Genomic DNA, 229,314 nt, shown 5'->3' with positions numbered 1-229,314 from the left:
GCCATAGCAGCCAGGCATTCTCAGCTCGCTTCAAAGACACATGGATAGGAGGGCAACTCAGCACTTCTTCTGTGAGGTGAAAGCACTATATTATTAGTGCAACAATTTATTATTTGTATTCATTAGTGTTGGAAGTGCCATGGTGTGTCTGCTTCTTGACTGGAATCTTTAACATAGGGATTTAGCTGGACAGTTAGGAAGAAGATGGGTAAATTGGGCTTGATCCTGCATGGTGCTGAACACTTTGGCCCTGATCCAGCAAAGCAGTTAAGCATCTGCTTAGCTCTAAATTTATAAATCATCCCATTGAAGGCAATGAGGATTACCCACTTCCTTGAAGTTAAGCATGTATTTAAGAGCTTTGCTGGGTTGAACCCATGATGCTCAGCACCTTGCGGGATTGAGCCCTTTCTGCAGAGAGGAAAGCAGGGGGCAATTGCCTGTTTTGCAAAGAGTGCATGGGGCAGGGAATTCAGCCTAGGTCACTGATCCTGACCATCTCTCCCCCCCCTGTGATTTTAAATCAGTAGCAGAATGTATAACCTCACTTATATTTCTAAAAAATAATTTTCTAAAGCACTGTTCCAAACAAAGACAGTCCTATTTCCATCACAAGTTGGGGGTGGGGGGACCCTGCCTAGAAGTAGCAGAGTGATCGGAAAAGATTGTCTTTGCCCTTGACCTGTGAAATGTCTTATTACGGGATCTCTGAAAAGTGCTGATCTGTTAAGTGTTTAAGCGACACAACGTGCCTTCAGTGCTTCTGCAGTTGGAGAACTGGTGCCAATCTGATCAGCATTAACTACAGTTGCAGAGGTTTGCCACATCCTAGAGCTATCACTTTGCCTTACCTCACTAATAACACTCCCCACTTATTCCACTCTCCCCCCTCCTACCTTACTCCCTCCCTTGTGTCAGTGTGTGCATGCATTTGCATGTCTCTCTCCTGCTCTCTGGTGTATTTCACCTCTTGTGACTGCTGCAGGCTCCTCCTGCAATCTGCAAAGGGAAACTTCCCTGCAATAGGCTTGGCTCTTCCTCTCTGATCCCAAGTCCACTTGCCTCAAACCAAGACTCCCCAGAAAGGAAACTTGGCTCCCTCCCTTCCCCCCATCCGTCCAAACTGCACAGCAGTGCAGTGCCCACAGCTGCTATTTTTCCCGAGCTGCAGCTTCAGGTTGTTGCTGCCCTACTCCTGGCTCCTATTTCAGTCTCTTTGCTGCTTTCTCCCCTCTCGCAAGGTAGGTGGTTTCTTTTGTTTGACTCCCTAAGATCTCCCACCAGTAACTGCATCATCCCCTTACTGATCTGCTTTCAGCATGATTTTAAGTCCTCTAGCTGGGGGGGCGACTGTAATAGTTGGCTAGTGCTTTGAATGTTTTGCAGGCAATAACTTAGTCACTTTCTGGAATAGGGCAGATGTCTCAAAGTGTGGAAGCCGCAAAGGAAGAATGCTAAAGGAACAACGGCTCAGGATCAGAAGCAAAGGTGATTCAAAGTAAAGTCTGCTCCCTTCTGAACTTTCTTCTCTGTGACGAAGTGTTTGCAAGGGGGCTCAGAATACTGTGTGATTTCTTTGGGGAAGGAACTTAGGGTAGTCAATGGTCCATGTAGTCCTGTATCTCTGCTGTGGTAGTGTCCAGTACTGGATGCTTCAGAGGAACATGTAAAAAAACCCTAATTAGTAATTAGATGATCATGTACCCCTGGGAAAGTTTTCTTCTACCCCCATGCACAGTGGTTGGCTTATGTTCTGGTGGATGTGTGTTTATAACCTTTTATGAATGACTGTTCTAGCTAGTCTAACTGTGACTATTATTATTCATAGACATCTCTAAACCTGTTCTTAATCCTACGGGGCTCTTGCTCCATTGTAAAGGATGTGCTACTTGCACGGTGAGATTAAACCCCTTGAGGCAATTGTTAAATAGCTGTGCCTTTTCTTTTTCTTTTAATGGCTGCGGATAAAATAGCTGGTCTTAAAGAAAACAAAGGAGACACGACAATGAGTCTGCAGGTGCTTTGATGTCAACCCTCCCCCCCCCCAATCTAAGTGAGGGCTTCCCATCCCTATAAACGTGCTGATGACCAGTGCTACTCTTAACAAGGCATAGGGCGCACTGGTCATTCGAGCCTTTGCCATTCTGTTAATGGAACGGCGAATGATTCGATCATGAAGGCTAATGCTAACCTAAAGTATTAACATAGCACTAGCTCTAGGGAAAGACCAGTGGCTGGTTTTCACCGTTAAGCAATGCTTGGCAAATTTAAAAAGGGAAACATCAAAAAGTGCAGAAGGATTATCGTCGTACAGGATGGCTTATTTTAAATAAATACAGCCAAGTCTCCCATTTTACCCCAAACATCCTCTCTGAAGCCAGCTTAACTGAAAGCAAGACCTGTGTCCCTCTGGATAGGTCCTGTGTCGAGGTACTGCCAAGATGCAAATGAAAAAGCTATGAACTCCAGTACAACAAGGACTCATAATGGATATGGCAACTGACCTCTAACAGTTGCTGCTGATGGCTTTGCTATAATGTGAAGGCGCCACAATGGGATCCTGTTTTATGGCCATTATCACAACATACTGTCGTACAGGCTGTGTTTTGAGTTTATTAGTAGACGTGAAGTACCTATCTTCACTGCAGCCTTTTACTGTAGTAAGAGCAAAGCATCCTTCTGATGTGTTCTTGTTTGCTCAGAGAGTAAGTTCTGTAGCTGGAAAAGTATTGCCCTTGGGTTTATGTTAAAGGTCTGGAGTGATTCCTCAGCCTGTTCAGTTTAAAGGCAGCAGCAGAAATCATGCTCTGATTTGTTTTATTATTGGAGATATTTTCAGCCCTGTGAAATGACCACTTGGGGTTCAGGGTCTTTTTTAATAGTTTGCATCATTTTTAGCCTTTTGTAAAAAGCAAACTTTCTCACTCTTTGCTAGTGAAAGTGAGCTCTGAGCAAGAGCTCAATTGCAGCAGTTCAGATGAATTGCCATTAGCTTCAGCTTATAAAGTACTCTGGAGATGGGATGCATTGTGGGCCTGATTCTGCACGGTGCAGGCATCCCCTGTGAGGTACTGAGTGCTCTCAACTCCTGTTAACATCATGGGGAAGTGAGGATGCTGAGCCTCTCTTACTGGTACTCAGCACCTCACAGGATCAGCCTCTCCTAAATTGCTGATGGTTATTAATTTATAGTAGTATAGGATCAGTGATGAATGCATGTCCTATGCTGTAATAATTTTACTTCAGAAAGGGAAATAAAATGTATTTTAGAAAAAGTAGTAGTAACAGCCAGATTTTGTTACCCTTACTGGCATTAAATGGTATCTTTCTCGGCATGTCGGCCTGTGAAAGCCAGTGAGATTACTCATGGAGTAAAGCACTCTTTGTCATGAGTAAGGTTATCAGAATCTGGCTTTAAGGTCAAAGATGAACCCAAATCAAATCTCCTGCTACAAAGGGAGGAGTGGGTTGGAATCCAGTTGCAGATCCATGTCTGAATTGCACAAATCACCAGTTTCTATAGAATCCATCTCCTAGAACTGACACCTCTAACCCCGAACTTCAGAATGTTAGAAATCCAAAACCAAACTGAGTGGCTTGGGCCCATTTTATTCAGCTCTCAAGTCGGGAGAGACTTAAACACGTGCTTAACTTTTGACTTCAAGGGGACTTCAGCACATTCTTAGCGTTAACCTTTCCTGACTCAGGGTCTGAGGCTGGCAGTGAGTTTGTGCTATTGCATTTCTAAGCTTTGGAAACAAAAACAAAAGTTAGCGAGAAGAAGCTGGAGTGTGAAGCTGCAGGGAAAATGGAAGCGGGCAGGAAAGAGAATGGGATGGTGAGAGGTGAGCTAGCGTGTTTGTTTATGTGAGAGAGAACTCACAGTCAGGAGGGAGTCAAAAGCTTAGTCAGAGGAGACAAACCACATGGGTCAAGGTCAGAGCTGGTTGCCCTTCTTTCTCTGTTTCAAATATCTTTATTGATTGAAGAGGAACAAAACAAGACCCCCGCCCACAATCAAGCCCCACTCATGAAGCCAGTCTTAGAAAGAAACCTCCTCTGTGTTTCTCTTTCCCTGTTTGCTGTAGCATTCATCTCACTCTGTTCTGTAGTCTACTTTCCAAGCTGTGTATGATCAGCACCCGCTTCCCACCTTGTTGGGTCTGCTCCCGCACCACAGCGCTGCCTGGCTCTGCTCAGTTTTCTGCCATGATCCCTGGATTATGAAGATGTCACATTTTCTAGAGTTCCACACTCCATTTGGCCTTGTATGCGTTTCATTCTACAATGGGCATTTTTGGCCAACTTAATATTTTTTGTTTTAAGCAGTGTTTGCAACCAATCTGTTTTGCTGCCCCATCTATTTTCTTTCCCCCTCATTCTCTCCCCACATGACTTCCTTTCTAACTTCATAGTGATTTTCATCTGTCCAAAGAAGACCACATGAATAAAATGTTAACCATTTTAGCATCTGATCCAGCAGTCCTTACTCAGATACAATTCCCATTGGCCTACCATGGCAGTTTTGAGTGAGTAAGGACTTCAGGTTCATATCCATAATCTTTCCTTCGACCTCTGTGTATTCTGTTTTTAATGATCCTTCCTTTTTTATGTTGCAATACAGAGAGTTTTGCCACTTTTAATTAAATCATGTATCTTGCTGAATCAACCTGTTAGTTCTGCTTACAGAGGATAGTTCCCATTTTTTTTAATTAGCTTGCATTCTACCCTTAAATGGTCACAGAAAAATCTGAATCGCCTGCAAAGCCTCCCCTGTAAGGTTGAAGCCCTCCCACCCATGGATGGACATGTAGACTGTTGTTCTCTCATTTTAATTTCTGTACTGTATCTAGCTATCACAGGGAATAAGCGGTGTGTGTGTGTGTGTGTGTAGCTTGAGGTGCTAATATAAAAATAAGCCTATATTAATGGTCTATATGTAAACACGTAAAGGATGAGCTGTGCAGTAGGTGAGTTATAACATCATCTGCAGCACCATCCCGTCACCCCTGGAACTCTCATTGTCTGCAGTGGGAATTCTGGCCACCAAAAGAATAATGAATTGAGTTCCTAATGCTTACAGTAGAGGGTGTGAGACTCAGGACTCCTGGGTTTTGCTCCTGGCTCTGCATCTAGCTTGCTGTGTGATCTAAAATACTTACCTGTCATACCTCGTAGAGAGGTTTATGATGAACAATTAATATTTGCAAAGAATGTTGAGGTCAGGGTGTGAGGTTCTATGAAGATTTAAAGTGGTATTATTTATGGTATTATTTATTAAGATAATGTCTTCTAGTAACCTCCTTCCACACACTCATACCCTTAGGTAACAGACATCATGGAATTGGAACTACAAAAGATAAATACGAATAAGTTAAAATGTTTCTGTGAAGGAAGTTGAAAGAACAATTTCTTTTGCATTCGTTAATATTCAGTAATGGATGACCATGCCCACAGTAAATTTATTTGACATTCGTAATTAGTGAGTAATAGATAACCATGCCCACTGTAATTGAAAATCAAATTTTACAGTGGATTGATTAATGGTAAAGAAAATCTGTAACCTTATATAATTCCTAAACTGAGGATATCATTTGCCATGAGCTGATTTGCAATTTCCTCTAATTTATTCATTAATTGAAGGAATTTTATTATTTTTAGAAGGTTCTTTTAACTCTCTGGCTTGATCTCAGACAGCTGTGAGTATTTACTGTCTGAGCTGTGTTGGTTAGTTGGGATTGGTCAGACAGGTAACATGGTATTATTTCTCTTCCCGTGGTTGAATTGAGAATGTCATTACTTCCAGTTTGTCTTCTCACTCCTGGTAACTTAAAACGCGTGACTTTAAAATTCAGTTCCCATGAACTTTCACGCAGAAAAACTTAATTGCATGAAGGTGTGTGGGAAGCAAATACCTGAGGCATGGCTGAAGAAAATTCATTGAGGGCCACATTCTGATTCCCTACTCACATTACTCCCAGCCCGAAAAATGCACGGTGATTATTTGTGGAATTGTTTTTAGTGTTCACTCAGCCCCACCCAGTCTTTCCTGTGCCTTAAAGTTCTTTATTTCATTCTCTTTCAAACATGCTATTAGATTGAATTTTCAATAAACACTATATACAGGCAAGGATCTTACATTTTTTTAATATGTAAGAACCCACTGTTACAACTTACTTCCCTCGCATAGTAACATACGCAGCCAGCAGACTTAGAATAATATCATGTTAAAGAGACTGTGGGCCTGATCCTGCACTCCCAGTGCACTGTCAAATCGTACTATAGTCAATGGAAATTTGAGGTACCTGGGGCGTATGGCATGAAGCCTGTGTAACATGTTTCTTAAGGTTTATGAGCAAGATTAACTTTGGTTTGGGGCCCAGTTGTGCAACACTCATTCATAGTGATGAGCATCTACCCTTGTGAGAAGACCAGCTGAAGTCAATGGAACTACTCCTGGGAGTGAGGACTCATCAGTATAAGGTGTGCACAGTTGGATCCTTGATGTTTACTCCCCTGGGTTTGTACAGTGCTTAGCACAATGGCGCCCTGGTCTTGATTAGTTGTGAGGGGCTGCTGATTAAGAATAATAATGATGTTCTTCTCCCTTCTGAGGCTCATTTGGTTTTGACACCATACGTTAACAGCCTGGCAAATGTGTGGCGACGAATTTGCAATGTTCCTTCGTCTGTGACAATGACGGTGAGATGCTTCTTTTCTCTTTCCCCAGGTTCTAGACATAGCAAGTTCTACAGATCTTCTGAGAGAGCACTAGATGGTAATGCTAACTTCAGCGCTATGCATCCCAGGCTGGTGATGTAACCGCACGAGAGACCTTTGGGCAAACTTCACCATGGGCGCAAACACCTCCAGCAAGCCACCGATCTTCGATGAAAATGAAGAGGGTAAGAGCACTTTTTTACTGTTCTGTTTAAAAGAACAGATGGTCCCTATGTGTATTCCACACGTGGGATACGCATGTGCACCAGGTACCGCACTTTCTTGCAAGCAGTGTTTGTTGTCTTGCACCTGCGCTGCAGCTCTCCTTGTGCTTCCATCCCTGGGGATAAAGGGTGGTGCGGGCCGACATCTCTCAAGTTCTTTCTTACCACCACATGGTCTGGGTTGGACTCTTCAGTGTCCTCAGCTCCGTTTTGCTGTGTCATTCCTGTAAGAATTGTATAGAGTTCATTTTTTAGTAGTTTTTGTAGTATAGCATAGCATAGATAGTTAGATAGCATTTTTCTCCTGCCCAGGGACTTTTCCCCCAAGAAGTCTGGCATTATGCCCAGAGTCCTGGGGTTCAAAAACTATGTTTCCTGTTCTAACACCTTTTCTGTGAGTGACTAACATCAATGCTGTCTTTACTGCCTGGGCGATGCTCACATCTCTGCCAAATGCAGCATCTGTCTCTCTTCTCCCCCCAGAACTCATGAGGGTCAGGAACTGAGACTCAGAAAATACGTCATGGAGAAGGCAATGAAGCCCAGTCAGATCTGGGCTGGGGACCCTCCCCTGTACATTAGCCTCAACAAGCAGGCAGTACCCTCTGAGTATGAGCTAATTCAGGAATGGAGCTAATTCTGTTAAGCCTAAAGAGATGGCTTCAAAGGAGAGAAAGAGGCATTGTCATAGACATAAGGACAAGTTATCTATGTCTAAGATTGCCCTGAAAAGAAGGGATCCTTCCCTGACCCTGTCAGACTCGGGAAAGCCAGCGCACCTGTCTTAGGCCCAACTATATCTTTTCAACAAGAGAAGGAGGTGTACAAGGGTATGTATCGAACAGTTCCAAAACCGGCACTGGTGGTGAAGACTCAGGATAGACAGCTCCTAGTGCTCCCATCCACTTCGGGTACCGAGGCTGTACGATAGCAACATGGTCCCGGTGGGAGCTGACTGCCATGGTGACCAAAGAGTCTCCAGATCAGCCAGCTTCACCAGTGGACTCTCCTCATACTCCAGGACAGTCGGAGACATGCATTTCCCCGGAAGACATATTTACTCTCCCCATCCGCATTCACAGATCCTATTGGATCCATGTATATTCTGGGATGTTGTTACACCAGAGGAGGAGTCTGTCACAAGGAGGTGGAATCATTCCCCCTTTCACCCACCAACCTTGAAGCACAGTCCTTGGTACTGTTGATCCTGCTGGTGATCAGGGATCCGGCCTTTGCTTCCGATCAGTCGGAGGCTCCACAGGATTCTTTGGGGCACTGAGGAGAGGTGGCCCCAGACAGAAGCCCTAGAAGATGAGGGTTCCAACCTCCAAACAGACACAGGTGGTACCCTATGCTGTGGGGTCCCCCCTCCATTAGTGGAGACATTTTATTGTCAATATTGGGGATCATGGGAACCCTACCCCAGACACCCAGGCTCGGTGCACAAATTCTGTTTACCATTACCTGGCCGTACGCAACCAGCCCCTTTGAAGTATTTGGAGGAGGAAGGAGGATCTGACAGTTCCAGTGGTTCCAGGATCAATCTCATCAGGGTCACTGGATGAGGCAGCCTCTCCATCTTCTCCGTCTCTGCTGGATGACTTTAAAAAATACCAAGAGCTTATGCACAGAGTAGTGGCAGAGCTACAAATCCAGCTGGAGGAAACTCAGGAGCCTCAGCACAGCTTACTAGACATTCTGCAACCCTCCCGTCCCAGAGTGTCCTTCCCCATCAACAAGGCCATCATGGATCTAGCAAAGGCGGTCTGGCACACCCCTGCTTCTTGTGCTCCCACTCCTAAGAGGGCTAAGAAGTGCTACTTTGTCCCATCCCAGGGGGAAGAGTTCTTGTTTTCTCACCCTCTGCCAAACTCCCTGGTGGTGCAGGTGGTTACAAAGCGGCCCAAGCAAGAGCACTCAAAGGCTACTTCCTCTGATAAGGGATACAAGAGACTCAGCCTTCTGGGAAGAAAGGCCTTCTCTTCCATCTTCCTCCAGTTCAGGCTCTTTAATTATCAGGCTGTCAATAACCTCAATTTTCAATGGGATAGATAAGTTCAACGATGAACAAAACACCTAGAGTGAAATGTCACTCTGAGATCCACATAACAGCCCCTATTCTGTAATCGCAGATCACCCAAACTTATTGGTTAAGCAAAAGCCATTCATGCCTTTTGACTGCACACACCAGCTATTACTTCACTTGCCTTGCCCAACTACCAGACGGTTTATAATGCCCACCTGAGGGTGGGGTTTGAAGAGTGATCCTCCCCCTGGGAGCCATTGGTTTTGAGAAGTGCCAGGCAAATCCCCTGATGATTTGAGGGTGAGAACTGCTGGGTTTTGGAAATGATAAGAGAGCTTCTTGGGGGGTTGGCAGTCACCTCAGTCACATGAGGAGTGCTGGATTTAAGGGTGGTGGGAAAACAACTTGAGGGCTGAGTGTTTCCCTGCCTGCTTTGGGCTTGGTGGGAAAGCTGCTTCAGGAGTGTCAACCAGTATCATCGTTGGAGGGTCTTGATAACTTTGCCCTTCCAGGCCACCGTACTAGTTGTCACCATGAAACTAGAGCTCAGGGTTGGTATTACAGAACATGAGTATGCGTTATCACAATATTAGCTCTGAGAGATAGTTGTCTTGGTGCTGCCATGATTATAGATGCAGCCTTTCAAATATGGCTCCATAAACATTTCCTGATGCACAACGAGAGTCAGTTTATTAACTACCATATATGCTTCCACATGGCTGCATCAATACAATACATAAATAAATACAATACATAAAATGCAGGTGACACAACATATAAGCTACTGTCCTAGACAGCTAAAAGTAATACTGGTCAAATACTGAAAGATAACAGTATTTAATCATTAAAATGCTCAGTTTATCCTAGGAAACTTTGACTTCCACAGTAAGTTTTGAGTTTGGTTCAACACCTTATGAAATATATTTGATATTTATCAGTTGCAAAATGAAATCTTTGAAGTGCCTGTTTGATAACACTCACAATAACCTTTCATATTTTTATGCATGATGAAAGGCAGCAAAATATTAAATGTTAAAAATACTGGAATGGTTGGAACAGTTTTGTTTACTAGTTGCTCAGTTGCTCAGACCAGGGTTAGAGAAGAAACAGGAAGCTTTATACAAAGTGGTGTCCAATCAGCAGCCTGCTGCTAGTCATCTGATCCTACTGAGTCAGCAGGTACAGCATCTGGTTACAGGGCCATTGCTGCTATTCCCTTATCTGCCTTCACAGTGTGGTGGTGCAGCGGGTAAGGCTCTTGCTCTGTAACCCCATGGACCTGGGTTGGAGCTCTGTGGAGGCTGGCAAAGGATGGAAGTGTTATGGGGGTAGTATGCCTCAGGTGAAGGGAGTTTCTGCAGCCAGAACTCCCTTTCCTGATTATCAGGAATGGTGTTGATAGGCTGTACTGTTAGCTGAGATTGGCATTCCTTAGTTAGCCTGAAAAATAGGGAGCAGGGGTGTGTGCTGGAGCCCAAGCAGAAACCAGTGCCACCCCCAAGTCTATTTCAGGCCTGTGCCTCAGAGCACAATCTACTATTCAAACACCAAATTCACGAAGTAACACAAAACAGCCCTGGCCACTGCAGGACTCTGAGTATCTCTCTTCATCTTCACGAAAAGAATACAGCCCTTCTTTTAGTCCCCTGCTGAACCGTGTGTCAGGCAAGCAGTCCTTAGCCCTTTCCAGCTGTTTCACCCTGCCACAGTATGGAAATGGGGAGCTGGGGAATGCTGGCCTGCCTTGCTGCACAACTGTTGGGCAGAATGCCTGCCTGGCTCTCCGGAGAGCACTAGGAGAGGAGCGTTGGTTGTACACCAGCTAACGCGCCCTGGACTCAAGGGCATAGAGCTGCCTAGGGGCCTGGACAGCTCCTAAGTCTGCTTGTTGCAGTGCACAGTGAACCCCAGGTGCTGACACACGCTGTTCCTTTGTAAAGCAAGAGCAATTACACACAGCAGTGTATTCCCTCCGCTATCCTGAGCCATCCTTCCCTGAATTTGCAGCCCCAGTTCATGGCTGCTACCATGCCATTCCCCTACCTTCTGTTTACGGTGCTCTAAGACAGGATTTCACTCTCTGAGCTCACTCAGGGAATGGATTTATGATGTTATGTTATGAAATCTGATACACCACTTCCATTATTGCTTACCGGATCGCTGGCCTCATAATAAATGCTGAGTAAGTACACGGACAACACTAGCCTGCACTTGGGCTAAACTGGCTGCTGGCCTCACTCCCTGATTATTATTAAACTACTGTTGGTTATTTTGCATTAAAGTAATTGGAAAAAATGATGGAAAAAAACCTCCATTTTGAGATTCTCCTGGAGGTTGCACCTCTTATTGCTGTACATTCGAATGCTCAGTATTGGCCTCTGTCATAATTAGCTGCCAGCACTGACTCAGCAGTATAGGTGGGTGATTTTCACTTTTCCCCTGGCCTTCCTTGGAGTGGCATGGCTGGGAGATTGTTGGTGACAAGGAGACTTCTCATCACATTAGCTGGGTCTCATTCATTTCCCATGGATTTGACATGCCTTGCATAACATCAGAGCAACATGGCTTTGCTGATGGACACTTTTATAAACTGAAAATTAAATACATTGGTAAGAGACGCAGTACCCTCTGCAAAGCAACTGTCTTAGCTTCCATTAATCTTTCAGGACAGGTGCTTTCCTGTGAGAGGAGCATTGGGGTTTGTCTGGAATGTGGCTGGTTGTAATGAATGAAAGCTGACAGGGCATTCAGCTTAGATGTGTAAATCCATTATATGGAAAATGGAGTTGGGTTTTCCAAATGTGAAGCACTGTTGCCACATGCCGTGCAGGGGTCAAAAAGTTCCGTGAATTTGATACGTATGTTAGTAATGACTTCCTTTTCATCTGTAGACAAGAGAAAAGCATGTCTGATCGTTAACGTCACATCTCAAAGGATTAAATACACTAGAACTATTCATAAACACTGTGATGCGTGGGAGACATGGCAGAAAGCGAAGGATTTCCCTCCTTAGGGGAGGATTCTCCAGACATAGACCCCAATTCAGGAAAACACGTAATGTGCTAAAATCTTTCCCTATTCAGGAAAGCATTTAAAGTATGTGTTTAAGTCCCTTTGAACTCAATGAGATTGAAGCACTTGCTTAAAGTTAAGCATGTGAGTAAATGCTTTCCTGAACAGGGAAGCTTTCAGAGCTTTAATTCACACTGGAATGGCAAATGAAAAGTATTAATGCTATGGTGTAAGTTGAGGAGCGTAACTTAAAAAATAACTTTATACTGTTTGCAGGCAGATTCTGATCATGCTACAACCTGCACAGCATTATCATCATTATCATAAATGTGCACATGCATAACCATTCATCCAAAGCTCTCAAAGCACTTTATATGTGATATTAATTCCATTATACAGTCAGTAAAAGTGATGCACAGAGAAGATAAATGATTTGCCCAGATTTACATAATATCTGATCGGGTGCGCATTGGAGTCAGTGACAAAGATTCCATTGACTTCAGCAAGTGCAAGTCCATAATGAGCCAGTGGCAGATTCAGAAATAGAGCCCAGGTGCCCTTCCTGTCTCCTAACCAGCTGTCATCTCACTGCCTCTCTTAAAGTGAACTTAAAATTCCTCCCTCAAATGTGGACGCTAATAGGAACTGTGGCATGGACACTTTTGAAATCATTATCCCTCTATGGGATGGTCTGTCCTAAACAGCTGATTGTAAAAACCTGTGCTTTTATTTTCCTCCAAGTAAAATAGGTTGGATGTTTTGTGCTGGGCAGTGTCTTTTATTACATTTTCCAATTAAATCTGTTCTTTTATGATTATAAGCTCTTTGGGGGGAGGGACAATCTCTTCCATTCCATTTGTGCAGGGCCTAGGACAATGGGGTTCTGATCCTGATTGGGGGCTCTGGGCACTACCACAATACAATAACGGTAATACTCAATGCCAAGTGCAGATGTTTGACAATCTGCATGAATCCCATAAGTCTAATGTTCATTTAAAATAAGCATTCAAAACAATCTTTAAATGAACAGAATATCAGAGCTACTAGTTGTCAGGGTAATTCATGCTTGATAATGTTATTTAAAAGGAGTTATTTTTATTAGTTGGTTCTTGTTTTGACTAAGTCTCACTGAGGACCTGATCTTCCGCCTACTGAAGCCAATGGAAAGACAATGATAGACTTCTAAGGGGCTTTGGATTGCCTTATTGCTATAACCTTTGTTCTACCTCCTCCCATCCTCTCCGTGCTGTTTGTTAACCTTATGCATCACCACTTCTGTGTTGTAAGCCCTTCTTGGCAGGCACTGTGTGTTTCTGTTTGTGCTGTAAAGGGCCCAGCAACTTTTGGGCACTATAAAAAAAATATTCCTTGAAGTCAATAGGAGCTGAAGGTGCTGAGCAACTGCCGGGAGGAACTCAGCATCTCCCAGTACTGGGCCCTAATTGCATCTGCACATCAGGTAATTGCCTGCTCAAGTATATTCTCCCGTCAGTGTTGTTGGGCTCAGTTAACAGGAGAGCAGTTGAAAGACCCTGAATGTCAATTGCATGATAAATTACTCTTGGCAAGTACTTAAATCGAAGGACTTGCTTATAAATTGTATTTATCTACTTATTTAGGGACAGATTCTGTCACCCTTACTCTCACACCAGAGTAGTACATTACTCTGTGAGTAGTTCCCTTGATTTCAGTGGGTGTGTTTCTGGAGTAATGTACTACTCAGCATGAGTAAGAGTGGCAGAATCCGGCTCTCAGTGATTTTGTCTCTCACGACTGTAGGAAAGAGATTCTCAAACTCTTTCATAGTGTGGCTCTTGCCTTAATTCAGACAGCGTCTCATGGACACTTTCCCTCTCATATCTGATCTTATGGATTGTCCCTTCCCTATTTCCAATCTTCCAATCCCTGTGATAGCTATGGCCTTTACTGACATGGACAAGTGATATTAGGAAAGCATTGAATATATGCTTTGGGACTCTTTTAATGCGAAGTAGCAGCTGCAAACAATGAAAGCCAGCATCACATACCTGCCAAATCTCTGTGGACAAGCAGTAAGTGTTTCATGGACCAGGGGTTGAGAATCCTTGCCATAAACGTGTCCTCAGATCCCACCTTCCATTGAGGACTCACCTGCCATAAACTTCCAGCTGAGGCATGGAAAATGTGATGGGCCACAAAATGTGAATGTCCGTGTCATTTTTTGCAATAATACACATCTCATTAAAGTGCATGTTGAATTGCATGACTAACTGGGCTATGCAGTGGTTCTGATTGCATACATAGATTGAGAAACTGAGTATGCAGATGGACCCCTAGATGTGCTGCTGGCTGTATGTTCAAGCAGGTACCTGACCTATTCGTTGCCAGCACAAATAAGGTGCACAATTATGCATGCATTTTTCCATGCACCTAATTTTGAAAATCACTTCCTAAATGTTCAGTCCTGGGGTAAAAACCTCACTTCTTCGGATGCATCCGAAGAAGTGAGGTTTTTACCCACGAAAGCTTATGCCCAAATAAATCTGTTAGTCTTTAAGGTGCCACCAGACTCCTTGTTGTTTTGTAGATACAGACTAACTTGATACTTGAGTCCAGGGGTAGGCAACCTATGGCACACGTGCCGAAGGCGGCATGCGAGCTGATTTTCAGTGGCACTCACACTGCCCGGTTCCTAGCCATCCATCCGGGGGGGGGGGGTTCTGCATTTTAATTTAATTTTAAATGAAGCTTCTTAAACATTTTAAAAAACGTATTTACTTTACATACAACAATAGTTTAGTTATATATTATAGACTTATAGAAAGAGACCTTCTAAAAACGTTAAAATGTATTACTGGCATGCAAAACCTTAAATTAGAGTGAATAAATGAAGACTCGGCACATCGCTTCTGAAAGGTTGCCGACCCCTGTTTCAGTCCAAGGCATGGCTGAACCAAAAAATAGGTACACTGAATGCAGTTTCATAAACATATTTGTGCAATTCATAACTGGGGAGCAAAAAGCTGAGCATATCTACCTCCACATTGAGGGAGGGGGTGAATTTCATGAGCTTACGCTCTACAATTCTCTGTGCAGTGCAAGACAATACAATTTTGGGTTTACACTCCAGAGTGGGTGTGCACTTGAGTGCTGGGCAATCCCCGAGCTGAGTCTTCCCACGCAGAGCTGACCTCAGTGTCTGTGTCTTTCTGCAGCTGGGTGTGGCTCTACCTGTGTATGTGCTAGAGGAGGCTTGAGGGCCTGGCGTAGCAGGACAGTGAGGGAGCCCAGGCTGGTGGTACCCCAATACATCAGGTGGCACCCCGAAAGAGGGGGCAACCCATCACAGATGTATGGATAATTACTGGTACCTAGATTGATCACTCCCATAGTCCCTGGGGAGATTTGGAAAGGCATGTTGGTGAGAGTGGACAAGAAGTCAGCAGAGAGCTAGAGAGGAGAGGATTTGGCTGGGAGACTGTGTTTTATAGTGTGGGGAACCCATTGTGAAGATCATTAACTACTGTTCAGTCACTATTGGAGAGAGGAGTGTTACGTACTTTGACCTGAAATCAGGCACTATTGGTATGTTGGACAAATATCATATTCCTGGATCATCATCTTTCCAAAAGCATCAACTAGCTGTAGAGGCAGATGATAGAGCCAAATATTTGAAAGGTTTCTGGTTGGAGTTCTTTTAAAACAAGGTCATTTTTTACTGAGCTAGTGGGAGGGGTGGAGGGAGGGGGTTTGATTTGTTTGTGTTTTGTGTTGTTTAACTAATGGACTCATTCAGAAGAAACCTGTCTGTTTGTTTCTATCTCTAGAAATGGCTCATTCTGTACATTGGCCTAAATAGCATTAATAATGTATCCCTTGGTACTGCTAGCCTGACAACATCAGTGATAAATGTCAATTAATACCCGGTGCCAGATGCCAAGACATTTAAAGAAGAAAGGTGTTCGTGAGCCCATGAATAAGTTAAAATGGTAGTTTGACAGACTTTTACTAGGACGTTCGTTTTATGTGGCTCAGTAGCCTGGCAGGTTCCATGTTTGTTGATCAGCAATTAGCGCAGGACTTGGAGTACGTGTTTCTGGGACTTGCTTGGGGGAAGGCACCGTCTCTTGTGTTTGGATTTGTATAGCGCCTCGCACAACAGGATCATGATTCTGACCAAGCCTCCTAGGGCTAATGTAATATAAATATGATACATATGTAACAGATCTGCATCTGACTCTACAGTCTCATCACTTTCTGTACTGCACTAAGCACACTCACTGCTCAGCTGATCGTAAAATAATGTGAATCGTTCCTTGCCTGGGTCTGCTGTACAGTAACGTAGGGTCCCACTGTCAAGCCACAGTGGCAAACCACTATTGTGCATGACTTTTATTCACTCCAGCAACCCATACCGTTTTGTTATCATAATATCCTCATGGGTTTTTTATATTGCTTTTAACAGCACCCAGGGATCCATTGTGCTGGGAAAGGCATTCTGTAAATAACTTGATTAACAATGGGGAGGATTTTCCATTCTGATAATTCCTAACAAGTAACCAAAATTCCTTAATGGCTTCTCTCTGCTGGGGTTTCATTCACAAAGGGATCTTTTTAATATTTCCTGTAAGATGGAATGTGCATTTGTCAAACGGTGACACATAACAATACCTCATTACTCCCGTTACTCAGGAAATAAACATCTATTTGTAAGAAAGATGTTGTGGGTATAAATAACATGCATCCAAACGCATGCCCCTATAGAGGTGTATCTACTTGTGCAGTCATTTAGCAGAGTCTCTGTATTGTGATAGTTCAGTATTTAATTATTCTAAAAGGTCTTTAGTTTTGCTAAGAATACAAGTGGCTTGAGAATACCCACCCAGTCAAAATGATGAATTTTGCAGAACAGAGACGTGAAGTCAATAGACTGGGGCTCCGGAGAGCTGGGTGTAGTTCCCTGCTCTGCTACAACCTTCCTGTGTGACCTTGAACAAGTCACTTAGGGCATGTCTATATGGGAGCCTCTCAGCCTAGGTCTGCAGGCTTGTGGTAGCGGGACTCACGCCCGACCCCCCAGGCTTGAGAACCTGAGCTCCAGCCCGAGTCGCAATGTCTGCACAGCTATTTAGTGCAAGCCCCACTAACACAAGTTTGTCTGCCTGTGTGGACTGTACAGTAACTAGCACAATGGGTCCTTATCTCAGTTGGGGTCTCTAGGCACTATACGTAATAATGATAATGCATTTTGGATAACTTTCAGAATTGTTGCTATAATACGACTGTTTCAAACTGCGTTAGATTCTTCCTTTAAATGGATTTCTCAAGGGGTTTAATTTGACCTCCAGTGAAACAGGATGACGGCATTATTTTTCCGTCAGTATTTACTCCAAGTAGGTACAGCTGCAGATTACAGCTAGTTAGTTAGTTTTAAAAGGAAATGTATTAACCAAACTAAGGGCCTATCGGATGAGGTGCTCTCAATTCCTTATATAGTCAGGATCAGTCTACACTCATGGAGGGCCAGATTCTGGCCCCTAGCGCCATCCTCTTTGCATCACTCCTGTGCAAAGGGGCATGGAGAGCTTCCCTGAAGAGGGGAACCAAGATCCCTCTAATGTAGGGGGAGTTCCTGGTGGTGCAAAGCTGGCATATGGGGAGGAGATGGGTCGGCATGCTGGGTGTAGGACAGAGTACGTGATGCTCTGGCTGAGCCTATACCAGTGCTGTGGTCCCTACTGAACAGCTCCAGCTTGGAGTAATTTAGACTGAGGCTGTTAGGCTGCAGTAAATTATGCTGGGGTTGTTTTGGTCTCAGATTGCCCCAGGATTGGAGGAGACAGAAAGGTGGTTTACACCTGCCTTCCTCCCCAGCTTGGGTCCTGCCCTGAACACCGATGGCTGTATCCGGGGACTGCTGATACTTTCACGTCACTGGGAAAGGGCTTTGTTTTTCTGGGGTGACAGGGACTTTTGTTCTTAAAGAAAAGGGGGAAAAACAGTCAGTTAAGTGATGGCAAATGGTGTCCGATTGACAGACCTAGAGACTGAGGGCCCATCCTCCAAAGCGCTTCCTGTGAGGTGCTGATCCCCCTCTGCTCTGGCTGAGATAGCTTGGTACCTTGCAGAATGAGGTGCAAATCCTCTCCTGATCCAGTACAGCATAGGCAATATGGGAACACTCTGCCTTGCCAATGTGCCTCAGCCCTGACCTGATGGGTGAGAAGAAAGTTCAGGGTGGGATTTCCAAAAGAACTCAGCATTGGCTTAATTTCTGTTCCAAATGAAGTTGATGGGGAATTTTACTGAACTGGGAATAGAAAATCCCTCCCTGTTTCCAAGCCCACCCATTCCTTGGCGCCTCTGCTAAAACTTCGAACACATAGGTTGGTCATTTCCAGTTGTAGGGTTTTTTTTGTGATGTGGACCTCTTTCCAATGGGAACTGGGGTTAATCTGGTCCACGTCATTCTACGAAGGCCACCAAATAGCCATCAGATTGTAACAACCTTCTGTCACCTATAACTTCGGGCTGGGTTCAAGCCAGCAGCCAGAAATTGGAGGAACTTTCCAAAGGAATGCAGTATTAGTATTATAAAATGCACATACATGATTATGAGAGGTGTATGTGTATATACTGTACTCTAGATACATGGCTTAAGTCTATTCTCCCATTGGTGCATGCACAAAACTCCCATTAATGGAAATCAGGAGTATAGTTTGATGGAAGGAATGGAAGCCATTATATACCATATGTTTCTGCTTCTCTAGCTGTACTGGAATGGGTGATAAGTATCTTTAAATCCTTGACTGCTGCTTAACAGATGGGGTTTTAATGAGGCTTTTGAGGGGTGATGTGTCCTTCATGAGGACATTTTTTATGCTTTGTTAGTTTGCACATATTTTATCTAAACATTGGTCCTGGACTCTGGGTTCAGATATGAAATACCACCGCCTCTGGCATTAAAGTGGCATTTCCTACACATGCTTCAGCAGACACTTTAAAGCTATAGCAGTGTAAACCCTGCTCCCTGTCTCAAACCCAGTCCCTTTGTCTGACATTACGTTGTAACCAGGCTTGGCAGGAGTCAGTTTAAATCATTAGTTGTCGCTAAACGTCTGTTTTACCAGACACACAGAAATAATGAAAAAATAATCCATTGGTAATTTTTGGCGAGTGCAGCATCCCCTGCACCTTGCACCTGCAGGGCTCCTGTGTCACCGGCCCCGCAGCTATGCAGAGAGCCATGTGCAGCCCTGCTATCGCAGCCCCAGTCACTCACTCACCAGCTGGGAGTATTAGGACTGTCCCCCAGCAGAAGCCATTCAGCAGCGGTCTGGCCTCCCCTGCACCTGGGCCCTCGTACTCCTCTTTGCAGCCCTGGCCAGGGGTCTCTGCTGTGCTGGGCCAAGGCTGTAGCCTCCTCTGTACCTTGTGCCTGGGTGTCTCAGAGCCCTTAGCTGGGCAAGGAGCCCCCTGCAGCCCCGCTGTCAGCACTGACCTTACCGTACCCCCCCCCCCCGCGCCCAATTTCCCACGAGTGTGAAAATTGAAATTGCTTAAAAATGCTTAAAATCAAAATTGATATTAATTGTGGAAATTGCAAAAAAATAAATGTCAACTTCTGCCAAGCCTAATTGTAATATGAATTCTGTCTCCGACATGGGAATGATTGAAATAGTTCCTTATCTGATGGCATCTAAAATGAATTAAGATACTTGATTATGCAGACCAGGGTCCAGACTAAAAGATTTGGATTTAGTTCCAAATTTTGGTTGCTAGTGTTTGCACCTAAGATTTTTGGATTAGCCCATTGTGAGAGGCTAGAAACATAGGTAAGAAACAATGATCATCCCTAATGAAATGTTCTTCAAATCAGAAGTGTCATGTTATTTAGCGTTCACTCAGCTGGGTTAGCTGTATACTTTGTGTTAAAAGTGTTAGTAAATACCTTAATACAAAAAATGGAGCTGGAGAGTGCAAGTTTGTGAAGACTGGCTTCTAGTTTAGATTTTAAGGATGGAAGGAACCCTTATGATCATGTAGTCTATCCAGAGGTGGATTACGGTTTTCTGGGACCCTGTGCCAGAGCAAGTGGGGGCCCCTCCTCACCCCTTCTGCCTGCAGTCTCACCCCTCCCTCCCCCCGCCCCCAGTGCTCCTGCTGGGGAAATGGGGTCGGGGCACAGGGGGCTTGCCCCACTCCACCCGCCTGGCGCTCCTGCTGGGGAGTGGGTTGTGGGGGCAGGGGCTTCCCAACAGGAATGCCAGGCAGACAGAGCGGCTCAGGACACAGAGCCCATTTTTCTGGGACCCCCCAATTGGCCGGGGCCCCTGGGCACGGGCCCCATTGGCCCAGTGGCTAATTCGTTACTGAGTCTATCCTCCTGTGTAACATAGGCTGGGGAATTCCAGTGTAAACCATAGAAGTTTCCAAAGCTTGCATGTGTTTGGGTCAAAGTGTTTGATTTAGATCCATTTCTATTAAGTAAGCAACAAAAGAAGAGTGTGCAGTTAGATCAAGATACCCTAGAAGAATAAGCAGTATCCATGAAAAAGACCTATTTGTTCCTCTACCTTATGGATTGTTCTCTGTGTAGATACCCATTCAGCATAAGTACATTCAGTCTCTGGAGAGAAGAAGAAATTTACCGCCACCAACACTTCTAGTTTCACACTTCTGGCCAGATGTGTTATGGGTGTTTTCACCCTTTCTCTGGAATATCATATATTGAACAGTGCTGGAGGCCAGTACCAGACCTGATGTCTGATGTCGTATGGTGAATTCTATGTAACATGTTGTTTGTGTTGAAAGAGGCCCAGTTTACATTACTGCCGTGTTAGTTTCTGTCTTTGGAAAACATGTTCATTTCTATATGAACAATATTTTAAAAGTATGAGGTTAAGCTGGGGCTTACATTTTGATGGCATTCTGAGTTCTTTGTACTGTTGTGTACAGCGAAGCTGTAGCTTCATGTCAGTCTGTGTCTGTCCTGTTACCATAGTGAGATGCCCTTGTTTCAACTCCGAGACAGTGTATCCTGGAGAAAATGAATGTATTTCTGGCTGTTATCCTGTGTGAATCCTTGGTGGGGAATCCAGAATGTGTCTGTTGCTGGGGAAGAGTGATTTACAGCAGCATTCTTGCTGCAAATCTCCCCTGATAAAATGCTTTGGGGACAAATGGCTCTTGGTTTCTGTGCAATTCAGTTCAGCTAATGAACAAGGCAGCAGATGGCAATTAGAGGACAGCTGGGCTTTCCAAGGGAGCCTTTGGTCTAAGAAACAAAGAAGAAGAGAGTTTAGTAGAGGTTGAAGCAGAAGGTGCTCACACACTAGTGGTGCCATGAAAACAAGATTTCCAAACTCACTACACTTATTTAGCCTTCAGACTAAGGGAGGGTAACTTAGAATCTCTTCCTGGGCCTCAGAATCCAGTGCCAGTAGCACATCATGGAATCTACCAGGAAGGAGTTTTCACGTGAGAGGTGTGGTTGGAAACTGGTGCTGGAGAATGAAAGGATTAGAGGGTGTCGTCAGCATGGTGAACCTGGGCACCTAGGGAGCCCGGGATGGCTTTCTTGGTCGCACTTAAACCTGCTGTAAATCCTCTGAAATTGGGGTAGGTGGAGACTTGATTGTGGGAGGAGCATGAGAATACCCCCACTCTGTCTTCCCAAATTGACTCTGGGAAGTGCTCCTCTCTAGCTCTGATGAGACATCTAGGAAGTGATTTTCAAAGGGGCCTTAGGGAGCTGGACTCCTAACTCCCTTAGGACTGTTGTAAGCAGTCAATGAAGCTTAACCTCTCTGGGCCAGACCTACGTTAGTTGTAACCCAGGTGTCAATTTATTTTGGTTTTTAAAGCAAGCTCTTTCACTTTGATTTCACTTAAAATTCAAAATGGAATTCAGGTGGAGTGGCCATTATAGAGGAGAAAAGCCTTCAGACTATGAAATGGCAATATGTATTTAGACTGAAAGCCTTTTAGGTGCGGACTGTTTCTTGTAGAGCACATTAGGTGTGCCCGGTAAATGATGAGGATCATACTGGTTTCATCTCTTTATGGTGGCTGCAGAACGCAACTCTTCATTGAGTGCTGGTCCCTGTGGGTATTCACTGTGAGTGAGTTGATGCACCATGCGCATGAAACCAGAAGACTCTTCAGTGTTCATTGGTCCATGCCTATGCCTTTATCTCGCCCTCTATTGATTAACTCTGAACTGGGAATATAAGAGGCAGCACGGACAAACTGCTTCTCCAATTCCTTCCTATTGCTCATGGTCAAGCCTCCATACGTACGCTTCCAGAGCACTGTGCTGAGGACTATGGAGCCAGTTGTCTTCTAAAGTAATTAATAAAACGTCCACCATCACAACAGGTGCTTTTGCTGGCAGGCCCACTACACTTGATACTAATTGGCCCCGTTGCTGTCAATCTCAGCAGTGAGGCCATTGATTAAATGGGCATGGAGACTAAACTGTCCTCTCAGCCTCTAGGAAAGGGATATGTTGATAGAGCTGTGTGGGGAAAGCTTGCGCTACTGCTGTTGCCTGTGTTGTCCTTGTTCAGGGGATAAACATGGGCATCTAGGGCTGTCAACCCAGCAAAACTCTGTCTTTGTATAATATACCCTGGGAACGGCTCTTTTTAAAAAATGTCATTGTCTGACCCCAGTGCTGAAGTTTTATTATCAAAGCAGTGAACAGTTTAGAATGCAACCTGCTGCCCAGCTAGTGGTGCAACTGTAAGACCGGAAAAAGCTGGCACGAAGGAGTAATACGGTGTCTCGCTCTCTGTCACTTTCAATCCATCACCGACATTCTCGCTGGCCTGTATTGTTCCACTCAGAACGGGTTTTCAGCAAAGCAGGTCAGACACATGGTCCCCTCCCATCCACTCACTAATTGACTGGAAATAAAGCAATGGACAAGACAAATTAACTCTGTGATTTCAGGCCCATCACTTCGGTGGTGCCTGATGGTTCTGGGGTCACAGTAATTAAGGCTAATGTGTTATTAGAAATCTACCAGTAGCTTTGATTTGGTGCCTCAAATCAGCCACCTAGTGAGGTTTAAGTGCCTTTAAAGCAGTGGCTAGTATAAGGAATGGATTCCCCATTATGAACTTTTCTAGCTAATGGCTGTATGGTATGGTGCTGTGGGATTTCGGGGTGTTGCTTCATACAGGTCTTGACCTAGTACTAGCTGAATTCAAACTCTGCAACTTAGAAATTACAGTTACGGTGCCTTGTCTTGCCTGCTGATCACCCTCAATTTCCATTTGAAGGCCATGGGTGACAGGGTTTGAACCCAGAACAGTTAATCTACCTCTTTGCTTTGATCTGCTGTTCCTCTGGAAATCTCTTGCTTGCTTCCACTGGGACACAGCCTAGCACACTGATTGATCACAAGCGCTTGATGTGAACAGATCATTCCAGTTAGTGTGAATGAGTCACCTGCCTAGCATTCACAGAGCGTATCCCAGGAACCCATCTCTGTTCAGAGGTCCCAACGGAGAATGAAATGGTTTCCTCCTTTGGACTACAGTTCACATTCCATAAAGCTGCATGGACGGGGCTGGGCTTTCCCCCACTGTGCAGAGACCAAACAGTGTTGATTCTGGGTGACAGATGAGTTCTCAACTTTTGGGGTTCGTGGTTTTTATTAGTTGTTTAACAGAATAATAATCTAAAGCCCAAGAAGTACCTTCTGTACCTAGTCTCCTGAGCCAGGTGGTGCTTATCTCACAACAATCAAAGTGCATAGATCTTTGATGGAATGGACTCAGCGGATATTTTGCAGTTGACTTCAGTGGGAGCAAGATCAGACTCCCAGAGCTCAATAGTTGAGGTGATCTGAAAACATTTGTTTGATGGTTTCCTGCCTATATCCCATTGAAAAACGGACATTTACTGCCCCAAGAACTTGCTTTTACAGCCAAATAGGAAATAACATGAATAGTGTAACTACTGAGGGTGGTGCCCCAACTGTCCATCAGCAACCAGAGGAGAGAATCACTTGGAAATACTTCATTTTTATTAACAGTCTCAGTTTGGGAGGGGTGGGGGAATTACAAAATCAAATTGCAGCTCAGACATTGAATTTATGAACATTTGTTGTTTCCTGCAGTGACCTTTGACCACTTTGAAATTTTGCGAGCCATTGGGAAAGGCAGCTTTGGAAAGGTAAGCTCCTCAAGAGTAAAACTGCTGTATGCACAACAGAGACTGTAGCTAGCCAAGTACTGGGCACATCAGAGACGCTTACATTTGAGAGCTTATTGCAGAGTAATGGAATATTGCTTGTCGATGAGATTTGACCTGAACTTCTACTCCTAATAATCCAGGAAGAGTCTCTAAGTTTGACTCATCATCCATTTGGAATCCCCAACTTCTATTACAAGATATTAAACTGCAGTTAATGATAAACCCAATCAGCTGACTTTCATTATGTTAGATGGGTAAACATCCTCTGAATGGAGACTCCCCCACCAAAGCCTACTTGAGCATCCTGGTGTCTCCTTGACAAAGCACTATGATTCTCCAAGAGCAGCACTGCAGGGAGCAAAGAAACATCTGTGTCTGAAATCCCACTTTGGGGATTTAAACATCCTGTTAGGGCTGTGGGTTTTTTCAGTAGAGTGATTTCTATGACAAAACCCATGTCTGGAAGATGCCAAAAGCCCAGAGGTTTGATGGATCAGCTGTGATACACTAGAAAGATTGTGCTGATCCTTATAGATAGGAGATGATGTCCCACTAGTACTCACAGGGCCTGCCTGCAGGGAGTGAGGCTGTCTCGGTGAATGCCCTCAGCTCCTACCCTATAGTCCTGCTTGGCGAAAGGGAGGCTCAGGGAACAGCATGCAACACATGAATGACGGATAATTATGGGGAAAAAGCAGAGATTAGTCAGTCAGTTGATAAACCTGCAATACCCCAACTTTGCTTTGACAAACTCTGTACTCTAACTATGATTCTTCTTAGCATGAATATTGAATGCAGCACCTACAGGTGATGTGCAGGGTTAAATCATAAGAGCATGGGGCTGTGACCTAGTGACACGAATCTCATTGAAGTTAACAATAGGATGCTCATAAGGGCACATTTCACCTGCACAAACTTGCTTTCATGTCTCCTAGCTACTCTGCCCAGTCTAACATCTTGGTTTGCTCACTTAGGTCTGCATTGTACAGAAGAATGACACCAAGAAAATGTACGCCATGAAATACATGAACAAACAGAAGTGTGTGGAGCGGAATGAAGTGAGAAATGTGTTCAAAGAGCTGCAGATTATGCAGGGCCTGGAACACCCCTTCCTGGTTAATTTGTGGTAAGTCAGTAGTACTTTATTTATACCTTTTCCATTTATTAGGAGCCCGCCTTTCAGGGGGGCTGAGCTCTTATCGACGTCAGCTGGAGCTGAGGCTGCTCAGCAACTCTGAAAACCTAGGAGGGTTTTTTTTTTTAAAGATCCCTGTTTATAGAAAAAAGCTGTGTTTCTATTATGTGTCTTTTTGTTTCCCTTGTGGCTATTCTCCAGGGGTGTCTCCGACTGCCCGTAACCCAGTGTTATTTGACTCAGCTCCTTGATAAAAACAGCTTCCATTTCTAGCTGGAAATACAATTGGACTCAGATTCAAACGGTGCTCCCATAATGGGGCCCCCTTCCAGCTCCTATTTAGTTGGATGGATACCCACTGGCCTGAGGCAGCAGGTGCCCACTCCTTCCAGTTTTATTCCTCTCACAGTGGAGGCTGCCATGTCTTGCCTGGCAAAGTACAAATGCAATGGATTTTGCCCTGAGCTTTCTTTTTACTGTGAAACAGTCACCTTTTGTGCCAAAGGGCCTTGGTGGACACCAAATGGGTTAGACAATCACTGGCCTCCCAGACATACGAAGGCCGAATATAGTCTTTAGAAAATTGACACGATATGCTTCCTCTATGGCATTTATAATGCCCCAGTTTACAATAAATGAAGCTTGATTCTCGGAGGTGCAGAGCACCCATAACTCCCACTGATTTCAACTCTGCAGGATTGGGCCTCTGAAGCTATTAAACAAGCACCAGCCCCATGGCTGGAATAAAGAAACATTGCTGGCTTTTAATGCAGAGTGCGTTAACTTCCTGCGCTAATGTGATTGATAGCCTTGGTGAAAGGACTGGATGTTATTCAAACTGGCTCCCTCTTGGCAGCAGATAACCAGAAATCTAATATTAAAGAGTGGGGTAGAAGCATGCATCACCCACTAAGTACCTCGGTAGATCAATCTTAATCTCGATCAATGTTGGTCTTCATCTTTCCTGTCCCTCCCTTTGCTCCCTCCTGCCTCCCGGTTGCTATTTTGTGGTTTATTCTATGCCATCAAAAGCCAGCCTTAAAACCTTATTGATATTTGCTGAACTAATGCTATTCAGCAAAGATAAAAGCCTTTGTTCAGTGGATTTAGTGACAGAAAAAAAAATCCACCACAATTCAGATTTTATTGCAGAAACTCAGATCTCTCTTTGGGAAATGTGCGCATAAAACAGTCTCTTTCCTTTAAGCATACTTGATCAATGCAGCCTACACCGCCTGTTTTCAGTGGTTTGCCAGCCATCAGCACTGGGATTGATCAACACAATGATAAAAGATATCTTAATTCTTCCATCTTCATTTGATTCAGCATGTTTTCCTGCAATAGCACAGTGGAACGAAGGTTTAAATAAGGCTCTGTTACTGTTAAAGCCAGACAATAATTTTATTAGGACATCAATAACATTTCCAATTGTCAGGGGCTTAGATATCATGTGACTTTCCTTTAATTACATAGCAGCTTAATAGATTCAATTGGTAAATAACATATAACTAGAAGGTCCCTGCAGGATACTGGGTAATTACACTTATTAGCTCTAAAGGTAATTTTCGAATGGGGTAAAACATTCAAAACAAAACCCAAACCCATAGGAATCTTGCCTGGTTACTTGGAGTTTTGAGTTAAAAACTCAAAACCCACTGAGGATCACAAATCTTTGGAATGATTCTGAGTTCATTTATGGTTTCTTATTGAAATCCTCTGAGATATGTCGTTTCAGTGCTAAAGCAGGTGAAATATAATAATTTTGATGGATAGAGAACTCAAAGCAGAACTCAGCCATGCAAACCCAGGTAGCACAACATGAAAGGTGATGTTTATGCATAGACCACTCCAAAGCAAAACCTCGGAATTTCCCATTTCTCTCATAATTATGGTTACCTCCAACTCCCTTGTGGCCACATCCCCAAAATATGACAGCTAAGCTTTGCTTACGATCCATGGACCACATTTTTCACTGGGTTATTTTGGTTGCTTGGTTTTGGTGATGCTTGCTGGTCTAACAAATTGATGAGATGCCAGCATGAATAGCCAATAGAAGGATGCTGCCTACAGCTGATCAATAGAGTTGTCTTGTGGGATACTTAGGAAACCTTACGCGATAAATGAAGACATCCAGTGGAGCTACTTAAACTGGAGCAGTAAATACCATCTGCATCCCTATCTGAGCAACTGGTACTGCACTATTAACAAGCTCTTGGGAACCAGTCTCAGAAAATGCATGTGAATTAGTCATTCCTATACAAACCCAGACCCTATTTGTTGTGTTAATTGTGATTTTGAGTGCAGCCATGTACACCACCTTATGGCTTCATGCTGTGTCATCTTCCTGATTTTGATAGGATTCTTCGGGTCTACATAGGAGGAGACAGGGTAGCCCATCATAATTGGCAGAAGCAGGTGCACTGCCAGTTCAGAGCTCAGGCCAGATTGCTAATGCCATGCTGCATTTCCAGTAGACCAACAAGCCGGGGCTAGACACCATTATCTGGGGAAATGGCATCCCTTATTCCCCCCTCAGGCTTCCAAGATACAGGTGTATTTGGGGTCCATACAGCCTGGCTTTTACTGCCACTTTTTACCTAGCACCATCAAAGTAACTGCATTGGTGACTTGTTACAAGTGCACCAGGGTATAGTGATCAGCAGTAGCCTGTTTACAGGTTTTTGTATTATTCCCTAATGCCTCCTGAGCGTATGTGCAGAATAATAACAGTAAAGTTCTCCCGAATGGATTTCATAAATAGAAACTTTTTATTAGCTGATATAGATTTGCTGGCATCAATTCCTGACTACTCGAAAGAGGGAAAAAATGCCTGTTGTATCCTGCATGAGGCTGTAGGAAAGGTTTGTTGGCCAAGCCTCCCAAAATAAGGGTGAGTTTAGGGTTTTACTCTGAACCTAAAACAACTGCACAGGTCCGCAAATATGCAGCAGATCTAGGCTGTGCTGTTCAGTCAGACCAGCCCCACTACCTGCACGATACGCACCTGGCTGAGCTGCCCTCTGCCAAATCAATTTGCTCCCTCTCCCTTTGTTTATGTTTTGGGAAGCGAGGCCATGCCTATGTCCTGGTGGCCTCCTCACTTGCCCTCTCTGGACAATGGGTAGCCACTCCCTCTGTTACATAGTTCAGCCTCCTCCCCCCCTCCCCAAAGGGAGTAGAAACATTTGAAATGTTGCTGTTCTTACTACTACTGACTGCTGCGCTGAAACAGGGACATATATAACCCACCCCACCTGGGCTGAAAGCTGGGTTTGAACCCAGGAGCTACTAATCTAAAAGCATGAGCCTCTAGCACATGAGCTAAAAGACTTGTGTCCCATAGCTAGCGGCAGTAGCAATGGCTCGGTCAGCAGAAGGGGACAAAGAAGCACTCTTCCCTGATGAGAGAAACACAGATACTCCTATTATGATGGCTAGTGGCTCTGGGGGATCCTAACACAGTTTCTAGGGAATGCCCAGTACTCCCCACATACTATAAAAATTATGATGTGTCTGTGTTTTATTAGTCACGGTGTTGCAGCCCACACGACCCAAATTCTGCAGGATTTACCTACCTCAGATTATATACTGAATAGCAAAAAGGAGATGCAGATGCTTGTGATCCATCTAATGTGGGAGTGCTGGAACAATTTATATAGTGGGGGTGCTGAGAGCCACTGGACCAAACTGAAAACCCTGCATATGATAGAAACCACTTCAAGCCAGAGGGTGCGGGAGCACCCACAGCACCCTTAGTTCCTGCACCTATGATCTAATGGCCATGTTCTTTAAGCTAATGCTGTCAGAGAGGCAAGATATGAAGGGATTGATCCTATTTCATAACACACTGAGGATTTTGTTGAGGATTTGGAGAGAGATTACCTAATGTAGACACACACAAGTGAAATATCCGACTTCCCAACCTAAATAAACTCAGGGGCTGAGAGCGCTGCTGCCTGAAGTGCTTTCAATATTAGCGGCTGGAAAGACGACTTTTGTGGCTGATTAGTTAGTGAGGAGCCATTGGCTCTCTTTTTTAGCATAGACACCCAGGTTGTCCTGTACTGCTGTACAGACTGAAGAACCCTGTATGGAGCAGCGTTGAGAAGCACCAGCTGAATTGCTCACTGGTCTTATCTCTTATAGACCTTTTTCCCAACAGAATTTTTTAGTCCTCCATAAAGCCAGTCTGAGTCACACTCCAGGCATGGTAATAATGCCATGTTGCTAGTGGACAAGTAGATACACCACAAAACTGCCCTAACTGGAACCCTCGTTGGCAGTCCCGGCAGAGCCAAAGACTGAAACCTCCTCTCCACAGAGGTAGTGCCATCAAAACAGCTTTTGGGCAGGCTGTGAGGAAAGTTTACATTGCTGCTGCCTGTTCTGTATGCATCCGAAGAAGTGGGCTGTAGTCCACGAAAGCTTATGCTCTAATAAATTTGTTAGTCTCTAAGGTGCCACAAGTACTCCTGTTCTTCTTTCTGTATGTGTTCTGTGGCCCAACACAGGACTGCCTTGTCCAGCTGTAACTTCTTGCAAGCACAACGTTCACTTAAAAACCCCTTCTTGTAAAAAAAAAAAAAAGTGACCGTGATCAGCCACCCTTAGACGCACGCGTGTGTGTTACAGAACTTTTTGTGACTCACAGTTTTACAGTGATTTAAGCCTTCCAGTATGATGAAGATTTACACAACTCTGCCACCTGGTTTGGTTGCTGAAGTTTGTGCAATCTGCTTTGCTTTTAAGCAAAGACAGAACCTGATTTAGCATCCTATTTGCTTATGCTGTTTCCTGGGGGAATCTCTTGGCACAAGATTAGGCATTTTTCATCTCTATATTCAGGAGCCTGCTGTGAGCACTGACTGCTCAGCGTCTGGAAAGTATTGATTACTTGAGCCATCATTTGACTCCCAGTATTGTAGGCAGAGCTAACAATACCCATACCCACTTTCATTCTAAAACTCTGTTTTCAGTTACTTTTAACTTTGCAAAACTTCAACAGTTTGGGCTGAAATTCCCCATGCTGGACGTCTGCCTCAGGTCTGAATTTTTTAGGAAAACTTCAGGAAAAATGGTCCAGCCTTTTCTGACAATGAGATTGGGGGACAAATATGCTGTTTTGTGCATTCTGATTTTTTTAACTGCTTAGCTGAGAAACTCTAATGCCTGCATGCTTTGGAGCAGGGACTTGACATTTGGCAGGGTGTGGCAGTGATGTGCCTTTTGCCATCCCTGTGCCAGTTTGCCCAAATTTGCCCACGTTATAAGACTTTGAAAAATATCAGTGCATGCATGTTTAGTCAAGATGTGCTAGAGTTTATCAATGAAATTCTCTAAAGAATGCTTCAGCCCGAGGGACAATGACTGAGCAGGATTTCCTCTGCAATTGCTGTTCCTGGCTAACATGGGGCCTGTTAGGAATTAAGAGACTGAGATTTTCAAGGAAAGGTTGATGTTGATGGTGGAGCTATATAAAATCACCGTGTTGTGCATTTATACTCCTATAGTTATCTGATGAGCCGCAGTTCATTAACAAGGGCAGTACAACAGTTCTGCTGACTTCAGCGTTGATGCTGTTGCACAAACTAAATAGAGTACACAAATAAGGCCAAGCTGATGTCAAATTCCATGGTTTGGAAGCACAACTGAGGCTGAGGTGGGATGGAGAGTTTAGAGGTAAATGGGAAGGGACATGTTAAAAACAGGGAATCCTTGTTTGCTAAATGGAAAAGCACAAATTGTTAAGAAAAATGTTCATTTCCTGAGCCCCTAAGGCACTACTGGAGAAAATAACCCTGAAACTACCCAAAGCATTTAACTATGTCAAACATGCAGAATTTTTGCATTTGAGCTTTATTTCCTTCCTGTCAGAACAATAGGCTCATGACCTGATCCTAAGCAGAACAATTACTGTTCACTCCCACTGCTTTTAAAAGAGACAGAACTTTACCCAAATGAAATACCTACTTTTTACTATGTAAAAAAAATATCCTTCTACCTAAATGTTTGAAATACCTTTTCATCTAGAAAAATGGCCTTTTAATACTTTTCAGACACAACTTTACTCTGCACTTTATAACTACACTGCTACCTCAATATAACGCCACCCAATATAACACGAATTTGGATATAACACGGCAAAGCAGTGCTCCGGGGCGGGGGGGGGGGAGGAGACACGACTACACACTCCAGTGGATCAAAGCAAGTTCAGTATAACACGGTTTCACCTATAACGCGGTAAGATTTTTTGGCTCCCGTTGACAATGTTATATCGAGGTAGAGGTGTATTAACTGTCCTCACAACACCACTATGAAGTAGGTAGTAATTTAAAGGATGGGGAAATCAGGCAGCTGATGTAGGTGACTTGTTCAGGGTTACAGGGGAAGTCAGTATTAGAACAGGGATGGCTTTCATTCCCAGGGTCAGACATCTCCTTTTCCTAATAAAATTAGATGGCCCCTTTCTGTTTAAGAAAAAAATTGGCTTGTTGTTGCCTTTTAGACTATCACCTTTGATAGCATCTGTAGCTAGTAGCTAGTCTATGTTTTTCAGGTATGTACACAGCACGATGATGTGGGACTCTCTGTATTCTTGTGCCAGTATTTACTCAGGGGCACCTGCACAGTATGAACCGCTGCTCTCTCTCTCACTGGGCGTAGTTAATTGGATAACCAAACAGATGTGCCCAGATCAATCCAGTCATGAAATTGCCACAAAAATGTAAATAGAAGTGTGTGTAATTCAGCCATAATTACACATACCGGTATGTCTTGTGACTTATTGAAATTAAAGAACACACTTTGAAAAATAACAGTATTGTCAAGGTCTCTTTTCGATTTGTTAAAAATAGTTTTCCCTTCTTCCCTAAAATAACTCTTTGAAAGCTTGAAAACAAAATCTGCTTCTTTGCTGATCTTACCTCCCTTCCGACATTTGTGAATTCACCAGCACTAGGCTGTTTTGTTATTTTATGGTTGCTCATAACCACTGGATTGTTGACCCTGAGTATTACTTTCTTATTTAGAAATAATGACAGCTGTGAACCAATTCCTTTTTCAAAAATACATATATAAAGATGTGTAAAGATGTATAGAGATATTTAGATAGGTATATAGAAAGTCAAAGTCTTCATCAGTAATCAGTACATTTGTCCCAAATCTGATTAGCGTTAATACTATGAACTTACATACAGTATCAAACACAGACATTGATCTAATTTGAAAAATGAGGGACCCAGTCTCATGTGTGCTGAATGCCCTCAGCTCAGCAGGATTGCAAGAGGTGCTCAGCACCATTCTGGATTGGGCCCATAGGCGATGTCTACCCTGCAATTAGACACCCACGGCTGGCCGGTACCAGCTGACTCGGGTTCGGGCTGCTGGGCTGTTTCATTGCAGTGTAGACTTCTGGGCTCTGGGACCCTTGCACCTCACAGGATTCTAGACCCTGGGCTCCAGCCTGAGCCCAGAAGTCGACACTGCAGTGAAACAGCCCTGCAGCCTGATCCCTGAGAGCCTGAGTCGGCTGGCACGGGTCAGCCACGGGTGTCTAATTGCAGTACACACATACCATATGTGTCTGTAAAACGTAGTATAGTCCGAACATGTGAGTGGGAGTGACAAAACCCCGTATCAGGACTATAATCATTTTGGTCAGATGTGGCTGTTGAGGGCAGCACTTTTGATCCCTTTTTCTTTGAACATTACCTCTCCTGAGTCAAGACTTGGCTGTAGCATGGTGTTTCTACTCTCTCAGGTACTCATTCCAAGATGAGGAGGACATGTTCATGGTGGTGGATCTACTTCTTGGAGGAGATCTGCGTTATCATCTACAGCAAAATGTTCGATTTCAAGAAGGCACTGTGAAACTCTTCATCTGTGAGCTGGCATTGGCACTGAACTATCTCCAGAGCAGACATATCATCCACAGGTCAGTCATGGGCTTCAAAGGTGGGTTGATGTTGACATTCTGTTGTTGTGTCTTGGTACGCATTACCTTATGGTTGAGGCAGAACCAGTGGAGGTGGTTTGTTTTAAACCTTAGCTATGAGAAAAAGACGTCAGCTTGTTACTGAATATCTCTGAGTCACAGCTGCCAACTTTACTCATTTTTTATGCCATCCACTAAGTGGAGCAAGGTGCATTCCGTTCTGCCTCACGCATCATTGCTGCAAAGTTAGTCACTACATTCTGATTCATAAATCTTTGTGGCTGATGATATACAAAGCAGAAAGAGCACAGCTTGATTTTCTGTTAGCAGGGGAGCCTGCTCTGTTAGTTGTAAGAAAAATGTTTTAATTTGTAAACTGAGGTAATTTGATAGGGAAATCATTGTTGGAAAGTAAATGTGATCATGTTCAGAAAATAATAATACCTAGCCACCTGTATGAGAGAACTTCAGAGTGCCTTACCAAGGAAGTATTTTTATCTCCTTTTAACACAAAGGGAAATTGAAGCCTAGTGAAGTTATGCAACTTGCCCTGTATCCTACAGAAGTCAGTAGCAGAATCAGGACTCCTGAGAAAGGTTTCAAGTTCTAACCACTTGACCATGTCTGGGTCCAAGTTGCATTTTTACAAAATAATTGTTTTGAACTGTACTTTGGCCAACTTTTCTTGGTTCAGGTCTTCCCCACTGCTCAGGTTTGGGAAGCACTTTGGAGGCAATGTATATCGATAGAAATTAGAAGTGAAAAAGGTATGTTAAGTCATCTGCTTCATTCCACCCAGGTCAGTGTGGGATACATAGCTTCTGGAACACAGAGTGGATATAACAGTACTCACCTGTCTTGTCCCTCACTGATATGGAAGGAGAAGCAGAAGCTTAGGGACAGGGCAGAAAACTCATATTTGTGTCTTCCTGAAATCTTTCCTTAGAGAAGTTTAAGGTTTTAAATATTTCTAATGCGGAGAGCACGCTATTTCCCTCCCTTAGGCAGACACCATAGAATATTTTTCCACTCATCCTGCAAGAAGATATAACTACTAGATTTAATTATCTCCAGCTCCTCAATGTCAGACCTATCCATTGAAGGAAATGCAGTGGAGAGAAGGCACCTCTATTGGGACCTCTGTTGTTCCATTTGAAGTTGTAGGCAGCAGGGCTAACTCTCTGTAAGAAACAGAAGGAAGAGGAATGGAAATAAATGCCCCTTCTCCTATATGTGAATTAAATACCTCTCTCAATGTTGGGGAATTTCTCACTGGAGTTTGTGCATGGCCAATGAAGCACAATTTGAGTTCTTCCAAGCAATGAAAGACCTTCTACTGTCTTATGTCTATGTGGTATTTCTGTTAGCATGAATGGTAGCTCCAGTAGGATACAGGGTAGTAGTATATGGCAGAAGGAAACTGCCCCTGCGGTTCACAGGATACCACCTGCTCTGCAAGGTATCTATCATAAGGGGGAAAAAGAGAACTTTGATAACAGGTGATCTTGAAGGTGACCTTGAATTTCCACATCTCCTGTTCTGATTCCTTTCCTTTGCTTGCTTTATTCATCTATGCTGGGTGTCAGGGAACGTTCAAAATTTGGAGGAAGTGATTACTTGCTTTTAAAAATACCCATAAGAATAACAAAACTAATTACAATCAGCCCTCAGGGCCTAATTGCAACCATCCCTCAGAAGAATAATTTCATGGAAACTAATTATTACAACTGAACACTACCAAAGAAGAATTTATATTTGTCTTTTAAAGTCTGATTTAAAAAAAAAATTATTCTTGACTGAATTACTAATGTGAGATTAAAAGATAGTTTATGCAGTACAGAGAAGTGATAGGTCACTTTCCATCACAATCCCATTATGATTGATATTTGGTATGTTTTAGCTCAAAGAGGCAGTAATGTCAGGCTCCAAATGCAGACATTACTGGTGGGATTTTTTTAAACTTCTGGAACAATGATACAGCTTAATTAGACAACTAGTTATAAAATACAGTAAATGTGATGCCAGAGGGTGAATCTGATGCCTTCCTTCTCTCTATAAAACTCACTGTTTTAATCAAAATAATAGGAATTGGCCAATATGCTGCATTTGTACATCATGACCATATTCTCTGCTGGTATAAATGGATGAAACTCCATTTAAGTCAATGGAGCTATAGCCATTTATATCAGCAGAGAATTTTTCTCTGTTTCAGTTTATAATAACATCATATTTCTATTACCTCTCATCCTGAATGATCACAAATATCTTTACAAACCTAATAATCTGATGTACAAACTGTACACAGGGTTCAAGTCATTCTACATTGAAATGCAGCCACCACAGGGGAGAAGCACAGCCACTGTTTGTTTTTCAGTGCACAGCAAATAACATGCAACAATTTAAGTCAGGAAGTAAAGGATACACCCTGCCCAGTTACAATTGCTTTGGGAGCTTATGTAGGTACTTAGATGCTACAGTGATTGGTGGAGGGGGGAAGGCATAGAAGTACCAAGAGAGAGAAGTGAAAATGACCTAAAATAAAATGTAGCTAGGATCTCGGTTAGCACCCTACTCTTGAGAACAGTGCCATGGAATCTTTAATAGCCACAAGTTATCCAGATGTCATTTTTACAATTTATCTCAAAGATGCCTTTTCCATCAACATACGGCTGCCTAATATCATGTTAGGACATTGGTTCAGTACTGACTGAGAGGAACAAACGTCATCTACTGAATCACTAATGCCAGCCCTGTGGTACTCTGTGTTTTCCTTGGAGCTTTCAATAACTTCAATACAAGGATAGACCACCTTCTTACACAAGAATGGCCATACTAGGTCAGACCAATCATCCATCTAACCCAGTATCCGGTCTTCCAACAGTGGCCAGTGCCAGATGCTTCAGAGGGAATGCACAGAACAGGGTAATTATCGAGTGATCCCATCGTCCAGTCCCAGCTTCTATCAATCAGAGGTTAGGACACCCAGAGCATGGGGTTGCATTCCTGGCCACCTGGGCTAATAGCTATTGATGGACCTATTCTCCATGAACTTATCTAATTCCTCTTTGAACCCAGTTATACTTTTGGCCTTCACAGCATCCCCTGGCAATGAGTTCCACAGGTTGAAGAAGTACATCGTTATGTTAGTTTTTACCCTGCTGTCTGTTAATTTCATTGGGTAACCCCTGGTGCTTGTGTTATGTGATATGGTAAATAACACTTCCTTATTCACTTTCTCCACAAAATTCATGATTTTATAAACTTCTATCATATCCCTGCTTAGTCGTCTCTCTTCTTAGCTGATAAGTCCCAGTCTTTTTAATTTCTTCTTGTATAGAAGCTGTTCAATACCCCTCATTTTTGTAGCCCATCACTGAACCTTTTCCATCGAATATATCTTTTTTTGGATGGGGTGACCAGAACTACGTGCAGAATTCAAGGTGTGGGCGTACCATGGATTTATATAGTGGCATTATGATATTTTCTGTCTTATTATCTATTACTTTCCTGGTGGTTCCTAATAATCCAGTAGCTTTTTTTGATTGCTGGTGCACGTTGAGGAAATGTTTTCAGAGAACTATCTACAATGACTCCAAGATCTCTTTCTTCAATGGTAACAGCTCATTTAGACCCCATCGTTTTGTATGTACAGTGGGATTATTTTTTCCAATGTGCATTACTTTGCACATATCAACACTGAATTTCATCTGCCATTTTGAAGCAGAGTCACCCAGTTTTATGAGATCTCTTTGTAACTCTTTGCAGTCCGTTTTGAACTTACCTATCTTCAGTAATTTTGTATCATCTGCAAATTTTGCTACCTCACTGTTCACCCCCTTTTCCAGATCATTTATGAATATGTTGAATACTTTCACTGGTGCCTCTTATTTTGCGTGACCATATAAATCAATTTGCCATTCTGATGGCAAAGAATGTAGAGAGGTTTAAATCAGTTAGCTGTAAATGATCATTTAGAATCGCTAGAGGCCTAGGTTCCCCTTATTCTTCCACATGATCTTCTGTTATGGCAAGAGGCTTGCAACACTGATCGTATGTTCCATTCTGTGGAATCTCACTGCTTGCGTGTTGTTTTCAAATGACCAGCAGATGCCTATTGATTCTTTTGATTGGCCTTGGTAGCACATGAGTTTCTGGTGTAATGTGTTATTCCAACGACAGGTTCAGTAGAAATCCACTAAAGATTTTCAGTCTTTACTCAGGCAAAAAAACAATTAATCCAGTGGAATTTTGTTTGAGTGAGGACTGTAGGATTTGGCTTTAAATGGATAAATTGGTTGCATCAAAGTATTGCTACTTCCTGCTTCTGCTACAGAATGCATTACAAACATAACACACTGGAGGTCTTTGGAATGAATATCTGTTAATAGAGAACACAGCTAAGGAATATAAAAAAGGGAAGAAGAGAATGAATTTAAAATTTGCTACAGAATAAGATTTATATAATAATAATTCCATGAAATCAGCTCAGCAAGAAACTCTGAGGTGTGAAGCTGTAGAAACAAGGCACTGCACAAAATTTAGAATACAATATGATTAAGAACACAATATAGTAAAAAAAAAAACCCAGTATATTAATGAACGTTAGAATGAGTCAGCGTCACTAGACAGGGAAGGAACATCCTACTCAGGAGACAGTGAAGCTTAAAATACCTTTGAGTCTGTTGTTTTACAAATGTGACAAACAGCAAAAGGCCTGACTTCCAGTATTCTCATAGGAATAATTCACCCCTCAATTAAGAAGAATCCCAGCCCCATTGAAAAGTTCAGCTCTTCTTGCAGCTTGAGACTGGCACTGGCATGTTAGAACTCCTATTTTCTCAGTAGTTTTATTTTTTCTTTCTTTTTCTTTTGTTTTAACACATGCCTGGATTTCTGCTTTGTGATGCATCGAGCTCTCTGCAACCAGACACAGTTCAGCTGCCCCTTTCAAACTCACTTACCCACAGACACCACCTTGCTCTGGGAAACAAAACTGTAGCGTGGTAATGAGGGTATTGGGTTAGCGTCTCTACCCTGCACCTGCTCACCAGCCACCAAATAATGGATGAGTATGAATTATACATTGTGAAGTAGGGGATAAGGTTTCTTTGGTGCGGACTCAGCGGCGAGATGAGGACAGACACATGGATGGATTTTAGTGGCAGCCCGCAACTTTTATTAAACATTAACCGGGGAGGTGCACATCTTGCCTATTGCCCATAGAGCCAAAAGATGCTCCACATGGCCGCCCTTCCAGGTTAAATTCTGGGAGCTGGGGAATGCTGGCCAATCAGCACCCCTCCTCACTATCTCCCTCCCTCGCCGCTGGCCCCATCAAGTTCCCTAATCCGCCGAGGCAGGTAGTACTAGGCACTGTACTAGTACTGGCATTTGTACTAGGCACTAAGTGCCAAAGCCTCAGGCCAGTGCTTGGCTTGAGTAGCTGGGCTGAGCATGTGCATAAGGGAGCAGTGGGGAGCAATCCTAACTCTCAGGTTGACATTGTGGGTATAATTGTTGACGTTATTAATGTATTTCTCTGTGGTAGTTCCTAGAGGCCCCAGTCAAGTGCTAGGGACTGAACACGTTATACCAAGAAGATGGTCCTGTCCGAAAGAGTTTACTGTATAAAACAAAAGGCAACAGGTTTGATTCAACAAACAGGAGGGAGCACCAGGCAACAAAGAGACAGTTCACGATTTGTGTGATAAGCAGCGGTCACACCAGCTGCCCCTTGACTTAACCACTGTTGAGTGTTCTGCATCCAGGCATGGGGCGTTTTAAGGAGAGATTTAAAGGAGGACAATGTAGTGGCCTTCTGGATTTTTTCAGAGAGCTCCTCCCATACACAAGTGGTAGCATGGGAGAAAGCAAGAAGTAACCCTCTGCTCCCATACATGCTTCCCACTGTAGGGTTAGGGGCCAGAGGATCCTTGGCTCACTCCTGCACTTCCCTCACAAGCTGACAAAGCTGGTCTGTGCTCCTCATGCCCTGCACAAAAGAACCACACCAGTCCAACTTTCACAGGACCCTCTATGGCCATTTTTTATGATTAACTTATATCAACAGCTGCTATTGGGACTCAACCCGCCTTCTAATGGCAATAGAAAAAAACAAAACTAAACCAGTCTGGCCTTGTTTATCATTCCATCTCTATGAAAAGCCACAGTTCATTAGAGGATGGCTAAACACTGCACATATACATGCACTAACTAGGAGTTGCTTGCCTTTGGGGAGTTGTTTGCTTACTACCCTTCATCAGACCTTTAGCAGAGAGGATATACTCTGGGACAGAAAACATATGCAGCAAAACTATGCATCTCTTCCCATCCACAGTTTCCACACATGTTTTTTCAAATAGACTGCAGAGTGCAATATGTCATTCTGTCTTTCCAATAAACACTGTTTAGGAATATACAGATCTAATCCCTAAAATGTGCATTGTAAAAGGAAGAAACACTCACATAAAACAGGGCTTAATCTAATGTAATTGAAACTTGCGAAGACTAAAGTCCAACAAGTATTTGATTTATTTGCTTCAGGTTTTTCCTATAAATTGCAGTGATGTGCCAACATCTGACTTGGGCTTACACTAGGTAAGAACTAGCCCGTAGTCAGAAAAGTGACTGCAGGAAATACCATCTCAGGTTCCATATTTATTCTTTTCAAGTGTCTTCAGAGCAAACATGCGCCATTTACAGATCAAAAGATTATATGTCATGGTCAGCCACCTTGGGGCATGGTCCCGCATCCCAGCACATGTGCTGTTGAACTTTCTGCTATGCAGAGGCACTCTCTGCCTCTTTTTAAAGGAAAACAGCAGCATACATTCCAGCCCACGTTTCCCCACCTGGGCCAGCACAGGATGACTTTTCAAATATAGACGAGGCTCTGAACAAATATGTGTCCTGTGTAGCTCCCAAGGTTTACGGCAAGATGTGAAGAAAATTTCCATTTGCCTTCCTTTACTGTCCACTTTCTGCACTTGCAATTGAAAGTTACATTACAGTCAGAATTCCAGGGGCATGACCACACCATCTCCAGAGGGCTTTGAATGGCCACCAGCCGAGCAATAGTTCAATTGAGCCAGGGCTCCTTAATGCCTGAGAACAAATGCACTAAGCCCTGAAGAAACCAGCCTCTCTGCTCCAGAAACATTCACAAGAAGCAGAAGCCACCCTCAAGGAGCATGACATGCAATTGGAGCTGCAGCTGGGGCTGTTCGAGGTACATGTAATACGATGAAACATACTTGGCCAATTGCAAGATTTTGCAGGTCGTATAATTATCACTGTACCCCGAGGGGACGACATTAAATTGATAGAGTGACTGAGCAGAGGAGTACCGCATCTGTAATTGGGAACCTCAGGAGATGTGCAGATAATTGTTTACTTTGTATGAGCAAAGCGGTGCCCAGGCAGCAAAGACAAAGACTGATGGCTTGAAATGTTGGTGAACGTATTTTTAAGGAAAGTGGAAAATATTAATTAATGGGTAGACATTAGGGACTGATTCTGATCTCACTGACACTGGTGGGACCCCACAGATTGCATACCAGAGTGAGTGAGATCAGAACTGGACCCAATGGTAATACATCATATTTAACCCTAATTAGTAAAGCTGGTCAAAAAAAGAAAAACAATTTTTAATTAAATATTTCAAAATTTTGAAGGCGTTTTCATTTCAAAGGGTTAGAAAAGGGCCTGTTTTTTCTCTTTTTCTTGTGATTTTTTTAAAGAAAAAATCAAATTATATTATAAAAAAACATTATGGAAAACATGATAGCAGTGGTTACTAAAATTTTTCATTTACCAAGAATCCACACTTTTGACAACCTGGCCTTTATATGTTGAACTGTGGTGTAGTAGGTACTGTGGACCGTTGCATTGTTTAATAAAAGAAAAAACCCACCCGCTGCATTCGACTCTGGAAGTGGTATTTCAGTGATGGTGAATTGATCTTTTTATTTCTCTTACCCATCTCAACGGGGGGGTTCCAAGACGTCAATTGGTGTTTGTGAATCATTGTGAGTTGCTCAGATGAAAGATGCTGTGCCGGTGCAAATGATTTAGTATTATGATTATACACATTTTCTTTTTTCCAAGAATTTCTTTTTCTGTGAACCATACTTTTTTTTTTAATAATTATATTTTAAAAAGGCTAAATCCTAGCCTTTAGATTGTTCTCATTGGAACCGTGGGCCTGGTTGCAAGCACTCCACAGTTAAAGGGTTCTTTTCATTGTGGCTGAAGGGTGTTCTTCGTGATTTCCATATGCTGTATTAAATTTCAAGGTGCCTGGCTCAGTCCCAGAGCAAGTGAGGGATGTGGTGTAATTAGCTTATTAAAACCAGGTAATGTCTTGTAAAGTCAATCAAGTGCATACAGCAGGAATATCAGTTGTGAGTTTTCTCTTGCAGTAGGGAGTATTCCCTTTCTTCACTTGTTACGGAAATAGCTTTTCCCATTGACAAAACAAAACCCCATCATATGGAATGAATTTTTTTTAAAACAAAGATGTTAAATAAACTGTGTTAAGAGATCACTTCTGTAGGGGCACTTCTGTAATGATTTGTTTTGAATGGAAGCAAATTAAAAAAGAAATCCACATATTACAGCAGCCTGTGTATTTTTCATTGGCAAACCAACCTTTACTAAGGACCTTATTTTTACTCAGACTATGCAATGTTGACTTCTCAAATGTTTTATTTTCCTGCTGAAATACTGTCTTCCAATAGGTGCAAATATTTTCTTCTCAGATTCTTTTGTAATTTAACTTCACACTGAGATTTGTGCATTTCCTTTTCTTCCCTCCTGGTATTTCTCTTATCAGCTCCACTAGATCTCAGATTTTGTATAGTTTCCTCAGGTGAGATGCATTCAGTAATATGGCCAAGATTGGTAACGGACATAAACTAGGTCTGTTGATTATGCGCAGTTAACTCACACGATTAACTCAAAAAAAATTAATTGCGATAAATTGCAGTTTTAATCGCACCATTAAACAATAGAATACCAATTGAAATTTACTAAATATTTTGGATGTATTTCTACATTTTCAAATATATTGATTTCAATTACAACACAGAATACAAAACGTACAGTGCTCACTTTATATTTATTTTTATTATAAATATTTGCACTGTAAAAATAAAATAAATAGCATTTTTCAATTCACTTAATACAAGTACTGTACTGCAATCTCTTTTTCATGAAAGTTGACCTTACAAAAGTAAAGTTATGTAAAAAATAATACAATGTAAATCTTTAGAGCCTACAAGTCCACTCAGTCCTACTTCTTGTGCAGCCCATCGTTAAGAGAAACAAGTTTGTTTACATTTACGGGTGATAATGCATAGCACGATATAAGGGGCACCACTGGCTCCCATGACCCTCAGTTCCTTCTTGCCGTCAGTGATGGTGCTAGAATGTCTGCTGCTTCGGCTAGCATTGTTTTGTTCTCTGTTCTTGCGAACTTTGAAAACCTATATATAGTTAGTAGTGTATTTGTTACCCTTAGTAGTAGTTCTCAAATTCTTCATTAGTCCCAAATGGGGGACGGGACATGCCACGGTCACCAGGCTTTAAGCCCTGCGATCATTGCAAACAGCCTATGCCCAAGCAGCTCAGGAGATCCTGACGCTCTCGGTGCCGCCCACACTGGCTCCAGCAATACCCCGGGGAGCAAGCTGCTGGACCACCAATGGAAGTGGAGGTTCCCGTGGCACTGGCATTGTCCTAGTTGTCGCCAGACGAGGCTATCATCGGGCCCCCTCACCCAGTTCCTCAGGACATAGGTGCCGATTTCTGGCGCCAGTGGGTGCTTGATCTCCTTCTGCCCCCGGCCCTGCCCTGACTCCACCCCTGCCCCGCCCCCGTTCCAACCCCTTCCCCAAAGTCCCCGCCCCAACTCTGCCCCCTCCCTGCCCCTATTCAACTCCTTCCCCAAATCCCTGCCCCAGTCCCGCCTCTTCCCCGCCTCCTCCCCTGAGTGTGCCAAGTTCCTGCTCCTCCCCCCTCCCTCCCTTGCTACAGCTGTTCGGCGGCGACAAGCGCTGAGAGGGAGGGAGGAGCGGAGACGCGGCGCGCTGGGAGGAGAAGGTGAGGCGGGGGGCCGGGGAGCTTGGCTGCCAGTGGGTGCAGAGCACCCACTAATTTTTCCCTGTGGGTGCTCCAGCCCAGGAGCACCCACAGAGTCGGTGCCTATGCCTCAGGATGATGCCATAGTGCACCAGGAACTTTTGAAGAGGGTCACTTCCAACCTGGGGTTTCAGGCACTGCTGATGCTGCTGACCACACCATGGCTTCTGCTAGCTCCATATGGCAAGCCTCCTGCTGCTCCTCTCTGGGTTGTCCTCCGAGGCCCAGCAGTCAATGCGGGAGTTGCCCTTCGACGGCCGAACCCTATTTGCAGAGCAAATGGACAGCAGGTTGCCTGGCCTCAAGGACTCCTGCACCACCCTGAAAACCCTGGGTCTCTACATCCCAGCCCCAGCATAAGCGGTTCAAACCGCAGCAGCCTCAGGGCCAGGAGAGCCAGACTCGGCAGTACCAGCCCCACAAATGACCCATGGGCTACAAGTGCTGTCCAAGCCACCCACCTCCACCCTCTGCCCGGTCAGGCTTGACCCGTACCAAGTAAGGGGCCAAATGGTCATTTTGAGGGTGCGCCCAAGGGTGACCTACCAGACTATTCCCTGGATCCATCTGTCCCAGTGTTCTACAACCGCCTTTCCCTTTTCCTCCCTGCCTGGACGGCTATAACCTCGGACTTTTGGGTCCTCAGCACAGTGGAGCAGGGTTATACCCTCCAGTTCCTTTATACCCCCCCCCCTTCCCACCTGCCTTCCCCGTCCCTCTTCAGGGACCCCTCTCAGGAGAGTCTCCTCATGCAGGAGGTAAAGGGGTTACTAAAGCTGAGTGCAGTGGAAGAAGTTCCTCTCAAGTACAGGAACAAGGAGTTCTATTCCCAGTACTTTTTAATCCCAAAGGACAAGGGCGGTCTATGGCCCATCCTGGACCTGCGAGATCTCAAGTACCTAAAGAAGCTAAAGTTCCACATGGGCTCCCTGGCTTCTGTTATCCCCTCCATGGATCCAGGAGACTGATATGCCACCCTCGATTTGAAGGACACCTACTTCCACATAGCGATCTTTCAAGGACACAGATGTTTCCTCCGGTTTACTACCAGTGTGCGGTCCTCCCGTTCGGCCTGGTGACAGCACCGAGCGTGTTTACCAAGTGCATGTCGATGGTAGCTGGTTACCTCAGGTGCCGGGGTATCCAGATCTACCCAAATCTCGACTGGCTAGCCAAGGGCAGCTCCAGGTCTCAAGTCCAAAGGGATGTCATGGTGCTGCAGGCCAGGTGCTGCTCCCTGGGCCACCTGGTAAATGACAAAAAGTCAATGTTAGTGCCGGTGCAGAGGATATAGTTCATCGGAGCGGTTCTCGACTCGACCTGCGCTAAAGTGTTCCTGCCGCTGGAAAGGTCCCAAACATTGACGAACCTCATTGCGGAAGTCTCTGCGTTCCCTCTGACAACAGCCAGCGTCTGTCTGCACCTGCTGGGTCACATGGCAGAGTGAACTTACCTTGTCTGCCACGCTAGGCTCTGGATATGGCCCATGCAGCAATGGCTGGGGACAGTCTATTCCCAGTCCTGGGACCCCCGGAAAAGATCGTTACCATTCCCCAGACGATACTTACCTCGCTGTGATGGTGGACTGACCACAGGACAGTCCTGGAAGGGGTTCCATTCGAAAACCCTCCACATTCCATTGAGTTGGTGTCGGATGCCTCTGGCCTTGGCTGGGGGGGCGCATCTCGGCGACCTCCAGACACAAGGGATGTGGTCCCTGGAGGAGGTGAAGTTGCACATAAACGTCAAAGAACTCAGAGTGGTCTGGCTGGTGTGCGGAGTCTTCCTGCCCCACCTGTCGGGCAAGGTGGTACGAGTCCTGACGGACAACACAGCCTCGATGTTCTACATCAACAGGCAAGGAGGGGGGAGTGTGCTTGTTGGCTCTCTGTCAGGAGCCGCTCTGTCTATGGGACTTCTGCATCAGCCACGAAATCCACCTGGAAGCTCGTCACCTTCCCGGCGTCAAGAATACGCTGGCGGACCAGCTCAGCAGGGACTTCTCCTCTCACACGAGTGGTCGCTCCATCCAGAGGTAGCCTGCATGATCTTCCAAAGGTGGGGAACTCTCCAAGTGGACCAGACAGAACAGGAAATGCCACTGGTTTTGTTCTCAGCAAGGTCTGGACAAGGGCTCCCTGTCCAATGTCTTCCTCCTGTCACGGTCAGGGAGCCTGATGTACACATTCCCTCCGATTCCACTCATCAGCAGGGTCCTGGCCAAGATCAAGAGAGACAAGATGCAGGTATCATGATCACCCTGACGTGGCCTCACCAGCACTGGTTCGGCATGCTCATGAACCTGACAGTGGCCCCTCCCTGGCCCCTGCCCAACCAACTGAACCTGTTGTCACAGGACCACAGGAAGAGGTTCAACAGGTCCTCCTGGGAAGCAGGAAGCCCTCAACCAGACTGACTTACCTGGCCAAGTGGACGAGGTTTTCCCGCTGGGCATCCGAACATGGCGTCTCTCCCTCGCGTTCTTCCATACAGGATGTCCTGTCTAGACTACCTACTCTCTTCCATTAGAGTGCATCTTGTGGCCACCTCCGCTTTTCACCCGCCGATCCAAGGACAGACGGTGTTTTCTCATGACATGACGGTCAGATTCTTGAGAGGGCTCGAGAGACTCTTCCTGCAGGTACAGACTCCTGTCCCACAGTGGGATCTTAATTTGGTCCCCTCTAGACTCACCGGCTTGCCCTTTGAGCCGCTGGGCTTCTGCTCCCTTTCCCACCTGGTGGTGGGGACGTTGGTGAGACAAGTCTCTGAGATTAATGCCTTGACCTCAGAACCACCATACACTGTCTTCTACAAAGACAAGGTTCAGTTGCGGTCCCACCTGGCCTTCCTGCCAAAGGTGGTGTCTACCTTCCATGTGAACCAGGACATCATCTTCCCGGTGTTCTGTCCCAAACCGCACGGGACCAGTGAAGAAAGGCGTCTTCACGCCCTGGACATCTGGAGGGCCTTGGCTTTTTAATTTGAACGTACTGAGCCTTTCCGTAAATCAACTCATTTCTTCGTCGCTACGGCAGACAGGATGAAAGGCCTTCCGGTGTCTGCGCAGAGGATTTCCAATTGGATCACCTCGTGCATAAGGCCCAGTTACGACCTGGCGGGAGTTCTGCCGCCGCTGATTGTCAGAGCCCACTCGACGAGAGTTCAGGCGTCTTTGGCAGCCTTCCTGGCGCACATCCCTATCCAGGACATCTGTAGAGCTGTAACGTGGTCCTCTGTCCACACGTTCATGGCTCGTTATGCCATCACTCAGCAGGCCAGGGATGATACTGGGTTTGGCAGAGCTGTGTTGTAATCTACACGTCCATTAGCTCCTACCCACCTCCAGTGGTACTGCTTTTGGGTCACCTAATATGGAATGGACATGAGCAAGCACTCGAAGAAGAAAAGACAGTTACCTTTTCCGTAACTGGTGTTCTTTGAGATGTGTTGCTCGTGTCCATTCCACGACCCACCCTCCTTCCCCACTGTCGGAGTTTCTGGCAAGAAGGAACTGAGGGTGTGGGGAGCCAGCGGCGCTCCTTATACTACACCATACGGGCGCCACTCCAGAGCCAGTCCCCTACGGATACTGCTAAGGGAAAAACTTCTGGCACCGGTGCATGTGGTGAGCACCTACACCTAATATGGAATGGACATGAGCAACTCATCTCAAAGAACACCGGAAAAGGTAACTGTCTTTTATCAGTGTAGGTTCAGGTTATTTTACTGTTATTTCACCCTTGAGCAACCATAATTGCGTTGGTTTCATAAAATTAAAAGCAATGAAATAAAACCACCACTTGAAGAAATTCACATTGATCTTCAAGAGCCATTAAGTACGTCGTGAAATTCGATTAATCCTTTTGTGTGGGGTAAAAATCATTTTTTGCTTTGCAATTTTCATAGACGCCATATTAGAGAATACCACATGGTTACTAGCAAATATTGCCCTGCTTCTGGGAAACTCTTACACCATCTGGCTGGGAATTCCCTTTTGGCCATTCCTCTTGATAAACATATTTATGAATAATCAACCTTCTGGGCAATCGAAAAAACCATAACACAGCTGGAAAATTCAGGCTTTGAAACAATTACAAAAACTCGTAAGATTAGAGAAATAATTAACCCAGTTTCATGAGAATAAACACAGTCCTTCTTGAAACTTTGTAAAGTGCATGGACCACTGTGTTACCTTCTTACTCTTCCCTTGATATCAGGTGCTTCTTCTGTTCTCCTCTCTTTCTTCTCTGAAAGTATAGCTGCTGTTGATTTTATTCACTGCGTAGTGTTGTCAAGCATATTCCAGGCTTAGTGATTAGCTGTATTCTCCTCCTTATGGGATGAAATTCACTCCTGTAGAGGGCCAGTATAAATCCTGTGTCCGATTTAAGCCTTGTTTTGGGCGATTACATGGAATTTAAGTATGCATATGCCCTGTTCTGGGCCTCTAAATGTGTGATTTTTACCCATGGAGAGGGATGGAGTGTGGAACTAATTCCAGGGGGCACATACCTTTCTCTTGTTATCTGTCCCTTTTTTAGATTTGGGCCTAGAGCACTGAGTTCAGATTCAAATTCACTGAAAGTTTGGCCTTGTGATATCCAGGGTTTTGGTTTGGGCCATTCTTTTTTTCCCCTCAATAAAATATTTATTACAAAAATTAACTACTGTGACAAAGTTCTGTCCTTGACTCCGTGGGTCCTGCGTTTCCTGACAGATTTTGCTAACCTCAGAGGCTCACTGTGACCCTCCACATAGCCCTTCTCTCTCTAGAGGCAAGGGTCACAGTCTAGTGAGCCATTTTCATCATAAGCCAGTAAGGGAGGTGAGGAGAAACAATTCTCCCTCGCACAGTCTCTGTTGTCTCCCAGTATCAGTGATTAATCAGGGAGGGGAGGGGTGAGCCCGGGCCCACCCTGTACTCCAGGCTCCAGCCCAGGGACCCTAAAATTAGCAGCTATGGAAGCTGACTTTTTGGAAATAGGACATGTACAATTCCCTGGGCTACTTCCCCACAGCAGCCCCCACTCAATATCTTCTTCACAATTACCTCAGGGTCTCCTTCCTTGCACCTGATATGGATTCGTACTACTTCGTTCCTCCAACACCACAGTCTCCCTCCTATAGCTCCTGACACCCACACCACACTGACTAACTGGGAGGCTTTTAACTGGTTCCAGCCAGTCCTTGATTGGCTTCAGGTGTCCCAATCAATCTAGCTGTCTCCACTGCCTTCTAGAAGGATCTTAATTGGCCCCAGGTGTTTTGATTAACTTGGAGCAACTGCCATTTGGTTACCATGGTACCAGGGATTTGTTTAGCCTGGGGCTAACATACCTGTTCCTCACTACTTTACTGTAGCCATCTGGCCTTGCCCCATCACACTACTTTTAGGGTATATATTCCTTATGATTGAAATATAATTCATATTAAACCAAAGTGGACTTCCATAAGTAATCACTCATTTCTAAAATGTAATAGATGAAAGCAGAAACTATTGCAGTGCATTTTCTAACCAGTTTTGCCCTCTGCATCTCAGTTTTTAAAATGTCTGCCAAAGTGTGATATGGCATGTTTTAAAATATTTCGTATTTTTCATTTCATCATTTGAAAACTTTGAACAAATGTATGTCTTCCTGAATAACTACACTGTCATACTGCAGTGTAGTTTTCTCTTGCAAGCTCTTGGTAGGTACTGTTTGGCCAGAGAAGGGTAACTGGTTTAGAGTTTATGGGCCGATAGTGTCAAAATTATCACCGGACTGAAACCTATTGAACAGCCGTAGAACTCTGCAAAACTGGTGAACATTTCATGGCAAAATTTTACAAGGAAACATTTGTTTTTACATTTCAGGCAATTTTGCACTCTGTTTTTTAGTTTGTGAAATTCAATCAAAGGGTTATTTTTACATCGAAACATGAAAAAATGTTGATTTGGGGATGTCAATTTTTGAATTCCCCTTTTGATTTGAATGATCTAATTTTTGTTTGGAATGGGCCATTTTAAAGGGGGACACTTTTAAGCAAACCAGTTCAATTTTTACACCAATTTTCAAATTCATAATGAAATTTTCATAGTGAAAAAAAATCATTTAAGATGTCACTGAGAAAGTTTTGCTTAGTTACTTCTTTTGAAACCTCGCCAAGATATCCAACAAATAAAACATGCATCTGCCATGAAAAGCGGTTATTTTTAAGGAAGAGGGCATTGGTTTCAGATATGAAAACCGCCATGTGAAAACTGAATGTGAAGCAGAAAGCTGTACATCCCGACTCTGCTTGATCTGTGTCTCCTGTTTAGGTCTGCTGACCCAAGGGAGGTCTGCTTTATGCCAATCAGAACATTCTGAAGTAAACAGAGCGTTTGCACTTTTAGAGCCTTCCTATGATTGCACCTGACAGAAGGGGGGAAGCTTCTGCTTTTTCTGTTTTGTTCCAAAATATGATTCTATGATGTGATTGAACGCTTCTTAGTACAATACTGTGACACATTGGGGAATAGGTCTGTGTCTAATATGAATTCTAAAGACAGATCTTGACTTTCCGCCCACTATAGATGAGATTAAGAAAGCTGTTAGCCAGATGAGTTCAGGGAAAGCTCCTGGAAAAGATAGGGTATCAGCAGAGATATACAAAGCAGCAGGTCCAGCAGCACTAGCAACGTTCCACAGCATCTGGGAGGATGAAAACATACCACAGGACCTTCGCGATGCAACTATTGTCTCTCTTTTCAAGAACAAAGGCAGCAAAGCAGAATGTGGAAACTATAGAGGCATATCCCTCCTCTCTGTTGGAGGGAAGATCATCACCCGCATCATCTTGAACCGCCTAATAGCCAGTATTTCCGAGGCAAATCTACCTGAAAGTCAATGTGGTTTTCGACCTGGCCGGAGCACAGTCGAGATGGTGTTTGTTGTCAGACAAATACAAGAGAAGTGCATTGAACAGAACATGCACCTGTATGCTGTCTTCATAGATCTGACAAAGGCGTTTGATATCGTCAACAGGGAAGCCCTTTGGACTATTCTAACACGACTTGGCTACCCAAGAAAATTTGTCCAGATTATACGCCTTTTTCATGACAGCATGACAGGCGAAGTATTGTCTGATGGAGCCACATCAGCCCCCTTTAACATCACCAACGGCGTGAAACAAGGATGTGTTCTCGCTCCTGTCCTATTTAACCTGTTCTTTGCATGTGTCCTTAACCATGCACTGAAAGATCTGGACCGAGGTATATACTTGAAATACCGGCATGATGGTTCACATTTTGACCTCCGTCACCTGAATGCAAAGACTAAGACAGTGCAGAAACTCCTTCTTGAGGCACTCTTTGCTGACGACTGTGCCCTCATGGCTCACACTGAAAATGATCTTCAGCACATTGTCAACAAGTTTGCTGAGGCCTCGCAACTTTTCGGACTATCAGCCTCGGAAAGACAGAAGTTCTCCATCAACCTGCACCTGGATCAAATGCTTCTGTCCTGAGTATTTCCATCAACGGCACTCAGCTGAAAGTAGTGGAGAACTTTAAATATCTGGGCAGTGTCATATCCAGTGATGGATCACTGGATAATGAGATCAATGCACGAATATCCAAAGCAAGCCAGGCACTTGGCTGTCTGCGTGTCAAAGTTTTAAATCACCACAATATCCGGATGTCAACAAAACTGCTTGTGTACAGAGCTGTTGTTCTTTCATCTCTTTTGTACAGGTGCGAAACATGGACACTATATAGGCGTCACATCAAGCAGCTCGAAGCATTTCACATGTGCTGCCGCCGCAACATCATGAAGATCCGCTGGCAAGACAAAGTGCCCAATCTCGAGGTCCTCGAGAGAGCCCAGATGACAAGCATCGAAATGATGATCATGAAGTCACAGCTACGTTGGACCGGTCATGTCAGCCGCATGGATGCCAACAGAATCCCCCGTCAGCTTCTGTATGGTGAGCTCTCCCAGGGCATCCGGCATATAGGTCGTCCACGGAAACGTTACAAGGACACCATCAAACCAATCTGCAGTACAGCAGTATCAAACCTAGGGACCTTGAGGACGCCGCCAGCGACAGAACACAGTAGCGTGCAACAGTCAGAAATACCTGCGTAGCCTTTGAGGAAGACCACTGCCGGCGTCTACAAGAGGCACGCGAACGACGTCACAGAGCATCAGCAGCACACAATCCACTGACCGCGAACTTCCCATGCACCATCTGCAGCAAAATGTGCACCTCTAGAATTGGCTTGTACAGCCATCAGAGGGCACATCATAAGACCAACAACAGATGATCTGCACAGATTTTGTCATCATCGGATCGATGGACTACCAAGAGAGGAATATGAATTCTATTTGGTTTCATGAACACTATTTGTAATTGTAACAATCATTGTGAATTAGCCCATCCATTTTGTAGCAAAAACTTGACATTTAGTGGGGAAATTATATTTGGAAAGCATGGGTAATGGAGTGGAAAATTTGTGGATGACACCAAGCTGGGAGGAGTTACAAGTACTTTGGAGGGCAGGATTAGAATTCAAAATGACCATGACAAATTGGAGAATCAGTCTGAAATCAATAAGATGAAATTCAATAAAGACAAGAGTAAAACAGTTAGGATGGAAAAATCAAATGCACAGCTACAAAATGGGGAATAACTGGCTAGGTGGTAGTACTGCTGAAAAAGATCTGAGGGTTGAAGTGGATCACAAATTGAATATGAGTCAATAATGTGATGCAGTTGCAAAAAAGGTTAATATCATTCTGGGGTGTATTAATGGGAGTGTCATATGTAAGACATGGGAGGTAATTGTTCCCCTCTGTTTGGCACTGTTGGGGCCACAGCGGGAATACTGTGTCCAGTTTTGAGTGCCACACATTAGAAAAGGTGTGGAAAAATTGGAGAGTCCAAAGGAGAGCCACAAAAATGATAGAAGGTTGAGAAAATGCGACCTGTGAGGAAAGGTTAAAAAAACTGGGCATGTTTAGTCTTGAAAAAAGAAGACCGAGGCAGGAGCTGGTAAGTCTTCAGATATGTTAAGGGCTGTTAGAAAGCGGAAGGTGATCAGTATTTCTCTGTGTCCACTGAAAATAGGACAAGAAGTAATGGGCTTAATCTGTAGCAAGGGAGATTTAGGTTAGGTATTAGGGAAAATTTTCTAACTGTAAGGGTAGTTAACCTCTGAATAGGCTTCTGAGGGAGGTTGTGCAATCTCCATCACTGGAAGTTTTTAAGAACAAGTGGACAAACATCTGTCAGGGATGGTCTAGTTTTCTTGGTCCTGCCTCCATGCAGGGGGCTGGACTGGATGACTTTTTGAGGTCCCTTCCATCCCTACATTTCTGTGATTCTGTAACAGAGACATCAGGGATTATTAGCACGGAATGGCTCTGCACAGGTGAAACAATGAATTTGCTATGAGCAGGACCATTGACTTCAAATGGACTCTTCACAGAAACTTGTCTGGAGAGAAGGAAGGGGGCTGGAATTCCCCCACCCAGGTCTAAGTGAATGGCTGGGAGAGCTGAGGGACAGGGTCTGTTTTAAAAAGGGGTGCTTCTCTAAACAAAAGGGGCCTTTTCATCTCCAGGACCAGAAGAAGGAGTGAAGGCAGGCGGGAACAAACCTGGGGATTTGCAAAATGGGATGAAATCAGACTAGGAGGGTTCATTCAGGAGTTTCTTGGTTTCCAAGGATCTGTAACTGTCTAATGCTTTTTAAGAGTAAAGTATGTATGTGTTTAAGAAATTCCTATGCTAAGCCTGTGTTCCTGGCTTTCCTACCACACTGTTCCTGAAGGGTGAAGCTAGGAAAACAAGAGATTCCACAGCCAGTGGACTCTGTGATAAACATGTAGAAGCAAGAAGGAGGCTCTGGAGGGCTGTGGCAGTGGTTCCAGGGTTTAGGTGGCTGGACTGTAAGGTCCCACTGCCCAAGAATGTGGCAGATATGGGGTCTGCACCTGGAGAGTGCACCTGAGAGACCCAGAGCTAGGAATAGTGACCAGTCACTGTCCAGTTGGATCCCCTTACAACAGACTCAGAGGCACCAACTTCTCCTGGCGCCGGTGGTTGCTCGACCCCCCCCCGGCCCCGCCCTGACTCCCTGCCCCCTCCCTGTGCCCCCATTCCAACCCCTTCCCCAAAGTCCCCGCCCCCTCCCTGCCCCTATTGGACTCCTTCCCCAAATCCCCGCCCCAGCCCTGCCTCTTTCCCACCTCACCTCCACCTCCACCCCTGAGTGCACCGCGTTCCCGCTCCTCCCCCCTCCCTCCCACAGCTTGTTAAGCCGTGAAACAGCTGTTTTGCAGCGGCAAGTGCTGGGAGGAGACGCGGGGCGCTCAGGGGAGGAGGCAGAGGTGAGGTGAGCCGGGGCGGGGAGCTTGGGTGCAGTGCACCCACCAATTTTTCCCCGTGGGTGTTCCAGCCCCGGAGCACCCAAGGAATCGGCGCCTATGAACAGACTGGTGTTCATTCTGAGAGCAGGACTGGACCAGGGTCTAACAAATACTACTTCCGATCAAAACAAAGCTAATAGTAAAAAGAACCACTAATCTAGCTGGACTATCAAGAACCAGACACTGCAAACCAAAGCAGCCACATGATCATATCATAGGAACTCTAGTCTGCCCTTCACTTCTTTATCATCATTAAACTAATTATGTCTAAATTAAGGATCACCGGCTCACAGAGGAAGAAATACAGGATAATCCCACCCCACAAGGTCTCTGGTATACCAAGCCTCTTACTCCTGTATGTAAAATGCCAGCAAACGTGGGTGCTGTATAAATTATAATAATATATCTCGCACAAACATTTCCCTAGGCTTGTACAGTCACATTATGTGTCACCATTCTATGCTGACATCCCTTTTTCCCTTCTCTGTTACTTCTAGGGACATGAAGCCTGACAACATCTTACTGGATGAGCATGGTAAGTGCCGGTTGTTTTGTGGTAACTGGAACATACGCGTGCACAGAGCAGCACAGAGCGGGTGACTTGAAATGGGCACCTTCCAGCCTGGATTTGGAGCCTTGTGTTATGCAATGTGTTGTGTTATCTGTGTTAAATTGTAAGCAGTTTGGGACAGGAACTGTCTTTTGTATTTTGTTTGTCTTCACCTGCTTTCTGTAAAGCACCATCATGTAATCTTCTGGTGCTTTACAGTCATAGAATACCAGGGTTGGAAGGGACCTCAGGAGGTCATCTAGTCCAACCCCCTGCTCAAAGCAGGACCAATCCCCAGACAGATTTTTGCCCCAGATCCCTAAATGGCCCCCTCAAGGATTGAGCTCACAACTCTGGGTTTAGCAAGCCAATGCTCAAACCGCTGAGCTCTCTTCTACATTAATGTCCCATAATTTACCTCGTCTGTTCTTAAATACTTACTGTAATTCAGTGACATTTCTAGAAGTCATTATTATAGGTGACGCAATTAGCGCTGCCTGGAGTTGATTGCCCAACACTTCTCCTTAGAAGATCCTGGTTTCAGCTGCTTATAACTTTGTCAAACTTCAACCATTTGGACTGAAATTTTCCATGCTAGATCATGTAATAATAGACTCTATCATAATGCAGACACACACAGAGGGAATGAGGGGTTGCACAGGCAACCATAATTCTGTCATTTCCTAACTTTTGAGTGCTTAACTCTGCAACCTTTTAATGTAGTTTTTTGTTTATAATGTAGATATAGATTTTAATCCTGGAATCTTTACTTAAGCCTTTCTCAGGCAGAACTTCAGATGAACTCCTGTATTACTCTCTACACTTTTTTTTTTACTCTGGCAAAACTCCCATTGAAAATTTGTCTGATATTTATCTGCTTTTAAAATGTCAAATATCTGCTGAAAATCCTTGTAACCGGCTCATTTGTGAGAAATCTTTATTAGCGCTTGCAGTAAGCTACTTGTATAATAAAAAGCTGTGGCAGAGAGCATAGAATATATGAAAGTCATTATCACTTTGCAGGTTTGATGGGTTTTGGTGCAGATGCTGAAATTCCTAGAGAACTGCCATTGTTTTAGCTTGTAACTAGCTTTGCCTGGCATCACCACCTGTCCCCAGATTGTACTCATTTTGCATATGACCTCTAATTTCAAAGTGCTGGATAATTATTTATTTAAGAACTGTCAGAAAAGCTTTCCCTGCCTTTCTTTACAAATACACATCTCTTCCTGTCTCACTCAGGGACTTCCTTCTGTCTCCTCAGACACAGGTGTAAATAAATAAATGGGCCATATTGTCGCTCTCTCTCTGCCCCCAATTCCAATCCAACCCATTTGCATTCATCAGACGGCACAAGTGGTCACCTATTGGCAATATCTAAGAATGCTTTTGGGGGTGGGGAGCTGCCAGCTAGCATTGTAGCTGGCTCCTACATCACCCTCTCCTCCTTGTCCTAGAGAGGGGAAGCCAGGCCCAGAAGGGGCAGTATTGGAGGTGGGAAGGCAAGTTGACAGAGCACTGCTCCATTCTGGCAATTCTTACCTAGTTGACTGTTGCCAATGGTGAAAAGTGCTGCTCTGGCCTATATTGAGACCACGGCTTGAGCTGTGAAGGGCAGATGTGCCACCTAATGTGTGCACTTTAATTGAATTCTTGTGGCACATCAAATTAGAACTGGTCCGGAAATGTCGTTTTTATTCCCTTGAAGAATTTCAAATTCTGTTGAAACTTTCCATCAAAAGTTCATGTTTTCCTTATTAAACCCCCCCTCCCCCCCCCCCCCAAGTTGGTCAAAATTGAACATTTCCTATGGAAATTGCTGCTTTGACAAAAAAGCCATTTTTCACTGACAATGTTTCAAATGACAAATTTCAACTATCTCTACATAACATATTAAAATTAATTCATTGATATGAGTACAGAAATTTGATTCAATAGCTTTGTGCACTAAAGGGCTCTTTAATCTAGCGGAGGAAGGCATAACAAGAACTAATGTCTGGAAGTTAAAACCAGACAAACGCAAATTAGAAAAATTTGTGCCATCTTTAACATTGAGGGTGATTAACCAGTGCAACAAACTAGCAAGGGAAGGGTGAATTTTGTCTTTTGCTGCCTTCAAATCAAGACTTGGATGCCTTTCCGGAAGACATGTTTTAGCTCAATACAAGAGTAACTGGGTGAAGTTCTATGGCCTGTGTTATACAGGAGGTCATACTAGATGATGTAATTGTTCCTTCTGGTCTTAAAATATATGAACAATCAACATTTTATCTTTGGCTTTGAGGCTGCTGAGGGATATCTTTTGGGGATATTTAATTGATTTCCTTCAGTCTTTGCTAGCTATCAGGCCACTAGAACACCTGTTTCTGTCCATTTTCTTGTATGTAGGGAGTGAAGTTCACTTCTGAGGAGCTGATGCTGTTATCCCCAATTGCAAGAGTGATGGAGTATTTTGACAGTCTGACCCAGTAGGTGTCAGTCATAGATGGCATTCAACTCTAAGTGGTGCCTTTGTTCTCATGTTCCTCTTGTTGTCCATATGCAGCCCAGCTCATTGGGGTTTTTCCCTTCTTTCTGTGGGTAAGCTTCTGAGTTCCCACCTCTCCTGATGAAATTGGTGGCCATTAAAAGTGCTCACCACCTCTGAGGATTTGGGTTTTACAGAGTCAAATTACAGAGAAGCCTGAGCACTAAATTCAGATCCAAAACTGGGTTAAATATTTCCCAGTACAAAGTGGTGCTTGGATCTGGGATTGTGTTCTGCTTGGTATCAAGATAACTGCGAACTTCCTTGATGTCTGTGCAATTGGGGCTGGTTTTTTTGGCCCCATCTCTAGTTCAGTCTGAAATTTTAATTGGTTCAGGTTGATGATGGATTTGTTTCAGTGTGTTCTTTTCTGGAGTTGTGCCCTGAGCTCCAGTGCTCTCCTGACTGTGACTTTCTGCTCTGTGGTTTCTCTCCCTGTGTTTGCTTCGCCATGGCAGTAGAGGTGTGTAATTCTATTCATGCGTGCAAAAAGCTTTTTACCTACAGTTCACATTTTTGTTTTCCCCTGAGCAATTGTTCTTGCAGCATCTGCATCTATATTTAGACTGGTAGATTATGCTTGTTTTCCAGTGGCTCTTCCCCGTTGGGATGGAGCTACAGACTCCACTTCCATCTCATGTTACTTTGCCAGGTTTATGCCCGCACTATATGGGTACAGAGGAAGCTCTGTCGTCTGTTCACAGATGTTCTTTCTATTTTTTGTTGTTTTGGTTCTTCCTTTAGGTGTAAGGGTCAGATTTTGAAAGGCATTTAAGTGCTTAAAGATGCGAATAGGTGCTTCTGAAAGTCCTACTAGTCATCTAACTTCTTCTTTAGGCACCTAAATACCTTTAAAAAAATCTGGCCTTAAGTGTATTCATTTAGATTCTGCTTGCCATCTGCCTAGCTTTGGGCATCCATTCAGTTCAATGCAGGCTTTTGGCCAAACTGTACATCTGTGAAATATATTTCAACAATTAAGCTCTACTTTCACATTGAAAGATATTAGTGTTTGGGTTACAAAGGGCACTGACTTTTTATGGATTTTGACCTTTAACTATCTTTGTAGATAGGACTTTCTTTTGTAAATTTTACTTATTCCTGATCAGTGGAAATACCTATTATCACATTACACATTAAAATAATTTTTATTGCATTGACTTGAATAAACTGAATATACGTACATAATATATTTGCAACTACTGTAATTTGGTTCACAGTCTGTAAGGGGTTGTTATGCATTGGAAATGAAATTCAGCCCAGTGCAGAGAGCTGGGTGAAGCTCTATGTACCACTGAAGTTCCAACCAAGGACCTACGTTGGGGCTTAAATGGCATAGTCTCTAGAAGGACCTAGGTGTAGTCCCTAGAAGGGCCAATTCATCTCCCACTCAGGTCAGTGGACTTCAATGAGAGTTGGATTGAACCCTGGGAAAGAAGCCTCTTTCAACACCTGGTGATCACTAAATAATCATTCCAAGGCTAAGGTGATAGTTCTTTTTTGATAATTTGCACATACCTCTTGGATTAAAGAAACCACAGGTTCATCTGAGAATGAAAGAATCCAGTTAATGTAAATTTGCAGGAATCATGATTATTGTTCAAAAGAATTTGCTTAGTTTTACTATACTAACAAAACTGAGAAAGAAGTGTCTCGTAATGGCCTCCGCTCACTTCTGTTTCCTCTGCTGCAGCCAGGAGTTTCCGCTTCTCACATTGGTTGGTACTGAATTATACTAGTTCATCCTATCTCATATATAAAATCAGTAGATCCTAGCATATAGCCAAGATCCTTTGCTAGTAACACCAGTCTGGGATTTACCTGTAACTGTCCAAGGTGAACTGGGCTGGCAAGCCATGAAGACTAATTTGAACTTTTAGTTTTTAGACTTAAAACATCCTGTTCACACTCATGGGGTTTCTTAACTCTTAAATTCCCAGCAACAGCCATGAATGGAATGAATAGGCTGCTTTCCTACCAAATATTAGACTGTAGCTACATCCCCAGCTGCAAATATTGAGGATTGAACAGACATAGATTATGATGTCAGGTGACCCTGCAACATTTTTGGCTTTCAGAACCCTGCTTCCAGCTTAGTGTTCTAATCAATCTGAGCTCTTGAGAGGTTAAAAGTTTTTAGGAAACTTGGGATGTGTTTAAATTAATCCCTTCAAATAAGTGATACATCCAGAAGAGCATGGATTTTGGCTCAGAATATCAAAGTCTGAATAATAATAACAGCATCTATAATTCATATACATTAATGTGATTTCCTGCAAAGAGGAGATGAGTGGCAGAGAGAATGAAAGCTGACACAAGGATGTGAAAAGAACCAAGCATTTGTCTCATCTCTACGCAGCTCCTCCTTCAAGTGCTCTCCAAGGATTCAGTGCTGGGGTTTTCTTTTTGGAGTGAGAAGGGTGGTCTGGCTGATTTTGGAAGGCTGTTGAATTGGTAAAGGCAACACATGTTCTGTCTGCTAATTAGTCGGTGGCTGATAGATGCACTCTGACATCTCAGTCATGTTCTTCCAGCAGTGCAGATGGCAGGCCAGAGGGACAGTGGCTCCTCAAGCTTTGCTTTCTTCCATCGAAATCACGCCAGACTGAAGCCTCACAGCATCCAGAAGGAAGTCTGTGCTTCTGTCAGCACTAACCCTACCTACAGGGCACTCAGCAGGGTGTGGCCTTAATAGTGCTCTTAGCATATAAGCATTTATAGCAATCAGTGCAGAGAACCACGTTTCCCAGTTTCAGGCCAGGCAGGCTGTCCGTGGAATGTGAAACTGCTGAAACTCCAGAAAGTGACTATTTTGGAGTTATTCAGCATTGTCCTCTCCCGATGAAGGTGGATATATTAACCAATGAGCTGCGGCCCCATGGCCTTTATACTCAGACACTGTTTGGAATAAGACTTACCTACCTCTCGTGCCTAATCTATTATTTGTATTACAGTAGTGCCTAGAGGTATCCTAATTGAGGGTTCCTAGTGCCAGCACTCTTCACAAACGTCACAAAGAGACAGTCCCTTCCCAAGGGGCTTACAGTCTAAACACTGTACAGTTAAATTTGCTTAATGTTGCCCATTTAAGACTTCATACTGGATACTCAACTTCACCTCTCTCTGTTGAAGCTCTGATTATTTTCTATTTTCATAGATTCTAAGTCCAGAAGGGACTGTTGCGATCATCTAGTCTGACCTCCTGTATAAAACACAGGCCATAGAACTTCCCCAAAATAATTCCTAGAGCAGATTTTTTAGAAAAAATGTCCAGACTTGATTTTAAAGTGGTCAGTGATAGAGAACCCACCACGATTAGTTCATTGCAGTGGTTAATTAATCTAGCTTTTTTTTTTAATTACACCTTATTTCCAGTTTGAACTCTAGCTTCAATTTCCAGTAATTGGATCATATTATACCTTTCTCTGCTAGACAGAAGAGCCTATTATCAAATATTTGTTCCACACATAGGCACTTGTAGACTGTAATCAAGTTGCCCTTAATCTTTTCTGTCTTAATATAAATAGACAGAGCTCCTTGAGTCTATCACTATAAGGCAGGTTTTCTAATTTTTTAATAATTCTTCTGGCTCTTTTCTGAACAATTTTTTAAACATCCATCTTGACTTGTGGACACCCGAACTGGACACAGTATTCCAGTAGTGGTGACACCAGTGCCAAATACGGAGGTAAATTAAACCTCTCTACCCCTACCCAAGAGTCCCCTGTTTATGCATCCAAGGATTGCACTAACCGTTTTGGCGACAGCTTTGCACTGATAGTTTCTGTTCAACTGATTATCCACCACAACCCCCAAGTCTTTTTCAGACTCACTGCATCCCAGGGGAGGGTAGCCCATCCTGTAAGCACCTCCCTCTGTCGAAGCTCTGATTATTTTCTATTTTCATAGATTCTAAGTCCAGAAGGGACTGTTGGGATCATCTAGTCTGACCTCCTGTATAAAACACAGGCCATAGAACTTCCCCAAAATAATTCCTAGAGCCCATCCTGTAAGCATGGCCTACGTTCTTTGTTCCTAGATGTATACATTTACATTTAGTTGTATTAAAACACATATTGTTTGCTTGCACCCAGCATACCAAAACAGTCTAGATCACTCTGTATTAGTGACTTGTCCTCTTTATTATTTACCACTCCCACAATGTTTGTGCTATCTGCACACTTTATCAGTGATGATTTTAGGTTTTCTTCCAGGTCATTGATAAAAGTGTTAAATAGCGTAGAACCCAGTGGGACCCTGCTTGTAACCCACCCACTCGGGAATGATTCCCCATTTATAATTACACCTTGACATCTATCAGTAGCGAGCTTTAATCCATGTAATGTGTGCCATGTTAATTTTATATCGTCTCGTTTTTTAATCAAAATATCATGTGATACTCCATAAAACACTGTACAGAAGTCTAAGTACATGAACACTATTCACTTTATCAACCAAACTTGTAATCTCATTAAAAAAAAAAATTAAGTTAGTTTGGCAGGCTCTATCTTCCATAAACCCATGTTGATTAGCATTAATTACCTAACTCTCCATTAATTCTTTATTAATCAAATACCACGTCAACCACTCCATTACCTTGCCCAAGTTTGATGTCAGACTGACAGGCCTATAATACCTGGGCCATCCAGTTTACCCTGTTTAAATATTAGCACAACACTACCTTCTTTCCTGTTTTCTAGAATTTCCCCGGTGTTCCAAGATTTATTGAAAATCAACATTAATGGTTTAGCCAGTTCCTCAGCCAGCTCTTTGTAAACTCTTGGATGGAAGTTATATGAACTTGCTGATTTTAAAATGTCTAACTTTACTAGCTGCTGTTTCTGACTCATGATCCTGTTAATCTCCCATTGCAACAGACCATGGGAGAGACCAAATTGGACAACACACACTAAGATTTCAGTAAACGATATAGACATAGATGTTGATATAAATGGCCCTTCCTCGGGTCTCAGCCAAAGATGGTACTTAAAATCCTCACCTCCAGTGTGGAGGGATTCCCTGCAGAGAAGGCTGACATGCTGTCTGGCATGAAAGCAAATATCATATGCCTGCAAGATATACTCAAAGAGACAGTAGCACCAAATATCCCTTGCACTCATATTGCTGTGAACATTGAAAGCAACATTTATGGCAGTATCACAGTGCTAGTGGGCCTTCAGGAAGGATCATGGCCTAACAGGCCCATGACAACTCTGTGGGGAATACCTGGGAGCAAACAGGTGGTACCCCCTAGCTAATTAGAAATAGACCAATTGAGTTAGAGGGAGACTGCTAGAATGCTATAAAGAGAAAGTTGCCCAGCAGAGGGGTGGGGAAGCTCTCGCTAGAAAAGCTCTGTGACAAGCTGGAGGAACACACAAGAGGTGGAATAGGCCTCTGTGGGGACAAGCCCTGAATGGGGGCTTAGAGTTGACAGTAAGAGCCCCCAGAGAACTGTTGGCAGGGCTGCCCAGATGGAGGGAAGTGGGGCAATTTGCCCCGGGCCCTGGCCGAGAATCCCTTTCCTCATCTGGTGGCAGTCCGGGTCTTCGGCGGCATTTCGGTGGTGGGGGGCCCTTCAGTCACTCCGGGTCTTCGGCAGCATTTCGGCGGCGAGGGGCCCTTCAGTCGCTCTGAGTCTTCAGCAGCATTTCGGCAGCGGGGGGCCCTTCAGTGCTGCCAAAGACGCAGAGCGACTGAAGGGCCCCCCGCCGCCGAAATGCCGCAGACTTGGAGCGCCGCCTGGTGAGTACAGGCTCCCCCGCTTTGCCTCAGGCCCCCTGAATCCTCTGGGTGGCCCTGACTGTTGGAGTCCCTGGGGATGGGAGACAGTGGGGAGCTTCTGTGAGGAAGCTCCAGGAAGAGAGCTGGAGACTGCCTCTAGACCAGAGAGAGCTACAGTGAGAGCCTGGCTCCTGGGAATGGAACAGGAAGATGAAGAGACCAAGAGACACTCTGGAGAAGGAGCAAGTAACTAAGAGATTAGCTCTCCAAGGATGAATAGCAGGATAGGAACTGAACCTCAGCATGGGCACGAGTGGAGCAGCTGAGTCTGGGAGGTAAGCAGGACTGCTGGTGATTTACTGAAGAAAGGAGATAAGAAGCCAATGACTTCAGTGAGGAGGAAACTGAAGCCTGGGACAATTTCTTTGTTAGTTTATTGATGAATAGCCCTCCTCCTCCCTCCCCAACATGAGCTTATTGAAGGTAAAGTCTGATGCAGATAAAGTCTGATTTATGTAGCCAAAAGAGGAAACCGAGGCACAACAAGGCCTGGGCTTGTGACAAAGTGGTACCAGACTGAGTAAACATAGTTGTGGGTGGAAATGTGGACATGGAGGAAGTCTTGCGGATCCTGCAACAAGAGGCAGCAACATTAGAGCAACTGAAGACGACTTCAGTAAGGGAAATGGATACCTCAACTGAGCTACTGCTAGTGATCAAAGTGATAAAGTGACAACAAGACAGAGTTTGACAAGAGCTCCAAAACACGCAGACATGGTCTCCCCATCATGATTTTTCTGGGAAGTGTAAGGAACCATGGAGCCTTGAGGACTATGGAAGCTGGATGAGAGGAGAAACCCATGAAGGAGGTGTCCGCCTGGGGCAAACTACCCCTGGGTGTAATCAGACTAAGGAACAGGGGGATGTCTGTTAGAAAATGAGATTAGAGGGGTCTTGCGGGAAGAACCTCGGAGCCTACCAAAGAGAAATGCCCTCACAACTGTGGGGGAGGGGGAGAGTGGAGGGGGAAACTCTCTCACTGTGATGATAGAGTGGGTGATACAGGGTCTTGGAGACAGCACCTGATAGGGGAAGCTCTGCTAGTAGGCAGTGCTTAATTAGGGAAAGGAGACAGGTTCCCAAATGGAGATTGTGATGGAGAGTGGGTATGGAGGAAGATGGGCTCCTGGTTCAGTCCTAAACACTAAAGGGATCTATATTGACTGTGCCCTGGGGAGGGTATGGAGTGTAGTGTGGGCCACAATGCACAGGATCTGAAATGGCATGGACTAAGGACTTGTTCCCTCCAGGGCTGGGTTTGGGAACTTGTGGGGAGCAGGGCCAGTGCACCTGTGCCTGGTCTGAGGACCCCAATTGATACTGAGCTCATTCAATCCTGTAGGATCATCACAGTGCAGAGGCGACTTGTGGGGGGAGGGCATGGAGGGTCAAGTACTTTCCCCAGATTGGCTGGTCAGGGCGAGGAGCTAGGGTGACCAGATGTCCTGATTTTATAGGGACAGTCCTGATTTTTGGGTCTTTTTCTTATATAGGCTCCTATTACTCCCTACCCCCTGTCCTGATTTTTCACATTTGCTGTCTGGTCATCCCTAAGAGGAGCTCTGTCCTTCTCTCCCTCCATTACTAATTGATTACTATTGATAATTCCCCCCCCTCCCCAATCTAGTAAAGGACCATACCATTATTGGGATTCTTTTTGTTCCCAATATATTTTTAAAAACTTCTTATTGTCCTTAACTCTGATGGCCATAGAGTTCTTCTTGTGTCTCTTTACTTCCCTTATCAATTTTCTATAGTTTCTACCTTCTAATTTATATTAATTACTATCAATTTTCCCTCTCTTCCATTTGTTGTATATTACTTTTTTATAGCGGCTTTCACTTCCCCTCTAAACCAAGTTGTTCTTTTAACTAATATGGCCATCTTCCTTGATTGTAGCTTTTGGAGCGTCTATTAAAGTGTTCTTAAACAGTTCCCAATTGTCACTCACATTTTTCTGACTAAATTCTTCCTCCCAGCTGATTTGGCTCATAATTGTTTTCAGCTTTGTGAGCTTGACCCTTTTAAATTTCAAAGTTATATTGATTAGTGGTCTGGACTTTATTCTATTTTATTTCCTGTGTGTTTCTGTGAGATATTTGTATAGCACTTTATATCCTGATCACTACATGAACTTGGGAAAGTCTCATAGGCTCTAATTTTGGTTTTTAATTTAGCCACAGAGTACCTGTATCAATAGCCCTATTCTTGCTTCACAAGAAATATTTAGCCAGGATTGTGGAGAGGCACATAAAACCCTCTTGCATCATTCAGGCCAGAAACTCATTACTAGAGTCTCTGTTCTTGCTCTCCAGAAAAGCTGATCTTATTTTAATTATATGGCTTTAACACCTGAAATAAAGCTGGGAGTGAATCCCTAGCTATGCATAAGCAATACAATTTGATTTCATGAGCCCTTAACTCAGTGAGCAGAGGTGGAGGTTCTTACAGGTGTGGGCTTGATCTCTGTGGTAAAGGAAGGAAAAGCAATTCAACAATGTTCTCCTGTTTCAGAAAAAAGGCTGAGGAGTCTGTGAAACATCATAACATGCACAGAACCTCTCTATGAAGTTTGCTGTTCCTGATAAAGACACTGTTCCTGTCAAGCTCGGCACTCTGCAATCCCACTGAAGTCTTTGGGGACTGAGAGGCTCAGCACCTTTCAGGAGATGCTTGAACTCAGTGGGAGTTGAGGGCACCCAGTCACTGGCAGCCTTCAGCACCTTGCAGGGTTGTGTCCACACAGCCCACAGGGGTTCAAAAGGTGAAATTCACTGCAGTGCAGAGGGCCTTGCAGTGGGTGTTCGCACCACTCTGCATGGGAGGTCTGCCTGCTGAGTGGCTGCCTGACTGTCCCTTGTATGTGACAGGAAGGGTCTTGGCTCAGGCTCCACATAGAATGCCATGAAAGGCCACATTAGGGGAAGACTGGAGGGGGAAGGGAGTGCACAGGAGAAGTTATAAAGCCATATTTATGCTGATCCAGTGGCCCCAACACCACCTTCAGCAGGTGCAGAGCCCAAATACTCAAGTTCTAGGTGGTTGCAGTGATTTCACCCTTAATGCTCCTGCCTTCCTTATGCCATGTTGGCATTTAGGTTCGCATACGTGTTTTTGTTGCCATTTTGGGGAGCAATATTACCTTAAAAGTGCCCTCCTTGTTACACTAATATAAGATCCTGTTGGTATTATTTTAAGAGGGATGAGGCAAAAATGCCAGGTTTATTGTAAATACAGAGAGAGAGAGCGAGAAATCAGGATATGCAATTCAATATTATTTCACTACCATTCCTTATTCATTCACACACTCATTCATACAAGTTCTGCAGAGTTGTTATAGTTACCAGCCTAGAGGTTGCTCATGGCAGAGTACTGGCCAGGTAGTCTGCACATGAGGGTGGAGCCGAGTCCTTGTCAGATGCGCATCCGATGCTCCTGGAGGGTGTCAAGTATCAGAGGGGTAGCTGTGTTAGTCTGAATCTTACTTGCATCTGAAGAAGTGAGGTTCTTACCCACGAAAGCTTATGCTCCCAATACTTCTGTTAGTCTTAAAGGTGCCACAGGACCCTCTGTTGCTTTTTCCTGGAGGGTGGTTGCAGAACCAAACTCAAAGGTTTTCTGTCTTTAGAGTCTGTTCTTATAGGATTTTGTCCTTATACAAGTCTATGGGAATTGCTTCGTCCTGCTGATGTTTGTTTGAGGTGATTATCAATTAGCTGGTGGCACATCCCTGATGGCTGAATGTCTGAGTGTTATCTTGTTCTTCGGGAGTCTTCAGTCCTCCATGGGGAGGTGGGGAGGGGCACTTGGGTGGATTCCGGCCTGCCCTCCGGGGGTCATCCAGTTATCTCTAGTTTGCGCATTCTTCGGCCAATCAAGACTGAAGTTGTAATTCTTAGGCTGGCACTTCCCTGACCATTCATTCTTTATCTAAATCAATTTATCCTTTATCTAAATCAAGCATCCATTCACATACATCCTCTATTTTAATATAGATTTATCACTTATTACTTTATTATTTAACTTCTAGCAACTCTCAGGATGTTGCAAATCTACTTAAACGTTAACATACATAGCAAACAAGTTAAAAGCTGTGTTCTGTTTTGAAGAACAATTACAGTTGTTTTTGCAAAGCCTGATTCCTTTTTGAGAACCGACTTTGTCTTCGGATGTGTTAACACAATTAGCAGTTTGGCCTTGCATGTTTCTCAGAGAGAGGGAGAGACACAGAAATGGAAAAGCAAGAGGCCTAAGCTGTGGGGAATTCAATCTTACCCCTTATCTGTTAGTCTTAAAGGTGCCACAGGACCCTCTGTTGCTTTTTACAGATCCAGACTAACATGGCTACCCCTCTGAATCTTACCCCTTGTCTCTCTTGGCCTCAGACTTGTTATACACATACACTTTATGGTTCTAATACAGAAATTCCTTGATATGGTCCAACATCCTTTGGATTGAAGCAGCACTGCAGAAAGGTGCCAGATTGATTTGCCTGCTCCATAATTGTGGTTCTGAATTTAGCCAGGAAGCAGTAACGTACAAAGTGCCTGCAAGAAAATGTATGCATCAAAGAGAGATGAGGTAGGTGAAAACAAAAGGAGGGGAAAAGCCAGGCAAACACGTTCTTGGCAAGTGGCAAAACCCTTGTGTCAGGCTGCCTGAAATTTTATACAACAAACTTTGCATGCCTTCTGCTGGGAAGTCCGTCTCTTTAAAGCCAATGTTGTCAAGTTTAGAATGTTGAGATAAAAAAATTCAGGTCAGTACAGAATGAGTTCTCAGTAATAACAATTACCCAGACACCAGTTTTAATATGATGGATCAAAGATAATCAACATAATTTTAACATATGAATTGTTTCTTACCAAAGAGCTATGTGGATCTGCCTCTTTGGGCCAGGTACAGCTGCCCTCACTGAGTGGCCCACCCTTATGAAAAAATTTCTCTCTCCCATTTGAGAGGAGCGGTCTAGTTTACTTACCTAAGATAGAAGTTGGTGATTCTCTCCCTTTAACCTATAGGTCCCTGTGGTCTGCTCACCAGCCCTTGAGTTCACTCACCTATAATTTTCTTTACCTTTGGGAAGGGACTCATATTTGCCACTTCCCTGTGTATAGCCCTAATGAACACTCAGGAACAAGACAATTACAACCAACCACCTGCCTTCCCATCCCTCCAGAAATTACTGCCCCCCCTTTATTTACTTTTGTATTTTGAAGGGAATGACTATGGCTATTTAGAGGGAGGTAGCAATGAAACTGGCAAATTATCAAAGAGGATAAAAACTTGGAAAATATTTTCCAGTGTGGTTCCTCCACCACTCCACCCCCACCCCAAGAGTGGATTTCACCACATTTAACAAACTTCCCATGCCAAACATCCCAGTTTTGCTGCTAAGGGTTCATCAATACAGAAACATTTGGTGCAGATCTAGCTATGTCCTGCTGGAGTAAGATGGCAAGACATTAAAAGCATGAAGTTATAAATGGGCAAGATTTTAGGTAGGCTAGAAGGTATTTCAGTGCTCAAACACTTGAAAGCAGTGGCACTTTAAATGAATGTTCTCTCTTGGAATGTGCTGAAGACCTTAGAAATGAGCTACAATTCTGGCCATGCCAGTTGAAGGTCACTGAGATAGCTGAAATCGGCATTGCTGTAACAAGGTCTGGATTACGTTCTTTCTCGATAGCGCAAAACATCTTTATGGGTGTCTTCTTTGAGTGGGTAACGGTATTCTGAGCCCATAATGTCACAGCCATATTGTAACATAACAAGGTGAATAGAATCAAGGCCAGAAGGGACCACCAGATTCTCTAGTCTGACCTCCTGCACATCACAGGCCACTAAACTCCGCCCAGTTACCCCTGTATATGAAACATTCCAAGAAATGAATTTATCTTGAACCAAGTTCTTTTATTTATAATGATCCAAGACAAAATGAAAAGGGGAGACAGTAAAGGGAAATGTGTGCTCAAATCTCCCATTTGTGGGATTATGCATCAAAGAGTAAAATCCATTCCTATTAACCATTAAGGGACTATATATATTTAGATTAGATTTGTAAAAGCATGAATAATTTCACAATCAAAGGTGCTTCCCATGTGAACTGCTTAAGAAGTGGGCTGCCACATTCTGCCCTAGCTTTAGTTTTTGAGTGGTCTTAATGAGGAGCTTCATGCAGAGCACATTACAGTAATGTAATATTCCAGCTATTAAACTGATTGGAGTCATGTACTTGCAGTTTACCCCAATTATGAATAAGAGAGGCTTGTGCTCCTCCTGTTTACCAAAGTTTTGGGGGCCTTGGGCTCACTTGGAAGAGTTAGGTTCCCGATGAGTTACATTCCCAATGAGCTGGATCCCCTTCTACACAGGCACCTCCCGTGTCTCCAAGAAGGATCCTGGTTAGTTGAATGGGATGATTAGATTATTTAATCACTAGTTGATTATCAAGGATTTATTTCTTGATAAGTGATAATTCAGTCATCTATAACACTAATATCATGATCTTAATGAATTATTCTATGAAATATAAATTAATTGCAGGGCTTAAGTGTGATTTGGACCTTTTAGGCGTAAATTTGCTCTTGTGGTTCACTGGATGTTTCCTTCAGTTTCAGTGCTCAGAAAAATGCTGTTTTCTCTTTTATAGTCTAGCTTCTAGCCTGTATGTTTCTATCTACTTGTTGCAATTTTCATAATTTCTTATATCCTGTATACAACTGGTTAATGTACTATTAAAGTGCTGCATATCTATAGAGGTGTGTTGGGTGCTGCTGTGAGAAGTTTTACAGTGATGTGTATCAAACAGGATATCAGAAAATTTGAATGTCTGTTTCCCTTATGCTGTTCCCATAGACATGTTAATAATCCCCGCTGCTAAGGTATTATTAGTCTGGACCTCATCTACTTTGTCATCCGTGTCTTGCTCTTCCAAAAAGGAAATGAATTGGTGACGTAGTACATTTTGTTATTGCTTGGATTCTTAGCAGGTTCCCAGTATTTACTTACTTACTTACTTGTATTGTGGTAGCAAATGGGAGCCCCAGTCATGGCCCAAGACCCCATTGTGCTAAACACTGTACAAACAGAGAACAAAAAAAAAGCAGCCCGTGCCCCAAAGAAAGTCTATATCTTGTTGTCCAGACTGCAGCAATTAGCTGCTTCCATGAGCCATTTATTGTCAATTGGAGGGGTGCGCCTTATAGTTAACTAGCAGAAAAAGTATTTTGTTTCCTTTTCAAAAAACGTTTAGCACTGGATGCCGAAAGAGATGTTGTGAAGAAGGTTATGTTGCCTATGAAACCCCTTTTCCGCTCCAAATCTTCATACCATTTAAGAATGTATAAAGCAAATTAGGTCTGGGTTTAAAAAAAAAAAATCTACTGGCAGCACCAGAATTGAACACAAAATAGAAATGAATGATTTATTAACTCCAATTTTTCTTTCAGGACATGTGCACATCACAGATTTCAACATTGCCACGATACTGACTAAAGGGATGCAGGTCACCACGATCGCTGGCACAAAGCCATATATGGGTAAGAATTAATAAAAATCTAGGCTACTTAAATGGCCATTCTTTGTTTAATACCTGCCCTTAATTCAAGGGATATATGAGGATAGAAGTGAAATCCTTTCAGAAATCCTTCCACTCCTGCCAGGTAGGAATGCTGTGGTTTTAAGTGAGATAAGCCACAGATGGAAAAAGGAAGATTCTTTTTGCCAGAAATTTTTTATCTCCTATCTGTGAAATATTTTCTCATACGGATTTAGAATTGGGATCCATAGAGTGATTAACTATCAAAAAAAGTGGGGAGCCAGGAGAGGCCTGATGAATGCACTAATTTCAGTGACACTATTGTCATGCTACAAGGCCTTGTTCAAGTTTCTTGTGCCCAGGTCAGATGAGTGTTAAATAAAATTTCGCTCTATGCATTTTACAAATTTTAGTTAAGCTTCATAATCCCCTCTATGAGGTAGGTACTATATGTAGGATTATCCTCATTTCATAGCTGGATAAACTGAGGCACAGAGCTGAATTAGACTGTCTGTTACACCGGGTGTAATGACTCAATCCTGCAAAGGGCTGAACATCACCTGTGTGTTGAGCATGGACTGAGAACCTTGCAGAAGCTGCTCAGAGGCACCTCTCGTGATTGGGGTCTCAATCTGAACTAACTACACTGAAGTTCATAGTGTTACTCTGGATTTAGACCAGCTGTAATGGCCAGCAGAATTTGGCTTGTAGAACTTGCATGAGCTGCATAGATCAAATAGCATGCCAAGGGAAAGAATGCAGGGTCTCACGCTGTAAATTACGTTGGCATATAAACCCATGTAAGGAAGGGATGAATCAGGCTCCAGGAGTCCTGGGTGCTAATCCAGTGCTTTACCACTAGCCCAATATCCTCTGTGTAACATTGCATTCCTTTGCAAATATAAAATTAAAAGGACAAAGAAAAGCCAGTGTGGCTGCACAGTAGTATATAGACATTAAGATAAAAAATGCACTACACTTATATATAGAGGGCATTGGATAGATGCAAACATCACAGCCACAACTGGCAGGGAAATAATGAGAATGGTTTTCGATCTCATTTTGAAGATTCTTTTTAAATTATTTACCCTGTTGATATGAATGGATTTGTGCCCATCTGTACCAAACAATCAGCCCAGCTGCAGTCTAGAAACTGAGGTGCACAAGGGAAAAAGCTTGAAAATAAGCCGGAGGGAAATAAGGGCCAGCAGGATGAGTCAGTTCCCTAGTGCGCAGCACATTTGTGCACTGACCTTCTGCACGTGTTAAGTGTTATGCTCTTGCTAGGAAAATGTGGTGAAAATCTTTGGGTTCCCATTGTGCTGATAGCAGGGTCGGTTGCCGTGGTGACAAAGGGAGTAGGGACACCATTTTTCTTCTTCTGTCCTTGGTTAGGAGAAAGAACAAATGTCCACAAATATTGCATTATTACCCTATAGAGAGCACAAGGCACTAATTTGGTCCCAAGCTAAGTAAAGTAGCAGGGCTACTGTGTGTATGAGTGAGGAATGTTGCTGTCTGGTGGTGGGGCCACAAAGTAGATCAGTGGTTCTCAACCAGTGGCCTGGGGTCTCCTGGGGGGCCACGAGCAGGCTTCAGGGGGTCCATCAAGCAGGGCCAGCATCAGACTCACTGTGGCCCAGGGCAGAAAGCTGAAGCCCCACTGCATGGGGCTGAAGCCGAAGCAGCTTTGCTTCATGGGGCTCCCTGTGGTATGGGACCCCAAGTAATTGCCCTGTTTGCTACCCCCTAATGCCGACCCTGGCTTTTATATGCAGAAAGTCAGTTGTTGTGACACAGGTGGGCCACAGAGGTTTTATAGCTTGCTCAGAAAGAAAAAGGTTGAGAACCGCTGAAGTGATAAGACTTGCTGCTACTACTACTCACTATAGGAGCTACTTTAGATCAAGGAGCAGCGCCCTCAGTTTTTGAGGTTGAAGGAACAGGGTTCTAGTCTTGGTTCCCTGGATACCTATGACGTTAATACAATAATGGTGTCTACTATATATGGTTTTACTACAGTGGAGGCACACACTAGAATCAGTTTGTTCAGTTAAGCCAGACTGAGTATTTAAAATGCAGCGTGCAGGGCTGGAGGTGAGTATTCCCTGGCACCGATGGGAATCAGTTCCATGTCTGGATATTGCTAAACTATCACTGCCACAGATACTGTTTCTTTCTTCATCTTAATGCTATTCAGAGCAAACTCTTATGTCTTTGGAGTGTACCAGATCACACCAATAGCACAGAGTATTACACATTTTTTCCTCCACGTGGAATGATATTCCAGCTGTCACTAAAAAGGCTGCATCTATAACCTCCCTCCAAATCTCCTCTGTCTACCCACCCACTCAAGTTTGGGTGAATGAAGCAAAAATACCCAGTCTGTTTTTCAGACAGAGCTTGCTTACTATTCTTGCTGCTGCAGAAGTTTCATCTATTGATTTTCCCCAGCCACTAATGCAGAAAATTCTTACTTATACCTCTTTAATTGCCAAACCAGTAAAATACCTGGCTCTTCAGAGACAAGAGGAGCCTGATTTTGACATCACTTTTATATAGTGTTGCCAACATTGTATTTCAAAAATAAGGGACTTTTCTTAGCACCCCTGCCCCACCCCTCTTCCCAATATTACCATCATCAGCAATAAATAATAATCTTAAGCAGTACTCACCTACATTCACCAGAGGTATTGCTTGCTGCTTTTTGCAGTACTCAGCAACTCCCAATCTTGTTGTACAGAGATGAAAATAAGGGACACCCTATGTAATAAGGGACTGTTGGCAATCCTACTTTGTATGGGTGAAGTCAGAGGGGTTATACTAGGGTAACCCCACTGTAAGTAAGAGGAAAATCTGACCAACAGTGCATAGGAAATGGCTGATAAAAGATGGCCAGAACTAGGGCAGTTTGAACTGAGAGGTTCCTTATTTAAAGTTAAGAAGTTATCTGTAAAATAGGCTATAAATCTGACCAACCATAACAGTCATGAAAGCATTTCACTGCAGATAGCACAAGGACCCTAACCTCACACAGCAAGGATGGTCTGTACAGGAAAGTTAAAGCATTATCTAAGGTTTTCCCCTTACTGCTGCCATCCCATCATAATTATTCCTTCCCTCCGTGGGAGGCTCCTTTTATTAGCATAACAGAGCTGACCTTTCACCCTTCAGATCACCTGACTCAACCCTGTAGTATAAAAAGAAACATACAAACAAATCCCCCACACCAGATTTCCCCCTTTGTTTTGTTTTATTCCTTTGACACTGATCCTCACCGTCCACCCCCTAAAAATATCACAGCATTTTCCTTAATCTTTCACATGGAGCTAATAAGGTCAGGTCATCTTCTGACCCTGCCCTACTTCCTGTCAGGCTAGCAGCTTTCTACTATAAAAGCAATGGCTGTTAGGCCCATGCCGAGCTAGAAGTCACTCCTTGCTTTCCAGAAATATAGCTAGCATTAGGTCCATGTGTGTATCTCCCAAATGCAGTGTTTACAATTTACCCTTTTAAGTTCTGCTAGACAGAAAGTGTTTTTGGATTCAGATAAAGGAAAGAGGATATGAAGGAGGAAATTAGCTGACCTCTCAAATAAAAAAGGTTGAGACGGCTCTAACTTGAGAGTGAGGACATTTCCTGCAGGATAAAAAGAGAGGATAGCTGGGTTAATATTAGCCTTGGACTTGATAGAGCAGGGTTCAGTTCCCTGCTCTGACACAGACTTGCTTGGGGAAGACACGGAGCCTCTTTATGCCTCAGTTCCCCATATGTGAAATGGGGATAATAGCACTGCCCTGCCTCACAGGGGCTTGGCATGTTGGGAGGACAAATATATTAAAGATTGTGACGTGATCAAATATTATGGTGATAGAGGCTATATAAGAACCTAAAATAGATTGAATTCCCACCCCCTAGTCAGTTACGTAATATTAGAAAACTAGTTTAACCCAATGAGGGGCATAATTCTTAGGAGACATACAAACACTTTGTAACACCAAATTAATTAATTTTTTTATCTATTATACATTGAGTGTTTAAATAATACTTTGTATTTCTCATCCAAGGCTCCCAAGACTCTTACATCCATTAATGGATGTAATCTCACAACACCCCTTTAGGGTAAGAAAATAGTAATAGTTCTATTTCCCATATGAGGGAAACTGAGGCAGGGAGGCGCTAAAAGTCTTGTCTAGGATCACAGAGCAAGTCAGTGACAGAGAATACTTCACACTAATCCTGTTTATACTGTCCATATCATTAGATTGCAAAGTCCAAATATTAATATGTGTTCAATTCTCAGTGCAGACATATATGAAAAGTTGGGTCAAACTATTAAATGAGTCAGATGCTGGTTCCACACCAAAGTGCAGTAATTTCCTAATGGATGGGAATTGGCCTCAAGTAACCATCCCACGGACACTACAAATAGTAGCAGTGACACATTATATAGACCTTGTCATGTAATGACCCCAAAGCATTGTATAAACATCAGCATTTAACTTAGCCTCCCGCCATGATTTTTGAAGTAGCTAAATATTACTGTAGATTATGAAACTGAGGCCAAGAGGTTAAGTCACTTCCCCAAGGTTAATAAGCATAGCAATGGCAGAGCTCGGAAAAGAACTGTATTTAGGTGATAGGAATCCCAACCAGCCTGATACTGTCATCGCTTGTTAAAAACCAAAAAATAATCAAGTGAAAGACCGGGCAAAGAGGAACAAATTAAATATACGGTAACTAGAACAGTCTGGAATGCTTTTCACACCTTGGGACTGAAACATCATATACTGCTGAAAATAGTCAATGATTACTGTTTGAGACTCTGAAATAAAGCAAACAATTTTTTCTGTATTTTTCAGCGCCTGAGATGTTTAACTCAACAAAACCTACAGGCTATTCCTTTGCTGTTGACTGGTGGTCTTTAGGAATTACTGCCTATGAGCTACTTAGAGGCCGGGTATTGTACATACAGCTGCATTCATTATTTGTTTGGGGTTTTTGTTTTTTGTCCTTTTTTTTTTTACTCTTTACTGTTTTCAATACTGTATTGAAATAATAAGTGCATTTTAACAGGGATGAAAAAAGGACGAGTAGGAATCTGGGCTTTTAAATCTATTATAAAACAGGCAGCAGAAATCAAATCTCCATCAAGATTCTTGTGATGGACTCATAAGAATTCAAAAAGAAACCACTGCAGTGCAGAATAACTCAGGGTGACAGGTTCTTGGAGTGTCCAACGCCCTGTCAGTTAACATAAGTTAGGCAGTAAAAACTGAGCCATCTAATTGATGAATAAGAATTCCAAAAGCAGGGACTGTAATAGAATTTAATCTGAGCTCAGAACACGCAAGAAAAAAAATTAAAATCATTTTACTATTGCATTAAGACTCTGCAGTCTGAGCAAACATGAACCACTGTGTGTGAATTATTAATACAACACTATTCATGCCCTGTCATGCCTCAGTCTTTGGCTGTAAAGTACTCGCAAAGTTTGGTGCATCTTGGAGAAGTTCTTTTAAACAATTTTGTAAAAAATAGATGGGCAACATGGAAAGTTGCTTAGCATGAAATAAGCTGTATTTTCCAAGCAAAAAGATTACATAACAGTTTGTGAGATTAAAAAAATACTCTTCAAATAATATTTACACCTCCAGCATATAGCACTTTTTATCTTTTAAGAAGCTGTGTGGGCAGAATGTATTTTAATTTATATCTATATATAAACTGATCTAAATTTTAAAGTGAATTTTGGGTGGCTCAAGTTTTGGGCCCCAACTTGGACAGGTTAAAAGGATATGGTTCTCAGATGTGCAGTGCACCCTTCCTGCAGCCGAGCACTCAAAACCAAAATCTCTAATCACTTTTGAAAATGTAAGTAATATATACTCACTTTATAATTAGAAAATAAAATGGATTGCGACACTGTTGCACTTACTATTCCAAGGCTTTTGACTTTGTGTTATTTCCAAATCTAGGTGTAGAAAATACTGCAGTATATTCAAACATCATAGCACAGCAAATTGATGATATTAGTGGTGACCACAGTATAATGTGATAAACTTTTATAGGAAGACTTGAGTTCCCCAGCATTGTTTGCAAATATTCAGTATAATGCATCTGTTTCCACATATTAATTTGTATCTGCTCACATATATTTTAAAATGAACACTTATTGTCAACATACACCTCTACCTTGATAGAACGCTGTCCTCGGGAGCCAAAAAATCTTACCGCGTTATAGGTGAAACCACGTTATATTGAACTTGCTTTGATCCACCGGAGTGCACAGCCCCGCTCCCCTGGAGCACTGCTTTACCGCGTTATATCGGGTCGCGTTATATCGAAGTAGAGGTGTATTTTAATAAAAATCTGGGAATTAAAAAAACTTCAAAAACAAAATTATACAGCAATCCTTCCCTTGTATACACAAACTTCCCTTATTAATTTCAAGTTAAATGTTGAGCTGCATGTAGTTGCACGTACCAGTCAGATGTGCAATTGGTCTACATGCATTGTTACTGTGATTGTGCTTTGCCTGCTCGGTTGCACATTTTTTTTTCTGGAAAATTTAGACTTTGCACGCTCCAAGGCGCAACATCCTCTCCATCTTGCATATATATCCTAAAGGTCTGTGGCCAGAATTCAGGTTGGCATCTAAACTGAAAGCGAAGCGTCCATTTATTCCTACCTCTAGGACATTCACCATGCATAAATGAACAGCCCTTCTGCATCCTGAGCCATACCCGTGAAACTCTGTTCAACTACCTCTGCTATGAGGTGTTATTTTTCAAATTGTTCTTTTTTCCCTTTGCTGCTGTTGTTATCTTTCCAAAGGAAAGAAGAAGCAGAGAGAAAAACCACTAGCCTCTACCTTGTCAATATTATCTCAAACTTGAGAAATGAACAGAAAATACCATTTACATTTAACAGAGAATGTTGAGAAAGTACTGGCCTTTGCAGTACCAGTAAATTAATTTCACTTTAATGGCCTTTTTAAGTACAAATACTGGCTTTGTCAAGGAAATACCAGCTGGGTGACAGCTCTACCCTTTGCTTTTCCCTCCTATTCATCTTGCTGTTCAAATGTCTCATTATTATTATTTGTTATTATTCAGTCCTGTAGTAATCTATTTACTTCAATTGAGTTAGCCTCTGCAGTGACTGACTTTCAATGGTTCAATCTAGAGCAGCAATGGGGGGGCTTGGAGAATGGCACAAAGAGACTCTGTTTGGAGACTTCTTGCCCTAGGAAGATTTCCAAAAGATTTTTTTTTTTTAATGAAATGGTTTCCTTGTGTTTTTCACAGAGGCCCTATCACATTCGCTCCAACACATCGACAAACGAAATTGCTCACGTGTTCAAGACAGCTACTGTCATGTATCCTGCTGCTTGGTCTAAAGAAATGGTGTCGCTACTCAAAAAGGTGAGGGCAGGTAGGGAAACGGGATAACACAGGGGAATGGTTATATTCACATCTAAGAAGGCATTGTGCTCACTGGCCCTTGGATTACTCCTTAGGTGTCCAGTGCAAATCTGGTCCAGGTCAAATCCAGTGTTAGTGACTTTCTCATGGCTCTTGGTGCCCTCTTTAAAATGACTAAAGGTATCCACACTGATATAATCGCTAGCTGGAAGCCTTACTGACCGTGTCACCTCCAGGTCAGGGTACATTGAGGGCCCAGTAACAGGGAAGCTTGCACTGGTGTTGCCCCTGTTCTCAGGATATATGCAGGATCAGCGTCCTTCAGACTGGCCCAGTAGCCGCCTTTGTCCCTCTGAAATCATCTTTGGGAATTAGAGAGAGAATGAAATAGACGAAACTTTCTATTTTGTTGAAAAAAACATTTTTTCCAAAATGCAAACTTTTCACAAAAAATGCTGATATTCTCACTTTGTTCCATTTCCCATATCATTTTCTGAAACCGTTTTTCTCGATTTTCACTGACCTTTTTATCAACATTGTTTTCAAAATTGTTATAAAAACTGTTCATTAACCTAAACCCATGATTTCTTACTGAAGGCAGGTTTTCAGGAAACAAAACATTTGATAAGGATTTCAGAAACCATTTGAATAACAGTCTTAGCAGAAAATATCATGAAAAAGGGTAACTAGTCCATTTTGAACCCTGCTAAATGGGAACGTCAACATTTTGAATGATTCCCCATTTACAGTCACATTCTGAGACCTATCAGTTAGCCAGCTTTTAATTCACTGAATGTATGCCATGTTAATTTTATCTCATTCTAGTTTTTTTTAATCAAATTGTTGTACGGTACCACATTAGATACCTTATAGAAGTCTAATTATATTATATCAACAGTTTTGCCTTTATCAACCAAACTTTTGTAATCTCATACTATCAAAAATATAATCAAAAAATATATCAAGTTAGTTTGACAGGATCTATTTTCCATAAGCCATGTTGACTGGCATTTAATTCTTTATTAATCAAATCCCATATCAGCTGCTACATTATCTTGCCTGGAATCAGTGTCAGACTGACAGGCCTACAATTACCTCGGTCATCCTGTTTACCCTTTTTAAATATTGGCACAACACTAACTTTCCTCTAGTCTTCTGGAGCAGCCCAGTGTTCCCAAACCTATTGAAAATCAACATTAACGGTCCAGTGATCTCCTCAGCTAGCTCTTTGGAGCTCTTGGATGCACGTTATCTGGACCTGCTGATTTTAAAATGTCTAACTTTAATAGCTGCCGTTTAACATCTTCCTGAGATGCTAGTGGAATGAAAAGTGTTATCATATGATATTACTACATCTTCTGTTTTTTCACAAGTACAAAACAGAAATATTTATTGAACACTTCTGTCTTTTCTGCATTATTATTGATGATTCTACCATGTCCATCTAGTAGTAGGCCAATACCAGTGTTAGGATTCTTTTTGTCCTTAAAGGTCGAGGTATGTCCCTCTTCATCATCTGCCATGCTGCATGTGTGGACACTTCTGACTCAGGATATGGGTCCCAGGCTGCTTATTCATCCACTTGCCCTGCTGCAGCAAGTGTTCTGCTGGTGATAGATTAGTTAGTCTCTGTTGTATCCACAGCACCACGCCATTGGAGCACATAACTCTGTAACCTTTGGGCAGCTTGGATGTTCTCTCTGTCTCTCTCATACACATACAGGTCAGACACTAACATTAATCACCTCTACGGAACCTGTCTTCATGCCTCAATGCTCACTGCTGCTGCCTGTGAGGCCCCAATTTATGAGCGCTCTCTCTCTCCCTCCAGTTTACAGTCCCCCATCATAGCATACTCCCCAGTCCTTGCTCTCTGCTGCCTGTGTATCTGTCCGTTATTACCAGGAGTTTTGGGAGTGGAAGGGGGGAGGAAGGTTTAGTGCACTTGTCCTTTTGATTATAATTTTTGCCAGATTTCTCTGGCCAGCTCCTCGGAACGCTAGGGCCCAGAACTTGTTAGCATTTCTCGTTCTGTCCACACTACTGATGCCTTTAGCTCCCTGAAAGAATGAATTTCTTGAGACCAGTATTTCCAAAGCCTGTCTGCCTCAGATGCTTAGTGATGCTGTTCTACCTGATAACTAGCCCTACATATGAATAATAAAAGAATCCCTAGCATTTATGACAATATTTCTTCCTAAAGACTCTGGGTACGGTTATCCCCACCACTGAAATAGACGTGGGCTAGGCTATAGACATGGGAACAATTCTTCATTGGAAATGGAGCACAGCAGTGTTTTTAGGAGGAAGATTGAAAAATATCCATTTAATTAAAATTAAATGGGAGAATTTAGGAAAGAGGAATAGTTAATACCTGAGCTAGAGTTTAACCAGGCCAAATAGCGACACAGGGATCTTTATGCAGACGTCCTTTGTATTTCTATATATTTTTACCTTTGCTGGAAGTTTTATCCTGAACCACAACATGCTGTAAATCCCACAGGCTACCTCTTGAATTAATAATGCAGTGTCACAATTTATTTAAATTTCCATGTGCCCCTTTGTATCTGGTTTAGCATCAATATTATATATGAGGCCAACTGGGATGTTAAGTTTTGTCCCGTTCAAATATCTCAAGTGAATTTCATGTTAAGGTTCAATGTGTTTGATCATTGGTAACAGACCCACATTACTTGCATTTTGTGTTTAAGCACAGTACTTGGAATGGGGAAAATGAATTGTGAGTGATGTTTACGCTCAGCCTGCATATCATTCACACTCTGACAGCATAGACTTTGCAGCTCCACTTTATATCATTCACACTCTGGTTGCAAGCACTAATGCTAAAATGGTGTTTCAAGTTATCAGCTTATTCATTACATTTGAGGAAGTGTTTTTATGGGGTTATTTTAGAATGTGCTACCAGAAGTTCTTGCAATCTTGAACCACAGAACTTGAAAGACACAATTCAATCACTAACTTGTATTATAGCTAATATGAAAAATCCCCACTGGATTTATTGAGAAACGTGAAGACAAGTAGGACCACTGCCATGGTTTCATAGACTCATAGATGTTAGAAAGGGAGGATGGTTCAGTGGGTAGGGTATTAGCCTGGAAATTGAGAGACCTGAGTTCAGTTTCCTGCTCCATCACAAATGACCGTAGGCAAGTCATTTAATCTTTCTTTGCCTCAGTTCCCCATCTCTAACATGGGGGTAATGGCCCTTGCCTACCTCACAGGGGCGTGTTGTGAGGATAAATCCACTGAAGGTTGTGGGGTGCCTAGATACAATAGTAATAGGAACCATCTGCATACCTCAATTAAATAAATATTAAGACAGCCAGTTGTTGCCTAACAATATAGAGCACTATCCATTGTGACTTCCACTGGTGTCCTTGGCAGACTATGATACAGCCTAATAGAGCTCACAATTAAAAACTTTTCTTAATATCCATACCCTGCATTTTTTTTGCATCCACTCTAGCTAGTCCCTCTGCCTCCCTGGTGTTAACAAAGTTTTCTATGCTGTGATTAGATGTGTCTTCTTTGGAAAGATGCCTTTTTGATCTGCAGTTTCCAATTTCACTCTGGTGTTGGAGACAGGAGAATAAAACGCCAAATACACGTACATTTTCAGTAGAAATTGGTGGGGAAGTGGAGTGAGAAATCAGATCCAAATACCGAGAAAGTGAAGATGAAGCTGGTCCCATAGGGATTTTATTTAAACTGGAGAGAGGGGGGAAAGAAACATTGTAGAACCTGTTCCATTTTTCTGAGTTTCCCTGTGAAAGAAAAGAACCTGTTAAAACAGAGCACTTTGGATGACTTGTTCACACTCAAGGACATCTGGTGACATCTCGGTGGATGCGCCGCTTAACTTGCTAATAAGAAAGAACTCACTGAGTCGTTACTAAAGGAAAATCTTCAGTTGTAGCCAAGTAAGCAGCCCAGTTGAAAAGTCATTAGCAATGAGATTACTTTGGTTCTGATGCTGGAGTCTGTGTGTCGCACCCTGGACTGGGTGATATGTGGGACCAGAGAATGGACTGAGATCTCTGTGCTGTGAGTTTCAGGCCAGCACAGATTAAACGACTTGGCTTCTGAACAAGATTAAAAAAAGACCCTGCGCTAAATGTGTACTGATCTGTAATACCAGGTTGCTAACACAACCCTCTGGAGTGGTGCTGGTGACTCTTCCTGCTTGTACAGGCGGGTGGACGCCTGGAGCCATAGTCAGGCTGTTTAACTCTTTCAATATACTCTCAATGGGAGGGTTAAGGTTAACTCTGCCCATCCAGGCACAGCAGTCAGTTACGACTGCCCGAAAGCTAATGGAGAATAGAATCTTGGAAGGATTCAGAATGGAGGGAGAGAGTGGACAGAGTTAGGGTCAATGACGTAGACAAGGGGCTACATTGTGCTGTTAGGCATCACTCTTAAGAGACCGGGTGGTGCATAAACTGCCAAACCAAGAATAGCCCTGTTTGAGGCACCACTCCCTCCCTGCTACCCTCGTGCTCTGGGAATGGAGGAAATAATTTGCCATTGGCCTACAGCATAACAAATTACATCACCACCCAAACCAACTCAACTCTGCCAGCTGCTGTGTTGGGGAGCAGGAGAAGAACTCTGCCCATTCCCCTCTCTCTCTCCCCACTTTATTGTGTGGTCTATAGCCAATAACAATGTAGCCTAAATTCTGTCCTCTTCCTACACATTGATAGATAGCAAATAACATTGATATTTGTGGTATCAACGATAAGCTTGAGGGTGTGCTTGTGTGTATATATTCCTATATAAACACAGATTGTTGCTCTTCAGAACTTTTCAATTTCCTTTGTAACTACATAGCATTACTACTGTAGTATTTGAAGCATTCCCTAGGTATTCACTGAATAAAGAGAATAGGGTGAATATCATGGGATCAGTATCGAGCTAAGGCAAAATTGGTACATTTTAAAAAGGCAACTGCTGTACATATAGACAGATATAGATTCACAACCATGTGATTGAGATATATATATACACACCCTTTTTCTCCTGATTGTCTTCCCATGGCCTGGTGTCTAAACTATTGTGTTTAATTCCCATTGCCAGTTGCTTGAACCAAATCCTGAGGAACGTTTTGCTCAGCTGAAAGATATCCAGGACTTTCCGTATCTGGCTGATATTAACTGGGATGCAGTCCTACAGAAGAGGATAATGCCAGGATTCATTCCCACTGTAAGGCAATTTAAAAAAAAAACCATCATTTAGGATGTCTACACAATCAGAGTAACCTCCTATACACTGCACCTGATTCTCCACTACTTTGCACTAGATCAGAAAAGTAATGTACTTTTGCACACACTTTGCACAGGTATATATGACTACACAAGGTGCAAGGCAAGGGAAAATCCAGGTGAGAATTTTCACTTTATGATTAAGACTATTAAAGGGATAATTACCAATGTTGGATGCTCACAATTTGTATTATTGTTAGAGTTGGTAATGTCCTCATTAATTCTGTGTCTGTGTATTCAGAAGAAGTGCTCTAATGCACTTACAAGAAACCCTGTATTTTCAAACCTGTGTGCAGAGAATTCAGTGCTTGTAACCAACCCTATAATAACAAACTAGCATGCCTATCCGCTGTGCTTATGAGCAATCCTGCAGTAACAAACTGCTGTGAGCAACAGTGCTTGTGATCATTCTACAATTTAAAAAAAGGTGCACAGCCCAGAACTCTCAGATAACCCTATGTGTATAACTTGGTTCTTGCCAGCCACTTTAGAATAGCCACTTATCCTGACAAATGACCCTTGATAACAAACCAATGCATATATACCTAAGGAAGAAAATCATAATTATGGAAAGGAATACTCTAGATTTCTCTTTGCACATCCAAAGAATCAGTATAAACAACAATGAATAAATGAGAAAGTGATTTGAGAATGATGCAATGTACCTTGACAGTGTCCTTCTAACCGAGGGGAGTGATAAAATATGTAAAAGGTTCAGCAGGAGCTCTGGCTAGGTTATTGTTATTGGTTTATTCATTAGAGAGTTATTTCCCAGGTTCTTTCCTGTTTGTAAGAGCCTCTTCAAGGCAGGGTCGATTCTAAGGTGACCTTTCTCTCCCCTATAGAAAGGTAGACTGAATTGTGACCCAACCTTCGAACTTGAAGAAATGATCCTGGAGTCCAAACCTCTTCATAAGAAAAAGAAGCGCTTAGCTAAGAAGGAGAAAGATACCAACAAAAGCTATTCCTCACAGGTGAGAGAGAAAGAGAGGCTGGTACCTATAGTCTTGGAAATCCCTTTCTTTGCACAAAAATCCACTTGATATTTCATATGGATGCAGCAAAATGCAAACATGTAAATAGTCTGATTGTTGCTGTTGGGATGGCTTTGTTCACAAAACGTCTCTGTACTAGTGACAGAATATCTACCAGGGACAGCATGATATTGTAATATGAATATTAACTTGTGCATAAATCTCTTTCCTAAATCTCTATCTTAATTATGTCATTTTGATGTTTCATAACATAGATTTTGCATTTAATTTCCTTTATAAAAAGTCAGAAAGGGGGGAAAAGGAATTGCCTGTGATGGCTAATGTTCGGATTTAAACAGTCTCAGACGGCTCTGAATTTCAGGGAATGGAGTACGGGAAGGACTAGTTTCTGACTTCGCTGCTGATAATGTTTTGCTGGAGATAATTTACTGCAAGACTGGGTCAGAGTGGTAGGAAATGGTGTCGCTTCAGTTTCTCACACCTGGGCACAAGTCAGAAAGGTATTTTGCAAGCGTCTTCCAAGCAGCACTTCCAAGGTACCAGCAAACTCTTATGACTCCCCCACTATTCCAGACCTTGGCCTCTCTGCAGCCAACATGGCTCCATTATGCTAAGCTTGCAGCAGGATTTGCAATGTGGGCAAATCTTCATTATGGGCTAGGACAGGGGTAGGCAACCTATGGCACGCGTGCCAAAGGCGGCACACAAACTGATTTTCAGTGGCACTCACACTGCCCGGGTCCTGGCCACCGGTCCGGGGCGCTCTGCATTTTAATTTAATTTTAAATGAAGCTTCTTAAACATTTAAAAAACCTTATTTACTTTACATACAACAATAGTTTCGTTATATTATTATAGACTTATAGAAAGAGCCCTTCTAAAAACGTTCAAATTATGACTGGCACGCGAAACCTTAAATTAGAGTGAATAAATGAAGACTCGGCACACCACTTCTGAAAGGTTGCCGACCCCTGGGCTAGGATCAGACCACCCACAACCTCATTTTCAATTGTGATCAAACTAAACCAGACGTTGAGTCTATGTCTCAGGAAGTGGAAAGCCAGTTTTTAAGGCACACAATGCACCACCTAGTTTATTTGTAAGATGCTGAAGGCCAGTTTGGGGTAGGAGCCTGTCCTTCCTTTCAGTTCAGACATCTAAAAGGTGAAGTGTTTCTAAGGCCATGTTTAGACTAGGAAAATCAGTTGTGTTTAAAACATGTTGGCAGGTCATGATAACATTAGGAGGGAGCCTAACGAAGCCCTAGAGTGAAATCCGGGCCCCACTGAAGTCAATGTCAAAACTCTCATCAACTTCTATGTGGCTGGAATTTCTCCCCTGCATGGATGCCATAGGGATTTGTTAAAGCTGAAGTCTCCCTTATCCCTCTTCTATGATAAAGATCTTCTAAGTAAATAGAATTGGATTCTTTAAAAATTAAGTTATTTTAAAGGTCAGCTGAATCTCTGAGCATCTTAAATATTTTACCATGGCCTGGGATAAGAGCTCTTTCATTTACAAAACTGATCCTTTTTAATACTCCTCATCAGTGGAAGCAAAAGCAGCCTGATCCCCACTCCTGAATCAGCTGTGCAGAGTGAACGTTGCCAGCAGGTTGAGTGCAGCCAAGAGGCAGCAGAACCCTGTAGAATGTGTTGGGTTTTGTGAAAAACCTAGGAATTGGGAAAGTTTATTCCAAAAACTTGTTGTTACTTTTTAAGTAAAATTTCTCAAGAAACAAAATAAAACAGTGTTTTCTAAGGAGGCTGGTTTGACTGACAACCTATGGCATTAAACAGCAGTGGTCTCCCTAGATGTGATAGTGGGTCATGCTTTGGTCTTCGCTGCACCCTTCCCCTCTCTTCTCATCTCTGGCACCCATCTCTTTCTTTGCTGTCAGGACTCTCTGCCTGCTTCTCCTCTCTTTGCCTGCATATCACCTCCCTGCTATAAAAGGCCTTTCTTTCCTCCCTCTGAACCCGCTACCGGTTTCCTCCTTTTAAAGGTATCGGTTCCCCTGCGCACACTTTCCCTTGCTGTAGGCCTCATTCTTTTAGTACCTTGAAAGATAGGAGATGTGAGGTGGAAGGGTCTGCAGTGATCATCTTTTTGGCTCCCATTCCTTTTTGATGGGAGGACTCTTTGAGATCAGAGGTTGAGGAGGAATGTACTGTCTGGGCAGTTTTCTCAGAAGCATCTTTAAATAAATTTAGTTTATAGTAGTTCAAAACCTCGTGTGTGAGGTAAACATTACAATATTCTTCATGTAGACCAGGGATGAAAGTAAAATTGATCTCTTACTGGTACAGGGCTGGCTCTCCCCTCCCTCCTCCTCTCCCCCCCCCCGAAGGGGCGGGGCCTCAGGCAGAAGGGGCGGGGCCCAGCGTTCCCCGGCCAGTCCATCTGCACTGCCTGGCCCGTGCCGCCAGGGGCTCCAGCCGTGATTTAAAGGGCCCAGAGCCCCACGCCCTTTTAAATCACCGGCCCCAGGGCAGCTGCTCCTTTTTGCCCCCCCTTCACCCCGGCTGGGGGGGCAAAAGGGGCAGTGACATTAAAGCGCTGCCGCGGCAGCGCTTTAAAGTCAGTGATATGGGCTGGTACCGGCGGGCACATTTTACCAGTGCGCCGTACCAGCTCGTACTGCCTTACTTTCACCCTTGATGTAGACCATGGCTATAGGATTTTCTAGGGCATTTTATGTCTGCTTTACCGGTTTTCTTTGTGCATTTAGGTCTGGAGTTTACTGACACTAGTATTCATTCAGGGAGACCCTCAGGGTTAAGTTCGTTGTCAGCAGGCAGTGACAAAACCCGAGATATCTCCACTGTTCAAATCACTACCACTTTTTGTGTGTGTGTGTGTGTGTGTGTGTGTGTGTGTGTGTGTGTGTGTGTGTGTGTGTGTGTGTGTGTGTGTGTGTGTGTGTGTGTGTGTGTGTGAGAGAGAGAGAGAGAGAGAGAATGATGGCTCTGAGGACTGCAGCTGTATGAAGGAAGCAACAGCTGAGCATAATGCTCAGAGGAAATTAAAAGTGTTATGAATTCTTGGGGTTGCATTAAACCAGAGCCTGTGTCATTCATAGCAAGGAGAAGTGCACTGTTGCTCACGGCTTCGGGGAGTGCTAGAGCTGAGTCTCTTTAAGGAATCGTGTCAGTGTCTGACTTGTACAAATGGTTCAAAGAAGGCATTTGTCACTTTTTTCCTTTTACCATGCGCCGGTGACTGGAATGCAGGTGGTGTCTGGTGGCCCAGTGAAACGCTGTCTCTGAGGTGAATGAAGCAGCCAAACTCCAGAGCTATCAGAACCGATCTTGCCAGTCAGAGTTAGGGCTCGTAAATGTTTTATTTGCCTTCAGGCAGGTTTTTTTCCCCCCTTTGTTCGTAGTCTGTGTGTGTGGCTGCTGATAGACAGTGATAGAATGGAGTAGGTGTGACATTGATCCTGGCCTGAGGCTTGCCCATCTCTTCCATCAAGCTTCACTGAGCCCAAATGAGGCAGGCTCTCGACAGAGCTCTGTCACCTGGCCACAGCAGAAGGAAATCTGGCTTTCCATACTAACGTTTTGCCATCCATCCTAGGTGCTGAAAGCACTTGACCAGCATTAATGAAACCTCCCAGCACTCCTGGGGAGTGGGTATCATTCTCCCCACTTTACAGATGGGGAAACCACAAGCCAGAGCTGGTAACAGAACAGTTTTGAAACAAGGCCTGCACATAACTAACTACATGAATCTATTTCCATTGCTCCTTTTCCCTCACCTACCACTTGTAGCTCTCACGTGTTGTGTCCTGCCTACCCTTAAGCTGTCAGCTCTTCTGGGCAGGGAAAAATGTCTCTCTGTGTATTTTGTAAGGGGCCTAATGCCCTGTGATTAAATGGCAATCACAATAATGCGAACTCCCTAATTCTGTTCTTTAGACACTAGACTGCTCCTCCTTCCATCTCTCTTTATCTAATGAAAGCGGAGAGAGAAGAAGGTAGGGCTTTCTGTACATTTTCAGCTCCCATGCCGCAAATTCTCTCTTTCAGGTGAGAGGTAAAACAGAGGCCTCGCTCGCTTATCATTATGAAAGATACCAATGGCACAGTTGGGACTATTGAGGAATATCAACCGGTCTGCCTTGGGGAAATTCTAGTTTGGGGATTTAATCTTTTGCCAACTTCAAGTGCCTCCTGTAGAATCAACTGCTGAAATAGTTCTTCTCAACTTCCTGGCCAAAGCAGTTCTGTGGTTTTGCTTGTGCGGTTCAATCATGCACCTTATTTCCCTTCCCTAAAAGCGTGTGGGAGGTATTTCAGGAATGGATGGAGGGATCCCTCTATACATTCTGTAAGGCACTTTGGGTTCACCACAGCATTAACTTAAGCAATTTACACTTAACTTACTTCTTTTATATTTGCCTAGCACGAGTGAGAAGAGGCAGCCTGCACAATAATTCTCTCTAATACCCTGCATCCACATTGGCGCTGCTCTCACTCGTGTGTGGTGCTAAGACTTCTGGGGGCACATCCCATGCTTTGTATAGCTGCGGTAAACTGAGCTCTTCTATGAATCCTTTCTCAAAACTGAAGACCTTCTGTGATAGAGTAAGCACTGTTGAATATAATACATTGCCCTGATTGCCATTCTTCTACCTGTAGGGGCATACCCATTTATGCCTAATGGATGGGAACATCTCAGATACTGTCCTGTGTCAGTTGTGAACTCTAACTGTCCTCACCTCTGTTTTTTCCCTATTTCAACATGGAAGGGCTGCCGTCTTCAGAAGCACCTGGAATCACTGCAAAGGGACTTCATTGTTTTCAACAGAGAAAGGTAAGTAGTGACTTAGGAGAAGTGGACCACTCTGGCAGGTTTTTCAGTGTGTTGGTAAGACCTTCCACCTGACTAGCTCTCCATCTGCCCAAACCTCTATAGGGTTCTATTATATTTTTTAAAAAACAGTTGAAATAGCAGTGGAGAGGAGCAGATGTTAGTGAATGTTATTTAATCCAGTATCTGAAGGGGAACGGAGTGGCATTTTTACTCATGAGATAAAGGGTAAGGCCCACAGTACTGAAAACTGGAACCCATACTGCCTTAAATTCCTAATGAATTTGGATAAACTATTGTCAGAGATTGCATGGGATGTTCCCTGATGTTTTTAATGGAATTTATTCAGCATCCATTTATGCTGAATCATATAAACCTCTCCAAACAGGGGACAGGCTGAGGAGTAGATGACCAGTAAATCAATTAAAGAAAACCAAATACCCAGAAGTGTGCTCCAGCTTCATAAACCCCAAAGTGGAGACTGCCTCCCAGTTCTGTGCATTAGCCACAGAACAGAGCAGGACCAGTTCTACCACATCTAACCAAATCTCTGCCGTTACAAGTAACCCCTCATCGTCTGCTACAGAGCTGAACCTAGAGCCTAGTTAGTATATCTTAAATGAACAAGATATGAAGTTGGAATAAATTCCATTGAAATGCACTGAACATTAGATGAAATTAACATACCAATCCTATGATATTCCATGCAAATTCACATGATTTTAAGGGTACATGCCTGTAACACTTGCTCATACAAGTAGAACCCATGGAAATCAGAGTCTACTTCTGTAAGTAAGTATTGTTCATGTGAGCAGGGATTGCTGGAGTGGGCCCAAAGTTTGTAATGATCCCCCTGAAGTAGAGCCTCCTTTTCGGGGGACGAAAAGAGCGCTAACTGTGAAATTGCCAGACTTGGCCCACCCAGGAACAGGGGAGAGAATATGTTAGGGTGTACTCAGAAAATGGGTGGGGAAGAGTGCTGATAAGGGTGTGCTCAAGACAAGGGCTCAGCAGGCATGGCTGTTGCACTGTGCTAGCAGAAATAATGTAGCTAACCGAAATGTTGTAGCACTCACTAGAGGAGAAATCGGCTGAAATCAAGCTTATGTATGGATTAAGAATTGACTGGTAAAATACACACCGAGCTGGCGGTGAAACAGGCATACGCTGCTGCCTCATGCTGGCTTTCTCCCTTGGGTTTTGACTCTTCATTTTTTTCTTTTCTTTTTTTAAGGATGAGGAGACACCACAATGAAATCCAAGAGAATATAACACTGGCACAAACCAAAGACCCAGAAGAAGAAGACAGCCAGAACAACAACCTCTGAGCTCACTTAGCCTCTGCCCTGGTGTGTTCCCCAAGGGCTCATTGCACACCTACACATGTTCGTGGAGCTCGGTGAATACAATTACCCACTGATAAAAGGACAATGCACATACCCCAGCACGGGGCGTCTAAGCCAGAAATTTGTGCACCTTTCTTTTCCTCCTTCCACCCTAGGTCAGGTGAATACAGGGGACCAGGGAGAGGTCTTTAGTACTGCCCCTGCAAATTAACAAGAGTCAGAGCCTCCTTCTCTGCCGGAGATGGTTGCAGGAATTTGACCACAAGAAGATGTCTCTTTTTCAGACGAGACCCTGAGTGCAGGAAGGAGGAGCTTATCCTTGTGGAGCAGGATGCCTGCTGGCACAACATTTGGGTATTGAGGTCCTAGTGTAAAGCTGGGCTAGAGATCAGTTGATTGCCAGTGGGAAGCAACAGAAGGGTATTTAATGCATAATTAGATCTGTCACATAGAATCAATATTAGAGATGAGCCAGCAGCAGAATCACAGACCCAAACTTTTTTGGAAGTTTGGATTTTGACATGAGCCTCATAGCTTAGACTCATCTCTAATTGTTAGAGGCAGAAGGGGCTGCTCTCAGCTGCCAGGCAGAAGACAGGATCTTTGCTTCCAGCAGGATCTCTTTCTAATATTTCTTTAGTCTATGGTAGGGAAATGATCTAGTTCCTCAATATGGGGAAAAGGCAATAATGGTTTCTTATGTTTGTTTTGCTGTTTCTGAGTGATGAAATTCCCTAGCTTCCCTGACCTTATGCTATTGGGCAGGGCTGGCTCAGCAATGGCTAAGAACATGTGAACAATGGGGACTGGTAGGGAAACCTACTCATTTGGGTCAGAAAAGGAAGAGGTAGTAGCTCTGTATTGCTGGATAACACGCTAGGGTGGATGCTTCACTAGCACATACTACAGACTAAGTTCACCACTGGTATAAGCAGATGCAACTCCATTGAGTCCAATGAGGTTGTGGCCCCTTACACCAGAGGTAAATTTGGTTATGCATCTTTAAGTGTGATAGAACGTCAACTTTGTAGTCTCAATTTCCCTTTCACTAAGATGTTAGACATGAACATTATGGACCAAATTCAACCCTGGTCTAAGCAGCCACAATGCCCAACGGTAACTGCACCAACTTACACCAAGACTGAAATTGGCCAAAGCACCTGGTTTATAGTGATGCTGTGAATGATGCTATCTGTTAAAGCATTAGGGCCCTGAGTTCTCACCTTCTTGTTTTGCTTCTGTCTTACTCTCACTGTGTGTTAAACTGTCTCCCATCTGCCCAAAGCTGTTCTTGGTATCCCCCTGCGACTTCCTTTCTCTCCCTGTCTGAATCTGATCAAGTAGAAGTCTGAATAAAAACAAGGTATGAGACTCCTTCCCAGACAATTAAAAGCCAGTGTTGTTTCTGAGGTCACTTGCATTTCAAGCCAAAGTGTGAGTTTCCACTGTTCTGAGCCAACCGGGATCTCCTTGACTTTTATTTTAAATGTGCTTTTCTCCTTCGCGAAGCTGTTTTAAAAATTCTTCAGGAACAGCATCTGCACACTGCAACCTGGAAGCAGGTCTTGGTTCCATTCTCTGATATATTCAGAAAACTTGGGAAAAGAGCCATCCTTGCTTTACACGTTTAGACCACCTGGGGCAGGATGGGTGCCTTCTTACAGATGCAAATGGTTTATTAGTATTATGAGTAAGCCATATTCTGTTGATTAAACAGTGGCTATGTTGTTTGGTGTTGGAGAATGCAGTTTATCCTTATGTATTAGCAAGCAGCTGCCCCCAAGGAGTGCTCAGAGGCCTCTCTCCAGGCCCTGTGAGCATGCTTGACGCTGAGTTGAGGTAGCTGTCAACAGAGTGAGCAAATAGAAAATAAAGCCCTTGTCTCAGTCCTGCATGGAGCCCGGGGTCTCAGCACCAGGAGTGGCTGATCCACTATTCCTTTTTAAAAATGTTAGTCTCTCGAAATGAAATAGTCCCAGGTAGGTGGCAGTGATTCAGCTCTGCTTTGCTTTGAGGATCAGCAAAGGACTAGAAGCCAGCAGCTCACTCGGGCTGCAGCACGGCTCTAGGAATAGACTACTTTGTGAGATACCTTTCACCCACAGCTCTCCCGTAGCCGCAACCGGCTGGGGGGCTGCTGGGCTCTAGGGAGAGTGATCAGTGTATGCAGCATTAGAAGTAGCAGCAGTTATGGCACCAGTGCACAATCCCTTTCTGAGAAGGTTGGACCCCCAAACCCAAACTCCAGCTCTGAATGTCCCTGAACTGTGGGTGTGCTTGGAATCTGAATGCAGCACCGTAGCCTGAAGTTAGTCCCCATCTTTGTAATGGGAACTTTAGGGGGAGGAATGAAACACTGATCTGAATGCTGAGACTTGAGCACATCACTGCTTTTAGCAGACAGAATCTCATATCGGAAGGATCTAGTGGGAATGGCCCCATCCTCACAGCAGGGTGTTTTGAGTTTGCTTTATTTCCCCCTATTTCATAAATCTACTAAGAGAAGCCCAACCCCACTATGCACTAGCCATGGCCCTCTTTCCTTCACAAGAAGTTGGATACCATTCGAGATGTATCATCGCCGAATGATTGAAAACAGCCAGTGGTATGAATTGAAGTCAAATGAAGCTAGCTGTTTCCTAGCTAAGCAGCTTCCGCTCTCTCAAATGGTCACCCCATGCTCTCTCTGAGGTGGTAAAGTCACCTTCTCCAACTTCCCTACCCCCTTCCCGGGGAGTCATCTTCAACGTTGATCCAATGAAAGCAGGATGGAAAAGACCAACAGAAAACCTAAAACACGATGGCTGGATGGCATCAATAGACACCTGTCCCTCACAGGCATCCTACCCCATGACATGCTCAGACACAGCATTGGATTTTCAATCAAGTCCTTACTTTGACCCAATTTGGATTGATTGATAGAATTACAGGGGGATCAAGTGACCCTCACCACTACCACTACACTATCAATTAAAACTCACAACAGTCCTGGCTCCCAGTCTGTTGCTCTGAGCAATCTCAGTACTAGTACTTAGTGCTTACCTTAAAGTGCTGTACAAGCATTAAGTAATGAATCCTTACAACACCCCATCACAGAGGTCCTGACACCCTTTTACAGATAGGAAACTGAAGCAAAGTAAGGCTTGGAGTGCTGACCTTTTGCTTATAGGCACTGGCTGGGGCTTCAGGAGCTCCCGGTTCAGTTCCTGGCTCTCCCAAACTTCCAGTGTGACCTAGCTCAAACTGCTTCATTTCTCAGTGGATCAGTTAGTCATCTGTAAAACAGGGATACACCTACCTCAGAGGGGTGTAGTGAGGCTAAAATGGACTCTTGGCGAAGTACTCAGATACTATGCTAATAGGTGCCCATATAAGGACCTAGTTGAAATGCCCCAGGAAGACTGAGAGCTAGGACTCGAACGCTAGTATGCCTAGCTGCTTGTTTTATGTAGCGCCCTGGTATTCCAAGCCTTCTTGCTACAGACCCACTGCCTCACCCTGCTACCAAACACAGGTCAGAGTTTGTGCTTACGCCCACCCCCACTATTTTGTCAAATCTGTTTTTTGACAGTGGGAGCCTGCTAACAGAGGAGAATATTCTAAATGCCCCCATAGCTGAGCACTCTAAGTACTTTTGGACAGAACAAGCATGCATTGATTCAGCCCGCAGCTGTCAAAAGCCCCATGCAACCTGAGTGATAGGAATAAATGTCTCTCTCAACCCAGATGCCCACTTTTTATCCCTGACAGTGGGATCAGCTTGAGTTTGATCTCATCGCTGAAAGGAATGCTTAGTTCTCACACAATTGGCTGCATTCATCTCTTTCACCTACAGGTGTTAGCCCCAACCAGAGCTAATACTATTACTGGTCACTGCTCTGGCACCGGAAAGGAGCTGCTTTGTTTTGCAATGGGCCATGCACATCGATGATGCTAATAATTAAATCCTAATCCCAGCGTTCCTGCAATCTCTGGTGCGGTTTTATTTGAGTAAATTAGTCTGTCATGAATGATTTCTGCCTTCAGCACATAGTATAAGCTGTGTAGGTATTTTTACCACCTGTGTCACAACAGTATTTGAGCAGCATACTAACTACCAACAAGAGCTTCCCTTCACCCACTGATTCCAAGACATGAAGTGGAAGGAGTTTTTCCCCCCTGTTGTAATGTATTATAAAATTCCATGAAGCCTTTGACCCGTGGGCATGTTTCACATTTCATGGCGACTTTGCTCGTGACCATTCCGAGTTCCACAGTCAGTGGCCCAATCCCAAGAAAGCATTGCTCTCCTCATATTAGTTCCATTGTTTCTGCTGAGGGCAGGTCATCCTTTCAGAAGTAAGGAAGGATCTCAGAGTTCCTCGGGCCCTACCCCAGTGGCCTTTGTCCAGGATAAGGAAGGAGTGTGAAGGGAGCCAGCATGGAGTCTGAAATACATGTAGATACAGTAGGTGCATTGCGGAGGTCTTGTCAGCCTTTTAGAACTACAGCGTCTACCCTCATTCTAGATGAGGCTCCTGGATTTTGCACTGAGAGGGTTGGGATCCATCTCGCCCATCTACACATCCTAATCAGCTAGGTGACTCCCACTCCTCAAACTGGCCTGCAGGCTTTCTGTTGACCAATGAACAGACCAGCAGAGGGATCTGCAGACAGCAACCCTGAAGCACTGTGCACCCTGTGTGGACATTAACGAAACCAGGCAGCTCCCATGAGCTGAAAAATCTAATTACAGCTTGAATTTAGAGTGGAAAGCTCACTCAACAAGTAATTTGATATAGCATCTAATTCACTTTAGATGCAAGGGGCAGACAAGCACACGTTAAAGGTAACTTGCCATTTTCTTCAGCTCTGTGGATGCTGGCACATTTGCAACTATCAGCCAAATGAAGAATTAAGACAACTTTTATACATGGTCTCCAAAAAGGACAACTGTGTGAACAGCTGCAGAGCCTCAAGGCGGATGAGAGAGATCATTTCACTGATGATTTGTCCATCCCTCTGGGCCATCCACCTTTTCCTTTTCTTCCAGAAGAGCCCAGTTTCTGTTAGTACTAAGAAAATCTCAATGATATTTTTCTCTACACATCCTAAGAAAACCCCCAAACAAACCCTTGAAGGTTTTACATTTTGACTCAACGCCTGAGCCACTTCAATAGCTACTGTCACTTACATAATGGAGAGCTGAAAGTTTTACAAAGTTGCCAGCTTTCTCAATATTTTTTTTAAAGACCCAGCTGTTGAAATCATGTGAATACACAACACTGTCAGTTTTCATTTAAAAATAAATACAATTTCTAGCCCTTAGAGCTGTGGAGGAAAGCTTGAAAACAAAGCAGGTGCCACCAGAAACCATAAAACAAACAAGAACCAATTAAAAAAAAAAAAGTCTATCTCGTAATTTTGGGGGGCCTGATTCATGATTTTGGAATTCTTATGGTTGGAAATACTGCATTGCTCGTAATTCTCCCCGGACTCTTTATAATTAAGATGACAGAGTTTATTATGAGAGCGAAATGGGAACTGAAACTTTCATTGCCCCAAACAGTAGCAGTTAAGTTTTCCAAGTGAGTCCCTGATTTTGAATGTCTCAGTTCTTGTTGCCCAATGTGAAAGATGGTAGCCAGGACCTGGCTTTTTAGAAGTGTTGTGTATCTATATATAACGCCCATTGATTCCAACTGGAGCTGTAGGGGCTCAGTCATCTGAAATATCAAGCCCACGATGTTTAAAGTTGAGCACCCAAAACCAAAGAACTCAGTCAGTCAGTGGTTATTTTTGAAAATTTGAGCCTAGAAATGTATCCAAGTTGAGTTGATTCTTCTTTCTCCTGGCATTGGTAACTGCAGGGTTACCAGGCAGTGGGAGAGGTCTAACCTCCTGCTACTGACCCAGCTCTGCAGTGGGATGGTGGAGACAGGCTGGCAAACACAACGTTTTAACTTAGTCCATTTTGAGTGTTTGCAATAGGTGTCAGCTTGGCAGCCCTGGAGGTAGAGATTGAAGTCATCTGTTTATCCCTGGCGTGGGCAGTAGCAAGATAGGCTTCTCCCACATCTCACTACCAACCCTGTTCTGGAGGGGCCACTTCTAAACAAGACGGGATAGTTCAGGGTTCAAATCCATTTGGTTCCTGGCCTCTCTGGACTGCCAAGAAATGGATCTCATTGTGATATATTTAAAAAACCTGAACCCATCACTTTTCGGGGTCACTCTCCATTGGATTTCTCGCCCCCTTCCAAATACAGGAAAGCAGCTGAGGAGCTAATTAACCTGCAGCTCTTCATTTCTGATGTCCCAGCACCACCTTGTGGCGACAAGTTAGTATTGAAAATATAAAAAACAATCCAGACTCCAACGAGCAACTGCTGAACTTGAATTAACATGCAAACTAGATACAGTACCATTAATTTAGGCTTGAATAGAGACTGGGAATGGCTGAGTCATTACACACATTGAATCTATTTCCCCATGTTAAGTATCCTCACACCTCTTGTCAACTGTCTGAAATGGGCCATCTTGATTATCACTACAAAAGTTTTTTCTCCTGCTGATAATTGCTCATCTTAATTCATGAGTCTCTTAGAGTTGATATGGCTACTTCCACCTTTTCATGTTCTGTGTGTATATATATCTCCTTACTATATGTTCCATTCTGTGCATCTGAAGAAGTGGGCTGTAGCCCACGAAAGCTTGTGTTCAAATAAATGTGTTAGTCTCTAAGGTGCCACAAGTACTCCTGTTCAATCCACCTGCTAACATTCAGTAGGATCCAGGAGCTTCTTGTGATAGTGCCTGTTTGCTGAAGAGGGCGGAAGGAGGCACTGGCCATGTCTCAGGCGCCCTGCTGTGAAAGGGGCAGCATTAAGGTCACTTGCAATGAGCACCTTCCCGTAGTGCATATAAATGTGTCTAACGTGTCAGGCAGGGTTTATGGCAAAGTCTTCAAAAGGAGACAGGAACATCAATGCTGGGTCTTAAGAGAGTAAAGTGGGAGCAGGGAGAGGACCAAACAAGGATAAGGCTGTCTCAGGAGGCGCTAGAGTATTTGGCAGGGACTTTTCCACAACCCCCTCACTTCCCAATTCCTACGCACACACCCCATGGGAATCGGGGGCCAACAGAGAGTTTCCCCTTTTATGGCCGTGGAGAAAAAACAAACTGGTGCAGCGAATTGTTTGGAAGGAACAGTTGCTTTCTGTTTTTTAATAAAATGTACAAAGTAATAAAGTCTTACATGAGGCGATACAACAGAGCTGTTACAGAGATGACTCTGTACAGAGCTTCCCAATGGGCCTCACAACACAAGACGGAGGCAGCCATGTCTGACCAGCATTGAGTGGAAACAGATGAACATTGACACAACACACAGACCCACCTTACCCCTATCCACCTCCCACGATCCCTCCCCACAACCCTTCCACCCCACCCTCCCGCCGATTCCTTCTGAATAACCTGCCTAGCTAGTTCGTTCATGCCACGGTCATCCCAGCTTTCTCCGCCCCCTCCTTACGATGCGGCATCACACAAGCACTCAACACGTATATTACAGACTCTTAACTTAGTGACCTGTCAGATCTGCATGCATGTAAAAATGAAAAAGAAAAAAATTAAGGCTATGCATAAACAGAAACCAAAGCAATATTTTTAAAGCTAGGTAGCAAATAGCGTTTGTGAAACATAAGGCTTGAGGCTTATTGATTCTTCAGCTCTGAACGGTTTTAAATTGCTTTTCCTTCTTAAATACCAATGTACCATTTTCCCCCTTGAATATTGGTGTTTCCTTCCCCGCTTGGGTGCTTAACTCAGGGAGGTTATATTGGAGCGGCCTCCAGGGGGTGCTACAATGCGCTTGCTTGCTGAACGAACACCTTCGTCGACCTGGGTACCTGAAATTAGGACATGACCAGAAACAAAGGGAGGGGAGAAAGGGAAATTAGAGGGTTGTGGCTCACAGGCCAACCAGTCAGGAGGCCTGTGGTCTCTGAGAAGGTCCCTACACGCCTCACTGGGGGCAGATTACTCTTAAGAGACCTACCCTCTTCCCCCTTTCACTCCAATAGTACCTCAGTGCCCCCAGGCAGCCCGCAGCTGCACTGACCTCTCTGTGGAGCCTCCCCACTGGAGCTGCGCTGTCAGGGAGTGAGGGACTAGGAGGCAGTAGAGGGGCTCTGGCATTTAATCCCCTTTTAAGTCTGCAGGGGAAAAGTGGCTTGGGCAAGCTCCAGCCATCCCCCATTTAGGGGCCCCTCCGTGCAGCAAGCCCCACAGACTGGCAAGGGCAGCTCTCCCCAAGTCATCATCACAACCATTTGTACAAAATCTAACCCCAGTCCCACCCTGTGCCCAGCCCTCTGGGACCTGGTGTCACTGGGTTCTTCGGTCCATGGGTACGCAGCACTTTACCGCGCAGAGACGGCTCACACTCACCTGACAGGCTGAATCCAGATTGATGGAGATTCCTGACGGGAGGCGTCTGCCGGGTGGGGGATCCCCTGGTAGAGCCTGCAGGAGTACCGCCTTTAGGCGTGGCTGTCAAATCGAACACGGGCCCGTCATACATTCCTCTGGGCACGGCGTGCATCTCGGCCATCTGTTGTCAGAGAGAGGGCACGGGAAGCAAAATGCTGCTGCTTCTCTTAGTTACTGAGAACACTGGCACTGGGAAACTGGGATTTCCTGAACAGCGCAGGGAGCCCCTCCATCCTCCAGCCCTCATCTGAATCAAGGCCACCATGCCCGCTGCTGCTGTCTGCAATGCTCTCACCCACCTCACAGGGCTTGCCGTGCACCAGACCTCCCCAGCACAGATGCCCACGTTCCTGCTCCCTCACAGACTTCCAGTGTGACCTGGGGCAAATCCCTTAGCCTCAGTTCCATGCCTCAGTTCCCATCTGTAAAAGAGCCCTAAGCCCAGCGCAACAGGCGAATCCTTCACTGTGGATTACTGCCCCCCTGATGGGGAGAAAGTCCACTCCCCAGCAGGGCTGGCGCTTCCACTAGGCGGTCACCTAGGGCAGCAGGATTTGGGGGGCGGCATTTTGCCACCCTCAGCGGAAATTCGGCGGCGGGGGGTCCTTCCACTCTGGGTCTTCGGCGGTGGGTCCTTCACTCGCTCCGGGACCCGCCGCCGAAGTGCCCCAAAGACGCGGAGCGGAAGGACCCCGCCGCCGAATGCTCAGAGGAGGAGCGCTGCTGCCTAGGGCAGCAAAAACCCTGGCGCCACTCCTCAGCCTCATAGCCTCTGCTTTCTTCAGTTCCCTCCAGACTGGCCATCCCACCATTTACAGCAACATGTGCAAACAGCCCAACATCCTACCTCTGCTGGTGGCATATACTCTACACCCTTTGATGAGGCACCAGGGCCCAGTTGGGTGCCTAGCTCCCATTGATTTCTCATTTGAAACACACTAACCGGGCAGCATTCAAGGGGCACAGTGACCTAAGCAGGAGAGTCCACTACTGCGGAAGAGAGCGACTCAGACATGTAGCTCCATTGGCGGTACCATTACAGCGATGGGAGTACAGCACGTGCACACGCTAAGCCCCTAAGGCAGCTGCAGTGTTTTCCCACACCTACGGGACTCGTTCTCCTGTGTTCCGGGTCTCCTCAACTCCTTACCTTCCTCCTGGCTTTAATGCGCTTGTAGACATAGTCTGGGAAAGGACTGCAGGGAATGAAGCGCCCAGCTCCCTGTGTCACATGCAGGTTGCCATCCTCCAGCATGATCTTCCCCTGGCATATGACGACCAGCGGAGCCCCACGCAACTCCATTCCTTCAAAGATGTTGTATTCAGCTGCCTGCAGCACACGGGGAGGGGCAACAGGAGCATGAACCCAGGCGTTCTGAACCAGAGCCTGGCCAACTGAGATGATGTCCAAACTCTGTTACTAACCAATACCCACTCTGTGTATGGCCAAAGACTGGAATAGCAGGGGGTGCGAACAAGAACTGTGGCTAAGCACTAGAGCTCAGAATTGGCATCTTCCCCTTTTATTCAGGTGAGCACAGAGGTGCACAGTAGAGCCATGTGGGCCTGGAATAGTAACTAGGGGAGTTGTAGGTCAGGACAGAGGGGCGTTCGATGCTGTATTCAGGCTCAGAACTAAAAGAGCAAGAGGTGGTGCCACTCAGCATTCAGGACAAGCACAGCCCATCTCCTAGAGCCAGGGGCTGAGTGGTCTAACTCTGCAATCCAGAACCGAGTTACTTTCTTACATCCAAGTCTCCTACTTGGCAGTACCGAGCAGCTAACCTATCACGCCTGCCAGTTACGCCACCCACCTCCCAACACTCCCTAGGCCAGCAGCTGACTTACCGACTGGTGGCTTTTAGCTGAGACAATCTTCACTGCATCAGGATCCCATATGACCAGGTCGCTGTCCGACCCCACCGCTATTCTCCCTTTCCGTGGATACATGTTGAAGATTTTGGCAGCATTGGTGCTCGTCACTGCCACAAACTGGTTTTCGTCCATCTTCCCCGTGGCCTGTTCAGATATAAAACGGGTGGGTCTTCAACCTAATTGCATTCATAGCTCCACAGTTCAGTAGGATCTCATGGGGAGGGAGAGGATGGTATCCAAGGAAACAGTATACCCCTTGTGTGAGCTGTGAGAACAGAAATTTAACAAGCCCAGACTAAAATGCCCACTTCCCTTTAAAGCCAGTAGGATCGACTAAGGGTCAGCCAGTGAATATGAAGGGGAAAACCCACCCACTGGAATTTGTTTAGAAAGGAAAATCTCTGCATTAAAAATTACCTGGCTTTTGAAAACTGATATAAGGGGAACTAGAGTCTAGCAAGCCTTGGGTATGTTTCCCTTACATAGATAACAGTAATACCCAGCTCTTATACAGAGCTTTTTATCAGACACTCTCAAAGCCCTTTACAAAGGAGGTCAGTAGCATTATCTCCATTTTACAGATGGGGAAAACTGAGGTGCAGTGCCTTGACCAAAGTCAGCCAGCAGGCCACTAACCAAGACAGAACTAGAACCCAGCTCTCCTTGATCCTAGTCCAGTGCTCTATCCATTAGATCACACCACCTCTCAGCAGCACTGCATGCTTCAAAGGTCCTGGATTCTCACCCTGAATGTGCTCCACTCCCCCCACAATGCCCTCTCTCATTCCTGCCTGCTTGGCTTATGTAAACCTGCCATTGAGAAAGATGTCACCACGGGCAGGACCATGCCCCCTCCTCTGGGGAACCTGGATGAGTTACCCTTCCCTGACCCCAATCCGTTTCTTACCACTGCCTTGTCCCAGATGACGGACATCCGCTCCTCGATGCCATTGGTCCCTTCCGGGATTCCTGTGAAGTTGTCCTTCCCAATCGCCTTCTGTGCAGTGCTGAATGTGCAGTGAGCACTCCCCGAAAGCTGCAGGTCGCCACTGGTCGGGTGGGGACAAAAGGGTTAATGTAAGACATTTTGTTGGCCTCAGGCACGATCTGCTCCAGTCTAAATGGAGAGAAGGGTCAGGGGTGACCTCTATGCATGGGCAGCCCCTGATTTTGTCTGTTTCCTTTCCCCGAGTCCTGTTCCTATGACCCTTCCACTTTGGGGATATCCCTGCATCTTCCTATGTAGCCACAATCAAAGCCACTCAATGGACCAGCCTTTGGGGAACTGCAGAGTCTTTTGACCCGAGCACACCCGCTGCGGAGGGCAGAAGCCACACTGGGTGGCTTGCAACAGACAGGATAGAAAACTGAGCTCAGACATTGCAATTAAACTGAAATGTGGCCAGGACACCGAGGTTAGTAGCCCAGCCCATGGGGAAAGTGCCATGGGATCTTTAATATCCACAAGTGGCCAGGAGCTTAGTTTTATGGCACATCTGAAAGAGGCAACCCTGAAAGATGCTCATCCCCTTAGCGGCTCATCAGCACCCTACTGGGACACAGACCTCACTGGAAGAGCCAAGTCTGGCTGGCTGCCATAAACAGCCTCATCCTAGGCCCTACCTTCTTGTCTCTGGAGTCTGGGGCAGCAGACACAAAAGTGCCCCCCTCTTGGACGTGCCAAGATTACTTCCATTCTTGTAAATGTGCCGTATCGCTGCACACATGACATCTCCAGCAAAAGTAACCAAGCCAGGGGGCTTGCTTCAAGCCCATTTCATCTCAGCTGTTCAGAGAAGCTTCATTATTATTAGATTCCATGTCCCAAAGCCTGTTTAAAAAGCACCCCTAAAGAGCTTGCAGGGACTGAGCTGCGTGCTCTAGTCTGGTATATTCGTGTGTAAAGACACCAGAGGGCAGCAGCAAGCAGCTCTAGTGACCGAACCAGCAACTGCATTAAGTTCTCTGGAAACTTCCTGGCTGCTGGGTATTCAGGGAGCAGAGAGGATGCAGGATAATTATGAAGTCATCCTGGTGGGGTGGGGGAGGAGGTGGGAGGAAACAATCCTCAAAGCCATGTCTAATGATAAGGAGGAAAAGTACAGGGATTGCTGGGTTTCCAGATGGACTGGGCGTGAATCTGAAAAGCACAGAGACACAAATACGCTGAGCCTTGTGCCCTTGGTCTGGGCCTAGGAACCTCAGTTCTAATCCACTGATAATCTCTATCTCCCCTTCACAATTGCTGCCATATGTCTGACCTACTGCCCAGACCGAAACCCAACCAGACGACAAAACAGGCTTCCTAATTGCCATCAGCTTTGTACCAGGACAAGAAAACAAGCCAAAGAGACCAGCTGGGATCAGAGAAGAGCTTCCTTTGATCTCTGGTTGGAGAATCCCACAGAAGAATATAAGGGGCTGCACAGGAGGAAATCGGTGCAGTTTGGGAGAGGCACATGTGGGTCCCAAAGCTTTTCATACTTTTCTCCTTTTGGTCAGAGGCAGGTAAATGTGGTGCTCTTGTGAAGGGAGGGGTTGATATGTCTATGCAATGGGCTCTGCACACTTTCCCACAAACCACTCAGCTAATGCACCTTAAATATTGATCTGCAGCTATTTCATTTCTGGGACCTCAACGCAGCTCTGCCAGTGCACCTCAGTGCTGATCTTGGGCACATCCTGTTAACCCAGTCTTGGAGCTGCCCAGGCAGCACGACGTAGCCACTTCCGCTCCTGAACTGCGGCAGCACCCCATTATTCCAGACATACCCCTCTACACAATGCTAGCAACGCAACTCAATCCTGGCCTGCAGTCTCCTGTTAACCCAGTTTTGTGCCAGCACACAACTCTACCTACACACCTCATTCCTGTTCTGCAGCTGCTGCTTATCCAGTCCAAGGTTTTTCTTCACTTAACACAGGAGTCAATACCATTGCTTTGAATGGTAAATATCCTCCACCGGCTAGCAAGGACCAGACACCATGTATATAGTTAAATGTACAAACACTGGGGTAAAGCCTTTAACTTCCTACATGATGGACAGATCTGGGCAGCAAATGAACAGTGTCTGTGGGCACTGTGTTGTAGCACCATCCTTCATGTAAAGTGTAAAGTGTTCTTTACAACAGGGTCCATGTAAAAACAAGGGGACTCGGATCGTTATTATTTGCTCAGTATTTTCAACATGGCAGAGCAGGAGTTGGAGAATCCAGCAGTTCATTCTGCATCCCGCAAGGTAAGCCTTTCTCTTTTACTCTTAGAATTGTTAATCCCCTGGATCCAGATACCCCAGAACTTTGGAGCGTTTCAAATATCAACCCCGGTTTTGCAAGGTTTTTGCAGCTTACAACCCAACAAATAGTCCAGTGCTTCCACTCTTCCTGCTGTGCCTCGCTGCTGAGTCCACAGCCCCCTGGGTCACTGACCCATCCAGAGTCAAGGTCCCCCTACACAACCCCAGATCCACAGCAGTCTCAGGTTCCTGAGAGGGAACTGCCCTGGCACAGCCCCAGCAATTTCTTCAGTGCAATTCTTGGGGGGAAAAGAGAGGTTTTCTCCCACTGCAAATCACCCACCTGGCCAGTAAGGAGTTGATGTAGTCGGGGGTTGTTGGGTCTGGACTCAAAGGTGGAGAGGTCACAAACGCAGCAGCCTTGGCCCAATTCTTGCTCCAATAGTGTGTCCCATCCGTGCCAAGACTGGCTGTGATAGGCTCACCAAACACCACATTCCCTGTAGAGAAGAGATACGGATGGATCTCAGTGTGTTTTAGCTGAGCACGGGGGCATTCTCATTTCCCCAGTGCTTATGGAATTGGACCTTCAGTGGACAGATCACTTGGTTTATCTATTTTGATTTAGGATATTGGCTTGTGTGGATCAGATTGGGTGTGACTCCAAGTGGGAACGTATGGGGGCAGGGAGAACAAGCAGTGTCCAGTCTTTGCCTGTGGCACAGGTTCTAGGCATGATCCTGGTCCTGCCACTCAAGGACCTGGGGTCTCAAGTTGCTGGGGTGACACCCCAGTGGGGTCACTGAGGGGAAAGGAAAGAACTCTGGGGGTGAGCGATGCCGGGAACACCCACTGAGACAGCACAGATCACGCTACTGAGGATTATTGAGTCCCAGCTTCGTCTGCGTATTTTCAGCTGTTTGGAGCAGAGCCTGCATTTTCCCCTCATTTGTATCGAACACACTGGCACCACTCAGCGAGTAACAGCACAAGTATAGGAATCCAGCTTGCCAGATGCGTTCCCTTTGTGCCTGTTGCCTTCATATCTAGCCCCAAGAACAACAGCCACACGGCTACCAGAGTGATTGGCACCCTAGAAATACCTGACAGGAGTCAGGAATCCCACTGGCTGGCAGCAGGGTGCTCTGTCCAGAACAGATCTCGCAATGCAAGCTTCCAACCTGAGTCAAATACACACAGTGCAGTTTGATACACCGGATGAAGGGTCAGACCTCTCAGGGTCTGTTCAGTTTCATCTGCCTCAAGTTCTCTCTCTCCCACTCCTCCATCTCTGCACATTTCAGACAGGTAAATATTTACTGAACACCATCAAAGCTCTGGCCACCTCTGCACTCCGCAGATTCAGTTTTGTCACACTGATAACCTCTCTAAACCTGTGTAAAGGCCCCAGACAGCTCAGACACATGGAGATCTGTCTGCTAGCGTGAGGGGTTGGCTCAAGCGAGCCAAGATTTTCAAGTGTGTGTGTCTGTGGGTCTCTCTCTATTCCCTGTCAAAGGCAGTGGTGAGGAAGGTGAGATGTGGGTGCCAGACTTGGACACACAGAAGGACAATAGGTTTGACAGACATTTTATTTAACATCTCTAGGGAAAACCAGGGAATGGTGAGGTAACTAATGAATGGGTGTATACACCCGTGTGCAGTGCGGGGAGTCACCTCTATCTGCCAGGAGCATCCAGCCTGCCAGACGGGGCTCCCCACACATCTAAAAGGCCTGATACCTCAATACAGACACCCACTGAAAGCGCCGGCACATCAAAAGGCAGGCAGGGGATATTTTTAGCAACGCAAATCACTTGCACATGGACGATACGCCTCTGCTTGGCAGAGAGAGCGTTTTATGGTCGGAGATAAACTCTGGTATTTAAACCAAACCCTCCATCCCTGATGTGCTAGCAGCTGGCACGCAACCAGAGTCAGCTCCAGATGGGCCTGGTACAAAGGGCCACGCATCAAACTAGCCCCATATTAGCCAGAAAACGATGCAAGCCAGAGATCAACCCCATGATGGATTTCAAGTTCTGAGTCAAACTTGGTTTCTCACTCATATGCACACTCTACAGAAGCAGCTGGCCAGCTAAGTGCACAGAGACCATGGTGAGGGGCCTGGTTCAAGACCATGGGCAGGCTGGATGTAAGTAAGCAGGGATGCAGACAATTTTTTTCTATCCCAATTGTTTCCTGCTAAACCCAGTTTCACGTAAGGGACACGAGGACTCCAGGATACCCGCACTTAACAAGTCATGAAAAACCTCACAGTGGCTGGGTGACACTTCGGGAAGTAGAGGCATTAATTTAAATTAGCTCAAGGGACATGTCTCCTTGCTAGCAACAAACAGAAAGACACAGAGGCCCTCTGCAGAAGGTGTTCCAGCAACACACACTCAGGGGGCAAGGAGGGTGATCTGAGACAGCAGCTACTCACCTTTTTTCCTGGCTTGCGAGATGATGTCAGCAGCACTCTTGCTCATCACTTTGGTCACATACAGAGGGCAGTTGGTCTGGCTAGCAATGGTGATGGCGCGGAAGACGGCTTCTGCCTCCAGCTGGAACACAGCAGCGACACAAAGGTTGCAAATAACACACAAGGAGGAGGAGTCACCAACCACTCCACGATGTGGTGAATCCCACCATGCTGTGTCATTTCACTGGTCACGGGTGCCCTCTCTCTTAACCTCACCATGAGACCATCCCTCTCCCACTGGGTTTCAACAGGAAATTCCAAGGTCTTCATATAATGGGGACAACTGCCTATGAAGCTGACCAATTCTGTCTCATTGTTTCCTTGTGCTCCCCAGTTGGTCACTCTGTATCCACCTTCTGTCTTTTATCTCATACTCAAAGTGTAAGATCTTTGGGATACCGACTGTCTTTTTTGTTCTGTGTTTGTACTGCACCTAACACAATGGGGCCCCGGTCCACAACCGTACTCCTAATACCACAATGCAAATGATAAATAACAACAAGATCAGAATGAGATAGATCATTTAGGGCTGAAGTCTTGTAAAAAAAGCTTGACAGAGCTGAGTGCTACGGAATCAAATGCCCAGCCCAGAGTCATAAACCCCAGCTTGCGCTTAATCTAGATCCAGATCTTTTGCTGCTACAAATTCACCAGCTTCTCAGCCTTTAATAATATTTAGCACTTATTATGGGGTTTCTTATCCATATAGCTGAAAGAGATTCCTGTAGGGAGTAAGCATCATTAGCCTCCTTTTCCAAAAGTGGAAACCGAAGCAGAGACGGGTTAGCTGACTTGCTCAAGGTCATACAGCAAATCAGCAGCAGGATGATGATTCCTGGCTTCCAGTTCAGTTCCCTCTCCGCAGGGCTGAGTTGCTACCGCAGGCTTCACCATGCATTTATTGTAATATTAAAGCTCGGCTGTCTGTGCGGGCAATTCGCAGCTGGTTATTTTGCAGGTAGTTCGGCCCCTGTCCGAGCCTGTGTGTGCTGCTATTCTGCTATTGGGGGTCTGTGCTATTACTCTGCCACTTCAGCCTCCAAGATGATCAGCCCTGGACTTTTATATCTTGTTTGCTGTTGTAACAGGGTGAATTTTCAGTACTTCGGCGTGAGGGATCTCTTTGAAGAATTACATCATCCCCCGTTCAGCCTGACTTCATTCCAAAAAGCCTTCCAAGATCTTTGTCAACAGTTTGGCTTAAGGCTTCAGTATTAAAAATAATTTACAGAAAAGGAAACCCCAAACCTTCAAAAGGCAGGGAACCAATAAGCATATAATGCAAATTCCCCTGGGGAACTAGAGGCTGCCTTCTGCAGCCAGCACTTCTTGCTGAAACACCCATTTATGCAAACCTGATTTCTCCCACAACTGGAAAACTGAGCAATGCACACAAACCTGTTACGCTATTGTCCTGATGGTTACTGGATTCAACAAAAATGTTTCATCTAGATGCTAAAATGGTTCTTGGGGGCACAGAATGAAAAATGTGCGGAAGCAAATATTATACAGTATACAAGCTTCTAAGTGTGTGTAAGTCCGTATGCAATACTCTTAAGATTGGATATTGCAAACCACTGGGATGACATTTTGGAGCAGTTCACTTGCAGTATCAAATGATCACTGACATGACACCCTTACATTTCAACCCCATTCCCCTCACTAGTGATTATGGTGAACATGCCACACACACAGCTTGTCGCACTCTAGATTGACCCTTCAAACTGCAATGACACAGGACAAGTAACAACACTAATGTTTTGTCATCCATAGGTCGACTCTTCAACATACAAGTTTTGTTGAATGTTATTTGCTCTCAGCCTAGTATTCTAGCTCCAAGGAGTCCCCCAGTTAATTATTCCTAGGAGCAATGGTTCCAGAACAGTAGGATGCCTTCACAGACCATAGCCACAAACAATGGGTCTAGAGCACTTGAAGTGGGTATTATGGGTCAGACGGCAAGGGATATTTGTTCTGAGAACCCTTGTGTCTATTTTTATTTCCAGCCTAACAAATGCTTACTAGCTGGTCATGAGGTTGTACTTCTGCATGTAACATGTTTGCAGGTGCTAAATAGAGCTCTAAGAGCAGAGATACCTGAAACCCTGTCACAGAGGAGCTGTGCTTGAAAACAAGTATAACTTGGTCTGCAGATATATTTTCTAGGTACACGATCAGCTTCATCTTCCCCTCCATCTTGCAAAATGATACTAAGGGTGCTATTTCTGCTCCTGTGTCATCTGGCTATAAGATTGGATGTGCTCTGAACATCCATTGGGTTATGCTAGCCTCAGCCACATACTCAACCCTTCCCCAGTGGGTCTGGATGCATGAAGTATTTCCGTGCATTTGTTCCCATGATGAAGACAGCAAGGGAAAGACCTTGAGAACTAAAGCTTCAAAGCAGCGAGGTCAGGAATATTTAGCTTCATGATTCCCATTTAGGTCAAGGGGAGCCATGCAGTTAAACCCCTGGCACACCAGATACTCATTGTTACTGTTTTTTTTTTTAAATGGCTTACTCAGTTCTAACTGTATCCCTCATTCTCCCCAAAACCTCCCAATTTTTGCAGGGTTCTATAGCGTTAACCACCCCACTCAATTCCTAAGAGCCACCAAGGTGGCACATGTGCCATATGGCTGCAAACATTCAGGACCAGACAGGCTATGCTGAGTGAGTTCAGGCCACATATGCCATCTGGACTCACGGTGAGGAGACCACGTTGGTGGTAAGTGTGTAATGCCACACAGACAGCTCCGTGACAGAAAGGATGAGATTGTCCGTGTGGCTCTGTGCCACTGAAACAGCGGAGGCACCTGAGAGAGACATATCACGTGGACATTGGAGAGCAAGTAGCCTGGGCTTCCAAACTTTGTGGATTTGGGGGGCGGAAATAGAAAGCATAGGCAGTGTACAACAATATGATTTTCAGCTCATAGTGGCAATTAGGTCACAGGCAATAGACGAGAACTTCCTCCAAACAACTGGGAGACATGTTAGCATCTAGAATTCAGTGGCCAATCTTTCCCTCCCAATTAAAGTGTAATTATAGTAATTAAAGTGATGGTGTACAAATGGCAGCTCATTACTCCACATCTCTGCTCCCTGTAGGGATCCAAATCTCACTTGAAAAACGAGTTTGCACTCCTTAGTGCTGCACACCCTGTACAGCTGAGCTGGGGTTACTTGTAGCCAGGGGGATTCTTTACTGCGTCATGCAGCCCTTCCACTTCCATTCACTCTGTGTTCTGGCTGGGGAATCTTTGTGCCTGGCAAGGATGGAGGAGGCAGGAAGAACCCTAACTGACTTTCAGGTCCCAGGTTGAGTTTGATGAGCCAGCAATTTGTTCTGTGTTGGTATAATGCCTAGCACAATGGGGTGATTATTCAGGGCTAGGGCTCTTAGGCCCTGCCACAGGACAAATAGTAAATAATAATTAAGTAGGAAAAAAAGTATGAATTGCTGAACCAATGAGCTCTGGAGCCAGTTGGATGGAATGTGGCGCCTCTCAGTGCTATTTTTAGAGTCATTTTTCCAGCCAATCACTCTTCAAGAACAAAACATTCCACAACCCTTAACCAGCCTTGGACAATGAAAACCTCAACATTTGCCTTCTGATAACAAATAATGGACCAGATCCCCAGATGGTGTACATCAGCCTGGCTCCACTGAAGTCAATGCAACCATGTCAATTTACACCAGCTGAGGATCTGTTCCGGTAGAGTTAACATTGGGTCTTTTTTTCTAGAGGAGACATTTTAATGTCCCACATCTCAAAGAGAATAAACTATATATTATATGAACCTCGTCGGTATACCATTCATTTAAGCAGATTTATTTTATTTCTGATCGTAAGTCTGAAGTACAAATCTTCACATCTACTCCCCTCTCCTCCCTGTGACTGTAGCAGATTTCAGTTATATTTTCTCTCTCTTGCTTCCATGTGTTGTAGAAAGTTTAAAACAGTTCTGAGCACACAGCTACCACAATCTGACATTTATAAAATAATCTAAAAGTAGACTGACCTCAGATTAATGGGCAAATAAAAAGAGTAGACATAATCCAGTTAAATGTCTTGACAGCGATTCACAATCGGGAAATCCCCCATTCCCACCACCAGAGGCTTTGTGTGTCTTATTTTAACACATTCTAGACCGTAAGTAGAGATTAGATGAGGGAGAAGCTGAAGGTACAGTCCACACTATTTTCCTTTACAATATGAATGCACTTTGAGAGTCAATGGATGATGCCCTTTTTTTAAAGGTACTCTCATTTTCAGTGCACTGATTCTCTGATCTCAGGCTTCTTTCACCACTGGAATCAGCTACCAAATGTGAATGCATCAGAAATAGCATTAACTGCAGCCTGACAGCACTGATTTCCTATGGCTGCTGCATTACAGGAAGACCCGTGGACTCCTATCTATGCTAGGAAACTGAATCATTATTGAACATGGTTTATCACCAAAGGCCCCTCCCCTGAACTGATGATGGTTGAACTGCCAGTATAGATAAAATAGAACTGTTAGACACCAGTATGCTAAGTATGGCTGAAACCTTGTGGGGAAAGCGCCTCAGTGTAACAAGGATGGTGCACTGTTTATCTTTTTTTCATTTGTCTTTTACCTCCTCTGGTCTACTCAGCACGTGGCCCTCTGGGCCAGTTATTCCCATCTCCAGCATCCTGGTTTGTTCCTAGAAGAATGAAAAGACACAGGGAAGTTTAGAGACTCTAAATTTGATCTGACAGTTATGTCAAAAAACAAATGCCACCTTACTCAGCATTTTGTAAGGATTTAGATTATCAAGTAGCACAGCAGATCTCTGTGGATTTGCTGCAGATGGTTCACAAGACTACCAAGACACACAGAGAATACAATGGGGAAGATAGGTAAATACATAGGTTGAGAGTAAGATAATCTTCCTTTGAAGTGATAATTCAGAATAAACAGGTCTGATATAATTGTAGCACAGGTGAAAAATAACAAATACAATTCCGCGGAAGGCATGTGTCTTATTTACTCTGCCTTTGCTATTCCCAAAGACATCCAAGCACTACTGAGGAAGAGATCAGGAAAACTAAAAGAAATCCATTGTAGGCCAAATTCTCTTCTCAGTCACATCCGTGCAGCAAAATTAACATCAATACAGTTCACAGGTGTCAATGAGAGCAGAATCTGGCCCTATATGAAAATGTTTTTAAATGTGTGGTTGCTTTCCCCCCACCACACAATCGGCAACACATTTTACTGCTATAATGAGGGACCACAACCACATACAGTACAATCGGACAGGCATGTACATGAATTTAATGGTATGCCTGACCCTTGGCATTCAGAAATTGTTCAGCTCAGTGGAAGATCGATCCTAACTGACATCCTTATCAGTGTGTTATCATCAGCCCACAGGGGGCTTGCAATCTGTTACATGGGGAAAACAGAGCTTGGGAGAGGCTTCCCCATACCCTTTACCTGGCTTCCAATCTGTCAGTGATGAATGGGTCAGGCATTCTGAATGCAAATGTTACTGCAATGTGCAAATCTGTTGCATTTTGAAATATTATCCTGTAAGTATCTTTCAGCTTTTAAGCTCTTTGGGGCACTGATTGTCCTAATTTTTGTGTCTAACAGAGCACTGAGCATGCTGTTGGCACTAAAAAATAAAAAATAAAAATCACATCTAGATGTATAGTGAAGGTGGGATTCCAGAAGTGACAGTTAATATCTATACAACATTTGAAGAGGTAAATTGCCATATATATAATTGCCATGCATTTTTGCCTCCTACACCTACCTTCTCAGCCACAACACAAAGACCTGACAAAATAATGACTCAACAATGTTCTTTTCATTTCTCAATCTTCACCGACAACAAGGACCATATTCCACATCCCCCTGTTTCAATTTCCACTGCTTGGTGCATCCCCCTTACTCTGCTCTATTTACCCCCTCTCCTCTCTCTTATGTGGATCAAACTCACACCAAACACGGGTGACCTTAGGACAATAGAGAGAAAATAGATCATGACCCAGAATAGAGGGGCTGGGGTTGGGGAAAGTCCCCTAACCTTCCTCCTAGGAACAGAAGCAGGATCACTGACCAGCATCCTCACTTTTACAGCCTAATCTAATCCCATTCTGGATCAGTCACCAGTTTGTGACATTTTGTATCAATTAGCTTGGAAGGCAGAAGTAATTTTCAAGGCTGTACAGCACCAGTAAACCTTGCACACAGCTTTGGGTGGTTAGGGTGGGACTGAAGTAGCAAGAACTCCTAGTCAACACTGATTCTTTGATCTCTCCATTTTCGTATGAAAACAGACATTGACTAACTTTGGGGATCTTTAAATTGATTCTTGCAGTCTGCAGGGTTCTTCAGAGCTTAGTTTGGAGACTTTACTCCTAATCCATCCCCTCCAAAGAAAAGAGAAAGAAGAAACTGAGGATGTGCTACAGAGTAAAACTGAGCAAATTTGTCCCTGGTTCTTCAAAATCACAGAGGTACTATTCTCTGTATCCACAATACCACCTACAAGGCACTATAATAGTGCAATCCATCCATTTCAGATCAAAACAATATTTTCCCCATTACATATCCCATGAATTCAGCTCCATAAGATGATTGCTTCCTTGTATTGGGCAGGAATTCCCCCTTCCCCTATGGCTCTGGTATTCTGCACATCATATTATAGCATAACTGGCCTTGCACACTGTGAGGATCTTTTCCTTCTGCTGCAGCTTTCAGCACTGGCTGCTGTTAGAGTGAACATACTGGACTCAATGGACTCATACTGGACTGTTCTGTTCCATTAGGATAATTTCTGATTCACTGTGCATCAATTTCTCTAACAGTGAACGGAAATGTCTTCTACTGACGCCCGGGTTTAGCAAGGAAGATAAATTAGTTTTGTTTCTACATAAGAGTGACATGCACAGGGTACTGTGTACCTTTATTTCTGCTCTTAAGCAATAACAGAGCCCACTTCAACCCAAGAGAAGTCAATATAAAACACAAGAAGCTTATCCAGTTGGAAAATATTAATCTTTTCCTGATAGGGGTTTGCTTTTCTATTGCTGGCTACAGCATGTCTGGAAAAATCAAACAACCTCCACCCAACACTCTAGCACAAAGGAGTCTATAGAGAGGAAAGCAGCTTCCATATAGGACGAGCCCAGGTAGAAGCCATTTTCCCAGACATGTTTGGTTCCAATGAAGAAGCCATATAATATTCTAAAAGCAGCAGACTCTGGGAAGCATGGCCAGCAAATTCCCTTCCCAGTGCCACCCGGCTTTCTTCCTCAGGAGCAAAGGTACCAAAGCATTTCTGAGAAACTGTCTCACTTCTTTTAATGAGAGGAGGAGGCAGACTACAGTCCAGGGTATCAAATTACACAGAGCAAATGAATAAATTCTCTGCAGCATTAGCCCCAGTGCTGCTGCAAAAGAGGCTGGGGAATGGTGATTTTGCATCATCCACCACCGGGGTGACAGGCTGGTACCCACTGATAACACAGCTTCAGAGGTAACACTATTTGGAAAACCTTCATGTTACGATACTACCAAGCTTCCTGGGTCTAAATCTGAATATATGTTTGGAGGCATGGGAGGAATAACATCAGTTTCCAAAGTGCATGAGAATAAAAAGTAAAAAAAAAACCACAAAAGCACATAAATTGGCTGGTGCCATGGTATCTTATGAGGAATCACACTGTAATCAGATAGGAATGACTGTACTGTATCAAACCATTAGTCCATTCCTCCTACAGAGGCCAACACATATCACTTCAGGAGAAGATAAACCCTCCATAATGCACCCTGCCAATTGGGCAATTCTATACAGGGGGAAACACCCCCCCTTCCCCATAGCACAAGATTTCATTATCCCACCTCTATCAGTACCTTAATTTACATAGCTGCACAAGTTTTTAACAGTCAAATAATTATCCAGTCCTCTTTTTAAACCCAGCTATTTCATTTTGCTTGGTAAGTTCCCCTGACTGCAAGTCTACATTGCATAAGGAAGCAATTCCTTTAGCTAGTTTTAAAAATACTGCCCACTAATTTCAACAAGTATTCCAGCCAATGTTTAACCAAAAAATAATTCTTATTCCAAGCATGAAATGCTGCAAAATTTTGTCATAAAATGGCACTGACAGGCCAAAATTAAAAACAAAACAAAACCCATTTAAAAACAAACAAAAACTCATCTATTGTAGAAGTTATTGCTTCAGATTAAGTGAAAAAAATAATGCAAATATCTCACTTTTCACGGTTTAATTTCATTCAGTTTGAACAACAAAAATTGATTAGTTAGTTTGTAGGGCTGGACTGCCAACATAGCAGGGAAATGGCTATTTGTTAAGAAAATTATTACCAGGGGAATTTTCATGGAAACACTCTCATTGTTCTTCAGTTTTATAGTACAATGATGGATGGATTTTTTATTTTATTTTTTATTTTTTTTTACAAAGCCTAAATGTTCAGCTGTGTCTGACATGGCAGTCTCCCTTATGTAATATATGTATCCTAGACCAGGGGTTCTCAAACTGGGGGTCAGGACCCCTCAGGGGGTTGCGAGGTTATTACATGGGGGGTTGCAAGCTGTCAGCCTCTACCCCAAACCCCGCTTTGCCTCTAGCATATATAATGGTGTTACATATATAAAAAAGTATTTTAATTTATAAGGGGGGGGCCGCACTCAGAGACTTGCTATGTTAAAGGGGTCACCAGTAAAAAAGTTGGAGAGCCACTGTCCTAGACAGTAATCTTTTTGGGTCATTTAGTACGTATTTGTACAGTCCCTAGCACAATGGGGACTTGGTTGGTCTCTAGGAACCAGATTTACAAAGATATTTAGGAACCTAAAGACTCAGATAGGTATCTAGTGGGACTGACTTTCAATGGGCATTAGGCACCTAACCTGCTTAGGCACTTTTGCAAATCCAACTAGGCATCTCTCTGCATCTTTAGATGCTTAAATACGTCTGAAAATCTGACCCTAGGTGCCCCATGTTATAATAATATAAAATATTAAATAACAATAATATATTCCAGAAGATGTCTGCACAGCTTCCATGCAGGATCTTTCCTCTAATGTACAGCATCAAAATCTGTCTATACCACACTTTTCAGCAGCAGTGTAGGTAGAATAGCATTTACCTGTTCAATGATATCCCCATTTTCGGCATGAACTTGAGCTATTGCACCTAGATCTCCCAGGCAGCTAAATATCTCATACAGCTGAAACAGAGTGAAAGAGGAAACATTATTACTACTCAACCATTTTCACTTGGTCTGTTTGACCTTTAAAAAGTTCCCACGCTGTATCTTTCAACCGAAATCTAGACAGGCCTTCAGGTAAGAACAATGGAGGGTTGGAGAGAAAGAATTTGGTGTCAGCACTACACAGACCTCATTCACAGTCAGAACAAGGCTTGGTGTGTGAACATGCCATGTCTCCCCTTTCAGAATGCCTCTCTGCCATCCACTGAAGCACTCAAAGATTTCACCAAACCTTTGGAACTTGTATCTACCACCTCTGCAGGTCCTCCCAGCCACATCATCACATCTTTAAAATGGAGGTGCAGTATGCAAAGACTATGCACCCCAGCAAGCTGCTGACAGCAAACTGAAACACTACATTTCGGGATTGATAGAAATAGACTCCAAGGGCCTCCGGATTAAAACCAACTGTGGCTGCAAGCCGCACTGTAAAATTTAGCAACCTGAATCATGATCATCCTTGCCCTGCTCTGATCACTCAGTACACTGCTTTGTTTCCAGCTACTGTTCTAACGAAATAAAAGGGGCCCAACAGTGAGAAGTGAGGTTTTTACTCACGAAAGCTTATGCCCAAATAAATCTGTTAGTCTTTAAGGTGCCACCAGACTCCTTGTTGTTTTTGTAGATACAGACTAACACGGCTACCCCCTGATACTTGAAAGCAGTAATGTAGCTCTTACCTCTGTGTTTGACATCTGGTACAAATCCTTGTAGGCCATGTAAACCATGAAGGAGTTAACTCCTAGGTGGAGAAGAGGGAAAAAGAAGAAAGAGAAATGATTCCATTCCAGCTCTCTCCCCCTTATACATTCACAAGGCATGTGATAATTACATAGACCTAATGGAATGGGAGCCTTTGGCAGTAGCTAGAGGTGAAGCAGACAGTTTTCTGGTTTTCTTCTTGTTTGTTTATTTTCAGGACATTCTAATTCTCCATCTACGGCTACACAGGATCCCAAGAGATGTTAGAAAACAAGGGGATAGCAGAAGGCAGTTCTCCAAAACTATATCTGCCACTCATTTTAAACCCTTTAGCACGGTCTAAAAAGGTCTAATAAAGATGGTGGAGGGAGTGTGCTCAAAGCCACAGAGAGGACCACTGGTCTGGAAGGACATATGCAGAATGTGCATGAGACAGCAGACTGACGGATGCATGCACAGCTGACTTCCCCACTGACTAGCATAAGCATAGATGCTGTTATTGTACCTTCATGTTGGGACTTTCAGTGGAAATTCTGTGCTTAAGTCATTTAAGGGCGAGATTTTCAAAAGCACGTGAGTGTCTCAGGCCCTTTGTGAGACCTACTCAAAAAACCCAACGACTCTGATGTGTTGTAATGACGCATGGACTGTGATCTGAGGATCTCATGGTGCCTTATAAATATAAATGAAATAACTCTCATAACCTCTCTCCCCATGTGAAGTATTATCTCCCTATTTTACAGATGTGAAAAACCGAGAAACAGAGCCTTGCCTAAACTCAGAGTAAATCGGTTGCAAATCATGGACAGAACCCAGGAGTCCTGAATCTCAGTTCTTTAATCACACTTCATGCTCTTTCCTATGCCACACACACAATGGCCCAGATCCTCAAAGATATTAGGCATCTAATTTTCATTGACTTCAATGAGCATTAGGCGCCTAAACAACTTTGCGGATCTGGGCCTATGTGCTAACTGAGTCACTAGAGCGGAGGGTGATGGGAGCATTCACTGGAAAAAGGAGATTAGGGTAAAGAGACTTGAGGAATAAAGGGCAAAGGCAAGGAGGCCCTCCCCCCATCTCTCCACAAACCTTTTTCTTTAATGAGCATCTGTACTTCCTGTTTGACACTGTCGTTCCAGTGGGTGATGTCCACATGCAGGGAATAGTCACAGCAGGTCTTCCCATCGGCCCACTCTCGCCACTTCTCATACGCTTCTGTCAGGCTGGCCTCTGGCTCAGGGATCACATGGTCAACTGGATGTGACAAGAGAGGCAAGCAGAACTGAGGGTGTGAAAGAAGGGATCTTCCTCCCCACGCCATGTGCCCACCATCCCATTGGTTCCTCATGTGCTCAGTGACCCAGTGACTGCTGGCTTCTCACTGCATCCTTTACTGGGTGCTTCTTTTAATCTGCCTCAGGTCTCTGCTACCTTAGTGCCTTACTGCCCTCCCACATCCCAACCAGATTAAAACAAAATACCCTGATGGGTCCAAACTGCTCTCCCCAGCTCCCACACAGCACAGGGGGAAATGAAAACAGCAGGCAGGTCTTCAGAGCTTCCCCCTCCATCATTTTCTCAGACACATCCGAAGTGCATTTATCAGACAGGAAATGCACTGAGCCTTGGCTTAACAGCTTTTGGCATCGCACCAAGAGCTTTTACAGGCTTCTGCTGAGAAATCAGCTGGAAGCACTAGGACCCTCCTCCATCCCCACCCCTACTTCCACCCCATTAAAACTTAGTTTCCTGCTAAGACGCAGTCCTAATGCACCTTTTATTGCCCCTGACGTAATCTGCTGCGGCAGTCCATTTTACACAACAGATGCTGCGACGAAGACCATTATTCCAGTGGCCACCAGGGGAAGGAGAGCAGAAAGAAAACCCAAACTTTCAGCAGTTGGATCAATGATTTTTCTTACACCCTAAGAAGCTATCCAAAGCACAGACAGCTGTGACCGCTGCAGTAAAGCCCAAGTTATAAACCAGAGCACATCTATAGCATCCTTGAGGGCAAGAATCACGAATTCTGATTCCTTTTTCATTAGTGCTGTTTATTTCTTTGGACGGCATGGGATACTGGGGTTTCATTCTGTCCCTGTGCTTGAATTCATCTGGGCATGCTGCCCTATTGTGAAGAATATTGTGTTTGTTGTTGTTCTTTGTTAAGTTGCCCAGAGGCCCTGTCTGTGGGCACTGGAGCTGTGCAACCTCATGATGTGGATTTGGATGAACAACTCCTTAGGTTTTTACCCACCCCAGTCCCGTGACCCTCTCCTGAGTTTCAGTAGGTTTAAATGACACTCACTTGAGTTCTGGGTTCAAATGAATTTACCTCCCTGATGTAAGTGAACCTCAATCAAAAGAGCACGAAAACAGGAGTAAGTGCTCATTCCACCTCCTGTTGGACTGAAATGATAACCCTACCCGTGTTTGCTCCAAGCTGGGCCAGGGATCACTCAGAAGATTCATGCACCATGATGATCTTTCAAAAACACTGGGCTCAGTTGCAAGATGGTAACAAAACTTCAAATCAGGAAGTTTCACCTGGTTTGGGGTTTTATTGCAGATTTCTTACCCAGCTACAGTAGGGCACCTAAATATTAACATGGCTAATATGTGACACTTAAGAGCAATCAGGATGAGGGTCAACAAAAATAAAACTCAGCATTTAGAATGTGTATTATGGCCAAATTCTGCTCTCAGCTACACAAATGCAATCTCACTGACGTCACTGGCGCTGCATACCCTGTAACACAGCAGAATTTAATCCCACATTCTTCAAAGCATTGCACACTCATCAATCCTCTAGGAGAGTTTGAGGCGCAATGTTAGGTGCTGTGGTTTATTGGTAATCTAGGGCAGAAGTGCTTCTGTGGCACTCAAGTGAGCCTCTTCTGAGCAAGGTAGGGTCGATGCACTAATAAGCCTCACATTTCAATACCCAAAGGCATATTTTGTCCATTGATTAAGGAAACTTATCTTCACAACCCTCCCCAATCAATTCTGATAGATTAAAAATACTACTACTGCTAAGATCTAGCAAACATTCTGATGACCCTGTCTGCTGGTAGCAAATGCTAGCGTTCAGGCTCGGTTCCACTTTCTATTCTAAACCCCTTTTTAATTGGAGATGTCAGCGAGACAGGCCAAGAGATGGGATTGCATGGCAAGAGACAATTTAGTCGTGGCGAGAGAGAGAGAGAGGTGTTTCTCCCTCTGTTATATAGCAGGTTACTACTTCTGGCTGCATGGGCATGGATGCAGACAATTTGTTGATCTTAGCTGCTCAGGTGGCAAGTTTTCTATTGGCATCTCCTAGTCCACCTAGATCAGGGGCAGGCAAACTTTTTGGCCTGAAGGCCGCATCGGGTTTCAGAAATTGTATGGAGGGCCGGTTAGAGGAGGCTATGCCTCCCCAAACAGCCAGGCATGGCCTGGTCCCCGCCCCCTATCTGACACCCCCCCTGCTTCTCGCCTGCTGACGGCCCACCCCCTGGGACCCCTGCCCCATCCACCCCTCCTGCTCTCTGTCCCCTGACCACCCCCTGACCCGCCGCCCCTTACTGCCCCCCTCCGCTCCATCCAACCCCCCTCTTCCTTCCTACTGCCTCCCCGGGACCCCTGCTCCATCCACCCCCCTTCTCCCTGACCGCCCCTGGAACCCCTGCCCCCATTCAACCCCCGTGTTCCCCAGCCTCTGACCGCCCCCACCCTATCCACACCACCAGCCCCTGACCATCCCCTGAACTCCCCCGCTCCCTGCCCCCTTACCGCACTGCCTGATGCACCGGTGCCTGGCGGCACTACAGCCACACCGCCCGGCTGGAGCCAGCCATGCACTGCGCAGCACAGAGACCGGGTCAGGCTGGGCTCTGCAGCTGCGCTACCCCAGGAGCTCGCAGCCCCGCCACCCAGAGCATTGCGCCCACGGCGCAGTGAGCTGAGGCTGCGGGGGAGTGAGGACAGCGGGGGAGGGGCTGGGGGCTAGCCTCCTGGGCCAGGAGCTCAGGGGCCGGGCAGAATGGTCCCGCGGGCCGGATGTGGCCCGTGGGCCGTAGTTTGCCCACCTCTGACCTAGATCCTGCTACGGTTCTCCTTCTATTCAACCATTCTTTCCTATTTTCCTTGGGTCTCCCCCATATCTACTGATGCTCCCCATTACCCCTCTTTGACACCAGTCCTTTTTCCACAGCTACTGCTAGGGTCTCCTCCAGCTGCCGAACTCCTTTCCCCTATGCCCACATAGTTCTCACGTATTTCTCCCCAAATCCCATTCCAACAGCTGCCTTCTCCTAATTCATCCCTCACCCTTCTTTCTGCATAACAATAGCCCCTTTCCATTGTCACTCTCGCCCAAGCTTCTTCTGCCAAAAAAACCCCCAAACTCCAACCACAACACACACTCCTTCTCAGGAACTACGGAAGCCAAGACAGTAAACAAGCTAGTCTTTTGCAAGTATAGGATGCTGAATGCAGCAGGCCCTTTTTAAAGCCTCTGTGGAGTCAACATGAAAGGAACTGCCCAGTGGACTTACTGATCATGGTGGTTCCGCCAGCCAGGGCTGCTTTAGTTCCCTGGAAGAAGTCATCTACTGCGGTCATCCCCTTGTATGGCATCTGCAAGTGAGTGTGGACATCGATTCCTCCAGGGATCACCATCTTCCCATTGGCTTCTATGGTTTTAACTCCTCCAGGGACAATTAGATTGTCTCCAATTTGCCTGATGAGATAGTAATCAGGATGGTGAGCCACACACATATGAAACTTGACTAGAACGTACTCCACCAATAACCTACCAAAGTAGGGAAAACCCCCTATCAGTACAAGACAGCAGTGGACTTGAGACAATCTAAACACAGAAGACAGCAAGAACCTAAACCAATGTGAACAAGCTCTGCAGAAACCACCACACAAGGAGTTCATTCAACAGGACCGCTTTAATGTATGAGTGACTGGGAAGGGCTAGAAAGAGTGAATGGTTTCAAAATCTTTAAATGCCAGCCCTGCCCCCAGTAAATATATTTACCTCCCCACCCCACCCCTTAAGGCTCAAGTCTGAGGCTTACTTCTTACGAAGAATGAGAACTCCTAAGAGCAATGATACAGTTGCTGGGCCTGCGCTGGGTTTGCAGGGTTTTGCCATTCCACTCACATCACAAGGTCCCTAAAGTAAACAAAGGCCGCTCTCACAGACATCGCTGGCTGCAGCTTTTGTGAACTCAAGTGTGGTTTTCAAGCCCAGTGTGTTCACCGTGCTTCTATGAAATTAGGGAAGATGCCTTCCCACTCAGGGAGATTCCCATTAGACCCTGTCCTTCTTGGAGAGGAAGGACACCTTTGCTAACTGCAGTACTGCATTGTGGGCAAGGCAGCTAAAATCCCAGTTCACTAAAAGTCTCCTCTAAGACCCTGTGTATCTAAAAACCCTCAACTATATACGTACCTAAAACCTAAAATGCTCCTTCACTTCTAATCCCTACAATCCTGGAACTCCGTATCCTATATCCACATGACATTCCCCTCCCTAGATGCACCCAAAGTATAAAATCCTCCTCCCCATGGGCACCTACCTCTCTTTTCTCCTATAAACTAGTGCACCTACACCTTAATATTCCCTTCTCTATAAGCCCCACATATGCATCTCAATGCCCTTTGCACATCGATTCCTGCACCCAAACCCATAGCCCCTGCCCCTATAAGTCCTATATTCACCAATCCTCTTCTCACTCTGCCCCTATAAACTTAGGATAAAAGACTGTCTGGCCTCATCAGAGAACTTTCAATCTCTTTGGTGTATCTGGAAGGGACGTAAAATAGGACTATATCCGTGCTCCCTGCATTTCAGTGTCAGCCAGCCTAGAACACCTCTCGCACACCAGTACTGAATATTCGGTGAACACTACTTCTTTCCATGACTCCTTTATGGCACCAAACCAGTGGTTAATAGGCTGCCTTTGTCTTCAGGCTTAAAACAGACATGCCTCTTAAAAATTATTTTCCTACTGCAGGTTTTAAAAATACATTTCCATCAAGGGAAAGGTGAATATTTTCTTTGTACCACAGGGCAAGGCATGTTTTTTTGGAAGTGTTTAAGTTCCCTTGCTATGAACTATCCTGGGGCTTGCAATCCACCAAACTGGGATTTAGTCCCATTTCATATACTTTACACATTAGAACAATTTCAGCCTTTAAACAGTGGAGTCATTATTGTACTCCAGAACACACCCAGAAGCCAGATGAAAAGATGAGATTCACAGTTTTGCCTGAAATCTCTGAGAATTTTAAAGACGTAGCTTCTCAAAAGCACAGATCCATCCTCTTTAGCTCTAACAAATGGGATCTTGTATAATTAGGGAAAGTGTCGTTCTTGTGACATAATCCTGCTGGATACTGGACAAAACAGAAACTAAAAGATCATTCCTGTTCCCACTGCAGTTAGATATTATCTCAGCATACAACGGATACTGTGTCATAACTTATCAGTTTAACTGAATTTTATTCACCGAGAAAGGAGAAGGAATTCAGTGTCTCACCAGGTGGGCAAGCAAACTACAGACTCCACCCAACCTGGACTGGCATACAATAGCCCACAGACCCACAATTCCTGCAGTCAAGAGGTAAAAAGAGTAGATAAGATAATATGGGAATCCTTTACATACTTTATGAGACCATCCTCCATGTAAATGTCAGCATAGAACGACTGGTCATCGTTGACTATTCTGCCTCCTTTAATAAGAAGACGATCACTCTGTGGATGGAGAAATAAAGCAGTTATGAGTGTTAGAAAATATATACTTGTTACACAAAGCACAGGTGTTTTTTCAATTGTTGAGAAAGAACTCAATGCTTCCTAAACATAGCATGCAAATGATAAATATGCATATACTTTCCATACCACATACCAATATCTAATGTGAATTCAGCAGCAGTGCTGAAGTATTGGACTGATCTAATGCCCAACAAAATCAATGGGAGTCTTTCCACTGAATTCACTGGGCTTTAGATCAGGCTCTGTGTCAATAATTGGCATAAAGTAATAAGAAACACATTACCATTTCTTTGGATATTTGTATATTATTAGACAAAGATTAGAAAGTTACCAAGATTGTGAAATAAACCCCAAAGCTCAAGGATGAAAGGTTTCTCCCTCTAGCATAATCAAGCTCACTTTTTTGTCCTTAGAGTGATATCTGGTATAGCTATTGCACAAGGGAAAAAAAAAATCACCCTTTCAAAAAGTTATACTTATCTCTAGTTTTTCCTTTTAATATATAACTAAAATTCAGTACTAGTGAAAGGTACAAGATAAGCTACAAGGTACACGCCCTGGTCGTGGAAGTTCTGCACTATTTACAGTACCTATATAACAGATTCAGCATGGGCAACAGCACTGTCTTCTCCTCCCCACAGTGCCTCTGCAGAGGACAGAGGGGTAGCTTAGTCTCCGTAACCCATTCAATCCTGGGTTTCTGTTAACACTTCAAGACTGCGGAGAAGCGCCAGCTGTGCTGGTGGTTTTTGTGATGTGGGTATGTGTGTCCAGTGGAAATGGGAATGGTGTCCACCACACCCATTTCACATTCCACATAAGTAGGGTGACCAGACGTCCTGTTTTTAAAAGGGACAGTCCCATATTTAAGCCCTCCTGCTTTTTCTTTAAAATGGGCAAATTGTCCCGTATTTTCTGTCTCTCCCTCCCTCCCCCCAATCAGTACTGGTGAGGCCTGCTGCTGGCCAGATCCCTGCTCGCCAGCCGCCCACCCACCAGCAGTGAATGGGGGTGGGAGGGTCCAGTGGCCGAAAATGGGTGTGGGTGTGCAAGGCTGGTGGTGGGGCAAAGATGCACCAGCTCTTGGCCAGCAGGGCTTCACCCCCATCCCATTTCTGGCCAGTGCTGGCTGTGCGCTGTGGTGGCTCGTGGGTGCAGGCAGGCATGTGACCCTGCATCCGTCCCTGTCCCCCTGGCATGTGTTGCCTCAGGAAGACATGGCGCCAGGTACCAGAAGAGGCAGGTCCGTCCCGGGGGCCCAACTAGATAGGGAGGATCGGGTAGGTCAGTCATCCCCCGTGTGAGAGAGGTGTATGGGAGTGTGGGTGGAATGGGAGTGTCACCCCTCCCAATGTGAACCCTAAAGCCTTAAAGATAAGAAGGTAAATAAAAAGAATCTAACTATGCAGTATTTCTTTTTAACGGGGCTCAATACACTTGATGTTAATTTGAATGTTTGTACTGCATAGTTTTGATTGATTGCTGTTGAACTTGCTTGAATAAGTGTAATTTTACCAGGTGTCCCGTATTCAGCATAGGAAATATGGTCACCCTACATATAAACCTCCAAGCAGCCCTTCTGTGGCAATGATGTTTGGTCACTATATTGACTTAAACTGGATTTTAAAAAGTGACCTTGGAGGGGCAAGGCTGTGTTCCATTCCCCATCCACTGATTCATCAACACTACTGTTTCCCGTTACAAGTGGCATAAGACTTCTCTGAAGCTATATTGCATGTGTATCTACAGAATAGTCGAGGAGCATCCATGTTATAATCACTAAAGACCCATCAGAGTATTAATTTTGAGGTCATCGTGAACCACTGCACAGTTGAACAGATGTGTTCTGGGAATTAATTTATTTTAGAAGTCAGAAAATAAAAAAGTAGATTCACACACACAAAGTCTGATTATGTGAACACATCGTTGTGCAAACAATGGAGACCTTAGGTCATCCAGGACATTTACCTTGATTAATTCACTCACAACTGAGGCTATATCTACACTACCGCGGTAAGTCAACCTACGCTATGCAACTCCAGCTACAGCTGGAGTTGACGTACCTCAGGTCGAGTTACCGATGGGTCTACGGGAGAAAGTCTCCCGTCGACTTACCTTACTCTTCTCATTGGGGGTAGAGTACAGGGATTGACTGGAGAGTGATCTGCTGTCAATCTGGGGGGTCTTCACTAGACCCGCTAAATCGACTGTTGGTGGATCGATCTCAGAGCGTCGATCTGGGCTGTAGCGTAGACCTGCCCTGAGCCTCATCTCTCCATAGGCTGGAAGTTTTCCCTTTCCCACAGTACAGAAACCAGGGGTCACCCGATAAAATGAATAGGCAGCAGGTTTAAAATAAACAAGAGGAAATACGTTTTCACACAACGCACAATTACTCATTGCCATGGGATGTTCTGATGGCCAAAAGATAATTGGGTTCAACAAGAACTAGATACGTTCATGGGGTACAGGTCCATCAATGGCTATTAGCCAAGATAGTCAGGGCAACCCTAAACCTCTGACTGCCAGAAACAGAGAGGGGAAGACAGGGGAGAATCTCCCCAAAATTTCCCTGGGCTGTGCACTGCCTCTGAAGCTCTGGTACTGGACACTGCCAGAGATAGGATACTGGGCCAGATGGACCACTGGTCTGACCCAGTATGGCAGCTCTTTCGCTCTTAAATACCATAATGAGACTGTAGCTATAGCAAAGCTGAGGTTGTTACTATACGAAAGCTGTAAATGAAAATCTAACATGTCACAGCATCAAAGTAACAGCTTTTGTGCCTCTGTATTCCAGTGTATATTGATGGAAGAACTGTGGCTATCATTTTAAGCAGCAAAATCCAGGTAAATAACAGTGTGAGTCAAGACTTAAGTTGGAAATCCTTGTCATTTCAGGGATCTGAATTAGGCCTTTTACAGCAAATTTCCCCAAGGCCTCCAAAATGGCTTCCCCAAACGCATTTCCACATATACCCCTTTGGCTTTTACACACAAAAATGGTTGCGTGCACAAATTTTGGAAACACATTTGAGGCTCTTTTACAACATGGGTACATGTTATTTCCATATATATTAACACTGAATTCACTTTGCGTTATTTTAAATGCTACTTGAGAAAGGGGAAAAAAGACAAATGTATGAAACCACCAGAATTTTACATGGGACGGTGGTGGTTGTTCAATCAAGGTGGTAACAAGTCCAATGGCAGCACACGAGAGAGTTGGACTAAAACTATTGTGTTTGCTGGAACAGTTGGGATTCTCCCTGGAGAGTTAGCCAAGTCAATGGAAAGCGCAAAAGGTCGTCCTACTGTTTGTGGATTATTGACACAGGACCGGTCTGGCTAGTAATATATCTAGATGGTAAATATATGAGAAAAAAGCCTTTGGCGTGGGCTAACTTGGCAGTTGTTTTAGCTCAAATGGAAGAGTCTTTGCCCATGGACACCAGCTTGTATAGCCAGTGGCCTACATTTCCACTTCCATCTGCACCTGAAAGGATACTGTCCATGTTGGCAATACAAGCTCATGTGACCTGACATTATACAAGGGTCCCTTTTGGCTTGGTGGCATTAGTTTTTTCTTCTGGGGAAGTACGTCCGCAACAATAGTAAGGAAAGACCTTCGAAAAAACAAAATATTAATGGGTCGTACAGGAAGGGCAAGTAGCTCTCAAGACCACAAACCTCAAACGCTAATACTCTGGCCGACCTCTGACATTTGAGATAAGGATCAACCACCAACCTTAACTACTTACAGTTGAGTCTAACCAGCCCAGCTCCAGGGACAAGCAACGTGGACAACTTCTAAAAGTCTTTTCTAGGGATGCCATACAAGATTTAGTCTTCTCAAAAGAAGATACATGGGATCTAAACAGTCCCCTTCAATCATCAGATTTTTTTTTTTTAAACTAATCTCCGACCCTGGCAATGTTCTTATCTGCCCCATCACTGTTCAAAACCCACCCCTCCCTTACTGTAGTCTCAACTCCACCCAGTACCAACAGCAGCATCTTCCTCTATTTCCATTGGTAGGGAAGTAGCGTTTTAGTATCAGAGCCCCCCAACCAATACTGACTGAGGGTTCCATCTGCTCCCAGCAGCCACGGTCATTCTGAACTCTCACTCACAGCCCTTCCTTCTACAGCAAGTTCAGATTGTCCCCCCTATATCTCCCCACCCCCAAACTCTTCTTCAGTTAATGAGCTCTGGAAATATCACCATAGTGATTGCAGTTGGCAACCTAGCATAAAATGAGAGAAATATCCTCCTGGGGGTCTCCTCTGCATGCAACAGCCAAAGCACCTGAGAGCTGTTTGTTTGTACATTCTCAATCATGTGCAAACAAGACAAAGAAACAGGGTAGGGAAGGGGTTTTAATGAACAACACTCTGAACACTGACTGCACCTTGGCTCTGGGACCCAGAGAGAAAAGGCTTGGAAATTAGCCTAGGTTTTACCATGCAAAGGCTCTCCATTATTGTATTGCCTAAATCCTTAATTACCAGAAGCTGAAATAGCCTCACCCCTCTCTGCACCCCAAATATGCAGCATTAAAATAGGCCATGAACTCACATCCCACATGCAAAGTCAAACAGACACAGACTGAAAGTGTACTGCTCCGCCCCCACCCCGCACCAAAGTGGCCTGGCAGAGAGACCTACAGCTTCCCCTGCTCCTTTTCACGGTTGACTTAAAGTTCAGACGGCAGAACTAGGCATTTTAAAAGGTTCACCGGCTAGAGGAAGAATTTTGGGAGCTGGGGTGTGGCTGCAGGTTATATAAATAGCTGTACAGGCTAGCCCAATGGGAGTGTCTAAAGGGTCTAAACAAAAGATGGAAATGCAGCCGCACTGAGAGGGCAAGCGATTGACTATGTGACCTCTCTTCAACAGCAGAGGAGGTGGTTACAGCACTGGGCTGGAGTCAGGAGACCGGCTGTTACAGACTCTCTTTGTAACCTTGAGAAAGTCACAACCTGACTTGGTATGTCAGCATCCTCATCTGTATAGTGAGGATATTAAGGCTTCCCTCACCTCTGTAAACACTTAGAAATCTGGATACACCAACTAAATATTTAGTAACTGACACTAGTTTGGTGAATAGCATCAGGAAAGCCCAACATGGAGATTACTACTGTTGTTATAAACCAGTGGTCGGCAACGTTTGGCACGCAGCTCGCCAGGGTAAGCACCCTAGCGGGCTGGGCCAGTTATTTACCTGCTGACGCGGCAGGTTCGGCCGATCGCAGCCCCCACTGGCCACGCTTCGCCGTCCCGGGCCAATGGGGGCGGCGGGAAGCGGCACGGGCCAAGGGATGTGCTGGCCGCGGCTTCCCGCCACCCCCATTGGCCTGGGACGGCGAACCGCGGCCAGTGGGGGCCACGATCGGCCGAACCTGCTGCGTCAGCAGGTAAATAAACTGACCCGGCCCGCTAGGGTGCTTACCCTGGCGAGCCGCGTGCCGAACGTTGCCGACCCTTGATATAAACATACATTATCTAAATGTTTATTTCCCATCTCTGCTGAGTCCTGAGTTCCATGTTGCTGTTCTGCTTGTATTGTAGTCTGTACAGTCCTAGCAGTTAATGACTGGGTATAGTAACCAGTGGGAACGCAGAACTTCAACCTGATCTAATGGGTTCAGAATTTATACTAACTGCAGAAAAAATGAATGTCTATCCCTAGGGCCCCAAGGCTCTGGCAGATACTGGCATGGCAAGGAAATTCCCACCAAAAGCTATGCCTCCTACACTTCAGTCCCCACCAGCTTGGGGCGTAGGGATGCACATACTGCAGTGGAAGAGCGTACACCAGCCCTGGCACCTCCCACCTTAGGTAGGGAGTTTGGGAAGCCCCAGCTACTGCTCAGAATTGCTTGGCTAGAAGAAGTTCAGAGAATCTGGAATAACTAAAGCTATTAAAGAAATAAAATAGTTTAAAAAATTACTCATTTTAATTGCCAACAAAAACATGCAAAAATAAATAATCAACTGAAAAAAAAAAATCTGGTCTCCTTCCTCCTGACCCCTCCAGGACAGTTCTCCCCTCCTTGCATACACTAGCAACTGGTCCACACGAACAAGCTAGGGTTGCCAATTTTGGTTGGACATATTTCTGGAGGTTTCATCACATGACAATCTTTAATTAAAGAAAATTAATCTTTAATTCCTGGAGATTCCAGGATAACCCTTGGAGGGCTGATAACCCGTCAGCAAGCTGGGGTGTGAATCTATCCCATACTAGCCTGTCGCGGACTAACTGTCCATGGGCACCTTGCTGATGTGTGCTAACAGTTTGTTAAAGCGCTCTGATCTAGTCCTCTGAAAACAGGACTAGCTCAAAGTGCTCTAACAACCTGTAAACACATGTCAGCAGGATACACACAGAGGGTTAGACCATGGCAGGCTAGTGCAGGGTAGATTCACACCCCAGCTTGCCACAAACTAGTCATTCATGTAGACAAGCCCTATGGTTTCTCTCCCTCCACTATCTGTTATGGCCTATTGTTCCTTTTTGTTTTTTTCTTTTAATGTTCCAGATCTATTCTAGATCACAGGAACATTCCTTCTTCACCTACTTGCCAAGCACACCCATGTACCTACCCAAATCAGCAACGAATGCTGGTGACTGTTTATATCCTGTCTGAAGCTGAATTTCCTAAATGACTGGACAAAAAAAATTCTGATTGATCAGCATGTCTCTTCCAGATGCCACCACTTAATACATACACATCATGGTGCTGCTAAGATTTGTCGTAGCTGAGAGTATCACAGGCTCTGAGGTCCTGAATCTGCAGAGCTTACTTGGGCAAAACTCCCATTAAAGTAGTGAATGGGAGTTTTGCTGGAGTCTGATCCACAGGATCAATTCCCGCCCTAAGTGCTGTGGCTTGGACACGAGCGCACACAGAGCCTGAGCCCCAGTGAAGTCAATGGAAGTCTTTCGGCTGGCTTGTACGGGTTCAGTCCCATGAACGGAGAGCGTGCTGAGCACACAGAGCACAAACCTGTGTATTGAACACACATGCTAACCATTGTTACACTTTGGTAGGATACTGAACCCTCATTTCAACAGCTGCTGTGGGCAAGTAGCTACTCTGTGCTCAGCACAGCATGCCTGGTAGCTCCCTATTGGAGCTGCAGAATGTCACTAATATAGGTTAAAAAAAAAAGCACAGCATGATATGGACCAGCGTCCTCTGGCCTGTAAACCAAATGCAACTTCCATAGTCATCCTAAGGAAACCTCAGCTGTGAGTGGAAGCCAGCTGAACTGATTACAGGCAAGTGAGAAGGGAAGCAAAACACAAGGTGGCATGGTCACTATTTGAAAAAATATTAAGTGGCCCCCTCCGCTATAGGCGGTTCTCTGAAGAACGCTCTTCTCTCATCTATCCCCCACGTCCATGTTCAGTTCTGGTGGTTGAGAGGCAGGTGGCTACGGAAGAGCAGAAGGTTATAATTAAGGCCCTTCATTTCTGGTTTTTACCGAAAAAATCCCAGGTTTTACTAAAGCTATTGGTTTTTTACCAACTTTCATCCCAATTTTGGACCACTCAAGTACATGAAAATCCTGCTTATGTTAAGAAAATCCAATTAATTACATCAAGCAGACGAGTTTATATCAATAATAAATCAGTCTAAGTGTAAATGCGAAGCCGGCTACTAAAGGAAGGCAATGGCATGGAAGAAACAGACACGCACACACATGCTGGTGCATGCGTACATACTGTTAAGATTCAGTCCGTGAAATAAAGCACAGCATCAAACTGCTTTTACTTTCCACACTCTTACAATTCTCTATTTGTTGCTTTTTCTTCTGTCCTCCAATATTAGACAAAATGTTGAAGTTAATTTTTTGCACCAATTTTCACCTGATTATTTTTGTAATAAACACCAATACATTCCCAGGAAATTTTAAACAAAATAAAAACTGAAAACAAAGACCCGTGGTAATAATGCAGGGTAAGAAGATGGAGATTAGATAAGTACATAGCTGCTTAGAAAGAGCTCAAGGGCATCCAGGAATCACCTGTTCTCTATCATTAGCAAGGGGAGGAAAAATCCTTCAACCAAATCTGAAAGGTGGCCAAGCTGCAGTCCCCAGAGACAGGGGATCTGGGCTTTGGAATGTGTCAGTGGGAAATTCAAAATTGCAGGCAATTGTTCGTCATCTATTTGTGGAGGCAGCCCGCTCCAAAGCTGACATACTTTCAAGCTGGCAGCCAGCGTTGGGGATTGTGGCTTTAGGCAGATAACCACCAAATTACGCAACATCCTAATTCAGCCCAGCCAGGTTGTGTTTTGAGGGGCTCTGTGTCTGAGCTGCTCTTCAGTTTACACCATGTTTACAGGAGTCTGTGCAAGATGCAGGGGGACGGTCCCTTTGAGTGAGCAGGTGAGAGGTCGGATTACTATGCCTTTCAGTTCTAAGCACTTGGAAAGTCTTTGCATTTTACATAAAATAAGCCAAACGCCGATGAATTGCTCAACAGGCACAGGCAGAATCTAGGGCTTTCCCTGCATCTAATGGTTTGGGCTGAAACAATGATTTCCTAGGTCTTCCTAGATATTCAATGCCATTAAATACATTCAGCTCATTTTGTTTTGCAGTGTTCCCTCTCTCGTTGCCTGTAGTGCTCAAGCTGTGGTCTGAGACCCAGACTGCGAGGCAGGGACTCTGGAGTTTGAATCCAGGCTCTGACACTAGCTCCTTGTGTGACCTCAGGCAAGCTGCTTAACATCACTATGCCTCGCATCTGCACCCTGGAGAAATTACAGACCAGGGCCCAAGGGTAATACATTTTGAATCCAGATCCAAACTTTACCAGCATTCAAAGGGTGTTTCGATCAGAGGTTTTGAATCATGCTTATCTCTACTTATTCACCTGTCTAACCAGAGTGTTTTGACGATGCATTAGTGTTAAGCTCCATATATACATGTATATGTATCAGTGTACTAGCCCAAGCTGAGGTTACTTTGACTTTACTGGAATACATGCCTAATTTTCGTCCTCCTCTTCCTTTTTCCTTGAGCTCATCAGATTTCCTTAGCTGTCTGCTTTCTGTCTGTCACACATTCCTTATAGCTAGCCACCTCGATGCTTGCTATGCTAGACAATATTGCTAGGCTGTAGGATGCAGCTACTGCTGTTGCCAAGCCCAGAGAAAAAAAATCATCAAACGCTTTTGAATTTGAAGACTTTTTGGTTATCACCTTTCCTCCCCCATATAGTGAATGCAAACACAGGTTAACAGCACACACTCCTAATAAGAACAGAACAGGCCTGGCAGCACCTCGTCATACAGAGCTCACATACAGAAGGTCTTGCAGACTGAAGCCTCTTTAGAATGGATTCTTTCAAAAAATAAAAATATATTTGACACCACCTGCCCAATGGCACCCTAAATAAATAAGGCATCAATGTTTTATGGTGACAATGACAATCTGGGTGGGTGGTACAGTGTCTAGTGCACTCATCCTATAATGCTGGGTACCAGAGAGAAAATAAGAGAAAGAAGCAAGTGAGACACAACTGAAAAGAGAGAAACCACAACTGGAGAAGTCTTAAGACAGACAGAAATGGGACACCCCAACAGAGACAATCGGATCAGTCACAGACACTAAGGGCCAGGTTCTCAAAAGTGCTCCGCCCTCAGCAGCACTCACTGTGACACTAAGAGCCAGATTTCCCAGAGAGCTCAGTGGTCAAGGTGCTGAGGGCTTTTTTGAAAGCATGTCTCCAACTGCGAGTGCTGAGCTCTTGGGACAATCTGGCTGTAAGTGCTGTCTCCTGAAAGGCAAGAAGAACGTTGGGACAAGGCCAGGGAAGGGGATAAGTCAATGGGTCTACCACAGAGCTAAGAACTAAGTGGAGATGTGACTCTGTAATCCATGACAGCATTTACACAGCACTGTAATAAATGCAGGTGATGATTTAGAAGAGTCAGCATCAGACACAGTCCCTGTTCCAGAGAACTAGCAGTTGCTAACCTGCTCGGATAATATATCTGTTACATGAACTTCATATTCTTAAGTGTTTGGTTGCTCTTCTCTCATCCATGCCCTTAAAACCAACAATAAAAAATAAAAATAAATACCTCTCATTCTGATTAGGGGCATCATCCTAATGAGTCCCCCTCCAGAGGAGAATTTATCATTTAAAACTAACAGATCTGGTTAGCAATAAGACTCAGTTTTGTGGCAAGTAACTTTAAAGAGTTTATCCTGTCCAGCTACAAGCACCTCTGTCCAGATTCTCTGGGGCCACTGGGGCCAAAGTTTAATCAATATTTAGAATTTGATGGGGAAATATAAATGTCAAGTCCACTGCTAAGAAATTGAATAAAAGCTTGGTGGCCACCATTTGTGTGTGAGATACAAAAATACCACCCCCACCCTCACCTCCTTACTCCTGCAGCAATTCACTAACACCACACAATTAGCTGCTCCAGAGCCCATTGACAATGCTCCCAGTGACTTCAATAGGAGCAGGAGCAGAGTTACTTGTTCTCCCTAATCTGTGCAGGTAGTTTATCACTGCAGCACAAATATGCTACATGAACTGACGTGCTTGCTAGACACATTCATCTCATGAAAGTAGTATGTGGGTTATGGGAAAGGGAGCAAAATGTTTACTTCTTTGCTTCAAACAAAGGACAGTACATAAAATAAGAACTAAAAAAAACCATCTGACAGCATCATTTTCTTGAGCTGTCTGGACTCCAGTTCTGAACATTTGTTACTGTAAAAAAAAAGAACCCCTACAAAACACAATAACATTAATAGAAACATTTGGCATTATTTGCCAAGAAAGGCAAAAGACAAAAAGGAAACAAAGGTTAAGTGGGGAAAAGGAATTGGAATTTTAAAACTCAAGATTTGCAACCTAAGGGTCAATCCTGCTAACACTTGCTACCAAACCTACCAAATGTTCACTACTAAGTGTCAGAAGAATAAGGACCTCGGCTAATGACACAGGAAAGGACATTATTTAAAAAAAATCCCAAACATATGTCCCAATCCTGAAATCAGATCCACACAGGTATGCAGAACCCCCCTGACTTAAAGAGGACTTCATTGCAATGACATAAGGATAAGCCTGCCAAGATCAGATTGCAGGACTGGATCTGTGATTTTTATCTTAGCTCCGTCCTTATAAATTTAATCTGACTTGTTTTCCCAGCAGGCCCCTGGGATTCATTCCTTCTAGAAAGGGGAGGGACAGTAAATCAGTGAGAGCTGAAGACAAGGCAGTTGCAGGTGGAAGAATAATGATTCCTACACGCCTCACTCCACTGACTTGAAAATATAAAGAGACACAAACGACTGTTAAATAAGGAGATGAAAACATTTAAACCATTAAGGGGGGATTTAATTATAATTACTGGATAAAATGATGACATAATTTGGAGAACTATACTTTTTTTTTTTATTTCATTTTGTTGCAGATGTGAAGGGCTGCTCATTGCTAATAACTGCTAATGACCCTAATGACTTTATTTGTATATTATATGCTAGAGGATGAATGAGGCCTCAAATAAAAGGATACAGCTTTATCTGGGGTTCATCCTGGGCTCTGGAGCCAGACACTCTCCCCATATGAATAAGAAAGAGGAAGATCTGCATTAGCTCCTATCCATTAGCTTCAAGAAAAAAAAATGACCTCATGTCTATGGGCTCTGGAATCTGTTTAGGAGGTGTCCAGATGTAAGGGGACTTGGGGGGGGAGGAGGAGAAACTGAAACACTTTTGAGGAAATGGGCCTGAGTAATGGCCGGGCTTCTGCAGCATGTTCACTCAGAGCGGCCTCGGATTACAATAAAGACACTGTTCGCCCTGCCAAAGCTCATTTGTGCTTTTCCACACCCACCGAGTCTCCATGCCAGCCAGCGTCAGGCCGCAACATTAACCATTGTTGGCCAAGGGACATTTATCTGCAACTTGCAGAGAACTGTGGAGAGAGTACGGCCATGGGGTTACATGGAGGAGACCAAGAGTCTGGATTCCTGGGCTCTCTTTCAAGCTCTGCTAGACTTGTCACGTAACCTGGGACAAAAATGCACTTCTCCGCTCTGGAACCTCAGTTTAGTACCCTGTGAAATGGGGATAAGGCTAGATCTGTGGAGAGGTGTCGAGAGACTTGCTATTTGTAAGGCACCATTAGATCCTCAGATGTAAGGGCTCTGCAGGTCATGTTGTCAGTGGCACAGCCCTCTTGTCACAGATACAACTCTTAGCTGTTGCACATCTTACTACCTGATTGCAGGCACAAGTATGTGGCCTAATTTTCGGGAGCTGCTGCACACTCGTACATCCCAATGAAAGTCACTGAGAGAATCTCTGAAAACCAATCCTATAGCAAGCTTTTCACAATCAGTTCCAAGTGCATTTCTTTTGCAGGCACAGACTATGCACCCAACCCTAGTTGGATCTAAGCTTGGCTCAAAGTTTCCTCCTAATGCAACTTTGCCAAAATCCTTGGTGAGACAGCAGACATCTCACTCCTCATCTCCTTTATCCTTTTCCTGCATTCTTGACATTGGCATTTTTGACTGAGGTAATAGATTATTTTTTAAAAATAGTTACATTCTATCATGTCCATACTCAGCTGGCATTCCAAAATATTGGGTATGCTGGTAATGCTTCACAGCATGATGCTGTATGGACCACAGGTAGCAATTCCAGAAAGGCATGCTACCTCTAGCCAGGGACAGCAGCGCTCACCCTGTTTACAAGACACAAAGGCATAGGTAAGCATTCCATGGAAGCAGATGTGTGGCTTTAAATTCTCCTCTCATTAAAGGAACAATGGTAGCTAAGATGTTCTTGCACCAGTGGTTTGATGTCCCCCTCTCATAGCAGTGAGTCCCAATTTTGTCCCCTCCTACTTATACAAGAGCCCAATGAGGGCCATGATCTGGAACTGTAGGGGTGGTAAATACCTATCTACCTCAATAATTCTCAAGCTATTTTCTATGGGTCACGGGTGGTGTAGCGAAAATCATAGCGGCTGGGGGTCTGCAGAGAGCTGGCTGGTCACATGGTGGTGGTGGCCCTTTTGCTTGTTTCCATATGCTAAATCACATTAAGGAGGCTAAACACAGGTTTTCCACATAAGCAATTGTTGTAGTTGCCATAAAAGGTGTTAATGCAATCATGAATAGGGGGAGAGGTGGTACTTGCAGTGAATGGAACAGGACTGGCCACAAGACAAGCTATCTAGTACAACATGGTCCATAGTATGAAAAAGTTTGAGAACCCCAATCTATGCTATCTGGAGAGGAGGATGGATCTAGCAGTCAAAGCACAAGACTGAGAATCATGACATCTGGATTCTATCCATCACTCTGCCAAATATTTACTGCATGATTGCAGGCAAGTCACTTCACTGGGCCTCAGTTTCTCATTCGGCAAAATAGGGATAATAATGCTTACCTACCTCCTAAGGGGAAGAGGAGTGAATTATCTTTCTTATATCTAAAGATAATTTGGGGGAAGGATGTGACCAGGGGCATCTCTGCTCACAGAAATTCAGGGACTGAGATGACTTTCTCCTGAACTGGGGTCCAAGATTTATTACTGACATGAACTATAAGCTCCTCATTGCAGGGATGTCATTTATTATTCTCTAAAATGCCCTCAACTTCTATGGCACTGTATAAGCGGCAGCACTTACAGTCCTGAAACAGTAAGTAATATTTCTGGATGAGCCAAGAGTTATCTTGATACCTCTCCAGCTGCTCCATGTTTGTCCCCACATCCTATACAACAGACACTCTGGGTGCAACCAAATCAACTGCTCCGGGTCTCCCTGTGGTCCCTCTTCAGTGTGGATCACGCTTTAGCCATCTCTAACCTCTCTACAATCCATTTCTATGCAGTCCTTCCAGCCCATGCCGATACAGACTGTACACACACTCCACTCACCATCTACCACTCAAACGCTTGGCTCCTACATTGCAGTGGATTCTTGCCTATCACCAGTAGCCCTTGGAAACAGATTCACCAGAAAAACTCTGGGCCTCCTAGAAAATTATACAGTTGCTAACAATAATAAGATGGTCAATCCAAGGGATAGTTTATGCTGCAATTTTACTGTTTGACATGGGGGAGGAACCAAAGGGCTGAGGAAGTACACGGAGTCCCACAACTAGATCCCTTTGATTTCCCAGTGCTTATAATTCCGAGGCACTGTATATCCTCTAAATCCCAATACATCCTTCAGGACAAAAGCCACTAAACCAAGTTTCCTCCTGCCCATTGCTAGTGGTTAGTGAGGGAACAGCACTCTTGAGAGTGAGAGATACTGTGTTATGTCCATTATTCTCTCTCTCTCTCTCAACAGACCACATTTCTCATGCCCAAGACTCCAAGTGAACTACCTTGGAGCACTGACCAAGAGCTGCATTTGCCTTCCCAGTCACAGCATTCATGTGATCTTAACTGTAATGCTAGAATGTACTTTTGGGCGATTTCATTTCCAAATGGTGTTATACAGCACCAAATTCTATTCTAATAAGATGTGTAACTCCACTGGTGACCACTTACCCATAGATGCTGCTATGCACCCTGGTGGGGACAAAACAGATGCTGGGATGAGACAAATTTGGACTCTTAAAAAAAAGGAACTTATAAAGTTATTGAAAGACGATATGCAGCAGTGACCTTGACTATAGTGGGCCGCAGCCCTCATCAGCTAATGGAATGACTGAACAGGCTCATCTCTCCCTGAGAACAGAAGCAGTTGAGAGTGGAACTCCCAACCAGAGATAAGAAATATACCTACATTCATTCCTTCATTGCTTCCTCTAGAGCTCAAGGAATTTTCCCTGGTACAAGGGCCATCTGAAATCAAGAACTTCAGAGATAGTGCCTCATTCCCCTTCACCCCAAATAAAGGCTGGGACTGGCTTTCAAGAGATGGCAAAAAAGCAGAGTCCTGGAGAGCAAAAATACTGCAGTAATTACAAAGCTTTAAAAGTGGCCAAGAGGGTTACTAGGAAAAGAAAGTCAAATGGTGCAATCACAATTGACCATAGCTTTTAAAGCTTCAGTAGTCTGATGTAAGGATTTAGTGGAGGGAAAAATGTGGCATTGTGAGATTTATTAATAATGAGTGAGACCCTGCTCTCAGTAGCAAAAATTCCTATTGAATTCAGGAGGAGAAGGCCCAGCATTTGTAAAGTACTTTGAGATCCTCGTATAAAAGGTTGCAGAAAAAGAGCAAAGGGTTGTTTTAAAATAAAGACAAATTCCCTTTGTGCCATGTTCTTTTTAATGTCTTTCATACAGGATTTTGTTTGCATTTGGATGTTAAAGAAAATATTTTAGCTCTCAAATAGAATTCTCCTCTTTCATCTTACAGCCAGAATCACTCCCGGGAGGAAAGCAGAGTTATACACAATTCAGAAGGAAAACAAAACATCAAGTAGGTGGCCAGCTGTAGAGCCCAGGATCACCTTCACAGGAAAAACATGCCCACAGCCTCCCATTTTCCTGTAGCACAGAAACGAATGAACCCACAACAGAGATAAAGGCTGTGTCCCAAAGAGGAAGTAGCAGGATAGATCAGAATATGAAAAATCCCATAGAAAGCCTGGTATCTGGAAGTGTTGACAGGACTCCCATGCAGAAGGCTTCCTGTGGCTTCAGAGAAAACATGTCGTCCAAGCCTCTTTCTCTTTCCTGAGAAATGGCATGATGAAGGCACTCAGAGTAGGTGTGGTCACCCTGTGCTACTGCACAGAGCTTCAGACAGTGAAACTGCTGCACCTGATGCAGCAGATAAAGGAGCAGTCTATCGAGTAATTTAGCTGATAATGTTTTACATTTAGATAACACCTCGCAGTCTCTGGATGAAGAAAAGCTACTGTGACTGTAAAACACACTCTGTTGTTTTGAACTTGCCTGTCTAATATACATACCCCTTAACTGCATTGATCTTTAAAACCATTTGAAGACAGTAAGAATTGGATTATATACAAAGACATTTACACACACACCAAAAGTGTTTTAATACATTAAAAATATATAAATTATTCTGTAACACTCAGGAATCGTAGTCTATACTGCTATGAGTATCAAACAGATATCATCTCTATATTAAGTCTCCATATCATTATCCCCTGCAGCCCTGGACAGGTTTCATAATAGATGGCATTTAAAAAGATAGAAAGGCTTGATGCGATGCGAGTCTGTCCCTGTGTTTATAACTGTACCCTTCAGTGAAACTGCTTTGGAGACTATAACACCTTAGTGAAATTGTTGTGTTTCTCCCAGTGAAATTTACAAGCTTGCAGCTATAAAGACTTGTTCCTTTGAGAAGCTCAAAGGTACTAAAATGTGCTTGCTCACACGCCATAGACGTCATTAAAATTTATATACGAACACCAAAATAGATAAAGAAGATGTTCTAAATCCAAGGATCTCTCAGGTAGGCTAACAAAACAAAAGGCTCTGATCAATAAAATGTTCTGAATCAATGTAATTTATGAACAAATACAAAGGTAGTTTAGAGAATTAATTATCATTTAAACAAGTATATTTAAAGGCCGGGCATCTGCAAAGACTTTTTTTCATCTGCTTATGCTTCCTTTGTCTGCCTTACAAAGATGGAGTAACCTCCCATTTCCCCAATACACCCCCCATACCACAAAGGTTTAATTAAATTCACTGGAGACAAAGCACAGCTGCACTCCTTGCATGCATTTAAGCCAGCAACAATAAACCCCAGCCAAGGCCTACTGGAGACCAAGAGAGTACCCTTACCACAATGCATTTCATTGCATGGACAATAAATCAGGGTGGGATATTTATCCACTGGAAAGGCACTTACAGTGAGTGCACAGCAAGAGGGATGCAGCTACTGGGTCTGATTATTACATTTCATTGCATTTTTCCTCCCACCCTGCCCATCTGACACCAACCCCATCTCCCCCAACACAAAAGATTTGTAGTGCATCTGTTTAGTTGCAAAGGAGGGGGGAAATTGCTGCTTTTATTCTTGATCAGTTTGGCGATGTTCCTTATTTTCAAATCGCGACTTTCGCTTCTGCAGATGAATCAGTTCCTATTTTCACCTCATTTGCACCAGCAAAGCACATGACGCACCCATATATGCAGTAACGAAAAGAAACCGCAAAAGAGCAAGAGGGAAAAGTCTGTCTTTGCTCAAGATAAGGAGTGACATAATCACAAGATAGCGATCAAATTGTTTCCTTACTTAAAAATCCAGCCCGATCTCTGAATTGAAAGGTCAATTTCCCCCACCCCCCTGTTTTCCCCCTCGTCCAAAAAGACAGCGACTGTCCAAAGAGGAAGGGAAACACTGCAAAAGCCTCTTGCTGTTATGCAGAGGGTGGGTGAGTAGGGGACATACACAAGTTCCATTAAACTGAACGTCAGTTAATCCACCGCACACAGATGCACAACCGGGCACAAACACACAATCCCTTTTGCTAATCGCAAGGGTGAGTCGACTGCAACACAGTTCGCAAAGCGACCATCGGTTTGTGCCATGCGTGACAACTGCATTCAGTCCAACCAACGGGAGGTGGTGGGCACCGCGCACCACAAATGGGTTTCACTCCAAGGAAAATCGCTTGCCCCCGAAAAGAAATTGCAGGATTTTAAATTCTCTCCCCAAACCCTTTGCAAGCTGCAAGATTTACTGCCCCCAGGAATACCCAACAAGTAAAGATCCCATTTTGCACTGGATCCGTTCGAGCACTACGGGGACAGGGAGGGAGGCAGTGGGGGGTGATACAAAACATACAAGAGGAGGAATAAGGGGGGCTTAGGGTGGAGAGGAGTAAGGCACTCACTGTTATCCTGGGGATGTTTTTCTTGCCTTGGTAGGACATGGTGATCTCCTGCTGCAGGGACAGAGCCGGCTCCTACCCTCCAACCTGAGCCCCTTTTGCAAGCTGGCGTCTGTCTAGACTGGTGCTTTGCCCAAGATCAGGTGGAACAAATGATGCTTCGTGTCCCCCCCTTCCCCTCTCTCCCCCCTTTTCTTTCTCCTTCTGTCTTTCCCCCCCTCCCTCTTGTTTTACACAATAGTCAAGCCTCACACACACCCCTTTTTCCCGTGCCAGCTGGGACCCTGTGAGACACGAATGGCTGATCAGGCGGCTCCTCCCTCCCCGAGTCTCTCCCTCTATTGATTTTTTTCCCTCTCTCTGCTGGTTACATTTGCCTCACCCACTTTGCGCTGCTGCTGCGGTGAGGCGCCGCGGCCGCCAGGGGGAGCAGCGAGAGGCCTGAGCTGCAAAGGAGGGCGGGGGCAGCAGGGTGGGTCACACAAAATCCCCAGGGCTGTAGCTGCAGCGAGAGAACTAGCCCGCTAATCCCTAAACAGCAACGCATAAAACAGACCAAAGAGCAGCGTTAGCGGCTGGATTCTCATCTGTTATGCTCACCCCTCCCTTTGCAGAGGAAGATGCATCTTTCCCTCTCACCTAGACCTAGCAAAATCCCTTGTGTTCCGTTAGCAGAGGGCTGGCTGCACCCTCTCTGCTGGTCCTCGACTCTCCATGCACAGGATTTGAACCAATTTGCAATGCTAAATTAAAGTATGTAGAAGAGGGGAGCATATGTCCTTGATATTAATGCAGAGGGATTGTTTTGCCCCAATTTGTTAAGAATCCTGTACATCAATAGGGTGTGGGCAGGGCCAGCTCTAGGTTTTTTGCAGCCCCAAGCAAAAGAAAAATCTCTGGGAGCACAACTGCGGAAGCAAAAAAAAAAAAAAAGTGTCCGGAATGCCGCCCCTCTAATTGTGCCACCCCCCAAGCATGTGCTTGGTTTGCTGGTGCCTAGAGCCGGCCCTGGGTATGGGGATAGCTTTCTTTCTCCCTCCCCAGTATCTCTGTCCCTTGTGCATTTAATCCCGTCCTTTAGGCGCCATCCCAAATATATATTTATTAACTGAACATTAGGGCATGTCTACACAGAATCTGAAAGCGAGCCTCGCAGCCTGGTTCTGTGGACTCATCCTATGGGGCTTGCGTGCTAGCTGGCTACAAATAGCTGTGTAGACATCGCAGCTCCGGATCTCCAGCCTGAACAGCAAATTCTACACAGCTATTTTTAGTGCAAGCCCCCTTAGCACAAATCTGTGGAGCCAGGCTCGCCCCTAGCTGCAGTATAGACACACCCTAAGAGCCTGGTCCGAAGCCCACTGAAGTCAATGGCAAGGCTCACATTTACAGTAGAACCTCAGAGTTACAAACACTCCGGGAATGGAGGTTTTTCGTAATTCTGAAATGTTCATAACTCTGAACAAAACATTATGGTTGTTCTTTCAAAAGTTTACAACAGAACATTACCTTAATATAGCTTTGAAACTTTACTATGCAGAAGAAAAATGCTGCTTTCCCCTTTTTTAGAGTAGTTTACATTTAACACAGTACTGTCCTGTATTTGCCTTGGGGGGGGGGGGGGGGGAGAGGGGTCTCGGCTGCTGCTTGATTGTGTACTTCCGATTCCAAATGTGGTGTGTGCTTAACTGGTCAGTTCATACCTCTCGTGTTCAAAACTCTAAGGTTCTACTGTACTTCAACAGGCTTTGGATCAGGCCTGAAATTTTCCCCCTCTGCTGACAGGCCCTAGCTCTGTGCACTGAGGGCTTCTCAAGGCAGGGGATTTCCTGCGGAGGGTTCCACCTGTAGAATTCAGGTTCCACCTGTACAGCTTATCATGCCCTAGCCCAGCAGTTCTCAAACTGGGTCCTGACCCCCTTTGAGGTTGCCCGGGCTGGCTTAGACTTGCTGGGGCCTAAGGCTGAAGCCCAAGCCCAAGCTTCAGCCTGGGTGGCAGGACTCAGGTTGTTGGCCCCCGGCCTGGGGCTGAAGCCCTTGAGCTTCAGCTTTGGCCCCCTACCTGGAGTGGTGGGGCTCATGCTTTTCCCCTGTGGGGCTTGGGCGGGCTCAGGCTTTGGTCCCCCCTTCTGGGGTTGTGGAGTAATTTTTGTTGTCAGAAGTGGGTCACGTTGCAATAAAGTTTGAGAACCCCTGCCCCAGCCAGTCACTGGGATATTTGTTATGATTGGTTGGATCAGCACAGGGAAAGCCTGTGGGGCTGTTTGTGTGGGCTACTGCAGACAGTTCCATATTGGCAAGCTCTCTGTGGGGTGAACTCTGACTGTACTGATTGCAATGGAAAAGCCTAGAGGATCAGACCTTTAAAAACTTTGTTGCACTTCATTTGTTCCATCACGCACCCAGCCACCATGGGGATGGTAAGGTTACCACCTTTAAAAAAACAACAACAACAACAACAACAACAAAAAACGGCACCTGCCCCCAGCACAAGGCAAGCCCACTGCAACCCCAACCACAAGGCAACTCGGCAACCCACTCTCTTCAACAGCCACTTCTAGTATCTAGACAGATAACATATAGAGATAAGACTGATAACATTGCAGGTCTCCTCACTCTCATGTGACTCAAACCCGCTCTCACACACACCCACGGTGCACTTGAGTGTTGGTGGGCAGACAGTATTGTATTTTCAGCAGTTTGATCGGTTATCGCTTAAACTGTGGAAGTGGGATCACGGCAGCATCTTTAGCCGGACACAGAAACTTTAACATTAGATATCCCAGTGTCTTGTGATGATAATGCAAATCTTTAGACCCACATAAAACACTGGCAGATTAAATTATTTTTCTGGCAAATCCATAAAAAACTAGCCAGGCCAGTCAAATACCAGCCAGGTGGTAACCCTAGGGCAGTGGTTCTCAAACTTTTGTACTGGTGATCCCTTTCACATAGCAAGCCTCTGAGTGTGACCCCCCTTATAAATTAAAAACACTTTATATATATTTAACACCACTATAAATGCTGGAGCAAAGTGGGGTTTGGGGTAGAGGCTGACAGCTCGCGACCCCCCATGTAATAACCTCTCAGCCCCCTGAGGGTCCCGACCCCCAGTTTGAAACCCCTGCCCTAGGGGATGGGCAAGTAAAAAACAAATAAAGATGCTGTATGCAGATTCTAAGAGAACAGAGGCAGTGAACAACTAGCCTAACCCTATTTACATGATGAGGCATTACTCAAAAAAGAATTTCTATTTGTGAGAGTTAGGACTAATCATTCAAGAGGTCAGGGTCCTGTATAAATACAGAGACCACATAAATGCAGCTACTCCTGAAATAGGAGAATGGCAATGGACCTGCGCTATTGTAGGGCATAAAGAGAATTTCCAACCAAGCACACTAAAGGCAAACCAGGTTTCCTCCAAAAGATCCACATAAAACCATGACCAGCGAGTACAAAGAGATTAACCAGCCCTCCAGGGTTTAAACTCAGTGTTCTAAAGAGTCTAGGCATTTCAAAACCCACTGCTGAGAGCATCTCCTCCATATGTATACTGTATACATGCATGCACAAGACAGGTATTGTCAACAGTAAACATTCAAAAATCATGACATGAGGAGGTATCTAAAGAGAGAGAGAGAGAGAGAGAGAGAGGTGTCATCTCGGTGTTTCATCCATTAGCTTCCACACAGCTAAAAGTGGGGAAAGCCCAGTGCAAATTTCAGGCTCAAAACTCAGAGAATAGCACATGCATTGCATAGATAAGCATCACCCTCCACCCCACCCCCTCTCAACTTTTGTTTTGTTTTCAAAGCTGGAACCACTATAAAATAGCTGAGCGTATCCAAAAAACATTCTAGGTATTGGCATACAAATGATCAGAGAGATCTTTGTAACAGACCCCCTGGCCTAACCTGTATCTGCAGCCTTGTTTACCATGTTAAGATCCTACGGGGGGGGGGGGGGGGGTGTAGGAGTTGGGGCAGAGTAGAGAAAACATAGTTATGAACTGCTTGGTGTGCATGAATACCATTGGAGGGTATCAGGTGTTTAACTGTGTGCCACAAGCCTGCTAGTGCTAACTGATTCTCTTCTTGCTCAAGTCTTGGATACCTGGGTTTTTGAACCAGATGAACCAGCCTCCTAGCCCCACTCTCACTGCAAGCTGTGTTGGCGTCAATGGAGCTAGGCCGAGGGTCTAACCCAAATATTTTAATCATATTTTGTTCTTTTATAAGGCCCTTCGTCTGATGCTCGCAGAATGTTTTTCTACACACATTAATTAATGACAAGTCAAAACATCCTTCAGTGACTTGAAGTAAAGGTCAGCAGATGACAAAACTATTACAAGATTTGCAGTCCAAGAAAGTTGCAGTTAATCAGTCAATAAAGAAGCATTCAAAATGTAAACAATTGCTTAAAGGGAAACTGATGATCTGAACACTAGACTGTTTAAAAAAAATGCATTGGGTACCCTGTGTTTCCTTGCCAAGTATTGTGGCTGTACAAGCAAGTTTCCATATTTTCAATATTTTTTTCTCTCCCTGTTACTATGTGACACCCACACAAACAACAGGCACAAAGTGCTGTAATACGGTGCACAGAGTAAACAATATGAAAAGAATGAAGAGTTTTTTCCCTGTCATCTCTTTCAGTTACTGTCATTTTTGCTGTTACTTGTACAATTTAATAAATATTCAGACAGAAGCGTAATTTTAAGTCAACTGTGTCCCTCTCAAGGGATTTCGATAAATACTATGAGATCTTTATAGTTCAAAATTTCTTTTTAAAAACCGAATTCACATTAGACACTCAGAGGACAACCTTTGCTGTTGTTAATAGCATGGCAATGCCCAAAGGTCTCAATCAGTACACAGCAAAAGACAGCCTCTGTCCCAAAGAGTTTATAATCTAAACAAACCCCAACTCATAAATTCTTTATGCTCAGAAGCCAGTCACAACCCATTCCAGTGATTGCAGGTATTGGATAGTTAGGTACACTGAGTAAAGATTGGAAAAATCACTGTAACTGAATTTTTTTTTTCTGAAACATATTGGTTTTGATTAAATTTTCCTCCGGTCCAGCATGCAATTTCTGGGCAGCAGGGACAGGGGAGAGACACTCCCACCTCCACCCCAGATTAGCCAATAGCCTGGTGATTAAGGCTCTCACCTAGGATGCAGGAGACCCAGGAGCAGGGACCTGAACCTGGGTCTCCGACATCCTAGGGGAGTGCCCTGGGGATGTCTCTCTCTTTCTCTCGTGTTTTTTCACAAAAAAATTGTAAAAGTTTCCATGTCATTTCAGATCAGAATGAAAACGCATTGCAAAACCTCTAAATGTTTTGTGAAATGGAATTTCTGTTTTCTTGCCAGCCCTGTCAGGAGCAAGGACACAGGTGGTCTTGCCTAGTGGTCAGAGCCAATGTCCAGGTCAGAGAACAGAAGCAGGGGACAGAGCCAGAGTCAACTGGGGTTGAGCCAGAGTCAGAACCAGGAATTGAAGCTGAGGATCAGAGTCAGATTCAGGTACCAAATGCCAGAGCCAAGGATTGAGCCAGAGTCAGAAATTTTCAGAGTCAGGATTGGTAGCTGATGGTCAGAAGCAAAGTGAAAGGGCAGGAACCAGAGAAAGGCCAGGATCAGGCAGGAGCAAGAACCAGGAGGGAGTTAGGAATGAAGAGCACATCAGGAGCACAACAGGAATCAGGAACTCGGTGGGATCAGGTTTGCAGGAAGCAGGCAAGAGCGGGGTCCAATGTTGCCACAGTAGAAAGCCTGCACAGTTGCTCAGAGAGCCCACCCCACTCACTTCCTGGCTTAAGGAGTGGGTGCTACAGGTCTTGGGTGCTCCAATAGAACTTCCTGTGGGGCCAGAGCTTCCAGATTTAGTGACGTGAGATGCTGCTTTACCCATGTCTTGGTGATGACAAGGGAGCGTCAGAGATCCAGGACCTCCACAGCCACGGGCTCTAGACCTGCACCCTTGAATCCTTACAAACACTAAGGCACAGGGAACATAAGCGGAGCAAGTCAGTGGCATAGCAATGAATAGAACCCAGGAGTCAGACCTAATTCTCAGCCAACTGCTCTAAACACAAGAGCATACTCCCCATCACTCCTTTCTTGCTGTATGCATATTTCTTTAAAATCATTCCCACCTCTCCGCCAGGAGACATGCTCCCATTGGCAGAGCCCCCTCAATGCCATGCAGTAAAGTCCTTAGAAGGTCAGCACAGCAAGGGTAAATGCTGCTTCAAGGAGCATTTGTTCCCGATTGGATCTCTGCTGAGATATCCATAGGGTCAATAGAGCTGGTGCCCTGCTCCCAGCACCTCCAGGAGCCCCAATATCCATAAAGCTCCCACAGAAGAGCTTCTGTGGGGTCCCTTGGAGAAGAGGGTTGATGCCAAAGAACTGTGAGGCCCCTTCTTTTGCAGCCCCCAACAGGGATCCACAGGGTCAGGAATTTCTGTGGAACTGCTTGTGGAAGCAGAGGGGACAATCCAGCCCTAAATGATTAGCACTTCCCACCAATGTTTTTGATCATTTAGGGCCCATTGAAGTCAGCAGCTAACCTCAGCTCTCTCTGCTGCCATTTTGAAATTTAGGGCCTGATCCTGACTAAGTGTGTGAAAGGGGGAGTGAGGCGATCGTCTCCCGCCTTCATAACACAACTGCCTAATGATCAGGCTGGCTTCCACACCATCGCCGCAGTACAAGCCATCTCCCAGAGGCAACATACAGTATGCACAGGCATCACAACCTTTACAAATCAGACTCCAGAGCAAATGCGAATGGGGAGGAATTTGAAATGCAGCCATTCATGCTCGATGCACATGAACTCTGCCAAAAGCAAGAAGGGGCAGTGTAGACAGGAAGGGGGAGAAATGACCCATGTTTTCCTTGGTGGACAGGTTCTGCACAGTTTTCTCCTGACTGGAATTCACTTGTATTTGCTTTGGTAGTGAAAACAAGGAGAAAGAGCAACCAATATAATACTTTGAGCAAACTCTCCTCTTATGTTGGATTTACTGTTTTAAAGGAAATATCACCCATTTAAAAGCACTAGGGCTTTACCTCCGCTAAACTCCAACTGGATTAATGCATTTTTCAGGCCAGGAGATATATGTTGATTTTGCCTGACTGCCCAATTCATTGCTCTGCAATAAATACTCCCGAGGGCATGCTGCGCCAAAAAAATTAAAATTCTGCACCAAAAAAAAATTAAAATTCTGCACAAAATATTTTTAAATTCTGAAAATTTCATTTGTCAAATAAATGTGGCGCCTCCAGCATGGCATTGGGGAACACAGGCCACTGACTGCACAGAGGTGAGAGATCACTGTGCAGCCCCCCTCCTCCACCTCCCCTCCCGGGACATGAACTCAGCGTTGAGGCTGCGCCCAACCCTGACACAGTGCAAGGACCAGGCCTGCCCCTCCATGACAGGTGCACCAGGTGTTGGCAGGCAGGCTCAGCAAGGCAGGATCCAAGTGTGGAGGGGCTTAGTGTGGGTAGATTCAGTGTGGGTTGAGAGGGTTCTGTGTGGGGCAATCTGGGTGTGGGAGGCTCAGTGGGGGATGCAGGTGTGGGTGGGATAGAGTTCAGCAGGTGCAGATGATGGGGGAGTGGGGATCAGTGGGTTGGGGATCCAGGTGCAACTGGTTAGGGCTTGGTGGGGCAGGGATCTGGGTGCAGGTGGCTTATTGGGGTGGTCCAGGTACAGAGGGAGTGGAGTTCATGGGGGGAGTTCTGAGTGCGGCTGGGTGAGGCTCTGTGGGAGGGTCTGGTTTTGAGGGAGTCTGGATGCACAGGGCTTGGGCGCATGGGGGAACAGCTCCTGTACAGGGATCCCTCCTCCTGCAGCTGAGGAGCGATGGGTGCAGGAAGCAGGAGAGGGGAGTTTGCAGAACTTCCTGCAGCTGGGGGAGAAATCTGGGGGTGGGTTCGACCCAGCCCTGAATGCCGTGCAGGGGAAGAGGAAGTCCCAGCCCAGGCTAGCAGTTGAGCCCAGAACAGGGTAGGAGCCACCAGCCAGGTCTTTCCCAGTCCTGCCTCCTGCCCCACAGTGATTTACCTCTCTGCCGCCTGCCCTGGGCACCCAAAACATACTGCTGAGGAGGGCTGCATGACCGCTCTTGTGGCTTCCCTTTGCTTCCCCATCAGAAAGTCATTTTTCTGCGGGGAAGCAAAGAAATCTGCGGGGAGCATAAATTCTGTGCACGTGCAGTGGCACAGAATTTCCCATGGAGTAAATAACAGACTTGATAATTGCTAAAAGCAAGGGCTTATCCACAGCTGATTTGGGGTAACTGTCAGGGAGGACAGAGGGACATGGGAGTGAACAGACCCATCAAGAGAAATTTGGGGCTCTGGTACATCATGTGTGCTTAGGCCCCACCCCTGTCCATTTCACTTTATTTATGCAGATGCTACAAAACAGATGTTTTGGGGGAGGCCTCTGACGGTGGGAACCCAGTACAACTGTCACTCTTTCTCCCCCTCTTGTCAGCCCTGAGTGTGAATATTTTTTCCCTGAACCAGGGAAAAATAAGGGTGAAACTGAACGTGACAAATGGAATAAGCTTGTGTGTGAATGAGCTAACACTGCTTAAAGGCTTAATTCACGTAGGGTTCAATCCTACAAGGTGCCAAGTGCCCTTGTCTCCTATTGACTTCCCCGGCAGTTGGGGAGTGCTCGTCATGTCTCTCAGGATCGGGGCTCTGTGTTGAACAATGCCTGGCAAGGGTGAGAAGGATGGCTTTGTCGCCTCAGGGGCTCTTGCAGGCAGTGGTAGCTGGCGCCAGCCGGTGCAGCAACTTACACAAGTCAGCATTAGGGCTGCGGAAAGCCATTCTCACTATTCAGTGATACTGTTAATTTCAGTAGCTTCTGGATGAGAAATTTCACCCCTGCTGGCTTTGGAGAATAATCATCATCACTCTCTCCAGCCCCTCCCTTTAAAAACAAGTTTGCAACAAGGAGAGTGCAGTAGATCTGAACATATGCCTTGATTTTATAAGTGACTATGTATATTAATGATTCCTGCCTTTCCCCCTCCCCCTCAAGCTCCCTGGCTTCCTTTTTCTCCCCCCGATTTTTTTTTCTATCTGCTGTTTGCCTGGCAAGCCACAGAGAAGGCAATCCAGTTTAAAGATTAAAACTGAGCCGAGGACATCCATCAAAATTCCCAGGGGAGCAGCTTATGGCGAGACGCTGCAGACGCTCAGAGGAAGCAGAATTCCCACTCCTCTCCCAGAGCAGGTGGCCAGCTCGTCAGACATGACACAGCTTCTAATCACAGCAGGGGGCTGACATTAACCTGCAGTTGTGGAGACCTACACTAAGTCCCCATTGGAAAGGGCTTGGCTGTGCAGGTGGAGCACAAGCACAACCCAAATTAGTATAAGAGAACAACTATCACTAATGCATCCTACTAATTAGTATTATTCATTATTTCTACAGTGCTGCAGCATTCAAATCCCAGCTTCCCTGCAGCAGGTTGGCCCTGTGGGATGAATTCCATTGAAGAACACTGAGTTCCTCCTGCAAAGACACCCTTCCTGCAGGAGGATGTTGAGGAGGGATTGGAGAGGCAGCATGGCATAGGAGCTTGAATTTGATACAGAAGTGGCTCCAGAGCCAGCACAGGGATTCAGGGAAGGGCAGGAAGCTGGAGGACACAGTCAGCGTGGCTGGCAAAAAATGGAAAAAACTAAGATCGTATATTGACATTTCCTTTAGTTTGAGGGGACCTGCTGTTCCCTCCCCTTCCTGAGACTCCTCTAGGATCACTCAGTTCTCACACCCTTAATAGTCATCCCACCCCATGTCAAAGCACCACCACTATTCTGCTGGAGACGCTGATGCATCTGCCAGCGGGTGTCACTAGAGAGCAGAGTGAGAGAACCCCTATCTCCCATTCCCCCAGAGGTTGAGCATACTTACTGAAGTGCTGCCAACCCTTGTCCCCCGTGCCATGGGATTTGATCTCAGGACCCCCACATGGTGGTGCCATTAGACAGCCCAGGCTCACGCTTACTAAAGGCTTATTTCTGGAATATTCCATTCAGTAGTGACTGGACCTGAATCAGAGAGGAGCTGAACTCAGAGTTCCCACTAATAGCTGTGGGATCACAGGCCCTCAGGATCAGACCCTACATTTTAAATAGCTGGGCTTGAGCATGCGCACTATCCCTATACATTTAAAATTAGACTACCCAGGATGCCTCTTGTCCAATCAAAAGATAAAGTTGCTATCACATGATCCCTCAATGAAACCACTGCGCTAGTGAATGAGTAAAGACAATTCTCTCTCCCCATGCCCCTTGTTCTATTTGAGTCAATAACTAGCGGTTTCCCCGGGCTCAGTCCCCAGGCCCAACCAGAAACCCCACTGTCTCTCAGTTCCCCTCTCCTCTGTAGTACCCTTCATAGTAAAGAGGAGACAGGACTCACTTATACCTAGGCTTGGAAGGATTAGATTTTTATCGGTAAATGTTGGTAAACATCAGTGATGTCACCATACTCACAAACTGACGAAAAAATATTTCCATCGATGATAGTCGAAATTTACAGATACGCAAAGTAAGAAACATGCTCCTTGATAACTTATTAGAGTCCAAGTCCTACGACTTAGACTTATGAATTAGGTTTGTTATGAATGGACTAGCAAATGAATAGTAAAAACAGGCATGATTTGTTGATTTAAGGGCATTTACTTTGTATATTTTGACAGGTCATGTTGACAATTTGTATTTTAATGTTTTATAAAGCTTTAAGTTTTTGAATTGCAACATCTACTGTCACTAAATAATTCTTACCCTCTCCCAATTTTCTGCAAATGTGAAAATTTAAATAAATAAAAATCTAAAAAAATACTTAAATAAACATTGTAAGTATCTGTCAATTATCAAAAAATAAAAAATGAATTCTGCCAAACCGACTTATTCTGGACACGACAAGGATTTTCCCCATAATACTAGAAAACAAGGACCCTTAGCTAAACTGAAAGATAATTCCTTTAAAACAGATCAAAAGAAACACTTAAAAAAATGATACAACACATAGTTAACACATGGAACTCACTGCTGCAAGATAATATATAATCATAGCAAATAGCTTACAAAAGACACAACATAAGGAATAAGAACAGACTCAGCAGTGACACTAAGGGCTGGTCCACACTAAGCCCCCCCAGATCGAACTAAAATACGCAACTTCAGCTACGTGAATAACGTAGCTGAAGTCGAAGTATCTTAACTTGAACTTAAAGGTACTTACCGCGGGTCCACACGCGGCAGGCAGGCTCCCCCGTCGACTTCGCCTACTCCTCTCGCAGAGCAGGATTACCGGCATCGACGGTGAGCACTTCCGGGATCGATTTATCGCATCTAGACAAGACGCGATAAATCAATCCCAGAAGATCGATTGCTTGCCGCCGAACCAGCGGGTAAGTATAGACGTACCCTAAAATACAGATTACAATGATACCAGTGCCTTGTGCCACCTTGCTGGCCTCTCCACAACATACAATGGCAGCCGAAAAGGGTGTCGCAAAACCCTCCCGACAACTTTCTTCAACTTGCTTTCTACCCCAGAAAAATATATTCCAGTTTCATCCTCCTGGCCCCACTCTACTATGGCCACACTCCCCTACCAATTCTCCAACCACTAGAGTTACCCCAAGGCAGACAAGACAAGACTTTTCAATAAAAAAACAAATCCCAGGCAAAATAAAAAATTGCTTCTGGGAAAATAAGTCCCCATCTATCACAAAGCAGGGCACAAGCCCGTATCCTTTTCGTTGCAAGTCTCCTTTGAATGCAACAAGTTGTATGTAACAACTTGGGCAGTAAATATGTTCTGAGCCAACGTTTTCATAATGCCTCATTAATTTTGGGTACTCAACCCAAGATATTCAAGGACCTGATTTTCAAAGGTGCTGAACTGCTGTAGCTCCCATCTATTTCAGCTGGAGCTGTACGTGCTCCACGCCGCTGTAAATTAGGCACCAGGGGGCAGATTTTTGGTCCACGGGTCTCCATCAATGGGATCAGGTGCCTAACTGCTATTTGTACCTTTGCAAATCTCCCCATAGGCGCTTCACGGTGGGCACCCCAAATTAGCGAGGCACTTGTGAACATTTGATTGTAAAGTCTTCTAGCCAAAGGACTGCTTTGATTCACCAAAAACACCATCTAAAAACTAGAGCTCCTTGCATGTTAAATCATCAGTGGACCAAAATTCTGCCATGTGACTAGCAAATTCAATTCCAAATTCAGTTCATCCACTGCTTCCTTAGTGTTTATGTTGAAAGCCAGGCTTTTCACTAGGTCCTGCTAGCTCAGCACTCTGAGGAAGATTACGGTTTACATAGATTTCTCACTATCGTCCACTAAAGTTCTCCATTCTGTTTTGGATCATTTCTGAAGGGTTGTTGCACTGCTCAGACTCCCCATACCTCACACTAGCATGCAGCATGCTAGGAGTCAAGCCTCAAAAAACATAAGATTGGCATAAAAACCTTTGGGGTTCTTCTTTGCCTTCTGGTTTCTGAGCCTTTAGGAAACACTCATGTCCTATTTTCAAGCTTTTCTCTAAAAACCCAAGGACAAGAGAATTACTCTTTAAGCTGAAATTCTCAGGTAATCGCACGACTCCATTAGCTGAGGCTTTATGAAAAGTACCAAAGACCATGAAAGATGGCAACACTGGCCTATATGCTAAGCCGAATCCATTAGCATGTTCTGGCTGTCGCCCTCCAAACACTTCCCCTGTATTGGCATGTGCTGCTGGCAGTTCTTTCTGGGCCTGTTCATAACCCTTTCACCCCCATCCCCTTCCAAGCTTTCCATGTATGTCACTAGCACTGAGTTTGTTTGTCTTGTTAGTGACAAAAATCACTCTCTACGCCAATTCAACACTGCTGATGGTTCCTCCTGTTTGGTGCAGACTCTGCCAACGTGCACCTTGCCAGAGGCTCTCCAATTTGGGATAGCTCTGTGGGGAAGTCCCTGAGGTCAGCGCTGATTCTTCACTTGCCTGCTGTTTCATTATATTTTTGGCCAGTAATGCTACCTGCCTTCCTTCTCTAGTTAGAGGAAGCTGTTACGTTTTCTACTGATACATTTCTACGTTTCCCAGTCCTGATACTCTTGTTTTATCTGAGCCATCAGCAGATGATGTGGAGGGAGCAGTTGTTTCCTGTTTCATTCCCTTACTTCTGAGAGCGGTATTCCAGGTCAGGTCCAGGGGCCTTATCAGCATGTACCACCCCCAGCACCAGTCACGAAGCTGAAGTAGCTGATGGGAGAAAGCAGGCACTGGCTCAGAACTAGGGCTGCAGTCTGCACTGGCTCCAGCCATCCATCAAGAGCTGCAATGGATGCTTGCTTCCTCCAGCCATTCAGGGTGGTGGTAAAGGAGGCAGACTTCAGAAGTGGGACGGGATGGCAGTAGTAATAATAAGAGCCGGGGGGAGGTTACAATGGAGCAGAAGCTATGGCAGCAGGAGCTGGGATGGTGATACAGGGGATCAGGAGTTAAGTGTGGGGGACAAGGATCTTGGGGGGACAGGAAGGAGAAAGATTCCACAGATGCAAGACATGGGTAGGGAAGCAGGAGCACAGCTGAAAGTGCAGGAGTTGGGTTGATGGATGTAGCAGGGCTGGTACAATGGGACAGGAGAAGGTAGGTGTGGGAGGACCAGGACAGTACATGTCCTATGGGACTCTGTGTGTGTCTGCGCACGCGCAAGTGCGCTTGTGGGGAGTGGGGGAGGGTTGTATGTCAGAGATGGTGCTGGAAGGAGGCATTTCAATGATTGATTCTGCCCAGGAAGTGGCACCTCCTAGGTATTTCTTGCACTGAGAAGATTGGTAGGTGCAGCTCTGCTAATCCAGAGTATGAAAAAGCCTTTCCCAGCTGGGATGGCAGTTCCTAGTATTGTCAACTTTTGTGATTTCATCAGGGTCTCACCGTATTTTTCTTTAAAGTCCCAGCTCTTGGGAGTCATGTGACTGCGTGAGGACCTCCTCGGCATTCATTTAACAAAAAAACAAACAAGTACGTTTCTAGTGTTTAAGATTATGAATAAAAACTGGAAAACATGAACCTTAAAAGTTCAGAAACCAAAAGGCAAATAAAAAGAACCCAACATTTATTATTTTTTAAAATCGCATTATTTTTATTCCAATCTCATGATTTTAGGGCCCTGACACATGCTCTTTGAATGCTTGGAATTGGCAGTACTGTTCCAGGGCATAAGCCGACCACCACATTCCTCCACTATGATATCTGTCAGCACATCCAGGTGCATTCTGGAGCTTTTACACCTCTCTCTGCAGCCTTTAGCCATGGCCAGAATTAGAGGCGCAATAGATGGACAGGTCGCAAAATACCTTAATGTTCTGGTAAGGCAAGTGGTGCAATAAGAGGCCTGACAGACCTCAGCTCACTTCTGACTGGTGTCCTGCCAGCTGCTGTGACTAAACAGACTAAACATGGGGTATCAGTCGGCTAATACGGGTGCTTCTGGATTTCCACTACAATAGCTCAACTCCCTCACAGGGCTAAAGGGTGACGCCAAACTCATAAAGCAGAGGCATCTGTCCATTCCCCCTTAATTACATGCACAATGGAGAATGTAAAGAGAGGCTGGGTTTTCTGCTCAGTGTCATGTCTTTTCCCCCTTCAGCTGAATGGAAACACATGTTATTGGATGCAAATCTATCTGTGTAAAAGGATCATGGCTATTTCCCAACTGAAGGATAGGAAAGTCACTGCTGGACACTGACTCGCAGCAGCAAGCCAGCCTGGCCTTAAGAGCCAAGCGCTCCAGTTATATTTTCCAGCCTCTCAGCCCCGTCTCCAGGAAGGGAGTCTGGATGTTTGGTTTTTGTTTCTTCCTCCCATTTCCTCCATCCATCCATAGCAACTGCTCCCTAGCTGAGGAAGTTTAATAGGCTCCATCTCCCATCTCTTAGGCAGGGGTAACAGTGGAGAAACTCTGTCCAGATCCACAATAGGCCGTCACCCTTAGCAAAGCGCACTCAGGAGATGCAGGCTGAGAAGTCAGACAGGCAGTGTGTTTCTGAGGCTGCAGAGCAGGAACATGGCATTCTGTTAAGAACTAAGCCTTCCTTGTCAGGCTGATTCTGTACAGGGGCTAGATAGATTCATGCCTTAGACTTTTCACTTCTGGGAACTTAGCTGCAAAATCTTGGCTAGGCCGTACGTGAAATGAGTTTGCCAGGTCTTATACCATTCCTATTGTGTGTTTGTCTGCATCACAAAACCCTTTTGTGCTTTGATACAATTCGAAATGATCAGACATTTCTGCTCAAGCAGAGCCCAGGGTGGAACAGCAGAGGTGTGCATTAGCAGAGCAGATGGGTTATCAGGCCTGAGTGGCAAAGACAAAGTTGTTCTGTGGGCCCTGGATAAGAATAGGACCAATGTTGCTGGTCAGGATTGAGATGCACTGGCAGAACTATACGTGGGAAGCTTGCAGTGCACCTCCTTGCAGCATTTCTGGCTCTAACCAGCATTTTTAGCTTGCCACAAAAACACCAAACCCACCCATAAAATTAAAAAAGGAATAAGTAAATGCTATTCAATATCACCCTTTACTAAGCAGATGAAGCACAGTTTAATTTCAGATTTTCTCATCTGATACTATCCATCAGTGCATTCACTGCTCAGATATGCAGCCCTTTGCCATGCTGACGGGCATAGCATAAGACTCTAAAGGAAAATTTGCCAGTCTCCTTCAATATTTCACACCAGTAAGGTCTCCCTTTAGCCCTGTGATACTGGGGTCTCTTGTCACTGGTTGGGGAATCTCTTCTCTTATAAATCAACTGCAATGGAGGGCAGACAGGACAACATTTTATCTTCAGGCATTCAAAATACATAGTGACATCCCCCCAGGCGTGATTTGATGGAAACACCAATGGCAAAGTTTTTACAGTGTGGTCATGGGTGGGTGAGGTGGGTGCATCTGAGGATAAAGTCCAAAGCTCTTAGGAGTGCAGAAAAAGAGTATTTGAAAAGCAATGGCAACTGCAGAAAGGATGATACTATAAACAGGGAATTCTGTTACCATGATGATATAAAGGCCAAGAGATGACACACAGAACTGCGAGAACTTGGGCACCTTGGAGAAAAATCACCTTTTGTTCCCTTCAAATGTGACCAGACTTTGAGGAGAGTTCCTTGTAGCTTCTGTTTGTGTGGGATTAAATCCATAGTGTTTGCTGAATACCATCACTGAAATGGTACAATTGGATTATAGCTAGCTATTTTTTTTGTTTTTATGTTTTGTAGTATCTCTGAAATTAGACGTGGTCAAGACCAATTAGGTCACTAGCCCATTCTCCAGCTAGAGAAGGATTGTTCCCTTTACTGTATTCGCAAGTGCTTTGTCTAGTCCAGGGATTGGCAACCTTTGGCACGCGGCTCACCAGGGTAAGCACCCTGGCAGGCCGGGTCGGTTTGTTTACCTGCCGCGTCCGCAGGTTCGACCGATCACAGCTCTCACTGGCCGCGGTTCGCCGCTCTAGGCCAATGGGGGTGGTGGGAAGTGGCGGCCAGGACATCCCTCGGCCCGTGCCACTTCCCGCGGCCCCCATTGGCCTGGAGTGGTGAACCATGGCTAGTGAGAGCCGCGATCGGCCAAACCTGCGGACGCAGCAGGTAAACAAACCGGCCCGGCCTGCCAGGGTGCTTACCCTGGTGAGCCGGTTGCCAATCCCTGGACTAGTCTGTCCCAGGCAATCAGGTTTGCTCCTCTTACTTTAGGAGATGATTCCACAGCTCAACTTCATTGTTAAGATATTAACCCTCATATTCAGGGCTTGATTCTTCAATCACTTACACATTGCAACTCCATTGATTTCAGAAGGGTTGTTCCTGATTTATAACAGGGTATGGAAGAAGAAAAACAGACTCCCTGCTCAGACCACATTTTCATGTACTCTGTTTCACTCTGCTACTCTGTTATATCTTCTTGTATCTGCCACGCCTAAACAAATCTTTTCCATCATGCTGATAATTATTCCTTTTTATGTCTCAATTAGCTCCACTCCACCTACTGAGATGAATTCATGCCTGTTATCACGCCACTGAAACGTATGGAGTGACATCAGGGATACATTTGTCCCATTAAATTCTTTTAATCTTTTCTCAGATCAATATATCTAACCCTTTAATCACATTTGCTGCTCTTCTTGGAATTCTCTGCAATTTGTCAATATCTCTCTGGTACTGAGGCACTCACAATTGAATGCATGTTGTAGGTTTAGTCCCAAAAGTGCCATACCAAAAGGAAAACCATATCCCCACTTTGCCTTGAAGCCCAAAATCTCACTGGACTTTTTGCACACTATATCACTGTGGAAGGTTGTAAGCAGTTTGCTCTCCATCATCACTCATAGGATTTTCTTGGCATTAGTGTCCTCTACATACACAACATCTGTATTTTGGATTATTTACCCCCGTTGTCCTTGCATTTTTCCAAGTTGAATCTCATTTTGCTGTTTCTTGACCATATTTCTCACCTCTCTATATCCCTCTGTATCATTGTCCTCTTTTCCCTGGTGTTCATAACACATCCCAGTTTACTGTCATCTGCAAATGTAATTAATGTACTATTTATCTTTCTTCCAGCTCATTAATAACAGTTTAAAACAAAACTGCCTCTAGCACTGATGCCTGCAGTTTCCCATGAACACCTCCCCCAGCTCAATACATCACCATGTTGTCATTATTCTTTTCAGCCAGTTCTCACTGAGGCACATATCCAAGCCAATGTCACAGTGCTCGTATTCAAGCCAATATGAGCCAACTTTTCCAGTAAGATTTCCTGAGGCTCTGCACACACCTCTCCTGACCTTCGCTTGAGGTAAATCAAACCACACTAAAATTATGTGAAAGACAACAGACTTCCATGGTAAATGGAAATTTAGCATGGCAGTGGGGTTGGAGCAAAGGGCCAGGAGTTTCTCCCAGGAGCTAGGACACCCCCTTCTAGTCTAGGCAATACTAGGGTTGTTCCCTTTTTATGTTTTGGGTTTGTCCCAGTCAAAGGAAAATATCATGGCAGCATTGTACAGTGGGTAGTGCGTGGAACTAGAAATCAGGAGATTGGGTTCCATTCTGACTCTGCCACTTACTTGCTGTGATTTTATAGACTCATAGACTCTAAGGTCAGAAGGGACCATTATGATCATCTAGTCTGACCTCCCGCATGATGCGGGCCATAAAAGCTGACCCACCCACTCCTGGAAGAATTCTCTCTCTTGACTCAGCTGTTGAAGTCCCCAAATCATGATTTAAAGACTTCAAATCGCTGAGAATCCTCCAGCAAGCGACCCCTGCCCCATGCTGCGGAGGAAGGCGAAAAACCTCCAGGGCCTCTGCCAATCTACCCTGGAGGAAAATTCCTTCCCAACCCCAAATATGGCGATCAGCTGAACCCCGAGCATGCGGGCAAGATTCTCTAGCCAGACCCTCTGGAAAAGTTCTCTGTAGTAACTTTTAATATCCCATCATTGACCAATTATCCCATCATTTTGGCGAATTTCCTTAGCCAGCCATGCCTCAGTTTAGCCTTCTGTAAAATGGGCAATAATGGCACCTTTGTACAGTGTTTTGCGATCTAGAAATTATAGGTGCTAACATATATTATAACATGTTTTCTCACTCCATGCCCCTTTTGTGTTTTCCTCTTCCCCTAAATTAAACCCCTTCCAACTCTGTTGTATTTCTGAATGGGGTATGTGAGTGGAGATCTCAACATCGCCAATTAGATCTGATGTGATTACACAGGGGGATAGCAACTGCCACAGAAACTCTCTGTGGGTTCCCAAGAGGTTTGGGGTGTATTCAAGGAGCTAATTCCCTTGGCGGTGTGGGATTGAGACCAAACAGTAAAGGGGAAATTCCACTAATGGGAAAAACACAGAAGCCAAACTCCAAGGCCAGTTCTCCAGGAAACCAAACCCCCACCCCACACAATCAACTTGGTGGTGTCTCTGTGTGCAACACTGACCTCTATTGGAGGCAGACTGGAGCTGACTTTACAGTTAATGGAGGGCTGGTTCCCTCCATTCTGTCTTGCTCTTACTCCCCTCTCAGCTCACCTAAGCTGCATGTGATCCTCCAATCAATGCCCCAATCTGTGAATCCTCAGTGCAGGGCCATGAACCACTCAGTTCTGCTTCTACAAGGCTGGGTCTGCCCCTGTGACACATCTAATCAGTGCCCTGCCTGCAGCACATGTATCAGTGCAGAGAGGAGAGTGGAATAGTGTTGATCAGAAGCCCTGCAGTTGTGGGAGTTGCATTGCCTCAATGCAGGAGGCTGTACAGGAACATGGACATTGTGGGGAAGGAATCATACTCTTGCTGTCCCAGAAAACGGGCCAGAACACCACTCCAAACATTGCCTTGCAGGGAGAGACAGACTGAGTGGAGCTGGAATGGGACAGGTAGGAAGGCAGCCATTATAGGACTGGCTCTGCAAGGGGAGAGAAGTGTTGTTAGTCAATGGGGCAAAGAAGATCCTGAGCCACTAACTAGGGCTCCTCTGTATCTTGTCACAAGGCCTAGCTCTTGACAGTTGCCTGCCTGCCTGCCAGCAAGACCAAGTGTGCAGAGGGAACTTAAGCCCTCCCCAGCACTGCCAGACTGTATCAGCTATCCACAAACAGGGGAGTTCCCTCTACTAGTTGCATCAGGAGAGCTGCTCAGAAAGCTCACTAGGTAGCGCCCTCTGGGCCATAAGTGCTATCCCTGATGCTCCATGCAGTTTGACAATCCTGGTGTCTGTCTGAATGATATTGCACATGCTGCCCAATCTCACCTAGGCACGTGCAGTAACTTCAACTGCAAGCAGTAAGCCTAGGGTTACCATATTTCAGCTAGCAAAAAAGAGGACGGGAGGAGCCCCGCCCTAGCCCCCCCCTCCTGCCATAGCCCCGCCCCTTCCACTCCCTCCCACTTCCCGCCCCCCCTCAGAACCCCCAACCCTCCCCCCGCTCCTTGTCCGCTGACTGCCCCCTCCTGGGACCCCTGCCCCTAACTGCCCCCCAGGACTCCACCCCCTACCTAAGCCTCCCTGCTCCTTGTCCCCTGACTGCCCCCTCCTGAGACCCTCCCCCCATCCTAACTGGCCCCCGAGGACCCTACCCCCTACCTGTACCCTGACTGTCCCAACCCTTATCCACACCCCCACCCCCAGACAGACCCCTGGGACTCCCAAGCCCCATCCAACCACTCCCCACCCCCTGACAGCCTCCCCCAGAACTCCCGACCCATCTAAACCCCCCTGCTCCCTGTCCCCTGACTGCTCCGATCCCTCTCCCCACCCCTGCCCCCTGACAGCCCCACCCCAGAACTCCCAACCCCCCCCCGCTCCTTGTCCCCTAACTGCCCCCTCCTGGGACCCCTGCTCCTAACTGCCCTCCAGAACCCCACCCCCTACCTAAGCCTCCCTGTTCCTTGTCCCCTAACTGCCCCCTCCTAAGACCCCCCCCCACCCTAACTGCCCCCCCAGGACCCTACCCCCTACCTGTACCCTGACTGCCCAAAACCTTATCCACACCCCCCCCAGAAAGCCCCCCCCAAAACTCCCGACCCCCCCCATCTCTTGACTGCCCCCTCCAGAACCTCCCTGCCCCTTCTCCGACCCCCTGGCCCCCTTACCCTGCCGCTCGTCCCGGCACGCTGGGCAGCAGGGGAGGGGGAGCGGGGGAGGAGCTCCAGACTGCCAGAGGCGATCTGCGAATGCAGGGAGGGAGGGAGTGATCTCTGCTGCAGGGGAAGCAGAGGAGGGGCTCTCTCTGGCTGTCGGAGCCCCATGTAAGTGGCACCATCCGGCCGGCTGCCCTGTTAGCCACACACGCTCTGCAAGGGGGGGGGGGGGGGGGGGGGGGGCCGCGAAGTCCGCACATTTACAAATTCCCCCGGATGCTATTTTTAGTTCAAAAAGCCAGACGAATGATAACCCTAAGTAAGCCCAGCAAGAGAGAGGCCAGGGATGGGCCTAAGGAACTGCCCCTTGTACATTGGAAAGGTTCCATTGTGGGATTTGCACTGCAGCTTCTTAACACATCCCATCTTCCTCTAGTAAAGCAAAATGACAGCGGGCGCAGAGAGAGCTGTCACATCAGAACCCATCCAGCTCTCTCCTGCCAACAGTTCTCCTCCCACTTGCCTCTTGCTGTTTCTATGCTCCCCGGTGTTGTGTGATAGATCATGGAACCCTGGGAGGGTCAGATTAATGGGCTCAGTAAGAAACTGTGGGATGTGTGGGATTTCTCCAATTTCTAATTAAAAGCACCCGGGATTGGGAATCTCAAATGCAGCAGTGGAGGGAGTCAGCCTTAAGAAGGGACTCTTCAGTGCATTCCTCAACCATCTGGGCACAATGAAACTGAAATAGTGGAATGGTTTTGCTTAGAGATTGACTGGTTGCCTCAGTGGATATTTAGCAAAAACTAAGGCCAACCTTGGATGCATCTGCTTCTCTGAAAGATGATCTCATCCCGATCCCACAGACAAGGAATCTTGAACTGGCTGGTAGCTGATTCCTGAAACAGCTTTACAGATTTCTGTAAGGTTTCTTCACTCTCCCAGGCTATAGGTCAAGAAGCACTATTTGCCCATCCAAAAACATTTGCTTCATGTTTAACCTAATGTACACATGGGACACATCTAGCAACTGGAAATCCATCCATTTGCAGACCATCCCTTTGCACTCATGCCCTTCCTGCACTCTGTAAAGTGATCACCTCCCCGGGTGTTGACATTTTTGGCATGTTTTGGGTTTCATGGAACTTTTTACAGTTCCACAGAATGTCTCCCTCCCTGCCTTCTCCTCCTTAATTAAAACCATTGTTTTTCTGGGGAAATTTAATTGAAAGAACATGTATTTCTAGCTGCCTCTTCTTTGGAAGAAAGAAAGAGCCTTCATGCTTGTGCTGCTTCTAGGACACCCAGGGGAATACAATAAAATCACAGCAGGACCCAAAACAAAGTCTTATATTCAGGCACTCATGTACATACACCCAAAACTTTGTGATGCTTGAAATCCAGCTCCATAGTTCGCATTTGATTCTAATCTCTGAGTCAACAATTGCAGACACTTTCTTTGTAACTGCAGGGCAAGGACATAGTCAATTGCAGGTTTTTTATAGCTGGTGAAATCAGTACAAACAGCAAGAAATTTGTATATGTTTATCAAGGAAGATAAAAGTATGGGAGATGGCAGAATGTATAAATGGGTTTGGATTTCAAATACCCACAAAGTTCTGGAGTATTCAGAGTATTCTGGGTTTTAGTTCAAAGCCTGTCTTTAACAAGGATTTGCAAATACTTTTGACTATATGCAATTATTTTTCAGTAATAAAATGTATGTGCACCACTATCCTCTACTTGATGACATCAGAATTGCTCAACTATGTGTCATAACCTTAACCCTATACTGCTAACCATGACTCACCTCTAACTCAAGTGGCTAGGGCCTGCAATTTTGGAGCAGGAGAATTTTAGTTTCTCTCTGTTGCTGCTGTGAAGTTCTGAATCATGAATCATCAAGTTCCTAGAAGTACATGGATTTGATCTTTCAGCTCTAAGGATTGCACTTCAAGATACTTTACAAAGTGTGTAATGTACACCAATATATTGGGGGCTGATGGGCTCTTTCGGAGATGCAGCTGCCTCTGCAGTGGAATGATACCAGGGTCAACACAACACAATGGTTTAGATCAGGAACTGAATGATGATTTATCCAGTTCATACTACAATTGAGAATTTAGGTGGAAAGAGTGCATTAATCTGAGTTGGACTTTAGCTCAAACATCAGACACCAAGACTAATTCCTAGTGGAAAGAGCACTGGACTAGGACTCAGGAGACCTCAGTTCTAGTCACAGTTCTGCCATTACCCTGCTGATTGTATTTGGGTGAGTCACTTAATCTCTGAGCCTCACTTTCCCCATCTGTACAAAGGAGATAATGATACCAACAAAGAATAGATCATTTGATGATTACCTGTTCTGTTCATTCCCTCTGGGGCACTTGGCATTGGCCACTGTCGGAAGACAGGATACTGGGCTAGATGACCTTTGGTCTGACCCAGTATGGCTGTTCTTACGTTCTACCTCCTTTGGAAAGTGCTTTGGTTTCTACTGATGAAAAGAACTGCATAAGAGCTAGGCATCCATTATTATTATCACTGAAATGAACCACGAGATCTTGAATAACCATAAATGGTCAGGAGTCAGTCCTTGTTTATCAGCTCACCCAATACCAAGCATCTTGGCAGCAGCACAGCACCCCCTAACACCATCCTGAGATATTGTTTCAGTACTGACTCAGAGGAAACAGCAGACCTATTGATTCACTGAAGCCACTTCTGGATGTAGCTGGTTTTCTGATAACTTCCATCCAACTACTTACTCAGATCACACCTGCTCCAAGGCCAAAAGAGGAACAATCACAGGTTGGTGTGTAAACTACTGTTGGCAGAACATAGAGAACTTTCTTTAAGCAGCAGCCGCACATATAATGTATGTGCATATTGGTGTACTTTATAATAACGTACAAAAATGTTGTTACAATTGGAATTGTTGTTTGAAAATAAATGTCACTTCATTTAAAATTCCTATTCTTTTAACTCCCTAGCTGGAACTGGTGTTATTGGAAAAGGCCATTTCTTTCTATATCCTCAGCCTCTCTCTATGGGATTATTCTCCCCAAAGTTGCTATGTGCTATGTATAAGATTGAGAAGAGAGCTGTTCACAAGACAAAGAAAAGATCTGAATGGTAGAAAAAGTGAGACTATGTGAGGAACTGTGTGCAAGAAACCACCCAAGTGAGTGTAGGACTGCTGGTGTAACATGGCAGCTGTATCCTCTACATTGTCTTGTTGATGGTATGGTTAATGCAGCATCAAAGCCTGTCTGCACAGACATCCCTATGGTTGTTCAGCCTACAATCAATGTGTCAGGCTGAGCTCTGCATTAGTTGTAAGCTCTAAGTAAAAAGATCACCAGGTCATTGTGAATACAAGTCCTTGAAGAAGTCTGCTCACAAAGGCAAGTGCTAGCTCATGGGTATAGAGAATAATACAAAAAATATAATGCCTACAAATCAAGGGGTTGGCCTCACCCAGAACATTGTGCTCAGTTTGGGTCACATCATCTAAAAAAAAACCACCAGCAGAAATAAAGAATCATTCCTACACCTACTTATGGCAGCCAGATCCAGTCCTTCCAGGAGGCATCCATGACTAGTGAAATGAAGAGGACCAAGGATAAAGCTATATTTGTTGAGCATCAGGTGGCCTGGACCAATCTAGGTATTTATTAAAGTTGGTCGGAAAATTGGCTTTTTTCCCATTGAAAATGTTGACAAAAATGAAAAAAATAGTTTTCATATAATTTTCCATGGAGAAGCTTGACTTTTCAGCAAAAAATCAAAAACTGACATATATTATCTGAAAATGAAATAGTTCAACTCAGAAATACTGATGTGATGCCGTGTGAGAGTTATAGTTTAGGTGCTGGGCTCCCACATTGGACTACATCTCCTATGATGCACTATGGCCCCCTCCCGCTTGGGTGAGTGAAGTGGTTGCATCATGGGAGTTCCTGGCCCTGGTGTATCTTGGGAGAAGTAGTTCAAGTAGGAAGCTCAGTCCATAAAGGAGAATGGTGACATGAGGGAGCTGAACTACAACTCTCATGAGGCGTCACAGCAGCATATCGAAATCAAAATATTTCAGTTTTCTGCTGAACTATTTTGGTTTTGGGGCATCTCACTTTTTGGATGAGAAAAGAAAATTTCCTATGCAAATCAGACACTTTTTGAGAAAAACTTTGTTTAGTTAAAATCCAAGTTTCCACCAATACATTTTTGATGAAAAATTTCCTATCAGCCCTAGTATTTATACCATGCTCATCATTATGGTATCTGAGTGCCTGGTGAGTGATATTTACCAGCCTTCATGTTCATCCTGGACATAGGACTGTTGGAAAGAACTTGGACCCTGACATGTATAGCTCAAGCACTGATTTTTGATAACTATGCTTCAGGTTTTAGCTCTCTTTAGAATGTGATTGCAGGATTCTCTGAGGCAAACACAGGCTGTATGCAGCAAAATCAGAAAATTAACTTTTGTTTTACAATCAAAATCTATGATTTAACAAGACAGATTTTACCAGGGCTTTGGAGGGGAGCCCGGAGCTGGAGCGCAGAGCAGCTCCGGAGCAGAGGAGCTGCAGGTTTTTGCCTGGAGCTGGAGCGGAGCCGGAGCATAGCTCCAAAGCCCTGGATTTTACTGTCACTCCTGTGTCACACAGGCAACCTTTTCTATGGCCTTCCTGCAGGAGAAAGAGCCTGATTCTGCCCTCATTATCTTCAGGCTGAGAAGACCCTAAGTGGTTTCTCTGAAGCACTATCAATTTCTCAGAATACTGTAACGTAGGTAAAGATGGGCCAACCCAACCCACTCTGTAAAATGAGGAAAATAATACTCCCTACTGTATGGGGTGTTGCCAGGGTTTAATTTAATTAATTAATTAATTAATGGTATTAAAGTGCTTTGAGATCCCCCAATAAAAAGTGCTATATTAGTAGAGATGTGCAAATAACAGATTTTTCAGTTCACTGGCAATTATGAAAAATCATGGACAATAATTCATTTCAGGTCAAACCAAAAATTATTTTTTTTGAAAATTTTCAATGAATTGAAAAGTCAGAAAAAAATGTGTTTGGGGTCAAATAAAACAATGTTTTGGTTTGGTTTCAAGCTTTTTTATGTTTTTGTATTTTTTTTTAAATACAATTGAAGGAAACCTCAAAATGAAGTCATTTTGAACAGAAAAATTTCATCTAGAAAATGTTAAAACAAAATATTTCAACTTTTTGCAGATTTTTCTTTGTTTTTTTCCACATGAACAAGTCATCCAAACCAACATGAATTCACAAAATGTTTCAGTGTATGCAAATCTGCATTTTTCACCAGAAAAAGTTTTGGTCTAAAAATTTTGTCCAGCTCCATATGTAAGTGCAAAAATGTCATGATTATCATGCTAAATCAACAGGTAGAAATCTGCTGTGGTCTCAGTGATTCTTCTTGTAAATTATTGACACTGGAAATACAAACATTTGAAACTGAACTTATAAAATAAGTATAAAATAAGTGTAAAATACTTGTGACAGAAGAAAAAAATCATTTTCTTTCAAGATACCTCCTCTCTTAGGGTCTATCTTATAGCTGAGTTTGGGATTTTATCACATATTAAACGTGTGTGGTGGCATACAACTGGATTCTCTAAAAGGAATAATTACAGCAAGACTTTACTTTGTTGGTAGTATTTGTCAGCCCCTACTAAAGAGTTAGAGCCTTCTCCCTTGCAGCCCCAGTGACCTTCTTGCCTGAGCCTGCAGTGAAGTGGTTGTTATCCTGCATTTATGGCCATTACAACCAGTTGCCAAGGAAATGACGGCTTCACTGCAGAACCGTGTAGCAGGATGGGATGAGAATCCAGGAATAAATATAATTGGGCCAAGTATCAGGGGGTAGCCGTGTTAGTCTGTATCTACAAAAACAACAAGGAGTCTGGTGGCACCTTAAAGACTAACAGATTTATTTGGGCATAAGCTTTCGTGAGTAAAAACCTCACTTCTTCGGATGCGAAGAAGTGAGGTTTTTACTCACGAAAGCTTATGCCCAAATAAATCTGTTAGTCTTTAAGGTGCCACCAGACTCCTTGTTGTTGTTGTTGTTATAATTGGGCCAAATGTTTCTTGTCTACTTCTTCTAACAGCAGGGAGCAGAAACTAGTGGAGCCGCAGTGTTGGGTAAGGAAGAGATACAAGAAAGAGGTGACTCTCCTACAAACCCATGAGCGAGGGGGAAGCACACTGCCATACAAATGGAATGTCACTTCCGATTGCACCTCTCCATTCCTTCTTCCCTCCTTCCTGTCCTCCCCAGTGCAACTCTGCCTCTGCAGAGGCAAAACTGAAAGTCAACAATGAAGTAGTGTACCATGTCAGGGCTGGATACGATGCATCACTGTTATTTCCTTTGGCTAAAGCAGAGTCCAGGTAATAATCCCAGCGAGCATCACCAGGACATAATTTCAGAGGGCGTTGTCGGAAAAGTCAGGGGTTAGAGAGAGATGCTATTTCATTTTGTTATGGCAAATTAAGTGGCTTATTACCATTCCATTAGCTGAAAAGCATGGCTGAAATTGGAACAAACTATGGAGGCTCTGATCTCCAGGGACATTATTGCTAAAGACCAGTGTTGAGCAAAATATGTGCTCAAATTGATTGTCAATCGAAAACAAAAAGCCAACGGCAGGCTTCGGGCTGCATGTACACCTGAAAATTCTCAACCAAGAGGGGAACCATGGACCTGATCCGGGCTACCCCAAATCCCATTATATTATATAGATGTTTTATGAGAGCTCTGCATGCTCGACCATGGAGGCATGTCCCTGCATCAGGGAGTGTGGTCACCATATTTATAATATGCCGTAAACACACGTCTCTGGCTTGGATTGCTGATGCAGTAGGCAACAGTATAACAGCAGCAATTTAATGTGGCAGATTTCTCAGGCCCTGCGGTTCAACTACACTTTATTACAAAGTGATGGGGAAGGAAGAGGAGTTCCTCTTGGTAAACATTTACCTGGGAGCCAGAACTGTAACAGCCAGGTAATATGCAGGAACATATAATTTCATGATGCAGTTCTAATGCAGTTATTTCACTACTGAAGTGGTGGTTTTACTAATGCTTAGCATAGCTGCTCTCATGTGTTGTTAAGAAAAGCAGCAATTAGTTGACATTGTGCTTCCGAGAATCTGTTCATAACAACTAAACATAAGTGAGAAACAAGCATTAAAAGCAGTGCACTTGCACAGGGTCCCCATCTCTGCCCTCTCCCCCAACCCTCCAATCACCAGGAAAAAGAAAACAAAACAAAACTGACAGGTTGTAGTTCTGTTCAGGGGCCCCCAATTTCCATAATGCGGAGGGCCCAAAAATTCTTTATCTGACCCTGATTAGGAGAAGCAATGTGGCCTAGTGTCTTGTGCCCAGGACTAGGAACTGGGAACTTCTGTAATCCCAGTTCTGTCGGTGATTTCCTATATGGCCTTGAGCAAGTCACTTAACCTCTCTCTGTCTGATTTCTTACATGTAAAATCATTATAAGAAAAAAATCAATTTGTACTGAGAAATAACCATTTTAGGCCCTGATCCTGAAATGAGCTCTACACAAGCAACCCCTTGTGGCTCCGAAGACAGGACTGGGGCCATGTTGCGACCTGGTGCCCTTTAAAAGTGGGAGCTGTAGTTGTAGGTCACATGCTGGCTCCTAGTCATGTGCTCCACAGGAAACTGTATACAAGGCCTCCTTAGGCAGAGATGCAGATAGGAGAGACCCAGGCTTAGGGAAGGGACTCGACCGTGTGTGCCTGCCAGGTGGAACGCCTGAGAAGAAGAAACCTGCGGTGAGCAGGAGCCAGCTGGAGAGGGTGGGAAAACCCTGGGGACAAGGACCTAGACAAGACCCTGAGGGATAGTGAGGCTCTTTAGAATCTTTGTTTCTATATTAATAAAGAAATCAATTGAGGAAAGTCTGCAGACAGGCTGCTCCAGCATCTCCATTGCTGCTCAGAGTTTCCCAGAGCAGCAGCAGCTTGAAATTAACAATACACTGGCCAGTTTCACTGTCACTATTCAGAATCTTATAGGCAACTGTGAAACTGACAAAAATAATGTTAATTTCTTTCTTGCCTTGATAAAACTATGAGCAGCAGCTGCAGCAGACCCCAGGGAAGAGACAGAGGAACCAAAAAAAAAAGGCTAAAAGGACTCGGGATAGAGTAGCGGAGATATCTCAGAACGTGCTCTGCAGGAAAGGAAGAAGAGATCAAACACTCCTTTCCAGCAAAAAGGAAGAGGTGGTTCAAATGTATTGGATACCTGCTAGGAAGAGATTTATATGAACAATGGAGTCAAGCAGCAGAGACCCCTGAAAGGATGCCTAGCACCTTCCCAACAGCTAGGGCTGTGGGGAGGGCGGGGCTCCTCTTTTCATTTTGCTGGGGAACCTTTCACTTCCCAGTCAGACTTCGGTCACCTTAAGTTCTCTGATTCATAACTGTATGTTAAATACTTCAAGCCTGGCATTCCATGTTCAGACTTGAGCATATGTAAAATTCACAGATACAAATTGTATTTCTTAATTCTTAAAGATTTATTGTGCAGCAAAATTATTTTTTCCCATTTTCTTTAAAAGCACACTTTACTTTTTCTGACCATGTTGCAAAGAATCCTTACAGACTGGCCTAGAGTATAAAAAGGGAAACACTTCTGACTATTATAATAATTTCTTAAAAGATTCACCCAAGTATTGTCACTGACCTACAGGAATAATAATCATGATCAAATCACTTTACGAAAGAGGAGCCTGACTGTGATAACACTTGCATCAAGTGTAAATTAGCAGTAAGCCCATTGAAGTTAATGAAGTTGAACTGGTGTTCAGTGATCTTACTGCCAATTTACATTGGTGTAAATAGGATCAAAGCCAAGGAAGTGAACATTTTTCAAACTCTGACAAAATCTCTATGTTGCTGAGCCCAGGGGAACTTTTATTTAATACTATATAGGGCAATATTTGAGTTTAGATCCAGTCTGGAAACCTTGGGCCTGATGCCAATCTCATTGACAGCTCTTTTACACCAGTGTTACATCACTAGTTTGAGTGGAATTACTCCTCAGTTACTCCAGTATAAGTGAAAAGAATGAAGCTCTTTTGGTTTAGACGACACTCAAGCTTAGATGTGAATTTAATCCCTTTTGAAAAAGCAAGAGATTTCCTTTCATGACCAGCCCTGGTAAAAGTTGGCAGCTTTTCTTCTGATGTGCAGCTTTACCATCCTTGGTAACTCAGTGGACCTTTTAAGTCAATAACTCCAAGAAATGCTGACATCCTGTTTCTTAGACAGGAGCTTTTTACGGTACAAACTGACAGCAAAAGGCTTTTCTTTCTCTCTCTCTCTTTTTCTAAAGAAACACAGGAGAATGTTGTAGATCCTCCTCTTGGTTAACCACAGATTCTATGAAAAAGACTAAAGTTACAGTATGCACTGTCTGCAGTTCCTCTGAGTAAGAGATTTCCATTGCAAATTATTATTCATCATATTGGTGCATAATAATTATACTGTATCCATTTGGTCTCTGCAATCAGGACCTGGAGAGGAACAAATGTCTGACGAGTGACAGTATTTATCTACTGCTCTTCTTAGCTCCCAGTCTGAGCATCTTTTCTGAACTCTGAACCCTCTGACTTCCAAGAACTATAAAGGCACCATCAGAAACACAAAACAAAACAGTGTTTAACTTCTGTCAGTCTTCTAAAAGCCAGAAGTTTCTGAAAAGAGCAAATACAGAACTGACCCGCTTAGCTTGTGCTAAAAAGTAAACTATGGTTTCTTTTCTTTATTATTTAAAAAATACTACAGTAATTACAGCAATGAACCCAAGCCCTGCGGTAACTAGAATAAGCTATAAAGTTTTGGGCCAAGTACGGGAGTAGAAGTAAAAAGTTTAACACTTTGCAGCAACTCTAAGCAACAGTTCATGCCGGCAGGATAATTACAGCTATGTAACACACACTGATCACATGAAAGCCATAAAGTGCCTTTAGGTAGCAATTAGCAAAGGGTCATTCGGGTGTTTATATAAGCGTTTCTGTAACGAGGATGGAGTCCTGCCTCCCTTCCCTGCATCCCCGTGATGCCTGCAGCCCTCGCAGCCCAGCATTTCAATTGCAGAGGCTCCAGGCAGAGACACCGCTGTGGGACAGGAGGGAGAGCTGAGCCGCAGCCGCGTGATGCTTGCAGCACTCCCCATGCCCAGCTTTTCGGATGCCCGATGGCTGCTGGCACCTTCACGGCAGAGAGGGGCGGACCCAGACCAGGGCGCTCACCTCACACTCAGCATTTCACATCTCCCAAGCTGGCCCCTCCATGCTGGCTCTGGGGTGCCCCCCTCCCAGCCCCCGTGCAGAGTAGGCGGCGGGCCCCCCCCGGTACCTTGTCCTGTTGGTTGCCGAGGTTCTGCAGCCGCTCCTTGTCCGAGCCGCTCCGGATCTCCACCCCGGGGGCGGCGGCGGCGGCGGCGGGGGGCTCCCGCGGGGGCTCGGGCTCGGGCGCCGCCGGCTGCGGTTGCCGGCTGCCCCGGGCTCCGCGCTGCCCCACGCTCAGGGCCCCGAAGTCCAGCGTCTTGCTCTCGAAGGCGCCCTCCACGCTGCAGAACATGCCGCCGTACTTCTGCCGGGGGACCTGGGCCGTGGTGCCCGGCCGCGCCAGGTACACGGGCAGCTCGTCCTCCTCCCGGCCCCGCCGGCCGCTGCCGCCGCCCGAGGCCATGGCTGGGATCCGGAGCGGGGAGCCGAGCGCCGCGTCCTGAGGCAGGGGCAGCAGCGAGCGCCGCGCGCGGCGCGGGGGGGTCAGAGGAGGGGGGGGGGCTCGCTGCTGCTGCGCCTCCGCCCGGGCGGGGAGCAGGACACGCGGGCTCAGCAGGGGGCTGGGCAGGGCGCGGGCAGCCAGAGCCGCTCGCGGCGGGCTGGGCACGGGGTCGGACACTCACACGAGAAGGGGGCCGGGCACCAGCACTCACGGCCGGGCCCCTCGCGCGCTCTGGGCACTAGCACTGGCCGCGGCTCCCGCTCGGCAGGCAGGCAGGCCGGGCACTAGTGCTCACAAGTGCTGCCCCTCAGGGCGGAGGGCTGAGCACTTGCACTCCCCCGCGCTCGCTCTGGCAAAGAGCAGCTCTGTGCACACACTCCCTCGCACGGAGCAAGGGGCTGCACGCTCCCTCGGATCTCCCCGGGCACCCGCCCTCTGTGCACACAACACACGTATGGAGAAGCATGGATGCACGCAGGGAATGGGGCTGGGTCCTGTGATTTCACTGAGAGACTACAGTTTTCTGGTTCTCAGTGTGAATGCTGGTGCCCCTAGGTTGCACTGGTAGGGTACAGCCCCACTCATTGAATGTGGGGGCTCATGGGCAGCTGTGTTCCCTGGCCGTGCTAGTGCACAGCCCCCTTTCTCAGCGTGACTGCTAGTGCCCCTAGGTTGCACTGGTAGGGTACAGCTCCACACATTGAATGTGGGGGCTCATGGGCAGCTGTGTTCCCTGGCCGTGCTAGTGCACAGCCCCCTTTCTCAGTGTGACTGCTGGGGAGTGCTAGAGGACTGCCCCACCACTGTGAGGGGGAATGCTAGTGCCCAGCTCTGCACCGTGTGTGACAGATTGCTAGTGCAGATTCTCCCTTCCTGAGTGTTACCACCAGTGAGTAGAGAGCTGACCCAAACCCGACCACAGGTATGGTTTCTGGTCGCTGCCTCCTGCCCATAGGCCAGGGTCAGCAGGGCGGTGGCTGTGGGCCCAGCTCATGCTGGTCACTGCCACCTTGCTGCACTCTGTGTGTGCAGCAGAGTGAGTGTACCGATGAGTTGCAGCATTTCCCACTCCAAGCACACTCAGCACTGCTAGGTGGTGGCCACCTCCATGCTGATCCCACTGGTAGGAGGCGGCTTGAGGCAGATCTCAGGCATGGAGAATAGGAAGGTCCCACTACGCCGAGCTCCAAGGAAGTGGGGGGAAGTGTTGGATTTGGGTCTGGTCAGTCATGAAAATGACTCAACAGTCTCAGGACAGGAACTACTCACAGACTATACTCACTGTGCGGAATAATACTTAGCTCTTACACTGAACTTTTCATCCATAGATCTCAAAGCACTTTACAAAGGAGGTCAGTATCATTATCCTCATTTTACAGATTGAAAAGCTGAGGCACAACTAGGTGAAGTGACTTGCCGAAGGTCACCCAGCAAGGTCAATGGCAGACCTTAGTCCCAATCCAGTGTTCTATCCACTAAGGTGGCAGAATCTGGCCTTGATTGGGGCAATCCACTAGTTTTTATACTGAGTGGGCTGTGCATAAGCACTCGTTTGCACACTCAGGAAGTGGTCCTGCACATTTGTACACTCATTCACAAGCCCTCACCCAGATAATGATCATACCTGTGCACTCATAAGTCACTTGGTTACACTATTGCATAGTCATACATACACTGGCGTAGTCATGCACATAAAAACACTTTTACACTCATCATCAGCTACATAGAGACTTACAATAGACTCGTATTCATACATAAACGCACCTTCAGGCCCATTCATACTATCTCACTCGTGCATGGGCACATACATGCTTGTTTACATTGCATTTTGATGATCACATTGAGGCTTTTGTTTAAAAGCATAGACCTTAAGGACAGTTGTATGGCCAGAATTGGAGTTTACATATTTCAGGAGAGTATTTAACAGACTAAAGCAATAACCTGCCAAGTCTGTCAGACTGTAGCAATTGTGATCAAACTAGTTTATTTTATTTTTTTTCATTCTTTTTCTGATCAGTGAACACTTTATCAGCTATGTTAATGTCTATACACAGTACCAGGGCTTTACGTCAGATCAACTGACTTCAGGCATACTGAGAATTATACCCATATGTGTTGCCAGTTATCATTTCTCCAATTTTTCATCACAAAAACCATGCAGTAGTTTTATCTCCATAAATTCAGGGCTTGATTCAGCCCCAGGTCTCAAGGTCCAGGATGTAGGGTCCTTAGTAGCAAAACATACACCTCGAGGGGGAGTGCTGTGATGCAAAGCACCTGCAAACCCCACTGATGACACAGTCCTAAAAGTGGGACAGGGAGGAAAGTTGATTCAACATGTCCCTTGTGCATCCTTCCCTATGCTATCCACCTTCCTCCCTGATAACACCTTTCCCTGGACAGACAGGGCCTGTCTTCGCTAGAGTATAAACACATCTTAAGGTGCAATGGTTCCCATTAATGGAAGTGCAATTTATAACACAGCCCTCTGGCTTGCATGCCAGCAGGGGTGACACGAGCCCACTGAATGCAGAGCCATTTCCTGATGCAGATGTCTGCAGCTCCAACAAATGCTTAGGAGAGTGCGGGGAATGTTCTTAGTTCCTGATGTTGAACAGGCTACTGGAAAACTCGGCAAAACCATAATGGCTGTGTGATCAGTAATGCAAGAGCCCAGGGTGAAATCGCTAGGGAAAATCCAAAATCCTACAGGATCAAAGAGATGCTAAAAACAAATATGAAGCCAAAGGGTTTTGGTAGGGTGACCAGATGTCCCAATTTTATAGGGACAGTCCCGATTTTTGGGTCTTTATCTTATATAGACTCCTACTACCTCCCACCCCCTGTCCCGATTTTTCACATTTGCTGTCTGGTCACCCTAGGTTTTGGTGAGCTTAGGTGAGCTGTGCTCTCAGGTTCACATTTATCACTCAGTAGAATGCATTGTCAGCACAATTCAACCCTCAGTTACACTAGTGCAGCTCCTGATCGTAGCTACTTTTGAAATCAAGCCGCATCTGGCTTTGTAACTCTGTGGAAGGTTACCCATGTTTCTTTCATCCATGCAGCTTGGTTAAACATATACATGCTCTTTTGATGGCAGGAACAGCTCCTTGGGAAAAGCATTCTGTGGTGTTTTTGCACATATTGTGCTATCCATCATATTATAGATAAGGTGACAGCAACAGTGCCTAAAAGTATGCACATGACTGAGAATGAAGAATTGGTTCTGGGAAGCAACATGGAGAACTTCAGGAGTTTGCTTTATAGCTAATATACATAACAAGCACATGACCTTGGAAGGCACTGTGGTCCACATAAGGGGTTCTCAACCTTTTTCTTTCTGACCCCCCCCCAACATGCTATACAAACTCCATGGCCCACCTGTGCCACAATAGCTGGTTTTCTGCATATAAAAGCCAGGGCCGGTGTTGGGGGGTAGCAAGCAGGGCAATTGCCTGGGGACCCATGCCACATGGGCCCCCACGAAGCTACATTGCTCAGGCTTCAGCTTCAGCCCCAGGTGGTGAGGCTCAGGGCCCTGGGCTTCAGCCCCATGCAGTGGGGCTTTGACTTTCTGCCTTGGGCCCCAGCAAGTCTAATGCTGGCCCTGCTTGCAGGCCCCCCTGAAACCTGCTCGAGATCCTCTTGGGGTCCCATACCCCTGGTTCAGAACTACTGGTCCATAGGACTAGGAACCAGGAGAGTTTGATTTTATTTCTGGCTTTGCTACTGATTTTCTGTGTGTCCTTGGCTGCATCATTTCACCTATGTCTCTGTTTCTTCATCTGTAATGATGGGGCTACAATACTTACTTACCTTACAACAGTGTTGTGAGACTTAACACACTGAAATTTGCAATATGCTTTGAGATACTCAGCTGCAAGGTACTATGAAGGGCACTAAACAGTTGTTATTGCTATGATAATTAAAGTGTTATTACTATTTTACTCCTATTTCTCAAAAAAGTTTTTAGTAATGTCATAGCCCATCTGTGGCTACTGTGCAGCCAAAGCACTTGGAGGTCTTACTAACCCTTAAATAATATGTGATCACAATCAGTCTGACAGAGGGACCTCTGAGTCCCAGTGTGCATCTCATCGCAGTGGTTCAGACCAGTATGATTGGAAATACTGATCGTTCCAGGCATGGTCATGAGAAGATGGGAGACAGGGCCTTTTCTGTTGAAGGGCTGTGACTTTGGGGTGCTCTTCCCAGCACACAGGCCAAACACGAGAGACTAAAGAGGATTTAGGTTCCGTTTCAGATTTATTTGATTTGGGATTGTTTTATATTCTGTCAGCTGAGATCTGACCTGGCCTTCCACAGGAATCAGGGATGGATGTAGGAACCCTTTACTTTTGCACAGGGCCGCTGAGAGCGGGTTTGGGCCCCAGTGAAAAAAAATTTTTTCGGGCCCCCCAGCAGAGCTGTGCTGTTCCATTCACCTCCTGATTGCTCAGGATTAGGGACCTCTTCAGCCCCAATAAGCTCATCTACTCCATGCTCCGTTTTGGATCTGCTTACTTGTAAGAGTGAGCTATCTCAGCCAGCCAGCTGGGGAGACCGGTCTCCACCTCTGTGGAATTGGAGCAGCTTTGAGCATATGCAGAGCATCTCTGGCATCACCCCCAAAGGCAGGGGGTAGGGGCGGGGGTGGTGGTGATTAAGTCGCATACTCTGGATCCCTGGCAGGGGGCTGGACCCATTGCCACGCAGTCATCATATAGCAGACTCTGGGGAGGGGAACCTTTCTCAGGATTGAAACTGATCCACACCTCCAAGCACCTCTGCTGTTGACAGGAAAGTCAAGATTTGCCTTTAAATTTGGGCTGGGTGTGTAGCATTGCCAAGCCCTAGAATGTAAGTTCTTCAGAGCAAGAGAGCCATGTCGTTATGAGTCTTAACAGAGCCAGACACATTTTCAGTATTGTACGTACATTAATTAAAAACTATCTGGTCCAGATTCTAATGTTCTTACATATGTTGAGTAGTGCCTTACTCCATGAATGGGCTCATTGAAGTCACTGGGACATCCATGGAGTAAGGTGCTATTCAGTAAGAGAAAGGGCATCAAAATATGTCTCTTGTATATTGCTCAATAGGGTGTGGGGGACAATGCTTGGTTTTGTTTCTATATCTTCTTTAGGATTAGCTCAAGTTGCCATTCACTTTTAAGATGTATTTTTGTTACATTGATAATAGATGCCCTGAGGCCTTTAATTAGAGGATGCCATGGAAATTAAAGTTGATTATGAATAATATTTAGTATTATATGTGCATCACGGCACATTTTATTGAGCCCAGCAGAGAGGGCTGTCTAAAGTGCTATATATGCATACTCCAGACCTGGTTAAAGGCTTTTAATTACACAATTGTAAAATTACCATATTAATTAATTAAATATATTTAATTTTATTTAAATAATGTATTACATATTCATTGCCAGAAACGGATAGTTAAAATCATGAGCCAGGCATAGTGGCCAGGCTACAAAGCACTACCACCAAACCTATCTCCCCTGTGTCATCTGCACAGGATAGTTGGAAACAAGGGAAGTAAAATGATCATGGATATAAATGACCAGTCCCAACATGTTTTGAAAACAGCCATGGGAGATACTTACCAGTTTCTACAGGGAGGGAATTCCTCTGAAAAAGCCATGTTCCTGACTTGATCCCAAATTAATCTTGACATGAGAAGGAAGGACAACTCAGGTGATCTCAGTTGTCTTTGAGTTCATAAGGTCATACAATCTAGGCGCCTTAGTCCTAGAGTATAGTTTCTTAGTCCAATAATTGAACAATTCCTTGGTCCTAGAACAATAGTGCCTATCTCCTAGTGGACAGGAGTCTAGGTCTCAGCCCGCTAGTTGGGCCATTTTGGTCATCCATTGAAACAAATAAATGCAGGGAACACATTATTTTATGGGAAATTATCCCCTTATTGATAAGTAGCCCTTTTAACTGGGTAAGAATAATATTTTCATTAAGCCAGACACTCAAAGAAGGAAACTAGTCACCAGTTGTGTTACAGGGCTAACAGCGATAATTATGAATGAGGGGATGAGTACAGCCTTCTTAGAAATGCCCTTTAGGCAAATCCCTTTCTGATGCAGGATTAGTTAATGAGATAGGACATAGTCACCCTGCCTGGTGTGAACATTTTCTAATTTTGCACACTGGGCCCCTTTGTTTGTTTCCTTTGTTGTTCTTGTCCTCTGCTGTCAGAGCAGCAGTTAGTACCTAGTTAGGGAAATCACTGAGTCATAATGATTACTAACCAATATGCTGAAAAGGTCACTATGATGCACAAAACATGGTGCAACATTCATGTGTATTTTTCATTTGCAGTAACCTGTTTGTAGAGTGCAATCTTTTTAATAACTATTTGAAGGGGGGATACAGCTGCTTAGTGAATCATACAAACCGAGAAGTTATTCAGAAAGAAGTTTTATTAGGTCATCTAGTCCATCTGCCTGCCAAGACAGACTCGTTCCGTGACCCTGCTGTATATTTTCTAGTGTTTTGTCTAATCCATTTTTCAATGTTTCACGCTGTTGGATGATTAGCTGATTCATTAAACTGTGCACTATCAATCAACAAACCTTTTTTTTTTGGTAGCCCTTTTTCCCAAATGCTCTATTGAAATGAAATCATCTATAATAAAAATGGAATGGAGTTTTAAAAAAAGACATTTCCAAATCATTAGCTTCCTCTTTCCATTACCATGGTCTCTTGTCTATTGGAAATTGCTAAGTGCACCTGGAGGTTAGGAGCTGATTTTCTTTTCCATTGTCTCATTAACAAAATGAAATGCATGTCAGCCCTTGTTCTTGTTTTAAGGTATAAGCACATTTCTGTACCGAGAAACAAAAGCACTCCATTAAACTATAGTGCTGAGCTCTATAGCTGGATTTTATAAAGGGAGGGGTCATTTTATGACCTATGAGAACATCTGTAGTTCTTTAATGAGATGATTTTCTCTGTTATACCATGATCAAGTCACCCCTTATATTTCTCTTTGATAAGCTAAATAGATTGTGCTCCTGGAGTTTCTCACTACAAAACATGGTTTTCAGTCTTTTACTCATTCTCATGGTTCTTTTTTTAACTCTCTCCAGTCTATCAACATCCTTCTTGAAGTGTGGATACCAGAACTGGACACAATATTCCAGTGGCAATTGCACCATCAAGTACAGAGGTAATAGAAGTTCCCTACTTTTACTTGACATGCTCCTATTAAGCCCTTTTAGCCACAGCATCACTGTGCCATGCTGGCTCTGAAAGAATTACCTAGATCTGGAAAGCTCAATTACGGCACTTTGTTGCACCTGAAGGGTGGGCCAAGTCCAATTAAAGATGAGTCACAGCTGGTGGGGTCTCAGCTGCTGGAGGGAGGGGACAAAGATGAGTCACAGTTGCTGTCTTCTTCATTATTTACTACTTCCCCAGTCTGTGTCACTTACAAACTTCATCAGTAATGATTTTATGTTGTAGTTTTTAAAAAATAATTTATAAAGGTCATTGATAAAAATATTAAATAACGTAAGGCCAAGAACCTAACATTGTGGAATCCCATTAAAAATACACTTACTTGATGATAATTCCCTGTTTACAACTACCTTTAGAGACCTATTAATTAGCCAGTTTTTAATACATTTTAGTATGCGTCACGTTGATTTTGTATCATTCTAGTTTCTTAATCAAAATGTTGTGTGGTATCAAGTCAAATATCTTATGAAGTCTTAGGTATATTACATTAACATTATTATCTTTAGCCACCAAACTTGTAATCTTATAAAAAAAAAAGTTAGTTTGACAAAATGTAGTTTCCCCCATGTTGATTGGCATTAATTATATTACCGTCCTTAATTCATTATTAATCGAGTTCTGTATCAACTACGTACCTTGTGGCTCAGACTGCTATATCTCTGGTTCTAACAAGAGGAGTGGTTTTCAATAAAATGTCTACGAAATTGCTCCCTTCCACAGCATCATTGCTTCAGCTAGTCGCAGACTCTGCCCCTTGCTCCTCCTCACAACAAACTCTTCCCTGGGTTGTGTATACCCATGGGGGAAGGAATGTGGGTACAAGCATTAGCTCACCATGCTGAGCATAAGGTGCATATTACGATTGCATATCACAAACTACGTAATTGTATGTGTGTGACACTTTGCAGGTGCACATGTCCCAAGGGCACCATTTAAGCAACTACAAGGCTACATTTTTTTTTCATGGTAATTTTTGAATTGTTCTGGTGAGGAGAAGGAAGTGAGGCAGCTAGGCCATGAAGTAACTCTCCCACAAGAAAGTGGCATGGTTTTCTAAGAGGAACTTGAAGCACCTTGGCTCCCGTTCTGGGAATGTGGGAAAATATGCATTGAAGAAGCTACTAAGAGATAGGACAATAAACTATGGGAAAGACTGCTTCTCCAGCTGTGCTGTAAAGGCATGAGTGAGGAGGAAATACTTCCTCACTGTAATGATTACAAATATGATTTGACATCTAAAAAGACATTGCACTGATCATGTTCACTGCAGGCGCCAAAATCTGTATTGATTTCAGTGGGAGCAGGAGCAGGCCCATTCTCATTTATTTATATTGTTGTAGATGTGCCAAATACGGCTAGATATAGTACACACAGAATGGAAAAATGGTCCCTGCCCCAAGGTGCTTTCATCTAGTTCCTGTGTTTATATCAGGAATGTCTCATTTCTTTTTACCATCCCTGCTATGTCTGATACTCTTTCAGAGCTGGTCAAAGTGGGGCTCAGAACCTGTCAGAGGTCTCCTCCCTTCGGTGCTAGGGAAGTTCTGCCAGAAGCAGCTTGCTAGTGTAGAGATAAGTCTGCTTATCTTTGTTATGTCATTCAACACCTGGGCAAAGCACTGTAGTGGAACCCACTAGCTGGTATCTATTGCACTGAATCATATTAGCATCTGTTCTGACTCAATCATCCTCTAGATTATTTTCTGCATGAATGTTCTTTGATGTTAAGAATGCTACAGTATTTGAAAGCAATGACCCAAACTCTGTTGCCCAACGATGTTACTACAGGGCTTTGGTTCATTACCATAGAGCAGTGTGCTGGGTGTGCTTTTTTTTTTTTTTTAATAAGGTAATGTCTTGCTCAGTTATTAAGGTTCAATCTTGCAAGACTTTGATGTTAAAGGGAGTTCCTGCATGAGTATGAATTATTCCTGTGAAAAGTATTACCCACGCTATTGAGAGTCTGCATGATGTGGCCCTTGATTTGTAAATTAGGTTAGTTAATGCTATGGATTTCAGCAGCAGACTCTACTAGTGTTGTTGTGCTCATTACAGTATATTGTTATATAATATAAGAAAGGCCTGAGATGTCCTGAACCTGAGAGGTTTGAATCCAGAACTGGATCCAAATTTGTTTTGAACCAGAGTTTGGGGATGTTCGAATTCAGACTTCCAGTTATACTGATTGGAACTGCAAATCAAACCAAACTCCCTCAAAGTCCAGGGCACTGGATATAGGTTCCATAATTGTCATTCCTTTGACTATTACTGCTTCTAATACTGAGCACTTATGCTGTGGCAACAATGTCTTCAGGCTATACAAAATAGAAATTAGTAGACCTTCCCTGCCAAAAGATCTTGTACTCTAAGAGCCTCATTTAACTGCAACTGAAGTCAATGACAGTTTTGCCTTTGACTTCAGTGGTTGCAATGGACAACACACAATAACTTTGGCTTACCAATAGTAGTTGCTGTGTGACTAAGGCCTGACCTTTTCTAACAGCTGTCATAGGATTCATTTTTACAGTGATCCCATGATTTTCATATCCTTGGCTTTAGCTATTTCTAACTTGTTTCATCCTGGCTTGCAATATTTGCATCCACCCTAGCATTTCCTAGCTCCCTGTTATCACAGAACATCGGCTGAGCTTGTCCTTTACATCAAAATGAGAAATATAAAGGTTTTGGCAGGTAGAAAGTCATGCCTGTGACATGTAACTATTTTTGAGTTTTAAGTGTCTTTCTGCAGTTACTCCCTTCTTTAGAGGGGTTAGGACAGTGGTGGGTAATCTGCAGCCTGTCAGGGTAAGCTGATTGCGGGCCGCAAGACATTTTGCGGATGTTGACCATCCGCAGGCATGTCCCCCTGCAGCTCCCAGTGGCTGCGGTTCACAGTTCCTGGCCAATGGGAGCTGCAGGTTGCCCACCACTGGGTTAGGAAGTTACATGGATGCACTTAACAGGCACCCTAACTGTTTTTTCACAATGATCATTTGACTCAAACAATCTTGTATTATTTAAGGAAAATAGGCTGCTGACATTAGTTGAGATTTGACCCTTCCCTCACCCAGTCCCCCAAGCCTGAGCTCCTGAAAGTCATGTCCTGAGTGAGGATGTTTTCCTTGCCGCCAGATCAATGTAAAATGGTTTTACCCTGATATTCCTGTAGGCCGGGAGACAGCAGACCTTTGTAATTGTGCATGGAAGGAACATAATGATGGCATAACCTTGTTAGGATGGTTGTTATACATCTGGCTTCATAGATCATTTGCTGTAGCAGTTTATTTGAAAATGCAATAAAAAGAAATTGGGGTGGATAGGAGGAAGAACCATCTCCTCTTCCATAACTAGTATGGGACTCTCTCTAAAAAATGCCATGGAAAACTGCACCCTACCTGTCAGTGTAACTATTAACCATAATAAAAAATAGAGTCATTTAATACAATTCTAATTTGGAACCTTCTTTGCAGTAATACATCCCTCACCATATTACATGCAACTGGATGTCAGGTTCTAGGAAACTGCATAGATAAACAGAACTGTTCTGCTGACTCATTCTAGCAGCCAGACTAAGAGGACGGTTTTGTGTGTTTTAGAAGTCAGAACTGGGGAGAGAGACAGGAGTCCTCTAGGGAGCTCTAAAAAAACCCACAAACAAACAAACTAATAAGCAGCTAGGAAGTCTGTTTGCTGCTATTTAAGATAAAAGTAAAGCAATTCCCTGGAACGGGGTAAATTTTGACCCTATCCAGGCTATGTGTGGGTCCACCTGTTCTGTGTTAGGAGCAGCGTGGGAATGCCACTTACTTAAAGGTCTTTTGCCAGATCTTTAACTAGTGTAAATCAGCATCACTTTACTGCCTTCAATGGGGCTACTCTTTGTAGCTAAGGATCTGGCCGATAATTTTGAAGCTTTGACACGCAGGAGTTGCATCATTGACTTCAGTGGGACTATTCACAGGCCCTTGCAATGGAGGTATTAGATGGTTATTTTTATGATTATCATTATGAGATGATGATTAGCAGTTTGATTCCAAGAGGAGACGCTACCATCTTTGCTATGTACATACCAGTTTTCTTCCAAATAACCAATAATAAAACTCGTCAATTCAAATACTAAGTGATGTGGGGGGCTTCATTTCCAGTGTGTGATGACCTTTGGCTTAGCTTCATGATTAGCTTTACTCGCTTAAGAAATGTCATGCTCAGAAAAGGCAATGGACTAATAACCCCAGAAACTGTAACCCTCTCCTTGTCCATGGAAAAGCAGCAGTGTAAGCTTTCTCCAGCATGCTCCAGACGTCATTTCTGACTCGAAGGAACCTCTTTTTGAGATGACAAGAAAAGTTCATTCTCCATGGTCCAGCCAACCTTCTGCCTTTTTGACGAGATTGCCAGGTAAAGGTGGTCAAAATTTCTCCTCTAACCCTTTTTAGGCAAAACAAAAAACAAACAAACAAACAAATGGCGGTTTTTAATTAAATGGAAATTTGTGGGGGAAAAAAATCAACTTTGGAATTTTTTGTCAAACTGAAATTTCAACATCCAATATCTGCAAAAGTTCCCATTTTCAAAACTGAAAAAAAAATAGTTTTGGTGTTTTCATCAAATTCCTCAAAACTTTTTTTTATGAAAATGAACTTTTTTTTTAATTCAAAAATTTTAATGGAAAATCAAATGGGCCTTTGGAACAACTTCTTTGCTAGCTGTCACTCTTGTATCTGTCAGTTTCTTCAAATTATGGCCAGAGTCATTGGGTAGTACAGCAGCATAATTCAGGGTATTTTATAGCATTAGGACACATATTTGAAACAAGTTCACTGGGATTAACACAGCTGTGAGGGGTGTAAGCAGTGTCTGATTCCTAGGTGGGAAAGAAGATTAAGGACCACTAGGCTACAGGATGGTTGCCTCAATCTGAGTCAGTATTTATTACTTTCTTAACAGAGTTCAATAACTGAGTCAATATATTATGTACATTATTGTAGTCAGATAACACATGCATTGGTATATGCCAAATTTATGTCATTTTAAAGTTTTGTTTGAAAATACTTTAAAAGAGTCCATATGGTATTACAAAGACTTGTCTTGGGGTGAGAACGCCAGATTTGAGAAGAAAGTAGAGGTATCTGCCTTGCCTTCCAGATTCCAGTTCAGAGGCCCTAATCTTGCAGTGGGATTATTCCCATGAGTTAGAACAATTTGCGTAATTGAGGATTGCTGGATTGAGCTCTCTCATGACTGTGATGAATTTGATTCAACATCTGTGCACTTTATGCAAGTAGTTAGAAAATGTACCTAAAATCTATTGCACATGTATAGCACATGATTTTCAAATATTTATGATTCATTCAAATCAAAACCAGTGGAATGCTCAAAGGCATGTCGCAGTGAGGAGTATTTCCATGCCAAATTTCAGTTTTCTACCGCCAGCCATTCAACAGTTCAAAAAAAAAAAAAAATCACAATTCTTTACATTGGAGGAAGATTTTTGGAGTTATTCCAGATTTACGCTGGAGAATCAGAAGAACTCCCATTCAACTGTGTCAAATGCCTTATTCAGCATCTAGTGTCAAAACCACAGGGGAATGTGAGTTGTTAGCATGTTGGCTTATATTGCAAAATGTTGCTGAGCTAGCCACATCTAACATTTTTTCTCTTAAATTCTATTTTAACATATTGTACTCTTTAAGTATTTAATGCTGACACATTTGCATAGATTATACAGCCTTGATGGGCAGTAAGTTAGATCTGTGACAGGCTGTTCCAAGAAAACTCTATTGGTGTTTCAGAAATGGAACAATGACTCTTCTTCTTTCCCATGGGAAATTCTGTCATTTTAACATTTGTTCCCAAACTGGATGAAATGTTGACATTTTCTGTGGAATGGAAATTTTGAAGAATTTTCCATTTGGAAATGTTGAAACATTTAATAGATATAGATTTGAAGGCCAAAATGGACATTGCCAGCATCTAGTTCAGGGGTCGGCAACCTTTGGCATGTGGCTCACCAGGGTTCGCACCCTGGCGGGCCAGGCCGGTTTGTTTACCTGCCACGTGCACAGATTCGGCCGATCGTGGCTCCCACTGGCCACGGTTCGCCGTCCCAGGACAATGGGGGCAGCGGGAAGTGGCGGCCAGCACATCCCTCGTCCCACGCCGCTTCCTGCAGCCCCCATTGGCCTGAGACGGCGAACCGCGGCCATTGGGAGCCACGATCAGCCGAACCTGCGGACGCGGCAGGTAAACAAACCGGCCCGGCCCACCAGGGTGCTTACCCTGGCGAGCCACGTGCCAAAGGTTGCCAACCCCTGATCTAGTCTGACCTCCTGTATAATATAAGCCATAGAACTTCTTCAAAATAATTCCTAGAGCATTCTTTTGAAAAACATCCAGTCTCTGGTGCATTGCCTTATGGAACTTGTATTGTAGCCCCCATTCTCTCTTATGAGCCAGGCTTCCTGGTTAGACTAAATCTCCCATAATGCACTGAGAGTCATGTAACTCCTCAGAGCTCAGTCAGATGGAAATCAGCACATTACTTGGAGCAGTTGGCCTCCAGGGAGCCCAGCCCATAAGAGAAAATATGGACCTGAACTACAACTCCTTTAAGATAATATGTGAAAGGAAATGCAGTTTAATTGTTTTTTGGAGCTGATTCAAAACAAAACTCTTTGGGTCGGTTAAAAGCAAATGAAATAACCTGTTTCAGATCAAACCTACCAAAAATGAAATATTTAATTTCAATTTTCCAAATAGAAAATCAAAAATTTTCAGCAAAATCAAAATTTTGGAAAATTTTGATTTTGTGGAAACTGCATTTTATGTCAGAAAATCTTTGCAACAGGAAATTCTGGACTAACTCTTAAGTGCTAAATAGTAATTTATAAAGCTAAGGGGTCATAATGTAGGGGTATTAGTCACTTGGAACTCAAATTGAAGAAAGTCTCTAAACTTTTGTAAAGCTTAATCAGAAGGCTGATTTTTCCTATAAAAAATGCCCAAGTTATTTGGCATTCAGTATAGCCTAAGATAGAGAACTCAAAACTCTGCCCATGTTGTTAACGAAATTCTACTTTTATTACTACTCACTGAGAGCAAGAAATCAGAAAGCAGATTATATCACAACAGAGTGCACTTTTATGCTTTATACATTGCCCTGCAATGCCACCAAAATTCATTTTATGGAGCATTTCACATTTCATTCATTTACAGCCGTCATTGTAGGGTACAGAAATAACAAGCTCCACTTATGTAAAAGTTCCTTACTGTATTACTCAAATGAGATGTTAAAACTTAAAAATTGTTTGTCTGTTTTTTTAATTTCTCCTGCAGGCTGCAAGGGCTTTCAGATTACAGCTCTGTATGTTTTAAAGGATTATTAGCTGGAAAATCTTAGCTGTTACTTCAGGTAGGTTTTTAATATTTAGTCTGTGGCCAGGTGTAGTCCCAGCACAAGGTGAGGCAAATGGCTGAAGATGTAGGACTGGATCCTCTGTGTCTTAAATTTGGCTGGACTAAACTTTGCTCCCTCAGCTAGTCTCAAGTGTACAACTTTCCCCCTCTGGATTTAGTCCTGGACTCAGTAAGTACTGGTGGACACCCTCAGATGATCTAATAACTCTTTGAGCTGTGGTCAAGTGAAAATTTTTTTATTGGACGAACTTCTGTTGGTGAAAGAGAAACTTTCGAGCTACAGAAGAAGAGATTCTGTTTCAGTCCTTTCAGAACTAGCTCTTTGTTCTTTTCCACTTCCCTGTGAAACACTGCATTATTCAAAACTGATAAGGTCTTATTTCCTGTGGGAAAGGTGCAAATGGCCTTGTTTCAATCTAGGAACATTCCATTCCATTCAGTATACGCCTTAAATTTTGCAGGATAAGCTCATGATCCTTGATCTCTATTAAAACCCATTTATAAAACCTAGGGTCACACTGATTTCATTCAACACAGCTAAAATCATTTTAAATTCTCATTTTGCTAGTTTTTATGTTTTTTCACTAGTGTTATTCACTGCCTATAATAATTCCATTTTATGTCACATTAACTAGAAGGTCCAGATGACTCAGGATTAGTAATGGATTACCGAACCTTTCACCCCTGGGTTTTTGGTTTGAATTCATCCCAGGTCTGTAGCAATCAAAAGTATGATTGACTATATATTAAGGTTTCACTAGCAAGTAGTTTATCAAGGATAAAAAAAGATTAATAAATATTTATAAACATGCTACAGATACAATCAGCACATGTTATAGGTGGTCATAAGCTCGTCAATATAGGGTGCTTTACATGGGTATCGGCATCCTGTTGAATTCTATAATCTATAACAATTATCCATTTTTAACACATCAGCTAATTATGTATTAACCCTTTATAAATTGTTTATAAATGGAGCCTTAATATCAAGTGTGATCCAGAAGTCATTACCAATTGCTGGCCTACGTAGAATCAATGGACAATCTACATAATAAAATCCCAAATGGCACCCTCTCTGGCAGTCTCAACAGAGTGGCCAATGAATGAACTAATGCAGGGCAGCATGCTGATGGTTGTGATGCCATTCCCATTGGTATACATTTTTGGCCCAGTCTTGCATTCCTCAGGCACTGAAAACTACCACTAAGTTCAACAGGCATATTGGGTGTGAAAGGAATGTAGGATCAGGCTGTAAATCCTGCATTAAATTCACTTCCAAATAGTTTAGAGGAAAACCATTTTCTATAAAATAGAAGGATACATGTCACATTGGGGTTAGAATCTGTGTCTGCAATGAACAAGATTCCTTGTTAATTTGCCAATAATTCAAATGAGAAATTACTGGGATGGGAAATAAATAAAAGGGATATTATCTGATAACATGTAAAGCCAGACTACACTTACTTAACAACACAGTTCCCATTGTGCCAACAGAGATTAATCCACTGTCTGGCTGCATTGCAGTGATATAAACTTCAAGGTGGAATAATGACAACAGTCTGCCTGCCATGAAATCTTCCAGCCTGGCTTAGTGTTCAGGACATGTGAAGTCACTGACAGCAGCTGAGAAAAGCCATCCCATTTGAGAGGAGCAACAGTCCACACTGCCGTGCCGGTGCTGAGCATTTGTTATGATTAACTTTAATTGCAAACATAAATGAATGGCTAGCGGTAGGCATAGCACATGCAGCAAGCAGGCTTGTCATAGTAACAACTCTCTTCAGAACAATCAGCAGATTAGAGCCAGTTCTTCACTGAATAGAATGACTCAGAAGAGTTCTTGAATGTCAATACAATATCACTTCCTTTCAGTGAATGCCCTATGCCTTAAAAGGAGTTCATGTTATCAGGGAAACCCTTATAGCAGGAGAAAGCAGTGTTCCTCACAATCTGGGTTTGATATAGGACGAAGCCATAACAGACTGTATAGTGCATTCCATAGAAAACGTGCTGGTGAATTTCAATCACTTATAAAGGATGGGATGTGGGAGTGTTTAATGGTTAAAGCACAGGACTGGGAGTCAGGACTTCTTAGGTGAAATCCTGAATCTTTTGAGTCTATGGCAAAACTCCCATAGCCTTTAGTGGGGCCAGGAATTCATCACTGGGCTGCATTTTTAGCTCTGCTGCTGACCCACTGTGTGAATTTGTGCAATTCTCTCAACCACCCTGTGCCTCAGTTTCCCAATTTCTAAAATGGGATTCATTATAATTACTTTCCTTGCAGGAGAGGTGTAAGCTTTAAATAATTATTTGTAAAGATGAGTTATTATTAACTTGAACTATTAATTTATTGCAAATTTATGAAAATAATTAACTTTTTTGAAGGGCAGGTTCCTTCAGGATTCTCCATTTCGTTCTTCCATTCTTTCTCTTAGGCTTCATATTATAATCAAACCCCTGTCCTGCTCAGGAGAATCAGTGACAGCTGTTTCAAGAGCCAGCAAAAAGGACGTCTCAAGTGCGAATCACTCCCTCCTAAACAGGCCAGCTACATGCTGGCCCAGCCAGTGAGCGTCCAATCCCAAGACTGGAACTTATCCATATGACACATATTATGCTGTCTGTAGACAACCAGTCTTGCCCCATCAGGTACTCTATTGTGACATGTTGATTTGCCATACTGCTATCTAAGCTTGTGTCTCAACTCTGCGATAACTCAACGGAGGAGCTCAGTCAACACCTCTGGAACACTACATAGCAATGTTAAGGCCATGATTTCCAATGACGACTGCTCACTAGTACTGTGCAGTGTATCCGGAATGAACAAAATGCCCAGCTCTCTATTTTAATTTGCTTTTTCAAATTAAATGATAATAGCAAGCTGCAATATTTCCTATAGCAGGCCACTTACGGCAATTGCCTTTTACGTCTCTAGTCACCACTTCTCAGGCCATAAGCCTTTCTCTGTCTTAGTGGAACAAACTACAGGGCGGGGGGAAAGAAGATTAATAGGAAATGAGAAATTTGGGCCCTGTCACATCACATTAGCTGATGCACCAATAATATGTGTGCATTCCGTGAGGCAGCAACTGTAAGGGGGTAAGACAATGCCTGCATCAGTCTGACTATGTATATGAGGGTCAAAATATTCTTTATGGGTTATTTGTTTTTACTAATGACTTAGAGTTAGGTCCTGAGCTGTGTCCAAGCTATGCTTGGAATTACTCAGGAATGGAAGACAGTGGAGCAAAGGTGGCTTTAAGGCTCTTCATGGCTCCTAATCCTGGAGCTGGTGAAGATAGAGCAGCATTTAGACTGCTCTTACTAGTTGCCCACTATTTCAAGGGATGTCCTAGCTGCAAGGTATTGCCTTGGCATAGGAATGTCCCAGCTACACCACTTTTCCTTTGGGAATGGTCCCTGCAACAAGGACCTGGCAGGAATTGGCATAGGGGCATATACAAAAGTCTCTATCTTGATTTTGGGCGTGGTTGGTTTTTAAAAGAAACCTAAGATTTTCATAGGATTTGTGAGTTCACTTCAGAGGAATATTTTGTCAGCAAGCCCTAGTGCACCTGATCCATCATTGTGTGAGTTGAGTTTTGCATGTAGTGTCAAAAATTAATGCTCCAATGAACTTGCGAGCCCTATGCAAATTTTTGTTTGTCATGGCTACAAACAAAACCCCACAAAGCTAATATGGAGAGCTTTGTCCACTACTATCCTCAGATGAGCACAGGGCTCTTAAAAATGTCAAACTCTTGAGTTAGAACTTTCAAAACATGTTGTGTCAGCATTATTACCAAAATAAAACCCTATGTGACATGCAATCTGAGGCCCTTAGGACTAGGATGTAAAGGATTCAATACAACCAGAGGTAATAAAAGCAAAGGCTGTCCCAGCTTTAAAACTTGCTACTGAATCCAAACTGGCAAGAATTAAAGTACTTCGTCTCTTTCCAAACCCTGCAAGGGAATCATATACTTAGTACTCTGGTTTTGTCTTCCATCCATATGAAAGCAAAAAGAAAAGCAAACACAAGAGATGTTTATACTTGCTTGGCCAGAGAATGAACCTAAGTACTGGCTGAAATTGCTGTTTGCTGCGATAAAACACTGCAGGACAGAGTCATCACGCATGAAAAGAAAACCTTTTGCTGTTGTTATTTTAAACTAAAGCAGAGTCTTTGGGAGATTTATGCATTAAGGAAAGCAGAAGAAAAAGAAAAAAACAGACGTGATCCTCCTTTTAGAGCCTCCAATCTCAGAAATGTTTATCTCGGATCAGTGGAAAGTGCTATAGAATTTTAGCAGAGTGTTTTGTTTCGTGTAGCTAGCTGGCTGAGGGGCTTAGTAACAACAGACCACTGCTTTCCCCTTTAAATCACTGGTTCAAATCTAACCAGCTCAGTAATGACTCCAAAACCCTATAAAAATAATTTGTACTCATTTACTGAGCATCTCTCATCTGAAGATCTTGAAGTCCTTTGCATATGTTGTTTGTTTAAGCTTCACAAGACCCAGGTGGGGCAAGTAAGTATCATTATTGCCTTTTTATGGATTTGGAAACTTGGACACACTGGCCCAGTTCCTCAAAGGTATTTAGGTACCTAATTCTCATTGTTGTAGATGGGAATTAATTGCCTTTATAGCTCGGAGGAAGTGGGTCAGTGTGGCTAAAACTATGTCTACACTGCAGTTAAAAAGGTGTGGTTGGCCCATGCCAGCTGACTGGGGCTTGCAGGGCTCGGGCTAAGGGGCTGTTTAATTTCCTTGTAGATGTACAGGCTCAAACTGGAGCTCAGGCTCTAGGACCCTGCGAGGAGGGAGGATCCCAGAGCTCTGTTTGCAGCGGTCTATGTGGCAATTAAACTGTCCCTTAGCTTGAGTCAGTCCAGGTCAGCCTTGGGTGTTTAATGGCAGTGTAGATATACCCTAAGTGACTTGTCCAAGGTCACATGATGAGTCACTGGCAGAGCTGAGAAAAGGATCCAGGAGCCCTTAAATGCTGCCTCCAACTTTGATCAGTAAGGGCAGGCCCGACGAGCGCGGGGGGGGGGGGGGGGGGGGGGGGAAAGCCGGTACAAATTACCGGGGCCCAGCGGTCCGGAAGGGGGCCCGGGGCCTGGCTTCCCCCCCCCCTCGTCGCCTTACCAGGGCCCGGCGGGTCCGGAAGGGGGCCTGGAGCCCGGCTTCCCCCCCCTTTGTCGGCCCTGTTTAGCCTGTCCGCCCTTGCTGGGGGCCCCGAAAAAAAATTTAATCGGGGCCTGAACCCGCTCTCGACGGCTCTGAGTAAGGGCATAGCTCCACCTAAAATGCTACATAGCACAGTTGCAGTGCTGCAGCCGCACCTCTGTAGGGCTTCAGTGTAGACACTCACGACAGCGATGGGAGGGGCTCTCCTGTCATTGTAAAAAGAAGAACAGGAGTACTTGTGGCACCTTAGTCTCTGCCACAAGTACTCCTGTTCTTCTTTTTGCGGATACAGACTAACACAGCTGCTACTCTGAAACCTGTCATTGTAGTTTATCCACCTCCCTGAGAGGTGAATGGAAGAATTCTTCCGTCAACCAGCACTGTCTACACTGGGGGTTAGGTCAACATAGCTATGTCTCTGAGGGGTATGGATTTTTCACACCCTGAGAGACATTGCTATGCCACTGAGTTTTCAGTGTAAACAAACCCTAAATAACATCTGTTGATGCTGATGGCTGGTAGGTGGAATGTGTGGACTGAGCCCATAGGTCTTAGTCCAGTTCTTAGAGGGCAAGTATTCATATCAGAGCCCACCATTGCATTTGGCACCTTTCTTGTCAATCTGACCAGAAGGGACAATTATTTAATGAACCCTAGAAGAGACTTGCTCTAAGGAATGGTCCCTTCAGATCAAGTCAGAGGTACAATGCTGTAGGAGTGCGGTGCTCAGGCAGTTGTCACTGCTTCTGCCCATGTTATATTTGCATCTTGATTAAATACAAGACCCAGTTCTCAAATCCTGGCCCTTTGACACTTTTCACCCCAAACTAAAACCTTACTTTGAAATTTTAAAAAGGGTTTGATTAAAAGAAAGGAAAATACTTGGAAATGTAAGTGGACTTTTACACTTTAACCAAATCATTTCCTGTTTTTGTTTTTTGAAACCTCTTTGGTGCTCCATAGAAACCACACAAAAGACTTGTCTCTGCCCTGGGGAGTTTATAGTCTTGGGTCCCAATCCTGCAATGGGCTGTGTGCTGGGGTAGGAGTCCAGCTGTGCAGATTACATCACAGGATAAAGGCCTCCCTCCTGTAGAAGCTAATGACAGTGATTCCCAGAATGAAATGACAGTCTCCTTTTGAGGCACCAGGACAACAATTTACCTTGTTTAATAGGTGTGATCTCTACCTGAGAGAGGTGACAGTTCTGTAATCTGACAAAACAATGGCTCTAATTTCGTTAGCAGGACACAAAGAAGAAATGTTGGATTAATTCTGATTGGTTAGTGGCGGTTTTTTACTCCCGCTGCCACCATTTCCTAATGGCTTCCTAACGAACTCCCTCAGTGACCAGCCATCTGTTTCTCTTTTGGCTGAACCAGGTTGGAAGAAGATGCTATCTCTAATGGAGCTGATTTTTTAAATTCATGCTGAGTTGTAAGATTTACCAGCCAATGTTTTACTTCCATTCTGCAGCTTAACTATTTACTGTCAAAAGAATACATAATCAGAATGCAGCCTGGGTAGAAGAATGACAGTCTTGTAGCTCTGCTGACCTGGCGGGGAGATTCGGATCTTATTTGCCTACTGGAATGAAGTAAGAGTTTGGGGAAGAATTTGATTTCACTTTCACTGGGGTCAATCTGGAATAACCCCTTGGATGCCCCATTCATTGAGCTCATTCCTTTCCAAGGAATCACTCCAGATTTATACCAGTGAAAGTGAGATCAAAATCTGTCCCACTGCAATTACACCAGCGTAAAATTGGTGTACATGAACTCACAATCAGCCCCACTCTGTTTTATGGTAGCATTCACTGGCTTCTGATTATACCAGCGGATGAAAGCTGTCTGACTTCATCAATGAAGCACAGCAAAGGCTCTGAGATGCAGTGAGAAAGCACACAGGAAGAAGTGAATGAGCTCAAGGTTCCTGGCCATCTAGGGTCCTCTCTTTGTGTTGTACCACTCGATGCTGGGCACAAAAGTTTGAAAGATTTTACACAGTATAAAAAGCAAAGACATAAAGCAGAAAAACAAGCGTTCACCCAGCCGATCCATTCACAGCAAGCAGCAGCTCTGTGTTAAGTTTGTCCTCGTTGTACTTGTGTTAGTGTTCTTATTTATTCTGTACTCTCTTTCCATTGGCATCTTCTTTTGAAATGGTCACCAAAGGAGTGCTAAGGACATAGCTCAGCGGGTCCTTCCTTCAGAGATGTTCAAATCAGGACAAACAGACAATTCCCCTTACCTTACCTGCCAGACAGGTAGTGGAAAGAAGTGAACTCACGTCCATCCAACTTGTGGAGTCTGTTTTTCGGGGAACACTGGAAAGAGGTGTCTCTCTGATGGCAAAAAAAAAACAAAAACAAAAAAACCCTAATGGGAGCATGCCTTGCCCAGTCTCTTCTTTGTGAGTTCCTTCTGGAAGGATTTTGTTCCCCCAATTCCTTCTTCTACTTCCCACACAAAACTCAGGCCTCTGTCACAGGGTCAAATTCTAGTCTCAGTGGCAGTGGAGTAAACCTGGACTAACTCTACTGAATTCAATGGAGCCACTGCAGATTTCCTCCAGGGTAAGTGAGTCCAGTATCAACGTTGTGTGTTGGGAGCAGGTGGACTAGAGCAGGCTCTGCCAGCTTTATGCCACCAGGGGATTCCCACATGCCAGGGAAATCCTCAACTGTTTCTCTAGGAAAGCTTTCCAGCTGCTGTGTGCCACTCACAGTGGCTAAGGATCTGGCCCAATGTGTATGAAAATAAGGTCTGCACAATACATTCGGAAAGAAGCAGGACATACATATAGGCTCATACACCTAGGATCTGTTGTTTTGGGGGCCAGCAAGGAGCAATATAATATTATTTTCAGCCAGGTGGCTCTCTTCTTGCTTTTCACCAGTCTCTGTTCAGTGGAACTGTCACTCATTGCTTCGCCTGAATATCCACGCCAGCATTTTATCTCTAATCATCCTGGGATGATAGCAGGTTTCCATGAAGAGACAGGGAGCTTATGTCACCTGGCGCCTGGCACCACATGCGCTTTCCTATCCACCTAGGAGCGGTGATGTTGATTGTGTTTAGTGGGCCTGATGCTCCGCAGCTTTCCATTCCGTCATTTACTCCGGTGCCAAGTGGGTGTAAAATGTTCTTCAGATCAGAATAGTTGCAATGTACCCCCACATGGCACTAGTGTAAATGACGGCACATGTGGGAGGCTGAGGAGAATCAGTATGCGTTTCAGTACTGGTAATTCAGCTTACAGTAAGGTAGAGTTAATCATAGGGCAGGCTCTGGTCCTCCAGAATCTCCATGTCCCCTTACTTTACCAGATAACAAACAAAGGCTCCTGCTGCCTGTGTGTGCTCTCCCATGAAATACATGCCTTTCTCCATACTCTCCTTCCTCTCCAACTGAAGGGCCTCCTCATAGATTCCTGCCTGACGTTGTCATCACAGTTGCTTTTATCCCTAAACCAAATAGCTCATCTCTATACTATCATCTGCAGGCTGCAATGAAGGGAACTAACCTAATTCACCATGCCACAAACCTGGCCCCATTTAGTAGTGAATTGCGCGGGTCACCACAAAATACCATTATGCTGAGCACCATTTCTCTGTAAATGTTCCTGTGTGTGGGATCCGATATAAAGAGACAAGCCCTCGCTGTGAAGGTTAGAGCCATATCCAAATCGGAGGGGTTCTGAGCTGGGATTTTGATTTGGGCTCATTACAGAGTGTGTGCAAGTTGCAAATTTCAAATGTGTAGCTTTGAAAATATATGGTAAGGCGAGGCATATTGTGGATCTAGAATTCTGGTTCATGTAGTACAGGGGTCGGCAACGTTTGGCACGCGGCTTGCCAGGGTAAGCACCCTAGCGGGCCGGGCCAGTTTATTTACCTGCTGACGTGGCAGGTTCGGCCGATCGCGGCCCCCACTGGCCACGGTTCGCCGTCCCGGGCCAATGGGGGCAGCGGGAAGCGGCGCGGGCGAGGTTTCCGATGTAGCACTTCTAGTGTAGACTCGCCCTTAGAAACCAGGACATAAAAGTTTAGAAGACCTGAAAATGATCTTAACAGAGCATTACGCGCCAAAGCCAAGGATTACTATATAGCATGTTTCTAACTTGTATAGTAGGATGAGGACACAAGATGAAACTGTATCTATGTATGTGGGAATACTAAAAAGATTAACTTAATATTGCTAATTAGGAAATGTCCCTAGAGGATATGCTGCAGGACAGATTCCTTTGTTGTATTAACAGAGAGAGAATTCAAAGATGAATGGTGGCTGAAGGGAACTTAACTTTGCCTAGAGCAGTAAAATTGACAGCAGCAATGAAAGCGGCAGTGAAAAACTTACAAGATTTGCACTTAGGTTGCAGGGACAATCGAACATTCAGCTCCATCCCGGAATCAAAGTCAGCATATCATACCTGCCTCTGTCTGAATTGGAAATCAGCCTGCACCCTAGATGTGGTGAAGTCAGACATATCCTTTTTTGCAATATGATATTCGATAAGTCATGCAGTTCTTCAAAAAGAATCAGAACCATAATTTTGAATGATTAAGAATCTGATTCTGCAACCCTGTCTGCTGAACCAGGATCACATGAAGCTAAAATCACTGTTTCATCTATATTTGATCTGGTATTGTTTACACCTCTCGGTGGTAACTAGGGATAGGTACATACCAGTCCTGAAGCCCTAATGTCCTTACTCCCATAAAATGCCCATTGATTTCAGTTTCAGATTTGCTTGGCCAAGAGCTGAGTAAAAAGCTTCAGGAATGGGCCCTCCGTGGAGAAAGAAGTGGTTCAGGACTATTTAGAAAAACTGGATGAGCACAAATCCATGGGGCCGGATGCGCTGCATCCGAGGATGCTAAAGGAGTTGACAGATGTGATTGTGGAGCCATTGGCCATCATCTTTGAAAACTCATGGCGATCGGGGGAGGTCCCAGATGACTGGAAAAAGGCTAATGTAGTGCCCATCTTTAAAAAAGGGAAGAAGGAGGATCCGGGGAACTACAGGCCAGTCAGCCTCACCTCAGTCCCTGGAAAAATCATGGAGCAGATCCTCAAGGAATCAATTATGAAACACTTAGAGGAGAGGAAAGTGATCAGAAACAGTCAGCATGAATTCACCAAGGGGAAGTCGTGCCTGACTAACCTAATTGCCTTCTATGATGAGATAACTGGCTCTGTGGATGAGGGGAAAGCAGTGGATGTGTTATTCCTTGACTTTAGCAAAGCTTTTGATACGGTCTCCCACAGTATTCTTGCCGCCAAATTAAAGAAGTATGGGCTGGATTAATGGACTGTAAGGTGGATAGAAAGCTGGCTAGATCGTCGGGCTCAACGGGTAGTGATCAATGGCTCCATGTCTAGTTGGCAGCCAGTTTCAAGCGGAGTGCCCCAAGGGTCGGTCCTGGGGCCGGTTTTGTTTAATATCTTTATTAATGATCTGGAGGATGGTGTGGACTGGACTCTCAGCAAGTTTGCAGATGATACTAAACTGGGAGGCGTGGTAGATACACTAGAGGGTAGGGATCGGATACAGAGGGACCTAGACAAATTAGAGGATTGGGCCAAAAAAACCCTGATGAGGTTCAACAAGGACAAGTGCAGAGTCCTGCACTTAGGATGGAAGAATCCTATGCACTGCTACAGACTAGGGACCGAATGGCTAGGTAGCAGTTCTGCAGAAAAGGACCTAGGGGTCACAGTGGACGAGAAGCTGGATATGAGTCAACAGTGTGCTCTTGTTGCCAAGAAGGCTAACAGCATTTTGGGTTGTATAAGTAGGGGCATTGCCAGCAGATCAAGAAACGTGATCGTTCCCCTTTATTCGACATTGGTGAGGCCTCATCTGGAGTACTGTGTCCAGTTTTGGGCCCCACACTACAAGAAGGATGTGGAAAAATTGGAAAGAGTCCAGCGGAGGGCAACAAAAATGATTAGGGGGCTGGAGCACATGACTTATGAGGAGAGGCTGAGGGAACTGGGATTGTTTAGTCTCCAGAAGAGAAGAATGAGGGGGGATTTGATAGCTGCTTTCAGCTACCTGAAGGGGGGTTCCAAAGAGGATGGAGCTCGGCTGTTCTCAGTGGTGGCAGATGACAGAACAAGGAGCAATGGTCTCAAGTTGCAGTGGGGGAGGTCTAGGTTGGGTATTAGGAAACACTATTTCACTAGGAGGGTGGTGAAGCACTGGAATGCGTTACCTAGGGAGGTGGTGGAATCTCCTTCCTTGGAGGTTTTTAAGGCCTGGCTTGACAAAGCCCTGGCTGGGATGATTTAGTTGGGAATTGGTCCTGCTTTGAGCAGGGGTTTGGACTAGATGACCTCCTGAGGTCCCTTCCAATCCTGATATTCTATGAATCTATGAATCTATGTAGAACTCCCCGATATAATTCACAACTGATTACTTTTTCAGTTTGGTCTTTGTATCTAGTTGTGTTTTTCTTTGGCCTTTTTACCATTTCTCATGTGTATGGCCATATATATATAGGTGCCAGTGTGTCCGTGTCCATACCCTTGTGTGTGTGTCTTTGTGTGTGCTTTTACAAGTCCTAGAACTAGAGAATCAATCATTCAACCATTCAAATCCTTCATCACATGGTAGGGCAACTCCTTAGAAGCCAGCTGGGGATACCATAGTGAATTTAGGATGTTTCAGCGATTCTATATTCAGAATGTGGAGAATGTGAAACAGAGACTTTTCTTTCTTGCCAAGCTAGAATATCTGAATTCTTTTTCACAACCCATGTCCGTAAAACAACTGCAAGTGTGTTGGCCTGTGAACCTTAGGCTTAGAGAGGAATTTTAGGAGAGCTGGTTATTTTAAGGTTCTCCCCTGTCATCTACAAAGGAATCCAAACTATTTAACTATTGTAGGTTGTTGGTTTTTTTAATATAAATATTTGGCAGATATTGCCATTCCTAGGAGCTTAAACAACATGTTCCAAAGATTTATCATCTCCTTCATTAAATCTGTATTCCCCACAGTTATAAAGAAAGCAAACACCGATGCTTTCCAGTTATGTCTAAAAACAACAGTGTTGTCTGAAAGAGTGTTTTGACCCTGAATGATGGGATTTCGGAGAAGATCTTTGGGAACTTTAATCCTGGAAATCATAACATCTCAGGGACATATGAACTCCATCTCAGATAACTAATCACTGCTCTCCTGTGGCCTATTTTAAAAGCATGTGATATTATACCAAAACCACATTAAATGATCATGTACATTTTCTGTATTTCCCCTCATTGGTGACTGCAGTTTATTTGTATCTATATCTATAAACTTTTACAGTGATAATAAAGTACACTTCAGTGGTGCCTTCCATCTAGGATCTCAAAGCACTTTGCAAAGATGGGTCAGCATTATTATCCTCAGGAGGAAGTGGAAGTACAGAGAGCTGGATTAGTTCTCCAGGGCCTCAGCAGGAGGTAGTCCTGTAAGAGTGGAGGTTGTGGCAGTAGGTGTGGTAGGGGTCTGGTTCGAAAAGCTGCTGGAAAGGGGGATGTGGTTGTGGCTCAGAGAATTATAAGAGACTAAGGCCCTGATCTTGCAAACACGTATGCATATGTTTAAGCACATAAGCAAGCCCACTGACATCAATAGGAGTATGCCTGTGCTTTAAGTTAAGCATGTGCGCGTGTGCTTGCAGGATCGAGGCCTAAGAGGTGCATGCAACCAATGTTACCTCTGGCCAAATGTTCACACTGGGATGTCTGAAGTTAGGCATTTAAATCCCTGTTTAGGCACCTACATAAAAATGGCCTGATTTTCCTTCAGGCCCCTTGATTTCAATGGGAGTTATGTATGTGTGTTTCAGTACTCGAAAAGCCACCCCATTTTATTTAGGTGCCTGGACAGGGATTAGGTGTCTAACTTTAGGCAGCCCAGTTGGAAAATTTTGGCCATTGGCAGTTATATTTTTGCAAAGTCAGCAAAGGGCTTGTGGTGGAGGGGCACTCTGCTTTCAGATATTTTGCATTATTCTTCATAGCTGATTCCGAGGCTACATTCTGCTCACATGGAATCTTGCAAAGCAGATCAGTACTTGTATCTTTTTATGTGCATTTTGATAATGTTAATATTATTGAATTTCTGTGGTGGTCCAAGCCTGGAAGCCTTGTGAAAACAAAAAGCACCTCTGTCTGGAAGCTCCTGGACCAAAATGCATCTCAGCACATAACTCAATTAGGGCATTATAAATAAATAGAAGTAGATGGAGCCCTGTTATATGGTCATGATTCAGTTAGTTTTGCTGTTTGTTTATATTATGAACCATCAATGCATCTGGGATTCAGCAGTCGCTAATGACCAGATGTGCTGCTAAACTGAGAGGATTTAGTAACCTGTTGGTATAGTTCTCTTAGAGCCAGAGCCTCTTCAAGTGTACTCAACTTATGAATGCAGGCTCCACTAAAGCTATTATGTGTTTGTCTGCATCCTACATTCAAACATTTACATAACCATGTGTTGGACCAGCCTGGGTCATTAACCACTGGAATTGGTCTCTGATTGCTATGGACTGTGACTTGTTATAATCCAGATAGGATACACCACTCCATAGTCAGACCTAATGTGGGGGGAGGAATAGCTTAGTGGTTTGGGGATTGGCCTGCTAAATCCAGGGTTGTGAGTTCAGTCTTTGAGGGGGCTGTTTAGGGATCTGGGGCAAAAATCAGGATTTGGTTCTGCTAGTGAAGGCAGGGGGCTGGACTCAACTCAATGACCTTTCAGGGTCCCTTCCAGCACTATGAGCTAGGTGTGTATATATATTTTATTACCCTGATTTCTAGCTTATCTGATAGGGAATTCCCATGCTGGCCTCCCATAAGACTTCTCCTTATTTGGGTCACTTTTCAGAAAATCTAATTAAGGTACTGATTTAGCAAGGCACTTAAGAGCATACCTCACTTGAAGTGTGCGAGCACTTCCACTAACATAAATGAGACTATTCAAATACTTAAGGTTAGGCAGATGCTAAATACCTTGCTGAACTGTGGCTTATTGAGGGAAATTTGCCTTTTTTGGTATATGATATGTGCCCTTCAAAAAAGTTGCACATAAATCTCAAATTCCTTCACCTAATGACCCAAATTCCTGCAATGAGCCCTTGTTGCGCAGAGCATTTCTGTGGATTACTTACTGTATTGATGTTAGTATTTCCTCTGAGGACAATAATGAAAGCTCCTCTCTGGAGCTTTTTATTTTTAGCTTAAATACTCAGGAGAATTTAGAGTAGATGGAACATGGTTAGTTTCTGAAAGTCCTGGAAATTGAAGTCCTATGTTTAGGAACATAGGAATTGCCACATAACATTAGACCAGTGCCCCATTTAATCCAGTATTGTGTGTCTGGGACTGGGCAGAACTAGAACATTCAGAGAAAGGTACAAGCTTTCCATACACACCACTGGTTGACAGTGTGTTTCAACCTTGACCATGGGCAGCGAAGGGATAGTTCAGAATGTGTCGGCTAAAATTAAGAACAAAACATTGAGATAGTAGAGGAAACTAGTAGAAAACATAGAGGTATTACAGCCCCTCCAAAAACTGGAGAGGGGCCTGAGACAGGATTTTGGAGTTAGGGTTGGATGCAATGTTTGGTGATGTTTCAGTCCAAGTTTTCAGTTGAGGCCAGTTTCTGCTGGAAAGGTATAAATAAGAAGGCATGCAGTCTGTTAAGTGTGTACCATTAATTTAGCACTGGAGATATTTGATTAGGTGACAGGAAGGAAGAGAGTGAAATGAAGAAAGCATACTGCCCAACTGCTATGCAGTGTTTTCTGAATCCTTTCCCAAATGTTCTGTATGCAGCAGGCCAGTCCTTGCAAAGCATTCAGTATATGATACTTGGGGGATTCTTCACAGAACTACAATTGGGCCTAAGCCACAAAGTTTGGAGATGAACTTCCACAGTGCTTGGGGATGGCAGAGCATTTGGATCCAGAAGCTGGAGGTAGGCCAATGTCTCCATAGATCATTAGTGTTTAGACTGTAAACTCTCTGGAGCAGGTATCATCTTTTTGTTCTGTGTTTGTAGCGCACCTAGCACAAAGCGGTTCTGATCCATGACTAGGGGTCATAGGCGTTACAGTAATACAGATTAATAATAATAATGAAAGAAGCTGAAGGAGTTGGGACAGGAGCAACTGGGAAGGACAGATTGGGCTGGACTAAGATATATCAGAAGAAATTCTATTTTTTATGCAAAGAATGTAGAGGCACAGGAGTTCCGTGTCCTACTCCACTGGCCTCTTGCACCAGAGGAGGAAGAACTCATTGGAATTTATGCGTTTTGTGAGTAGGTCCCTGACTGTGCATTTGTAGCTTAAAGAAGTACTAGAGCAGTTAGCTCATCACTGTGTGGTCTGGCTGCAGGAAGGGAATTTGTGTGCCTGGTGGTAATGAAGTCATTTCCTCTACTACAGGCTAATCTGTGAACTATTTAGGAGATCATTGTTAGTTTGATGAGAGTTGGAAAATCAGAGAGATTGCAAGGGCTCCAGATGTTATTGGCATGAGAGGATGCCCTGTCCTGTCTATTACAGGGGATGGGAGGTTAATAAGACTCATTTTACATTCTTGTTTCATGTTTTGAATTAAGAAGGCTTCGAGTTAACTGGCTCATCATAAACTTGATTCCTTTGCTGTAGCGTAGGAGTTAAGAGAACAGTTAAGAAAAGAAAAAAAACAGTTGAAAACCCAATACAATTTCATGGGATTTTTTTGACATTTTTATTGGTTTATTTTTTGAAATTTCAAAGTGTACAAAAATATCAAAATATCAACATTTTTCAGTTGTCATAAAGTTTCAACCAAATCTATAGCTCTCTGGAAAATCCAGCGTCTTTTGAGGAAATAGGAAAATTTCAGCTTTTATATCTTTATCTTTATCTTTTAATAAAAAATTGAATTTTTGCCAAAAAATGTAATAAAAAACACTAATTTGGGAGATTTCTACAAGATAGAATTATTTGTCTCCTAGCACCTACACTCTAAAGGCCAGATGGAAGCCAAGATGTCATTCTGTTTTTCCGATCATGCCCCTCTTCCTTCCTTTCCCTCCCACCCCATCCCCTCCCATTCCCTTTCTTGTTCTCTTATTTTTTGGGATAAATCAATAACATATGAATCAAAATAAAATAAATAACTACATTACGCATTTTAAAATGGGGCTTAACTTGGCTTGTTAAGATGAACACAGTTTTGAACAGTCAATTATTTTTAGGGCTGTCGATTAATCGCAGTTAACTCACGCGATTAACTCAAAAAATTAATTGCTCTGGGGCCGGGGATGAGGGGTTTGGGGTGCAGGAGGGGGCTCTGGGCTGGGGCAGAGGGGTTCGCAGTGAGGGAGGGGTTGTGGGCTCTGGCTGGGAGTATGGGCTCTGAGGTGTGGCTGGGGATGACAGCTTTGGGTGCAGGAGAGGGCTCCAGGCTGGGGCAGAGGGCTGGAGTGTGAGAGGGGGTGCCGGGTCCTGGTGGCGCGTACTGCGGCTCCCAGGAAGCGGCCACCAGGTCCCTGCAGCTCCTAGAGGCAATGGGCGGCCAGGGAGGCTCCGTGCATTGTCCTCATGTCCAAAGGGGCCGCCCCCGCAGCTCCCATTGGTCGCGGTTCCCGGCCAGTGGGAGCTGCGGGGCTGGGCCTCGGTGCAGGGGCAGCACGTGGAACCTCCCTGGCCACCCATGCGCCTAGGGGCTGCAAGGATCTGGCAGTTGCTTCTGGGAGCTGCACGGAGCTAGGGCAGGCAGGGAGCCTGCCTTAGCCCCAGGCCCCTGCTGCAACGCCAACCAGACATTTAACAGCCCGGTCGGCGGTGCCAACTGGAGCCACCAGGGTCCCTTTTTGACCAGGTGTTCCGGTCAAAACCGGACGCCTGGCAACCCTACAATCAGATGTGTAACTTGGGCCTTGTCTACACAGGAAAGTTTTACCAATTATACCAGTGTGGTTATACAGGTATTCATACCAGTATAACCCACCATGTGGATACTTTTATTCTGGTATAACCATTTCAGTTTAAGTTCAGACCTTAGATTATATGGAAACTTTCCAATACAGGCAAGGTCTTTCTGCCTCTTCTTTCTTCATCACAACCGTCACTCCTGTCTTTCTTCTCCTTCTGACTCCTATTGGCAATCTGCGCTTTAGAACACCCAAGGAATCAGTGTCCAAAGGCAGTTTAAATTGTCTCAACAATAACTCATGGAAGAAGCCACTTGTTTTATGAAGGGAGGCTTTCTCTTCCATCTGGAGAGGGAGAATTATTAAGATGATGAGCAGGCCAGTTCTTGGAGGTTAACAAGACTATTTGTGGGAGTTGCTGTGGTGACCATGAAATGCTAACCAGGAAGCCGAGAACAGTCAGCTAAGTCTCAGGACTTAATAATATGATTTCATGTAAGACATCAAAGAAGAATGCAATAACTCAGCAGCTGTGTTTTGTGGATCTAAGGGAAACCAGATGAAGCAAGGCAACATAGATTTCTTATGCAAGTCACCTTGTTTTATGATATACTGCTCTTAGGGTGCATCTACACTGAGATAAAAGACATGCGGCCTGGCTGCGGCTAGCCAGGGTCAGCTGAGGAGGGTTTACGGGACTTGTATTAAGGGGCTGTTTATTTGCCATGTAGATGTTCAGGCTCTGGGACCCTCCCACCTTGCAGGGTCCTAGAGCCCGGGTTCCAGCCTGAACCTGAACATCAACACCGCAATTAAGCAGCCCCTTAGCCCAAGTCAACTGGCACAGGCCAGTGGCAGGTATTTAATTGCAGTGTAGACATACCCTTTGAGTCCTTTCAGCACCAATGAACGTGTATGGATTTAGTGTTCATGCTGGGCTGAGAGGCCTGAATGCTGATGTTCTCAGTCCAGAGAACAGGTACAGCATGCCCTACACGCTATCCCAACAATATGTTTTGTCCCTGACTTGCAGCGACTATCTTGGTGTGGGGAAGAGAGGAGTGCAGTATACATACACCATACAGTCCTTGGCTGACAGTGGAGACAATTTTGCTGGTTATTTTCTCAATTGATGTTTATCCATTGGGAAGTGGCTGGAGACCCCCCAAGTCCCTTCACGTAGAACAGACGTAGACAAATACCACGTAATATTACTTTTATTAACATTTGTTCCTATTTTTAATTTCTAACAGTTATGTTCATGCCCCTTTTGTATTTACATTCCTCATATACTCAGCAGAATGAACTTTACTACTACAAATACTTGTCTTTTTATGTATCTTTTTTATGTAAGTCTGAATGCTCAAATATTCACCAAAAGTGATTTTGTATATTAGATGTAACTGACAAGACTGTGAATCTTCAAATGTGAATTGCAAATATTTAATACGAAACTGAGATCTGCAGCTTGAACAGCTCAAATTTCATCATTTAAGTTTCCAGTTAGGGAACAGAAGTAAATGCATGTGATTTATGTAACTAACTTACCCTGCACAAATTTCAATTTTCAAATATGTGCAATGAATGGTTCATGAACAGTCTGCAAGCCAAGAATTATTTGTTGGAGAAACTCACTAATTTTGAACAGTGACTACATCCATAAGTGAAGAATTCATGAACAGTAAAAGAGGCAAAATTTGTCATCTAAACTATTCTTTATGAATTATTCTCTCACCTCTACTGAGCAACAATCCGATGATAACTTTGTCACTCCTGATCATGACTAGATTTGAAGTGGTGATCAGAGGTAAAAAAATATATTTTTATAGTCCTTTGAACACTGAGTGTTTATAAATCCAAACTAATTACTATTTCTATTTAAATTTTTTAATAAACACAGAGAAATACTATTAATGAAAAGCATATCCACTGTCCCTTTTGTAATGCAGTGCCATGTCATTGACATTTGGACTACATCTTATTCCAACATCATTATTATTATCATCATTTATTATTTGTACTATAGTTGTGGCCTGTAACCCCTGTCAGGATTGGGACCCCATTGTGCTAAACAATAGGAAGAGGTGGTCTATATCCCGAGGAACTTACATTCCTGAACCTGAACTGAGCTCCATGCAGACGAACCCCTCCTTGCAGATATGCAGAGCACCATTGACTTTGGTTTAAGACAGGGTGCAACAAACAAGCAGAAGGATTGGGGAAAGGAGAATGAGGGAAACTTTCCCTTCGCCATAAATTTGTATGATGCCGGCCCTAGCACAATGGGGCCCTGATCTCTAGGTGTCAGTGTAACACGTATAATGAGATCAGACTAGATCAGTGTTTCTCAAACTGGGGTCGCCGCTTGTGTAGGGAAAGCTCCTGGCGGGCCGGGCCGATTTGTTTACCTGCCCCTTCTGCAGGTCCGGCCGATCGCGGCTCCCACTGGGGCCAATGGGAGCTGCTGGAAGCGGCACGGGCCCAGGGACTTACTGGCTGCCGCTTCCAGCAGCCCCCATTGGCCTGCAGCGGTGAACCGCAGCCAGTGGGAGCCGCGATCAGCCGGACCTGCGGATGAGGCAGGTAAACAAACCAGCCTGGCCCGCCAGGGGCTTTCTATACACAAGCGGCGACCCCAGTTTGAGAAACACTGGACTAGATGATCTGATTATTCATAGATTCTAAGGCCATCTAGACTGACCTCCTGTATAACACAGGCCATACAACTTCCCCAAAATAATTCCTAGAGCAGATCTTCTAGATCAGGGGTCGGCAACCTTTCAGAAGTGGTGTGCCGAGTCTTCATTTATTCACTCTAATTTAAGGTTTCATGTGCCAGTAATACATTTTAATGTTTTTAGAAGGTCTCTTTCTATAAGTATATAATATATAAACAAACTATTGTTGTATGTAAAGTAAATAAGGTTTTTAAAATGTTTAAGAAGCTACATTGAAAATTAAATTAAAATGTAGAGCCCCCCGGACCAATGGCCAGGACCCGTGCAGTGTGAGTGCCACCAAAAATCAGTTCGTGTGCCGTCTTTGGCACGCGTGCCAGAGGTTGCCTACCCCTGTTCTAGATAAACATCCAATAGTGGTTTAAAAATCATCAGTGATGGAGAATCCACCACAAGCCTTGGTAAGTTGTTCCAATGGTTAATTACTTTCACCGTTAAAAATTTATGCCTTATTTCCAGTGTGAATGTGTCTAATTTCACTTTCCAGCAATTGGACCATGTTATACCTTTCTCTGCTAGAATAAAGAGACCATAATTAAATGTTTGTTCCCCATGTAGATACTTATAGACCAGGGGTCGGCAACGTTTGGCACGCGGCTCGCCAGGGTAAGCACCCTAGCTGGCCGGGCCAGTTTATTTACCTGCTGAAGCGGCAGGTTCAGCCGATCGCGGCCCCCACTGGCCGCGGTTTGCCATCCCAGGCCAATGGGGGCTGCGGGAAGCCGCGGCCAGCACATCCCTCGCCTGCGCTGCTTCCCGCCGCCCCCATTGGCCCAGGACAGCAAACCACGGCGAGTGGGGGCCGCGATCGGCCGAACCTGCCGCATCAGCAGGTAAATAAACTGGCCCGGCCCACTAGGGTGCTTACCCTAGCGAGCCGCGTGCCAAGTGTTGCCGACCCCTGTTATAGACTGTACTCAAGTCATCCTTTAACATCTCTTTGATAAGATAAATAGATTCAGCTTCTTGAGTCTATCACTCAGGTGGTCTAATCCTTTAGCCATTCTCATGGCTCTTCTCTGAACCCTCTCCAATTTATCAACATCCTTCTTGAATTGTGGACACCAGAACTGGATACAGTATTCCAGCAATGGTCCAACCAGTGCCAGATACAGAGGTAAAATAACCTCTACTTCTATTAGAGATTCCTCTGTTTATGCGTCCCAGGATCTTTTGTCCACAACGTCCCAGTGGGAGCTCATGTTCGACTGGTTATTCACCATGACCTCCAAATCCTTTTCAGAGTCTCTGCTTCCTAGGGTATAGTCCCCCATCCTTTAAGTATAGTCTACATTCTTTGTTCCTTGGTGTATAAATTTACATTAGCCCTGTTAAAACACACTGTTTGCTTGCGCCCAGTTTACCAAGCAGTACAGATTGCTCTGAATCAGTGACCTCTCCTCTTCATTATTTACCATTCCCCAGTTTTTGTGTCCTCTGCAAAGCTTATCAGTGATGATTTTATGTTTTTTGCAGGTCATTGATAGAAATGTTAAATAGTATAGGGCCAAGAACTGATCTCTGTAGGACCCCATTGGAAACAGACCAGTTGGATGACAATTCCCCATTTACAGTTACATTCTGAGACCTATCAGTTAGCCAGTTTTTAATCCATTTAATGTGTGCCATGTTAATTTTTTATCATACTAGTTTTATAATCAAAATGTCATGTGGTACCAAGTGTTGTAGCCATATTGGTCCCAGGATATTAGAGAGACAAAGTGGGTGAGGTAATATCTTTTATTGGACCAACTTCTGTCGGTGAGAGACAAACTTTTGTACTTAAACAAAACTCTTCAGGTCTGGGAAATGTGCTTAGTGTCACAGCTAGCTACAAGATGGAACAGATCGTTTAGCATAAGTAGTTAATACAAATTTCAAGTACCATTCAAGGTGAAGTGGCTCATTAATACCCCTCTAGTCATATGGGAAAAAGGAAGGGAGGAGGAGGGAAAGGCAGCTGGGGAGAGGGGGTTGTTAGTGAGTTATAGATTGTTTTAATAAGCCATAAATCCAGTGTCTCTATTCAGTCCTTGATTTTTATTGTTTAGCAAAGTTATGAATTTAAGCTCCCAGGCTCATCTTTTGAAAGTGTTGTACAGGTTTCCTTTGAGGGTGATGACTGATAGGTCAGATATACAGTGATCGCTTTGTGAAAAATGTTCACCCACAGGTAATGTGGTGTTTTTGTCTTTTATGTTTTTCCTGTGTGAGTTCATTTGAGAGCATAGTGATTGTCTGGTTTCACCCTACATAGTTGTTATTGGGGCAGTTAGTGCACTGGATGAGGTACACTACATGTTGTGATAGGTGTGTGTAGGACCCCTAGATCTTGAAAGGTGTGTTCTGGGGGGGTGTTGATCACTGTAGCAGTGGAGATATGTCTGCAGGTTTTGCATCTGTTGTTGTAGCAGGGTCTGGTGCCACTTTGAGTTGGTGTGTCCTGGTCTCTGGGGAGCTTGCTTCTGATGGTGAGCTTGGAAGAGGTGGGGAGTTGTTTGAAGGCCAGAAGAGGGGGTTCAGGGAAGATTTCTTTCAGAAGGGGGTCCTCACTGAGTAAGGACTATAGTTGTTTGATGATTGGGTTCCAGTGTGGGTTGGACGGTGACAGCTAGGGGTGTGCAGATGGAGGCGGTTTTATTTCTGGATTAAAACAAATTATCTTGGGATATGTGGGTGGCCCCTTCCATGATGCAGTTTACTTCTTTGGTGGAGTGTCCTTATTTGGTGAAGGGGGTTTTGAGTGTGTTAAGGTGCATATCCTGGACTTTCTTCTCAGAACATATTGTATGATACCAAGTCAAATTTTATTATTTATTATTTAACTGTAACAGAAACATATAGTTACATAGATTAGCTACATGTACGGTTACATCGATATTTTTAAAATAAATGGTATGATATCAATAAACAAACAAACACAATATTTACCAGTAGCCCTTACTAGTTTACAGACATCTATGTCTGCCTTTGAGATCCTTAATGGATGCTTAGGGCCACTGGAGTTTCAGTGGAAATGTACAAATTATTAGCTTCATTGAAGCCATCTTGGCTCCATACTGTGACAGAGAGCCGGGCAACAGCAGTTGAGCCAGCACTCTGGTCATTGCAACTCTAATTAATTACTCTGGAGCAGTTTATTAAGAAGAGCTGTGCCTAATTGAGGGGCTGAAGAGAACTAAGGACTAGTCTACACCAGAAGTGCTACAGCAGTGCAGCTGCACCGAGGCAGCTGTGCGGCTGTAGCGTGTCTGGTGAAGATGCTCTATGCCGACGGGAGAGAGCTCACCCACTGGCTTAATAATTCCACCTCTGTGAGAGCTTGTAGCTGTGTTGGTGGGAGAAGCTCTCCCACCAACATAGCACTGGCCACACTGGTGCTTAGGTCGCTGTAATTTATGTCGTTCAGGGGTGTGGATTATTCACACCCCTGAGCAATGTAAGTTATACTGAAGTAAGTGATAGTGTAGACAAGGTCTAAGAGGCTAATTAGGCCATTAGGCAGATGATACAAAAGGGACAGGAAGGAAATGGGAAAAGAAGCAGAAAGAGAGAAGGAGAGCGAGCAAGCAAGCTCACTTTTTCCTGCTTGCAGCAGGAGGCTGCCTCGGACTAGAAGGATATGTATTGTATAAGGGGGGTAGAAACTAATATTATAAATAAACTGCACTGAGTGTTTTACCAGCAAAAAAGTCTTTGGCTGTTTGTGGTCTTGAGCGGAGGCAGGAGCGAGTGGGCTTAGTCCAGGTCAGAGATTTGCAAACTAGGCTCTATTAGTTCCACACAAGTAGGCAATAGATTCTGATTCCCTTGATAACGAGACAAGATTTCAATGGCACTGGCACCATTGCTGTTCTTCCACTGAGATTTCAGCTGTGTCCTGGCATAGACATGGACTCCTTCATGGAGATGTGATACACAGCCACAATAGTGCAGATGCAGGGAGTCCTAGGGTTACCATACGTCCGGATTTTCCCGGACATGTCCGGCTTTTGGGGGCTCAAATCCCCGTCCGGGGGGAAATCCCCAAAAGCCGGGCATGTCCGGGAAAATCGGGAGGTCAGCCGGGCCGGCGGGGAGCCGGGTCGGCCGGGCCGGCGGGGAGCCGGTCAGCTGGGCCGGCGGGGAGCCGGGCCCGCGGGGCCGGGAACCGGGGGGTGCGCCGGGCCGCCGGGGGCCGGCAGTGCTGGGCGGGCCGGGGGTGGTCGTCCGGGGCCGGCACCCCAGGGCCCGAGCTGACCCAGGCTGGAAACGCCGGGGGGCCAGCCTGGGCCGCGCCTCCTCCCCCCACACCCCCCTTACCTGCTTCAGGCTTCCCGCGAATCAAATATTCGCGGGAAGCAGGGGAGGGGGCGGAGACTTTGGGGAGGGGGCGGGTGTGGGCGGGGCTGGGGGCGGGGCCGTGGGCCGTGGAGTGTCCTCCATTTGGAGGCACAAAATATGGTAACCCTAGGGAGTCCTTAATCTGTGGATTATTGCCACATAAACTGTCACAGCAGTAAATCGTTGTGTATTAAGGAAGTGTGGTGGAGCCACAGGACCTTCCATTTGGATGGTAGTGTATCACAGAAACGATAAGGGCTGTAATGTGTTTGAAGGATCTATGTAATTAGAGAGTCTCTAATCCATAGATTATTGATTGTTAATTGTAAAGCCCCCATCTGTTATGCCAGTGTACATGTTGGTTCTTATACAGATTTTATTGTTCATGCAAAGTGGCCTGTTGTGTCTGCCAGACTGGTTAGTGTCCAATCCTCCCATCCCAAGGGCTGTGCTAGCTGGAAGCTCGACCATCACTAGAGGGGAAGTTGCAAATGCCTTACAACTCCAGCCCTTCAGTTTGACTGTATCTGACAAGGCCCTGCACACAGGATTATGCTGTCAAATGATGGTGTAATCTAGGGCCGCATCTAGCTGTGTGGCTGCATTACACTGAATATAATTAATTAACTGGTAAAAGTGAGGAGTCCAGTTCTAGATGAACATTCAGAGAAATTCACTTTAAAAATAGGACAAAGCATTTTTTTAACAATAAGAGCTGGTCAAATTTTAAAACTTTTGGAAATGTTGACAAATATTTTGAAAAAAATATTTCAAAATTCTTTAAGAAAAACGTTTGGTTTACTGTTTTTGACAAGCATATAGAGTGGTCAACATTTTGAATTTTTTAAAGAAAGCTTCATGAACTTTATGTGAAAAATTGTCTGCATTTTTCAACCAGCTCCTCTTTGCTCCTTCTTTGTTTATATTGCCAGGGTGGCTAGAAAAGTTTTCACAGGTTTCCTCATGGCTTGAAGGACAATACCCTTCTGTAAATCGCCATCTAAGACTTCCTGGGGTGATTGACTCTGCACCTTCTTGCCCTTTGAGTGCATCATTGTTCCAACAAGAACCAGGGTCTGCCTTAACTTTTGTTTTAACTGCTCCACTGTTGAGGACTAGTGCAACAGCAGCTTCACCAACCTCAAGTAGGGGTTTCCTAACTGGTCTAGCATCTACTTTGAGACTTGAGATCAGCTTTGCTCAACTATCATGTATGAGGATGTGGACAAATGGTCGAGTGACAATGAAACCTGACCCTGGAAGTGAAGGCGATTTCTATGTTTCTAGCACCAATGAGGACTGGGGGTGGAGGCTCCATCTCTCATGTCCTAAGCTGATCAGAACGTAGCATGTGGGCCGGGGTCTTGCCTCCAACTCTCCCACAGAGTCCTCTTTCTTACCCATTTCTTCATGTGTCAGTCAGTACTTTCATAGACAGACTGATGGATACTCTCTAATTTGAACATGAGTCAGCTACTAAGGCTTGGAAATCCATTTATTTTCAGTGTTAGGAGGTTCTTCCAGCCCAATCTAGATACATAGCAGATGGCCCATTGATAATCCTTAGGGCATTTATTATATTCAGATAAACATCCAAACAGTGGAAAGCCATTGCAGTCAAAGTTAGCTGGGGAGGCAACACAGAGAAACCTTTTATCACACATAAGGAGTGACTATGTTTCTTTTTACACAAGCCCTTTATATTGCTTATCACTGCCCATGACAGACACACTATTCACTTTGATTAATTGTGGTGACTGGGCTAAGGACTTGCTCTCAGGCTTGCTACAGGTTTCTTTATCCTTGCTATAATCCTCCTGTATGAGGACAAGACCTGGAAATTACTTGTTGCTTGTAATAATATTAGGGACATACCTAAATCCAAACATCTCTGAACTCGAGTAGAGGGTTAAGAATCTGATCCTGACTGGATCTGAATTTCATAGTTGTTCTCGGTGTCTGTAAAGGCCCAAAGCAAACCTTTGGCTCTTGTCACCTCCAAGCTTTGGGGAATTCAAAATTGGGCTCCAAAACAAATATTGGGGCTTAAGCCCATCTTTAGGACTTGATTCTGATCTGATTCCTGTTATTTTTGTATCAGTGTCACTCTTCGTACTTCAGTAGACATACTCCTGATTTACACTGATGAACAATCAGAATCAGGTCCTTAGTTAGAATAATAGCTACACTCAGCCGGGGAGTGGATTATGAGGAAGAGAACTCTGCCCTAAAAATATTTCTGATTTTATCATACCAATCCTATGTGCATTTAAGTATATTGATATCATAGGCGGATAGGTGTCTGGTTAGCTACACAACCTAGCCCATAACTTGACTAACAGATTGGATGTTTCTTGGCACTGTAAATGTTGGCTTGGAATCTGGAGTCTGCTGCCTTTTCTTGGGAGGCACTGCTGAGTCCTTCTGTGCAGCCCATGCTACTGTGGTAGCAGGATGACTGGCAGCTTGTTGACTGGATCTCTGGGGAGGAACTTGTCCGCTGTGCTTCTGCAGCATCCATGGCGAGGTTCCAAAACTGGTGCTTTTTATAAATTTAGCATATGGCTGGATTTTAAGTGAAACAGACTGGCGAAGCAGGGCAGTCTGTAATCATCAGGGCAGCATCATGTTGATTCATAGTCAGAATCGCTGGAAATTCAGAGTTCCTAACCTATCTTTTCTGGATTCTTGTATGTTCAGATGTTTTTAAAGTGCATTCAGAGCTCTGGAATGGGGCCAGATTTACAGTCCTGGAGGCTGAGGTTCTCTTTCTCCATAGACAGATACATCATGGACAACAGTGTGAGTTTCCTCTACATCCTGCCTCTGTATACCACCAATGAGTTTCTACTGTGACCTGGAGGGATAAAGTGGAGGGATTATACGATCATTCACTTTCCAAGCCCATCCAATCCAAGGGGTAGGTCTATACTTACCTCCGGGTCCGGCAGTAAGCAATCGATCTTCTGGGATCGATTTATCGCGTCTTGTCTAGACACGATAAATCGATCCCGGAAGTGCTCACCGTCGACGCTGGTACTCCAGCTCGGCGAGAGGAGTATGCGGCATCGACGGGGGAGCCTGCCTGCTGCGTCTGGATCCACGGTAAGTTTGAACTAAGGTACTTCGAATTCAGCTACGTTAATAACGTACCTTAGTTCGAAGTGGGGGGTTAGTGTGGACCAGGCCTAAATCTTCTTGCCAAAATTGTCAGCAAAGGTGACAATGCTTATTGTGATCTTTCCCTTATGCAGATATTTGTCCACCAGGATTTGGAGAGATGGAGATCACATGCATTTAAAATGTCAGGGGCCCAATTCTCCTCTCACTTACATTGGATTAAATAAAAAATAACTCCAATGAACTCAGTGGAGTTACCCAAATGTGAAACTGGCATGAAATCAGAATCAGGCCCTTTGGCTCCTGCCCGCAGCACAATGCATCCAATATTCAAGGTGTTCATATTCGCTACATAGAAATGACTCCAAAAAGCTATTGATAAAACAATGCTTCTCTGTGGATAAACAGTGAGAGTTGCTTCAAGCTTCATCAAGTTGGAACACAGGAAGTACCATACCAGAACAAAGAAATGGTCTGTTTAGCCATGCTGACACAGAATAATGGTCCATCCTGGTCAATATCCTGTCACTGAATAATGCTCCTAGATGGATGCTTCAGAAGAGGGTTACAATATCCCAATATTGCACCTAACGTGTATAATCCATTGCAGCAGGATTGCTTGCAAGATTAAGGATTGGGGGTTTGGGCACTTAAAATGTGAACTCTTTAGAACCAAGTACACGTTTGGATGATAGATAAATAAATAACCTGTACACTGGGGGGAACTTATTTCTGTCCACATTTGGTGATCAGTTCATACTCTGAACCAAAAGTATTAATAAAATATATCCTGGCTGCAAAGGCTATTCTTATTCATGTATGTATAAAGAAGAGGCAGTCTTAGATCTAAACGCCCTTGAATTTCCTTAAAGAGCCCACACCAGGATCAAGATTCAAATTTAACAGCTAGCTTCTAATGGGCTCAGATCTGAATAACCCCATCCATTCTTATATTTTAGGAATATTTGAAATCTGGCTCCAGATATCACATCTTAAATCTGTGGCTCAGATCCATTTCTCACATATAAGAAATGTCACATATAGTACCTTTAAAAACAATTACTAAATTTTTGGCCTGAAAATCATGCAGCCATGAGTTCCACCCCTATTGTACATTATGTGCACAAAGGTTCCCTTTCATTCCATTCTAAATTTGTTGCTTTTTAATGTTGTGGTCTGGTATTATAAACAAGGGCAAAGATAAGTGCATAGCTCAACTTTTTTGTTCCATTCATTATTTTAAAAGTATTTTATAGATGGGCTAGAAATACATACCTTTGAGCTCTGTGGAAATTTGGATTTGGGTCCAGATCTGAATAGTTCAGGTTGGATCCATTTAATGTATTTTGTTACTTTTATACAAAGACACCATTTTTACTTTAAAGATCCAGTTCCCAGTGGTTTATGGAAAAAAATAACAGCTTAAGTAAACAGGACATTCTTGCATCAGGATCTGCTGTAGCTATACAATATACTTAATCTAGGTTTGCTGTGGATTTGAGTATAAAAGGGTGGAAAGATTGTAAATTGCATGAGTAACTATATCTGTGCACTTTAAAAATGTGTTTTCCATTGCTCCTCTAAGACTTTCCCTGGCAAGTCTCTACAAGGGCTCTATTGTGGTGCATGCTGTTTGCACTGCCCTTCCGCCTATGGGATTATGGGCTTCCCCAAAAAGACAGAATAATATTTGGTCTCTCTGACAACAAATGCAGTGAAAGCATCACTATGCTGCTGCCCTGAGTAGGAGCATGAAAGGGACTGATTCTTCTCCGTGGAATGAAAACCTCAGCAAAAGCCTGACAAGCCCAGTTTGTTTACTGGAGCAGATGAGGGTTGTGGAACGTCAGGAGAGCACCGTGCACTGGGAATTCGTGGGAGGAGACGTATTTTGAAGTGTCAACTGTGCTTTGAAGTTAGAAGCTTTGTCATGTCAGTGTTTTGGAGTTACTGTTTTGCCAATAACAGACATTACTTGTGACATGAGCAACACAAGGTGCAACAACTCCAGCACGTCCCATCAAGGATTAATATTCTCATGGTGAACAAGCCTAAGGAAGGAGACTTTTTATTTTTCACTGTTGCCCTTCTAAGTGTCAAAGTATGAATGCATGAAACCTCACTATCTGATAGATGGGGAAACTAAGGCACAGAAGTGAAGTAACATGCCCAGGGTCAAACAAATAATCAGTGGCAGAGTGAGGGTTTCCCCAGGTTTCCTGGGGCCCAGCCCAGTCCTGTGTTTTAGCCAGCCCCATTATCAAAAGGAATATATTCTCCAGTATCTGCATTCCCTTGGCTAGTATTTCAGGATTCATGTTGGAATAATGGCCATTCATGCCTGCTCAGCTCAGCATCACATCATTCTGTTTGGTCTTGCGGCAAAGTCATTATTGGTGTTTGCAACTGCCAGGTCTTTGCCATGCAAATATGGATGGGCAGTAAGATGACTGTGCAATGGAGTCGAATAGAAAAGGAAGATGGACTGGGGAGGAGAAAAACCTTGTTTAACCATAATACTACTGATCATTACTAGAGATAGGTCATGGCCCTAGAGTTCAGATCAAGTTTTGGCTTGAAACATGAACCTCCTTAAAGTTTGATCAGTCACATGCTGATTAGGGAGGGTCAGGAAATTTTTGATGAAATGGTTTTTCATTGGAAAATGCAGATTTGCCAAATGCAGAACTTGTGAAAAAATATCAGTTTTGAGTAAATTTCCTTAGGTCCAATGGAATTCCCAGTCAAAGAGAGAGAGAGAGAGAGAGAGCACCCCCAAAGAACCACTAGCCCAGTGATAGGGCCACTCACATGTGGGAGCCCAGCTATGAGTCCCTGCTCTGAATCAGAAAAAAAGGGAAAGAGGCAGGGAATTGAACTTGGGACTCCCACATACTAAGCAAATAGTTTAGCTACCAGGCTATAGAGTCACTCTCTCCCCAACCTTGTGAATATTTAATTATTTATTCAAAGTGGAACATCTGCCACAGACACCATTGACAGGTTTCAGAGTGGTAGCTGTGTTAGTCTGTATGAGCAAAAAGAATGAGGTGTCCTTGTGGAACCGTAGAGACTAACCACCCCAGAATAGCCATTATCCTAGCAGGGAATCAGGCAGATTAGGGACTAGAACCTGAGGTTGCCCTATCCTAGGTGAGCGAACAAGAGACCACCTATACTGGGTCACACTAAAGGTCCCTCTAGCTCAGGAGTCTGTCCTCCGATAGTGGCCAATTTAGGTGCCCCAGAGGGAATGAATAGACCAGGTAATCATCGAGTGATCCATCCCCTGTCGCCCATTCCCAGCTTCCGACAAACAGGCTAGGAACACCTTGCCATATTGAACTCTATCTCTTTTTTTAATTAGAAAAAAAAAATCTTGGTTCCATCCTGATGTGGAATGGGAAATTTTTTTTGAAATTTCAAACATTTTCACAGGACAGGATTGTCACCCTGCTGTAATGCTGATCCAAGTCTACCCATTATAGATATGGGTGCAAGCTGTGAAGCTGGGATCTGATCTCTCTCACAGTTCAGGGACGGTAGTGGCAGTCATGAGGTAGGGGGAAAGGTCTGTTCCAATCCATTGTTGTGATTCAGACCTATCTTGTGAAATTTCTATTTAAATTCCTTAAATGAGTTCCCAGTGCTGCAGTGCATCACAGAGATTTTAATCACCCACTGCAGCACATCAGTTCATTTGAGCAGCCATCATGGTAGCAAAGGGAGTGAGAAGGAAATATGTTTCAGATATAGGTGAAGGTTTGCCTCAGTCCCTTTTAATGTTGGTTTTGTGTCTGAAGAGCCTTTCGGTTTAAACAGTAAAACCTGTGAAACCAGCACAATAGGAAGCTGGCTCCTGCTGAACTCAGAATGAATTAAATTCCCTTTAGACTTGAAGGCAGGATTGTTCCAGTGTGTTGCCATCTGCAAACTAACTGTGACACAGTTTCGGGTGGACATGGAAGTCTCTTGGGTAGCTGTAGTCCCACTCAGGTGGAAGGAGTTAAGGTAGTGAGCCAGGGCTCATGGCAAGGCCCCAATCAAGAGCCCAGGGCTCTGGAGAGAGAACCCTATAAAATGGCTCCCTGGGAAGCAGCTGGGAAAAATTACTCATGTTAGCAGGGACTGAGCCAAATATAACAGCTATAGAGTGGGCTGAGCTTTGCTCTGTGTTATTAGAGGTTTGCTGTAGCTTACTCAGGGACTTCTTATCTTTTGTTTGTTAATGAGCATTCAACTCAAAATCCCGGTGATAAGACTGGCGAAGTAAAGTTCTTTGGGAAATAGTTCTCCTTGCTGAATTGCCCAGACTGACTTAGTAGCCTAACTCCCAGTTACAATTAATCTTTGCTCAGTGAGAAGCTGTTGGGTGGGGAGGAATGATTTTGCTCTAAGAGGTGGAGTATTTAGCATCCCATGTAAAGGGCCAAGACAACTTTTCCTTCTTGCTTGATTGCTTTGGTAACAATGCATGAAGGTATAAGGCAGGGGTCGGCAACATTTGGCACGCGGCTCGCCAGGGTAAGCACCCTAGCGGGCCGGGCCAGTTTATTTACCTGCTGACGTGGCAGGTTTGGCCGATCGCAGCCCCCACTGGCCGCGGTTCGCCGTCCCGGGCCAATGGGGGCGGCGGGAAGCCGCGGCCAGCACATCCGTCGCCCGCGCCGCTTTCCACCGCCCCCATTGGCCCGGGACGGTGAACCGCGGCAAGTGGGGGCCGCGATCGGCCGAACCTGCCGCATCAGCAGGGAAATAAACTGGCCTGACCTGCTAGGGTGCTTACCCTGGCGAGCCACGTGCCAAACGTTGCCGACCCCTGGTATAAGGCAAGGTTTTTGACAGCACCCAACTCTCATTGACTTTTAATGGCAGGTAGGTGCTCCTGAAAATCCTCTCCATAGTAATTTCTATTAAATCCTCTTCTGTAGGAGTTTCCCATAGGGGCGGGAGATGCTAGGGTTCTAAGGGTTAAAATAGCATAGAAACTGGTTTAGTCTGCTACAAGGTTCTTATACTTCTGGGGCTCCAAATAAGGTCACTTTGCAATAGTATGTCAGTTGATGGCAGGAGATGGTTATATAAACATTTTAAATAGGAGTGCTAATTTCAGGTCATGAGTGACCAGGTGCCCCGGGGGAGCCAGCCAACGTCACTCAATTAGGGTGAACTGCAAGGAATGGGGCAGACAACTCCAAAGCTGGTGGAAATTTTAATAGTTAGATTTACCAACCCAGCACTAAACAGCTTCTATTATACCTCACTGGTTACTCAGAAGCCAACACCACGGTTCCCTCAAAGTAACCCAGCCTCAGGTCTCCACCTAGTTACCCAAGTCAGATATGATGAAGATTAATGAAAATCTTATTTCATCATATAAAAAAGTTCTACCAATCCCAAAGGATCGGACACATTACCTCCCAGGTTAATGAATATTCCAGATCTTACCTAAATACACGCGTATAGCCAATTCTTATTAACTAAACTAAAATTTATTAAAAAAGAAAAGAGAGTGTATAGTTAAAAGATCAATATACATACGGACATGCGTTCAATTCTTGAGGTTCAGATTTATTGCAGAGATGGTGAGCTTTGTAGTTGCAAAGAGTTCTTTTAGAATTTAGTCCATAGGTTGTAGTCCAATTTCCAATATCGTATCCAGGGTGTACCAGCTTAACTGGGATCTCATCTTGCGACTTCAACTTCCCCTGATGAAGCTTAAGCAGATCTGAGATAACAGGATCAGGACCCAAGCCATTTTTATATAGTGTTCTAGCATTCACTTGATCATACAGTCCTGGGTAAACAATAGGCTTTTGATATAACCTTCTGTTTCATAAACACCAGCAGTAATTAGTTACAAAAATTAATATAGGGCAATTTATCCTTTAGGCAGTCTATCGCAAACTTCAAAGAGATATATAGACAATGACATTATTTCACCCCAAGATTAATCTAAATGTTGTTATTCCCTTTTTGATCTCAGAATCAATAGCTATAGTGACAGACAGGAACTGTCTGTTTACATGGCTAATGTTTATGAGTACACATATACAATTAGTATCATCCCTAACTTCTAACAATATAGGTTTGCATTTCAAAGTTCTAGCCTATCTACCATGAATGGCCCTAATTACTGTTTGCATACCTTTCTAACATGACTTTAAAGGTTGGTTCTGGGTCATTCAGCCTGCAAGCTGCTTAATCCTTTCTGGCCATGAGTTATATTTTGTATAAGATTCGCTGCAATTATATAGCTGTGGTAACAACAATGATTTGCATGATTATATTTTAATTAGACAATGTCACAGCATGTCTGATGCTTTGGCAATGTTCTACAACACAAGAAATCCCAGTCTGAAACTCCCAGCAAACCTTGTTCAGTTCTTTCATTAACCCAAGGAGGTGTTTTAATCATGAACAGTGCAGAATGATAGTCTGTAACAGGGATTGGCAACCTTTGGCACACCACCCGCCAGGGTAAGCCCCCTGGTGGGTCGGGCCGGTTTGTTTACCTGCTGCGTCCGCAGGTTCGGCCGATCGCGGCTCCCACTGGCTGCGGTTCGCTGCTCCAGGCCAATGGAGGCGGCGGGAAGTGGTGGCCAGCACATCCCTTGGCCCGCACCGCTTCCCGCAGCCCCCATTGGCCTGGAGCAGCGAACCGCGGCCAGTGGGAGCCGCAATCAGCCGAACCTGCGGACGTGGCAGGTAAACAAACTGGCTCGGCCCGCCAGGGGGCTTACCCTGGCGGTCCGCGGGCCAAAGGTTGCCGATTCCTGGTCTGTAACAATAACACATGTGCATCCTTTGCTCTCCTTCATGGAAAGAAGTAACATGCCAACAGAATGCCAATATTACCATTTCTACTGCTTACTTTAAGCTGGGCAATATATCACTTCCACAGGTGTTCCTATGCAGGGGATAAAGGCATCTAAATCATAAGTCTGTCTTTTTTTGGAACATTAGTAACAGATGAAACGTAGTTGTCCACTGCTTGCAAATGATAGTGGAAAATATTATGATCTGCACCTTAGGCTTGTGAACTCCAACAGGAATTGGAGAAAAATGCAACTGTTTCCCCTCATTATTAATATTGGTATTTTTAGAGCTGGATGAGTTACTGCAAAACATTTTCCCACCAGGGTTTATTTGAATTGTATGTAAATTCAGCTATGTTTATGCCACCTCTGTATTTATTTGCCATGAATATTCTAGTGAGTGAGTTCACTGGTTGTGATGTTTGCAAAAAACAGTGAATTTTTGGTGTATATATTCACAGAAAGAGAATTTCAGATTCTTAATTTGTGAGTATTCACACAAAACTTGATTCTATGACTTATGCTCATCCAGTGAGGGAAGAGAAACAATACCATCTGACAAATGTGTCCAATCAAAATAGCCATAATGCTGATTATTGAATATTCATATGAACTGCTTGTGAACAAGCTACAGGCCAAGAAGCATTTGTAGAAATACTTTGGCTTTAACAATTTTACATTACAAATACATTAAAGAAAATTGTGATCCGTTTGTAAACAATTCACAAACTCAAACGGGGAATTCACTAAACAGATAACTAACTACATGTTAATTGCTCAGCTCCTCATATTTGTAAGATGAGGAGGCCAGATTCTGCTCTGATTGATAGTGGTGTAAATCCAGAGTAATTGAAATCCATGGAGTTACTCCAGATTTACACAAAACACAGCTGAGATCACAATCTGGCCCAAAGTACAGGAGAAGCCCAAGCAAATGAGTCTGAGAAAAATCATATGACTGCTGCAAACAGAACCCCACAGGGAGAAAAAACCTAGACACAATAAATAACTGTTTATATCTATAAACAGAGGCAAAAATACTTGTGTTTTCAAATGCTGAAAATTAGGGAGTGATTCAGACTGACCTTCTCCTTCTCCTTTCCCCCTGCCCCCCAATCTGGCACAAGAGTGAGACTGAATTGTTGTGTGTGTGTGTAATTAATTAGTTCCAAGGCTGACTGTGAATGCTGAGTCTGTTAGATCTCTAAGTTAATTTACTGCATCTGCCATTTCTTAGCTGGCCCTGTCCCCAGGATGAAACATAGGGATTTCTTTTAAAAACGAGTACATGTTGAGTGGGCTTTGTTTTTTTTAGTTGTGACCCAGTGTAGCAGCAGAGAGGGTGAGACCCTTGCTCTCCGGTTAACATCCCTTTTGTGTGTATGTATGATGGAGGAACAGATTTTTGGGGAAACAGAGATATGAAACTGGGGCACTGAAACTCACGAAGGAAAACTGCACTGACTTCCTCAGATTTTCTACTGACCCAACCCTTGTCTGGGGGAGTCTGGAAGAAAAATGCTGCCATCTTGTGATGAGACTTTGGAACTTCATCAGCACTGAGGCAAAAAAAAAAAAAAAAGTGTATATGGCATATTTGAACTCTAGCTTGAGGTTTCACTTAGTCATATTTGGGGTAGTAATTAGAGACAGCAGTGTGATGCTGGAGGAAAGGCTAAATGCTCGAGCTCATTGGGATGCTGTGTCTCTGGCTGCCAAAGATGAAATGTGTGAGCAAGTCAATGTGGTTTTGGAAAATCTTGAAGTAGAAATGGGCACAAATAGACAAAGATGATGCCTAGATATTATGGTGATTGGTGAGCTGTAAGCACCTGAGAGAGAGCGAACCAAAAAGCTAATACATGAAAAATCTGAGTCCTAACATCCCTGAATACCGGGGAGGTTGAAATGTTTGAAATCCAAAGCCAGATCTGGATTTGCATTTTCCATCTGGCCCCAGCATTACAGTGGCTTGTGACAAAAGCCTGTATCTCAGTGCCCAAATGCTGTGGCTTTAAGCCCATCACTACCTGACAATGCCCTGTTAAACAGGATGATACCTGCTGAGACAATAACTTCTTAAAGGGAGCAGGCGGCTACCTGCCCATGTAGGTAGTCTGGGGATTGGGCATTTTAGAAAGGGAGAGAGAGGGTATGTACAAACTTTCTTTCCACATTTTTATCACTTATTTAAATTATTAGTGCCCTTGTTTCATACTTCATTCTATCACCGTACACAGTGCTAAACGCTTTGAGATAACATTACGTACTTACAACATCTTATGTAATAGAGGTATGCGGATATAAAAAGTTGCCATAAAATGTGATCTAGTAAAACATACAACTGTGTGGAATTTATTCTCTTGCGAGGGATTTACCAATGTAATTAATGGCCACTGGCTTACTGGGAGATTGCTGCACTTTGTGATTTCAAGTTTTTTTTGTAGTCATTCAGAGTAAAGTCCCGGAGATCATTGCTATGCAGGCAGGGGTAATTCAGTGTCTAAAGCGCTGCATAGAAGCCGGGCTGCAAGAGTAACCTTGGCCACAATGGAATTTACTCTTTAGAAGGAAAGGTTTGTTAACAATAAAGTCTATCAACTTCCATGGACTTATTAAATATAGTCCACTGGAGACTTGAGAAGCTTGTGGCTGATGCAATCAATGTGAAGAGCTAAATTAGATCAGGATTGTGGTGAACAGGAACCTGACATATTATGGAGGATGAATCTGTCAAGTGAAATATGCGAAAGAAAGCAGTGCTGCGTGGATGGGAACTTAAAATGCCGCTTCCAGCCCCCATTTGGTGGGGTTGCTCCAATGCGCCCTGCTTTTTGATTTGTTTATAAAATGGGCCTAATTGTTGACATATGAGTTGTATGCACAAAATAATAATAGAAAAATAATCATGGGCCCAAGTTTCAAACAGCTGCTTCTGTTTGCGCTTGTGTGACTTATTAGCAGCAAATACCTTACTGTGCATGATGAGGGTTCCACTGACAGGAGTTAGTGCTTGAAAACACTGGGTGGTAGTGAGCACATGGAGAGAGCATGCGTAAGATCCCTTTGAAAACCGCATCCAGATTCTACAATCATAACAACCTTCCCCCCCAGCTATTCTCCAGAAACAAACTGAACATCAACCCCCTCCTGCCTGTCTCCTCAGTACCAGCCTGGAAGGAGAGGCAGGATTTACCCCTGCCCTAAAAGGTAACAAATCTGGACTTGGTCTCACTGTTGGGGGAAGTGAATTCTCCCCCCCCCCGCCTTTTAAATTGGTTAGCTGCAGTATCTCCAGTCCACTACAAAGGGGAGTGGAGCCTCTCGTAAAGTCAGAACTCAGAGTATGTTATGTTCCGGCGAGACATTATCTGCCTTGCCTGCCTATAGTAGTCGCGTCTGCGTGTGTATGTACCTGTGGTGTACTGCTCTCTCCACTTCAACATAACAGTCTTCAAATAGGGAAAAGATTGTTATAAAGAGGATGGAGATCAGTTGTTCTCCATGGGTAGGACAAGAAGTAATCAGCTTAGTTTGATGCAAGGGAGACAGGTTGAATATTAGGAAACACTTTCTAACTAAGTCTGTAAGGATCGTTAAGTACTGGGACAGTTACCTCAGGAGGTTGTGGAATCCCAGTCACTGGAGGTTTTTACAAACAGTTTGGACAAAGGCCTAGCAGGGATGGTTTAAGTATACTTAATCCTGCCTCAGTGCAGGGGGAGATGGACTAGATGACCTCTTGAGGTCCCTGTCAGCCCTACTACATGCCACCTTCACACGGATTCCAGATAGTCTCTGAACACATCAGTGAATGTAAGCTGAACTTTTTAAAAATGCTGCTGTTTTATTTTTTATACAAACTAAAACACCAGAGGTCATTGAATCCTATATTAAATACATAAATTAAAAAATAACCATTCATAAAACTTTACATACAATAAGGATTCTCATCTACACGTTAATACATATAGTACATATACATGTACAGAGTTTATCAAAGGGTCATTCTGCCAATTCATTTACAGTTCTCTTCGGAATAGACACAAAAACAGGAGCAAAATATGTACAGGTGCTGACGCGAAAGAGAAAATAAACCCTGTTGGGTTGCCAAAGATTATGAGGCAGTTTATTGAACGTAGACTCAGTGAAAACGAAGGCCTGGCCAATTCAGTCCACATGGGATGCAATGGAATTGGAAGTTTTGGTGGTTCAGAGGATAGTCCCGAGTTTAGGATGAGAGACTGAAAAGCTCAGTAATGTGTCCTGTAGGCATTGCAAAAGGAGAGCTTGGAGTTGTGACCCACGTTGATATTAATACTGCTGAACTGTGCGGGATCACCTATTGTCCTTTGGAAAGTTCACGGATATTCACTACTTTTGTTTGTTTGTGGCTGCTGTACAAGGCTAATTTGAGGGAGGCGTCTCAATAATTTGCCCAGTGAACAGGAACATGAAGAGAGCAGGAAAAAAGCTGCAGGACAGGGGTCATAAAAAAGCCACAAGTTGTCAGTGAGATGCAAAATTAAACCACAAGCTGGGGTTGCCAACCCTCCAGGATTGTCCTGGAGTCTCCAGGAATTAAAGATTAATCTGTCCTTAAAGATTATGTTACATGATGAAACCTCCAGGAATACAACCAAAATTGGCAATCTACCACAAGGAGTTTAATCAGCCATGTCATCCGAACAACCCTTGGCCCGAGTCCTCATCCCTAGGATTGGAAGTACACTTTTGTAAGCTATAACAACATTCTACTATATACACTGGGGATATATATATGTACAGTGTGTGTGTGTATATATATATATACAGGTGTGTGTGTGTGTATATTTTAAAAAGTGAACTCATTTTGATCTAGCTGAATGTTGAAAGTTTATATAGTTGATGTCAATAGGCATGTATTAGGCACGGTTTGTGTTACACTGTGGAGGGGTAAATATTGTTGTTTTTCAAGTCTCCGGAGACAATCCAGCAATCCACTCCAAGTGGTATCTTGCAGGACTTTCACAATCCACATACGGGTGACTGTGGATTATCTATCCCACCTCCAGAGCCTTAGCAAAAAGGATGGAGTGAGTGTGTGTGTGAGAATGAGCGAGAGAGAGAGGATGAGCACACACACACACATAGCATGTTGTAATAACCACAACTGTCTTGGAATACATAAGCTTTTACAGTAGGTTTCAAGTGCTAGGGAATTCCATCTGGATTGATCCCAACTCCCTTTGTTACATTGTAAGGCCTAAACCTACCCCCATCGCCACCAATGGGAGTATAGCCACTGAATTCAGTGGGAGTAAGACTGGTCCCTAAACATGGTTTGTAACAGTGCGATGTCAGGCCCATATAGTCTCATTGGCCCAACTGAAGTCAATGGAGTTGCACAGGTCTAAGGACAGAATTTGATCCATTCAGTCATGAGCATTTCAAACAGAGACAATGTATTAAGTTGAAGCTACACACATGTAGATAGCAAATACATGGTAATATTCGGTAACAGATCAGAATCAGACCATTTTATATACTGTAAATGAATAAATGACATCTGCATGGATTGCATCGAAGGAAGGGTAAGGGACATGTGAACCTCCAACAACTCTGCTCAGGTGGGGTTTGAATTTGCTTCAGTTCACATGAAAATACCCATTGCATTACATTTTCAAAGGCACTCCCACTCCTGCCTCTAAATTTACTCTTGCAATTTCATATATGCAATAGCTTGCATATACTATAAAACAAATTTGCACCTGGCAATAACACATGCAGAATTGGGTGTTTAGGGCTTAATCCTGCAACGGGCCCTTACAAAAAAGAAGTACCACAGCATGGTGCAGTAATGGTCCAAATGCTATAGCATACAATAGTGATACTGCAGTAACTATTACTGTAGTAATCTGCAGTAACTTTTTATAAGGATGCATAGCATCTCCAGTACAGGAGCTAGGAGCACTCAGCACCTTGCTTGGTCTTGCTGTTAGATATCTATCTTCTTGATTTGAGTGTGCAAGTGCCATTTAAATAGTTTTTTAAAAAATGCTCTATTTATGGAGCTTCAAATTTATCCCCCGCCAAGGCTCGCATAAGTTCTTTTATAAAGACAAAGAGGAGAATGAATGACCGATGGGGCACCTGTCAACTCTGCCAATACAATTGTAAGGGATGAGACATACCAATCAGAGACAAGAACCGAAACGAGATGCATTTCTGAGTGCAGAAGGGAGCCAAAGACTCATTGGGAAGTGCAGTGTATTTCAGAAGTTCTAAATAGAGAAGACAAAGGTTTATTCTGAAACCTGATTTTTTCTCTGCTTTACAAACCCTTGCTTTGACTCACAGAAACCAAATGGTCTTGGGTAAGACAAAAAATCATTTTGTAGAAAACCGAGGCCACGTGTTATGAGGTAATGCAACATCACAAAATACAGAGCAGGATCTGGTAGCTCTGATTCGTGAGCAAGCCCATTGACTTTACTGGCACTACTCACCTGAATGAGGGCTGATGGGTCCAGTCCATAATTTGCCATCTTTAACTGAAGCCTATTATTTCTGTTGGCAGTAGTGCCTGGCCTGAGATTTCACAGGACACTGTGGGTAGTTCTACAGTGCAGTTAGACACATGCAGCTGGCCTATGCCCGCTGACTTGGGCTAAGGGACTGTTTAACTGCATTGTAGATGTTTGAGTTTTGTCTGCAGCCCAGTTCTGGGACCCTCTGACCTTGCAGAGTCCTAGAGCCTGGGCTCCAGCCCAAGCCCGAACGTCTACACTGCAATTAAACAACTGGCATGGGGCAGCGGCAGGTTTTTAATTGCAGTGCAGACATAACCTGTTTGATAAATGGGTATGAAATTAACTTGTGTTGCCACAGAACAGAGGAAACAGAATCAGAAAGAAGATTTTGTAAAGGTTGTTCAAGAATACAAACAGGGCATAATTGTGTGGGAGATTCTCAATGGTTCTGGCTCCGGAGCTGCAATACTATATTGCTAGCAGCACCTCTGGAAAGCACATATGGTACCTGCTGCATATACTCTTCTGCTGCGGGGTTTCCTCTGAACAAAGAACATGCAGTGACCTTGCATTTTTTCAGCATGTCCATCTACTGGCCTGTAACATATTCCTGCTGCAGAATTCAGTGGACTCCTTTGCTAAAACAGAATCTTAAAAAGATGAGGTGGTTTTGTAATTTAAATTATTTTAAGGAGAAAAAGCCATTCACAAATAGCTTCCAAACTGGCATGCAGGAAACAAATGAGCCCCCTGTCGTAGAATGGAATACAATACCGCAATTACTCGAATGAATAGTGCTTACACATGTGAGCAGCCCCAGGGGGTAGACCCTGGGAGATGCCAAGTACCTGAAATTCTCTATGAAATTCACATGTTGCAGAAGCCCACAAGACCTATGCAACATGGCCAAGTGGATAGAACACTGGACTGGGACTCTGGACTTCCCAACTCTGCTACTGGCCCACTGGATGACCTGGGGCAAGTCACCCTATCTGTGCCTCAGTTTCCCCATTTGTAAAATGGGGATGATAATGATACTCCCCTCCTTTGAAAAGTACTTAGAGATCTACTGATGCAAAGCACTGTATAAGAAGTAGATATTATTTAAGTCCAATTTAAGACCTGTTTTGAGGGCTTAAGTACTGCACAGATTGTGTGCTGGCCCTTACTATTTTTTTTATTACTGTAGTATGTGGAGTCTACAGCCAAGATCAAGGCCCCACTATGTTGGCACTGTACAAAAACATAATAAGAGATATTTCTTCCAATTGAAATAGACAAGATAAACAAAGGGGAATGGAAACAGAGGCATGACATTAGTTGTCCAAGTCACATTGCAGGTCAGTGGTAGAGTGGGGAATAGAACTCAAAATTTCTGATTCCCATTCCAGTGCCCCAGCCATTAGATAATGCTGCCTTTCTAGCCCACCCCACGTCACGTCAGGGGTGAATTTAACTCTCCATGTGAGTTACAGGTGTTCAGCACTTCTCAAGGTTTGGCCATATGAATAGGACTATATGTGTGAGTAAGAGCCTTATTCAGGTAAGCAGATATGTCTACACGGCGCACTCACTGGGGCAGTGTGTGGGGTCCATGTAGTTATATGCCTCAGTGCAAAGCAGACTGCATCCACACTACAGTTAGCTAGCCTTTCCCTGATGCCTCCTCCTGCATGAGCCTTCCCCTGCTGCCAGAGTTTTTCTCTGGGGTGGGGAAAGGCTCCAACAGCTCTCTGCTGCCGGAGCTTCTCCCCACCACAGGGAGCTGCAGGAGCCTGTCCCCGCTGCCTCT

At 44.3% G+C, this 229,314-nt stretch overlaps 2 protein-coding genes across 9 annotated transcripts; one reads left to right on the top strand and one right to left on the bottom strand.

Moving 5' to 3' along the window:
- The first annotated feature begins 1,103 nt into the window (after positions 1-1,103).
- On the top strand, positions 1,104-91,427 carry STK32A (serine/threonine kinase 32A). 6 transcript variants are annotated; one of them, XM_042850848.2, is made up of 15 exons: positions 1,104-1,241; positions 1,420-1,488; positions 6,731-6,905; positions 24,092-24,147; positions 25,143-25,294; positions 33,063-33,236; positions 54,270-54,307; positions 70,085-70,174; positions 75,036-75,133; positions 77,484-77,600; positions 82,701-82,826; positions 82,963-83,004; positions 83,731-83,859; positions 88,634-88,698; positions 89,930-91,427. In XM_042850848.2, the coding sequence occupies exons 3-15, from the start codon at positions 6,854-6,856 to the stop codon at positions 90,021-90,023; spliced, it is 1,233 nt and encodes a 410-aa protein (XP_042706782.2). In that variant the 5' UTR covers positions 1,104-1,241; positions 1,420-1,488; positions 6,731-6,853; the 3' UTR covers positions 90,024-91,427. The 6 variants fall into 6 exon arrangements, with proteins under 6 accessions (XP_042706782.2, XP_042706785.2, XP_042706781.2 ...); XM_042850851.2 differs by having other exon boundaries at positions 1,420-1,498; XM_042850847.2 differs by having other exon boundaries at positions 1,415-1,488.
- Positions 91,428-97,215: 5,788 nt separating this feature from the next.
- Positions 97,216-172,279, bottom strand: DPYSL3 (dihydropyrimidinase like 3). Of its 3 annotated transcripts, none has more exons than XM_005306047.5 (14): positions 171,827-172,279; positions 122,759-122,847; positions 120,635-120,819; positions 117,186-117,350; positions 116,072-116,133; positions 115,269-115,349; positions 110,737-110,805; positions 106,071-106,191; positions 103,968-104,124; positions 101,296-101,437; positions 100,362-100,532; positions 99,664-99,843; positions 98,472-98,634; positions 97,216-97,930 (listed from the first exon to the last, which is right to left on the bottom strand). In XM_005306047.5, exons 1-14 carry the CDS (start codon positions 172,160-172,162, stop codon positions 97,842-97,844), a joined length of 2,010 nt encoding a protein of 669 aa, XP_005306104.3. In that variant the 5' UTR covers positions 172,163-172,279; the 3' UTR covers positions 97,216-97,841. The 3 variants fall into 3 exon arrangements, with proteins under 3 accessions (XP_005306104.3, XP_005306105.1, XP_065411028.1); XM_005306048.5 differs by lacking the exon at positions 171,827-172,279 and adding an exon at positions 140,699-141,080; XM_065554956.1 differs by lacking the exon at positions 171,827-172,279 and adding an exon at positions 140,954-140,972.
- Between the last annotated feature and the right edge of the window lie 57,035 nt (positions 172,280-229,314).

This window comes from Chrysemys picta, chromosome 8, assembly GCF_011386835.1.
Source record: "Chrysemys picta bellii isolate R12L10 chromosome 8, ASM1138683v2, whole genome shotgun sequence".
Classification (NCBI taxonomy): Eukaryota; Metazoa; Chordata; order Testudines; family Emydidae; genus Chrysemys; species Chrysemys picta.
Note: the sequence above shows the minus strand (reverse complement) of the source record. Positions and strands in the feature narration are given on the sequence as shown.

What these genes read in the sequence shown, in the direction of transcription:
- STK32A (XM_042850849.2), top strand. Translation starts at nt 6,854, where the DNA reads ATGGGCGCAAACACCTCCAGCAAGCCACCGATCTTCGATGAAAATGAA. An exon ending in CATCTTACTGGATGAGCATG is followed by an intron (nt 54,308 to 70,084) that starts GTAAGTGCCGGT and finishes TTTTTCTTTCAG; the next exon opens with GACATGTGCACATCACAGAT. An exon ending in ATTGTTTTCAACAGAGAAAG is followed by an intron (nt 88,699 to 89,929) that starts GTAAGTAGTGAC and finishes TCTTTTTTTAAG; the next exon opens with GATGAGGAGACACCACAATG.
- DPYSL3 (XM_005306047.5), bottom strand. Translation starts at nt 172,162, where the DNA reads ATGGCCTCGGGCGGCGGCAGCGGCCGGCGGGGCCGGGAGGAGGACGAG. An exon ending in TGGCGGAACCACCATGATCA is followed by an intron (nt 117,351 to 120,634) that starts GTAAGTCCACTG and finishes TGTCACATCCAG; the next exon opens with TTGACCATGTGATCCCTGAG. An exon ending in ATGGGGATATCATTGAACAG is followed by an intron (nt 110,806 to 115,268) that starts GTAAATGCTATT and finishes TCATTCTTCTAG; the next exon opens with GAACAAACCAGGATGCTGGA.